General features: G+C 55.5%; 7 protein-coding genes, 1 long non-coding RNA gene and 2 other non-coding genes across 21 annotated transcripts in view; 8 read left to right on the forward strand and 2 right to left on the reverse strand.

Annotated features, from left to right (window-relative positions):
* The first annotated feature begins 24832 nt into the window (after positions 1 to 24832).
* SEZ6 (seizure related 6 homolog) lies at positions 24833 to 70431 on the forward strand. 2 transcript variants are annotated; one of them, XM_029082610.1, is made up of 17 exons: positions 24833 to 24962; positions 44352 to 45044; positions 45557 to 45690; positions 53406 to 53601; positions 58459 to 58644; positions 60568 to 60736; positions 60938 to 61104; positions 61863 to 62057; positions 62550 to 62688; positions 64361 to 64557; positions 66140 to 66334; positions 66970 to 67161; positions 67296 to 67493; positions 67953 to 67991; positions 68400 to 68517; positions 68615 to 68717; positions 68956 to 70431. In XM_029082610.1, exons 1-17 carry the CDS (start codon positions 24908 to 24910, stop codon positions 68986 to 68988), a joined length of 3009 nt encoding a protein of 1002 aa, XP_028938443.1. In that variant the 5' UTR covers positions 24833 to 24907; the 3' UTR covers positions 68989 to 70431. The 2 variants fall into 2 exon arrangements, with proteins under 2 accessions (XP_028938443.1, XP_028938444.1); XM_029082611.1 differs by having other exon boundaries at positions 68972 to 70431.
* Positions 70432 to 74686: 4255 nt separating this feature from the next.
* On the forward strand, positions 74687 to 115777 carry PHF12 (PHD finger protein 12). 3 transcript variants are annotated; one of them, XM_029082095.2, is made up of 16 exons: positions 74687 to 74855; positions 75055 to 75233; positions 95102 to 95174; positions 98209 to 98608; positions 99901 to 100021; positions 101179 to 101311; positions 103948 to 104013; positions 105432 to 105596; positions 108309 to 108467; positions 109237 to 110035; positions 110945 to 111070; positions 112557 to 112700; positions 113497 to 113595; positions 114184 to 114266; positions 114553 to 114691; positions 114866 to 115777. In XM_029082095.2, exons 1-16 carry the CDS (start codon positions 74790 to 74792, stop codon positions 115210 to 115212), a joined length of 3099 nt encoding a protein of 1032 aa, XP_028937928.1. In that variant the 5' UTR covers positions 74687 to 74789; the 3' UTR covers positions 115213 to 115777. The 3 variants fall into 3 exon arrangements, with proteins under 3 accessions (XP_028937928.1, XP_028937927.1, XP_028937929.1); XM_029082094.2 differs by having other exon boundaries at positions 74688 to 74855; positions 75052 to 75233; XM_029082096.2 differs by lacking the exon at positions 103948 to 104013 and having other exon boundaries at positions 74689 to 74855; positions 75052 to 75233.
* Positions 115778 to 115867: 90 nt separating this feature from the next.
* LOC114817831 lies at positions 115868 to 121895 on the forward strand. The gene is made up of 3 exons (XR_003765692.2): positions 115868 to 116373; positions 117260 to 117418; positions 121264 to 121895. It is a non-coding gene; the product is annotated as an uncharacterized LOC114817831 (long non-coding RNA).
* An 855-nt stretch (positions 121896 to 122750) lies between these two features.
* Positions 122751 to 127645, forward strand: DHRS13 (dehydrogenase/reductase 13). Of its 2 annotated transcripts, none has more exons than XM_029082089.2 (5): positions 122751 to 123142; positions 123251 to 123369; positions 126407 to 126527; positions 126738 to 127049; positions 127296 to 127645. In XM_029082089.2, exons 1-5 carry the CDS (start codon positions 123013 to 123015, stop codon positions 127559 to 127561), a joined length of 948 nt encoding a protein of 315 aa, XP_028937922.1. In that variant the 5' UTR covers positions 122751 to 123012; the 3' UTR covers positions 127562 to 127645. The 2 variants fall into 2 exon arrangements, with proteins under 2 accessions (XP_028937922.1, XP_028937921.1); XM_029082088.2 differs by having other exon boundaries at positions 122753 to 123142; positions 126404 to 126527.
* Positions 127646 to 129586: 1941 nt separating this feature from the next.
* Positions 129587 to 148343, forward strand: FLOT2 (flotillin 2). 7 transcript variants are annotated; one of them, XM_029082081.2, is made up of 11 exons: positions 129587 to 129709; positions 135812 to 135893; positions 139466 to 139556; positions 143900 to 144023; positions 144875 to 144993; positions 145128 to 145241; positions 145385 to 145504; positions 145785 to 145999; positions 147094 to 147277; positions 147841 to 147990; positions 148157 to 148343. In XM_029082081.2, exons 1-11 carry the CDS (start codon positions 129661 to 129663, stop codon positions 148193 to 148195), a joined length of 1287 nt encoding a protein of 428 aa, XP_028937914.1. In that variant the 5' UTR covers positions 129587 to 129660; the 3' UTR covers positions 148196 to 148343. The 7 variants fall into 7 exon arrangements, with proteins under 7 accessions (XP_028937914.1, XP_028937913.1, XP_039770385.1 ...); XM_029082080.2 differs by lacking the exon at positions 139466 to 139556 and adding an exon at positions 142377 to 142467 and having other exon boundaries at positions 129588 to 129709; XM_029082085.1 differs by lacking the exon at positions 129587 to 129709 and adding an exon at positions 138652 to 138858 and having other exon boundaries at positions 135809 to 135893.
* A 10067-nt stretch (positions 148344 to 158410) lies between these two features.
* MIR144 (microRNA mir-144) lies at positions 158411 to 158545 on the forward strand. Its single transcript, NR_034682.1, is given in 1 exon segment — positions 158411 to 158545. It is a non-coding gene; the product is annotated as a microRNA mir-144 (primary transcript).
* A 110-nt stretch (positions 158546 to 158655) lies between these two features.
* On the forward strand, positions 158656 to 158740 carry MIR451 (microRNA mir-451). The gene has a single exon (NR_034681.1). It is a non-coding gene; the product is annotated as a microRNA mir-451 (primary transcript).
* A 102-nt stretch (positions 158741 to 158842) lies between these two features.
* On the reverse strand, positions 158843 to 164956 carry ERAL1 (Era like 12S mitochondrial rRNA chaperone 1). Its single transcript, XM_029082499.1, has 10 exons — positions 164755 to 164956; positions 162512 to 162639; positions 162321 to 162398; positions 161697 to 161743; positions 161522 to 161583; positions 161118 to 161230; positions 160785 to 161003; positions 160507 to 160656; positions 159768 to 159848; positions 158843 to 159571 (listed from the first exon to the last, which is right to left on the reverse strand). Exons 1-10 carry the CDS (start codon positions 164954 to 164956, stop codon positions 159449 to 159451), a joined length of 1203 nt encoding a protein of 400 aa, XP_028938332.1. The 3' UTR covers positions 158843 to 159448.
* Positions 164957 to 169819: 4863 nt separating this feature from the next.
* FAM222B (family with sequence similarity 222 member B) lies at positions 169820 to 217433 on the forward strand. Of its 2 annotated transcripts, none has more exons than XM_029082168.1 (3): positions 169820 to 169891; positions 212397 to 212521; positions 214556 to 217433. In XM_029082168.1, exons 2-3 carry the CDS (start codon positions 212440 to 212442, stop codon positions 216160 to 216162), a joined length of 1689 nt encoding a protein of 562 aa, XP_028938001.1. In that variant the 5' UTR covers positions 169820 to 169891; positions 212397 to 212439; the 3' UTR covers positions 216163 to 217433. The 2 variants fall into 2 exon arrangements, with proteins under 2 accessions (XP_028938001.1, XP_028938002.1); XM_029082169.2 differs by lacking the exon at positions 169820 to 169891 and adding an exon at positions 189664 to 189779.
* A 7224-nt stretch (positions 217434 to 224657) lies between these two features.
* Positions 224658 to 225253, reverse strand: part of TRAF4 (TNF receptor associated factor 4) — a 9288-nt gene continuing 8692 nt past the window's right edge. The window contains exon 7 of the mRNA XM_029081722.2: positions 224658 to 225253. This exon is cut by the window's right edge and continues 569 nt beyond it. Within this exon, the coding sequence (XP_028937555.1) occupies positions 225187 to 225253 (67 nt within the window). The 3' untranslated portion in view covers positions 224658 to 225186.

Genomic DNA, 225253 nt, shown 5'->3' on the forward strand with positions numbered 1-225253 from the left:
CAGAGCCCTCAGATGGGCATGGTGAGTAGCCAAGACTAGGGGATGGGCCCGGGCCTGGAGTCAGGGCACTTGGGTCCTAATCCAGCTCCACCATTCGTCTGCTGTGTGACTTTGGGAAAGTCACTTCACTTCTCTGGAACTCATCAGTAAGATGGGGAATAAGATACTTTTCTTCCCTTTAGATTGCGAGCCCCCTCTGGGACAGGGACTGTGTCTGATCCGATTGGATTATGTCTGTCCCAGCACTTAGTGTAGTGCCTGGCACATAGTAAGGGCTTAGCAAGTATTGTTATTATTATTATTATTACAGATGGGCCTCTCAGCCCTATGTTGAGCTGTCCAGCCTCAGCCTGTCAACCCCTTCCTTCTGCAAAGAACTATAACTTGGTGGTGTGGGGAGGGGATTCCTTGGTAATTAGGCTTCGCCTCCCCCAGGCAGGAGGCGAGCATAGTCTGATTGGGGTCGGGGGGGGGCTGGGAGGGGGCATTCAAAGCCACAGCCCCATTGAATCCTTGGGCCAACAGGGCCTCCAGGGGTTATTTCATCCAGCCTTCTGTATCAGGCAGGATGGACCTAGCCCATATGGAGCTCACCCCTGGACAATTGGATGGTGCTACTGGTCTCAATGAACCAGGCCTTCCCTGGTCTAACTGCAAGCCCTCCTACTGCAGGGAAATTCTCATTTCCTCTCCTTGCCCCTTCAGCAGACTGTTTCTACACACCATCCCCTGAAAGATGATTCAACCTCCCTGGGTTCTCTCAACGGGTCAAACCAGGCCAAAATGAACTTCCCCCAGAGTCCAGCACTGGGGAGATGAAAGTGTCGCCTTGATCTCAGGGCTGGCCTAGCTGCAGAAGACTGGGGCGCAGACCTCCTACTTTCCCCACCAGGCCCCCTGCTCCATGTGGCCATCCAGACTGGGGGCAGCCAGCTGGCTCATTGGACAATACACCTGGCACTCCACAGGCTGGCAAGGGGGCAGGGGCAGTACCTCAGAGTCCAGGCAGAGTGAAAACCTGCAAGGCACCAAAAGAGGGGCAAGGCCCTGTTCTTCCCTCCCTCACCTGCTTTAAGCACAAGATCCCAGGGTGCCCAGGCATGGGGCCCCAAGGTCAGTGGACCTGGGCACAGAGACTTCCCCCCAGGCTCTGAGGCTGGGGTAAGGCTGAGACCCAGAGGATGGCCCTCTCCAGTCTCTCCAGTCTACTGCCCAGCCATCCATCTGGTCCAGTTGCCTGACCAGCTGTGATTTGCCACTCACCGTCTCCTCAGCCCTATGCCCCCTTCCTTCTGTCCCTGGCACTGGCAGCAGCAAGTTAGCGGTGTCAGAGAGCTAGACGGCAGATGGGCAAAGGTGAGCTCAGTACAAGCATGCCAGGTACGTGCATAAGCTCGTTATGGGTAGGGAACGTGTCTGCTAATTCTGATACATTGCATTCTCCCAAGCATTTAGTATAGTGTTCTGTACAAAGTAAGTGGTCAATAAATGCCAATGATTTATTGATTGCCAAGAGTTTAGGGCAGGAGCCTTCTAATACTACGATTACAACAAGTATTGCAATAACTATTAAGACTTCTACAATTACAACCTCGAATTCGACTTCTACTATTACTTTTACGATTCTTATGACTACCGAGACTATTCCCTACATCCCGGAAAGGCCATTCTCAAGTAGTCCATGACAATGGACTCCTCGGGGTGCAGTATTAACCTGGGCTCTCTAGGGACTCACTGGACGGTTCAGTTTCATAAGACGCCAAAGATCAAAATAGCAAGGGTTGTGTTCCTAAGAAACTAAAATTCCTCAATCAATCAATTGCAGTTAGTGAGTGCTTACCGTGCGCAGAGCTCTGTACTAAGTGCTGGGGAGTACAGTTATAGAAGAAGCAGCGTGGCTCAGTGGAAAGAGCACGGGCTTGGGAGTCCGAGGATGTGGGTTCTAATCCATTTGTCTGCTGTGTCACCTTGGGCAAGCCACTTAGTTTCTCTGTGCCTCAGTTACCTCATCTGTAAAATGGGGATTAAGACTGTGAGCCCCACGTGGGACAACCTGATTGCCCTGTATCTACCCCAGAGCTCAGAATAATGCCCGGCACCTAGTAAGCTCTTAACAGGTACTATAATAATTATTATTACTATCAATTGGTTGTCACATTCACTGCTTTCCTGTTCCAGGGTCTCTGAACCTGGGAACCCTACCAAAATGGCGTCCTGTCCACCCCTCAGCCCCCTCCCAGGGTGGGAGAGAAGCTGCCCACATCATCCCCTCAATCCCCTCCCCACTCACACGCTGGAATCCGGGATGGAATGGAGATGTCAGAGGATCTGGGGGGAGGGGAGAGGGGAAGGAGAGCTTTAGCAGATTTAGAATTCCTCAGAAGCTGTCTGACCCATGGCAAATGACAAACTAAATTAGGGAGAGTGCGGGGAGATTAACTCCGGGAAAGCCTCCTCCTTGGATTTCTTTACATTTCGAATGGACAGAGAAATTTATCTCTCCCCTTATTCCGGAGCCTCGAGGCTAAAATATTGACAATTTAATTGGTTTGGGTCAAAGAGAATGCGGGTCTCGGGGTGCCCCCTCGCCTTCCCCTTCTCACTTCTCTCTTTCTTCCCTCCTTTCTCTCCCTTCCCCCCTTTTCCCTGCTTCCAACTTGTCCCCCTTTTCTCTCTCCCCGCTCCCCACCCCCGAGCCGCCTCCTCTCTCTTCGCCTCTCCCCTCCCCATCTGCGGGAGGAGGATTCAGCACCAGGACCAGAGCCTCTGCTCGTCTCCAGCTCCGCGCTCCCCGACCCGCGAGGCCGAATGCCCCCTCCCCACCGAGTCCCGCACTGGGGATCGGGACCCCCGAACCTCCATCCCCCGGACCCCCCGAGGATTATGAAGTCTGTCTTTACTTTTCAGCTCTGGCACCTGGGTTCCCTCCCTCCCAGTAGGCCCTGACAGGGGCTCCGGCCCCATCCCTTCTCTCCACATTAGGACAGCTTGGGGAGGGGGCTGAGACGACCCCAGCGGAGAGGCCTCTTCGTCCTTGGCAGACCGGACAACGGGACGACTTGGAAGGAGGCTCTATAGCCGGTGGGAGGTGGGAAAGAGGACAGAGAATGAGGAGGGGGAGAGGAAGACGACAAGAGGAGGAGGAGGACGGCAGAGAAGAAAAGGGAGCAGGGGCGGCTGTGGGGGAGAAGGGGAGGAAAGGGAAAAGGGAAATCTAGGCTGAGGCGAGGTGGAAAATGCCATATAAGCTTGAATATTACACCATTTGAGTACCGTATATACCGTATATACGCCACAAAGACAGTCTGCTTGTGAGGTACTGAGCGCCTTTACCTGGGGTAGGCCTCAATCAATCTATCAATCATATTAATTAAGTGCTTACTGTTTGTAGAGCATTGCACCAAGCGCTTGGGAGAATACAATATAAAAGACTGGGTAGACACATTCCCCCTTTTAGTACAGATATTCGAGATGAGCCATAGACCACCCCCTCTCCCAGCCCCTTCAGGAATCGTTATAGCACCCAGGAGGAGTGCTATAGGACCATGTGAAGATGGAAGCAGGAAGCAGAAAGACTGAAGGTTAGACATAAGGAAGAATTCATTGACTCTGGAGGGTGGCAAATTCTGGAATGGGAGAAGGAAAGAGAGAGAAAAGTCCTGGATCCTTCTCCCCTGGAGATGCTTAAGTACGGTGGCATTTATTAAGATTTCACTCTATTGTAAACAGTGGGGTAGAACATTACTTAATGGAAAGAGTATGGCCCTGGGAATCAGAAGACCTGTCAGCTCCACCATTTACCTGCCATGTGGCTTGGGGCAAGTAACAACTTCTCTGTGCCTCGGTTCCCTCTTCTACAAAACCTAGGCTAAGCACCCCTTTTTCTCAGCTCCTCCTCCTCTCCTCATCGCCACGACTCACTCCCTTTGCTCTACCCCCACTCCCCATCTGTACTGTAATGTACTGCACTGTAGTCTCGCAAATGTTTAGTACACTGGTCTGCACACAGTAAGCTCTCAATAAATACCATTGATTGATTGATTGATTGAATGATTGATGTTCCCAGATCAACTGCAGTCCATCCTCAGTTTCCAGTTCCCAAGCTTAGGCTTAAGCTCCCCGTTGGGAAGTCCTTCTAACTGATCCATCAATCAATGGTATTGACTGAGCGCTCCCTGGATGCTAAGCACTGTCAGAGTGTCCACCATCTACCCCCATCCGTTTTGCTCCAGCCTCTGCCTCTTCACCTCAATGGTCAGAGGTCTCTAGCATAGAGATGGGGAGCTGGTGCTTATCTGGGCTTGGGTCAGCAGGCTTTCCCACCGCCAGGACTAAAGTCGGGGATGGAGATGAATGGAGGTTCTGTTTAGAGGGTCTGTGCTCGGGTCAGCAGGCACCCCACCTCAGGCCTTAGGTGGGGGATGGAGATTCCACTCAGCGGTTCTGGATTTGGAACAGCAGGCACCCCCCACCCCAAGGCCTGAGGTCAAGGACAGAGATGGACAGAGGCTCTGCTCATCAAGACTACGCTGGTGCAGCAGCTCTGCTTAATCCTCCCGGCCACGCAGGCTCAGTGATTTGCTTTTATTAGAAAATTTAATGAAAAAAAACTATATGAAGCCCTTGCCAGAAAAAAAAAAAGCAGCTAATAAGATTTCACACCAAGTGTGGCGAGAAAAGAAAGGGGGAAAGAAGCCCATTAGGAGTCAGATAATGAGATAAATGGAAGACCGCAGGGAAGATAATTTTTGCAGACTTGCTGGGTGGTTGTAAAAATTTTAATTTGCTGAATTCTCTCTTTTCTCTCAATCTCTCTAACCGTCTCTTCCCCTTCATCTCTCCGACTCTATCTCTGCCTATCTGTTTCTGTCTCACTTTATCTCTTTCTGTCTCTGTATCTTCTCCCTGCTTCTCTAAATGTCATTCTGTTTTTCTCTCCCTCCCTCTCTTTCTCTCTCCCTCTCTCTTTCTCCTTTCTTCCCTCATTTATTTTCCTTTCTTTCCCAGTCTGGGTTCAGGTCCTCCTTCTCTGAATACCTTTCTGACTCTCTCTCTAGCTCTGTCTCTATCTGTCTTTTTCTCTCTCTCCTTCCTTCCCCCATTTCTCTTCCTTTCCTCCCATGTCTGAGTTCAGATCCAGTCTCTCTTTGACTTGACTTTGAGAGGTGAGAACACAGGGAGGCAGGATCCAATTAAAAGCGTGAAAGAAAGGCTAAAGAGCTGCCAGCCAGTCAGGACTGGGAAGAAGGAAGGGGCAGGGAGCCGGGAATATCCAAAATGAGAGGTAAGGAGGGGACAGGAGGGGGCAAACCCCAAATGAGGAAGAATGAGGGACCCCCCCCCGGTGCTCCCACAAACGACTTCTTTGAGTCTCCTGCCAGCCATGTCTGTGTCTCCGCTGCAAAGCCGAGTGCCACTTCTATGGGAGGTCAGACTCGAACAGAAGGGCTGAGGGCACATGGAGGGTACATGGCACCTGTGCCATTCTGCCTGCAGGAGAAGCCAGCTGGCTATCATCCCAGAAAGAGGTCAAAGTTCAGCAATCTCCACCTAACCTTTCCTCTGCCTTTCATTGGACAGGATATGCTAACCCTTCTCACCCCTGTCCGCAGTGCCCTGACCTCTCCTCTTCTAAGGAGCAGGATTCACCCCACCCTATCATCTAGCTCCACTCTCTCTCTCGCAAGTGCCTTTGAAAGTCTAACCACCATCCCTCCCACTCTGGTGGCAACCCCATTCTTCTGGTTCAGTCCCAAAGGGAGATGGATTCTCAAAAGCTGAAGCGGGCAGAATTGCAGCATGGCCTAGTAGATAGAGCCTGGGCCTGGGAGTCAGAAACACCTGGGTTCTAATTCTGGCTCGGCCACCTGACTGCTGTGTCACTTTGGGCAAGTCACTTCACTTCCCTCCCTCTGGGCCATCCCTCTCCCTCCCGCTGGGCTGCCTCCTTTGCCTCAGTTACCTCATCTGTAAAATGGGGATGAAAATTGTGAGCCCCATGTGAGCCTGGACTATGTCCAATCTGATTATCTTGTATCTCCCCCAGCATTTAATATAGTGCCTGGCACATAGTAAGCACTTAACAAGTGCCATGAAAAAGGGGGATTGGCCAGGCCTATGGCAAAGGCACTGAGGACAAGGTGCAGCCAGAGCTGGGAGGGCAGGATGACTGGCTCTGCCTCAGTTTTCCCCTGGGAGTCCTAAAAGGCAAACCCAAGGAGATGAGATTCTATGAGTTCTGTGGAGATAAGGACTTTCACCCTTTCACTGAGCATGGGATTGGGAGTCAGAGGATCTGGGTTCTAATTCTGGCTCTGCCATTTGTTTGCTGTGCAACTTCACTTCTCCGTGTCTCAGTTTCCTTCACTGTAAAATGGGGATTCGATAACTGTTCTCCCTCCTACTTAAACTTTGGGATAGGGACTCTCTCCAATCTAACTTGAATCTACCCTAGCACTTAGAACAGTACTTGACCCACAGCAAGCACTTATTGAATACTATCATTATTATTATATGAGAAGCAAAATATGAACTTTGGGTGTAACTCCAGAGACTGTCAAGATGGGAGGGGCTATGTTCAGGCATGCCTGAAGGCAGAGGGATGGATGAGATGATGTGAAATAGATGACCTTCCATCACTACGAATATGCCTTTTTTTCCTGTTTTCTCTGGTTCCCCAAAGGCTCATCCTTTTTCAGCTTCTCTCATTGCTCACCCAACTCCCAGCCATGCCCCACATCCTACACACACCGGGACTGCATACTTTCTGGCTCTCTCCTCTTCTCTCTCTCTCCCTCCCTCAAGGGTGCAGCTGTCTCCCCAAAAGGATGAACGTGCAGGAACAAAGCCTTCGAGATTCACCTTGCCAGGCTCCCCCTTAACAGCCTCGGGGAGTAGGGTCCTGAGGGGGAACCCTGAGGGTCTTCAGGTCTGTCACCGGGACCTGGAGATACCCCTCCCCTTAACCCCACCCAGCCAGACACCTTTAGGATCCAGGTGACAGTCATCTGGTCAATGCCCAACACTTGGGAGCCTCTTCTAGTCCCCTTTCAACCCAGAGCAGGAGCCCCTGCTCAGTTCACAAGGCTTGACCTGCAGCAGGAGGGATGGACTGATGGAGGAGTGGCACCAGGCTGGCACTAAACTGGTACAGAGCTGGCACTGGGTAAGACACCAGGTTGGGCCTGCCGTGATTACCATTACAGTGGGAGTGTGGGGAGACAAGACTAACCTGGCAGGCTTTCAGGGCCCGAGCATCCTTCAGCCACACCAGCCAGAGTGGCCAATTAGAGTGAGTGACTATGATCAATGCTCTGGCAAAACATTTTCAGTCTCTCCTCCCCTCCCTTTCTCCCTTCCTTTTTCCCTCCCTCCCTGCTTCTCACTATCTCTTCTGCTGGCTCCTCCCTGGGCTCCTGCCTGGGTTTGTGTCCGGGCTTGTGTCCAGGCTCCTGTCCTGGCTCCTATCCTGGTTCCTGCCCTGGCTCTTATCCAAAGCTCAAGCCCTGGCTCCTGCCTTGATCCTACCCAGACTTCAGCAGCCTGGCTTAGTGGAAAGAGCGCTGGCTTGGGAGTCAGTGGAGATGGGTTCTAATCCCAGCTCTGCCACATGTCTGCTCTATGACCTTGGGCAAGCACTTAACTTCTCTGTGCCTCAGTTACCTCATCTGTAAAGTGGGGATTAAGACTGAGAGCTCCATGTGGGACAGGGACTGTGTCCAATCTGATTAGCTTGTATCTACCCCAGTGCTTAGAACAGTTCTTGACACATAGTAAATGCTTACATATACCATCATCATCCTGCCCTGGCTCCTGCCCAGGTTCTTGTCAAAGCTTCTGCTCACACTCCCGCCCTGGCTCCTGCTCTGGCATCTGCCCCGGTGAGGAGCTGTCCATTGCCCAGGGTGGTGCACTGGGCTGCCAGCAGTCGTGGCGGTTGTTTTGGAGGGAAGCAAAGGTGTCCTGGGGCAATTCATTCTGCCGGGCACCAGCTGGAAGCATGAGCTGGCCCAGGTGCCGAGGGCCTAATGGAAATCAGGCAGCGGGCCCACTGGAAAGAGGGAGGGGACTAAATCAGACCCAGGCAATGGGCCAAATTGAAATCGGGCAGAAGACCTGATGGAAACCAGGCAGCAGACCAAATTGAAATTAGGCAGAGGGCCTAAAGGAAATCGGGCGGTGGGTCAATTCTCTGTTCAGTTGCTCCTCTCTACTCCCTTTGGACTTCATTCCCATGGACCTCTGAGCCTCAGGACAGTATTGGCTTTCTCTGAACCTCCAGGCGGGGTGGGGGTGATAAGGGGAGAGGAAGCTACCGACATGCAGGGAGAGTCCTGGGTTGGTTTACTGATTTTGGTCTACAAGCCCCTGCCAAATATGATTCCACAGACCATCTTCTCAGGACACTCGGAGGCCCTTCCCTCCTACCGGGCTGACCCCTGTGCTAGGCTGCCCCCCTTCCTCTGGGCCATCCCCCTCCCTCCTGCCGGGCTGCCCCTTATACTGTGTTGCTCCCATCCCTCCCACTAGGCTATCTCCTTCCTCTTCTGCTGGACTGCCTCTGGCCTGGAACACCTTCCCTCTTCAAATCCTACCAGCAGTTACTATCCCTGTCTTCAAAGCCTTATTGAAGACACATCGGCCCCAGGAGGCCTTCCCTTTCCACTTCTCCCACTCCCTTCTGTGCTGCCCTGACTTGCTCCCTTCGTTCTTCCCCCCTCCCAGCCCCACAGCACTTATGTACATAGCTGTAATTTTTTTTATATTAATGTCTGTCTCCCCCTCACTAAACTGTAAGTTTGTTGTGGGCAGGTACGGGTCTGTACTCTTGCAAGCACTCAATACAGTGCTCTGCACACAGTAAGTGCTCAATAAATATAAATTAATGAATGACTGCCCCCGTTCTTTCCTGCTGAGCTGCCAACCCCCTGGGATGTTCCCCTCTCTCCAACTGGCCCACTGGTCTGCCCCCCTTCCATCCCTCCCCCCCCCAGGCTGCCCCACTTCCCCATCGGTCTGCCTTCCTACCCTCCCTCTGAGCTGTGAGGGTCTTTGGGGACTGGGAACCAGGTGCCAGAGGTTGAAGAATGTGGGGGGCAGCCCTCAGAGCAGAGTCCTGAGGCTGGGAGGGGTCTAAAGAAGGGAAGATCTGGCTCAGGGAGAGAGAAGAGGGAGCCATTATATTAAACTCTGTCTCCCCCTCTAGACAGTAAGCTCATTGTAGAAAGAGAACATGCCTGCCAACACCTAGTTATTGTACTCTCCCAAGCACTTAATACAGTTCGCTGTACATAGTAAACACTTATTACTACTGATGATCATGATGATCATGATGCTGGGATGTGCTCTGGGAGAACACAAACGCCCTCCCAACTCACACACATGAACAGACAAATGCACACACACAAAGAGATTTGTATGCACAGAAACACACACACTCACACATGAAGGGATACACAGACACACACACAAAAGCAGTTGGGCCCTCAGACATGCCCAGGCCCACACCAGCCTGCAGACCCCGGCTCACACATATACAAACACACTGCGATCCCCCTGCCCACCAGAGAAGGCTCTAAATTGGGCAGAAAGAAAAATGTTGACAGTTCTCCGTCTCTCTCGCTGGGGATGAAAAGAGCTTGGGATCTGCGGGAGCTTTATCCGGATCAAACACAGTTTGTGAAATGCCTCAAATGTATTATTCATCTCACCAATGAGATGAATCTTGCCGGCTCCCTCCTCTTCCCACCAAGAAGAGACCTGCAAAATTCCTTTCCTCCCTGGCTCCAGTTCTTTCTCCCTTTTCTGCCTCCAGCCCTTCCACTGCTCCACCCCCAGGCCCTGCAGGCCCAGGCAGGCAAGGTGACCAGCAAGACTAAACAGAGATTGGATTCTGTGTCTTGGATTCACCTTTGAGAGTCACGATTTTTTTTTACTGCATTTGTTAAGAGCTTACTATGTGCCAGGCACTGTACTATGCCCTGGGGGAGTTACAAGATAGGTTGAACACAGTCCGTGTCCCATACGGGGCTCACAGTTTGCATCCCCATTTGATAGAGAAGTTAACTGACTTGCCCAAAATCACACAGCAGACAAATAGCAGAGCTAGGATTAGAACCCGGCTCCTTCTGGCTTCCAGCTCTGTGTTCTATTAGGCCACACTGTTTCTCACTAGGCCAGGCTCTTTCTCCCAGGATTCCCCCAAGCTTAATTTGGTATTCCTGCAGGAGATCTGCCTGATTGATTGGGTTAGGAGAAGATCTGCTCAGAAGCCGGAGGATGGATAAATAGACCCTTGGGTTAGGCTTGAATGATCCACAAGTTGGGAGAGATTTTGAGAGTTCTACCCAGCCATCCTTCTGGCTTGGAGCCCCACAAACTTAGCAAAACCAGGGACTGAGACCTTCCCTCGACTTTGTTAAAGGACCCCAAATGGACAGCTTCTCTATATTTCTGTTCTGGATGGAAAGTTCTTCGTGTCTAACTCAATCCCTCCCACTGCAGCGGCAGGACAGGGCTCTGAGGACATTCGGTGGGACACCCGAACACGCGGGAGAATTTCAAGCAAAGGAACCAGGGCCCACCAGCCCAAGAGAAAAGAGCCAGGACCTAAAAGAAATCTTTGTTCAGGAAACCCGTTTTAGGGGTGGAGCCAGGCTCTGGGCTATCGATGAATCAATCGTATTTATTGAGCACTTACCGTGTGTAGTGTGCATGCAGCACATGGGAGAGTACATTATAACACAGTTGGTAGACACATTCTCTGCCCACAATTCATTCATTTGATCGTACTTATTGAGCGCTTACTGTGTGCAGAGCAACAGCTAAGCGCTTGGGAGAGTACAATACAAAAATAAACAGTCACATTCCTTGTCCACAGTGTGCTTACAGTTTAGTTTAGAGGTGGGTAGTTGGGCCCATAGTTGACAGGAACTAACCGGCAAGGCTATTGTCCCAAGGGTCTGGAAGTGGGGAGACGAAGTTCTTGGATCCCTACCAGGCTCCGTGGGACTGGGGGACTGGCCGAGCCTGCCCACCGAGTGGACCCACCTACCAGCTGAACCCGCCCACTAAGATGCAGTTTTCCTCTTTCCCCAGGCCTCCTCCTCCTTTTCCTCTTCCTCCTCCTCCTCCTCAATTCATCAGGCCCCGTCAGAGCCAGGAAAATAAATAATGATATTTAACATTTCGTAATAACAACAATTAACCAGTAAATAATGTCCTTTAAACTGCAAACGCCAGAGTAAATTAATTCTTCTAATGAGCTGTCAGGCGCGGGGGGAAAAAAAACAATCCCCGTTTCCTTTTGGAGCCGAGCGATGGCTGGCGTGTGAGCAGCCTCACCTCCGGGCCCCGCGATCTCATTAAAGGAAGAGCGGCTAGGAACGTGTTTCATGTCTAATCGGCCTCTCGGGGCTGGGCTCCCTCGCTGTGGCATGCCGTGCACATGTGTGTACACACGTGAGTCCCCTCCGATGAGTCATGTCCCCTCCCTAGAGTGCCCCCGGCCCCCTTCACATTCCTTAGATCACTGGAACGTCATTCATTCATTCAATCATATTTATTGAGCACTTATCTGTGTGCAAAGCACTATACTAAGCACTTGGAACTCCCCTACAGGTGCAGATGGCCAGCTAGGCTGGTGGGGCAGGAGGAGTTGGGGTGGGGGGGGGGTCTCACTCTCCCCCAGCCCCACCTACCCGATGTAGTCCATTTTTTGGAAGGGCAGCTGGGGGTGGGGGCAGAGGGGTAGCAGAATGTGGAAGTTCGAGCCCTTGTTGTGTGACTTCTGGGGGTTAGCTCACCCTCTCTGGGCTGCCGTGGCTCAAAGAACCATTGATTTCCAGTCCTGGTGTGAGGAGAGACGGCGGAGGAAGAGCCAACCTTCAGGAAAGATCATCTGCTCTGCCCCCTCCCGGGGCTCTCAGCCTCTATCAGATAGAGAAAGATGACATCACCTAGTCAGGTGGGCACCTCCCATCCTTCCCCCTACCCCAGCCTCTGCCCAGCGTTCAGACGTGGAAGCAGGGACAGACCTGGACCTCCTGGGAGGGGAGGGGGACTTCTGAGACATGGGGCCACTTGCCTCCCTTTCCTCCAGCCCTCCCATTCTCCCCAGCAGCAGCCACAGACTCCAGGAACGGTCTTGCCTCACCTGGTCAAGGTGTGGGGTGAGCGGCCTCCGTGGCCTTGCTTCCCACCACCCTGGAGGCTGGCAGCTTCCTCACCCCAAAGTCTACCCGACTAGACTAGACTAGGTGACTAGAGGTGCTGCAGAGGCCAGGCATTGGAACATCTGCTGGGTTGGCCGGGCCCCAGGGGGTCATTTTGCCCCTAGAGAGGGCCCCGGGCTCAGCCTCAACTCCAGAGACACATGTCCCCTGGCCCAGAGCTGCCTCATTTTGTAACTCCAGCTTGGGGCCCTCTGTGTGGCCAGAGGCTTTGACCCTTTAGACTCCAGAGCCAGAAGGGCACAGGCCAGAGACAGGGCAGAGGGGGAAGCCCCCCCCGCCATCAGAGCTAGGCAGGGGAGCACCATCTTGTGGAGAATCCAATCAGCGTGCTCTCAGGCCACTGGATGGCTTCAGCCTTCCAAAGGCTTGGGGTATCCTGCCACTCTGGATCCCTTGGGCAACCCCTAACCAGACTATGTTGGCCTCTTTTATTTTTTTTCTGTACTTAAGCACTGTACTAAGCATTGGGATAGATGCAAGTTAATCAGGTTGGACGCAGTCCATGTCCCACATGAGGCTCACAGTCTTTATCCCCATTTTACAGGTGAGGTAATCGAGAAGTGAAGTGACTTATCCAAGGTCACACAACAGACCAGCGGCAGAGTCAGGATTAGAACCTGAGTCCTTCTGACTCTCAGGACCGCGCTTTATCCACTAAGCCAGACTGCTTCTGACCTACCTCACCCTCACTCTCCCACCTCCTGGCAACCAGAATTTGGAGGGGAGCCGACCGCAGGAGGCTCCTGACAGGGCGAGGTGGCTTTGCCCGGAAAGAAGCAGCCTGGCCCCGGGAGGAGCAGCAGTGCTCAAAGGCAGAGGGATGGATGAAATGCGCTCCCCTGCCTTCCATCTCCTCTCCCCACTCTCCCCCAAGCAAGTGTAGGCGCCCTGTGGTCTGACAGGCAGGTGGAGTGGAGGGGGCCGCCTGGGAGAGAGCAGAGCAGGGAAAGCCCAACCGGGTGGTTTTTGCGGAGAACAGCGGAAAATCTGCGCTGAAGCCAGCAAAACCAAGATCCCTGAGTCAGCTCCCTGGGGAGGACAACAGGGGCCCCTGGGGGCTAAATTATGGACCCCTGCCTCACCCAGCTTCTGCCCCTTATCCAGCCCGCCCCCCACCCTCCCCGGGTTGTGGGGACTCTCGCCCCCCCCCCCCCCCGGCTGGTCGGCACGCTGCTCAGCTTTGGGGCGACAACTCAGGCTCCACTCGGGCCGGGGAGGAAGCTGGGCTGCCGGCCTCTCGGAAATTAAACCAGCTCGCTGGGCCCGGAGTCCCTGCCATCTCTCTGAATCAGATTGATTCCGCGGGCTTGTTGTGACGGCAGCGGGGAAATTGATTCGTCTGGATGGCGAGAGGGTTATCTACCGGGCCTGTCTGTCATTGATCCAGAAAACCTTGAAAGTCGGCCCTAAATCCACCAGGGCCAGAGCCCGCCTCAGCCCAATCCCATCCACGCTGCCCACCTCAGCCCAGCCCCAACCATCCCTGCCCAGCCCCATCTAGCCCAGCCCGGGCCAACCCAGCCCCATCCACCCCTTCTCAACCCCGCCCGGCCCAGCCCATGACCACCCAGTCTAGGGAGGATGGGGTTTCAAGGGGTTGCAATGGTAGGCAGTGGGGTTAGACTTCTGAAATTCCTACCCACCGAATAAGATTAGGCAGTGGTGGAACTTGGTCATCAGTCGTATTTATTGAGTGTTTTCTGTGTACAGACTACTGGAACTTGAAGATAAGGGAGCCAGGGGAGGGTCCTTGTCTGGAGACTTGTAAGCGCAGGGAGGGAGTGAGATCTTTGACCCCATTGAGCAGCTGGGGTCAGGGGGAGGCCCAAGATGGCCTCACTAGGCCCCTTTCTGGGTGAAAACCTGCCAGACCGGGAGGCAGTCCCAGACAAGCGAGGCGCAAGTTTGTGTCCCAATCAGTCTATCCATCAGTGCTATTTACTGAGCACTTACTGTGTGCAGAGCACTGTACTGAGCTCTTGAGAGAAGCCAATAGAGTAAAGGATAGTCCCTGCCCTCAAGGATACTTACAGTCTAAAGGAAAAATAATCGTAGGATTTGTTAGCACTTACTATATGTCACACCCCGGGGTGGATACGATGCAGTCAAACACAGTCCCTGACACACATGAAGCTCACAGGCTAAGGGGGAGCACAGGAAGGAGGAAGAAGTATAGGAGAGAGAGCATATTTAGATGTTGGTAGGTCACATAAAATCTAAGAGAAAGCAGGGAAGGTTGGGGCATTTAAGACTGGAGTATCTAATCCTGGCTCCATCATTTGTCTGATGCATGACTTTGAGCAAGTCACTTAACTTCTCTGTGCCTCAGTTACCATATCTGTAAAATGGAGATTTAGACTTTGAGCCCCGTGTGGGACAGGGACTGTGTCCAACCTGATTAGCTTGTATCTACCCCAGCGCTTAGCTCACTGCAAGGTACATGATTAGCACTAAACAGTTACAATCAAAAAAATAAGAGAGAAGTCTGTGGAATGTCACAATAATCAACCTGCTGTTCATCCATGTGCTCTATTGTCAGTGAAGAAACAGGTCACCGTGCAGCAAGACTGTCTGAGGTGAGACCCAAAGAGGGAATTCCAGAAGGCACTGGGGCAAAATGGGGATCTGGAATCTGCAGATTCCAGTTGTTCCAGAGCTAAACAGGCAACACCCAGCCCCGCGAGCTGGAAAGGCGCTGTGTGGCTTTCTGCTAGGCCCCCACCAAGTCCCTGCCCAAGTTCCCTGTCTGGCCGCCCCCTCCCCTGCCCCCAGAGACACATCTGAGGAAGTTATTAACAAGACGTGGGGTGAAGCTAATTGATTTCTTTCTTCCGCCAGTTCCCTCCTGGGCGCAACCCCGTCCTCGCCACTTTTCTGAGCTGGAGATTATGTCATAAATAAAGAGATTTGCTCCCTCTTTCCGTGTGCTTATCTTTAATAAGTTAAGAACTCAATGAGCTTTAGGAGGACTTGAAATAAGCAAAGAAGGGAACAGAAGCAGCAGCAGCTGCTGCCAGAGCTGGACTGGTATCTTCTCTTTGAAGAGCCGACAGTGGATCGGGGGAGGACCTGAAGGCTTGGGATTAATCAATCTATTGATCACTTGGATTTATTGAATGCTTACTGTGTGCAGAGCACTGTACTAAGCATGCGGAAGAGTTGAGAGTCATGTTCCCTGCTCAGAAGAAGCTTACAGTCTAGAGGAGGTGAGAAACATTCATATAAATCAATTAGTTATGGATAGAGACATCAGGGCTGACAGTGAGGTGAATAATGGGTGTAAATCCAAGCTCAAGGGCAATGCAGAAAAGAGTGCGAGAAGAGGCAATGAGAGCTTTGTCAGCTCAGGGTTGCTGTGCTAGAGGGGATAATAACAATGTGGTATTTGTTAAACACTTACTATATGCCAGGCACTTTACAAGCACTGGGGTGGATACAAGCAAATCAGGCTGGACACAGTCCCTGGACCAGGTGGGGCTCCCAGTTTCAATCCCAGAAAAGTGAAATACCTGCCCGAAGTCAAATAGCAGACAAGCGGCAGAGCCGGGATTAGAACCCATGAGCTTCTGACTCCCAGGCCCATGTTCTATCCACTAAGCCATGCAATGACTCTCCATTGGATCCCCCTGCCCCACCAAAAGTGTCGGCCCAGACCACTACTGGGAAGACCACTGTTTGATCCAACCCACTCCTTGGTCTCTGGTGGAGGCAGGAGGTGGTTGAGAAGCCTGTAAGCTTCCCCCTCTAGTCTGTAAATTCCTCTGAGGGGCAGAGATTGTATCTACTTACTCTAGATATTGCACTCTGCTAAGTGCTTAGTACAGTGCTCTGCACACAGTAAGTGCTCAATAAATAACATCCATTGATTCAGACTCCGCCGACCCCTGGCCCACGTCCTACCTCTGGCCTGGAACACCCTCCGTCCTCAAATCCGCCAGACATTTATTCTCCCCTCCCTTCAAAGTCTTACTGAAGGCACATCTCCTCCAAGAGGCCTTCCCAGACTAAACCTCACTTTTCCTCATCTTCCACTCTCTTCTGCATCATCCTGATTTGCTCTCTTTGTTCTCTCCTCTCTCCCCCCACCCCCAGTCCCACGGCATTTATGTATATATCCGTAATTTTATTTATTTATATTGATGTGTGTTAACTTGTATTGATGTCTGTCTCCCCCCAAGGCTGTGAGCTTGTTGGGGGCAGGGATTGTCTGTCTTTATTGCTGTATCGTACTTTCCCAAATGCTTAGTACAGTGCTCTGCACACCATAAGCGCTCAATAAATGCTACTGAATGGACGAACGAACAAACGGTCCTTTGCCAGGTGCTATGAGAACCCACTCTATCACACTCTGGCCCTATCAGTCAGTCAGTCAGTAGTATTTATTGAGCGCTTTCTCTGTCAGGGAATTATGCTAAGGTCTTGGGGGAGTACAATATAACGATACAATATATACCACTGTGGACTGCCAGGGACAGAGAGCCTGGGTGCTGATGGTGCCTGGGCCAGTGCCAGGGAGTCAAGCTTCAAAACCCTGCCCTCCTCCCTCTCTCACCGCCCGCCCCAGGATCAGGTGGTTCCAAGACCGAGCTTTTCTTGCTGTTTCTCTCCCTCTCTGGACCCGAGCTTCTGTTCCTTTAAGGGCTCGTGACCTCACAGTCAGTTGCCAAGGAGACCATTGTGATGTCACAAGCAGAGGACAAAGAGTTCAAGGAGGAGTTGTTGGGAGGGAGAGAGAGGGAAGGGAAAAGAGAGAGACTGTCCTATTTTCATGCAAATGGAGCCCAGGCCGGGGACCGGAGGAGGAAGAGGAAGCAAAGATGAGACCCTGGTAGAAAAGATGAAAGGGACAGAGGGTTACCTTTCCTGGGGAGAGGGAGGAAGGGGGAGGGAGAACACGTGGGACCGTTTCCAGGCTTGTCATCCGTCTAGGAATCATCAGGGCTCAGTCATAGGTCGAATCGAGCAAGCCCGTCAGAAACACAGCCACACCAGAGGAAATGGTTGGTGCTTGCAGTGGGAAAGATTGAGGTTAGACTTCAGAAAAGCTCCCAGACTGGCAGTGCAGGAGGGACTGGGAGAATTTCCTTTTCCTTTCCCCTCCTCGCTCTCCTCCTCCACTCTTGATTCAAAGCAAGCCCCAGGGATCTGGAAGAGAGCGGGGCGTCCACTCCCCGGCCCCCAGAGCCTCTGGGCCCCCGTAGTCCCGCAGGCTCGTCTGGGCATGGGAAGGGGTGGGGTGGGTGGGGCTGCAATGCCCACACCGACCAGGCAACTGATCCCCTTGGGGCAACACCTCGCATGTGGGGCCATGTGGGGCTGGGGGTGGCCAGGCGGAGCCCAACCGCTCCTAAAGCCCAATCTGGGCCCTGAGGAGGGAAACCCTGTTGGAAGAGAGCCTTGTCCGGGATGGTGGGAAGAGAAGGGATTGGTGGGGCATGGGGGGAACAGAATGAGGGCCATCTGTTGGGGGAACGGAACAGAGATTTAAAGGACGTAGTGTATAGAGCATGGGCCTGCCTGTCAGAAGGTCGAGGGTTATAATCCCAGCTCCTCTGCTTGTCTGCTGTATGACCTTGGGTAAGTCACTTCACTTCTCTGAGCCTCAGTTACCTCATCTATAAAATGAGGATTGAGACTGCGAGCCCCACTGGGACAGGGACTGTGTCCAATCTGATTTGCTTGTATCCACCCCAGTGCTTAGTACAGTGCCAGCACACAGGCACTTAACAAACACTTAACAAATACCACAATTGTTCTTCTTATTAGATATCTGCTAAATGGCCACCTGGCCATCCTGGCCATCCTGCTTGAAGGATGGGGTATGAGTGAGAGGAACCCTTGAGGGTCTTTCCCCCCAAGGCTCAGGATTCCTGGAATTCCAGCTGATTCCTGGCTTTCAGACAGAGATTCCCAGTCAAGCGGGTTCCTGCAGCTGCCCACATTCCCAGATCCACCCCTTTACCCCCTCAAAGCCTGTCAATCCAGCCATGGTGCTTGTTGAGCACTTATTGCATGCAGATCACTGTACTAACCGCTTGGGAGGGAAAAGAAATTTGATTAGGTAGAAAAGATCCCTGCCCACTAAGATCTATCAGATAAGAGGGACTATTAGCACCTTGAGTCCAGCCCCCACCCCGTCCCTCCTCTGCTCTCCCTCTCCTCTGTTGTTCAGCCCCCCCACCCCCCTGCCCCGGGCTTCCCTAACAGCCTAAGAAGCTGGCCCAGAGAATGAATCCCTTCTCTGAGGTAACAAAGGGAGACCAGAAGTCTGGGGTCCCTTCTGACCCCTCCCTTCTCTCACGGTAGCACTGGTTCCTGGCCCAAGACCTCACCTCTCTTCCATGCCCTGCCCCCCAGCAATAACCCATGGCCCGGACGTGCAAGGGGGTACAGCCCTGTACACCTGCAGCTACCACCCGCTTGCCAGCGTATGCCTAAATATAGACCCAACACACAGAGGCACCCAGGCACTGAACACCTATGCAACATGCAGTCACTTGTGCACACACACACGTCCGCACACCAGCGTGCCAAGTGTCTTTTCTTGCTTTGTCCCCTCAGCTTTGCCATGCTCTGACCCCAATCTCCACCAGACCGTGCAGCTCCAGGGTAGCCTCAGCCCTCCAGGTGTGGACTGAGCCAATAGCTGGCCGGCCTTCTGGACTTTCTGAGGCAGGGAGCTGCGAGGCTGCCAGAGGAGAACCAGCTGGAGTCCTGGACACGTCTGGCACCCTCACTGCCCCCGCTGTGCCCGTCACCTCATCCAGTACCCCCCCATCTGATAGTGTGAACTCGTCGTGGGCAGGAATGTGTCCGTTTGTTGTTATAGTGTACTCTGCCAAGCGCTTAGTACAGTGCTTTGCACACAGTAAGCGCTCAATAAATACGACTGAATGATTGAACCATTTCTGGGGCACCCCCTGCGCCTCCCAGTCCCTTCAGGAAACCACCAGCAGGGGGCACCCAATGTCACCCACTAACATTAAGACACGGAGGCGCTCCTGCAGCAAGAGGGATTTAGGTTAGGCTGAAAGACCCAGTTGACTGAAAGAAGCCAGGGAATCTCCTCCCCAGAGATCTCTAAGCAACCCTAGCCCCTCCCCTGACCACCCCCTTCCCCCACCACGTCTGTGCTTCCTCCTGTCGCAGCCCAGAAGCTCCCGGGGAAGGTTACTTGCTGTCATGTTTGTTGAGCTGTATTTGCATTTGTCTGTCATTTCTCCTCGTTTGTCTTCAATCAAGCTGGGAAGAGCTCTGCCAATGGAGTGTTTGTTTTATTTTAAACCCCTCCGTGTGTTGTTAAAAAGAGTCTCCTTCATTAGGAGTCAGAGCCTGAGCCCGGGGACCCACCAGCCCCTGAGAAAGTGATTAGAATATCATCTTCAACCCAAGTTCCAGTCTTGTCTTCCCATCCCAGCACCTCCCCTGTTCGGGCCCCAGCTCCACGGCATTAAACATTTATGGAGCTGCGGAGGATCAAAGTCCTGGCTCTTACCTCACCACGGTGGGCGGGCGGGTGGGTAGGCGGGCAGCGAGGCGGGCGGTGGGGTGGGTGGAGGAGTGGCCCAGAAAGCTGGAGTTTGGACTTGGAAGGCAACGCAGACCCAATCCACGCTGATGACCGCGTGGTTTGGCAAGAAGACCTGATCTGTCTTCTGCTCCTTCCCCAGAGGTGACAGACAGGGATCTCTGTCCCCCCCTCATCACCCCAGATCATCCTAGCCTCTCTGCCCCTGCCCCTCCCAACCCCGAGTGCCCCATGACCCTTGACGCTACCCCACCCCTGCCCCCAGCCAGATTGAGCATTAATGCTGGGGATAGACCTGTGGTTATTTGTTTTAAGGTGATTTAATAATAATAATGTTGGTATTTGTTAAGCGCTTACTATGTGCAGAGCACTGTTCAGATGAGATAACTGAGGCACAGAGAAGTTAAGTGACTTACCCACAGTCACACAGCTGCCAAGTGGCAGAGCCGGGATTCGAACCCATGACTTCTGACTCCCAAGACCGGGCTCTTTCCACTGAGCCATGCTGCTTCTGATTTAGAACACAGGCCTGGGAGTCAGAAGGACCTGGGTCTGATCCTGTTTCGACAACTTGTCTGCTGTGTGACTTTGGGCAAGTCACTTCATGTTTCTGTGCCTCATTTACCTCATCTGCAAAATAGGGATTAAAACTGTTAACCCATGTACGACATGGATTGTAGCCAATCTGATTAGCTTGTACCTACCCCAGCACTTAGAACAGTGCTTGACACATAGTAGGTGCTTCAAAAATACCGTTATTATTATTACTATTATTATTGTAGCCTTGGTCTTTGCTGGGTATTTCTGCCCTTCACACTTCTCATCGTCCTTTCTTCCCTTCTTCCCTCCTTCCCTGCTCTGCCCTCTATACCTGGGTGAGAAGGCCAGCTCTGCTACTAGCTTGCTGGATGAACTTAGGCAAGCACTTAATCTCTCTGAGCCTCAGTTTGCACATCAGTAAAATGGGGCTAAGAAAACCTGACAGCCCCATGTGAAACAGGAATTGGCTCTGATCTCATAAGCTTTCTTCTTTTCCAATCCTTAGCACATAGTAAGCGCTTCCCAATATCATAATTATCAGGGGATGCTTAGCAACCAGTCAATCACTGCTCAATCAATCACTGATTGAGTGCTTACTGTGTGCAGAACATTGCACTAAGCGCTTGAGAGTACACTCTAACAGAGTTGGTTGATAAGGTCCCTGCCCACAACGAGTTTACAGTCTAGGAGGAAGCCTACAGTCTATTTACCAGTCTGAGTGGGGAAAGTGCTTTATCATTCCATTTAAAACTATCTTTTTATTCAAGAAATCTCAGGGCCGAAGTGTGCTGGTGCCCTGGGGCTTCTGCACATGCTCAAAACTGAGGGTCAGGATAGAGTGGGATGGAGGTTATGCATGGAGAAGTGGAGATCAAGAAGCCTAAAACTGTGCACTGAGCTGGTGTGTCCTGCGGGTATGGGGAGGTACAGTTCAGCTTCTGACCAGTCCTAGCTTACAGGAGCAGAGAGATAGTGCCCTCCTACCCTCTCTCACCTCCATCGCCCTCCATCGCCTGTACCCCCCAACCTTGGGAAGCTGTGATTCCGTGGAGAGAGGGAGAGAGCTGTTCTGGTAAACAGTCACTCTCCCCTCTTCACGTTTGGAAACCGTGTCACATTTTGAACTGGGATTTTAAAATCGGTCACCAAGCGTGTCTGTAAATGGACACATTCGAAGAAGAGAGTGGCGGGGAGAAAAGCCTGGGATTGGGCTTCCCGGAGAGTTGGAGAGGGTTGGGGGGGTGCGGTCCCATGTGCTGCCCTAGACCCTCATCCCCAGGAATCCATCAGAACCTCCATCTGTTAAGTACTTAATACAGGGCTCCGCACATAATAAGCACTCAATAAATACCATTGATTGATCTATTCGAAGATTCAGTCCCATTGGGATCCTTTCCTTTCAAAAATAACCGTGGTGTTTGTTAAACACTTCCTCTGTCCTCAGCACTGGGGTAGATATAAGATAATCAGGTCAAGCACAGTCCGTGACCCACATGGGGCTCACCACCTAAAAGGGAGGGTGAGTAGGTTTTGAATCTCCATTTTACAGTTGAGGAAACTGAGACACAGAGAAATGACTTGTCCAAGGTCACATTGCAGGTGAGTAGAAGAGCCTGGATTAGAACCCAGATCCTCTGACCTCCAGGCTCATGCTCTTTCCACGAGGCCACGCTGCTTCTGGAGACTCCTCCCTTTGTCTGCCAGATGTCCTCTAGGCATTCTGCTTGTCTTCTCGGCTTCCGTGGGTAGAAGCTGGAACTGGGGTGGTCAACTTCCCCAGGACAGAATTGCACTTGGACAGACTGACTACAAGACCCATCATGCAGTGCAATCTGGGTCATTCAGCCCAAGATGGAGTGTCGCATGCTGGAGCTTGCGGCCTCCTCCTCCAATATTCCCTCGATGCCCTGAATGAGAAGAATTGGGGTAGGGTTGGGTAGCAGGTCGCAGGGAACTCCCTGATACACCTGGCTCCCACCTACCTGGCACGATCAGTTGCCACCCCCTCCCCACCTCCTCACCCCCCACACATAAACACGCCTCCTGCTCCCCGCCCAGACAACAGTCATCCAGACAAATCTGCTCTGGTCGAGCCACCGGAGGAGAAAAAAAACTTAAGAATCTCATCCTGTAGTCCTCCAAACTTACTCCGCTCCTGCAATCTTTTTCAGTCTCTGCCTCTCTCCCTCTCTATTTCTGTTTTCCTGCATCTTTACTTCCTCTCTCCCTTGTGCTCTGTCTCGCTAATCTCAATTTGTCGCTTCTCTCTTTCTCTCCCCCTCTCTCTCACTTTCCCCTTTTCTAAGTGACTGTCCAGAAAATCTGTTCCCAGTGTCTCCCTTGGCTAATTCCACACGCCACCTGCCTGCTGCATGGAATTCTTTATGGCTGCTGAACCAGCTCCCCTGAGCCCCAAGGGGAGGGGATGAGGATGTGGAGAGAGGAATGAAGCTGTGTGGGGTGGGGACACGCACTGGTTCCCAGTTTCTCAAGGGCATTCAGAGCCATGTGTGTGCTTTTTATAGTATCTGTTAAGCGCTTACTATATGCCAGGCACTGAACTTAGTGCTGGAGTAGATACAAGCTAATCAAGTTGGACACAGTCCATGCCCCACTTGGAGTTCACAGTCTTGATGCCCATTTTACAGTGAGGTAACTGAGGTGCAGAGAAGTGAAGTGACTTGCCCAAGGTCATGCAGCAAACGAGTGTGGACCCGGGATAAGAACCCAGAGGTTTCCTGTTTGGGTGTGTATGTGTGTTGTGGTTGGAGGTGAGGGGTGGCCAGGCTCACAGCTGCCCATTCCCAGGACAGAATCAGAGTTAGAAATGTTCTGTCTGCTTCTGCTTCCTCTATGCCAGTCCTCAACCTTCTAACAAATGACACTTGAATCCGGCCATGGAGAAAAGGGAGGACCAGAGCTGCACGACCTTTCAGAGGTGGCCCAAACTGCCCTGCCCTGGCATTTCTTTCATTCCCCATTGGATGAGGTGATGCTGACACTTATGGCTTTGTGGCCTGCGGCCTATTTGTACCTGGGCAGGTGGATAAGAATAATAAAAATTATGGTATTTGTTAAGTGTTTACTACGTGCCTCTGGGATGGATACAATCTAGTCAGGTTGGACACCATCCCTATCCTACGCAGGGCTCACAGTCTCAATCCCCATTTTCCAGATGAAGTAACTGCAGCACAGAGAAGCAAAGTGACTTGCCCAAGGTCACACAGCAGCGAGTGGCAGTCTGACTCCCAGGCACGTGTGCTATCCACGACGCCACGATAGGCCGTTGGGTGCCCCGTCCAGTGGGAATCTGATCTGCCTGTCCTTGGGACCGAGGTCCTGCCTACCCTGCTATCTCTCGGCCTCCATCACGTCATCTTTCCGGTGGGGGTCAGCAGCTCGCAGTTGTCGAGCTGTCGGGAATTCTTTTTCACTTGGCCTCGTGTTGTCCGTCCCCGTGCCTGCCGTCCCACCCGGGGACTCTGGAAGAGCCCCGTATGGGATGGAGAGAATTCTCTTGGACTCAATCCCCCCGGGGAGGGGTAGGGTCTCAGAAGCCAGGGGTGACACGGGTGAAGGGTCCCAAACGGGCGAAGAAATGGAGTCCCACCGGCTCCGTCCGAGGGGTGGAAGAGGCCTTCCAGACGCACCCGGAGCAGGGCTGGGAATCCGGGGTCCCCCCCTCCCAGCCCCCCAGAAACAGCCTCAGCCAGGTCGCCGCGCGTCAAGGACTGCGTGAAGAATGGGTCTCCGCGGTGCCGGCGCCACTGGCTTTTAACTATAATATAAGGATAATTAAGCTTTTCTGTGAGCACAGTTTGCTGCTGCTGCTGCTGCCTGGAGCCTTGGCATTTATTGAGCAAAGTAATAATTTATTGTCCTTTGTACGCTCAAAAGCCATCTTCATTACCACACTGGCACCGAGGGCCTTCACCACCTGTTTCTACCCCTCGTGCCCAGGGTGGTGCCCATCTGCGCCTCCCCTCCTTCCTCCCAAATCCCTCGGACCGAAGGTCAAGGAGGGAGCTGGGAAAGGGGCAGTAAAAGAGCTTCTCTCCCGCGACCTGTTCTACCTTAGCGGATTAGAGCTTCGTCCTCCTCCCAACCTGGATGCCCCCCGTCCCCGGCTGATGGTGAGTGAGGCCGGTGGGGTCGTGGCCAGGGGGGCTGGGAGGGGCTGGATGGGTCTTCCCCGGGATAAGGGAGGGGCTCCCACCCCCTCCCCGGCGGTTGGAAGGGGAGGGAAGGGGGTGGGGAGAGGGGGTGGGGGGCGTCTGCTGCGCCGCTCCTCGAGACATTACGGCGGGGGTTGGCACGGCTGCCCCCCCGCCCATCTTTCCCTCCCCTCCCTCCCTCCCTCCCGGCCGGCGGGCGGGCGATCCCGGGCACCGACGCTAGGCGCTGGCCGCGGTGCTGGACCCGCCGGGCTCTCGGCGGCAGGACCGGCTCCCCGTGCCCGCGGCCGGACCGACTCCCGCCGCCGGACCGACCCCCTCTCCGCCCACCCCCCCCCCCCCCGGTCCCCCCGGGTGCCGACCCCGCCCCGGCCACGGATCCGCCGCCCGCCCTCGGGGCCCGGGGCAAACGGACGGCCGCGGCTGGCACCATGCGCTGCGCGGGCATCGTCCTCCTGCTCCCGCTCCTGGCGCTCCCGGCTCACGGTAAGGGACCCAGGCGTCCGGGCGTCGCCTGTCCTTTTCGTCCCTCCCGGCTCGGTCGATGGCCCCCCCCCCCTCCCCCGGCTCCCCTCCTTTGGGCCCGTTATTGGGCAGGGATGGTGTCTCTTTTTCGCCGAATTGGACATCCCAAGCGCTTAGTACAGTGCTCAGTGCGATGGAATGAATGGGCCGCTCGGGATGAGGAGGAGGATGGATGTGCGTGCCTTTGGAGAGGGGGCAGTGGAAGATCTAAAATGGGGGAAGGGACAGCGGGGCGGGGGCGTCCCGGACCAAAATGAGTCCCATTCTGTGATCTGATGCGATTATTCGGGTGCGATTTATCACGACCCCTTCCCCCTCCCCGCCTCCTCTGTTTTCCCCGGGCGCCCAGGCGGGTGCGGAGCCAGGAGGAAGTGGAGGGGTGTAGGTGGGGGGTCCCAGATGGCGATTTGGGGGCGCAGGTCTCTGGCAGCACCAGTCCTCCCCGGCCCACACCCGGCCCCCCGCCAAACTTCGGCTCCGACTTTCCCATCCCACTCCAGGTCCGCTCCCGTCTACACTGCGGGCGCGGGTTGGGATGGGGGTGGGGGAAGGGGCTCGAGTGGGGTCCTCTGGCTTCCGGTGTCGCCCTCTGGACCCTCTCCCCCCTTCCTATTTTAGCGGGGGGCGAACCTCGGGGCCCCTCCTCCCCCGCCCCTCCCCGGGCTCCCCCGCCGCATCAGATTAGGAGCTGTGCCCCGGCCCCGCCGCCCCCTCCCCTCCCTCTCCGGAGCTGGCATGTGGGGGGCAGGAAGGCCCTGAACCTTTGGACAGCCCGCCTTCGGCTCTTGCCAACAATACCCTCTTCCTCCGCCCCACCCCTTCATACCCGCCTTGACCGGAGACCCTGGGGGCGTTGGGAGGGGAGGGGGTCCGCGGTGGGTCTTCTCCAAATGCATGGAGGGGAAGGAAGGGGGTGAATCCGTTTCCGAGTAAACGGGGAAGGGCCCTGTCCCCACTCACCGGTCTCCTCCGACCCCCCGAGACCGCCGGAGCGGGGGACAGGAGGAGCCGGGGATCTGAGAGTGCGGGGCCCGGCTGCTCCACCGGGGGACAATGTCAGGGCTGGGCCGGGACAGGACCCCTTCTCGGGGGGCAGAGGGGTGTCATCTCGAAGACAAAGGCCACCAAGCGCCCCTTCCCCCGCGGGCTCAGAGAGGTCGGGGCGCCCCGGAGGCGGAGGCGGAGAGAGGGGGCAGGAGACTTCCTCCATCCTCCTTCCCGCGCCTTCCCGCGCCCCCCAGCCTAACCCCGCTGGCCCGGGCCCGGGGGTCGCGGGGGTGATCCCTGTTCTTCGAGGGCGGCCGGTGGAAGTTCCGCCTTTGTTTTACCGGCAGGAGTAGACGGCGGCCAGGGTTGAGAGGTCGGACCCCTGGGTTCTGGCCCCGGTCCTGCACTGTGACCTTGGGCGAGCCGTACCCCATCTCTGGGCCTCCTGGCTAATGGGAAGAGTGACCCTAACCCCCCTCCCCATACACACACACCCTCTCCTCGCCAGCCCCTTCCCCTCCCGATCCGGGCCCCTGTGGGACTAGGGGATCCCGTTGGGGCGACTCGTCGAGCTCTGTCTTTTCGTTCCTTGCAAGCGCCTGGGCCTCGGTATACCACCGGTAGACGCCGGACTCGGGGTGACCGGTGGTTGTCGAGGACCCTCCCCCCATCCCCGGCCTCTCCCTCGGAGCCTCCTCTCTCCCACCCCAAACTGTTCCAGCCTCTCCTCTGTACCTTTTCCTTCTTCCCCTTCCCGCATGCCGGGATCGTCTCGCCCCGCCCGGACCCCCACCCTTTCCGTCCGTCCCGGACCCCGAGCATCTTCGTGCCTGGCGGGAAGGAAGGGACCCCAAGGTCCTCCATCTCTGGGGACTCCCCGCTCCCCGAGGTGCCCAAGCGTTACCTAAAGAATCAGCTCTCTTTGCGCCTCGCTAGACAGAGAGCACTTTCGTGTCTGTGGTTGAGCACGAGTTTGTGCATAAGGGTATGTATGCTTGTGCCTGTATACGGAGCTTTTGAGGTTGTGCAGTGTGGGCTGCGTGTGTCTTTGAGTGTGTAAATGCGTCGGGTCTGTATATGAGCGTGTTTGAGTGCAGTGTCCCTGCCAGTGTGAACACGGTATCTGTTTTTGACTCTGTGTGTTTGGGAGTCTGTGTCTGAGGGCGTGTGCAGTGTGAATGGCCGTTTGAGTGTGTCCAGTGTGAGTAGTGTCCCTGTGACTCCCTGGGGTTTTGAAGGATCATATGCATGATGCGTTTGAGCATCTATGTGTGTGTGTTTGTATGTGTTTGTGTGTGTACTTCTGTGTGTGTGTGCAGGTATGTTAGGCACGAGGCGTGTCCCCGGGCGTCCCTTCGGTGTGCACCGCATATCCGTATTTGCTGTGTATTCGTGTGAACTGCGTGTGTGCGCGTGGCCAGAGCGCTCTGTGTTGACCTGATGTCTGTGTACGGTGGGAATGTGTTTGTGGGCACGGGGCTGGGCCAAGCACTGCGCCCCCCGACCTCGCCGCCGTGACCGGCCCTTCTCTGGGCCCACCTGGCCTCTCGGCCTTTTCGCTCCGCCTTCTCTCTGGCCTCTTCCCCCCTCCCTCGGCCGGCCTGGAGGCCCGGCTTCTCCTCGGGCGGGTGGGCGCTGCCAGCCTAGGGTTGAACCTGTCCGGGCCCCCAAGGAGAGTGGGCACGGGGCTTTCCCACGGGGAGCACCGTCAGACCTTTCAGCTCCACGATGCCCAATTCAAGACTCCAGAGGGCAGAGGTTGGAGGAGCCGTTGGGAGGAGCTCCCAGTGCCGGTTCCCCCCTCCTGGCCTGGGAACCCACGGTTTGCTTTGCCCGTGGTGCGCTTTATCTGCACCCCGGCTCGGAGACAGCCGAGAAAAAGCGGTGTCGGTTCTGAGCTTCACCCCTCACCACCCCCCCACCCCCATCATTAGCCCTTTAAAAAGCAGAGCGGGGTTTGGGTCGTGCCGACTGTTCATTTTTGGTTATTTTATTCGGTTATTTTTGGTTCATTTTTGACTGTTCATTTTTGACTTCGGGGGGCAGAGGCGGGCCTTGGGCTCCCCGCTCCCTGACTCGGCCCCTCCCCCCTCCGGTGTTTCTCCGTCCCGAGGTTACGATGGCCGGGAAGGAGCGGCAGGAGCAGGAGGACGAGGAACAGGACGAGGAGGAGTAGGAGAAGGAGGAGGAGGAGAAGGAGAAGGAGGAAGAGAAGGAGAAGGAAGAGGAGGAAGAGGAGGAGGAGGGGGAGGAGGAGAAAGAGGAGGAGGAGAAGGAGAAGGAGAGGGAGAAGGATGAGGAGGAGGAGGGGAAGGAGAAGAAAGAGGAGAAGGAGGAGAAGGATGAAAGGAGAGGAGGAGGAGGAAGATGTAGAGGAAGAAGAGGGGAGGAGGAGAAAGAGGAGGAGAGGAGGAAGAGAAGGAGGGGGAGGAGGAGGAGAAGGAGGAAAAGGAGGGGGAAGAGGAGGAAGAGGAGGAGGAGAAAAGGGAGGAGGAGGAGAAAAGGGGGGAGGAGGAAGTAGAGGAAGAAGAGGGGGAGGAGGAGAAGGAGGAAGAGGAGGGGGAGGAGGAAGAGGTAGAGGAAGAGGAAGAGGATTTCGGGGAGACTCCGTTTCCCGTCGTCGTCTCGGAAGGCCCCGGCCGTGAAAGGACCAAGGCCCGGGCCGAGGGGTCTCTCCCGGAGGAGACCTGTGCGCTCCGAGAGGCCGGCGGGACCCAGGCCTCCTTCCTCCCCGCAGGCCGGCTCTGGCCCGGGGCAGTCCGCCTCTGAACCCCGATCCGTGCCCGGACACAATCCGCCCTCCATCCTCCATCCGCGCCCCACATGCCATCTTCAGCCGGTAGAGACAACGGCGCGGCCGGTGCGCACTTGGCGGCCGCTCCATCATCTCCACCCCCGGGGCGCAACCCAAGAACCGGCCACAGTTCGCTGCCCAGGCGGAATCGGCGTCCTATACGCCCTCGCCCTTCGATGCTCAACTGCTTTCTGGAGCTCTACCTGGGGGCAGGAGTGGCGGGGGAGGGAGCGCAGCGCTTCGCGCCCCGGGCGCAATCTCCAATCTCCGTGCCTCGGCCGGGCCCGGACCGGGCTCGGGGAGAGGAACGCTCGGCGGGCGGGGCGGCGGCGGCCCCGCCGCCTGCTGTGTCAGTTTAATGATTTTTAATGAGCAATTACCTTTAGTCATTCTCCTAATTTCTGAAAATCAATAAAGTTAATTAAACTCTGCGTGTGTGTATATGAGTCGCTTTGTGAGCGAAAGAAGAAGAGGCAGTGGGGAGCCCGCTGGGGGAGAGGCTCGGCGCTGGGGGATCGGGCGCCTGGGTTGCCGGCCCTCCCTCCTCCCCGGGGGGGAACTTTGCAGGACTCGTTCGCCTCCTGGGCCTCAGTTTCCCATTCTGGGGCGGCTTGGGGAAGCCCGGCCCCAACTCAGATCAGGTGCCAGGGGCGCGGCTAGGCACGGTACCGGTGGTAAACGGGCAGCCCTGGATTTGGCCTCCCACCAAAGGGAAAGAGGGCCGGGGAGGAGACGATGCCACGGGGCGGCTCCAGCTGACCCTCTGTGTCCCTCCCCCTCCCTCTTCCCCCGGAATGGCACAGCGGGGGTTAACCGTTCTCACCCAGGTTGTCACGACACAGAACGGTAATTGCAGGTTCTTGTTAATTCCTTGGTAACTGCACACTCCACCGTTTCCAGAGCGATCCGCCTGCCGGGGCTGGGCAACCTCGCCTTGCGCCCGAGCACCGCAAGCTCAGGCGTGGGGCATCGCGTCCACAAGCCTGGTTGGACCCGTCTGGCCTCGTGACGCAACGACCTGTGCCCACCCTCCAACTTGGCCCTGCCAAAGTGGCTGCTGTCTCTACGCCAGAGACATGCCACCTAGAAGGGAGTTGGCAACAAGAGGAGTTGGCAGAGGGCTCAGTCTGGTTTCTCTTCGAGATTGGGCAGGGAAGACTGGTCGGCACAGTGGCACAGCCTGAGGGCTCGGGAGACTGGGGAGGGATCTGAACTTAGAGCCTGGGGGAAATGCAGAGGAGGAGCCGCGGAGCTCTTTCCTTCCCGCAACTGTGCGTGCAGAGCACTGTACCAAGCGTTTGGGAGAGTACGATATAACAATAGACACATTCCCTGCCCACGACGAGTTTACAATCTAGAAGGGAAGGAGCCAGGGAGGCAACATGGCCTAGTGGCAAGAGCACGGGTTTGGGAGTCAGAGGTCATGGGTTCTAATCCCAATTCCGCCACCTGTCTGCTGTGTGACCTTGAGCAAGGCACTTAACTTCTCTGTGACTCAGTTACCTCATCTGTAAAATTAAGAGCGTGAGCCTCATTGAGACAGGGACTGTCTCCAACCTGATTACCTTGTATCTACTCCAGCGCTTAGAACGGTGCTTGGCACACAGTAACAAATACCGTCGTTAATATTATTATGTGGGACCTAAACTGTGTCCAACCTGATCGGCTCGAATCTACGTCAGAGCTTAGTACAGTGCCTGGCACAGAGTAAGCGTTAAACAAGTACGCCAAAACAGTGTGCCAATGAGACAAAAATCTAATGAGCACGCTGTTTGGGGTGTTCCCCGATGGGGCTGAAGCGGGGCGGCTGTGTCGTCGTCCTGGGCCTTGCCCTGCCAGGGGGCAGGTGAGGTGAGGGGGTTCCGGCCGCCCAAAGCCCCTTCCACCCCCTCAGCTCCAGCGGCTCTCCTGCTCGGGGCTCTCCCTGAGGGCACTCTGCCACCTGCTGACGCTCAGCACCGGCGCCTCCCTCATCTGTGCTTAATGGGGAGAAAGGAGTCGTGTTGGTGGTAATCGACTTAATTAGAAGCCGGGGGCTCCTCCGGCTCTCCCCGAGCCAGGCCTGCGTAATGGTGGGGGAGAGCAGCAGCAGCGGAAAGCCCAGCTTCCCTCCCCCAGGAGCCTCCCCGCTTCCCCCACGCACGGCTCCCCCTTACATCCCCTCTCCGGGCCTCCTGGGACCCCCCGGGCCTGGCACCCAGCCCGGAGGAACTCATGAGGACAGAGTTGGGGTGATAGTGGTGCCCGGAGGGCGGACATCATGCTGCTGGCAGGCCGGTTGAGCTGCTCTCTCCTCTAGAGCCCAGAGACGTTCAATCCCTCGCCCGAAGACCTACAGGCAAGAGCGCGTTGTGGCGGGGAATGCGTCTGTTGTTACGGTGCCCTTTCCCCAGCGCTTAGTGCGGAGCTCCGCACCTAGTAAGCGTTCAGTAAATGTGAATAATGATGGACTGGCTGACTGATAGAAAGGAAAGAGGCTGGAAAAAAAGTCAAGAGCGGGTGGGCTGCGGAGCTGCACCTGCCCCTCTCCGGCTCAGATCGGGCCCGACTCAGCCATCCTGCGGGAAGGAGGAAGGGGCACCTGTCTCTTTGCCCACCGAGGAAGGTAGCGGTGCCCAGTGATAGAGGATCGGTTAGCAGCTTCAGCCCCCTCCTCCCTCATCTCGGAGCTGGTTCTGTCTCTTCTCTTGTCTCCGCCCGTGGCTCCTTGTTTGATTCTGTGCCTGCGGGGTCTCCCCCGGGCTCTGAGGAAGCAGCTTGTAACCCTGGGGGTGGCAGCCAGCACTGGGTGACCTTGGAGGGGACGGTCCCCAGTATCAAAGGCGGCTGGGAGTGAGGCGGCCGGCCGGTGCCAACCCCGGGGCTGGGCTCCTCGGCCGCTCCGGAGGAGGGAGCGGGGCCCAGTTGGGGGAGGCCCAGGCTGGCTGTCCCCCAGGCTGGCTGCCCCCTGCCCATCTCCCCCCGGCTCCCTCGCGGACTCTAGTCTCTCCACCCCCAACCCCAAGACTACCTCCCCTCCAGGATCCATCCGTCTTTCCGCGGGTTCCTTAGGACACTGGCCTCTCGGGCCAGGAGGGGAACGAAGCCCCCTCCCACGTTCTCCCCGCAAAGTGGGTCAAAGCCATCCCTGGGGAATTTGTGAAGCGCATGCCGCGGGCCAAGCACTGTGCTAAGCGCCGAAAGCAGCGTGGATTAGTGGAAAGAGCACGGGTTTGGAAGGCAGAGGACGTGGATTCTAATCCCTGCTCTGCCACCTGTCTGCTGTGTGACCTTGGACAAGTCGCTTAACTTCTCTGGGCCTTAGTTACTTCATCTGTAAAATGGAGATTAAAAGTGTGAGCCCCACATGGGACGGCTTGACTACCCTGTCTCTACCCCAGCGCTTAGAACAGCGCTTGGCACATAGTAAGCGCTTAACAAATACCATCATTATTATTATTATCAGGGGACCCAGCGGCTGTCCCGCAGAGGGCTGACGGTGTAAGGGGCGGCAAATGGGGGGGGGTGTCTGAGCCACAGCTGGGCCCGTCCCTGGGTGCCGAGCCGCGGAAGGAGTCATTAAAGGGGCTCGGACCCCTCCTTTCTCCGCTCCTCCGCCTCTTCTTCCCTCCATCCCTCACTCAATCAACCGTATTTATTGAGCGCTTACTGTGTGCAGAGCCCTGTACTAAGCGCTTGGGAGAGTACAATATAACATTATAACAGACACATTCCCCTCCCTGGGTCCCTTGTCCCTCGGTCCATCCCTTCCTCGGTCCACCGTCCGTCCGTCAGCCAGTCCGTCCTCGGCGGAGGCCCCGGGTAGGGGAAGTGAGCTGGTACCGGCCTTTGCTCGAGCCTCCCCAGTGACCCCGGCACAAGGGAAGGGGATGGCAACCTTGCCGCCCCCCGACCCAGCCACGGGACATTCTTCGGGGCTGAGAGACTCGGGACGGGACTCCGCAGCGTCTGTCCCCCGGGGCCCAACCAGAGAACCCAGCCGGCAGAGACTCTTCCTCCTCCTCCTCCTCCTCTTTTTTCTCTTCCTCCTCTTCTTCCCCCCTCCTTCCCTTCATTTTCCCTCTCCTCTTCATCTTCCCTCTCCTTCTCTTCATCTTCCTCCTCTTTCTCTTCATCTTCCTCCTCTTTCTCTTCTCCTTCTCCTTCTCTTCCTCCTTCTCCTTCTCTTTCCCATTCTCCTCTTTCTCCTTGTCTTCCCCCTCCTTCTCTTCCTCCTCTTCTCCTCCTCCTCTTCTTTTTTTCTCTTCCTCCTCCTCCTCTTTCTCGCCCTCCTCCCCCTCCCCCTCCTTCTCTTTTCCTCCTCCTCACCCTCCTTCTCTTCCTCCTCCTCCTTTCCCTCCTTCTCTCTTCCTCCTCGTCCTCCTCCTCCTCCTTCCCTTCCTTCTCTTTTCCTCCTCCTCCTCCTCAACCTCCTTCTCTTCTTCCTCCTCCTCCTCCTCCTCCTTCTCTTCCTCCTCCTCCCTGCCTCTCCTCTCCCGCCCCCACTCCGCAGCAGGCTTAGCCCCTCTCCTCGCCTTTTCCTCGGCCCAGGACAGGCCGGCAGAGCTGGGAGAAGAGTCCGTCGTCCCTCCCCCTGACTCCCGGGTCCCATCGCCCCCGCCCCAGCCCGGTCCCGGACCCCCGGGTCCCTGGATCCCAAGCCCGCAGGCGCCGATCCGGCTTTCGGCCCCGTGCTGACTCTCCAGCCGAGAGCTTGGGATCGATCCATCGGCCGCCGGCGGTTTGTTGTCGGGCATTGATTGTTGGGATTTCTCCCCGGGCTCCCGAGAAAACAACCTGGTAGTTCACAAACAGAAATAACACCGCACAGCTTGGTCCGCGGCGCCCCTCGCCCTCCCGGAGACTCCCTGACAATCGGGTTGCCGGGAGCGACTGAGGACTGAGTCCAACCAGATTTGCTTGTATCCTCCCAGCGCTTAGTACAGTACCTGGCACATAGCGCTCAACAGATGCCATCATCATCACTTCACTTCTCTGGACCTCAGTTCCCTCATCTGGAAAATGGGGAATGAGGCAGTGAGCCCCACGTAGGATAGGGATTGTGTCCAACCCGATTTGCTTGTGTCCTCCCAGGGCTTAGTACAGTGCCTGACACAAAGTAAGCGCTCAACAAATACTATTATTATTATTATCTGTCCCCCCCGCGGCTGGTCGTCTCCAGCGGACCCGTGGGGGAGAGGAGGGGAGTCCGATGGTAGCCGGGGTGGGAAGGACTGCGGGGAGCGGAGCCCGATCTGGATGTTCTCAGACCCTCAGTGAACCGAATGAAAATGAAATGCAGATAAGGAACTGATGTTGGGGTTCCACTAGTTTAGATATAGTGCTGATCTCTTTTCTCCCGCTCCAGAAAGGCCGCCCAACTCCGGGACAAGGAAGGGGCGGCTGTAGCACCGGGCTACTAGGTGGGCTTCAGCCTGAGGCCTCCAGGTGCCAGGGACCAGAGTGCCAGGACTGCTGCCAGGGCCGCAGCCTCTGCAGTTGAGGCAAAAGTCGGGAGGGAAGGCCGGGAGGGAGGGAGGGAGCCCAGTTCAGCCCAGCGGGGCAGACAACAGACCCTCCTCGAAGATCTCAGGAACCAGCCGAAAAGTCCCATCTCTGAGGGTGGCCAGACCTGGCCAAGGGGCAGAGGGGCCGGGGGCGACCGGGGTGACTTGGGGAAGGGTGAGGTGGAGCAAAGTGAGCAGGGTCTCCCTGGTGGGTGAATTGTCCTGTTCCACCCTGAGCTCCTACCTGCCTTCTCTTCTGTGTCTCCTTTGCATGGTGCGTGTTGTTCATTTAATGTGGCTTAATGGATAGAGCACGGGCGTGGGAGTCAGAAGACCTGAATTCTAATCCCGACTCTGCCACTTGTCTGCTGTGTGGCCTTGGGCAAGTCACTTCACTTCTCTGGGCCTCAGTTACCTCATCTGTAAAATCGGGATTAAGACCATGAGCCCCATGTGGAAAGGGGACTGTGTCAGACCTGATGAACTTGTACCTACTCCAGCGCTTAGAACAGTGGTTGGCCCAAAGTAAGCACTTAACAAGTACCCTAATTATTATTAATTATAATGGTCAGCAGAGAGAATTACCACTAGCCTCTGCTCCCCTCTCCCCAGAACTCCCTCCCCCTAATCACTCTTTCATTGTCCCCTCCACTTTTTTTCCTTCCCGCCCCCAGCTCCTGGGCCAATGCCCACCCCCACACACTGCCAGAGCTGACGCCCAGGATCACAGCAGCTGCCAGACTTCTTGGTGTCCAGTAAGCGTCCTCCATGGGCACTGGTTTTACCCATGGTGGGAGCTGAGGCCAGGGGTCTGCGGGCCCAGTTCCATGGTTGACTTTTAGGGGGGGTCTTCTGAGGAAGGCTCCCAGTGGCCAACGTGACATATAGAATTCAAACCCAGTAACGAGATGAGCTGGCAGTTTGCAATATTAATCAGTGACAAGTGTGCTTCCATGACCCGAACGGAAAGGAACGAGGCAGCAGAAATTCAAAAGACGCTGGGGCAGCAAACTGCTCACTCTCCCTGCAGCTGGTAGCCACCCCTTCCAGGGATTCAGTTGCCCGGGCAGGGCCAAGACACAGAGGGCAGAATGGTACTTGGTGGTGAGGGGGCCTCTGTGTCTGATCAGCAGGCACTAGCTTTCTGGGCAAGGCGAGCTGGTCCATCCAGTGATAAGGTATGCATTTGCCTCAGGGGGCTCTCCAGGGCCAAGGCCCACTCACACCTGAGATCAGCTCTTTGAAGGCAGGGACTGTGTCTACTTACTCTAGCTATTGTACTGTTCCAAGTGGTTAGTACAGTGTTCTGCACATGATAAGAGCTCGATACCATTGATGATGATTTCAGAGTTGGAGTTGGGAAGGAGCCCAGGTGTCCACCCTGGGCACACATGCAGGTCAGATGTCTACCCCTGGGCACACCTGGGCACACAGGGTGTCCTTCCTGATGCCCCCATTTGGGGGGCCAGCTTAGCAGGGGGGCCAGGACCCCGGGGCATTTCCCAACTGGTAGGGGTAAGGGCAGGGGCAGAGACATCTGGCAAGGGAACAGAAGGCGGAGGTGAAGTGGCAGCAGACAGCCTCATTAATCTCCTTCTCCAGGCCTGGTCTTGGTTGTGGCAAGGCGATATTAGATTTTAAATTGGAAAACCGTTGGTGGGTGCCCCAGGCGTGGGTTCCTGCCCTGGCCTGAGCTTTCAGAGCCTCCAGGGTAGGGGGACAAGCTGGGGTGGATTAGAGGAGGCATCTCTGCTCCTCTTTCTGACCCTTCTGCTAGGGGCCACTCTATTGAATTGTTCTCTCCCAAGCAAAGTACAGTGTTCTGCACGCAGTAGGTGCCCAATCATTGATTGATTGGTTAGTATGGGGGAAGGGGAGCAGTGAGTCTAGTCCCTGGCCCCTGCCTGCAGCCACTGTCTCTGGTAGTTGGGCCAGGGTGTTGATCAAGCGGCATTGCCAGAAACCTGAGTCCCTAGACCTCCTGGTTTCTGCAAAAATCTGGCCGGAGAGAATGCTGAGGGAGGGGGAATGGGAGAATCAGGGCTGCAGGGAAGGGATTGAGGGGGCGGGGTGATTCGTGTGTGCATGTGTGGGTGGGTGTGTGGGTTGTCTGGCCACTTGTGTTTAAATCTGAAGACTCTGAACCTATCCCCCTGTAGCCACAATGGTGCTGTCTGTGAGTGCCCTGGGTCACTGGTATGTCTGAGTGTGCAGTGAGTAGGTGTTGGCATGTGCCTGTGTGTCCACTGACAAGTATGTGTTTCCCACTCCTGGACAGATGGGAGTTTGCTTTTAGGGCAGTGCTAGGTAGCTGTCTCCCAGCGGCACCCTGGCCTGCCCCGCTCCTCACCTCCTCAGGGGCAGGGATTCTGGAACTTTTGTGGTCAGATTCCTGGACCTCCTGGTGAATAATCAGGGACTGGCACTATTCTGGGGCCATGGGTGAGGCCTGGATATCTTTACCTGCCTGCTGGACATCTGGACTGCTGATGCAGATGGCCCCTGGCCTCTGACCCCAACCCCTTCCCCCAGACATTCATTTGATTGTATTTATTGAGTGTTTACTGTGTGCAGAGCACCGTACTAAGCAATTGGGAGAGTGCAGTACAACAATAAACAGATATATTCCCTGCCCCCAATGAGCTTACAGTCTAGAGAGCTAGTAAGTACACTAGCTTACAGTATAATGTGTCTGCTCCCTACCTGGGCCTTCCAGGGCAGCGGGCCCTGGCAGCTGTGCCCACAAGCCATGTCAAAAACACTTCTCTTACAACTCTGCAGCAGAGAAGTAAACATTCCCCCACCCAAGAGTTCAGTATCCCTGTCCCATGCCAAACTTGCCAGACCTTCAGGATGCTAGGCTGAGAGGTGGTAAGTCAGCGATGAAGCCAGTCTATTTTTATGGTATTTCTTCAATGCTTACTCTGTGCCAGGCACAGCACTAAGCAGTGATGTAGATACAAGTTATTCAGGTTGGGCACAGTCTATGTGCCATATGGGGGTCACAGTCTTAATCCCCATTTTACAGATGAGGTACTTTAGGCACAGAGAAGTGAAGTGACTTGCCCAAAGTCACTCAGAAGACAAATGGCAGAGCTGGGATTAGAACCCAGGTCCTTCTGACTTCAAGGCTCGTGCTTTATCCACTAGGCCACGCTGCTCTAGGAGTGGGTTACCAACTGCCTCTCTATGCCCATTCCCAAAAGTGACCCTTGATCCTGCATTGATCCAGAGTTTATGGACTCTCTCTCTCCTTCCCTCCCTCTCATCTCTGTAGTGAGGGAGAGTTCCCCTGGGCCCAGAGTCCCTGACCTCCTCAGAAGTGATCAGGGGAAGGGCTTGGGCACGAGGCAGGGGTGTCCTCAGTCCCTAGAGGTCATTCTGGGTGGACTCCCAATTCTGGGGTGCCATCAGTCAATCAGTCCATCAATGGCATTTACTGAGCGCTGTCTGTCTTGCCGAACATTGTACTGAATGTTTGGGAGAGTACGATACAACTGAGTCGGTATGGATCCGCCTGTTTCAGAGCCAGAATGCCAGGATGGATCTGGGAAGCTTGGCAAAAGTGATGCGCTCTCCACTGAGAAGGCCCAGAGGTGGAGGTAGCAGTGGGTGGGATTGGCAGCAGACAGAGACTGCAGAGGCCGGGGGTGGGGGGGGGTGAGGGGGAGGGAGGATGCTTGGCCAGAGAGATTGTTCATTTGAGGTCTCTAGACCAGTTTCCCTTGTCTCCCTGTCACTGTTTCCAACCCAGCCTTCACCTCCTCCTCTCTGCCCTCTCCAGGAGTGAGATTCCCAGCTGGGTTCTCATCCCTGTTACCCAACCATACACTGTGCTCTGCCCACTCCACCTCCTCCCCCAGCCCCACCGTCAGCCTCGTCCTCCTCCTCTACCTTCTTCTTCTCCACCACCTCCTCCTATTCCTCCTCCTTCCTCCTCTTTCTCTTCTACCTCCTTAACCACCTCATCTTCCTCCTCCTCTTCCTCCAACTCCTCTCCCTCTTCCTTCCAACTCCTCCTCCTCTGCCTTCTTCTCCTCCTCTACCTTCTCCTTCTCCCCCTCCTGTCCCAGGGGCTGTAGAGCTGGTTTGTCCCGAGCCCGGTCTCCTGACCAGCAGCTCTGATGAGGCAAGGGCCCTGGCTCAGGACGGGATGACTCTGGAGGGGACAGAAGTGGCATGCCCAGATATCCCCAAACTGCCTGAGCCCGAAACTGCCCTGGCACTGTAAGACCTGTCTGTCTGCCCGCCTGCCTGCCTGCCTGCCAGCCAGGAACCCAGGAAGCCCCAGAAAGTAGAGAGTTGGAGAGGAAGGAAGGCAGAAGCTCTCCAGGGAGCCGGCTCTGCCAACTGCCTGGAAATTTGGCATTTTGCCCCCGAATAGGGGCCGTCAAATGGGGCCAAATCGGGACAGGTGGGGGCCCACAACCAGGACCTGTGCTCAGGTTCTCAATGCCAGCTGGGCCAGCTGGGTCTCCCTGAACTTGAGGCCAGGTGAGGAGGTCTGGGGACTGGGTGCCCCTGGCACTTAGATCCAGATCCCAGGTGGAATTCTCCAAGGGGCGACGGGGTCACAGGGTCTTCTGGGGGTGGAGAGCAAAGGGCCTGCTTCACTGGGAACCGGTGCTCCCTTTCCCAGGGATGCCCCCCGCCCTGGGGGTCCTCCTCCAGCCCGTGTCAGCAGGGGGCACGTGGGGTGAATGTGGGTCGGGGGCCAGCTGCAGCACTAATCCCCTATTAAAACTTGAAAGGGACCGGGGTGCCCTCCCGGATAAACTCATTAATTTTTATGGGATAATAAATGGATCCCATTAAAATCTCATTCTCACCACACTGGGCTGTCTTAACCTCTCATCACCCAGGCATACAGAGGAGGGGTGAGGGAAGGTTAGGTGCCAGCTCTACCAGTCTCCCTGCTGCCAGCCACCCCCTTGTTCTTCCCCCAAACCCCGCTTCTTAAAGCGGGTTGGCTGGCATCATCCTACCTCCCCCACCTCCTCCTTATCAGCCTAGTTCCATTTTCCATCTGAGCTGGTGCCAGGAAAGGCAAGCATCTTTGTGCCTTCCTCCCTCCTTCCCTCTCTCCCTCCCTTCCCTCCCCTCCTTCGCTCTCTCCCTTCCTCTCCCCCTCCCTTTTCGAGATGATCTGGATCCCCTAAATTACCCTACGCTCCCAAGAACAAGGATGGCATGAGCAGCTCAGCTGGTGCCAGTCACTCCATCAGTGATATTTATAGAGTGCTTACTATTTGCAGAGTACTGTACTAAGCGCTTGGGAGAGTACAATACAACCGAATAGGTAGACACGATCCCTGCCCACAACATGCTTATAGTCTAACAGGTCATGCCCATCCACACAGAGAAAGAGGAAAGTGGCCGGCAGGGCAAAGAGGGGACCGAAGCAGTCAGACATCGCTCTTGCTAGTCCCTCTGGAGAAGCAGCATGGCCTGGGAGTCAGAAGGACCTGAGTTCTAATCCTGATCTGCCACTTCTCTGCTGTATGACGCTGGGCAAGTCACTTAACTTTTCTGGGCCTCAGTTACCTCATTTGTAAATAAGACTGACGACTGACTGACACGTAATAAGTGCTTATTAGGACTCTGAGTCCCATGAGGGACATGGACTGTGTCCAACCTGATTAGCTTGTTCCTATCCCAGTGGTTCATGCAGTGCCTGGCACATAGTAAGCTCCTAATAAATATCAAAAAAAAAAAAAAAAAAGCCTGGGCTGTGAAGCAAGCGCCACGAATGCTGACCACCCCTTTTTTTCACCCCAGGGTCTTCTCCCTTGTTTGTCCAGTCATCTGCCTTGGTCTCAACTCCTTCCCTGCCCAAAATGGCTGTGGGACAGGCCAAATAGCTAATCAAATCTCTCCTGCTCACCACCGGACCCTCAAAGGGCCTGGCCCAGCACCCTTACGAATTGTGCTTGGGGGGTTGGTCAGAGGCAGAGGGGGGCACGACCCAGCCTAATGGGGGGTCTCTAGCCTCAGCTCTCCCTGAGCCAGGCCGGGGGTCGGCAGAACATCAGACCCTCACAGAGTGCTCGAGGAGAGGCTTGGGAGCGAGGGGGTTAGGGGAACAGGAGGTGCTGAGGATGATGGGGAAAGGGAAGAGAATGAATCCACTGGGGAGGGATCGGGAATGGCTCATTAGCACTGATGAAAGCCTTTTTTTCATTTACTCTAAATACTTTAAACGGGCTCCTTGGTTAGTTATTTGCATAGCTTAAGCACTAATGTGGAGGAAGGGCTGGGGCCCAGGGCTTCGGGGTGAGAGGAGATGAGCCAGGGCTGGGACCAAGGGAGGGCACTTTTTTTTTAAAGGACTTTGTTAGGTGCTTACTAAGTGCCAGACACTGCGTTAAGCGCTGGAGTAGTTGCAAGCTAATCAGTTGGACACAGTCCAAGTCCTACATGAAGCTCATAGTCTTAATCCTCATTTTACAGATGAGGTAACGGAAGCTCAGAGAAGTTAAGTGACTTGCCCAAGGTCACACAGCAGAGAAGTGGCAGGCATGTCTCTCTGCCCAGCCCTCTTTCCACCTCCCTTCCCTGGCATGGTGCTGGGGGTGGGCAAGGGGCAGTCTGGGGTCTTGGCAACGTGGCCTAGCAGAAAGAGCAAGGAGCGCGAGTCAGAAGACCTGGGTTCTAATCCCTGCTCCGCCATTTGTATGACCTTGGGCAAGTCACTTAACTTCTCTGTGCCTCAGTTACATCATCTGTAAAATGGGAATTAAGACTGTGAACCCTGTGTGGGATAGGGACAGTGTCCGACCTGATTATCTTGTATCTACTCCAGCGCTTAGTACAGTGCCTGGCAAAGCACAAGCACTTAACAAATACCACAGTTATTATCCGATCTCATAATCTGATATCTATTCAGGGTTTGGGACTTAGTAAAGGTTTAACATATGCCACAGTTATAATTATAACCGGATGCCTGAAGCTCTGAGTTAGCTGGGGAAATTAGGGGTTAAACCAGGCACCTTATCTTGTACCCTCAGTGTACCCTCATCTCCTCACCATTCTGCCTACGACCATCACCCTACCTAACCCCACAGCTTGGAAAAGAGAAAGCCCAAACTCTCAGCCCCAGCCAGAGCCAGACCGGCCCCCGTGCCCAGGCCAGTGGCTACGGAGCCACAGGGTTGGGTATTGTCGGGAAGCTGGACCAACCCTGGCATCACGAAAGGGCTTTCCCCTCTCCCGAGGAATCATTTGTGTCACACAACCGTGGGTGGTGATGGCACAGGGACCGCAAGGCGGCTGATTGCAGAATCAATTTGCTTGTTTGATCAGTCGTCTCCACCCCATTTCCCAGGACTCAACTCCCCAATAGAGCAATCAGCACAGTGGGCAGGAAGCAGATCACCAGGCTGGCCCCTTTCACCGGCCCCTTCCTTGCCACGGGACGTCTCCCAGTCCCCAAGGCTGACAGGGAGGAGGGAGGAGGGTCCCCTGACCCCGCAGCCCTGGTTTGGGGGAGCAATGAGTCCAGACCAGGCTGAGGGAGAGTAACCTGAGCTGCCGGGCACAGAGAGACACCACAGCAGGGATGCCAACGGGGGTGGGTGGAACATGTTGGCAAAGGCCTGGAATAGTGGAAAAGGCACAGGCCTGGGAGTCAGAAGTCCCAGGTTCAAATCCCAGATCTACCACTGTCCTTCTGTATGACCTTGGGCATACTTCTCTTTGACTGTTTCCTCATCTATAAAGTGGAGACTCAGTACCTGTTCTCTTCTTTTAGATTGTGGACAGGACTAGTGCTTTCCACATGGTAAGCCCTCAATAAATACAATTGATTGAATGAATGACCTGATGACTTTGTATCTTCCCCAATGCCTAGTATAGTTCTTGCTCCCCTCTAGACTGTAAACTCCTTGTATGCAGGGAATGTCTCTGTTTTAATGTTATATTGTACTCTCCCAAGTGCTAAATATAATGTTCTGCCCACAGTAAGTGCTCAATAAATATGATTGACACAGAATAAATGCTTAACAAATGTCACAATTCCTATTATTAAAGGCAGCAGGTGCTTTCCGTGGGGGATGTTTCCAGAGGCAGGTCTTTGCTATCATCTTTCAGTGCCAACCTGCTCCTCCTTGAGGCACCTGCCCCCTCCTTGCCCAATCTGGTGGTCTTGGCCTATGCAAGATGAGGATGGAGGACTGGGTGAGAGTGGCTCAGGGCCCAAACCTGACACTCCCGTTGTGCTTAGGCCTCAGCCCATGTATGCTAAAGCCGAAGTCTGGCTTCTCAGGATCCCAACCTGGCTTTCCGTCCCTCTTAGAAAGTGGTGGCCTCTACCTCAGGAGGACCAGAAAGAGGCCTGGTATATCTGCATCACGCTTCAGTCCTCTCAGAGGTTGGCACATGGTTGGCACATGGTGGAGCCGGATAAGATTGTAGGAACCAGGGCTTGGGAGGGGCAGGAAGCGGAGACCCCAGGCACCCACACATCACACGTGGGAAGCAGCATAATCTAGTGGAAAGATCACGGGCCTGGGAGTCAGGCCTGGATTCTAATCGCAGCTCCGCCACTTGTCTGCTGTATGACCTTGGTCAGGTCACTTCACTTCTCTGTGCCTCAGTTACCTCATCTGTAAAAAGGGGATTAAGACTGTGAGCTCCACGTGGGACAGGGACTGTGTCCAACCTGATTAGCTATATATACCCCAGCACTTACAACAGGGCTTGACACATAGTAAGTGCTTAACAAATACCATCATCATCATCATCACCACACGTCCAGGGAAGCCGGACGACTGCTCATCCAACTGCTTCCCCCTCCCCTCCCCAGCATCCCCAGGCCCTCCCCGCCTCCCACTCCCCAGAGCTCTTATTTGCCTGGCATGTCAGAGCCAAGCTCTCTCCTGAACAGACTGTGGACCATCTGCCGCTTCCTCGTGCCCACCAATCCGCGGGGCGGGTGTGAGCCTGCCGGGGGGGAGGGAGGCCCCACTGCCAGACGGGCTGTGGAATCCATGTCTCCTTGCAGACCCTCTTCTCCCCCCACCCACCCGCCCCCCTCCTCGGTGTCTGCTTCTCCCCCACCCCACCCCCCACCACGTCCTTCTCAACCCTCAGGCGACTGCTCCAGGACATTGAGTAGAGCTGAGGAGTTCACTGCTGCTGGGAGTTGAGCTGTTCCTGGATTCTTTTTCCAACCAGTATAGTGATAGTAGCGGAAGTAATAGCAGTAGTAGTAATAGCAATAATAATAGTAATAATAATAATAACGTTGGTATTCGTTAAGCACTTACTACATACTAAGCACTGTACTAAGCGCTTGGAATATACAGTTCGGCAATGGATAGAGACAATCCCTGTAGTGGGAGCATGGCCTAGTGGAAAGAGCACGGACCTGGGAGGCAGAGAACCCAGTATCTAATCCCCGCTCTGCCATTTGTATGCCGTGCGACCTTGGGCAACCCACTTCACTTTTCTATGCCTCAGCTTCTTCAACTTAAAATGCGGAAACTTGGACTGTGAGCCTCATGTGGGACAGGGACTGTTTCCAACTTGATTGGCTTGTACTTAGTACGGTGCTTAGCTCAAAGTTGGTGCCTAACAAATGTATATCATTAGTAATAATAATAGTAGCAGGAAGAGGAGGAGGGGGAGTATTTATTTCTTATCCACTGGGGGTATTGAACTGTACTAAGCTCTTGGGAAATATAAAAATGACACATTCCCTGCCCACAGGAGCTAATGCTCTAATGGGGCAGAGAGACATGAAAACATTCACAGAATAATCAAAATTAAATTAAAAGTACAATTGAATAAATGTGTGTATATAAAGCTATATAAACCCTGAGGATGGGCTTAAGCAGCACGTGGCTCTGCCATTTTCCTGGAGTGTGATCTTGGGCAAATCACTTCACTTCTCTGAGCCTCATATTTCTCAAGTGCAAAATGGGGCTTCAATACCTATTCTCCTTCTTACTTAGACTGTGAGCCCCTTGTGGGACAGTGACTTTGTCCGACTTGAATTTGGGGTATCTACCCCAGTGCTTGGCACTAATAAGCACTTACCAAATACCTCAATTCTTTTTCTTCTTCTCATTATCAAATCTGCAGGTCTGTCTTTGGAGGCCCCCAACCCCCGAGGTGATCCAGCTGCAGGAGCCTCCAAGCCTGAGGGGGTGCCGACAGCACTGCCCACCGCTCTACCCACCCCAGAGGAGCCGGCGGGCCCCATCCGCTTCGCCACCACGGCCCCCACTCTGAAGCTGCTGAACCACCACCCCCTGCTAGAGGAGTTGCTCCCGGAGACACCGGCCCACCTGGCGGAGCTGAGGCCGGCTCCCTCTTTACGGCAGGGTTCGGTGCCCCTCCTGCCAGGCATCCCCAGCCCATTCGTCCCGAGCCCGCTCACTAGTCTGCCCCACCATGGCGGCCACTCTGTCTTCTCTGACCTCACCCCGACGCCCCCTGGCCCAGCCTCGGGCCCCAGACCCTCCCCTCCCAGGGCGATGGAGGTGGCAGCCTGGACCCCCAGATCTATCTGGTCTGGGCCTACTGTCACCGTGCCCCCTGAGCCAGGGCCTGGGGTGGCAGCGCCCGACTCTATTAAAGTGGTCACTGCCGCCCCCGAAGACCCGCTGCCTGAGGCCAGGCTGGGTGTTTCCGGAGCGCCGGGGACAACGGCCGCCCAAGCCCGGGAGCTCGGGGCGGAGAGCACAGGCTCGGCGACGGCATCTGGTGATGACGAGGACACCACCACCACCACCATCATCACCACCACGGTCATTACCACCGGCCAGCCCCCGGGTAGGCCCCTGCTTGGCCAGCCCATTCTCGGGGGGGATCAAGAGGGGGTAGGTGGGCCTAGGATGGGAGAATGCCCCTCCCCTAGGTGGGAGGGAGGGTTCAGCTGATCATCCCCCCTACCGGGATCAAGTTGCCATCTTCAGGGCCCCAATGCCTAAGGCTCCCATCAAGCAGCCCCGGGGAGGTCTTGGGAACTTCCGCTGTTGAATAGGGATTGTCTCTATATGTTGTCAAAGTGTACTTCCCAAGCGCTTAGTACAGTGCTCTGCACACAGTAAGCGCTCAATAAATACGATTGAATGAATGAATAGTGTTCCAACACCAGCATGCTTTGCTTCTACCCCAGGGCCAGTAGCTCAGCACCTGGCATCTCCAAAAGGATCTAAAAAGCAGAGGGTCTGCCGACATCCCACTCCCCTCCTCTATCTTTCTTGGATCAGTAACCATGCAAAGAGAATGGGCTAGGCTGACCGTCTGATTCTGGTCTCCTTCTGGGTCTCTCCCCACCCCAGCTCCTTGTAGCTGGAATTTCACAGGTCCAGAAGGCCAACTGGACTCCCCAGAGGCATCTGGCTCCACTTTCGACAGCGGCCTTGACTGCTCCTACTACATCTCCGTTTACCCCGGCTATGGGGTGGAGATCAAGGTGAGTTCCCCAGGCCCAAGGGGGTGGGAGATGAGGGAGGTGAAGAAGGAGAGGGAGAGAGGTCATAATCAGGGGAGGGGCTGGCACAATGCCAACCCACTCCAATGGCCTCTGCTGACCGAAAGAGTCAAAACTACAGCAGGAGGAATTGAGGTTAGACAGCAGGAACGACTTCCTAACATGGCGGATTAGACAGAGAAACGGGATCAGTCAGTAGTCTTTATTGATCACTTACTCTGTGCAGAACACTGTGCTGGGAGCTTCAGTAGACATGATCTCTGCCCTCAAGGAGTTTACAATGTAGCGGGGAAAACAGCTGCTAAAATAAATTTGAGGTAGGGGGAAGCCGGAGAGTATAAAGATATTTCCATCAGTGCTGTGGATCTGGAGGGTTGCAGTGCTAGGTACCCATGAGGATAGCTTTCCTGGAGAAACCCTGGGCATTGTTCAGGGTTCCTTGCCCTCCTGCCCAGCCTTGTAGTTGTAGTAATAGCATTCGGAAGAGTACAATGCAACTGGGAGGTGGTAAACATGTTCCCTGACCAACACTGTATTTGCCAAACTCTTACTTTGAGTCAGGCACTGTACTAAATGCTGTAGTAGATACAAGATCAGGTTGGACACAGTTCATGTGCCACGTGGGGCTCACAGTCTTAATCCCCATTTTACCATGAGGAATCTGAGGTGCAGAGAAATTAAGTGACTTGCCTAAGGTCACACAGCTGGAGCCGGGATTAGAAGTGACTAATCCTGGTGGTGATGCAGTGGACTAGGCCCTTGGGAAGTTTGGAATAAGTAGGGACATGATCCCCATCCTCAGGGAGCTTGAGCTGGGGAGACAGACAAGAGCGTGACATGTCTGTGCAGAAAAATTCTGTGTACTCAAGGTGGGGTAGACGAGGAAGCCACCCACTCCTTCTTCTGGCTGTCCTCTTCTCAGCATGCACCCCTCTGCCCCCCATCCCCTCCCGGGACAACCCTTCACATGCCTCCCCAGTGGTGGGACTCTGTGCCCCCTGGAAGGAGTACCCGGCCTCACTAGACTGGCAAGGGAGAGAGAGCTCCAGGTGGGATATAGAGTATGCCGGAGAGGTCAAAGCAGGGGGGCACCTTCAGAGTGGCTTGGGGGCTGAGTAGGGTTGGCCATAAACAGGCAGGAGTGCCACCCCTCCCCACTCCCAGTCCTGGCACTAGGCTCTCGCCCCTTCTGGGCCCGGAGCCCTACACTGTGAAAGTAATTAGTACCGAGGTGGCTTGCCCCACCCCTTCGCCTTGTGAGTGCTCAGCGCCGCTTAATTCATGTAATTAACGTAATTAACGTCAAATTTTTGCCTAATGAGCAGGCCCCGGCTGGTTCCCTCAGAGGTACAGACTTGCTGCAGGTATGGGGGAAAGGACAAAGGGCCGGGGGTAAGGGGGAGACCTTCCCTCCCTGTGCCCAGGTCCTAATCACCTCCCCTCCGTCCTGGAAATAATCCACCAGAGCCGAAGGAAGGAGGCCGGGGACCTTGCTGGGCTAAGGAACAGACAGAGCAGGATTTGCTCTGCGCTCTCTCTGAACCCGGCCCTGGACCACAAACAACCCCTCCTAAAAGACTCACATACTGCTCTATATTTTTGAAACTCGCGTGCTATTCATCGAAATGCAAGAGCCGTTACCAGGCAACTCCACGATTAAAACCTTCCACGTCCCCCAGATTATCATAAATAATGCCAAACGGAGAACCCCGCCCCCCCTCCCTGCCGACCCCCCTCTTGCTGCCACCCCTGGCAGGGAGGGAAGAGGAGGGGGAAAGGGAGGGTGATAGAAGTGAGACTTGCAAGCGGGAGGAAGGTAGCCAGAGGCCGGGGGCAGCGGAAATTAGAGATGAGAGATCCGCTCAGAGGGAATTAGGTCAGTTGGTGGGGGAGGGAGAAAGTGAGGTGGGAGGCGGAGGAGGGGACTGGACTCGGTGGAAGCAGAGGAAGAGGGGGAGGGAGAGGAGAGGTTCCCTCGGCCCTGGCTGGATGTGACCGTTGACCCTGCAGTGGCTAAACTTAAAAGGAATCAAGGATTGGTTGTCCAGTTGTTCCTTACAGCGCTAATCTGAGTGGGGGACCACACTCAGGGCGGGAGTGCTGGGGGGAGTCGGAGGGACAAAGCCGAGATGGCCAAGAGAGAGGAGCTGCAGGTCCTGGGATGCTCCCGCGTTGGTCCCAGCTTGGCAAGGAAGGAAGGAGAAGCTCTGGAAAACAGAGTTCTGATTAGAAAAACGGGTCAGGCAGCGATCAAGCAGAGCCCATCTGACTGGTGTGGAAACCCAGGCCCTGACACCAGGTCGGGGGGCACTGGGAAGCAGCGTGGCCTAGTGAAAGAGCAGAGGCCTGGGAGTCAGAGGACCTGGGTTCTAATCCCAGCTGTGCCACTTGTCTGCTGTGTGATCACAGGCAAGTCACTTAACTTCTCTTGACCTCAGTTACCTCATCTTCTTCTTCAATTGTACTTACTGAGCAGAAGACTGTGCTAAGTGCTTGGGAGAGTACAGTACAACAATAAACAGACACATTCCCTGCCCACAAGAAGTTTACACTCAGGGGATGTGGGACAGACATTAATATAAATAAATTACAGCTATGTACATAAGTATACTGTGGAGCTGGGAGAGGGGATGGTGAGGATACTGTCCAACCTGATTAGCTTGCATCTACTCCAGTGCTTATTATGGTGCCTGGCACATAGAAAACACTGAACAAATAGCAAAAATTAAAAAAAAAAACTATCTGAGAGGGCAGGTCTGGAAGCACTGAGGGAAAGAGGAAGGAGCATGGGGGGGTGGAGGGCACTGAGGGAGAGAGGACTGGAATTGGGAACCCTGGAAGAAAAGAAGCAGGAGCCAAAGAGAGAGGAGGGGAGGACCAGGATGTGAAAGTGTGGTGGTAGAGGAGCCGAGGTGCTGGACCCAGCAGGAGTAGCAGGAGGTGGTGCAGAGGTGTGAGGAGCACTAGAGAAATGTAAAGACCGACTTGCCACAGCCAAAGCAGCTGCTTCCTCTTCCAGCTGTCTGGGCAACCGACTCCAGCTGTTCTCAGCACTCACACCACCACACTCCCAGGGCCCTGGCCCCAATCTGGAGAGGGAACCCACCGTGCTGCCCATCTCCAGGCTGTACAGGATGCTGAAGCCGGACTCCAGGAAGGCCTGGGTTCTTGAAGAGCTAGAGGGCCCCCACCCGGGTGAGCACTGGGGTTGAGGCTGCTGCTGTTAAGTGGCATTGGAGCATAAATGAAGCTCCCTGCGAAACCCCAGCTTGAAGTGGCAGAGCAAATTTACCCACACAGTTTCTGGTAGGCTCAGCCCAGACCCACTCGTTCTCCAAGGGAGAGCCTAGGATCTGGGCCCTCTGCCTCCTCCTCTTCCTTCTCTTCCTCCTCCTCCTCCTCCATGGCTCCTTCCCTTCTCTGTTCCCCCACCCGGGAGCCCTGATCGCAGAGGGAGCAGCCACCATCACCCAGCCCGGCTGAACCTAGGGCTTTGGGCCCCCGGCGTTTCCATGGCAATGGAGAGGCAGCGCCTGTTCCCAGGCTACGGTGGAAGATTTGGTGCTACGAGGAGTTCAGGCCTGAGGCTCAGTGCCCACGGGCCACAAGAACAGATGAGCAGTGCTGCCCACAGACCTAACTGTGTCTTCCCTCTCACCCCTCAGAAGAGCAAGCCGCCACTCCAGCTTTTTCCTGTCAGTGTCACTTTCTTCCTGCCGGGAAACTGGTGGACTTCCCCACTCCCACCCAAGGAAAGTGCCCCAAACCGAGTATCTTTTTGTGAACAATGTGCCCATAGCTCGCTGCCGGAGGATGGCCGAGCCCATCTGGCCTGAGACCTTCCCTGTTGTCATGGAAACCCAAGGCTCCCTCTTAAGGCCCGGTGACTCCCTCGGCCCTTCTTGTCCTGGTTCAGAGCTAAGGCTGAGACAAAAGGCCATCCCAGCCTCTCCCCTTCTCCACTCAGCCACGCCCTACTCCACAGACCTGCCCCTCAGCCCCCTACCAGTGGCCCCCACCAACGGCCCCCGCTGACATTTCAATCTTTCTGCAAAGCCGGGCACAGGAACATTTCTGATGCCTGCAAATTACCTCCAGACTCCATCACACAATCCCTGACAGGCCCGCCTCGCAGACAAGTGGCAAATTAAACACCAGTGCCGGTGACAGGTCCAGGCGGGGGCGGTGGCAGACGAGGGCGGACCAGAGCATAGAGGGCTTCTGACTCTGAAATTGTGGAGCCTGGCCAGGAAGCACAGGAGGGGAGTCGAGCCACTGAGACCCCGAAGCCGGCTGGTACTGGGAGATGACCCCTTGGGTTCAGGTTGGGATCTGCCCCCTCCGGATGGGGGGAGGATCCCCTGGGAGATCCCCAACTCCCCAACACACCTCAGGACCCCAGGGGGACGAGATTGCAGCTGCTGGGACCCTTGGGATATCCCCAGTACAGCGACTCCAGCTGGTGTGGGGCTGCCTCAGCTGCTAGGCCTGAAAAATTCCCAGGGGTGTCTCCTGAGCTTCAGAGAAGAGGCTTCTAGGTCTAATAATAACTGTGGGGTTTGTTAAGCACTTGCTTTGTGCCAAGCACTGTGCTAATTGCTAGGGTCGATACAGTGCAGTCAGATCAGACATGGCCACTGTCCCACTTTGGGCTCACAGTCTAAGGTAGAGGGAGAATAGGTATTGAATTCCCATTTGACAGATGAAGAAACTGAGGCTCAGAGAAGTGAAGTGACTTGCAGGCCAGTGGCAGGGCTGGAATGAGAATACAGGTCTCCTGTCTGCCAGTCCCATGCTCTCTGGGGGGTTGTTTTATGGCATTAGAGGGTGTCTTCTCTCTGCCACTCCCCACTCCTCCAAATATGTGACTTGCCACCAGGCCAGTGCCTGAATGACTTCTCGGTAGCCTGACCCAACCCAAAGCTGCTACCCAATCAATCAATCAATGATATTTATTGAGCACTTACTGTGTGCAGAGCATTGTACTAAGTGCTTGGGAAAGTACAATGCAAAAGTGCTGGGAGATATGATCCCTGACCACAGGTGCTTACAGTCTACTGGGGCAGACAGATATTAAAATAGATTATGATTAGAGGAAAAGAGTGGAGTGTAAGGGTATGTACACAACTGCTTTGTGGCTGGGGTTAATAATATTTTTATTATGCTACTTGTCAAGGGCTTACTATATGCCAAGTACTATACTAAACATTGGGGTAGATACAAAACAATCAGGTCCCACATGGGGCTCAGTCTAAGTTGGAGGGATAACAGGTATTAAATCCCCAGGAGAACAGGTATTGAATCCCCATTTTGCAGATGAGGGAAATGAGGCACAGAGAAGTGACTTGCCCAAGGTCACACAGCAGGTAAGTAACAGATCAGAATTAGAGCCCAGATCCTGTGCTCTTTCCATTAAGCCATGCTGGGTTATTCAGCCAAGTGCATAGCTAGTGCAGATAAGATGGACTGATCTAGATACCCCTTGGCCCCAGGAACAGCTGCCCTCCACCACACCCTGCCAGGGCATCCTCAGGGACTCCCAGCTTCCTTGCTGCTTTCTCCAGCTCCATGCTTTCTCCATGTTGGGTTGTCTGTCCCTAAATTGGAGGGAGTGAGAGCAATGCTGATCTGCTGCCCTCAGCCTTGGGTGCCCAAGTAACCGCAGGCAAACCTCTCCAACTGGCCCAGACCTGGGGGCGAGCTGAAGCCTCCCCTCACCTGGGACTGGAGCAGGCCAGGCAGGGGAAGAGAGTGGGGAAGGGCCCGGCTGAGAAGCGGAGCCAGGCACACTCCCAGAGGGCAGCTGAGCCCCACTCTGCTGATTATGTATTCATGGTGGCGGCGGCGGCGGCGGAGGTGGTGGTGAGAGGAAGGACACTCAGGACGTTGCTGGTGGGGAAACGTAGGCGGCCGAGGGGTGTGCCTGACGAGGCTTCAGCTGGGAGGACAGGCCCACCGTCTGGGCAACCTCTCACCCCTTGGAGAGGAGTTTCAGGGCTGGGGGGTGCTCCAGGCCCCAGCCCCACAGAGTCAGATCCCAGCCTCTCCCCACTTGCTCACCCCCCCGTCAAGAAGACAGAGGCTGGACTAGAGGTCTCAGGGAGAAAGGGAAGCCTGGCCTCCTCTGGCCTGAGAGGTTGGGAGGGGCCCAGGCACCAGAGCGCAGCCCTGAAGGCATATGAGATTCCCCGAGCTGAGAGAGGGCAGGGAGGGAACCATCTGGGCTGTTCAGTCAGGCTAGGAGACGACCATGACTACCACGACACCGGATGACATTTAGCAAACACGATTCACTAAGAATTCCCTCATCCCTGCCCACCCCGCCCCCAGCTGAGGCTTTGTGAGGAGAGAGTTTGGACTCTCTCTCGAAGCCCAGGGATCTCAGGGGAAGGGAGGGGGAGGGAGTACAGAGATCTGGTGGGAGTGAGTATGGGGGAGATGGGGAACTGGGGGAGGGATCTTGAAAGTTGAGATAGGAAATGGAGTCCCCGAGAGGGCTGGGAGAGAGACAAAGAGGAGATGGATATGAAAGATCCAAGAAAGGAGAGAAGAGGGTGGTCTGAATTCAGGAAGAGGAAAGCCAGAAGAAAGGGGAGAAATAGAGAGGGAGAGAGGGGCAGAAGGGCAGAGAGAGAAAGGAGGAAGGAAAGAGAAATGGAGGAAGGGAGAGGGAGAAAGGAAGACTCGAGGCAGGAAGATGAAAGGAGAGAAGGAAAAGGGGAAGAGACAGAAGGAGCAAGGAGAGCGAGAAGAATGGAGGAAGGAAGGGAGAAGGAGGAGGGAGGGAGAGAGAATCTTCAGGAAGCAGCAGGACCTAGTGGAAAGAGCCCAGGATTGGGAGATAGGAAACCTGGGTTCACACGCTGGCTATGAAGCTTGCCTTCTGGGTGACCTTGGGCAAGTCACTTAATTTCTCTGAACCTCATGATCCTCACCTGTAAAATGGGTTTTCAGTTTTGGGGTATTCGCTTTTTCTTTTCCCTCCCACTTGAGCCCCACAAAGGACCAGGGTTTAGTCTACATCTGATCTGATTACCTTGTGTCTACCCTGGTGCTTAGCACAGTGCTTGACTCACAGTAAGTGCTTAATAAACACCACTACGGGACCCGAGAGAGTGGATTATCCTCAAATGATATTTATTAAATCCAAGTGCAGGCACTAGTTCTAGACAGGCACCCTGCGCCGGAAGGAGGGCGAGAAGTTGAGGGAGAAGCATCGTGGCTTAGTGGATAGAGCCTGGGAGTCATAAGGAACTGGGTTCTAATTCTGACGGCTCCACTTGTTTGCTGTATAACCTTGGACAAGTCACTACACTGGGCCTCAGTTATGGTGTTGGTGATTAATGGTGATTAAGACTGTGAGCCCTATGTGGGACTGGGACTATGTCCAACTCGATTATCTTGATGCTACCCTAGCACTTAGAAGAGTGCCTGGCACATAGTAAGCACTTAACAAATACAATTATTATTAGCAGGAGGGAGAGATCTTGTATCTACCCCAGCGCTTAGAACAGTGCCTGGCACATAGTAAGCACTTAACAAATACAATGATTATTATTATTATTAGGAGAGAGAGAGTGTTCTGAAGAGGAGAAGGGGGCGGTTATGGGTTGAAGGTGTCTCTGGGTGGAAGGCAACTGGGTTTCAGGGCTGCTCAACCTGGAGAGACATCTCACCACCCAACTTCATGCCCGCAGGTCCAGAACGTCAGTCTGCAGGCAGGGGAGATGGTAACGGTGGAGGCGGCTGGGGGTCCCGAGCCCCTGCCCCTGGTCAACGAGACCCTGCTGCTGCAGGGCCAGGTGATCCGCAGCCCCACCAACCAGGTGGTCGTGCGGTTCCAGGGTCTCCCGCCTCCTGTCGGCCCTGGATCCTTCCACTTCCGCTACCAAGGTAGGCTCCGGAGAATGGGCCCTGGGTCCTGGGCAGGGAGAGGCCGGGGGGTGGTCGTGGGGGGGTCCCGGGCCAGGGAACACTGGTCAGCAGACAGAACCAGACAAGCCAGCTGATCTGCGGAGGAGATGCCATCATGGTGTGGAGAGAGACAGCCCCAGCCAAGACTGGTCAGCTTTTCCAATCCTTTTGCTTAGCCTGAAACTGGAGTGGGCACAGTGCCTTCCCTATGCCCTCCATCCCTTCTTCTTTATTCGTTCTCTGGGCTGCCCAGGCTGGCCAGGCACACTCCCCTGAGGCCTCCCTGTGGCCTGTTGTGATGATGCCAACTGTCCCTCACCTATGGGCTCTTGGCAAGCCACCAAGTCTCAGGGATGCACACAGGGGTGCCCAGACACATGCAGGTGCCATTGGGATGCCTTACTCTTCTGGCCACCCTGTTAGCTCCTATGCCCCCTCAATGCCAACCTAGTAGGTAAAGGTACAATTTCCTGGCCCATCCAAGCCAGCCGTCACGGGGTTAAATGAGCATGGAGCACGGAGTAGCACTAATAGGGAGATAATTGGTGTGAGCAATTACCAGCTCATTTAACATCCTTCCCACCACCTCTGCATCCCTACCACCCCTGTAAGACATTAAGTCTCTGGGAAGGGGAGGGGCAGTGACACTCTATCAAAGACTCCACCCCTTTGGGACCCTCCCTGGCACCCAAAAGCCCCTCCCCCAGCCGAGCCTCTCTTCACCTCGTGACCTGGGGGGAAGTTAAGGCCCGGAAATTTGAGGCTAGTAGGCCCAAACCCCCTCTAATAGCCCGTCAGTTGTCAGCCCTGGCTTGGCAGGGCTCATTTCATGGAGCACTGACCTTGGTTGTAACCTCTACTTCCCCTGTCTTTTACCCCAAGCATCCGGGGAGGGGAAGGAATAATGGAGATTGGGACCCTCCCCTGTCACTGACCGCCCCGGCTAGGCCCCGGGTAGCCGTTTGATCAGCCATCGGCTTCTTCCATAATGATGGTTATTCCCCTAATTGCAGCCTGCAATTAGCCCAAATCCTGGTGATGGCCGGATGGGGAGTCTCCATTTGACCTGTTTATATCTCCCCATTTTCTGGCCTGCCGCCTGGGGGCCAGTCGGGTCTGGGTGCCAGCCTGGATGGGGAGGAGGAAAAGAAGCCCCCGGGAGGAGTCAGTGGTGGTCGGGCACATGGGGAGAGAGGATATATTTGTCCTGGAGTGCCAGGGAGTCCAATGCCCAAGGAAAAGCGAATACCAGAGGAACTGGGCAGGCTCCCTAGCCCCGGGGAGTTGCCACCTGTTAGCTTAGGAGGGGGCCACTTTACCAGGGACATGGGGACAAATTTCCCACCATATCTTCAGGCCCACTGCAGCACTGCACCCCACAGCCCATGGTGCTCTCCACCAGCACCCTTCAATCAATCAATCCTCCTTTTCCCCCTCCACCCTTCCGGGCTGCTTCAGAAAGAGAAGGGGCACTCTCTGGGCACTACCCTGATGGGAACTAGCCATGGCTCGAGCCACACAAAAAGAAAAATAACAACAGATTGCATGGAGAGGCTCCCCAGCGTGCCGTTACCATGGAAACAGGAAGCAAATTAAACGGGGGCCACGGTTTTACCCATAGCAGAGGCCAGGGGTTGTTTGGGTCAGATCCAGTGGGCCTCTTCCTTCCACCCACCCCTATCCTCCTCAGCCCCCCGACCACAGCGGGCCTCTCTGCTCTCCTCAGAACGGTTGGGGCAGGCACCAGGGGTGATCTGGAAATTTTTTTGCAAGGCTCATTTTTCCCACCACCAACTCCAGTAGTTTTTGACACTCTTGGTTCCCTCGCCCAGAGTCCGGGTGGTGTGGCCTGGCAGTTGGCCAAGAAGCAGCTTGGCCTAGTGGATAGAACATGGACCTAGGAATCAGAAGGTCCTGAGTTCTAATCCCAGCTCGCCTGCTTGTCACTTCACTTTTCTGTGTCTCGGTTACCTCATCTGCAAAATGGGGATTAAGACTGTGACACCCATGGGGGGTAGAAACAAGATAATCGGGTTGGACACAGTTCCTGTCCCACGTGGGACTCACAGTCTTAGTCCCTATTTTAAAGATGAGCTGAATGAGGCCCAGAGAAATAGAGTGACTTGCCCAAGATCACACAGCAGACAAGTAGCAGAACCAGGAGTAGAATTCCATTCCTCTGACTCCTAGGCCTGTGCTCTATCCACTAGGCCACATTGCTTTTTTTCTGAGTTTGCACTGATGCCTGCCTCATTGTGGCCTCCGACCACATCTCTGGGAGGGAGAATGTTGGACGGGCTGAAAATCCAGGGCCAGAGCTATTCGAGCCACTGACCCATGACAGGCCTGAACTGGCCCTGAGCCAAACAGGAAGTGGCAGTGTGGCAAGAGCCTGGGAGTCAAATCCCTGCTCTGCCATTTGTCTGCTATGTGACCTTAGGCAAGCCATTTCACTTATCTGTGCCTCAGTTTTCTCATCTGTAAAATGGGGGTTAGGACTGTGAGCCCCAGGTGGGACAGGCATTTTGTCCAATCAGATTATCTTGTATCTACCCCAGTGCTTAGTACAATGACTGACACATAGTAAGTGCTCAACATATACAATTGTTGATCATTCCAGGGGTGTGGTAGCCCACGGGGGTCAGTAACCTGCCCTTCCTTGCCCTTCCGGCCCTTCCCTTCCCTGCCCTCCCCTGTCTTCTCCTGCAAATGAGTTTAAGGCCACTTTTTTTTCTTCTTCTCAAAGTCAGTGCTGTTGACCTGAACTGGGGACCCCGGTGGGCCAGAGGTCACTCTGTACCTACCTCAGAGCTTATTCATTCATTCAATAGTATTTATTGAGCGCTTACTATGTGCAGAGCACTGTACTAAGCACTTGGAATGAACAAGTCGGCAACAGATAGAGACAGTCCCTGCCGTTTGATGGGTTTACAGTCTAATTGGGGGAGACAGACAGACAAGAACAAGAGCTTAGTACAGGGAGAGGGAGAGAGGAAGAGAGGGAGACCGGGAAAAGCCCTCCACCGCCCCTCACTCACCTACCCTAGACTCACACCCCAATAGAGAAGAAGCGTGGCTTAGTGGAAAGAGCAAGGGCTTGGGAGTCGGAGGTCGTGGGTTCTAATCCCACCTCGGCCACTTGTCTGCTGCGTGACGCTGGGCAAGTGACTTCACTTCTCTGTGTCTCAGTTACCTCATCTGTAAAATGGAGATTAAGACTGGGAGCCCTACGTGGGACAACCTGGTTACCTTATAGCCACCCCAGCGCTTAGGACAGTGCTTGGCACATAGTAAGCGCTTAACAACCATCGTTATTATTAACCCGCATCCAAGGTTGGACTGAGGACCGGGCGCCACCTTCTGGCCAGGCTTGATATGCCGGCTTCATTCTGTGGAGCCCAAACTTCCCTCCCTCAGTCTCCCCCATTACCGATCCATAGTATTTATTAACCATAATAAGAGTTATGGTATTTGTTAAGCGTTTACTATGTTCCAGGCACTGTACTAAGCGCTAGATTTATTGAATGCTTACTGTGTGCAGACCACTAGACCTGTAGCACAGTGACTCCCTTGGCCTAAGGGAATCTCAGTGGGCACAGACCCTTCCTCTCCCAGAGGTGGTGATCTCTAGTCTGCTCTTAAAGAATACTCACACGGGTCACCCATTCCAGCGGCCCACAATAGGAAGTTTATCCTGACATCTAAGAGCAATCCCTCTTGCTGCCCGGCCACCCATTCCTCTGGAAGAGGAGGGCAGCTTCTCTTTATTCAGCACTACAGCGTGCAGGCCCCCGAACTAAGTACTGGGGAAATTTAGACACTCCGACGTGTCCCTGGTCCAGTTGGGGCTCACGGTGGGGGGTGGAGACAGAGGGGAGGGGGAGATAGACACCCAGAGAAAGGATAATGGTGTGAATCTAATATAAAATGGCAACAGAGAATGGTCAGTGGATTGAGCACAGGCCTGGGAGTCAGGAGGAAACTGGGTTCTAGTCTCAGCTCCGCCACTTGTGTGCCAAGTGATTTGGGGCAATTCATTCATGCATTCGTATTTATTGAGCACTTACTGTGTGCAGAGCACTGTACTAAGTGCTTGGGAAAGTACAATGCAACAATAAACAGACACATTCCCTGCCCATCATGTGATGAACAGGTGGAAGAAAAGTAGAGACAAATAGTTCACTTCTTTGGGCTTCAGGTACCTTATCTGTAGAATGGAGATTAAGACTGTGAGCTCCATGTGGAACATGGACTGTGTCCAACCTGATCCGCTTGTATCTACCTCATCTGTAAAATGGTGATTAACTGTGAGCCTCACGTGGGACAACCTGATGACCCTGTATCTACCCCAGCGCTTAGAACAGTGCTCGGCACATAGTAAGCGCTTAACAAATACCAACATTATTATTATTATTACCCCACTGCTTTGCACATAGTAAGCACCCAATAAGTACCATATAAAAAAAAAACACAATTCAGTCAAACAGCAAGAAGGACAACCAAAGAGCAGGATGCCATGCAGTTAATGTCCTCAGGTCCACCCTGCTGCAGGTTGAGGTGTCCTGTCCCAGGACATTTGGGACCTTCCTAGAGTAGCCTTAGTCGTCTAGTGGTTCTGCTAGTCCCCTGAGTCTTCCCCCCTAGTGGGCAAGGCATAGGGGAGGGGAGAGACGGGGGCAGCGTTGGCCTCCACCCCATGATATCATCCCTTCTTGGAGCATCAACATACTCAGAACAGGGGACAGAGTAAACTACCTGTGCCAGGATGATCGGGATTGATCCCAGCCCATGTGGTCCTCCTTCCCTCCTGCCCTCCATCCTTCCCGCCCCCTCCAGCCTACCTCCTAAGGTGCAGCTTCCCCCAACGACCGGCCTACGGGGACATGACCGTGACCAGCCTCCACCCCGGGGGCAGTGCCCGCTTCCATTGCTCCACCGGCTACCAGCTGCAGGGCGCCAAGATCCTCACCTGCCTCAATGCCACCCGGCCCTTCTGGGATGCCCAGGAGCCAGTCTGTGTGGGTGAGTGTTGCTACAGAGGTGGAGGTGGGAGGTAGGGGGAGGGAAGGCGTGGTCACCTGCTCTGGCAACCCTCTTGCCTCTCCTGGGTCTGATGCCCCCCGAGCAACTGGGTCCCTGTTCCGTGAAGCAGGGTTGGCCGCTCTCTGCCAGAGCACAGGATCAGTCACCGAGACAGGGCGTGCAGAACCTTGTTGGGAGTTCAGTTTGGGGACTGACTAGAGAGATGGCTCTATTCAGGTCGTTAGTTAAGCCCAGAGAGGAGCCAGAGACCAAGCAAGCCTGAAAGGATCTGAAGGAGCTTGCAAGGATGTTCTACCACTTGTCTGCTGTGAGACCTTGGGCAAATCGCTTTACTTCTCTTTGCCTTAGTTACCTCATCTGTAAAGTGGGGGTTAAGACTATAAGCCCAATGTGGGACATGGATGGTGTCCAACCTGATTCATTTGCCTCTGTCCCTGTGCTTAGTACAGTGCCTGGCACATAGCACTTAGCAAAAAAAAGTTGACAGACCCCCATCCTCAGGTCCAATCGAGACCCTCGGAGCGACTCGAACTGGAGCGGCACAATGGGACGGCATTTGGGCGGACCCCCATTCGCCCGGTCCTCCTATCCTGAGTCACCACCTAGAGTGGGAACAACACGCACCCGGAGCTGGACGTCCGGGTCAGAGAACCCACCAAGTGCCAGCTCTCAGGGAAAGTCTACTAGGAAAGGCCATTCAGGTACCCAGGCAACTCACAGCAGGGAAGCCTTCTAGATACAGTCATGACAGAGGTGAGCTGAGGAAAAGGAGTAGAATGTTGTTGGTGGGGGGGAGAAACTAACTAACCAATCAAACAATCAATCAGTAGTATTTTTTGAGCGCTGTTTGCAGAGCACAGCACTGGTAGAGCACAGAACAACAGAGTTGATAGACACGTTCCAAGGCCACAACGATCTTACAGTCTACCTTAAGGTCTTATCTCTAGCTCCTACTGTACTAAGTGCTTGAGATCACGCACCAGAGTAGAAGACTCAGTACTTAGACTCAGTACTTACTCTCAAGTAGCTTACAATCCACTGAGGGATAAGGGCAGATGCAGCTAGAACACCAGATATAATCAGTAACAAAATACCTAATGGAATAAATAAAACAGGTTTCACAGAAGTGTTAAGGATGGCTGCTGAGGTGGCCTGATCGGGCTAGTAGTAAGACAGTGATAATATTTATTGAACTCCTACTGAACACAATGTAAGGTGTAATACACACTTAAGATCAAGTTTGAGAAGCAGTGCACAGGCCAGAGAATCAGGAGACCTGGATTCTGATCCCAGTTCTGCCATATGCCTGTTGTAATAATAATAATAATGATGGCATTTGTTAAGTGCTTACTATACATAAAGCACTGTTCTAAGCGCTGGGGAGGATAGAAGGTGATCAGGTTGTCCCACGTGGGGCTCACAGTCCTGTATAAACTTGAGCAGGCCACTGAACTTGGTGACTCAGTTTCCTCAACTGTGAAATGAGGATTCGATACCTATTCCCTCTCCCCCTTAGACTGTGAGCCCTGCGTGGGACAGGGACTGTATCCGATCTGATTATCTTGTATCTACCCCACTGCTTGGCTCGCAATCAGCACCTAACAAATACCACAATTATTAATTTTATGACAGACCAAGTGGAGAGGATTTGTCAGGGAATGACTCTTGTAGGGAAGTAGGAAGAATGATTGAGGAAGAGGTGTGGTGACCGCAGTCAGGGAACGGTCAGTCAGTCAATCGTATTTATTGAGCGCTTATTGTATGCAGAGCACTGTACTAAGTGTTTGGGAGAGTACGGTATAACAGACACCTTCCCTGCCCACAGTGAGCTTATAGTCTAGAGGCGGGGAGGGGGGATGTCCGGCCGGGGAATCCAAGCCTGCACCCACCCCTGCCTCCCAGCTGCCTGCGGAGGGGTGATTCGCAACGCGACCATCGGCCGCATCGTCTCCCCCGGCTACCCGGGCAACTATAGCAACAACCTGACTTGCCACTGGCTGCTGGAGGCCCCCCCGGGCCAGCGGCTCCACCTGCACTTCGAGAAGGTCTCGTTGGCCGAGGACGACGACAGGTGACAGGGCCGGGCGGGTCGGTCTGGTGGGTTCTCCCAGAGGACAGAGAGGGTCTCTCTGCAGGCCCGTGGGGTCCCTCCCTGGGTCTGCAGCCCTTCCGGGAGTCCCCGAGGGGTGACCGGCGGGAGGCCGAGGGAGACCGGGCAGGCGGGAGGGCCCCCAGACCCCCGGGCTCTGCCTGGGACCTCCGCCCCCGACAGGCTCATCATCCGCAACGGGGCCACGGTGGAGGCGCCGCCCGTGTACGACTCGTACGAGGTGGAGTACCTGCCCATCGAGGGTCTGCTCAGCGGCACCCGCCATTTCTTCGTGGAGCTGAGCACGGACGGAGGCGGGGCAGCCGCCGGAGTGGCCCTGCGCTACGAGGGTGAGCTGATCCCCCGGGCCCCCAGCCCCGGCCCGCACCCTGCTGGGTCTCTCTCCGAACCCTTTCCTTGGGTCTCCCCGTCTCGGGCTCTTCCAAACTATCTGCCTATTTCCCGTGCCTTTATCTCAGCATCTCGTCTCAATTACTGTATCTCTTGGCCTCCCTGGCTCTCTCTCCATCTCATCCTTTCTCTATCTCAATCTCCCTCTTGGGATCAGGCTACCTCTCCACCTCAGCTTCTCCCCCTCCCTCCCTCCCTCTCTTTTTATCTTCCCATCTCTCTGGTTCTCTCCGCCTGTCTCTCTCACTCCCTCCGTTTTTCCCCAGCACGGCCCCTCAGGCTGGAGAGGCGAGAGTGGCCCAGGGTTTGAAGCCTGAGTTCGGATCGCTCAGCGGATCCCCAGCTTGGGGGGGACGAGGGACACAGCAGCCCATTGCTTGCCCCTGGGCCCCAGGGGATTTAGAGGGTGGAACTGCCCCCCTCAGCTCCTGCCAGTATTTCTGGGCCTAAAAATCCGGGGTCTGTGGGGCAGGAGGGGGGTAGGGCTTGACGGGCAGCCCGGAGGCAGGGTCCCAGAGGGCGGGCATAGATCCAGGGTCTTGACGCGGAGGGAGAGAGGCAAGTTGGACTGGGGGAGGCCCTAGGAGCCTGGAGGGAGAGCAGGACCAAGACACAGAGTGGGAGGTGGGAGAAATCCCGGGACCCCAGGGGCGGGGCCGGGGAGGGTGCAGGCTGAGCCGGCCCCCGTGGCTTGCAGCCTTCGAGCAGGGCCACTGCTACGAGCCCTTCGTCAAATACGGCAACTTCAGCAGCAGCGCGGCCTCCTACCCCGTGGGCACCACCGTGGAGTTCAGCTGCGATCCCGGCTACACGCTGGAGCAGGGCTCCATCATCATCGAGTGCGTCGATCCCCACGAGCCCCAGTGGAACGAGACGGAGCCGGCCTGCCGAGGTCAGTCTGTCAGTCGATCGCGTTTATCGAGCACTGTACCCAGCGCTTGGGAAAGGACGATAGAACAGTAAGCAGACACATTCCCTGCCCATCACGAGATCGGACAAGCAGCAGGGCTGAGTAGATAGAGCGCGGGCCTGGGAGTCAGAAGATCGTGGGTTCTGTGCTTGGCTCTGCCACTTCTCTGCTGTGTGAGCTTGGGCAAGTCACTTGACTGCTCTGTGCCTCAGTTACCTCATCTGTAAAATGGGGATCGAGACTGTGAGCCCCAAGTGGGACCGGGATGATCCCCGTCAGGGCAAGCTCTGTCAAGGTGCAGAGCCAAGGCGGGGAGTGGATGCCATTCCCAGGTCTGAACCTGGGGCGTGAGCGTGGCCAGCTGAGCACGCGGGAGGTCTCATCTGTGTCGCTGGCCCGCGAGCTGGGGCTTGGCCAGCGGAGCGAGGCCCGGGGCGAGTGCGGCGATCCCCTAGACCTCTCCCTCCCTTCCAGCCGTGTGCAGCGGCGAGATCACGGACTCGGCCGGCGTGGTGCTCTCCCCAAACTGGCCCGAGCCGTACGGGAAGGGGCAGGACTGCATCTGGGGCCTGCACGTGGAGGAGGACAAGCGCATCATGCTGGATATCCGTGTGTGAGTGAGAGGGGGCCCGCGGGGAGGGGGCGGCCCGGACCCGGAGCAGGAGAAGGGTCTGGGGGTGTGGGCAGGGGCTCGGCTCCTGTCCGGCGTTCTCCAACGGAGCAGCCGCTCCACACTTGACCCGTTGAGTATCTCCACTTGGACCTTAGCCTGTTCCTAGACCTCCCTGGCTAGGACTCGGCCCCATGGTGGCCCCGCCACTTGATAGCCCCTTGGTGACTCCGCCCCTCCGTGGGCAGCCTCCTGGGCTGGACACACTTCATTCATTCATTCAATTGTATTTATTGAGCGCTCACTGTGTGCAGAGCACTGTACTACACACTCTTGGTGACCCCACCTCTGGGTTGCCCCCGCCCCTTGGCCAGTCCTGTTCCCTGGTGGCCCCGCCCCTTGACTGGCCCTGTTCCTCCGTGGCCCCGTTACTGTTGAAGTGTCCTCTCCCAAGCGCTTAGTACAGTGATCTGCACACAGTAAAGCGCTCAATACCCGTCATGGGGCAAGGATGGCCTCTATCTGTGGCCGAATTGTACATCCCAAGCGCTTAGTACAGTGCTCTGCACATAGTAAACGCTCAATAAATACTCGAGAAGCAGCTTGGCTCGGTGGAAAGAGCCCGGGTTTGGGAGTCAGAGGTCATGCGTTCAAATCCCGGCTCTGCCGCTTGTAAGCTGGGTGACTGTGGGCAAGTCACTTCCCTTCTCTGGGCCTCAGTGACCTCATCTGGAAAATGGGGATGAAGACTGGGAGCCCCACGTGGGACACCCTGATCACTTTGTATCCCCCCAGCGCTGAGAACAGTGCTTTGCGCATAGTGAGCGCTTAACAAATACCATCATTATTATTACTGAATGAATAACTACGATTGAATGAATGAACTCCCCTGCCCCTTGTCTGCCCCCGCTCCCCGGTAGCCCCGCCCTCTGATTTGGCCCCGCCCCCTGGATTGCTCCCGCCCCCGGATTGGCTCCGCCCGCGGCGGCTCCGCCCCCTGTGGATTTGGCCCTCTCCCATTGGCGGTCTCTCCCCGCGCTAGCCCCGCCCCCTGGTTTGGCTCCTCCCTCTGTGGCCCGCCCCTCTCTGGCTCCGCCCCCTGTGGATTTGGCCCTCCTCCCATTGGCGGCTTCTCTCCCCTCTAGCCCCGCCCCTACATGGCCCCGCCCCCTGTGGAATTGGCGCTCGCCCATTGGCGGCCTCTCTCCCCGCTAGCCCCGCCCCCTGGATTGCCCTCGCCCCCGGATTGGCTCCTCCCTCGGTGGCCCCGCCCCTCCCTAGCTCCGCCCCCTGCGGATTTGGCCCTCTCCCCTTGGCAGCCTCTCTCCCCGATCACCCCGCCCCCTGGATTGCCCTCGCCCCCGGATTGGCTCCTCCCTCTGTGGCCCCGCCCCTCTGTGGCTCCGCCCCCTGTGGAATTGGCGTTCGCCCATTGGCGGCTTCTCTCCCCGCTAGCCCCGCCCCTGAGGCCCCGCCCCCTGTGGAATAGGCGCCTCTCCCCTCTAGCCCCGCCCCCCGGATTGCCCTCGCCCTCGGATTGGCTCCGCCCTCGGCGGCCCCGCCCCCCTGCGGATTTGGCCCCCGCCCATTGGCGGGCCCCCTCCCCTGTAGCCCCGCCTCTTGTCTTGGCTCCGCCTTCTGATTGGCCCCTGCCCCGACGCCCCGCCCCCCCCAGGCTCCGGCTCGGGTCCGGGGACGTGCTGACGTTCTACGACGGCGACGACCTGACGGCGCGCGTGCTGGGCCAGTTCTCCTCCGCCCGCAACCGCTTCAAGCTGTTCACCTCCATGGCTGACGTCACCATCCAGTTCCAATCGGATCCCGGCGCCTCCGGCCTGGCCTATCAGCAGGGTTTCGTCATCCACTTCGCCGGTGACGTCACGCCCCGCCCCCCCCCCCCCGGGGGGAGGGAGGACAAAAGAAAAGCTGCCCTCTCTTAAGCGCTCAATTATAATAATAATAATGTTGGTATTTGTTAAGCGCTTACTAGGTGCCGGGCACTGTTCTAAGCACTGGGGTAGATACAGGGTCATCAGGTCGTCCCACGTGGGGCTCACAGTTAATCCCCATTTTCCAGATGAGGTCACTGAGGCCCAGAGAAGTGAAGTGACTTGCCCACAGTCCCACAGCTGACGAGTAGCAGAGCCGGGAGTCGAACCCATGACCTCTGACTCCCAAGCCCAGGCTCTTTCCACCGAGCCACGCTGCTTCCCACTGCACTAAACGCTTGGGAGAGGGCAAACAACGATATAATAATAATAATGATGGTATTTCTTAAGTGCTCACTATGTGCAAAGCCCTGTGCTAAGCGCCGGGGTGGGATACAAGGCGATCAGGTTGTCCCACGTGAGGCTCACGGTCTTCATCCCCATTTTCCAGATGAGGTCACTGAGGCACAGAGAGGTGAAGTGACTCGCCCAAAGTCACACAGCTGACTAGTGGCGGAGCCGGGATTAGAACCCAGGACCTCTGACTCCCAAGCCCGGGCTCTTGCCACTGAGCCACGCTGCTTCTCAATATAACAGAGATCACCAGGTCTGACCCAGTCCCTGTCCCACATGGGACTCTTAGGCTAAGAACGTGGGAGAACACATGTGAAAGCAAGAGGGATTTAAGTTAGACATCAAGAAGAATTTCCTCAAAGTAGTAGTATTTTTTTTTACGGCTTGTTAATCACTGACTATGTGCCAGGCACTGGACTAAATGTTGGGGTAGATATTTTGTCCTTCTTCTGCGCTGAGCGCTGAACTCAATCCTGGGAAAGAATACGCAGGGAGAATTGTGGGAATTAGATCCTCGGGGGGCTTAGACATTGAAAGGATAATAATGTTGGTATTTGTTAAGCGCTTACTAGGTGCAGAGCACTGTTCTAAGCGCTGGGGTGGATACAGGGTCATCAGGTGGTCCCACGTGAGGCTCACAATCTTAATCCCCATTTTCCAGATGAGGTAACTGAGGCCCAGAGAAGTGAAGTGACTCGCCCACAGTCACCCAGCTGACGAGTGGCAGAGCCGGGCGTCGAACTCATGACCTCTGACTCCGAAGCCCAGGCTCTTTCCACTGAGCCACGCTGCTTCCCCAAGGATGTAGGGAAGGGGTGCTACCTCCTTCCCTGGAATCTCTAAGCCTTGAAGAGACCCTCCCATCCGTTCGGGCTGGATTATGTCATTTGCCTGGAGATGGGAGGAAAGTTGAGGAGGAGAGGAGATGGCAGTGGGTGCGAATGGGAGCCCGGGCACCGGGGCTGAGAAACCGAGACTCGATGTGGCGACCCCGGGAATGCCAAAAGGGGCGGCCGAGGCGGGCGGAGCAGTGGCAGCGGCGGGACGGATATGGGGGAGAAAAATCTGGCAAGAGAGGAGTCGTCGTGGGCATCTTTAGGTCCAGACGGCTCCCGCCGCCCATCCTGACCCTTTCCTCCCTTCCCTGGGCTTCGACCGACCTGTGGTCCCAGAGGTGCCCCGGAACGACACCTGCCCAGAGCTGCCCGAGATCGCCAACGGCTGGAAGAGCCCGTCCCAGCCTGAGCTGGTGCACGGTACCGTCGTCACTTTCCAGTGCTACCCCGGTTTCGAGGTGGCCGGGGCCGGCACCCTCATGTGTCAGTGGGACCTCACCTGGAGTGAGGACCTGCCCACCTGTCAGAGGGGTGAGTGCGACCCGCCCACCTGCCCCTTCTCCCTCACCCCCGGCCTGTCCTGAGGGTTAAACCCTGAGGGACAGGGTGGGTGACATGGAGGGGAGAGGGATGGGAAGTATGGGGGAGATTAGACGTGAGGAGAAGAGGGGAGACCGGAAGGGAGAGGTGGGGGCAGTTGGCGAGGGGAGGGCATAGAGGAAGGACGCGTGGAGGGGTGAAAAGCAACCACGGTGGAGGAGGGAGCGGGTCCGTAGTGGGAGGGGCAGAGCGGACCGGGCGAGGCGGGCAGAGGAGCGCTGCCAAGTACAAGCTCGGGGGAGTTTCCAGTTGAGGATGCGTTCTCCCGGCATCATCTCTGCCGCCTTCTAGGTACGCTCAGTCAGTCGTCAGTCAATCTTATTTCTTGAGAGCTTACCGTGTGCAGAGCGCTGTCCTGAGCACTTGGGAGAGTAGGATAAAACAGACGCATTCCCAGTCCACCATGAGCTTCCAGACCAGAGGGGGAGACGGACAGACCTGTAATAAATTACAGATATTTCCCAGCAGGGGCAGCTGCCGGGGGTCTGGCCTGGGACGAGGGGGCACGATGTGTCCAGGCAGTGCCCTCCCAGAGCCCCGGCCCACTCTGCCCCTCCCCTCCTCAGTGACCTCCTGCCGCGACCCAGGGGACGTGGAGCACAGCCGGCGCCTCGTCTCCAGCAGCAAGTTCTCCGTCGGAGCCACCGTCCAGTACGTCTGCGACAAGGGCTTCGTTCTGTCGGGCAACGCCCTCCTCAGCTGCCACGACCGCCAAGCGGGCAGCCCCAAGTGGAGCGACCGGCCCCCCAGATGCCTCCGTAAGCGTCAGGGCCCACCGGGTGGGGGACGGAGGCGGGGAGAGCGGGGCTTCCCAGAGTACTGACCGGAGGAGGGGGAGCCGGTCCCCCTCGGGGCGGGGTGGCTCACGGGCCTTGGGGCTGGCACATTGCAGCGGAGCCCTTCGCGCCCTGCCACGGCCCCGGAGCCCCCGAGAACGGCGCCCGCAACCCGGAGAAGCGGCTGTATCCAGCGGGTGCCACGCTCCGTTTCTCCTGCGCCCCCGGCTACGTGCTGCGGGGGGAGGTCAGCATCCGCTGCGTGCCCGGGCGCCCTTCCCAGTGGAGCAGCCCCCCGCCCAGCTGTAAACCCAGTGAGTCTGCCCTCACCCTCTCCTTCCTCCTCCCCACAAAACCCAGCTGTTCGGGTCCTTCCCCTCTACCACAGAGTCCAAACATGCAGAAATTGATCCAGCTCACACGGCTGGCACCCCCAACCCCTGCTCCTCTCTCCCCCGGGCCCGGCCCCTCTCCCAGCAACGTCTCTGGCCCCCTCGGGACAAATGGCCAGTTGGACTCTGCTTGTCAGTCATCCAGTCGTATTTATTGAGCGCTTGCTGTGTGTGGAGCACTGTACTATGCGCTTGGGAGAGTACACTGTAACAATAAAGAGACACGTTACCTGCCCACGGCCTCAATTTTGAGCCAGAACCTCTCCAGTCTCACCCCTCCTCAAGACCCCATCTCCCCCAAAATGCCCTTCCCCACAACGTCCCCTGGGCTACAACCCCGCCACGCCGACCCTATGCCCTTCCTCCCGCCTCTCGTTGCAGCCTCCCTGGATCAGTTCTCCAGCAGCCGCAGTCTGGATGGTGAGCACGTGCCCACTCCTTCCCTTTGCCAACCCACTGGCCCTCGCGGAGCTCAGGGGGCACCTGGGGAGATGGGCTGGCTGCGTCCGGTCCCTGGCAGACCATCCGACTCTGGCCGGGCAGCAGTGGGACGGCTAAAATGCCCTCCCTTACCCCCAGGAGCATCCTGCAACTGAACTGGACCTCACAGGCTCAAGGTGGGAGAGGAAGGTTGGCAGAAGGGATGCCAGAGCAGGAATGGTCAACTAGAGGCGTGACCCATCAATCAGTGAGCGCTTACCGTGTGCAGAGCATTGAACTGAGCGCTCTGGGGGGTACAGTAGAGTTGCTGGACACGATTCTGGAACTTACAATCTCGGGGACTCTCCGTGCCCTCTGCCTCCCTAACCCTGCCCCCTGTGCCCTCAGTTGCCAAGGCTCCCGCTGCTGAGAGCCCGCTGGATGCCACCCATTTGGCTGCTGCCATCTTCCTGCCCCTGGTGGCCATGGTGCTTCTCGTGGGTGTCGTTTACCTTTACTTCTCCCGGTGAGTGTGCCCATCTCCCTCCCCCTACCTCAGCATCGCCGGATCCCAGACTCCCCCTCCTTGGGCTCACTTGCCTCTCCCTCCGCCCCCTCCCCAGGCTCCACGGCAAAAGCGCCCTGCGGATGCCCCTGTCTCGTGCCCGCCCCTACGACCACGTCTCGGTGGAGTCGGCGTTTGACAATCCCACCTATGAAACTGGAGTAAGTTCCCAGCCTGCCCTGGCGTTGCCCTCTGCCCGCCCCTGTGGTCCCCCAGAGCGTCCTCCATCCTCTGCCCCCAGGGCTCACTGCCCTCCCGCCCAGGCTGGTGCCAGCGGGTAGGCTGGCAGTGCCTGCTCCGGTCTCCCCTGGAGCGCCCGCCACGTCCCGGGGTGCCTCCTCCGGGCGGAAGGCGGGGCCGGGCCCGGCCGGCCCACGACGAGGTTCCAACTCCCAGCAGTCTCTTTCCTTTGCAGGAAACGAGGGAATATGAGGTTTCCATTTAGGGCGAGGGAGTCGCCCACTCATCCCGGCACCACCGCTGCCTCCGCCACCTCCACCACCTCCACCACCACCACTTGATCTCTGCCTGCTTCCCCCACCCAACCTAGTACATCCTGCCCTGAGAGAGACTCTGGCCGAGCCCTTTCAGGGCAGGCCCCCTGCCTGGTCCCTGCTCGCACTGCCCACCGTACCACGCCCTCCCTGCTGGCACCCCTGCTGCTCCTGTGCCCTTCTCCAGGGGACAGGGAGACCTCTTCCTCCAGGCCACTGGGCTAGGGCACGGGACTCGAGCACTGCGGGCGGGAGGGAGGGAGCCGAGCTGTGGGGGCCTCTGGCACCTCTTCCACCTGCCCATCCCGCCAGCCTTGGGCTCTGTGCCCCCTGGAACCGGGACTAAGAATGTGGCGGGGGGCGGGGGGAGGGAAGAGGCGGGCGTGCTGAGCTCCTAAGATAGTAAGGGGCCCTAGCGGGAAATCCCAGACTATTTCCCGCCAACCCTCAGTCCCCGGAGATTCAGAGACCCCGGCAGGAGTCGGAGGTCGCCCGAGAGAGGGAAGGCAAGAGGCCCCATGTAATGAGACCGGTGTCAACCCAGGCAGGGCCAACAGAGCGTGAGGCTCGCCCTCCCTGCCCCTCTCTAAAGATGTTGCCCTCGCCCAATTCCTGTCTCCCACCCCAGCCCCGCAACCTCAGTTCTAGGGGGGCAAGAGCCAACCCCGAAGGCTTCTGGCCCATCCTTCGGGGCGCCCACTCGCCCTTGGGCCCCCCGGAGAAGTGGCGGCCCAGATCCCCAGGGTCCGCCCCCACGGAGGAAGGGTCGAGCCTGGAGGGGAATTCCAGCCTTGTTCCCCAGCTTTTCTTCCGGGGGACGACCCTTCCCCATTCCAACCGGCCAGGAGTGACCCTCCCCTCCACCGAGGGGTCAGCGCAGCCCCGAGGGATGGGATCCATTCTGGGGTCTCCTCAGGGGAGGGAGGACCGCTCCATTCTGGTCACTCCAGGCCGGGCCTGGAGGGCCGGGCCAGTTCCCTCCCGCCTCCCCTCTCCCTTGGAGGGTCCGGTCTGGGGGCTATTTTTTTCACTCACCGTGTCCGCTCCAATCCCGGACCAGTGACTACCCCCGACTCAGCAGGTAACAGGGCCGGTGTCGAAACCCCCACCCCCGCCACTCCCCTGCCCCGACCTCACCTCTCGGGGGGCCGCGGGGGGGGGGGGGGTGGAAGGAGATGGGCACGTTCCCAGACAGCTTCCAGGCCGTGGGCCCAACGGGACGGAGGTGGGCTTCGGGGGTGGGGGCGGGGACGAGACCTGGGAGCTGGCTACAGGCGACTTTGTAAATGTAAAATGTAAAATAGAGGGTCCCAGCTCCAGTCAGAAACAATCTTTTATTTCCATTGTTTCCTTATTAAAACCGTGTTTTTGACAAAACCAATCCCTGCCTGGGTGGTGTTCGTTTGGGGCGGGGGGTGGCTGAAGCGGGCGCTCCCTCCGCCAGGGCACTTTGGGATCGGCGGGAAGGGGGGGAGTTGGGGTGGCGGCACCAGGTGGACTCGGGTCCTTCTGTCACTGCCTCCTTTTCTGCTCCGGGGACCGTGGGCAGTGTCCACCAAACCCGGGGCAGCGGGAGGTCAACCCCCCGGGGCCCAGAGGTCACGACCCATCTTCGCCCCTGCCGCCGCGGGAGAAGGGCGGGAGCTGACTGCGTTTCTCTTCCTCGGATGGCACTGGGCAGATGCCCTGCACCGCCCGCTGGGAGCGACTCCCGGAGGGGTGAGGGGGTGAGCTCCCGGGGGGGCTCCGGCTCGGGATCGAGCAGGACCCGAAGGAGAGGAATTCGGGGGACCCCCCCGCCCCCCGAGGGGACCGAAGGATCAGATTTTGGACGCCAAGGCCTTTCATCCCCGCCTGCAGTGTTCCCTTCGGGGCTCGAGCTCCTAATCCCGGTTCCGCCACTTGTCTGCTGGGTGATCTCGGGCAAGTCACTTCTCTGGACCTCAGTTCCCTCATCTGTAAAATGGGGATTCATTCATTCAGTAGTATCTATTGAGCGCTTACTATGTGCAGAGCACTGGACTAAGCGATTGGAATGGACAATTGGGCAACGGATAGAGACCATCCCTGCCCAGTGACGGGATTAAGACTGGGTCTAACCTGATGAGCTCGTACCCACCCCGGCACTTAGTACACTGCCAGGCACGCAGTAAGCGCTTGATGCCGTTAAAAAAAATCGGTTTTCTCAGCCAGGGGATTACCAATCATATTTCCTGAGTGCTTACTGTGTGCAGAACGCTGTACTGAGCGCTTGGGAGAGTACAGTAAAAGAGCTGGCCGACATATTCCCTGTCCACAAGGAGCGTACGGTCTAGAGGACCTCGCCCTATGCAGGTGGGCACCGGACCCCCCCAAGGGCAGGCCTGGCACCCTACCTCCCCACCCCGCCTTTCCCCAGCCCTGCTGGCAGGACTGCCGGCTAGCTTGTTTCCCTACCACCTGCCAGGGGAACAGCATCTGAGTTCCCTCATTAGTCCGCCTCCTGTTCCCGCTTGCGGCAGCAACTGATGGTGTCGATCAAAACAAAGCAACGATCGCCGGGCACGGTGCCAAGGGCTTCTCTTCCCCCCGGCAGACGCCACAGGGCCGGCACAGAGTCCGGGGCCGGGGTGACCGGGCGACGGCCATCCCGTGGCCCCGGGGAGACGGGAGAGGGGAGCGGGACCCGATTCTCCCAGGGACAACGGCCTCGGGTTACGGGGAGCCCCTGTCCGGCACCCAGACCCTCCCTTGGACCCCACCCCATCCTCCTACTCCCGAGCGATGGCCTTGTGACGCAGCCAGGGGAGTGGTCAAGCATGGAGATTTTGTTTGCTCAACTGCTTGTGGGGGTTCCCGTTCCCTGAGGGACTACGGTAGAGGAAGAAGGAACGGAGAGGGGGTGGTGGCGGTTGGCCAGGGTGAAGCGTCTAAGTCTTCCAGGCTGCAAGCCCGGTGTGGGCAGGGATTGCCTCTCTTGGCTGCTGAACTGTACTTTCCACGTGCTTAATCCAGTGCTCTGCACACAGTAAGCGCTCAATAAATACGCTTGAATGAATGAGGCGGGGAAGGGCCGGGACAGGCCCGTTGGCCCCAGAGCTGCCACGGAGGTCGCCTGTTTGGCACCACGGTTCAGGCAGACTCCACGGTGAAGTTGCCCTGTCTTCTCATGCCACGGGAGGCTGATCGTCATCATCAGAGGTATCGATTGAGTGCTTACTTTGGGCAGAGCACTGTACCAAGCACTTGGGAGAGCACGCTGCAACAGATTTGGTAGATGTGTTCCTCAGATAATAATAACAATAATGTTGGTATTTGTTCAGCGCTTACTATGGGCAGAGCACTGTTCTAAGCGCTGGGGTAGACCCAGGGGAATCAGGTTGTCCCACGTGGGGCTCACAGTCTTCATCCCCATTTTACAGATGAGGCAACTGAGGCACCGAGAAGTGAAGCGACTTGCCCAAAGTCACACAGCTGATAAGTGGCTGAGCCGGGATTTGAACCCATGACCTCTGACTCCAAAGCCCGTGCTCTTTCCACTGAGCCACGCTGCTTCTCTATGTGCCGAGCACTGTTCTAAGCGCTGGGGTACATACAAGGTAATAATAATGTTGGCATTTATTAAGCGCTTACTATGTGCTGAGCACTGTTCTAAGCGCTGGGGTAGGTACAGGGTAATAATAATAATAATAATAATGTTGGTATTTATTAAGCACTTACTATGTGCCAAGCACCGTTCTAAGGACTGGGGGAGATACAAGGTAATAATAATAATGTTGGTATTTGTTAAGCGCTTACTATGTGCCAAGCACTGTTCTAAGCGCTGGGGTACATACAAGGTAATAATAATGTTGGCATTTATTAAGCGCTTACTATGTGCCGAGCACTGTTCTAAGCGCTGGGGTAGGTACAGGGTAATAATAATAATAATAATGTTGGTATTTGTTAAGCGCTTACTATGTGCCAAGCACTGTTCTAAGCGCTGGGGTACATACAAGGTAATAATAATGTTGGCATTTATTAAGCGCTTACTCTGTGCCGAGCACTGTTCTAAGCGCTGGGGGAGATGCAAGGTAATAATAATAATGTTGGTATTTGTTAAGCGCTTACTCTGTGCCGAGCACTGTTCTAAGCGCTGGGGGAGATCCAGGGTCATCAGCTTGTCCCACGGGAGGCTCCCAGTCTTCATCCCCATTTTCCAGATGAGGTCACTGAGGCCCAGAGAAGTGAGGTGACTCGCCCACAGTCACCCAGCTGACAGGTGGCGGAGTCGGGATTCGAACCCACGACCTCGGACTCCTCAGCCCGGCCTTGTTCCACTGAGCCACGCTGCTTCTCTTAAGAAATGCCATAATGATAATGCTAGTAACTCATCCCATAATAGCAATAATAAATACGATTTATTTTCTGCAGAGGCTACGACAACCGCCCGGCGTATCGGACGATAGACCGTTTCCCCGGGCCCCTCCCCCGATATATCGGGATTACAGTTTACGTCGTACGTCGGGTCCCCGCCAGCCAATGGGGTGCGGCTGAGGGGCGCGAGGCAGGCTGGGAGTTGAAGTCCTCGGCGGGCCGCGAGGCAGGCTGGGAGTTGAAGTCCTCTGGAGGCCGCCAGCCAATGGGGAGCGGGGGGGGCCGCCGCGTGGCAGGCTGGGAGTTGAAGTCCTCTGGAGGCCGCCAGCCAAGGAAACGGCTCCGGCCGGAGAGGGGCGTTGACGTGGACCCCCCCCCTCGGAGGCCTCCGCCCGACCGTGGGAAGCGAGTCCCGAATCCCCCCGGCGCGGGAGGAGGGGATTCTCCGGCGAGTCGCGGTGCCCCCATCTCCCCGCGTCAAATCTAAGTATCGGAGGAGGGAGTGGAGTCGGAGCCACGGCGAGCAGCCTCGCCCCAGTCGTTCCTTCCTCCCTTTACCAACATGGCGGCGGGCCGCCCCCGCCGGAGTCACCAATTCTGTCGCTGGAGCGGAGCGTTCCCAGCCAATACAAAGAACGGCCCCACCGCTCCGAACAACACCGCGCCCCGCCCCCCGGCCCGTTCCTCTCATCCAAGCCCGAGGGCACGAGCGCCCCGATCTCTTTACCAATATGGCGAAGGGGGGAGGGCGGCTTTTGTGAGGGGGGGCGGAGTGCGTCTGCGCGGGGAGGCCGGCGCCAACGCGCCTGCGCGGGAGTGGGCTCGCCCTCCTCGGGAGCGTCGGCGTCAGGCGAAGGGGGTCTCCTCGGGCGGCCGCGGTTGCGCGGTGGGGAGGGGGGCCATCGCGCCTGCGCGGGGGCGGGGAGGGGTCGGTTCGCGTGTCGCCAGCGCGGCTGCGCGCTGCGTGGGGGGGGGGGCGCGCGCGGGGGAGGCGCTCAGTGCGGCTGCGCGGGAGCGGGGCCGCCGGCTGTCAATGCGGTTGCGCGCGGCGAGCGGGGAGCCCAGCGCGCCTGCGCGGAGGCTTGCGGGCGCTCGCGGTAAGTTTGCGCCAAGTGCGCGGCAGCGGGGCGCAGGCGGCGAGAGGCGGAGCCCGGGGTCCCCTCCCCCCACCGCGCCCCCCCCCAGGATGGCAGCGCCCGCCCGCCGCCCCCGCCGCCTCTAGGCCCCGCCGCCGCCCGCCCGGGACCGGGGTGGGGGGGGGCGGGGGCTCGGAGCCCCCCCCGGCGAAGGACGAGGCCCGGGGGGGGCGGTAGGACCGGCCGCCCGTCGTCGGCGTCGCCCCCCACCCCCCAGCCCGGGGTGGGGGGGCCCCGGAGCGGCGCGCCCCACCCGGGCGGTGGATGAATGTGGGAGAAAATGGAGACCAAGACGATCGTCTACGACTTGGACACGTCGGGGGGGCTGATGGAGGTAAGGACCGGCCTCTCCCTTTAAAGGGGAGGGTCCTCCCCGGGGTGTGCGTGTGTCGTGGCCTCAACGTTTAGCGGCGGGGCGCCCTCCCCCCCACCCCCCCCTCCGGGAGGGGGGCCCGGCCGGGGAGGGGGGCGGGCGGCGGGACAAAGGCGCAGCCTCCGACGCCCCCGTGTCGGCGGGCTCCCTCCCGCAGCAGATCCAAGCCCTGCTGGCGCCCCCGAAGAGCGAAGAAGGGGAGAAGAGGAGCAGGAGGCCCGAGAAGGAGCCCCGGAGGAGCGGCCGCGCCACCAACCACGACAGCTGCGATAGCTGCAAGGAGGGCGGCGACCTGCTCTGCTGCGACCACTGCCCCGCCGCCTTCCACCTCCAGTGCTGGTAAGGGCACCCCCGGAACGCCACCCCCCCCCCCACCCCCGCGCACCCCTCCACCGCCCCGATAACGGTCGGGGTTCGAGGGCTGCCGGAGGAGGAGGAGGAGGGACGGAGGAAGGGGCGGAGCGCGTCCGTCCGTCGTTGGCGGGGGCGGGGGGGGGGGGCCCCCGAGGCCTCCCGCCCCGCGTCTCAATGTTTACAACATGGCGACCCGCCTTTAAATTATATTTTTTATTCTCAGCGCCATTTTGGCCGCAGCTACGATTGGCAAACGCCGCGCCGGGGGCGGAGGGAGGGGGGTCGTCGGGGACCCCCCCCCCGCCGCAGACCCCCGATGGCCCGCCAGCCCGGCCGCAGGCCTCGAGGAGGGGCCTCCCCTCCCCCCATTGCCCCTTCCCCCCCCCCCCCCCCCGTCCGCCCCCCAGCCTATTTTCCCGTCCCTTTGAAGTGGAGGAGGAGAGGAGGGGCCGGAGGTGGTGGCCGGTGGCTTGGCGGAGGCCCCTCCTCGGCCGGCCCGGAACAATCTGGCCCCGGGCGCTCCCGACTTTTTATCGCCCCCAGAAATCCCAGCCCCGGCCCCCCTCCACCAAACCCCACAGCCCCCCGCGGGTTGGGGGGCGGCCCAGATTGCTAATCTGCGCCGTAGCAGACGCCACCGCCCGAGCCGCCCGCCCGCAGACGAGGCCGACCGTGCCGGAGGACGGACCGCAGGAGGACGCGGAGCAGGCCCGGACCGCCAGACCGGGGACGGGGCGGGAGCCATCTCTACCCTCTCTGGATGTCGTCTCCCCCCTTAGACCCCCCACCCCCACCCCCCCAGTTCTCTCTCTCACCCCCGCCGCCCCGTCCACCATTTCATTCACGTTCCAGATTCGGTCCCCCCAGTGTCTTCTCTGGGAGGGAAGGCGATGGGGTGTGTGCCCGGCATTTAGGCTAATTGCAAGGCTTGGGGCACTTAGGAAACTGATTACTGATCTTGAGGAAATTAAGCCCGCGGTCAGGAACGTATAGGAAAGAATCCTCTTAACTGTTCCCGAGAGAGCTTCGCCCCACGGGGGACAGAGAGAGGGGGGACCCGGCTTCTCCCGGTCCAAGGACGAGAACGGGATGCCCTAAGGAAGCCTCGCTGCGAGCCGTATCATTTTTTAAGGCCTCATTAATGAGAGGGAGGGAGGGCGGGCGCGTGCGTCTCTGTCTCCTTTTTCCAAAGTTGGGGAGGCCGCTAACCCAGGAGTAGTCGGAGGCCTCCTCACTCGGGGACTCGGAGCAATGCTTTGCGCAGAGTTGCTCGGCACATGCTGTTCCAGAACGTTGGGGCCCCCAGGTATTCTCGGGAAACCGCAGGCGAATTCCATTTTCTCCTCTTTCTTCGGCTGGTTACGAGAGGAGTCATTTTAGGACAGGGTTGTCTGCCTCCTGTTGTACAATGTAGGTTAATGTTTTACTTCAGGAGGCAATTTTGTGTTAACTGAGCTGGGTGACTTGGTATATGGAGCACCTAGTCGGGCTGTAGCTAAGCGCGCGCCCCCCCCGTTGTTTTTTTTTTAATTTATCCCCCCCCCCCCCCCCCCGGATTTGTCCATTAAGGCCAGAATTGTTGTTAGGTATGCTGGGCCACATGGAAAAGTATTCCAGAACGACTCGCCATCCTCCCGCGAGCCGGAAAACAGGGGCTCGGAAATGTTTTTTGTGAAATGCGGAGCCCAGAGCTGGTCAAGTTGGAACAGCAAAGTTTTCCCTTGAGTGGCGGCGAGAGCCGGGCCTGTCCGGACCGGGCATTTCATTGAGTGCAAATTCATTTTTCTCTCTCGAATCCATGAATGGGAGGCAGTAATTGGAAACCTGAAGATTCCTGTTTAGTGAATAGGGCTTGTTTTCTCTCTTTAAGTCGACGGGACTGAATGTGTGATTGACATGTGGGGCGTACCTGAGTTGGTATTTAAATTTTTTATTTTTTGAATTTATTTTTAAAGAAAAAAGCCTCACTTTTCTTGTTGATTAGTTAGGGTAGGGCGGCAGCGTTGTTCTGAAGCAGCCTGATGTAGGGAAGCCGCCTACAGGTTTTGGAATAATGCGGATCCGTCTTGGTGTCAGTCAGTGGGATCGGGGACCCCCTGGGTTAAGAATACTGTGGGCGCTGTGGCGAAATACAAAGAAGTGGTAAAACAATGACTTTGCCCTGGTGGAGCTTGCATTGGATGGGTAGAGAAGAAGGAAGCTGGTTTCCCTGAAGAAGTCTTGTATTTTCAGGCAGTTGTATTTATCGAGCGCATACTGTGTGCAGAGGACTGTACTGAGCGCTTGGTAGAGTACAGCGTAACAATATAACAGACGCACCCCCTGCTCACGGTAGACTTATTTGATCACAGTAGCTTCTTCCATCGACTTCATCGATCCCTACACGTACGGCCACTTGAGGCCTGGTGAAGAGAGCCACGGACCTGGGATTCAGAGGACCTGGGGTCTGTTTCCAGCTCTGCCACGAGTCTGCTGTGTGACCTTGGGCAAGTCACTTAACTTTTTCCTTACCACACTTGCCTCACCTGGAAAATGAGGATTAAATCCTCCTCTCTCCTGTATAGCCTGTGAGCCTCATATGGGACAGGAACTGTGTCCAAGCAGACTTGTATCTTCCCAGGTGTTGAGAACAGCGTCTGGCACATAGTAAGTGCTTAACAAGTACCATAATAATAGTCCAGATAGGGGAGAAGACTTAACGTGGCACCATTGCCCGTCCCTCCCTTTCTTTAAAGCTTCGGCTGTGTGTATTTCTTTTGCTGGGGGAGGGAGGGGTGTCATTAAGCAGCGACCCCATCCCAGTCAGCATCTAAATCAGTCTCCCCCAAGCTGCCGTAGCCTTCTCTGCCCTTAGGACCGTGAGCTGAGGCCCCTTAAAATTCTCCAGTCGGTTGGAATTCCCTGTCGCAATTCCTAACTGCCGAGAGAAGCGGGTGAGATGTTCCAGGAAGACTCCAAGTCAGTTTCACCTCTTGTCTCTGCGACAGCTCCACTCTGCAAGGAGGGTTTAGCCCATGAACTAAAATGATGGAATTGTATTTTTACTGAGCACTTAGTGGGTGGAGAGCACTGTACTGAGCGCTTGGGAGAGTATAATAGAGAATCGGTAGATACGTTCCCTGCCACACAGTGAGGTTACGGTTTAGAGAGGGGAGGCAGATGTTAATATAAACGAGTAAATTACGGATCTGTACACAAGTGCCGTGGGGCTGAGGGAGGGGCGAGTAAAAGGTAGGCAGTCCAAAAGGCGGTAGGAGAAGGGTCCAGTCCAGTATAAACTGCAGCCTTTCTTGTTTTCCTTTCTGTGGTAGAGCTGCAGGGCGAATGCAGTGTTTCTGGGTCTGAAATTGGGCCTTCAGGGTGTGTGAACTGACTGACCGTCTGTGACGGCGTCATGGGCAAGGAAATGTCTCTGTTCTTTGTAATATTGTACTCTCCCAGGCGCTTAGTACAGCCCTCTGCGGACAGTACGCGCGCAATAAGTACGATTGATCGACTGACTGACGTCCCTGAAGGCGACGGTGGCCGTGTCCGCGTTTAAAGTAGCTGCCTCATCATTTGTCCTAGTTTAGCTGGGGCATCAATTATTAGAAATGCCGGGGGGGATTCTAGAACCTGCCTTGGACAAGTTGGAGGAAGTGCTTTGGAAATATTTCTGGGAGATGCAGCTCTTTCCAAGTTGAGCATGAATGCTCAATTGAGTAAGCGCTCAATAAATATGATTGTTGGATCGATAGAAGGCTGTGAATCATCATCCATCGGGTCGGCTTCTGCCAAAGGTTATGGTAGCTCTCTCTTTTTTTTTTTGTAAGGGCCTTTGTTAAGTGCTTGCTATGTGCCGGGCACTTTATTAAGCACTGGGGTAGGTGCGAGATCATCAGGTTGATACAGTCCACGTCCCACATGGGGCTCACAGCTTTAATCCCCCTTCAGGTGAGGTAACCTCGGTCGCCCAGCAGACACATGGGAGAGCTGGGATTAGAACCCAGGTCCTCTGACTGCCAGGCCTGCGCTCTCCCCTCTAGGCCACGTGGCTTCTCCATTAGTTAGAAAAGCCTAGAGGGAGAAAGACGAACGACAGAGAGCTCAGCGGCCGCCTCTTTCCGCTGGAAACGGTTCGGCTCCTCTCGGGTCGGGCCGGTCGGCCCTCGGGTGGCGCGGGTCCGGCCGGGCCCCGGGACCCTGAGCGTCCCGTCGAGAAGAGAGTCCACCTTGGCGGACCCCGGCTGCGGTGGCTCCCGTCAGACAGATTTCTGCACCATTTGCCCGCGTGTGTTATATTTGGAATTGTTGGCCGGGTTTCCTCTCTCTGATGTTGGCAGCGGCTTCCAAAATGAGGTTTTCGAAGAATGAGAGTAAAAAAGCCTCGGCTGTGCACAGGCGAAACTGAGCTCTCCTCGAAGTTCTGCATATTTTATTTTCGGCGAGTCACCCAATGGGGATGGTTTGACACGGAGGGTGGAAAATGGCCATCTTTGCGTCGCAAAGGAGTCTGGGGCAGCGGGGCGTTTCTGGGCCCGTCCTTTGGTTGAGCTGGCGGAGGCCGGAGGCGAAGTCGGGGGCCGGGCCGCCTGCGGACGCCCCGTCGAGATCGGTCGATGAGTTGGAATAGGTCCATCTGGCCGTTTGGCCCGCCGGTCTGCGGCTTTCCACCTCTTCGTGGCCCGGGGATGGTCGGGAAGTTTTGCGAGTGAGGTATCCGGACAGGGAGCTGGCTGTTCTCGCAGCCGGGCCCTCGAGGGGGCTTTTTTGCTAGGAATCGGATCCCTGAAGAGGCCCGGGGGGGCTCTCTCCCCCGTCGTCCAACTGTGCGCTGTCGGATTAAGCTTCGCAAGGGTTTTTGAGCGAGAAAAAAGTGTCCCACTCTGACGGCATGGAAGGTTGCCGTGAAAGAAAGCTTTTTCAACTTTTCCGAAGTCGGCTGTCGACCTCCACAAACCTGGTCCGGGACCTATAGAGCTTGGGGGTCAGAAGGAATCCTGACATTTTGAAATAGCCCAGTACGAGTCAGGTCTCCAGTCGACACTGTGGCTCTGGCATTTTTGTGTGCGTGCCGACAAGTCGTGGGAGAGAATTGAGAGGTGTAGAATTCTTTGACGTTTCTGGGCTTCTTCATCGGAGGGCTCAGGATGCTTGAGAACCTGGCGGCCCCCAAAAATGTGCATCCAAGTCCATAATTGTGTACAGGCCTTACAGCTGTCGAATAATTGAACAATTTGAAATTTTGAGGGGAGTAATAATAATGATGATGATGATATTTGTTAAGCGCTGATTATGTGCCAAGCACCGTTCTAAGCACTGGGAGAGATACAGAGTTGTTAGCTTGTCCCGGGTGGGGCTCACAGCCTTAATCCCCATTTTGCAGGTGAGGAAACTGAGGCACAGAGAAGTTAAGTGACGTGCCCCAAGTCGCACAGTTGACGAGGCAGAGCCGGGATTAGAACCCACGACCTCCGACTCCCAAGCCCGGGCTCTTTCCACTAAGCCGTGCTGCTTCTAGTATTACAGTCCTGTAATTTCCCTGAGGGCAGGAAATATCTGGTATCTTGTTATATTGTAGTCTTCTAAGCACTTAGTACAGTGCTCTGCACACAAGCACTCGAATTTGATGGACTGGGCTCAAAATACGTGGTCTCCGTTGGAATGAAGTCCCTGGTCATTCAATCGGCGGTATTAATTGAAAGCTTACTTTCTGCCAGAGCACTGTTCTAAGCGCTTGGGAGAGTATAATCCAATAGAGTTGGTAGGCACGATCCCTGCCCACAGGAGTTTACAGTCTAGAGGTCAGATTTCAGATACCTCCACGAGGGACTGTTGTAGTCCAGTCAGAGATGATATCCGGTACATCGCCTACTCTGAAACAGAAATGACTGGGCCACAGTTCCGAATCGAACGGAGCGATTGATTTTGATTTCCTTGGTGGAAACACCACTGAGATGGAAAAAAATATATATATTGAAAGGAGCAAGGCCACACCACCCAAAGTACTGAGTTTCCTGTTCGGCTCCCTAGTGGGGAGAAACGTTACGGTGGCTTTAAACAATGTGACTTCGCCAAAAAAAGGAAAACTCAATTTTTCCGGCGTGGCTTTGGCTAGTGGCTTCACCCAGGCAGTCCACTGGATGTGGCGTTTCAGCGGGAAGAGTTTCCCCGGGCGCCGGGTCGTCGGTTGGGTTTGAATTCGACCGAAAGGTTATCGAGGGGCCTCTAGATGCCACAAGCTTAGAGGAGGCCTGGGGAGAGAGAGATCAGCCATGACCAACCCCTCCGCCTACATCTGGGCAGCACTGCATTCCTATTCTGCAGAGCTCTGTGTGTGTGTGTGTGTGTGTGTGTGTGTGTGTGTGTGTGTATGTGTCTGTGTACATGTGTGTGTGGCTTGTGGGTGCCACTCTAATTGTGGGAAGACCTTCTTCCCCGAGAGCTCCCAGCCCCCTGGGGCACCCAGTTTAACAGCGGAGGTTTTTAATTGCCACAATTTGATTCATAAAACGGCAGTAGTTAACGGCGCGGGTCGGAGACGGCACGAGCCAACCTGGGAGCCTTTTTTTGAACCCGGGTAAGCGGGAGACAAGGTTGTGCGTGCGCGCGTTCGCGCGCGCTCTCTCTCTCTCTGTCTGGCGAGCGCTCGGGGGTAGGCCAGACACCAGCGAGGCAGGGGAAGAAAGGGGCAGAGAACGTGCAGTTGCTTGCCGGTTTTATGTAGCTCCTCATAAAGAGGAGACGGGCCCGCTTTGATGCCCCAAGAGGATTTTGGTTACCTAGCAATGAAGGTGTGCTGCTACATAACAGACCGCGGAACTGTGGGTGGGTGTGCGCTCCACCCCCACCCCGCCGCCACCCCCTCCCCCGAGCAACAGGCCGGGAGAATTAGAGGAAGTCGAACGTTGCTTCCTTTTGATGGCGGATAACAATTCTAGCTCTCTGTGAGGCCTGAGCCGCTCTCCTCCCCACCCGCCCCTACTCTCGCCCCCTTCTCCGGCAGCTGGGTCTGTGTGTGTGCGTTCGTTCGTGTTCACAGAGAAGCAAGCAGCTGGGGTGGAAGGCGCCCGATGGGGATGTGATGATACTTGCCGAATCGGCGTACCCCATTCTTGTCGCCCAAGTGCTGTGGGGGGTAAGGAGGGTTGAATGGGGACGGAGAGGTGGCGTGGCGTGAGGCAGGCCCCGTGGGAGCCGAGGACCCGTCTGGCCTCCCGCCAGCCTCCAAGCCGGAAGGGAGGAGGATGGGCATTGGATTCCATTAGGTCCGGGACTCGATTTCAGGAAGGCCCTTGGGTGGTGATGGTTTGGTCACTGGGCCCAGGGGCTGCGCCCGCCTCATTTTCTGGCCTCTCCTCGGGGGAGGGACGGGAGACTGTGATTAACCTGATGATCTACTATCTACCTCAGCGCTTTCTGGGGTCCTTGGTGCCTAGTAAGTGCTGACAGATGCCCCAATCATTGTTATCGTTGTTGTTATTATGTGAGATCTTTTCAGTCCGGTGAGGAGGGTCTCTTCTGCCTCCCACCCCCACACTGAGCCCCCCCTTCCTTCCCACCGCCCGCCCCCCACCCCCACCCCCGGGTGGACTGAATTCCCTAATCCCGAAGTCATCCCCTAGTCTCTGTCTGTGGTGAGAAAGTGCTGTCACTGATTGGGATTTAGAAAGGAGTGACTGTGCTTAAATGGGGTCTTTGTGCCTGTGCCGAGAGGAAGGAAGGAAGGAAGGAAGGAAGAAAGGCGGAGGAGCCAATGGAGAGCGACAAAAGGAGAATCGCGCGTTGGCCGTGAGGAAGCGGCAACTCGGCTTCCGAGCCCGTTTCATCATCTTGGCGTCGGACGTGTGTCATTCGCGGTGACACGTTGAATCTTGAGGAAGCACATCCCAAGCATTCCTTCCAGAAACAAAGCCGGCCCGGGCCGGCCCGGCTCCCGCCGGTGCAGGAAGTTACGAAATGGTGCGTAACGGAGCCGGCTCGTCGAAAGGACTGCCGCTTGACTTCGCCCCCCCCCCCCCCCCCCCCCCCCCCCCGCACCCCCCGCCTCCTTCTCCCTTCCGCTGATGTCGCACTTCCCCACTGAGGCACAATCCGGCCCATTTCCTCTTCAGGACGCAGTGTGAAACCTAGTGGTATTACAAATGAGCACAGGAGGGCAAAAAAGATAAACAGCAGTCGGGGAGCAGAGAAGGCGCCTGGGTGAATCTGAGGGGATCCTACCTTTTTGCGAACACAGACGCAGGGCGGTCGGTCCCCGCCGCCTAATTAGGCTCGCTCTCCTTCGCGGCCTTAGCTCCCGTGTTTAATTTCTGCCCTTCCCTGGCTTCTCGACAAAAGGCACCAAAATATCTCCTGGGAAACGCTGCCCGCTGCTGAAGAGGACAAAGGCTAAAGGAACGGCAGGATCGGGGAGGAACCTCCAGACAGGGGCCTGGATTCAGGCTTTCCCACTGTTGGCCAGCAGCGGTGCGGGTCCCCTTTTGAAGTAAGGTCCATTGAGCGGGAGCTGGCTCTCGGTAGGATTTGAATTTCAGTGGTGGCCTCAAGACCCCTCTCTACGTCCTGGACCGGGCGGGGACCGAGCCTGCTCCGAACAGCTGGTGTCAGGGGCCGGGGCCTGGAACTCTGCTCTTGTGTGGGCCCCGCTCTTTAGCCTCAGATTGACCAGAAGGGAGCTCCTAAACTGCACCCAACTTCCACGGGGGCCGGGGGTGTTGATCGGTCATTCGTCCGTTCAGTAAGTAGACTCCGCTGGGCTCCTGCCCCTTCCCTTTCACGGGAGTGGCCTGTGGAGGTGTGGAGCACCGGGGGGGGGCAAGTCATCCTCGTCTCCTCCCAACCCCCACCCCGGCTTATTCTGCAGCTTGTTCCGCTGTCCAGGCGGAGCGAGGCCATTGAGTGCAGGGGGCCAGTCGGCCCATCTTCTACCATCCTCTCCCAAGCATCTTGAACAGTGGTCCTTCCGCCCTCCCCACCCCCCAAAAAGTTTTTTAAGCGCTGAGGTAGATGCAAGTTCATCAGGTTGGACACGGTCCCCAGCCCACATGGACCTCACAGTCTTAATCTCCATTTTACAGCTGAGGAAACTGAGGCACAGAGACGTGAAGTGCCCGGTCACACAGACAAGTGGCAGAACCAGAATTAGAGCTCAGGTCCATAATAATAAGTCTGGTATTTAAGCGCTTACTATGTGCCAGGCACTGTACTAAGGGCTGTGGTGGATCCAAGCAAATAAGCTTGGATACAGACCCTGACCCATGTGGGGTTCATAATCTTAATTCCCATTTTAAAGATGAGGAAACTGAGACACAGAGAAGTTAGGTGACTTGCCCAGGGTCATACAAGCAGACAAGTGGTGGAGACGGTTTCAGAACTACGGTCCTTTTGACTCCCAGGTCCTTCTGAGTTCCAGATCCATGCTCTATCCACCAGGCCACACTGCTTATCACCAAGTAGGCACCCTGTCCTTTCTGCTGATGGATTGATCTCCAGCGAGCTGGGGTTCGATACAGTAGGACTCTTTCTGGCTCTGATGGCATCTAATGGGCTGTCAATGGTTATTATCTATTCTCGGTCCTCAGGATGCGTGAAAATGAAGACTGGAACTCTCCATTAAGTCCATTACATGTTTCCTGAGCCCATAACTTTTCTAGCTCAATAGCTCGTGCTCCGTTAGCGGCTAGGGCCCTTGGAGGAGGAGGAGGAGGAGGAGGAAGAGGAATTTTTCTACTGAAACCGTGGCCTTCCAGTCCGCCTCGTCCTGCCGGCCCCATTTCCTCCGGGCGACCATGTCTGTAGCGCCGTTGGGGATGCCAACAATTGGCTCAAGCGGTCGCCCGCTACACCTGGCCTCGGTTTCCCCCATCTGCAGGCGGCCACTCCGTATGCGGGAAGGGGAGGAGAGCGGCCCGTTGTGGGCAAGTGTCTGCCATGAATGGGTCTTGCGGTCAGGCTTGACAGAGGAATAATTGTTCAAATCCGGAAGTGCCCTTAATTAGTCTTTATCGAGCGCCACTATGTGCAGAGCATTCATTCAAACATATTTACTGAGTGCTTACTGGGTGCAAAGCACTGTACTAAGCGCTTGGGAGGATACAATAGAACAAAAAATGGACACATTGCCTGCCCGTGATGGGCTCACAATCTAGAGGGCTCACATTTAAGGAGGTGACTGAGTGCTGGCATTCGGCACAGCCTTCTAGACTGGAAGCTCTTGGTGGGCAGGGAAGGTGTCTACCAACTGTCTTGTATTCTCCCGATCAATCATCTACTGAGCCCTTACTGTGTGTGCAGAACACTCTTGGGACAGTACACTATCACAGAATTGGTAAGACACATTCCTTGCCCACAATGAGTGTACAGTCTAGAGAGGAATCCCAGGCACTCAGAACAATGCTCTGCACAGAGTAAGAGTTCAGTCAGTACCATAGATCGATTGATCGACTGACCACCCCGGCCCAGATAAGTCGGACCTGGGCACGGAGCAGAAAACGAAACCAGCAGCGGCTGGGTTGGCTCTGTGCCCCAGGGGCCAGTAGGTCCAGATTCCTAACTAGGTCAGCGGGGGTGTGAGGGTGGGAGATTTTCAGGAGCCGGAGGTGGTGCTTATCCCCACCGCTAAACCACGACCCAGAGCAGGTCGAAGGTACGGCGGCAGACACCTTCGGTGGGTGTGAGCCCCAGAGGGTGGAGGTGTCTGAGCAGAAACGAAGGGACCAAAGAGGGGGACTGAAACTTGCCCGGAGAGTACCAGGGCTACTTTCGGTTTGTGGGCAGAGAAGAGAAATTCAAGCACCGACATCTCACTGGAAAAAGCACCGGACACTTTCTTTCATGCTGTTTGCTAAGCGCTTACTCCGCGCCAGGCACTGTTCTCGACGCTGGGATAGAAACAAGCTAATCAGGGCGGACACAGTCCACGTCGCACGTGGGGCTCACCGTCTTAAACCCCATTTTACAGATGGGGTAACTGAGGTGCAGGGAAGTGACGCGACCTACCTAAAGTCACAGCAGACCACTTGCCTGGGCTTCCCCGGCTAGGGTGACAGTGGGTCCACGGGCCTCCATATGAGCTCGCCCTGAGAGTGGGGGGCGATCCCATCCCTGCCCTCGAGCGGAGCGGGGTTTGGCCCATGGCGACCAACGAGAGTCTCTTCTGGAATGCGTGAACGCCGGGGCCTGTGCTGGCTGTCGGAACATTCCTCTCCTCAGAAGTGTTAGGAAAAGGGCCCGCGGCGGGAACGAAGCAGTGGGGAGATCGGGCCTGAGAGGCCGAGTGCCCCAGGCGTCAGTCAGTCGTATTTATTGAGCACTTACCGTGTGCAGTGCACTGTACTAAGCACTTGGGAAAGTACGATACGACGACAGATGCGTAAGTGGCCCTCTGGAGCCTGCGGGGGGGCCGGGGACACTGGGTAGAGAATCGGAAAGTGGGCATGAGGGGCCGTGGCCAGACCCTGGCGACTAATAGAGCTGTTTTCTAGGTTGGCAGAGGCAAGCACCTGGCCACAGCTGTTGATTTTGCATCCTCCCTCCCTCTTTCCTCCCCCTCCTCCCCCGCCGTTGGCTAGCAACCCTGTTCTCCAGGTGTCCTCTGGGGTGGGCAGGGAGGGGGAAGCACCACAAACCAGTGTTGCATAGAAGTCTGTAACTTTGGGCCCCGTCAGGCCGTTTGAAAGGCCCGTGTGCCTCTGGAAATGACGCAACTCGGCGAACCTCTCAATGGGGTGTTTGTAGTGGCCTGGCACGCTCCTCAGTTTCCTTGTTAGCCCTCTGCCCCCGAGGCTGGGCCCGGGGAAGAGCGGGCAGTTAGCGGGACAGCTGTCTTGGCGTCAGTCGCCGAGGTAGAAAGAGGAGACCGTGAGACACCCCCCGCCCCCAGCCCCTCTCCCCGCCCTCCAGCCTCCTGAGCCTTTCGTCTCCCAGCCTGGTCTTGCTCTGTCTCGGCCTAAAACATCGGGTCTCCAGAACTGTTTTAGGGCTGTGACTGGAACTTGGGCTTAGCACCTGTTGCCCAAATTTTAAGGCCCGAATTCCAGCTCCGAGGGCTCCATCATTTCCTGTGGCTCTAGAGACGACCTCCTCCCCCGAAATCCCTCCCGCGTTGTTGGGGAGCGGGCTGGCTTCCGGTCAGGAGGGACCCATCTTTTCTCGTGTGCTGGGCCTCTCTCTCACCCTCTCCATCAAGATGGCCACCAGGAAGCTCAGAAGTGATGGTGGTCCCAACCTGGGGGCCACAGTCAAAGGGCCGGGGGCGCGGGGAGGCCCGGGAAGGCCGGCGTTCCGAGCCGGGGGCTGCCTTCGGCAGCCGGCCTCCCGCAGCGACCCCGGGTGTAACTGTAGGATCTTGTCCAGCGGCGAGCTCGCGATGTCCGGGAGCCGTCAGCTGTGAAATTGAAAATCAAAGCCGCCCCGCGCTATTGTCTGTTGGCCGGAAGCCCTTCCGTACAGAGCATTTTGGGATGGGGAATGCTCGGTTGTGGCGGTTTCAACCTCGGGGATGCTTTCTGGGGAGGGGGTTCCTAGGACGTGGAAAAACGCGGGTCCCGTGGACAGGAGAGATCGGACCGGCTGACACGACATAGCGGGTTTCACCGGGAATGTGCCTTTAAAGGCCTCCCTCGCCCAGCGAGGGCGGTTTTGCTGTCGAGCTCCTCTTCAACATTTGCATTTCCACCTGAAGCTTTTTGTTTAGTACCAGTAGAGCAAGTGCCTTGATTTGGTTTTTTTCTTTCTTTGCTGTCTACTTCCCCTGTGTTCTGGGCAGGGGCAGGGAGCGGTGTGCACCTGCTTCATTTTGGGGCCGTGCTGAAGGGAGATTCCGGCGGGTATCGGATCGCCTTTGTCTTGGGTTCTGAAGGGTCAGTGGCATTCTGCAGGTTGCACATCCATCACCTTCCAGGTGAGAAAAGAATAAAGAAAATAAAATGCAGGGTACTGCTCCATTTTGGCCTGCGTGTCATTCCACGGAAAGGCCTCTGAAATGGAGGGCAGTCTTTCCCTCTCGGTCTGTGGATGGGTGTGTGCGTGCACGAGTGTGGGGGGGTGGGGGGTGAGAGAGGGGAAGAAGGTGGGTTGTCTTGCCTCCCTCCCCACTTCCAAATCCCTACCCTGTGCAGGAAAAAGAGTGTAAGGGATCCCGTCAGGGGCAGCCCTGTCTTGTGGAAATGTTAATGTAGTGCAGCTTCAGCTGCGTTGGAGGGTGGATGGAGTTGAGAGCAGACAGGCCGAGAGCAGCCACGTTGGTATATGACTTGAAATAGATCCTCTTAATTAGAGAGCCCAGAACCCTGACAACTACGAAATCTCCACCTGCAGTGGTGCGCTTAGGCCTCATTAGTGAACGAGAGCGGCATTCGCAATTAAAACCGGCCGGCGAGTTGGGATCAGCTGGCGGGGGGGGGGGGGGGGGGTCGGGTCTTGAACGTATGACGGTGCAGTCATTCTCTTGGCCCCTTCTCCTTTTTTCTTTCTCTCATTTATTAATGACCGACTGTCTCCCTCCGGGAGTAAACCGTCGGTTACGTGGACCTCTTGACACTGGAGACCGGTCAGTCGATCGGCTCGTAGGTTGATTCTAACGGCAGAAGTCTGAATCGCGCCCCGGGGATGTGCTTTTCAGGAAGCGTTTGGTTTCAAAAAAATAAATGTCCCAAACCAGGCGGTTCATCGATTTGTGTCCAAATGCGCTGTTAACGAACACGCTGCAGGACACCGGGCGTCACTGGATCGGCGATCTAAATCAAGAGTTTCGAAGGAGTCCATCCCTCAGTTGTTCTGCCTTCGAGGATTCATCGCCCCCGCCATTACTGACCGGCTCAGAGCCGGCCAGACGTCATGAAGATCGGGAAGTGGCAGCTCAAATAAAAGTGAGCTGGAAAGAAGCTGGAGAGAAGCGGCCTCCAGGCCGGGTCTCTCATGGAGTCGAAGGCTGGGGTTTTTGAAATGGATTGAGATGGAAACTGGCCGGCCGTGATGGTCCAGAGAGAGTCATCTAGATCCCTGTCTGGAAGGAGGAGGGGGATGGAGACATTCTGTCTCTCTCTCTTCCCCCCTTCTCTCCCTCTTTTATCTTTCTTCCTCGCTTTCCCCCCGTCTCTCTCCCTTTCCTCCTCCCCAGCACCCTGCCCACCAGTTGTTTCTGGTTATTTTCTCATCAGACGTCAGTGCGGGCACGTCTCCAAAGGAAAAGTGAGCTCTTCTGCCTGCTAGTGGTCGTAGTCATCCCGAACTAATCAATAATATGTATTGAGCCCCTGCTGTGTACAGAGCACTGTATTAAGCACTTGGGAGACTGCACTATAACAGATCGGAGGACATTTTCTCTGCCCACTATGAGCTGGCAGTCTAGAGGGGGACGTGAGACAGTAATATAAACAAATAAATGAAATTTACGGCTATGTATCCGCACTGAGGGACTGAGGAAGGGGTGAATGAGGTGCAAGGGTGGTGCAGAAGGGAGTGGGAGAAGAGGAAATGAGGGCCTCTTGTGGAAATGTGCGTTGAAAGTGGGGAGAGTTGATCGTCCGTCGGAAGCAAAGGGGAAGGGCATTCCAGGCCAGGGGCGGGACGTGGGCCATAGACGAGATGGAGGTACAGCGAGCCGGCTGGCTTTAGAGGAGTGGTGTGTGCGGCCTGGGTTGTAGAAGGACATCAGGAAGGTAAGATCGGTGGCGGTGAGGTGATTTGAGTGCTTTTAAGCCTAAGGGATGGAATTTGTGTTTGACGGCGAGGGGGAGCTGAGCCAGAGGCCGGGACGTGGGACCCAGAGCGGTTCGGGAGAGGCTGTTTTGCCAGGGTGCCGTCGGGCAGTTCTGTCTGTCCCTCCGCCACAGGTCATGGGTCAGGCAGGGGCTGCTGGAAGTGCCCGGGGCTTCATGGCCAGAAGGGGTGGGGAAGGGAAAGGGAACCAACCGAAGGGTGGCTTGACCCTCGACCCTCTCCTAACTCCCTTTAGGAGTTCACTTCATCCAGTAGTGCTGCTGACCTCTGAGCCATGTCATCTCTTCAGGCCTTAGGAACTTATTTACACCCTTCTTGGCATATGAACGTGTGTGTGTGTGTGTGTGTGTGTGTGTGTGGACGTGTGTGCAATCACGCTATTTTTTTTAATTTTCAACCCTGCCATCATATTTTTCTTCCCCCTGTTAGCATTTAAGTTCCCTGTGGGCAGGGAATGTCACTTCATTAGGCTAATACAGAGAAGCAGTGTGGCCTAGCGGAAGAAGCACAGACCTGGGAGTCAGAGGACCTGGGTTCTAATCCTCATTCCTCCACTTTTCTGCCGGGTGACCCTGGGCAGGTCACTTCTCTGTGTCTGTGACCTTATCTGCAGCTGGGGATTGAGTATCTGTTCTCCCACCTACTTAGACTGTGAGCCCCCTGTGGGAACTAATTGTATTCACCCCAGCGCTTAGTACAGTGCTGGTCACATAGTAAATGCTAAAGAAATATCACAGTTATTATTGTTACTAGACACCGGGTTAAGTGGCTGCTCAGTAAATGCTACTAGTCTTACTCCCTCCTGCCGTTGAACCCAAACTGCTCTGTCGAGAGAAAGTTTTCCAGTCCTTGCGTGAGGAGAAGGTTTTCTTCCCCGGAAGGGTCCCTTTGGGCCCTTGGAAGAGCAGAGCCTGGATATCCCCTCGCGATGGGGCTGGAAATCCACCTGGAAGGGTGACACCCCACCTCGGCACCTAAAATGTCCACGTTTCATCATTTATACGTTCAGTTAATTTATCGTGATTATTCTGTAAAGTCCTTTCTGTCCGTCTCCCCCCAGAGAGCGTCAGCTCCTCTGTGGGCTGGGAATGTGTCACTGGCTTGTTGTGCATTTCCCCAGCACTCGATACAACACCAGTGGAGCGGTGGGAGGTGCTCAGAAAGTCCTATTGTTTCTGCTGAGGGTATTCAAAAGCACTGGCTGTGTGCTACACGCTGGGCTGGACACAAGCTCGTCAGATTGCCCCCCGTCCCTGTCCCACCCGGAGCCGCGAGTCCGAGAGCCAGCTCTAGGAGCCTACTGACTCCAGAGGTGAACTCTTCTCTCTCAAAATGGCTTCCCCGGTGAGCGAGTGTTCTGAAACGCCTGCCCCTCTGACCGCATCAAACGGAGGAAGAAAGGCATTCTCCCTCCCCACCACGCAGCCCTTCGTTCTTGGCGTCGGGAGCCGACACCGTGTTCGCAGCCGGGGCGGTTGCCCGCTTAGGTCAGAAGAGCGGTGGTGCTTCGAGGTCCCCCTTTGTGGCTTCCTTGCTTGGGCTAGGCCTCCCCTCGCCACCCCCACCTTGCTCGGGGGAGGGCATCAGCCTTAGCAGCCGGTGTTAGCGGTGGGATTTTCCCCTAAGAGGCCTGAGCTTGTGAAACCCATTCGATGGTGGCTAACATCAGCCTCTAACTCTTCCTTGTTTTCCTCTGACTGGGAAACCAGTCGGGACCGCTGGGTTTGGTAGGAAGTGCAGAGGACACCTTGCGGGAGCCTGTTTTCTTGGGGGACGGAAAGGGTGCCTCCGGGGTTTTCGACCGTGGCTTTTATTTAATCCGGGCGGCTGAGTAGTACCAGACCCGCCCAGTCAGAGACCCTGAGCACGGGGTCTTTGAAAAGTGACAGCTGTTCGGCCTCCATGGAGCGGGGGTCCGGGGCCCGGCCCCTCCTCGAGGACAGTGGCTAACTGGCTCCTCCTGGGCCTGCTGCCCCAGGGGCAGTTACGGGGAAGACTAACCCGCTGCAGAGAAAACAATGCAGTTGGAAAGCCGCCTGACAATAGAATAGAGCAGAGCGGTAGTGGGAGCGAGGGAAGTGCTCCCATTGTGCTGCGGCTGGCTGGGAAAATGTCCCAACCCTCCTTCCGCGAACTGCTTGCTCTGGATGAGGTGTTCTGCCTTCTCCACAAAGTCCCCTCCTCCTGTCAACATCATTCCCGGGGCTTCGCACTCTGCCTCCCTGTTCCTTTCTGACAAACCAGAGCGGCCTAATGGGTAGGGCGGGGGCCTAGGAGTCGGGGCTGGGTTCCGGTCCCGGCTCCGCCACTCGCCTGCCGTGTCACCTTGGGTGTCGCTTCCTTTCGCCGGGCCTCAGTTACCACCTCTGTAAAATGGGGGTTAAGACCGTAAGCCCTGTGTGGGACGGGGACCCGTTGAACTTGTATCTACCCTAGTGCTTAGTACAGTGCCCGGCACATAGTGGGCACTTAAATACCACCCCCCCCCCAAAAAAAGGTGTGGTACCGCAACTGTGTTCGACCCCATGGAGGCTCTGTGGGGATGACGGGGAAAGAGCTGCTTCGATTTCCAGCTTGCCCTTGGTTGTGCGCGTAGTACAGTGCTCTGCACATAGTAAGTGCTCAATAAATACTATTGAATGAATGAAAAAGTCCATGCCCGCTTCACTGTTTTGGGTGCCGTTCTGCAAGGAAATCTTCCCTGCGCAGGGTCTCCCAGATAAGACAATGGCTGAGCCCCTTAGGCCAGGCCAAGGTCTGCTGGTGAGACAGTTTCTCCATGGCCATTCCCAAGCCCGGACTTTGTCGGGCCTTATTTCATTTCCTCGCCCTGACGGAGACCCTGGGGTCATCTGGCACTTGGCGGTTGAGCCAGGGCGCGGCTGCACGTCCACGCAACCAACTTTAGAAACCTTTCGGAAAAGCAGCGTGGACTAGTGGCTAGAGCATGGATCTGGGAGTCAGAAAGACCTGGGTTCTAGTGCTGGTTCTGCCTCTTGTCTATTGTGGAACCTTGTGCACTTTTCACTTCCTTGGGCCTCAGTTCCGTCGTCTGTAAAATGGGGATTAAGACTGTGAATCCTCTGTGGGACAAGGGCCGTGTCCAATCTGATTAATGTGTATCAACCCCAAATGCATGGTACAGCGCCTGGCACATAGCAAGCACTTAACGAATACCCTAAAAGAAGAGAGAAGATCCCCGGCCCGGAGTCTCCATGGGGCATCGGGGGAGTTAAGCCCGACTTGGCCATCGAGGCCTTGCTGGGAAGGGGCCCCCGGAGCCAGAAGCATCTTGGCTCAGCGTCCTAAACAAAAGGCTGGGCCCCATCTTGACTTCGCCTCTGGCCCTGCCAAATGACTTTTGGCATGACCTTGGCCCCGCCTCCTCCGGGCAGGTTTACATGGAAACAGATTCCCTGGAATGTGCTTGGCCTGCTTCCCTTGTGGTATAGGGGATCTGGATCAGTGATAGTGAGTGAATGAGAAGAAAAGAGTTGTATAAAGAACCGTCAATCACCAGGGGAACAATAATAACATTTACACTGGCAGGAGGGCTTGAAAATAGGTGGCTCAGCCTGCAGGTATGTGCAAATCACCCTCCCAGCTGCCTCACAAACCCTTCGGACTTTAAGCGACTCCCCAGAGGGGCAGGTCCTGGATTCCCCATCCCCTCCTGCAGGGTTGGGGAAAATACCGTGGCCCTGCCCTGTAGAATGGCCAAGGAGGATCCCGCAGGTCACTTTGACCAATGGGTCAGTGTGCCGCCCAGCTGTTTGGCGGTCCTCTGCTTCAGAAATGCGGGTGGTTCCCAGGAATAATAATAATAATTGGGATATTTGATAAACGCTTAGTACATGCCGGGCACTGTACTAAGAACTGGGGTGGATACAAGCAAGTTGTGTTCACCCAGTCCCTGTCTCATGTGGCGCTCACATTCTCAATCCTTATTTTGCACGTGACGGATCTGAGGCCCAGAGAAGTGAAGTGACTTGCCCAAGCCCACACAGCAGGCAAGTGGCAGAGCTGGGATTAGAACCCATGACCTTGTGACCACCAGGCCCGTGCTCCATCTACTACGCCACGCTGCTTCCCCTAGAGGACCCTAAGGGGGTTCGGGGCGTTCTGGGAGGGAAGGGGAAGCAGCCGTGCCCTCCTGAAAGTGTGCTTTGACCCGTCAACCAGTCAGTCGGGTGAACTGGGGGTCAGGTGGGTGGGAACAAGGTGCTCCATTGGACTGGTTGTTGGTGTGGGTTCCTTTGCCCCCAAATCCACCGGGTTTCAGTGGCATCTCTCCCGCTGCGCTGTTGGGAGAAGCCTGGGCCCGACGGCCAGCCAGACCAAACCAGCAACTTCAGGGGCCCAGAAGTAAAAAGGACTTAATCCATCCACAGCCCAGCCCTAAGCAGCTTTGAAAGGGATGTTTGCAGTCATTTCCCAATTAGTTTAATTGGCTCCACGTGCAAATTGTTAGAGTGCAGGTAGGCTGCCAGAGCCCAGAGCTTCAATCCGGGCAACCTGTAAATCTCCTTCCAGCCCAAGCCGAACTGCCTTGGGTCTGGCCACTTCTTTGGGTAAGGTCGGGGGAGTGGGGTATGGGCGTGATCTCGACCACACCAAGGAAGCACTCGGTGTACGGTGACTGTTTCCAGGCGGACACGGGCGATGGATCCATCGGCGGTGTTTATTGAACGCTTCCTGAGCTGAGCGCTTGGGAGAGTCCAGTGCCAACAGCGTTGTTCAACACATTCACTGGCCACAGGGAGAACTAGCGCAGCCTGGAAGTCAGAAGGGCATGGGTTCTAACCCTGGATCCACCGCATATCTGCTCTGTGACCTTGGGCAAGTCACGTTACTTCTCTGTGCCTCAGTTCCCTCATCTGTAGAATGGGAATGAAGACCGTGAACCCTATGTGGAACAGAGACGGTGTCCAACCCAATTATCTTATAAATACTTGTATCTACCCCGGTACTTAGAACAGTACCTGGCACATAGTAACTGCTTAACAAATACCACTATTATCATTATTATCAATAGGGAGCTTACGATCTAGAGTTGACCAGACAGAACACAGAGGGGAGGGGGAGAGCACCCAGCAGCTCTGCCATCCCGACTTGCCTGAGCCTCTCGGTGTTGGTTTTTCCTCTTCCAGCAACCCTCCATTGAGTGAAGAGATGCTGCCTCCCGGGGAGTGGATGTGTCACCGCTGTACCGTTCGCCGGAAGGTAAGGCATTCCGTCGCACCACCGGCCCTTGGGCTTTCCCTGCCTCACTGCCACACTGGGGGGCCCTTCTCTCTGCTGTTCTCCCTCTCCCACAACTCACGCCCTGCCCAAGAAGCCACCCCCCCGCCTCGTGACCCCATTAAGGCCAAAACTGCTTCAGTAGAGGGAGCAGGGGTGTCTGCTTGTAGAGAACTCCCCGGGCCAGGCCCAGAGTCGGTGTAACTACGGCTTGGGAGTCCCATTCTCCTGCCAAACCCTCCCAAGTTGGCACCGATGGGAGTTGGCTTTTCCGGGAGGGCGGACGGTGCAGCCGGAGACAAATCCCGGGAAGCCCGGCCGGGGTCCCCAACCGGCAGCGTCGGAACCCGACCCGGACCCCAGGTGGGCTGATCCCTGTGGAGCACTTTGCATCTAGCGAGGCACCGACCCAGCCTCCCCCTTCATCCGGAATCAAGGTCCCCGCCGGGCCTGTCTTTGACTCCGCTTCCCTCGGTATTCACCATTTGGGAACGGGTTTGGGTGTTCTTCACGTGGAGCAGTCATCCACCAAAGCCTTCCATTGTCAGAGAGAGAAATGGAGAAAAAAAGAGAGAAACGGGTCCTGTCCCTACAGTCCCACCTTGGATCTCGGCCTCTCGGAGGAATTTTTAGCTGGCCCTCATGGGGGCCAGCCGGTCTTTGGTGACATCATTCTGTTTTCCATAGCACTAGAGCATGATGTCATATAGTGAGTGATGACTTCCTTATTTGCAGAAACAGGATGAGGAGATGATTCAGAGAGATTGTGGTCTGTGTGTGTAACACACACACGACTCAAAACCGTCACTCACCCGAAAGGTAAACAGTGCCGTGGATAGGATTTTTTTTTTTTTTCAATGTGTGTGTGCGAGAGTTCCCGTTTCAAAGCCATTCAGGGTCAAGGCGTTTCCCCCTCCTCCCACCCTCACCCCCCAGCCAAGCCACAGTCGCAGCTCAGTTCCTCCCGAGGTCTATAAATCAGCCTGCCTCTCTGGGTCACCTCTTCCAACCGGTGTTTCCTGCCGGTCCTTGGGGGAGCCCAACTGGAGACTTCTGCTAAGCGTGCCTTCCCCAACATGGCAACTGAGTGAGGGTGCAGGGAGGCCTGGACTTTTCCAGGTCGCAGTCCAAGGGAGATGGTCCCCTCCCCGTGGCTGCAGGCTCCTGATGCTTTTACCTGGAGTCTCCAAGGGACCCACCTACGCAAAGGCAGCAGGAGTCTGGCCTTTCCCTCTCTCACGGGGATGTCGTGACAGGGCTAGTGTGAGGTCATGTGAAAGTGCTTTGGGAAATCGAAGCACCCTATCAGTCACGTTATCACGGTGATTGACTGTAAGCTCGTTGTGGGCAGGGAATGTGTGTGATTATTGTTACGTTGTACTCTCGCAAGCTCTAGTACAGTGCCCTGCACACATTAAGCATCGATAAATACGATCAAATTGAATTGAAAATCACTACAGTGATCCAAGCTGTCCCCCTCCCCTGGGATCCTCCGCTCACACAGGTACAGGTTTTCCCCACAGAGAGCCCCGGGCCAGCCTGCTCCAACTCCACCCTGACTGATTCAGGCTGAACCAGACCCTTTCTCCCCCGTGGAGAGGAAAGTGGCAACCTACTGGCCGCCTATTTCCAGCTTCCAGCCGGGCGGCAGAATTGCCAACAGGCCAGTGGTTTTTCTAGTCTCACCCCATCTCCATTGGTTCCCAAGCAGCGGGGCCACCTCTGGGGCGTGAGGCAGTGTGCTATTTTCAGCAGGCTCGGCTCATCGTGTTTCTCCTCTGTGTCTCCTTGCTGGTGTCCCCCTTCCTGCCCCCCCACCCCGATCCTTTGACTAACTGCCCCCCTCCTGGAAGTGGACAGCTGCCCCAGGTCCTGGTTAAATAGTGTGGCCTGGGGGTACGAGGTCACTTGCCTAACAGGAAACCCTGGGTCTCCAGCCTTTGCCAGCAGCTTTCCCTCCTTCCTCACTGGAGGTTTTCTTACAGTCCCTGATTCGGGTACAGCCTGCTTACTCCCGTCATCCCATTCATCGTCACGTGGTTTAATAGGGTGAGGTGCTAGACGCAGTAGAGCTCAGTGACTTGCCCAAGATCTCCGGGCAAGTCACAGGCCAAACTAAACTCAAGCTCTTCTCCCCCCTCCCCCGGCCCGCCTCGAATTCTGGCCCGGTGCCCTGCCCCCAAGATGCCTTGTGGCTCAGAGAAGCATCTGGCATTACAAGTCCAATCCCATGAAGCCCGTTCCACGTTCTCATTCCTTTCCCAGTCCTAGAGGATGTTTCCTTTGTGGCCCTACAGCCCTGAAACAAGGCAGAAATCTTAGATCCCCGGAAGAGAGAGCTGGCACTGGCTGGGCTCTGGGCGGCGATCGCCATTCAGATGATTTTCTGGAGTTCCGCTAACACCTCTCCTGCCTGCTCTGTAATGTCTAGCAGACCCCTCCCCCGAATGGGGATGCCAGCCTCTTGTCTCCTGTCTTCGGTGTGTTCGGTCTCTTGTTCTGATGATTTCGACAGGACCGTGACCCCAAAAGGCACCCTCCCGTCTCTTCATATGTGTCCTGCTGGTTTAGGGCCTTTCTTTTCGAAGAACTGGCTCCCCCTGGATGTCCAGTAGATGGTTTCATTCGAATTCGATCGCTTCTCCTCTCCCTAGGCTGGGAACGTCAGCAACCTGCTCTAATATGGTCCTGGTTGGACTCGGGCGGCGACAGCCCTCCGCTTGGAGGGCTGAGGCTCCGTGGCCCAGGCGAAGGGTTTTCAAAAGTGCCCAGGGCCCTGTGGGGTCTGGGCGGCCGATAGCCCCTCTGCATCTTCGCCCTCGGATCTGGCTCTGTCGTGGCCACCGTCAACGAGGTTCCCGGCCCGTTGGCGGCTGCTTGGGGTTTCCGCAGAGCGGCTGACCCTCCGGGAGTCCGTGTCCCATGGAGGACCCGGGAGGGTCGGTCCGTTGTGGGGGACGGGGACTGGGCCGCCGGTCAAGATTGCGGCGGTGAGCCTGCCCCTTGGTCCGTACAGAAACGGGAGCAGAAGAAGGAGCTGGGCCAGGTCAACGGGCTGGTGGACAAGAGCGGCAAGCGCACCACGTCCCCCAGCAGTGACACGGACTTCTTGGACCGGTCGTCCGGCAAAACGGACCTGAAGGCCATCGCCCAGGCCCGGCTCCTGGAGCGAAGGGCCAGTCGGCCCGGCACGCCCACGTCCAACGCCAGCACGGAGACCCCCACCTCAGAGCAGAATGACGTGGACGAGGACATCATCGACGTGGAGGACGAGACGGCGGGGGCGGCGGCGGAGGGGGACTGTGGCCAGCCCCAGCTGAAGCGGCCCTTCGAGCTGCTGATCGCGGCCGCGATGGAGCGCAACCCGACTCAGTTCCAGCTGCCCAATGAGCTGACTTGCACCACCGCGCTACCAGGTAAGTGGGCATGCCGCCTGTCCCAGGCGGGCGTTTTCGCTCCCAGACGCTCGTCCGCGGGGGTTTGCTGTTTGGCACTAGGAGCTCAGCCCCCTCTTGCCCCTGAGAAGCAAGCTAGCTCAGGTGATGCTTTCTCCTCGGAGCCCGACCCCCGGGACCTCAGGGTGTCCCCGGCACCCTGAGCTCAGTCGGGTTCTGCTCACCTCTCCCTCCCGAGGGGGATGGAGGGAAGCATCGGCGGCCCCGGGGCTCAGCTTTCCATCCCTGCCCCTCTAATTAGGGGGCTTGGGAACCCCCTACCCCCCAACCCAGATCCTGTTTCCAGCTCGCTCAGGGGATAAGCTGCTTGTTTTTTGGCCTGGGCCCCACCCCTTTGTGGTTTTTTTTTTTTACAGGAAAAGGGGCCGGTTTGTTCCAGATGCCGCCTCCGAAGGCATCGAGGAATGACGCCTCATTGGCCTCGGTTTTGGGTGCAGTGGCGCCTCCCAGTAGAACCAGGGCAGCGATGCGATGCCTTGTCCCTTCACCTTTCTCCCTGCGCGTCCCCAGCCCTTTTCTTGAGGCGGTGTGGCTCCTCCCCCAAACCCGTCACCGGATCGAATTTCCTTCTCCCCGAGCAGGGCACTGTTGGCCGGATTTAGAAACCCTCTGGCTGCTGGCCGAATGCATGCCGAATCAGCTGCCCGGGCTCCCGGCCGCCAACCGGCCAGGCAGACCAGGGTGAGGCCCCGGGGGAGAGCACCCTCCCCTCCTTGCAGGAACGATCCTGCTCTGGACGATTTTCCGGAGCTCGGCCGTTTGCCCTTTAAATGCCACCGGCCACTTGACCGTGCACGTTTTTTTAGGCGGCGCCGGTGATATGTGAGCCTCCTCTTCCCCGAGTCAGTCCCTCTAACTGGAAATGGGGGAGATAGGTTGCTTTTGGGGTCCCCACGAGAGGGAGACTGCAAAGAGTGATCTGGATTGTTATTCTTCCTCTTCCTCTGCCCCTCCTCCCTCACAGGTCTGAGGACCACCCCCCCACGCGGGCTTTAGGTCCCTCTAGACTAGACTGTAAGCCCATTGTGGGCAGGGAACTTGTCTATCAATTCTGTTGTACTCTCCCAAGTGCTTAGCGCAGTGTGCTCTGCACCCTTTAAGTGCCCAGTAAACGCCGTCGATTGATTTACGTCCATTCGCTGGCTGGGTTCCAGGCAGGTTTTGCTCCCACTGCTCTGCTCCTATTTCAGTGCCCGAAAATAGGAGCTCAGGTCCCGAGAACCGCTCAGAACTGTCCACGGCTTCTCTTCCAGGTACTAGCAAGAGGAGGAGGAAGGAGGAAACGACGGGGAAAAATGTTAAGAAAACACAGCACGAGTTGGATCACAATGGACTGGTCCCCTTGCCAGTAAAAGTTTGCTTCACCTGCAACAGGTAACTCAGGCCCCTGTTTGCTGGGGGGAAGGGGATTTTTCTCTCCCCTCTTCCGGTGTCGCCCGGCTCCCGTTCCGTAAATTCCTCCGAGCCCATGGAGGAAAGCCCGGGAGGTGGGGGGTGGGGGAGAGGAGGCCAGTGATGCAGCTGCTCCGGAAGGGGATTTGCCAGGGACGGAGGGTATTTCCCGGCCTCATGACTAGGCAGGGCCATTGAAGGAAAGAAGTAGCCACCGTCGCAGCAGATGAAGGAACTCGGAGCAAGCGCCAGGAAGGGCTTCCCGACCCAAAGGAAGATGTGGATTCCTTGTTGGTGGTTGGCTTCCCACCCAGAAGGTTGAGCCTGGAGGAAGGAGGGACAGAAACTTGCTTGGCTCAGTGGTGGCTTAGACTCCTAAATTGTAGAGGCCACAAGCCCAACCCAAATAAAAGGGGTCAGTTGGTTCTGGGACATGTATATCTGGGGAGTGCAGCGTTAGTTAGGACCACCGCCCCCTATTCTGGACGGCGGAGAGGGCAGGGGCGACGCCAGCTGCCTATCAGAAAGCACCCTCAAAATCTTTCTCCCCAAAACCTTAGGAGCAGGACGGTCTAGTACGGGCACACTGACTCGTGCAGCTTCCAAAACCCTCCCTGAGTCCTGGGCTAACGGGCAGACCGGCAAGGAGATTTTCCCAGCACACTGGGGCCCTGGGTGCCTGGGGCCAGGGCGCCCAACCCCAGAACATGTAGCACGCAGAAGGGTGGAAGAGGAATTTCTCATGCCCGTAGTTAGAGACGGGTGGGTGGGGTTTTTCCAGTTGAGATGGTTGGTGTCATCTGGGGAAGCTCAGAGCAAGAGGCTGCACTCTGCTCCTCAACGGCTGCCGAGTGAGCATCGATCATTTTCCCCCCATGCCAGACATTTGGGTCCCACCACGAGGAAGCATCTGTTTTCCAAGGAGAACCGTTTCTCTCGGAACAGGGGATGATTAAGAGCCTGCAGGAGGTCTGCCCGTCGTCCCCCACCTCCCCAGCTTCCCAGATCGTTTCGATATCACCATGCGGGAAGAGAGGGATTGAGGGTGGCCATTAGGGATGACAGTGGCCAAGGGGCCCAAGGCGTTGGGCTTTTATCCTCGTGCGCGGCTTCAGTGGAGGTTGATTTCTTCTTTGCAGGAGTTGCAGGGTGGCCCCTCTTATCCAGTGTGACTATTGCCCCCTCCTGTTCCACATGGACTGCCTTGAACCGCCGCTCACTGCCATGCCCTTGGGCAGATGGATGTGCCCGAACCACATCGAACACGTGGTGGTAAGAGAGGGCACTGTTTGGGTGGTCTTCTGGGGGAGTGGCCCCAGAAAGGGGAGAAGTCAGTGGGGTCGCCTGCTCGGGTCTGCCCAAGGGAAGGGACTTCTAGGTCGACCTGAAGCCCCACCAGGACAGATGGACCGCATACACTCGGGTGGTGAAAATCTGCCCACTCTGCTACAAATGGCTGTCGGAGCCACCGAGACAGACCAGTCATCTCGGGGGCCAGGCCTCAGAGACAGCTGAGCCGACCAAAAACAGTAGAAAAAATTTTAAAAAATCCTCTTCCCATTTCTAAAAGGCAGTCCAAGGAAATGGAACCCCAGAGGAATTTCAGAGGCAGACTTCTGTCACCCCAGGCCGGGGGCAGGTGGGCCACGTGATGGGGTGCTTTGGGGGCCTCTGCCCAATGGAGCTTCTGGCCTGGATCCCTCCTCACTTCTGAGGGAGGCCCGGGGCTCCCTCCAGCCTTAAGAGGCGGGCTGCCCGTCAGCCCGTCTCTGAGAGACATCTTAATGGGGGAGACTCTGAGAGAGTGACAGTGTCAAACAGGGTAGCGTGGCTCCTCCACCCTCGTTGTCCATCAGGTCAGGGAGTCCTCGCGTCCACTGCCCGGGCGCGAGTTGTGGCCGGATGACCAGTCCGCCCTGTCCCCAAGCCTGGCTCTGGCCAGGAGCAGGGGTAGGTGAGCAGAAGCATCTCCAACTCTCCTTTTTAGATATCACTTGTCGTTCATCTAAAGCACCCTGCGGCCTCCTCCCAGAGCGCAGGCCCAAAGTCAGGGCCTGCAAAGCTCGTTTATGGTGGGCCCAAGTAATTCCTTATAAGCCACTCTGGGTTGTGCACCTCTCTTGCTATTGAAGTCTCTCGGAAGCTGTATCAGCCATCATTTATCTCTGGCTTGGAGTAAGCATAGGTAGCCGGGGTGGGCTGTCGGGAAAGTGAAAACATTCCATCAATCAGTGGTCGTTAACGAGCACTTATTCGGTGCAGAGCACTGCACTATGCCTGAGGGGAGCACAGCTTTCCTAAAGTTAGTCCTTGTAATGGCAGTGTGCTCCACCTTTCAGAGGAATTTTCTTTCTCTTCAAGTGTTGAGATTGCTCTTGTCTCTCCGGGGAAAACGAGGGGTTTCTCTTTTCATTGTGGAGATGGAGACTTGGTAGTCCAGAGAGGTCGTGACCTGACCCCGCACCCACAGCCTAGAGCTGGAACCCAGGTCCTTGTACTCGATAGCTCCCCTCTCTGACCTCCTGCCCGTGCTCCGAACCCTAACCCCAGTGCTTTCCTTAGTAAAGGATGTGGGCAATCGCCCCCAAGTGCAAGAGTGGCAGGCCACCCTTTGTCCTCGATGTGGGCATCGGCGGCTCCCACCCGCTCACCCCAGCCCTCCTGACGCCCTCCAATTGGCACAATGATAAGAAAAGTTGCCTGCGCCCAGTTTAGATGGAGGGAGGGCTCTCACTATGTGACGCAGGGGATGTCAAGCCCATCTCTCGGCGTGAAGGCCCACCCTGGCCTCTGGTTCCCATTAATGGGACTTGGAAGCCCATTGGAGTGATGTGTTGGTTCCTGGTTCCCCGAGGGGAACCAAAATGGCTTCTCATCCAGGGGGGTCGCCAGCAGGGGCAGTTGGGAAGAGCCTCCTGGTTCCTGCTCGCTGCCTAAGGGAATTTAGCATTCCTGCCATTCCAACTGATCCTCCTTCTCTCTTCTCTCCCTCCTTCCCCTCCCCTTCTCCCCCCCCCCCCCCCAGATAGGTTAGGTATGTCCTCAGTGGATACAATTGACTTATTGAGACATTGGATAGAAGTTGGCCTCAGGATCAACACCTCAGTAGGATTTATTTATTGAGCACTTTCTGTGTGCAGAGCACTGAACTAAGTCCTTGGGAGAGTATAATACATTTGGCAGACCCAATCTCAGCCCTCGAGGAGGTGGCGGTCAACTAGGGGGCACCGGCTCGAAACGAATTACAGGGAGGGGAAAGGAATCCATTTTTCTCCTCTCTTTCTCTCAAGCAAAGCCCTAAACAAAGGGTCCCGAAGCCACCGTGTATGATGCCCCCTGCCCTAGTCTGGTTGGCTCGCCAGACCAGCCACGTCTTAGTCTGGCATCCCCCTGGGACTGCCTCAGCCTCCTCACGTGCTCACCTGAGTCCCAAATCCCCCCCGGTTCAATTCCCTTGAAGGCACACGGGGGGTCAGAGCAAGTGGCCCCTGTCAGCTCGTAGCCTCTTGGGCCTCTGGGAGTCCGAGGACTTTGCTTCCCCTCCTCACCACCCCAGACAGTGGAAAACACACACGTACACACCGCACACCACAGACCCCCTACCCGGGCTCAAGGATTCCCTGGGTGGAGAGGCACAGGGGCAGCTTCCCATCCATCAGCCAAACGCCATCCACCGCCCCGGGGGAAATAGGCTTAAGTGGCAGCAGGAGGGATTTAAGTTAGACCTAAAGAAGAATTCGGGTGCAACAAGCATGAGGTTCTGGACTAAAGCGGGAAGTAGCGGCTTCTCCCCTGGAGATGGCGGAGGGCGGAGAGTACGTTGGACGGTGCTTGGGGTGCGGCGGGGACGGCCCCGGCAGCCTTCCCATCCGAGGACGGACTGATTGCTTCTTTTCGGGTTATTCTAGTCCGAGGGGAAGACGAAGCAAAGCCAGTTGAGCGGGAACAAAATGCTTTGGAGTCTGAACCAGTCGGTCAGTAAGCAGTATTTATTCAGCGCCTACTGTGGGCAGACCGCTGTTCTAAGCCCTTGGGAGAGTAGACCCGGGCCCCACCCTCATCAAGGAGCTGACGATCTAGCCGGGCAGACAGATGCTAAAATTGCAGGTAGGAAGGAAAAGGACAAGGGAGTCTGTCCAGGGAAGCGGCGTGGCCCAGTGGATAAAACACAGGCCTGGGAGCCAGAGGACATGGGTTCTCCTGTGTGTGGCCTTGGGCAAGTCACTTCACTTCTCTGTGCCTCAGTTTCCTCCACTGCAAAATTGGGAATTAATCCCCTTTCCCCCTCCTACACAGATTGTGAACCCCATGTGCAACAGGGACTCTATCCGGCCCGATTAACTTGTAACCAACCCAGCGCTTAGAGCAGTGCTTAACAAATACCGCCAAAAAAGAAAGTTGGAACTGAAGTATTAAGAATGAGATGTGCTTATAAGTGCCCTGGAAGGTTGCGAACACTCTAAATGCAAGGAAAACAGAGACTGGTACAGGACATGGAGTCTGAACAGAGAAGGACCTGGGTTCGAATGCCGGCTCCACCACTGGTCTGCTCTGTGGTCTTGGGAAAGTCACTTCACTTCTCCGTGCTTCAGTTCCCTCATCTGCAAAATGAGGATTGAGGCAGTGAGCCCCATGTGGAACCTGGATTGAATCCAACCTGATTAGCTATATGTACCTCAGGACTAGTACAATGCCTGACACAGAGTAAGCGCTTAACAAATATCATTTGGGGGGAAAAAAAACAACTCAGCCCAACAGAGTTGTCCATCAGGCTGGCAAAATAGGCAGTTTTCCCCATTCCCATTTCCCAGTGCTGTCTTCTAGCTCTTCCCACTGCTCTTCGGAGTATTCAATGGAGAGCATTCATTGGCCTCTATAGAGCTCTCTGTGCCTGTCCCACTCCCGGGAAAACCCATCTCAAGGAAATGGGGAAAGGGAGGCCCGCTGCCCGGTTTCACGAAGCCTTGCCTGATTATTATTATTTCTCTTTTCCCCCCAGTGGGCCCACACTTATTCCCATAGCTGAGCCAATTCTTTGGTGCCCCAGTTCCCAGTCCAAAACTACCACAGCCCCTCGGGACCCATCTCTCGATCAGTGGAACTTCTTGAGCACTTATCCTTCCTGGAGCACTGCACTAAGCGCTTGGGAGCGTACAGTAGAATGAGTAGACACAGATCCCAGCCCTCAAGGAGCTTACGGTCCAGGTGCATCATACCCCACGTACCAAGGAAGTTGGTGAATTTTAATGCCCCAAGGCAAGAGGTCCAGAAAGTGAAGAAGCTGGCAGGGAGGGGGTGGGTAGACAGGTGGGGGCGGGAGGCGGGTAGGGGTAGGAGAGGGCCGGAGCGGCTAACTAAAGTCCATTGCCGGGGGGGTGTCTGCTCTCCCCAGCTGAACCAGAAAAACATGACCCTGAGCAACCGGTGTCAGGTGTTTGACCGCTTCCAAGACACCATCTCTCAGCACGTGGTCAAGGTGGACTTCCTCAGCCGAATCCATAAGAAGCATCCCCCCAACCGCCGAGTGATTCAGTCCGTCAAGAGAAGAAGCTTGAAGGTAAAGCCGGCTGCCTCGGCAGGTTCTTCCCTACCCCCACCCCGGTTTTCCAGCGAGAAAGAGTCCCCGTCGTTTTCCCCCCTCGCCCTCCCACCCCCATTTTGACTTCTCTCCACCCTCCCACCGTCGCTGGTCCGGTCCCCTGCACGGCACTTGGGGACAAAGGGACACGGGACAGGGTGGGGAAACCGCCAAAAGCTCCCTCCCCAGACTGGAATTCCACACTGAGGGATCCACCCCGGGTTGAAATTCCACACTTGAGGGGCAGAGGGTGTGAGTCAGATCCCCATGGGCCAGCAGAGAGACTCCACTGGGATGCGGGTCTCTCTGAGCGGGTTCCCGGAAGCGTGGTTTTCAAGCTGTTGTTCTCAGATGGGGCCCTCCCTGGGCCCCCCTGCTTCCTGACCTGGGGAGAGGTGGCTGGCCACAACAATTCCAAAACCACCACCGCGGCTTCCCCTGCGCTGCCGGGCACTGGTCAGCAGTTCCCGGATTGGGCCCTTTGGTGGTACCCACATCCTGAAAATGGGCCCAGAGTCTCCTTGCTCCCCGATGGAGGCCGAAGTTTCCAGACGGTAACGGTGTTGCCCTGGGTATCGGTGGTATTCATTGAGCGCTTACTGTGTGCAGGGCACGGTACTAAGCACTAGGGAGAGCACAGTATGACAAAGTTGATAATCACGTCTTCTGCCCAAAATTAACTTACCATCTAGGGTGTATGTCACATAGTATGAAACCCGGCCTGTTCCATATGCTTCTGATGACGCATATATTTGGACTTTCCGGAGATTTGTGTTTTCAGTGGTTAAGCTCCCTCTGGCAGTGGGTCACAAGTTTTTTGTTTTTTTTTTTTAAAGGAAACAGGTAATTATGACTTTCAGGGAGTGGTATGCTTTAGGTGAAAGCGAGTTAACTGGAATCTTGATGGGTGTGAGAGCAGTCCTGCTGGGAGGGAGGAGGGATAGGTAATACTTCACCAGTCCCCTTATTCTGGGATTTGGGGTTTTTTAGAGTGGTGGACAAATGGCCGAGTGGCTGGGCTGGCAGCCTCTTATTACTTTGAGAGGTTTGAGGGTGAGATAAGCTGTGATTTAGAATTTTGGGACTGTGGCTCATCCCTTAAACTGCAGAAATGGACGCCGCAGGGGTGGAAGCCGTTACATTGACACCGGAGGATGCTGGGAGGGACCAGTGGGCTGACCCGAGGGAGTCAACAACCAGGGATTGTCTCTGAATGGGAAGACCATGATTCAGCGAGGCTCAGTGGAAAGAGCCCGGGCTTGGGAGTCAGAGGTCATGGATTCTAATCCCGGCTCCGCCGCTTGCCAGCTGAGTGACTTTGGGCAAGTCCCTTCACTTCTCTGTGCCTCAGTTACCTCATCTGTAAAATGGGGATTAAAACTGTGAGCCCCACATGGGACATCCTGATCAGCTTGTATCCCCCCCAGCACTTAAAACAGTGCTTTGCAAATAGTAAGCCCTTAACAAATATCACCATTATTATTATTCTTCCTTCCCAGGGGCCAGTTTTTTGCAGCACACACAGGTATGCACCAGCTGCCTGGTAGAACAGTTCTTTCCCTCTGGCTTAGACTCCCTCAACACTCCTGTGCCCCCTCCTCCCAACCACATGTACCCCCCCCCCCCAAAATGTGGGGGTCTCTGTCAGGGAAAGAGAGTGCCTCCCTTTGTGATCAGAGTCTTTCTGGATGTGACTTCAGTGTCTTTGCAGACCATTCCACATTCGAATCCCAGACCTGTTGGCCTGGCCCTGTCTCCCTTCAACCTCACCTTGTGGACTGGGCATCTTAAAACAGTTGTGGACTTTCAAGGCCAGAGGCCACCAGTCAGCTGCAGTCCTGAATAGTGGATTGGTTCTGGTAGTGCAGGAGGTGTATGTCAGAGACTGCCGCTCAATAAATCTTAGTATCCCCACTAGGGAGGAAGCGGGGAGGCCCCTTGCTAGGGTATTTTAATTTTTAAAAAGGGAACTAGGAAATAATGTAGACGTTAAGATAAAGCTGAAAGGGGCGGATATATCATTTTTTAAAAAGCCCCAGTAAGGAATTAAATAAAAACCACACAAAACACCCCTGTTTTAGAGCCCTGGGTAAAACTTGGGCCCCTGAATTCTGGGAAGCCTCCATGGCAGGGTCAGGGAGGGTCTTCAAGGGGAAAAGTCATCCTTTTAAATTGTCAAGTTCACCCAAGTAAGGTGAACGGGAGAGACCGAGTCCGTAAAGAGTGGCATGGTTAAAGTGCCAAAAGGAAACTGGGCAGACCGAAACCATGTTTTAAGAACATCTTGCAAGGAACGCCAGATTTCAGAGGACAGGGTTTTTGAATTTATCAAAGGCAGCCAGGACATTTCTAGAAGGCTCTTGACAGTCGAGGGCTTCAGGCGCAATCGGGAGAGGAAAAGTGGCAGAGCTGGGATTAGAACCCAGGTCCTTCTGACTGCTGGGCCCGTGCTCTATCCCTTAGGCCATGTTGCTTAGTGTAAGTGTCTTCCAATTGTTATATTTTTATATTGTACCCTCCCAAACGGTTATTACAGTCCGCTGCACACAGTAAGCACTCAGTAAATATGACTGACCGATTAACTTGTACTCAACCCAGTGCTTGACACACAGTAAGTACTTAACAGATACCGCAAAAATAATATTCTCTCCTTTCCCCCCTCTCTGCCCCCCCAACCCCCATTCCGTTCAGGTTCCGGATGCCATAAAGTCTCAGTACCGGTTTCCGCCCCCCCTCCTCGCCCCTGCGGCCATTAGGGATGGCGAGCTGATTTGCAACGGGATTCCCGAGGAATCACAGAAGCACCTTTTGAAGTCTGAGCACTTAGCGAGCCAGTCAGAGCAGCAAGAGGTGAGTGTCGGGGGCCCAGAGCAGCCGACTGGGAAAAGTGTGGGAGAAGGTTGGCGAGGGCAGACTTCATTGGGCACTTAACTCCCTCCTCCGCTCCCCCTTGTCCCCCCGGTGCACAGATGCGCGCCTCCCGCCCCCCACGAGCTGCCAGGCTACCTGGGGGAGCAGGAGACCAAGCTATCTACTCGTATTAAGGATGCGCTTTTGCCCTGGTGCAACAGTGAAAAACAGTCGTAAAATCCCGATCGACACCCACCCCCAACCCCTACCAGCCCTCGCAGAGCTCGCCACATTTCCCCTAAGAACCCTGTGGGCAGGGAAGGGGCGTCTGCATCCTCGTCGTCTTTCAGTTCCAACACAGCTGGGCCGGTGGCCAGTTGATCGGAGGGCCTTTGGGGCTGGGACTTCTGCGTTGAGGGAGGGAGGCCCGGCAGAAATAATTGCAGCAGCAGGCTAGTAGAACCTTTCCCCCCTCATCCCTGCTTTTCCCACATCACTCCAAGCGCCTTCGGGTCTGCATCTCAGTTCCTTGGTGTTCCCCGGCCCGCGAACCGGGACCGGGGAGCCGGAGCGGCCACCCGCCGCCCACCGGGCCAGTGGCGCTGAAGTCTGAGCGGTGCAGACTCAGGAGCTAGGAGCTCCTGTGAGAGAGAGACATACACACACTCCCGCGTCCCCCGCCACCTCCGACCAGGTCTGGGCTCTGAGTGGGATGAGCGGCCTCTGCCACCTCGCATCTGACCTGCCTTTCTTTCCTCTCTGTTTGCAGTGGCTCTGTAGTGTTGTTGCCCTCCAGTGCAGCATATTGAAACATTTATCTGCTAAGCAGATGCCTTCGCATTGGGACTCTGAACAGACAGAGAAGGCTGATATTAAGCCTGTTCTTGTGGCAGACAGCTCGGTTGCCACCTCTCCGCAGGCAGCTGACAAGGCACCCCCTCCCCCCTCTCTCTACGGCCCACCCTGCCCCCCGGGGGTCCCCGCCCAGAACCCCCCGAGCTGCCCCCCCGCCCAGCCACCCCCACCCCCCGACGACGTCAGCTGGGGCTCCTGTACGGACAGATCCAAGAAAGCGGCGGCGTCCTGCGGGACCGCCAACGGGCCCACGGGCTCGGAGGCGAGAGCCAACGGCCCCCACCCGTACGGCGCGTCCCCGGACCCCGCGGCCCAGCCGACGGACTCGCGGCGCCTCCCCGGCCCCGGGAGCGCCCTCCCGCTCCCCTCCCCCCGGCAGGCCTGGTCCAGGCCCCCGGCGGCCGGGGGCCCGCCCAACCACGCGCTGGGCCTGGTCGTGAAGACGGAGGGCACCGTCGCCTGCGCCCAGAGGAGCGTGGCCCCCGGCCCAGGACTGCCCCCCTCCATTCCCGGTTCCTGTGCCAGCCTCGAGACCACCAGCACTTTGCAAAGGAAAAATGTCCAGACGCAGATAGGACCCCCGCTCTCGGAGCCGCGGCCTCTCGGGTCCCCCCCGAACGCCACCCGGGCGCTCACCCCACCCCAGGCGGCGGGAGATGGCATCTTGGCTGTCGGAGCCAGCCAGCGATTCTGCTCACCAGCGCCTCCCTCAGGTGAGTGGCTCGCCGGGCTGGGGGTAGGGGCGGAGACCGAATCGAAGGGGTTCTTTGGCCACTTAAAGAACTCCCACTTCACCCCCCTCCGTCTCCCGGGCCAGACTCTGGATACAAGCCCCGGCACCCGCCCAGGGACAGTTTGGGGCAGCCTCGGAGGGCTCTGTCCGGGCTGTTGGCGAGGGACGGGGGAGAAGGTGGACCGGCGACCTCCAGGATAACGCAGCTGGGTCTTAGCGGCTCACGGACCTTGCGGGAAAGCCTTGCTTTCGATGTTGGCCGTTGGTCTGTGCCCTTCTTTCCGCGGCCACGCCACGTCCGCCGCGCTCCCGTCGGCGAGGAGGGACCCCGGGAGGAGAGGGAGCCTTGCTCCACGCAGTCAAGGGTGTTGAGGGAGAAGGGCGGTTTTGTGGCCCCGCCCGTCTTTAACCAGCCAGACGGGTGGCACTCTTCGGGCCCCGGATGGGCCGCCCGTCCCCCCTCGGTAGTCCACTTGGGGACAGTGTGGTGGTGGTCCCTCCCCTCACCCGCCTGTTCACTCCAGAGCTGCCACCTCAGAGACAACGCCTGGTCAAGGGCCGTGATAGAGTCAGCTGGCGTGCCATGGGGTCCCCCTCCCGATTCGGCTTGGCTTGGGGGAAGGGGCGTGGGATAACCGGGACCACCTCCGGAGGCCCGCCTCTCGACGTCCCGGTCCAGGCCGGCCGCCTCCGGCGAGCTACCCGAGGCCGGATGTCACCCGCTTAGGCCACCGCCCTGCCCCGTTGGTCTGCCGCCAGCCCGGCCTGCCACTTCTCCGTGCTCCGCTTGGACCGGGGTGTTGGGAACGGTGGCAGAGGGAGCAGAGCCTGGTCTCTGGGTGGCCCAAGCGAACCTGAAAGTCACCGTCGTCCTCCTCTCGGTCCACAGATGACAAGGTCAGCCCCGGCACGTTTGCCATAGGAAGCTCTTTAAGCATCCACTCTCTCCCACCCAACTCTACCACTATGGTGGACCTCACCAATTCCCTGAGAGCCTTCGTGGATGGGAACGGAGGTGAGTTGTGTGTATTTGTGTGTGCGTGTACATGTGTACCTTCTGTAGGGATGGGGCACTCCCATCCCATCGTCCTTCACTCTCCCTCCTCTCCCCGCCCACCAGGCCTCCCAAAACAGGTGGCCGGAGAGATTGGCCATGAGGCACGTTGCTTTAGACCCACCGAGTTCACGAATGCCCTTTTCATTTCTGTGCCGTGTGGGTCCCCGATAGGGTAGGACAGACTGGCACATTGAGTTAATGCCACGGCCCGGTTTCGGGGTTTGACCGAACACTTTCATTCAGTCATAGTAAGCACTTATTGGGTGCAGAGCACTGTACTGAGCGCTTGGGAGAGTACAGTTCAACAATAGACACATTCCCCACCAATGATGAGCTTCCAGTCTAGAGGAGGGAAGACATTAATATAAATAAATTACAGATATGTACATAGGTGCTGTTGGGCTGGGAGTTGGGGATGAGCGAAGGGAGAACCTCTCTCCTCCCATCTCTTCTGCCTCCTCCTGCACATCTGCATTCGATTGGGCAGATCTGGTCGAGATAGTAATAATAATAATAATAATGTTGGTATTTGTTAAGCGCTTACTAGGTGCAGAGCACTGTTCTAAGCACCGGGGTAGACACAAGAATCAGGTTGTCCCACGTGGGGCTCACAGTCTTAATCCCCATTTTTACAGATGAGGTAACTGAGGCACAGAGAAGTTAAGTGACTTGCCCACAGTCACACAGCTGACAAGTGGCAGAGCCGGGATTCGAACCCATGACCTCTGACTCCAAAGCCCGTGCTCTTTCCACTGAGCCACGCTGCTTTTAAGATGCTTCTGAGATGAAGGGAGTGGCTGGGGGTGCTGGTGTGGACTCCCTGTTTTTCTCTCATCCCCCCAACTACACCAAGGTTTCTCTCTCACCCTATCAGTCAACTTGGCATCTCAGAGTTTTGTAGCAGAGGACAGAGTTAGTGGCCCAGACTCTGACTGAAATCCACTATAGGAGAGGGGATTCGTTGAGCGCCTATGTGTTGTGGATGTCCTAAGTGTTTGGAAAGCACAGAATAACAAAGCGACGTGTTCTCCACCCATGAGAAGCTGACACTGTAACAGGAGATAAATATCCAAAGCTTTACAGCCAGAGTGGTCAAAGTGAATACATTAGAGCAGGCTTTTAAAGCAGTGCAGCCTAGTGGAAAGAGCACCGTCTTGGGAGTGAGAAGACCTGGGTTCTAATCCCGGCTCAGCCGCTTATCTGCTGAGCACCACTAATCGATGCTACCAGTCCGTTGTGTGTACTGAGAAAGTGGGTAACATCTCCACCCTCACCCCCCAGTCAGTGCGGGGAGTCCCCGGGCAGTCTCCCCACTGTGTCATCAGCCTCATTGCCATCATGGTAATAGTTTTTCGTTTTGAAGCGCTTACTCTGTGCCAAGCCCTGGGCTAGATCCAAGACACCACTCACGCTGCTTCCTGTATTGGCCTTTGGTCCCAAGCAGAGATCGAGATCAATATGCTGGACGAGAAGCTGATCAAGTTTCTGGCCCTGCAGAGGATACATCAGCTCTTCCCTTCCAAAGCACAGGCCCCTGGCGGGAGCGCGGGCACTCATCAGTTGCCTCCCGGGGGGCACCACCCGGAAGGTACGTGTCATGTCCCCTCCACCGTTTCTCCCACCCCTCGCCCGGCCCGCGGAAGCCGGTTCCGTCGGATAGACCGGTGGTGCCGAGGGGCTTCGGAGGATGCCGGCTGCAGGGCCACTCGAGGCTGGGGCCACTGGGCCTTCAGGCTTTAGAGTCCGAGGATGGTCTCCCCACTTTTTTCTCACCGCCTCCCTCTGTCTCCCTGCCCACGGCTCTCCCCTCTCCATCCTGCCGGGGAGGCAGCATTGCCCAGCTGTGGCCAGGCTGCCCAGAACCTACCGCTGTGACAGTTAAGGCTCGAGACCCTAATGGAAAGTCCGTCCCGCCTTTGGGCCGGGGGCCCTGGGGTGCATCAAGCTCTTAGCAGGATTCCCTGTTCAGAGCTCTGTCTTCCCCCACCCAGGGGTCCACTTCCCTAGCGACTTCAAACACTTTCCGACTCCTACAGAAACTCAAATAACCGAGCCGCGGTTGTATCCCATACAAATACACCCAGTGGATTGTGAGCAGGAATTATGTCTACCGACCCTGCTGTATTATATTCAGCCAAGCGTTTAGTAAAATGGGGTTTATGGCTGTGTGGGACAGGGACTGTGTCCAACCTGATTAGCTTGTATCTACCCCAAGGCTTCATACAGTGCTTAGCACGTAGTAAGCACTTAACAAATACCATAAAAAAGGAATCGGGGGTAGGCGGGCTTGCAACTGACAGTTCCAGTGGGACCAATCCCAATAGCCAAAGGTTTGCTGACAGATCATCAGGAGTTGACAGTACTGATGTGTTTGTGTCTTGCAGTGCAAAAGAAGGAGGTGCAGGCCCGGGCGGTGTTTTACCCCCTCACGGGGCTCGGGGGTGCCGTGAACATGTGCTATCGGACCCTCTACATCGGAACAGGTGGGTCTGCGGGCAGCTAGCTAACTCACAGCTTGCATGGGGTCAGAGCTTGAAGCCATTTCCCCCAGAAAGAGCCTTGTGGGGTTGTGGAGAGCCTCCTTCTCCCTCCTCCCTCCTTCTCCCTCCCCTCCCTCCTGTCGTGCCCGGCAAGTCCCTAAAGGGGAGTGAGTGGACAGCTGGCGGAAACTTGGAGCCGGGGTGGGGAGAGAGCTCGAGGCCGGTCCATTGTTGGGGAACTTGAAGAGCAGATGCTCCCCGTTGGTCTGGGGTCAGGGCCGGGGGTAGATTCTACCCAGTGGCCAGAGACCCCCAAGGGAGGTGGTGAGGACTTTGGACAGCCATGGGGCAGCGGCTCCACCCCTTTAGCATCCCCAAGGTGCGCTCGCCTACTCGCCCCCCCCCCCCCCCCCCGATAGGCTCCTCGGGAGTGGCCAACTGAGCCCCAGGCCCCATATTCTGGGGGCCCTCTCCAGCTGCCTCGGAGAGGGGCGCCCAAGGGACGACCTTTGTGACCTCCCTCCCCGTGATTTCCAGCCAGGGTTCTGGGAAACTCACCCCCGTCTACCCCCTTCCCCCTGCTCCCCGCAGGAGCTGACATGGACGTGTGCCTTACAAACTACGGTCACTGTAACTACGTGTCGGGTAAACATGCCTGCATATTTTACGATGAGGTGAGTGGGGTTCCCGGCGTGTGTAGGGCTGCGGGGAGGGCCATGGGTTGCCCCATCCACCGGGACCGGAGCCGGGAGCCAAACCCTGGGTCACTGGGCGGAGGGGGCAGCAGGACGATTCCGTCTGGGGTCGTTCCCATCCTTCCGGGAGTGGGGAGGAGGGAGCCCCAAGAAGGGACAGGTCAGGGCGGGTGCCGCCGGCAGCTGTGACCTCCCCCGCCTGGTAGCTGGCAGCGCAGGTGGGCGCACCGCTGACTTGTCTCTGCGTCCCTCTTTCCCTCACCAGAATACCAAGCATTACGAGCTATTGAACTACAGCGAGCACGGCACCACGGTGGACAACGTTCTGTATTCGTGTGACTTCTCTGAGAAGACCACCCCAACCCCCCCGAGCAGTATTGTTGCCAAAGTCCAGAGCGTCATCAGTGAGTAGGGGTCGGCGGGGGGCAACGGAGGGGAGCGAGGGTGGGCCCCGCCACGAGCCACAGTCGGGCCCCGCGGGCCGCCGCCCCGGAACCGTCCCTGGCTCCCGGGACGTGTCCCCCGTCATTGTCCCCGGGGGTTCCAGGCGGGGCTCAGCTGGTCTCCTTTCCCCACAGAACGGCGCCGGAGCCGGAAGCAGGAGGAGGAAGAGGAGGCGGCGGCGACGGGGGCGGGGGAGACGGCGGCGGTGATGAGCGCCCAGGCGCAGGGGCCGCCCCGGAGACCCTGCAGCTGCAAGGCCAGCAGCTCCAGCCTGATCGGGGGCAGCGGGGCAGGCTGGGAGGGCACCGCCCTGCTCCACCACGGCAGCTACATCAAGGTGGGCTGCCTGCAGTTCGTCTTCAGCATCACCGAGTTCGCGACCAAACAGCCCCGGCCCGGGGACACGGCCCCCGTGCCCGACGCGGGACTGTCCCTCAAGCCCCACCAGGGGCCTGTGCTGCGCTCCAACTCTGTGCCGTAGGCGCCGGTCAGCCCCTCCTCCCCGCCCCGGCCCCCACCCTGTCGCCCGACGCCCCCACCCCTCCCGCCCGTGACTCCCGCAATGCAAAAATGTACAAAACGAACCGAGCCCGGGTTTTTCTATCCCCCCCACCCCGCCAGAAACTGTTCAACCGTGACCTTTGCATGAATGAAGAAAACCTTTTGACTCCTTTTTTAAAGCAAAATTGTTTTCCTCTTCTTTATCTCGAGTCCTGGGGGCATTTGCACATTATCTTTGTACTCGGCATTTCACGGGAGTGCGGTAGATCCGTGGGGTGGGGGGGAGGGGTGGGGAGCGGGAGGGGGGCTTTCCGGACATCTGATGCTTACTCAGAAGAAAAACACAGAAGACCATTTCCCCCACCCTCTATTGCCACACAACACCCCCTCCCACACACACACACACACACACACACACACACACACACACGCCCACCCCCGGCCCCCACCCCATTGTAAAATAATCAGAAACTTGTTCTATTTTGTGCCAGTGACAATAGTTTTATATTAAAAGAAAAAATACAGTTTTCATACAGCAAAATCTATACAATATCATTGTTTTATTTAATATAAAGATCGCTACCCACTCTCCCTTGGTCTCCTGCCCCTCCTCCCCCTCCTCCCCCCCCCCCCAGCCCACCCACCCACCCACCTCCCCCTCTGCTACGGTTGCACTACAGGTAGCTACTGTGTATTATGGACAAATGAGAAATGAATTCTTTTTCCTCTGTCCATCCTATTTTATTTCAAATAAGGAAAAGTGTATTGGATTTGGTGTAAATACATCCAGTGATGACATTTTTTCAATGTTTTTAAAGCTGTGTACAGTGCTACATGTGGTAGGGCGTTCTCTTCAAATTGTCTATTGTAGCAAAAATGTTTTTGTCGTAAATCTGTTTTGTCTCCTTTTTTTTGTTCTCTTGTCACCCCCACCCCCTCCCCCCACCTCACCCCCACGGCTAGTACCAATGTACATAGTAATTGTAATGTTTTAGACTTTACAAAAACTTTCCTGTATTCTGTATATAAAAAACCAAAAATACTTCAGCTCGTGTTTCCTGCCTGTCTGTCTGGGCCTCTTCGATCCTGCTGCCCTCTGGGAGCTTGCCGACCTTCTGACTCGGCTTAGAGCTGGCGGGAGGTGAGAGCCGAGGGCGGGAGGGGGACGGGAGGATGGGGTGAGGGGCTCCAGCGCCAGGTAGCAGGGTAGCCCTGCTGGAAACGGGTGGTGGGGGTTGTCTTGGGCCCTGGGATAGAGCCGGCTGAGGGTGGGGACCGTGCACGGAGACTGTCCGGTTTCTGCCCGGAGTGTGCTCACATCAGTGACGGTCACCCATCCTCTCGGCATCCTTGTCAGGTGGCGGTGGACAGGAATGAGTGCCTTGTACAGATAGGGAAACTGAGGCTGGGAGATGCCAGGAGACCCAACAGAGACCACAGCACAGTTCAGTTGGTCCTGAACTCTGAGACCCCTTGAATGTTCTCCCCCGAATCCCAGCCCCCCTGCACCTTTCCAGGGATTAGATTCTGCTTCCCAACAGTGTTCCTGGTGTTTTGTATGAAACGGTGGGGGTCTGAGGGGTCTCTGAGACCACGGCCGTTCGGGTGGTCCGGCCCCATCCCTCTGAGCCGCAGGGGCCAGAACCGTGGCCTGACTTGTGTTTCGTGACTTGGTCACTGGGTTTTCCGCTTGGCGGCTGGAGCCGGGCAGCTGGCTGCCTCCGTTAGCCCTTTTCCACAGCGGCCCCACCCCAGGGCCAGGAGGCTGAGGCTGAAACGCCACCCCCCCGGGGGCGCCTCTGGTCCGAAGGCCTCGGTGAACGCTGAGCATGCCGGGGTTTCTCGGGTGCAGGTGGGCCCCACGGCTGTGTAGATCAACTCCGCCTGCCCCCTGGGCCTACCCGCTGTCAAAGCCTACGAATAGTTAATATATTAAGAAGAGGCCTTAAGTCCGTCCTCGTCACCTTACTCTCCAGAGCTCCAGCCACAAGGGTGGTTTGCACTTCCTGTCTCTGTCTCCTCTCCAGGAAAGGGTCGTGCCCACGTGCTGAGAGAGGAAGGGGAGGAAAAGAAGCGAAAAGAACCTGGAAGATCCCCACACCTGAGTGAGTGGTCCCAGGTAAAGCGAAGGCTGGCAGGCAGTGTCGTCCACAGCCAGAAACCAAGGGGCCGTGAGGAGAAACAAGGTAGGTGTCTTAGACGTAGACGTGCAGGGGAAAGGGGTATGTGCAGGAGGCGGGAGAGGAAAAGATGTCTGAATAACCCTTCCCTTCCCGGGAACCACCATCCAAGCATGATGGGTTACTGGCTTTGGACTGGGATCCTCTCTAGGATAGGCAGCATAGGGCCTAGCTCTCATTCAGTCGTATTTATTGAGCGCTTACTGTGTGCAGAACACTGTACTAAGCGCTTGGTATGTGCAATTCGGCAACAGAGACCATCCCTGCCCAACAACGGGCTCACAGTCTAAACAGGGGAGACAGACAACAAAACAAGTAGACAGGCGTCAATACCAACAAAATAGAATCATAGATATATATACATTATTCATAAAATAGAGTAATGAATATATACAAATATACACGAGTGCTGTGGGGAGGGGAAGGGGGTAGAGCAGAGGGAGGGAGTCGGGGTGATGGGGAGGGGAGGGGAGTGGAGGGAAAGGGAGGGCTCAGTCTGGGAAGGCCTCCTGGAGGAGGTGAGCTCTCAGAAGGGCTTTGAAGAGGGGAAGAGAGTTTGGCTGATGTGAGGAGGGAGGGCATTCCAGGTCAGCGGGAGGACGGGGGTCCAGGGGTCGACGGCGGGACAGGCAAGAACGAGGAACCGTGAGGAGGTGAGCGGCACAGGAGCGGAGTGTATGGGCTGGGCTGGAGGAGGAGAGAAGGGAGGTGAGGTAGGAGGGGGCAAGAGAGCTTTGAAGCCAAGAGCTTACTGGCTCTTGAGCACAGACTCTGTGCTGACCATTGTGTTAAGTACTAGGGTGAATACCAAATAACTATTCAAACCCCACAAGGATACACAATGTGTAGGTGTGGGAGGACAGACACCCAATAAAGGGAAATAAACTGGACAACCTGTTAGAGGTGGTAAGATAGGTGTACTTACTAAGGGTACAGACGGGTAGATAAACAGTTAAATAGGCCTTGGTTCCAAACTGCTGTCGTTTTTTATGTTTTGTTTTTCACATAGTATTTGTTAAGCACTTACTACATGCCAAGTATTGTACTAAGCTCTGGGGTAGATAGAAGTTAATCAGGTTGGACACAGTCCCTGTCTCACATGGGACTCACAGTCTTAAACCTCATTTTCAAGGATGAGGTCACTGAGGCACAGAGAAGGTAAGTGATTCGCCCAAGGTCACCCAACAGAGAAGGGGCAGAGTCAGGATTTGAATCCAGGTCCTTCTGACTCCCAGGCCTGGACTCTATCCACTACGCCACGCTGCTTCCCCACTCAATAATGAGGGGATTTATGAAGTTCTTACTATCAGCCGAGCTCTGGGGAAGATAGAAGGTCATCAGTCTGCTGCGGTCCTTGTCCCACAAGGAGCTCAAAATCTAAGAAGGGCAGAGCAAGCATTATGTTCCCATTTTACAGATGAGGAAACCGAGGCCCTTAGAAGTTGTGACCTGCCCGAGGTCCCTCAACAGGCAAGTGGCAGAGCTGGGAACTTGAATCCAGGTCTCCTGACCTGCCCCGTCCTGTGCTCTTTCCACCAAACCCCTGCTGCCTGCCTCTCTAGCTTGTCAAAAGGCCCTGGGCTCCCTTGATGATGATGATGGTGGTGGTGGTGGTATTGGTTAAGCGCTTAATATGTGTCAAGCACTTAAATGTGTCAATCACTGTTCTAAGCACTTGAGTGCAGAGGGGTCTGAGCTTCCGTGACAGGAGGTTGAGGGCGGAGCCTGCTTGGTTGACCCTGCAGCAGGATGCTGGTGTCCAGGCAGTTGGCCTTGGGCCAGCTGCAGATAACAATAATAATATTGGTATTTGTTAAGCGCTTACTATGTGCAGAGCACTGTTCTAAGTGCTGGGGTAGATACAGGGTCATCAAGTTGTCCCACATGAGGCTCCCCGATTTCATCCCCATTTTACAGATGAGGGAACTGAGGCATAGAGAAGCAAAGTGACTTGCCCACAGTCACACAGCTGAGAGATCTGGGATTCGAACCCAAGACCTATGGCTCCCAAGCCCGGGCTCTTTTCACTGAGCCACACTGCTAAAGCCTCTTGCCCAAGGGGGCAGCTCAGGTTGCCAAAGAGGTTGTGGCTTTTGCCCAGGATGTTGGATGTCGTAGCAGTTCCTTCCCGGGGTGCCAGGGCTGAGCAAAAACGGCACTCCCCGTGGGCTGCTGGGGCCCCCGCTGGGCGCTGCCCAGCCAGAAATCGCCTTATGACCAGGGGAGCGGTTCTGGTGGGCACCACCGACTCCCACTGTGACCTTCCCTCGTCGCCCCGACTCAGTGCCCTCCGCCGCAACCCATTCTATCCAGGAAAGGGGGACGCCTCTTGCTTTGGTTCTGAGACCACCCCACCTCTACCTGGGGGGCCAGGAGGTGGTCCCTGTGGCCAGCAGAAGGTCTTAATGGAGACCACAGGCCTGAGAGCCTCGAGACCTGGGTTCTGCTCCCAGCTCCACCCCCCGGCCTGATAGGTGACCTTGGGCCGGTCACTTCTCCGGGGAGGGAGCCGGGACCAACTAGAGCTTGTCAGACATGCAGGCGTATATGCCCGGGGGGCGTATGCAGGGAGAAGAGGGAGAGTGGAGCCTAGGAGTGCTCTGCGTGGCTGAAGGGAGAATTGATTTGGCAGAGGCAGTCAGTTGTATTTACTGAGCACTTACTGTATGCAGAGCACTGTACTAAGCGTTTGGGAGCGTACAGTATAACCATACAACAGACATATTCCCTGCCCACAGTGAGCTTACATGCTAGAGGAGGAAGCAGACATTAAATAAATTACAGATACATGCATAAGTGCTGTGGGGCAGGGAGATGAATAAAGGGAGCAAGTCAAGGCAAAGCAGGAGTGGGAGGAGAGGAAAAGAGGAGTGGTATGGCTGACGGGGCAGAAGAGAAGAATCAGGCGAGACACCTGGTGTGGTTTTGCCTAGCCATCCCGGGAGCAGATTTACCAATCTTCTACCCCCAGGCCACTCCAGATGCCCCAGATATGTCATCTCCCTAACAACCCACGTTTTTGCCATCTGTTTGCTGTGTGACCTTGGGCCAGTCTCTTACAGTACAGTGCTCTGCCCATAGTAAGCGCTCAATAAATACTATTGGATGAATGAATGAATTTCTCTCTGCCTCAGTTACCTCATCTGTAAAATGTGGATTGAGACTGTGAGCCCTGTGTGGAACATAGACTGGATCCAACCCGATTAGCTTGTATCTACCCCAGCATGTAGTACAATGCCTGGCACATAGTAAGTGCTTAACAAATACCATTTAAAATGCAAAAAACAAAATCCAGCCGTGTTCCTCAGAGATGGCATCCCCCAGCAGCCTCACCTGCCTCCTTTGATCCCGACGTCTGACTTCCTGTGAGAGCAGAGCAACTAGTTTGGACAAAAGAAGCTTGGGCTGGGGAATGCCGCCTCTCTTAACAGCAAGTGCCAACAAGGTGGCCACTGAGGGCACTCAAGAACACCAGACCCAGAGACGCACGTGATGCCACGCGATACCCAGGGGCAGGCGGCCCAACTGGATTAGGTCATACGTGCCGTGGTGTGGAATGTGCTTAGCTCACAAGGCAGCCCGGCCTCGTGGAAAAAGCACAGGCCCGGGGCTCCAGAGCTGTGGGTTCTAGTGTCGACCCCACCCCTGGCAGTCTGTGGAAACTTGGGTAAATCATTTAACCATTCTGAGCCTCCTGTTCCTCGTCTGTAGAATGGGGATAAGAGAACTGCTCTCCTTCGTTCTTAGACTGTGATCCTACAGTGCTTGGCCCATAGTAAATAACATTATTAACCAAGAGGGTTGGGAGATCACTCACACACACACTCTCTCTTTTTCTTTCTTTCTTTCAGACCCATTGGATTCCCTTCCCAGGGCCCTGCTTATGTGGGTACCGCTTCTGAGCTGCAGAACTCAGCAGTGGCAGCCGAGTGGAGGAAGGGCCGAGCGTTTGGAAAAACATATATATACTGGACAAGGGACAGGTCAACTGAAAAGTAGGCCAGTGTTTAGTGTCGTGTCCAGTGTCGAACTAGATGACTGGCTGCCCTGGCAGCAGTACGGGCTGGTGGTAAAATTCGCTGCTCCTTTGCCTTACCCTCTAAGCAAACTTGCCAGTGGTTGAAACAGTGTGAGCTGAGGTCGGGTGGGGTGGGGAGGGCAGTAGGGGAAGCAGGGAGTGGTTGGATAAAGGATTGGAGAGTGGTTGCCAGGACTGACTGTGGTGGGCGAGGGAGTTATGTGGAAGAGGCTGGGGGAGTCCCATGGGGGGGTCAGGAGGGAGATGGCAGAGGGAGACGAGACGGGGAGCTTTCTCCCCATGCCTTGGGTCACTAGCATGGAAACACGTGGGAGGTAAGGTGGGGAGGCTGGCTGGCTCCCTCACCCCCAAAAGGTTCCCCCTCTATGGAGTAAGCTCAATCAATCAGTGGTGTTAATTGAGAGCTTACTGGGTGCAGAGCACTGTACTGAGCGCTTGGGAGAATACAAGTAGCAGCCATTCCCTGGCCATAAGTTTACAGGCTTGAGCATGAGGGCAGGGGATGTGTCTACCCACTCTTATAATAATAATAATGTTGGTATTTTTTAAGGGCTTACTGTGTGCGCTGTTCTAAGCGCTTGGGAGAGTACAAGTGGCAGCCATTCCCTGTCCACAAATTTACAGGCTAGAGCACGAAGGCGGGGGATGTGTCTACCCACTCTTGTAATAATAATAATAATGTTGGTATTTGTTAACCACTTACTATGTGCACTGTTCTAAGCGCTGGGGTAGATCCAGGGTATTCAGGTTGTCCTACGTGGGACTCCCAGTCTTAATCCCCATTTTCCAGATGAGGACACTGAGGCACCGAGAAGTATAGTGACACAAAGTCACCCATCTGCCGGGTGGCGGAGCGGGGATTAGAACCCATGCCCTCTGACTCCTAAGCCCTTGCTCTTTCCACTGAGCCACGTGTACCCTCCCGAGCGCTTAGCACAGTGCTCGGCGCGCACTCAATAAACACGATCGATTGAATGATTGGTGGCCGGAGGTAATTCTGCTCCCCCTGACCCCCGGCCGGGGCCTGGATGAGCTGGGAAGGGGTCGGGGTGGTGGGGACGGGCGGGGGTCGCGTCGGCCTGTCCGGTTGGAGCTTCTTGGAGGTCGTTGCAGGGTGAGGCCTGGGTCCTCTGGGGACGGGTTGGGGGGCGCATGGGGGTCTCCGTGGGGACGGAGGGGGTGGCGGAGGGCTTCGCGGAGGGTGCGGCCGGCGTGCAGTGGCCGGGGACGGCCTGCGGGGGGCGCTGAGTTCCGAGCCAACGAGGACCGGGGCGGGACAAGGCGGGACAGGCCAGGACAGGCCCGCCCCCGCAGGCCCCGCACAATCCCGCACACCCCGACCTCCTCCTCCTCCTCCTCCTGCACGCCGGGGCCTCCCGCCTCCAACGCCTGCGGCCCGATCTCCTCGGACCGACCAAGTTTGAGCCCCGAGGTTCGCCATAGCGCGGGGGGGAGGAGGAGGAGGCGGAGGAGGAAAAGAAGGAGGAGCTGCTGCTGCTGCTGCTGCGCGGGAATCTGGAGCTGCCGGGCGGGGGTCAGGGGTCAGGGGTGGCGGTGGGGCATGGCTCCCCTGATGCTGCTGGCGACGGGCCTCCTCCTCGGCGCCTACGTCCTCCTCTACTACAATTTCATCCAAGCCGCCAGGTGCACCAGCCCCACCCTCCTCGGCGGCAGGACCGCCCTCGTCACAGGTCAGCCCACCACCCCCCCGGACCCTGCCACCTGCCCCCCACCCCGCTGTCACCCCCCTGGCAGGATTCGGGACCCCGAGACCGGGCACTAGTGCAAGTGTCTTGCAGGAAGCAATGCGGGCATCGGGAAGATGATCGCGCTGGCGCTGGCCCGGAGGGGGGCACGTGTCATCCTGGCCTGTCGCAGCAAGGAGCGGGCCGAGGCCGCCGTGTACGACATCCGCAAGGTGTGCCAAGTCTGCCTGGCACCTGCCCGGGCTCCCCCCGCACCCCACCACCATCTCCTTCAGTTCATTCGCGTTTTTCGAGCGCTTCCTGTGTGCAGAGCACTGTACTAAGCGCCTGGGAGCGTGCAATAAACCGACACACTCCCTGCCCACATCGAGCCCACGGTCTAGAGGGGAAGACGGACATTAATCTCAATAAATAAATTACAGATAGGAGCAGAAGTGGTGTGGGGCCCGGGAGGGGAGATGAATAAAGGGAGCAAGTCAGGGCGATGCGTAAGGGAGGGGGAGGAGAGAAAAGAAAGGCTTAGTCAGGGAAGGCCTCTTGGAGGAGTTGTGCCCTCAATAAGGCTTTGAAGTGGGGGAGAGTATCTGTCTGTTGGATTTGAGGAGGGAAGGCGTTCCAGGCCAGAAGCGGGATGTGGGCGAGAGTTTGGCGGCGAGACAGACGAGATGGAGCCACAGTGAGAAGGGTAGGATTAGAGGAGTGAAGTGTGCGCGCCGCCGGCTTGTAGTAGGAGAGTAGTGAGGTGAGATAGGAGGGGGCTGGGTGATTGAAAAACCGAGGGTAAGGAATTTCTGTTCGATGTGGAGGTGGATGGGCAACTACCGGCGGTGCTCGAGGAGGGGGGATGACCCATCTTGAACGTTTTTGTTCAAAAAATAATCCAGGAAGCAGAGTGAAGTAGGGACTGGAGAGGAGAGAGACAGGAGACTGTGGAGGTCACCAAGGCGGGAAAGGATAGAGGTTTGGATTAACTTGGTAGCAGTTTGGAGGGAGAGGAGAGGGCAGATTTTAGCAATGTTGTGAAGGTGGAACTGACAGGATTTAGCAGTGGATTGACTTTGTGGGTTGATAGAGAGGAGTCAAGGATGTTAATAATCAATATAATTATCATTATTATCATTATGGTATATGTTAAGCACTTACTATGTGCCAGGCACTGTTCAAAGCCCTGGGGTGGATACAAGCAAATCGGGTTGGACACAGTCCCATTGCCCATTTTACAGATGAGGTAACTGGGTACAGAGAAGTGAAGTGATTTGCCCAAGGCCACACAGCAGACAAGTGGCGGTTCTGGGATTAGAATCCATGACCTTCTGACTCTCAGGTCCGTGCTCTAACCTCTAGGCCATCCTTCTGATTATGTGGGTTGAATGAGAGGAGTCACGGGTAACGCCGAGGTTACGGACTGGTGGGACAGGAAGAATAATGGTGCCATCTATAGTGATGGGAAAGTCAGGGGACGGACAGGGTTTGGAAGGGAAGATAAGGAGATCTGTTTTAGACGTGTTAAAGTTGAGGTGACGGGAGGACATCCAAATAGAGATGTCTTGAAGGCAGGAGGAAATGCGGGACTGTAGAGAGGGAGAGAGCTGAGGGCTAGAGATCTAGATTTGGGTATCATCCACATAGGGGTGGTAGTTGAAGCCAGGGGAGTGGGTGTAGATGGAGAATAGAAGGGGACCCCAGAACTGAACCTTGAGGGACACCCACAGTTAGTGGGTGAGAGGCGGAGGAGGGGGCCGCAAAGGAGACTGAGAATGAGCGGCCAGAGAGATAGGAGGAGAACCAGGAGAGGACAGTGTCGGTGAAGCCAAGGTTGAATAACATTTCCAGGAGAAGGGGATGGTCGACAGTGTCAAAGGCAGCTGAGAGGCTGTGGAGGATTAGGAGGGAGTAGAGGCCGTTGGATTTGGCAAGAAGGAGATCATTTGTGACCTTTGAGAGGGTGGTCTCTGTGGAGCGAAGGGGATGTAAGCCTGATTGGAGGGGATCGAGAAGAGAATTGGAGAGGAACTTGAAACAGTGGGTGTAGACAAGGAATTGCTCAAGCAGTTTGCAGAGGAATGAGAGGAGGAAGATGGGGCTGTACCTGGAGGAAGCCATGGGGACAAGGGAAGGTTTTTTTTAGGATAGGGGAGACATGGGAATATTTGAAAGCAGTGGGGAAGAAGCCATTAGAGAATGAACAGTTGAAGATGGCTGTCGGGGAAGGAAAAAGGGAGGAGGCAAGTGTTTTGATAAGGTGCAGAGGAATGGGGTCAGATGCGTAGGTGGAGGGGCGTCGATTTTGAGAGAAAGCGGGAGATCTCCTCTAGAGATAGTACTGGGAAAGATGGGAGAGTTGAAAAAGGGGCAGGAGGGGAGAGGGATTAGGGAGGGGCAGGGGAGACTTTAGGGACATCACATCTAATAGTATCAATTTTCTTAATCAAGTAGGTGGCCAGGTCAAGGGGGCAAGGGAAGGGGGAAGTTGGGGAACGGGGGGTTTGAGGAGGGAGTTAAATGTCTAGAACAACTGGTGAAGGCAATGGGCATGGGTGTCAATAAGGGTAGAGAGATAATTTTGCTGGGCAGAGGAGAGGGCAGAGTTAAAGCACAAAAGGATAAACTTGTAGTGGACCAAGTCGGCCTGAAACCTAGATTTCCGCCAGCAGCGCCCCGTGGCTCATGTGCAAAGTGAAGGCGGCAGACTGTGGAAGTGATTTAGGGCTGTGAATTAGTGGTATGAAATCGACAGAGGGATAGGGGAACAAGTGAATTGAGATCAGTAGAGAGAGTGGTGTTGAGAGAATCAATTTGGTTATCAAGGGAAGGTAGTTTTGGGTACGGAGGTGAAATAAAGCACGATGAGTTGGAAAAATTGCAAGGGGTCAAAAAAATCAGAGGTCTGTCAGAGAACAGATTTACCGGGTGGAGGTTATGGTCCAGTGGAGAGATTTCAGAGTTGGTGACAGTAGAAATAGGGCTGACTGGAAGTGGGGCAGATTGAAAGGTCCTCTTGGGGTCGATGAAGTTGTAGTTGAAATAAAAAGACAGCAACCCATGTTACCCTGAGGAGATGGTTGAAGTTTCCTTGGGTCCTTGAGAGTGAAGAGGCCAGCGTTTAGGAGAAAACAGGGGCTGGACCTCCTCATCCTCCTCTTCCATCCCTGCCCTGCCTCCTCAAGGGTGGAGGGAGGCAACACACCTGGGAGGTAATATGGGGAAAAGTGACCCGGGGGCAACCGCTGGTGGCCGTGCCCCCAGGAGACGGGGAACCAGGAGGTGATCTTCATGAGGCTGGACCTGGCCGACCTGCAGTCAGTGCGCGCCTTTGCCGGGGCCTTTCTCAACTCGGAGCCGCGGCTCGACATCCTCGTCCATAACGCCGGTGAGCCGAGCCCTCCCTCGGGGTCAGGCCCACCGGGCTCGGGGCTCCCAGCCTGCAGCCCAGAACCCTGAGGGCCCAGGGAGGAAGGGGACAGACCCAGGACCCCGAAATTCTGGGGCCCCCGCATGCTTTTGGACCGTGCCCGATGCCCACCACGAGCCCTCAGACCTCGGTCCACTCGCCCACCCCCGCCCTCCCTGTCCCCATTAGGGATCAGCTCCTCAGGAAAATCCAGGGAGAAGTTCAACCTGCTACTCCGGGTGAACCACGTCGGCGCCTTCCTGCTGAGCCAGCTGCTGCTAACGCGCCTGCAGGCCTGCGCCCCAAGCCGGGTGGTGGTGGTGGCCTCGGCCGCCTACCGCCGTGGCCGACTGGACTTTGCCCGCCTGGACCAGCCCGTGGCGGGCTGGAGGCGGGAGCTCCGGGCCTATGCCGACAGCAAGCTGGCCAACGTGCTGTATGTGCGAGAGCTGGCCACCCGCCTCGAGGGGACTGGGGTCACTTGCTACGCTGCCCACCCAGGTGAGGGACCTCATGCCCTGAGACCCCTGACCTTCGACCCCTGCCCCCACCTCCCCTCCAGCCTCCGCTCACTGGGCGGACACACCCCCTCCCCTTCCCGCCCCCCTCGGCCGGAATCCTTGCCCGCGGAGGCCGTCGTCCTGCCGGGCCCTCTCGCGGACCACCGGCCCAGTGGCCTCCAGCGCCTCCCCCTCCCGTCCTCTTCCCGCCCATTTGCCGCCTTCCCACGAGGCTCCTCCCCTGCAGGGCCCGTGAACTCGGAGCTGTACCTCCGCCACGTGCCCGGCTGGTTGCGCCTGCTGCTGATCCCGCTGGCCTGGCTGCTGCTGCGGGACCCCGCGGCGGGCGCCCAGACGCCGGTGCACTGTGCCGTGCAAGAGGGCATCGAGCCACTCAGCGGCCGCTACTTCTCCGACTGCTGCGTGGAGGAGGTTCGGCCCCACGGCCGCGACGACGCTGCCGCCCTTCGCCTGTGGGAGGCCAGTGAGAGGCTGGCGGGGCTGGCGGCCTAAAGGAGTCTAAGGACACTGGACCTGCCACCCTCCCCTTCCAGAGGCCCAAGTGGGGCGGGGGAGGGAGGAGAGGGAAAGGGACCGGGCAGGGAGGAGGGGAAGGGGGAGAGGAAAGGGTAGGGGTGAGGGAAGAGGAGAGGATATGGGAAAGGGAAGAAAGGGGATGGGAGGGGGAAGGGGTATGGGAGAGGGTGGAGGGGGAGACAGGAGGAATGAATGGACGGGAAAGAGAGGAGGGGAAGGGGGAAGAAAGGATAGGGAGGAGGGAAGAGGAGAGAATATGGAAAAGGGAAGAAAGGGGATGGGAGAGGGGGAGATAGGAGGAATGAATGGACAGGGGAAGGGGGGAGGAAAGGAAAGGGAGGAAAGGAGGAGGGAAGAGGAGAGGATATGGGAAAGGGAGGGGGGAGACAGGAGGAATGAATGGACGGGAGAGGGAGGAGGGGGAGGAAGAAGGGGGAGAAGGAATGGGCAAGGGAGAGGGAGGAAAGGGTATGGCAAAGGAGGGGAAGAAACAAAGGGGAAGAGGGTTGGGCAGAGAGGAGGAAAGGATATGCTGGAGGGGAAAGGATGGGGAGTTTGGCTTCTCTAATATGCATTTTATTTATGTCCTCCACTAGGTTGTAAACTCCTTGAGGGCAGGGATTGTGTCTCCTTACACTTGTACTCTCCCAAGTACTGGTACGGTGCTCTGCACATATTAAGCACACAATAAACATTATTGTTGGATCGATTGACTGATGGGAAAAGGATGGATGGAATAGCTAAGGGGAGGGGGGCAGGAAAAGGGAGAGTTGGCAAGGAGAGGGTGAGGCTGGAAGGGTTCATAAGGAAAGGTGTGTGGGGTAGTGAACAGAGCATTCATTCATTCAATCGTATTTATTGAGCGCTTACTGGGTGCAGAGCACTGTACTAAGCACTTGGAATGTACAGTTCGGCTCAGCCCCCTGTCAGCTGGGTGACTTTGGCCAAGTCACTTCACTTCTCGGCGTCTCAGCAGCGTGGCTAAGTGCAAAGAGCCTGGGCTTGGAAGTCAGAGGTCATGGGTTCGAATCCCAGCTCTGCCCCTTGTCAGCTGGGTGACTGTGGGCAAGTCACTTCACTTCTCCGGGCCTCAGTGACCTCATCTGCAAAATGGGGATGAAGACTGGGAGCCTCAGGTGGGACAACCTGATGACCCTGGATCTCCCCCAGCGCTTAGAACAGTGTTCATCACATAGGAAGCACTTAACAAATACCAACATTATTATTATTATTAACAGTGCTCTGCACATAGGAAGCGCTTAACAAATACCAACTTTAAAATGGGGATGGAGACTGTCATACCCATGTGGGACAACCTGATGACTTTGGATCTCCCCCAGCGCCTAGAACAGTGTTCGGCACATAGGAAGCGCTTAACAGATTCCAACATTATTATTATTATTGTTATTAACAGTGCTCTGCACATAGAAAGCGCTTGTCAAATACCAACATTATTATCATTATTAACAGTGCTGTGCACATAGGACTCTGCCCCTTGTCAGCTGTGTGACTGTGGGCAAGTCACTTCACTTCCCTGGGCCTCAGTTCCCTCATCTGTAAAATGGGGCTGAAGACTGTGAGCCTCACGTGGGTCAACCTCATTCCCCTGGATCTCCCCCAGCGCTTAGAACAGTGTTCATCACATAGGAAGCGCTTAACAAATACCAACATTATTATTATTATTAACAGTGCCCGTAGTAAGCGCTTAACAAATACCAACATTATTATTAACAAATGCCCACACTATTATTAGTTGGGTGCTTGGGGGGATGGGGGCAGGACCAGCCACGATTGTGCAGACACGTAGCATCCCCCGGGTGTGTGTGGAGGGGGGGATTTAGGGGAACGTCCCCCCTGCTTGGGGGCGGGTTGGGTGGCTTTAGGGGAGACCAATGGTCCCCTCAGGCCTCTGAGGTAAAGCCACACTCAAGATGGCGTCGGGGGCCGACCGGGGAGTCACTTCCGGCTTCACTTCCGGTGGAGGGGAACCATCGAGCGGGGACCGACGGGATCGGCGGGGCGAGGCCGGCGGGGCCGGAGCTGTCACTCCACCCGCAGCCGCACAGCCGAGCACCATGGGCAACTGCCACACCGTGGGGCCCAACGAGGCGCTGGTGGTGTCAGGTGAGAGGGGGAGGGAGGGAGGAGCAGGCCGCAGCTGGCAGGGGGCACCCGGGCAACCCCAAGGACTGGCATCAAGGGGCCCGCCGAGGCCCTGGGGGCGAAGGCATGGGGACGGGATCCAACCCCCGCCCACCCCAGTCACCCCAAACCCAATCAATCGATGGTATTTATTGAGCGCTTCGGGCAGCATCATCCCCTTCCCGTCACTGGGCCTTCGGTGCCCTCCCTCCTTTCACCCCTACGGGCAGTTGAGCGATGACCCCCCCAGTTGACCCCCCCAGAGCAGGGGGTCCTGGGGAGGGGTCCCCACGAAGCAAGCAGCCTCAGTGGCCTTCCTGTTTTTGGAGGAGCGGAGCCTGCCAGCAGCCAGTTGGGGAAGCTTGGGGAGGAGCCAAAAAGGCTGGATCCGTTGCCCCACTTCCCCTCCCCACCCTAGATCCAGAGCCCTGGCACCCCTGGCACCCTTGGCAACCCCAGCCCCATCTTGGGCAGCGCGGAGCTCATTCCGTTAGCTCCCAGCCGGAGAGGCAACGGGACCAGGGAGGAATCACCCACTGGGCAAGAACCAGCTTGTCGGCCCTTCCCACGCCCAAGTGCCAGCCTCACAAACTTGGCACGGGGCACAAGGCGAACAAGTCAAAAACGAGCCATCAGATCCTTTCTAACAGGCGTCCGCCACTCAGAAACGCCCACCCGCCGGTAAAGGACTTCAGGATTCGGGGGTGGCAGGAGGGTACAAACCCCCAGCCCTTGCACCAGCCCCTTTTCCAGGATGCCTTTGCTCTTCTTCGACTTGCCACCTCATCCTCAGGCCCCTGTGTCTCACTAGGGTGGCCAAAGAGCTTTGGGATTCAAAAGGTGAAGGGATCTTGTAGATAGCTGCTCTGTAACTTATCTAAGGGAAGGTCTCCCCCATTAGACTATAAGCTGCCCGAGGGCAGGGATCATGTCTGTTATATTCTCCCAAGAGCTAAGTACAGTGCTCTGTGCCCGGGAAGCTTTCAGTGGGTACCACTGGTTGATGGATTGGGTGGGCGTTAGCCGCTTTAGCAGATGCGGGCATCGCTGTGGGTACAAAAAAGCTTCGTGGGATTTGGGAGGTGGGTACCTGAGCCACTGGGCCCTGGAGTCGGCCCTTCTCCCTGGCTGGGGTGAGCCACTGGTGGGCAACTCTAAGGACTGGCCCCCCGGCTGAATTTCCAGGGTACGACTGCCCTAAGCAGGAGAGCTTCTTGACTTGGAAAGGTGGCATTAATCCCCAAATAGATCCCTATATCGATTTCCCAGTATTTATGAAGAGAAATCCTCCCCTCTGCCATCCCCTTTCTCCCGCTCCCGGGAGAAACTGACAGCGTGGCTTCGGAGCCCGTGATTCCTGCTCCTCTGGCTTCCCTCTCTTGAGGTTCTCAGGCAACGGACTTGTTTGCTCGGAAAACAGTAGAGCGGCAGAGGAGATATCAGTCAAGGAGGGCTGCCTGACCAGGAAGCCTGGGAAAGAGTTATCCTTAAGGTTCACTTTGTGGTGATTGCTGTGGCATGGGTTAGGTGCCACCTGTCTAGAAGAAAAAAGGTCAAAGAGGTTAAATGTTGATCTGCATGACAGGCATGTTAATCATTTAATGTCAAAGGGCACAGCCCCCTGCTTCTCTCCACCAGGGCCTTCGGTCATCAGTAGTATTTACTGAGTACCTACTTAGCAGTTGGAAATCAGCCAATCAGTGGTATTTATTGAGCGCTTGCTGTATGCAGAGAATGGTACCAAGCACTCAGGAGAGTATGTCGAGTAGGTGGACCTGGTCTCTGCCCTCAAGGAGCTTACGGTCTCACAGGGGATTCAGACGTTAAAATAAATTACGGGTAGGGGAAGCAACAGAGTCTAAGGTTTTATATATATATGTACATATATATATATATATATGTTCTATATATGTGCTATGGGGGTGACTGTGGAGTAAATATCTAAGTGCTTGGGGGTATGGACTCAAGTGGACAAAGAAAGGAGGGAAAATTAGGGTGGATAGAGTATGGGCCCGGAAGTCAAAAGATCCTAGGTTCTAATCCTGATGCTGCCGTTTACCTCCTTTGTGTGACCTTAGGCCAATCACTGAATTTGTTTACCTGCTTTGTGTGACCTTAGGCCAATCACTGAATTTCTTGGTGCCTTTGTTTTCTCATCTGTAAAGTGCGGATTCAGTAACTGTTCTCTCTCCTACTTAGACTGTGAGCAGATACAGGAACTGTATCTGGCCTGATTACCTTGTATCTACCCCAGCTCCTAATACTGTGTTTCATGCATAGTAAAAGCTTAATGAATATTATTATTATTACTACTGTTATTATTAGGTGGGAGAGTACAATAAAATAAAGGTACATGACCCCAGCCTCCAGGGAGTTTACAGTCTGGGTTGGGGTGGAGTGGGGTGACAAACATTTTAAGAAATTACAGATAGTAGAAGACATAAATGCTTTGGGTTTGTTTGTTTTTTATAGTATTTGTTAAGTGTTTAGTACATGCCAGGCACTGTACTAAGCATTGGGTAGATAAAAGTTAATCAGGTTGGACACAGTCCATGTCCCATTTGGGGCTCTCACTCTTAATTCCCATTTTACAGATGAGGTAACTGAGGCCCAGAGAAGTGAAGTGACTTCCCAAAGTCACACAGCAGTCAAGAGGTGGAGCTGGGATTAGAATCCAGGGTCTTCTGACTCCCAGGCCTGTGCTCTATCCACTAGGCTATATTGCAGATGTGTGTAAATTCATGGTGGGCAGGAAACTTGTCTCCCAACTCTGTTATGCTGTACTCTCCCAAGTGCTTAGTACAATGCTCTGCACACATCAAGTCCTCAATAAATACAGTTGTTCGATTGACTGATGGAAGGGCTTGAAGATGGAGAGAACAGTGGTCTGTCGCTTATGGAGAAGGATGGAGTTCTTGGAGGGCAGGAGGGCAGTGATGGAGAGAGGAGAATGAGGCCCAGTGAGTAGGTTGGCTTGTGAGAAACAAAGAGGGAGAGCTGGGGTGTCGTGGCCGAAGAGAGTGGATAAGGAGAAGGGAGGAAGCTGATTGCTTTCAAGCCAGCAGTCAGGAGTTTCTCCTTCATGCGGGTGATCTGGACAACCTGGCGGTTTTCGGGGAGTGGGGAGGAGTGTACAGAATGGTGTTTTAGCAACATGATCCGGACAGCGGAGCGAAGTGTCGACTGGAGGCCGGGAGGTCAGCGAGGAGATGGATGCAGCAGTCAAGCTGGACTTCCACCCTGGTCCCTTGACTTTCAGAATTCCAGGAGTTCCTGTTGGTCTCCTGCGGGTGCCGTGGGCTCCTGCCCAGAGGCCCTGACTGGTCGCCACAGGCTGGTCCCTTCTGCTGGACGCCTTGCTACGCCTTCCCCCTCCCACAGGGCTAAAAGATTCCTAGGGACTCCCAACCAACTCTGCTCTATCGCCCTCTCCCAATCGCTTAGTACAGTGCTCTGCACACAATGAGTGCTCAATAAATTGTATCGATCGATCGACTGATAGATCCCTAGTGCTTCTCCCAGGGGCAGCTGGGGCTCCTAGCCGAGCAGCCCGAGTGGGTCGGGGTCAGACAGATGGACGGACATCCTGCCCCTCCTGTCCCCGACTGCTCGGTGATTCTGCCCACTGGGGCTCGAGTTAATAATAATAATAATAATAATGTTGGTATTTGTTAAGCGCTTACTATGTGCCGAGCACTGTTCTAAGCGCTGGGGTAGACATAGGGGAATCAGGTTGTCCCACGTGGGGCTCACAGTCTTAATCCCCATTTTACAGATGAGGGAACTGAGGCACAGAGAAGTGAAGTGACTTGCCCACAGTCACACAGCCGACAAGTGGCAGAGCTGGGATTCGAACTCATGAGCCCTGACTCCAAAGCCCGTGCTCTTTCCACTGAGCCACGCTGCTTCTCCAGTGCCCAGTTCCCAGTGCCGTCTCCCCGGCTTCCGCTTCGGTACCCTCCGAAGGGCTGGGGCGGGTGAACGGTGACGGCCCAGGGTGAAGGACTGCCCGGCCCCACCCCACCCCGCCTCAGTCGCTCCCATTGCAGGCTCGCCGTCCGGCCCCTGCCTTCTCCCTGTCCCCTTCTACCCCCCCCAGAGCGGCTGCCCAGAGCCACATCTCTGATCTGGCCTGCTGGTTCCTGCCCCCCTCCCACCGGAAGGAATCTGGCCCTGGTTTTTCCCGGGAGATAAGGGTTCTGGGGCCGGCGGGGCGGGGGACGGGGCGGGCCTGTGATGGGAACGGGGGCCAGCCATGTTTGGGGCTGGATTTGGGGGGAGGTAGCGGGGCCTAGTTGAGACAGATAGGGGCCAGCCATGTTTGTGGTGGGTGGGGTGGGGTGGGACATGTTTGGTGAGGGGTGGCAGGGTGAGGGTGGAGTTGGAGTTTAGAGCAGCTGCCAAGAAGGGATGGGAAAGGCTGTGTCAGGGCCCGAGGCTGAGAGCTGGAGGGGGCGAACTCAGGGAGAGGAAGAGGAAGGAAGTGGGAGGGGCCGGGGTGAGGGGAGAACTGCCCTTTCCCCCGCCCTGTCCCTCGGAGAGGGGGAGGCCAGGCAGAGGGGGAGAGGGAGAGCGGAGAGTTTAGATCCCTGGCAGCTTTATCACTTCAACTCTTCTCCTCAACAGGCAGGGCAAAGCTGGGGTGTCCACTGTCAGCTCCTGCTTCTGGCCATTCTTAGCCCTCCCTGGGGGCCCAGACAAGCTCAGAGGACCCCAGGGGCTGATACATAATAATGATAATAATAAAACAGTAATTATGGTAGTAGTTAAGTGCTTACTCTGAGCCAAGAACTGTCCTGAAAGTTGGGGGTAGGTTCTAGACAATCAGGTCAGACACAATCCCTGCCCCTCAAGGGGCTCACAGTCTCTTGAGGAGAGAGAGCAAGTATGCATTCCCCACTTTACAGATGAGGAGACTGAGGCCCAGAGAAGTTAAGAGACTGGACCAACTTAACAGAGCAGGCAAGTGGCAGAGCCGGGATTAGAACCCAGGTCTCCTGACTCCCAGGCCCATGCCCCTTCCACTAGACTACCCATTCCTTGGTGGCAGGTCCTCGGGGCACCCCACCCCCACTTGCCCACCCCCTCCTCACCCAAACCCCTCCAGGTCTCCAGAACTCAATCCTTTCTCGGTTCTGCTTCCTGGCAGCTACGTCATCCCGGGGGTGATGGCTGGGGGAGCAGACCTGAGGTTCTAATCTTGGCTCTGCCACTTGTTTGCCATGTGACCTTGATGATGATGGTATTTAAGCATTTACTATGTGCCAAGCACCTTTCTAAGCGCTGGGTGCGTCGCGTATAAGGTTTAGGTTGTCCCACATGGGGCTCACAGTCTTAATCCCCATTTTACAGATGAGGTAACTGAGGCACAGAGAAGTAAAGTGACTTGCCCAAAGTCACACAGCTGAGAAGCGGCGGAGCCAGGATTAGAACCCATGACCCCTGAGTCCCAAGCCTGGGCTCTTTCCATTGAGCCACGCTGCAACTCACTTAATTTCTCTGTGCCTCAGTTACCTCATCTGTAAAATGGGGATTAAAACTGTGAGATCTCTATGGGATGGGGACTGTGTCCAAAATGATTAGTTCCTATCTACGCCAGGGCTTAGAACAGTGCTTACACATAGTAAGCAGTTAACAAATACCACTATTATTATTATTATTTGGACCCTCTCCTTACCCCAGTGTAGAGAAGCAGCGTGGCTCAGTGGAAAGAGCATGGGCTTTGGAGTCAGAGGTCATGAGTTCGAATCCCAGCTCTGCCACTGTCAGCTGTGTGACTGTGGGCAAGTCACTTAACTTCTCTGGGCCTCAGTTACCTCATCTGTAAAATGGGGATTAAGACTGTGAGCCCCACGTGGGACAACCTGATTCCCGTGTCTACCCCAGCGCTTAGAACAGTGCTCTGCACATAGTAAGCGCTTAACAAATACCAACATCATTATTATTATTATTAAAATGGGTTTAAGGACCTTGGGTCCCGCCTTCACTCCGCCCCTCCCCGTTTGGGGTTTGCCGGGTGGGCGGGCCGGCCGGGGTTCTCACCTCGAGCTCTCCCCCTGCCCCGTCCCCTCGTTCCCTCCACAGGAGGCTGCTGCGGCTCGGACTTCAAGCAGTACGTGTTCGGCGGCTGGGCCTGGGCCTGGTGGTGCCTCTCAGACACGCAGAGGTAGGCGGGCTTCTCCTCGCTCTCTCCCTCGGACCCTGCACGGCAGCAGCTCCCCGCACCCCACCATTCCCCACCCCGCCATCGGCCACGGGTCCGTGGAGCCTCTCTGGTCCCGGCGGGTGGCGAGTCCGGGGCCAGAGAACCAAACAGTGTGGGTCACTGTCCTCTCCGCGGCCCTGCTGCCTGGGCCCTGAGTCAGACAACCTGAGGCGGCGTGGCTATCCCGGCCTCCCCCTCTCGCATGGCTCAGGCCTCCCTGGGCCCACTCGCTCTGGCCCCGAGAACCCGGCTCAGTTCTCCGGCTTTCCCTCTGCCTCCGCCTCCGCACCCCTTCAATCCTCCGGCCTCCTCTGCCCTCATCCGGCTCTGCCTTCAGACTCGGCCTGGCTTCAGAGTGGAAGGAGTTCCCCATCCTGCCTGGCAGAATGCTGGGGTGCAGGGGCAGAATTCTCACAGGAACGTACACTTGCCTCCTGCCTGTCAGAGACACCCTTGCCCCTGGGACAGAGGCTCCCTCGCCCGCCTGTGGATGCTTTGAGCTGTGCGCTTCCGGATCCTCACTCACCTGGGTCGTGGCAGGAGGGGGGATTGTCACCACATTGTAACTGGGCTGGTTTCCTATTAACACCGCCGTCCCCCTCCCTCACCCCCTGCTCCCAATCCCCACTCCGGTCCCGCTCGCTTTCTGTGAACGACTCACCCACCACCGACTGGCAACTGAGCGGCCGTCTGGGATGGAAGAGTTTCACTGTGTACGTGTGCATGTGTGTGTCTCCGCGGGAAGCCGGGGAGGTTCCCAAACAGGGATGTAGGTGGATTCTTTTCTGGGTCAGCGTCCAGAGCTGGCGGGGCCCAGACCACCAGGGTGGCCTTGGAGAAGCCATCGCAAACCAGGGGCGGTGCCCTGCCCCTTCCCTCCTCCTCCTGCTCTCCCTCCCTCCTCTTCCCCGGAGAGTTTTTCCCGCCAGTTTTCATTTTCTATCTCTCTCCTCCCTCCCTGCCCCGCCAGCTCTGCTCAGGACTTATACCATGTGCCAGGAGGGCTGAGGGGTTCCACTCCGCCCCAGAGGACAAGGGGGTTTCTCGTTGGGGATCCACCCACCTCCTGCAAGAAGTCTGGAATTAGATTTAATCTGGGCATCTCTTGCCCTTGGAGGACCTGGAGTCGGCCCTGACCCTCCCCGCACCGCACCACTCCATCTCAATGCCGTTGCCCCGCTGTCGTCCCTTCCCCCTAACTGCAGGCCCGGCGGTGTCTTGGGGGGTGGCTGTCCAAGGGGAATCCGAAATGGTGGCGCATAGGGTTTCTCAAGCCCAAAGGGACTTGCAGAGTCCACCTCATCCTTCCCTCTGCCTCCGGGCTGGGCCTTATCTCCATCCCTGCTTTCAGGGAGCTTCCATCTGCTGGGGCAGTCGAGTCAGCGTCAACTGACAAATGTAGAACCCTGGCAGAGGGAGCCAGGTTCGGGGGTGGGGAGGGGAGTGAGAGGGAGGTCTGAGAAAAAGTAAGCGGCTGCCAGGTCTTGCTCCAAAAAGGATTTTTCAGCCTGGCTTGGGGGTGCCCACCAAGAGCTGGGAAGTCCTCTCTTCTGTCTAAGCGGAATCCTTCCTGTTGATGCCCTTCGCCACAGGGGTCTCGGCTCCTGGTCCCCTTGGCATCGCCACCCCCCTCCCCCGGGCTGAAGACTCCTGGCTCCTCCCCCACCACCCTCCTCTCCTCCCTGGAGAACCCTTTGCCTGCCCTTGGGGCTGAGCTGGATTCCTCGTTGCTAGAGCCGAGAGTGTGGAGCGGGGCGGCCCCGGAGACCCAGCCCTCACCACAGGTTTCTCTCAGACATCCCAGGCCCTGGGCCGGAACTGGGCAGCGTCTGGATGGCAGTCAGAGCAGGAAGTCTGCAAGCCGGGGCAGCCCTCTTGCAGTTTATCCCGGTCGGATGGTCAGGTGGCCGGCCCCTCCTTCTCCGGGCCACCTGGCACAGGCTCGGCCTCATGGAGGCCTCCCAGAAGGGCAGACGGACCCGGTCCGAGCCTGGGATCGGCCCAGGGCAGCGCAGAGCCGGCAGCGGCTCCAGCCAGGCGGGTCCAGGACCCCGAGCCTCCAGTCAGTCCGGGCCTGCGGGTCGTGGGGAGAGAGGGTCAAGTCCAGTCGGGGCCGACCTGTGGCGAATGAGCCCTCGGGCCCCGGCCGACCTGGGTTGGGTCCAGAATCCCTTGTGGTAGCCCTCCAGATAAAGGGGACCGGGTCCCTACATCGGTCACTCCAGATCAAGCCAGAAGAGGCTGGACCTGATTTCCAGAGGCACTACCAGGCCTGGGAGGTGGTTATACTCAAACACATCTGTCCCAAGGGTCACCTACAGACCAGCTCTAACTCGGACTGGCCGCCTACGCCATAGCCTGGATTCGACACCAGATGTCTGGCCAACGTTCACCAGAAGCCTGTGATGTAAGCCCTGCCCTCAAGGAGCTCACATCCACTGGGGAAGACGAGCCAGCATCAGCTGACAAGTATAGAACCCTGGCAGCTGGAAACCCCTAAATTGGGCAGCAGGAGGCCGGGGTTAGGGAGTGGGAGGGGAGAGAGGGAGGTCCGAAAAGAAATTCTGATCCAGGATGACTGTCCAGATTCCGCCCTGTGGACCTGTCTGTAGACGGCCCCCGACAGGCTCCGGCCCGCCCCGCAGAGTGAGAGAATGAAAAACTGGCCCAGGCTTCCTACGTTACCTATTTGTGGATTCTTCTCTTTTCTCTTGAGAAGGATCGAGCCCCACGTCCAAGCGCCCGTGTTTTGAAATGGAGACCCCAGAGCCGTCTGACCCCTTAAATGCTCAGGGCCTTGAGCCTCAGTAACTGGAGTTGGGGTTCCCTCGAGTCTGTGAGCTCGTGGCGGGAAGGGAACGAATCTACCAACTCTGTTACGTCGTACTCTCCCAAGCACTAAACGTTCTGCAGTGCTCTGTGCTCGGTAAGCGTTCAATAAATACCTCTGATTGATTGATTCTATATTCTTTAGTCTCCCAGAGGGCAGAAAAGAGAGGTCGGGGCCCTAGGGAGCAGAGGCGCTTTCCTATATTGGGAATGGGTTCGGTTTGAAGGAGGAGCCGGTTTGTGCCTCTCCACCTTCAGCCCTCCCACCTGTCCCTCCCCAGTACCCAGTGGGCAAAACCTCTCTGGCCCATTCCACCAGACACTCCCAGCGAGCCCAGCAGGACAGCGGGTTTCAGAATCATCAAGGATACTGGGTGAGAGTCACCAGCATCCGCCACCCCGGTCCTTCTGGAGAGCCCCAGCCCCCTGCCCCCGTTCAGGAAGGACTGCTTTGCCGAGCCTTCCTGAGTTGAGTCGGGCACTCGCTACAAAATGGGGGGAAAGTGGGGAGTCCCGCCCCAGGCCCAGCCATCTGTCTCCCTCTGTCCCCCACTCTCCTCTGACATCTTCCCGCTTTGGGCTTCCTGGCGGGCGGGGAGAGCGGCCCCCCCTACCCCCGGCCGTGGAATATCCGTCTGTCTCCGGTAACCGCTGTGTGTTTGCTGTGTCCCCCCCCTCCCCTCACCCCCGCCACCGCTGCTCAGACTGTCTCTGGAGGTCATGACCATCCTCTGTCGCTGTGAGAATATTGAGACTTCGGAGGGGGTCCCGCTATACGTGACAGGGGTCGCACAGGTAATGACCTATAGCCGCTTCCTCCGTCTGCGTCGAACCCTCTCTCTTCCCCCTCCCCCCCGGCCCCTCGGATCCCATTCTGGGCCGCGGCGGCCGCAGCCGGAGAAGGACAATCCCAGGCGGGACCCCTCGGGGCCCGGCCTCCCCCGACCCCGCTCCATTTGGGTAGCTGACGTCAAGGGCCTCGCCTCCCCCATCCCAGCCGGCCACGCGGACCACCGGCGGATGGGACCCGACGCGGAGACTAAAAGGGGGAGGCAGGGGCAGAGGGGTGGCCTGGGGTCTCAGGGACAGGCAGACGGATTGGGGAGCGGCGGCCCTGGTGGTTGGCCCTGAAAGCACGGCACGGACAAGCCCCCGCCTGGTCCTGACTTAACAGTAGTAATAATAATAACTGCGGTATTTGTTAAAGCGCTTACTCTGTGCCAGTCACTGTACTGAGCGCTGGGGTGGATAGAAGCAAATCGGGTTGGGCACCGTCCCTGTTCCACATGGGTCTCACAGTCTTAATCCCCATTTTACAGATGTGGGAGCTGAGCCTCGGAGTAGTGAATTGACCAGCCCAAGGCCACACGGCAGACGAGTGGTGGAGTCGGGATTAGAACCCATGGCCTTCTGACTCCCAGGCCCGGGCTCTATCCACTGCTTCCTGAGTTCCACACATGCCCCGTCACCTTGGGCTGCTCAAAGTCAGCGGTCTGTCCGAATAGAATTAGCCCGATATTTCCCCACAAGGGCAATGATGAGATAATTAGCCCCCCCAACAAGTTAATGCTTAGAAGGTGGGTTGCCCTTGTATTGATTAAAGTGGATCAATCAGTCAGTGGTATTTATCGAGGACTTACCATGTTCAGAGCTCTGTACTGTGTCCTTGAGAGAGTACAATACAACAGAGGTAGCAGACACATTTTCTGCCACAGCTAGCTTACAGTCTAGCGGGGGAGATGGGCATCAATATCATTTATGGGGCTTTCATTCCAGTCATTTAATATTGTCTTCACAACAGCATGAGAAGGATGAGTTAATTCCCAAGGAGACAGACGCTCGAACAAGTGTATGCTCTCTCTGCAGGACACCCTTCAAACAACTATATTCTCTCTCGGTTTGGGGGGAACCAAGGCCCTGGAAGTTAAGTGACTTAAAAAAAAAGAAAAAAAAGGTATTTAAGTAATTAGATGTGCCAGGCACTGAACTAAGCACTGGGGTAGATACAAGTGAATCAATTGAACACAGTCCCTGTCCCACATGGGGCTCACAGTCTTAATCGACATTTTACAGATGAGGGAACTGAGCCACAGAAAAGTGAAGTGACTTGCCCAGGGCCACACAGCAGACAAGCAGCAGAGCCAGGATTAGAACCCAGTCCTTCTGATACCCAGGCCTGGGCTCTATCCACTAGGCCATGCTGCTTCTCTTCACGTAATTAGTAACATTGATTATTTATTGTAACCTTTCAAAAGCCCTACTAGGCAGGGACAATATTGTTATTCCTGTTATACAGATGAAACTGAGACCCAGAGAGGTTAAGTGATTTGACCAAGATCACAAAGCAAGGCAGTGGAAGAGCTGGTGTTGGGACCTGGGGTTTCTGACTTCCAGTTCCATGCTCTTTCCACTAGGCCACACTGCCTCTTCCCTGAGAGCTGGCAGTAGGGCTCTGAATATTAATCCCGTCACACCACTCTGGGCAGAAGAGCCAGAGGTTTAAGTCCTCTAGTTTCTAGAAGCCTCTTGTCTCTTGGCTTGTCTCTTATTATTAATAATAATAATAAATACGGTGGTATTTGTTAAGCATGTGCCAGGCACTTTACTAAGCATTGGGGAGGATACAGGCAAATTGGGTTGGACGCAGACCCTGTTTCGAGTGCGATCACGATCTCAATTCCCACTTTACAGATGAGGTCACTGAGGTACAGAGAAGTGAAGTGACTTGCCCAAGGTCACACAACAGACAGGTGGTAGAGCCGGGATTAGAACTGAAGTCCTTCTGTCTCCCAGACCCATGCTCTATATAATGATAATAATAATAATAATGATAGTATTTGTTAAGCACTTGCTATGTGCCAAGCAGGGTACTAAGAGGTAGATCTCTGGTAACTAGGTTGGATACAGTCCCTGTCCCACACAGGGCTTACAGTCTTGGTAAGAGGAAGAACAGTTACTGAATCCCACTTTACAGTTGAGGAAATAGAGGCAGAGAAGTTAAGTGACTTGCCCAAGGCCGTAAAGCTTGGGAGATTCCCCCAAACTTCACCCCAAATCCTTGACTGCTCAGGAGGGGCCCGAGGGGCTCCAGTTTGGTGCAGAGCAGCTAAGGATCCCAGGATGCAGCCCGAATGAACCCCGCTCCTGGTGCCAGGACACCCCCCCCCCCCCCGCCCCGCCCCAACCAGCCCCAGCTGCCCCAAGGTTCAAAGGACTGGCGGTGGGGTGGTGGCGCCCCCTGGCGGCCCCGGACGTCCCGAGGGCACTCACCTCACCTGTTCATCACGTCCCCGGGGGCCCAGTGAGGGCCGGCCTGTCTGTGCCTGTGCTTTCTCCTCCGTCTACCTCCAGCCCTGGGGCTCCCGGACCCCTGAGCCCGATGGGTCCTGGTTCCCGGCTTCCTCCACTCGGAGTCGCCGTCGCGCACCCCCAGCCTGGCCCCGGCCCCCGACCCCCGGGGTCCAATCTGGCTCTAAACCCCGCTCGGGCCTTGACCCTTGACCCTACCCAACTGGAGCAGGGGGTCCAAGGAGGACGGGCCGGCCCCTCCCATCCGTCACCCCCCAGGGGCCCCTTCCCACGGGACACATGCAACTGTTTTGCGTTTCTTGACAGGATTTCCCTAGAGATAATGACGCTACAGCCCCGGTGTGAGGATGTAGAGACGGCCGAGGGGGTAGCTCTAACTGTGACTGGCGTGGCCCAGGTAGGGTACCTCAGCCCTCCCGGCCCGCGGACAGTGGGTGGGGGGCCCAGGGCGCTCGACCGGAGGAGCTGACGGGCCGAAGGAAGCCGCCCGGCCCGGCCGTGGCCGGGGTCTCCCTCGGCCTCCCCCGTCCCGGCCCCGGCCCCGGCTCGGTCCCACGGTGCCCAGGTGAGCGGCCCCACGCCCTCCGTGTCTCCGGCTTTAACCCTCTCGCTTGCTCACTGCCCCCACCCCTCAGCCCTCAGCCCCGCGTGCCAGCCGGGACTCAGGAAGACTAACCCAACGTGCCTTCTCTCCCCGGGTCCACACAGTCGCAGTGGGCCTCAAGATGGGGGCGGGCCAGGACGACGGAGGCTCGGGGTCCCCGCCCTTCTAACCGCCCGTTTTCCACAGGGGTCAGCGGCCGTGGAGCCCGGAACCGTTTGAGGAGCTGGGGAGAGACCAAGGGAGAGCGGGGTTGCTCGGACCGGGAACCACTCTTTCCCTCCGCCCCTTCCTGCTCTCTCTCTCTCTCTCTTTCTGCATCTGTCCGTGGGCAGTTCCTGCCCGTTTCTGAGTCCCTGCCTCTCCCTGTGAGCCCTGGGCTCTTTCTAGACTGGCCTGTTCTGTGTGGGTCTCTCTCTCTCTCTGTCGCTCTCTCTTGCTCTCTTTCGGCCTTGTCTATCTCTCTGTCTCTGCATCTGTCTCTCTCATGAGCCCATTTTGGGGAAGTGCAGGCCCAGGAGGCCGGTGGTGGGCCCTTGGCAGGAGCCTGAGCAGGGAGGGTAGCTGAGCAGAGGGCAGGTGACCACCTCCCAGACCACAGGGCCCAGCAGGGACGTGGCACAGTGGATGGACAGGCAGCAGAACCGAGGCTCCCGCTGGGACCCCAACTTTGGGCCTTTACCCAGGCAGAAATGGGGAGGAGACCGAGCCCCCCTCCTGGGGGAGGGAGTGAGGGGAAAGGGCAGCTCCCAGGCCACTAGGGCGAGGACAGGAGCGGACCCAGGCAGGAGCTGGCAACTCCAGTGAATTTATTATGCGGAAGCCACTCCTCTGCCTCCTCCTCCTCTTTCTTCTCCTCTTCCTCCTCTTCCTCCTCTTCTTCCTCTCTTGCCAGGAACCGAGGACCAGGAACCGGAGCAGATGGGCAGGGGGGCATCATAGGAGGTGCTGGGAGAGTGGGTCCTCAATGGGCAGGCCCAGGGGGCATTGGGTCGAAGCTGGGCACTGGGTTCCCATCCTGGGACACCCATGGGGCTTCCCCTCCCCGTGCTGCAACAGGGGAGTATGAGGGATGCTCCAGTGCCACCCATGTAGAGACACTGACAGCCACCACCTTCTCTGCCTCTGCTGCACGTCCCCTGCCCCTCCCATGCCCCTCTCCCCACCCCGGCTCGCTGTGGGCCTGCGGACCACCCCGCCCCACCCCACCGCCCTCTCCTGCCTGCAGGTGAAGATCATGACGGAGAAGGAGCTCCTGGCTGTGGCCTGCGAGCAGTTCCTCGGGAAGAACGTCCAGGATGTCAAGAACGTGGTCCTGCAGACGCTGGAAGGGCACCTGCGCTCCATCCTCGGTGAGTGGGGCCTGGGGACCCTTAGCTGCTCCCTTGGTGGTCAGCAGGGGCCGGGGTGGGGGGGGCGGTTGGGGGCGGGGCAGGGAGACGACCGAGGGAAGACTGACCAGATAACAGCCTGGCAGAGAGGAGCCACTCAGGCCGAGGGAGCCCGCAGCCAGTTTAGGCTTCTTTTTTCAGTTTTGGGAAAAAAGGACTACTTGCTCAGAGCCCTTATTCTGCCTTGCTTCACCCCTGGCTCCCAGGTCCAGCCCCTCCACCCCCTTTCCCTTTCCCCTCCCCTCCGCCCACCCTCAATGTTTTTCCAGGCTAGTGGGGAATATTAATAATAATTGGTGTATCACTGTACTAAGTCCTGGAGCAGATGTAAGATCATCTGGTCAGACACAGTCCCTCAAGGGACTCACAGTCTAAATCGGAGGAAGAGGGATTTAATCCCCATTTTACAGATGAGGTAACTGAGCACAGAGAAATTAAGGACCTGGCTCAAGGTCACATAGCAGAGGGGTGGCAGAGGCAGGGACTTGAACCCAGGTCATTCTGACTCCCAGGCTTGAGCTTTCTCTTTTAGGCCACCTGAACTTCTCTCTTCCAAAGAGCCCAAAGCCGTTTCCTCTCTTCTTCCTCCTTTTCCTCGCCTCAGTTTTCCCAGGGGACCAGCAAGGCCCAGAGAGCTGGTCTGGCCTGGCCTGGCCAAGGCCAACACGAGCTCTTTCCCCGAAGCCCACCCAAGTGGGTTTCCCCTCCAGCCCAGAGGGGCTGGGGTTCCCCACCTTATCGCAGAGCCAGCGAGACCCCCACCCTCCCAAGTAGAAGTGACCCCGTTCCCCTCCCATCTGCCTTCCCGCCAGGCACCTTGACCGTGGAGCAGATCTACCAGGACCGGGACCAGTTTGCCAAGCTGGTGAGGGAGGTGGCCGCCCCAGACGTGGGCCGCATGGGCATCGAGATCCTGAGCTTCACCATCAAGGTACCGCGGGTACCGCTGCGGGGAGAGGAGCACACCCCTACACCCAAAACGGCTCCAGCCCCCTGGAACCGGGCTCCTTCGCCTCTCCAACCACACCCTTCACTCTCCCTCCCTGGTGCCCCTCCCCGCCACAGGATGTCTACGATAAGGTGGAATACCTGAGTTCTCTGGGAAAGACACAGACGGCCGTGGTGCAGCGAGACGCCGACATCGGGGTGGCCGAGGCCGAGCGGGACGCGGGCATCAGGGTACGGCGGGCCCATGAGGGCTGCAGGCTCTGGCTGGCGTCGGGGAAGCGGCCGCTGGGCGAGAGTGTAGGGGTTGGGGGAGGGGGCCTGGAAGAATGTCCACGGCAGCAGGGAGGGGCTCACCGGCCTTCTGACTCCCCCAGGAGGCCGAGTGCAAGAGGGAGATGCTGGACATCAAGTTCCAGGCCGATACCAAGATAGCCGACTCCAAACGAGCCTTTGAGCTGCAGAAGTCGGCCTTCAGCGAGGAGGTGAACATCAAGGTGAGACGGGCCCCCGGGGGGATGGTGGAGAGGGCAGGGGGCACTGCCCGGTGTGGGGGTGGGGGGCCGCAGGAAGCCATGGGAGCGGGGCCAGGGTGCGCCCAGGGGGGCCTCCAGGGGTTGCCCGGTGCCGAGGAGGAGCTCTGGAGAACGGGGAGAAGGGGTGACCAGAGGCCTCGACCCCAGCAGGAAGGGGTAGGGAAGATCCTGGGGTGTTCCCTCTCCCCCGCCAATGGGCACGGAGGGGTGCCCGGCTCACAGCCCCCCGCCACTCCCCCAGACGGCCGAGGCCCAGTTGGCGTACGAGCTGCAGGGGGCCCGGGAGCAGCAGAAGATCCGCCAAGAGGAGATCGAGATCGAGGTGGTGCAGCGGAAGAAGCAGATCGCCGTGGAAGAGCAGGAGATAATCCGCATGGACAAGGAGCTGATTGCCACCGTGAGACAACCCGCCGAGGCCGAGGCCCACCGTATACAGCAGATCGCCGAGGGCGAGAAGTAAGGCCCCGGCCGGGGGTGGGCGGGACAGCGGGAGGGGACGCCACCCTCCCCTCCTCGCTGGTCTCTGGGCTTCGGGGCACAGCCACCTGCCACCCACTCCTGGGGGAGCCTGGGCCCTGGAGGCGGGAAGACCCCCACCCTCCCTCCCGAGGCCAGGGAGCTGGCCGGAAGCGAGGAGATGAGAGAGGCTCCTCAAGGCCCTTCATTTCCCATCCTCAGCCCGGGCAGGTGAGGCTGCCCGTGGACACAGCTGATGCCACAATTCTCTGTGAGTTGAGTTTCTCCGACTCCTAGACCTGTTGTCTCCAGGGGTCCCAGGCTTAGGGGACACCGTCATCTGAGAATTCACCATCTGGGAATTCAGCTCAGGGATGGGGCCCACCCTTTAGACTGTGAACCCCAGATGGGACGGTGTCCAACCTGATTATCTTGGGTCTACCCCCAGTGTTTTGCACAGCATGTGGCAATTAGACATCTTTGACCTTACACCACCGTCACTGTCATTATTATGCGTACGTGGGGGCACCCAAGATGGCGAGGCCTAGGTCAACAGAGAGGCCTTGACACCCAGGAGCGTGCCGAGTATCAAGGGAGGAACAGAGTGGCCTAGAAGCTAGAGCACAGTCGTAGGAGTCAGAAGGACCTGGCTTCTAATCCCAGCTCCACCATTTGTCCACTGTGCGATCTTGGGCAAATCACTTCACTTGTCTGGGCCTCAGTTACCTCATCTGGAAAATGGGGGATTAAGACTGTGAGCCCCATGTGGGACATGGACTGTGTCCAACTTGGTTAACTTTGTATCTAATCCCAGAGTTTAATAAGGTGCCTGGCCCATAGTAAGTGCTTAACAAACATCATAAAGTAAAAAAGGAAGTCAAGCAATTATTGGAGATCTAGAATGCCTGGAAACACAGGTGTTTTCAGCAGTTTTCAATTACCTGCTCCTCACCCATCTCTTCATCCTTGGGAGTTGCCCAGCGGGTCAAAGCCCAAACCTTAGCTCTCCTCTGCCCTCCGATCCAGGCTGCCCCTCTCCTCGCCTCCTCTGTCATTCCCCCCCGAGCTAATGCTGGGGGTTTGGGTTCTGTCAGGGTGAAACAGGTCCTCTTGGCCCAAGCGGAGGCTGAGAAGATCCGCAAGCTGGGGGAAGCGGAGGCTTCTGTGATCGAGGCGATGGGCAAGGCGGAAGCCGAGCGGATGAAGCTGAAGGCGGAGGCATATCAGAAGTACGGAGACGCGGCCAAGATGGCCTTGGTGCTGGAAGCCCTGCCCCAGGTGAGAGGAGGGTCCTCCCCAGCCCAGCCCGGCCCCCCACCGCTTTCTGGGGGGTGGGGAGCAAACGGGCCTTCTTGTGCCTGGGAGGGCCCAGGGAGGGAGGGCGAAGTGGCCAGCAGAAGACGCACCAGCTGGTCCGGGGCCGACTCCGGCTCCATCCTCTGCCCCAGGAAGCCTTTGGATGAGGCTGGGTCTGGAGCCACGGGGCCCCTAAGGTATGCGTCGGGAAGGTCTTCCCAGTTGGCCGGACTGGGAGAGCGCTGGCTGGACCCGGGCCACCCTGCCAGAGGGTGATGGACCGTCCCTCTGGGGGCCGGGGAGAAGAAGGGGAGCCCGCCCAGTGCATCGAGAGGGACCTGATGGCCCCAGAGACCTCGGCAAGGGAAGGGCTGGAGGCAGTTGGAGAGGGGGATGGAACACAGCCAGAGGGGAGCAGGAGGAGGCCGAAGGGATGGAGGGCCAGCCCTGACGATGGGAGTGGGAAGGGAAGCACAGCCTCAAGAGGGTGGCTGGCAGTGGGTGGCCCACCCCCAGTCCTCCCCTTCCCCTGCCCTCCCACACAGATCGCTGCCCAAGTGGCCGCCCCCCTGAACAAAGTAGACGAGATCGTGGTCCTGAGCGGCGACAACAACAAAATGACAACAGAAGTGAACCGCCTGCTGGCAGAGCTCCCCGCCTCCGTGCACGCACTCACCGGAGTGGACCTGACTAAGGTCAGTGTCCGGCGGCCCCGGCCGCCGGCAGGAGATGTGGGGCTAGCCCTCTCCGCCTGGGGATCGAGTAGGGGAGGCATTGCGGCCGTTCCTGGGCGGGATCCCGATGGGGGAGGCGAGTGGAGTGGGCACCCCCTCACCGTGGGCTCTCTCTCATCTCCCGCAGATCCCCCTCATCCAGAAGGCCACAGGGGTACAGGTGTGAGCGCGAGCCGAGGACACCCAACTTCTTCCATCTCCCGCCTCCCCGCCCCGAGGCCCGTCTCTCCGGCCGGGGCGTGGGCAGTCGGATTCGGACTCTGACTTTCTCTCTGGTGCCTTATTTTGTAGGACCAGAAGCTGCATGTCCAATCGGTCTGTGTCTGGTTTTTGCCACCACCCTCTTCTCTCATTCCTTTCCTTCTTTCTCCAGCTCGCTTCCTCGCTCCGTCTGTCTCTCCCTCTCTCCCTGACTGTCTCTGAGCGTCTTTTTTTTCCTTTCTCTGTCCTCCCTCTTTCTCTGTGACTCCTCTTCTCCCCTCTCCTCACGTGACTGCGTCTCTTTCTCTTGTCCTTCTCCCCCCCGCCCCCGTGTCTCTGTCTCTGTCTCTCTCCACCCGCCCGTCTGAGTGCCCATGCCAGCCGGGCAGGGGCACCGAGGGTGCGTGTGCAATCACTGTCCGTGCGCGGAGGGGGCCCCGGGTGCCCCCTGCAATCTTGGTGCCTTGAAGTTCTCCATATCTCCTGCCTCCCGCCGGCCCCTGTACTGCCACCCCGCTCGGGCGGGGGCTAGAAGGTGGGCAGCGGGGTCAGGGGCACCCGGGAATGGGAGTGGGCAGGTCAGGCCCTTCCCCGCCCCCCGTCCCCCTCCCCGTCGTCGTTCGCCACCCCATCGTCGGCCTTTTGCTGAGAACGGGCTGTAAAAATGTGAAGCTGCGGTCCCCGCCTCCCCTCCTCCCCTTAGCTACCACCTCTTTTCCTCCTCACTTCCCTCTCTCCCTGCCGCCTTCCCGCCTCCCCCTGCCAAGCAGTGGGCAGAGGGCCAAGGGCACGGAGCTGAATCCTCTGGAGCCATATGCTCTCCGGGAGCCCGTTCTCTCGCTCTCCCCTGGGAGAGGCCCTGCCTGGCCTCTTCCTCGGTCCTCGACGGCAGGTGGGCAGACCTCTGGTTGTGCCCCGCTGACACCGGCCGATAACCCAATTCTCCGGCAGAGCCGGGGAAGGTGCCCCGAAGTGGCCAGGTGTCCACGGCCCTTGGAGCGTCATCCCGCTGGGAGGCCTGGGTTGTGGAAGAAGGGACCGTGCTTGCTCTTACCCAGCCGTATCTGCCAGGCAGCACCCGCCTTCTCCCGCTCTGCCCTGCCAACCTGGACCTGGATCCCCTAGCCTTGGACTCCCCTTACAGAGGGGAGAGGTGGCACCGGGCTTCTGTTGGCCCCGCAGGGGCGTTGGCAGCTGTCGTCAGGGCCCCATCCTCCATCCTGCTTTTCCTGACTGTCCAACCTCCCTCCCTCCCTCTCCCAAAACGTTACTCTGTGTCCAGATCATGCCTTCCAACCACAGGCCAGCCCTCCAGCCCTCCCCGTTGGGTGGTGCCAAACTATGCCAACGGGCTGGTCCTGTCTGACCTAAGGTAGGTGCACGTGTGCTCTCCACCTCCTTGGCTCCACCAAACCTGGAAACCGGGGGTCCTCATCCCTACCCCCCCGACACACACAATTGTCGCCATGATTCGTCATGCCACTTCACCTGCCCCAGACGCTGCCCAGGGCCCTTGTGGCAGAGACTGGGAAGCTACTGCAGGGTCAGGTGCCACCCGCCCCTAGCCAACTCCCCAGCACCCGGCACCACCCGGTCCTTGCCAATGGGCTTTAAACCTCACTGTCCGGGGGGAGGTTTAGGTCCCGGGGCGGAACCGGGGGGTCATGGGTTCCGTTCCTCATCTCTCCCTCGTGCCCGCTGGGCCCAGAGCCGGGGGCCCCTGAGGAGGAGGATCGCGGGGCCGGGGGGCAGCCCAGCTTCAGAGAGGAGATGGCGAGGGGCTGGAGGAGGTCGGACCCCGGTGTCCTAGCACAGGGAAAGCATCGGCCATCCTAGGCCGGAGGGTGGGGACGCCCCCTCCACTGGGCGGGGCGGGCTCCGTGGGTCCCCTGCCCCTGCACTCTCTGGGGCCACCCTGCCCGCTGCCTGTCCGTGTCACTGTCCTCTGTGCATGTGAGCGCTGCATGTCTGGCCCGGGGCCTGGCCCCTCCTGCCCCCTCGCCCTGCCCCCACCCTCACCCCCCAGTGGAATAAATAAAGAGTCCGTGAATCCGCCGGGCAGCCGCCGTGACTCTTGTGTACTGGGGGCCTCGGCCCTGCCCTGCCCTGCCCTGGCACGGAGGGAGCTCCACCAGGGGGCGAGAGAGCACCGACCTGGTGCCTCCCAGCCTGGGGTCATGGCCCTGAAGGGGCATGAGTTGCCCCCGTGCCCCTGCCCAGTGCCCGCTAGCAGAGCTGCCCATGGTCAGAGCCACCCGGATCTTTGCCTTCCTTGGGCGTCCTGGGGCTTTGGCCGGCCAGTGGGCAGGAGGGAGAAGACCGCCATGTAACTCCCTGGGCAGAGGCAGTGCCAACCCGGAGGCCCTGCAGCAGACCGTAGAGGTCATTGGTCACGGCTTCGCCAGGGCCTCTGCTGGGACTACGGTGGTAACATTCCCTGCCCCCGAGGAGCTGACAGTCACGGCCTCTGTGGGGCGAGGAACCCCGGGGGAAAGGGACAGGGAACAGGAGGCACAGAATGGGGAAATAGAAGTCAGGAGGCCCGGGGAAAGAGGGAAAGGGGCTGGAAAACTAGGTAGGATTAAGGTCTGGTGATTAGAGAGCCAGCGTGGCTCAGTGGAAAGAGCCGGGCTTGGGAGTCAGAGGACGTGGGATCTAATCCCGGCTCCGCCAGTTGTCTGCTGTGTGATCTCAGGCAAGTCACTTCTCTGCGTCTCAGTGACGTCATCTGTAAAATGGGGGTTAAAAGTGTGAGCCCCACGTGGGACAACCTGATTACCCTGTATCCACCCCAGCGCTTAGAACAGTGCTTGGCACATAGTAAGTAGTAAGCACTTAAATTCCACAATTATTATTGTTCTCTGGGCCTCAGTTACCTCATCTGTAAAATGGGGATTCAAAGTGTGAGCCCCACATAGGACAACCTGATAACCTTGTATCTCCCCCAGTGCTTAGAAGAGTGCTTGGCAAGGAGTAAGCGCTCTACGAATGCCATGATTATTATATTATTATTATTAGAGTGTGGTGAGGGAGAGGCAGGAACCAAAGCCCGCGGGGCTGGGGCAAACTTGGCAGCACCAATCATGACGGTCAGGTCAGGAGGGTGGGGAGCCGGGGAGGACAAGTCATTAGTAGTTTCTTTGTTGTTGTTGTTGTTGATGTTGTTTTTTTTTTGAGAGGGTGATTGTGGTATTTGTTGAAGCCTAGGGGTCAGAAGGACCTGGCTTCTAATTCTGGCACTGCTACTTATCTGCTGTGTGACCTTTGGCAAGTCACTTAACTTCTCTGTACCCGTTACCTCGACTTTAAAATGGGGATTAAGACTGTGAGCCCCATGTGGGTCACGGACCGTGTCCAACTTGATTATCTTTTAGATGCCCCAGCACTTTAGTACGGGGCCTGGCACATAGTGCTTATCACTTAAATACATACCTTTAAATTGTATATTATAAACTATTTATATTACTGTCTATCTTACCCTCTAAATTGTACAATCATTATGGGCGGGAATGTGGTAATTCTGTTGCATTGTACTATCCTAAGTGCTTAGTATAGTGTTCTGCACATAGTAAGTGTGCAACAAATACCATAACAAGAATTTGGCGCCTAATATGTGCTAAGCGCTTTACTAAGGAAGCAGCATGGCTCAGTGGAAAGAGCCCTGGCTTGAGAGTCAGAGGTCATGAGTTCAAATCCCGGCTCTGCCACTAGTCAGCTGTGTGACTGTGGGCAAGTCACTTCACTTCTCTGTGCCTCAGTTACCTCATCTGTAAAATGGGGATGAAGACTGTGAGCCTCACGTGGGACAATCTGATTACCCTGTATCTCCTCCAGCGCTTAGAACAGTGCTCTGCACATAGTAAGCACTTAACAAATACCAACATTATTATTATGATTATAATTAGGTTGGACAAAGTCTCCGGCCCACATGAGGCTCACAGACTAAGAAGGAGGAAGACGGGAATTGAATCTGTAGTTTACAGATGAGGAAACCGAGAAGTTCAGTAACTTGCCCAAGGTCACACAGCAGGCAGGTGGCAGAGCCAGGATGAGAACCCAGGGCCTCTGACTCACAGGCTTGTGCTCTTTCCATTAGGCCATGCTGATAATAATATTTGTGGTATTTGCTAAGTGCTTATTTTATGCGAAGCACTTTACTCAACGCTGGGGTGAATCCGGGATAATCAGATCCCACATTGGCTCACAGAGTAAGGAGGAGTAAGTGTGGTAAGTAATTGTGGAAGCAGTGTGATTTAGTGGAAAGAGCCTGGGCTTGGGAGTCAGAGGTCATGTGTTCTAATCCCGACTCCACCACTTGTCAGCTGTGTGACTTTGGACAAGTCACTTAATTTCTCTGTGCCTCAGTTACTTCATCTGTAAAATGGGGATTAAGACTGTGAATCCCACATGGGACAACATGATTACCTTGTATCTACCCCAGCGCTTACAGCAGTGCTTGGCACATAGTAAGCGCTTAACAAATATAATCATTATAATTAGGAGGGAGAACAGGTATTGAATCCTTATTTTGCAACTGAGCACATAGTAAGTGCTTAACAAATGCCAACAGTATTATTATTATAGGTACAGAGAAGCTTAGTGACTTGCCCAAGGTCACAGAGCAGACAAGTGGTGGAGCTGGGATTAGAACCCAGGGGCTCTGACTTCCAGGCCCGTGCTCTTTCCACTAGGCCACGCTGCTTCTCTAGTGGGAGAAAGGAAGGTCCCGCGAGCACCAAGGGGACAAATAAAAGGGGGAAGGGAAGGGGGAGCAGGGGCTGGTGGAGTAGGTGGAGTTAAGGGGGCAGCAAGGGAGAGGAGTTGAGTAAAAGTGGGGAGTGGGAGTGGTGGAGGGGGGGACAAGGATGAGGGCCAGGGCTCGATTTTTGGGTAGGATAGGCCGGACTGCAGCCCTGGGGCCCAGGGGACCCTCTGGCATGTCCCAGCCCAACCTGGCTCTCCTCACTTTCAGCCTGGCCTCAGCCAGCTGCCACTCCGCTCTTTCTAGTATCACCTCCACCTCCTGGCCCTGCTCAAGGTTCAGCTGGCCCTCGGTGTTGTGGGCGAAAGGTAGAAAGAGCCCCTCACCGCAGGCATCCCTCCCTCCTCCCGGGGTCCTCAAGTGCTTTGATGGGCAGAGAAAACCGGGCAGTGAGAAGTGAGGCTTCAGGGCTGCTGATCCCGGCTAAGATGGCACCCGGCCTGTGGTACGGCTGGCTGGGGCCGGATTAGGGGAGCTGGGGGGACTGGCCGCAGCGTCGGTGGTGCCTGGGGAGGCAGGGGTTAACTGGCCAGTGGGCAGGCGGGGCCGGGGAGATGGGTGGGGGGGACACGTCTCTGGGCCTGATAGCCCTGGGAGCCCTTATCTGGGCTAGCAGCACCCAAGGAGCCCGCTTCCCCACCCGCCTGGGTCGTGGAGAGCCGGCATGGCGGGGGACATGGACACTTTATCTTAGAGTCCCCTCCTGGACCCCTGCTGGACCCCGGGCTCCCAGCCCAGCAGCCCCAGGGTGTCCCCCCTGACTCCACCTCTCCGCGACACCCCCCACCCAGCGGGGCTGGGACAGTGCCCAGGCACCAAGCTCTGCTCAGCCAATGCTCCACCTGGAGCTGACCCCATCGCCTGGCCCTTGATGATGACCGGTCCTGGCGGACACACTCCTCCCAGCCCCTACTTGGGCAGGGTCTCTCGGGGGCAAGGGCTGCGGGCCCAGGGCAGTTGGGACTGTGGGGTGAAAGTATGTCGGTACGTGGAGAAACACGAGGGCATACACATGTCGCTGTGGGGTACCTAGTATCGCGTGTGCACGTGTGCATTTGTATTTTGGTGTTTGTGTATGCGATGGTTGGGATGCAGTGACTCCCACAGCTTAGCTGAGGAGAGGCCTGGGTTGAGAGGCAGGAATGTGGACTCAGGTCTGTCCCACCTCGCTGAGGAGGTGTTGGGTTCCAGGAAGGTGGGCTGACGACTTGCTCTCTTTAACCGTGGGATTCCCACTCTCCTCTCTCTCCGGGTGGGAGCACAGTGGCTCCGGAAGGACCCGGTCAGATTCCCCTGCCCACAACCCCCAGCCCCCTCGGGAACTGGAAGCCCAGACAGAACCCAGGGATGGTCAACCCAAGGACAGGGGGTAGGAGGACCCGCAGAGGTGACTTGAGAAGGAAACAGAGGACTAAGGGAGGAAGAGGAGGAATATGAGCCTTGCCCTGGAGGCTGATGAGAAGAAGCCAAACCCCTGGGTAACAACTCCAGGCCTTGCTCCCTACCGGCCCTCTGTAGTCAGTGCCTCTTTGGGCATCCTTGGGAGGGAAGGAGGAAGGCAGGCAGGGTGTCAGGGAGGGAGCGGGGGAGAGGGAGAGAGAGCATGGCAGTGTGCAAGTCTGGGGTATGCTTTGTAGGTGGTTGTGCGTGTATCTGTGTGTGAGTCTGAGTGGATGTTTGCCTGTCTGCATGTCTCTATGAGTGTGTGTGTGTGTGGTTATGTGGCAATTAATGTGTGCCTCTGTGTGTGTGTGTGTGTGTGTGTGGCTGTGCACAGGTCTGAGCACATAAGTGTCGTGGGCACGAGTGTGGCTGTGTCTCTATCTGGGCCTTCCTGTGGGCTCCTGGGTGGCCGCTGCCTCTCCGGGAGTGGTTTCTGTGGGCATGTGGTAGGGGTGGGGGCGGCGGGGGTGGTATCGATTGAGTTCTTGCTTTGGGCTGAGCACTGTACTACTGAGCGCTGGGCTGGATTCAGACACCAGCCCCAGTCCCTGTCCCCACAAAGGGTTCACAGTCTAGGAGAGGGAGAACGGGCCCTGAGGAAAGAGAAATCAATGAACCCCAGAGCCCCAGGCGACAGGAGATGTTTAGGGTACAAGAACCAAGAACACAGGGCAAGATGGGGGAGAGCGGGGCTGGGGACGGAGCACCGCTCTTACCCATAGGGAGTGGTCGGTGGGCAGAGGAGACCCTCCCTCCCTGCACCTTCCAGGATCGGCAGGATCACCCAGATGAGGTAATATCCCACCCGCTGGGGAGGGCCTCCTTACCAGAGGTCTTCCTAAGGAGAAAAGACAAGCTGCGAAGCAGAGGGAACCCGAGGAGGCATGAGGCTCGGAGAAGGTATACCTCCCCCCCGTCATTGCCTGCCCAGAGGCTGGGGGATGGATGAGATGACCTCTCCGGGCCTCTGGCAGCTGGACAAGTGGAATCAGGGTGGGAGTGGGAGCCGGGGCCCTGGGCCTTGCTTGGGCTTGATAAGCCCCAGGAGGGCAGGACGCCCGGACCCCTCTCCGATAACCAGGCCGCCTGCTTATCTGACCCGCAAGTCCAAACCCACCCTTGCTGCTCCTGCCCCCCACGCTCTCCCGGGGCCCCACCCAGTCCTCTCCTCTCCGGCCCCCACCCTTTCAGCTGGATCCCTCGGTCCCACACGCCCAGAGAGGCCTGGGGCCGGGTCCTCAAATTGGGTCAGGTTATGTGGACATGTGTCTGCACGTGTGCGAAGGCACTGACGGGGAGGTTTACCTATGGGGTGAGCCAGGCTGAAAGGCCAATGCAGGGCCCCCTGGCCCATCCCCACTCACCCCACTGATGACCTTTGCTGGACTGATGTGATTGCTGTTTGCAGTGAGTCGCACAGTCACCTCATCATTTTTGAAGTGCTTACTATTTGCCAAAGGCTACGCTAAGCACTGGGGTAGATCCGCTCCAGCCCGTCTTTCCCCGGGGTTCTTTGTCTAAGGCGGGGGACGAGGCAGAGGAAGCAGGTGTGCTCATCTCCTCCATTCCCATCTCCCTCACTGGCTGGTTATCGTCACCCTCATCGGCGGCCTTTGACTTCCCCAGGCCCCACCATCGCAGAGCAGCAGGCCAGGTCTCCGGACCCCACAGCCGGTGGAGAGGACAAGGTCCTCTCGGGAGAGACAAGAAGCTGTGACCTCCCGAACACGATGGGGAAAGTAGTTAAACACAGTGGCACCAACGGTGGTGCCTAAAGTGAGCAGCGAAATAGGCCTTGAAGGGTTTCACATTAGTGAACTAGCGCCACTATCTAGTGGTAGGTACAATACAACCAGATCGGACACGATCTGGGAGACCGGCTAGCGAATCCCTGTTTTGCAGATGAGGAAACTGAGGCACAGAGAGAAGTGAAACGACTTTGCCCAAGATCACCCAGCAGACAAGTGGAGGCAGAATTAGAACCCAGGTCTTCTGATCCTCAGTCCTGTATTCTCTCCACTAGGCCACACTCCCGATCCTCACCCCCCCCCAAAATCTCTGCCCCCTTCTTTCTCACCCCCCATATTTCAAATGAAAAGTTAGGCCTCTCTATTTCAGCCCTCCTGCAGTGGGCAGGGAGCCAGGGTCTCTGTGCCCAAGGTGGGCCAGAAGAAGACAGCGGCTCTGGGATACACGGGCAGCAAAGGGGTCTGTTAGGGCCCTCCCAGAGACCCCTGCCACCCGGCCCTACCACCACACCAGCAATACCTGCACCACTCCACCCGCCTGGCAGAAGCCTGGAAGGCAGGTGGTCAGGGGTGGGCAGCCCTTGGGGGTGAAAGGGCACCAGCTGGACATAGCACGGCAGAGTGGAGAGAGCACAGGCCTGGGAGTGAAAAGGTCAAGGGTTCTAATCCCGGCTCTGTCATTTGTCTGTGTGACCTTGGGCAAGCCACTTGACTTCTCTGTGCCTTAGTTACCTCATCTGCAAAATGGAGATTGAGACTGAGAGCCCCAGGTTGGGACAGGAACTTTGTCCAATCTCATCTGGTTGTATCCACCCTATCGTTTAGAATGGTGGTTCCAACATAGTAAGAGCATAACAAATATCATAATTATTATTATTACAGGTGTACAGCTAGCGGGATGGCTTGGTACCATCTGCTCCAGGAAGGCACTCTCTCACTATAAGCACCCGAGCCACCATCTTGAATACATCTGCTCCTGCCACTTCTCCCCCAGAGCTGACCGCCTGACTATGACTCTCTAGGGGTCTGGGTCCCTCCAACTGTGTCGATGCCCAATGTTGGACACGATCAAATAAATAATCGTGGTATTTAAGTGCTTTCTATGTGTCAAGCACTGTACTAATCACTGGGGTAGACACAAGATAATCAGGTCCCACATGGGGCTCCCAGCCTAAGTAGGAAGGAGAACAGATATTGAATCCCCATTTTGCAGGGACCTGAAGGTACAGAGAAGCCCGGGCTCTTTCCACTAGGCCATGTTGCTTCTCATGATCTACAAGAGAAGCTTAAAGTGCAGAAAGAGGGGACTCAGGAGAGGAAGAAAGGACCTAGTTTGAGCTTGTCCAGAGATGCTCTGCCCCATGGCATGCCGGGGCAGCTCTGACACAGAGCTCCAGTGTCCTGCTGGAACCCCGGGCTGATGTCCAAGGGCCACCTGAAGGTTTCCTAATCCCAGGGACCTCAGGTGGACCAGGGCAGAGGGTGATGCAAAGCAGCTAGTGGGCACCAGGACCCCTGAAGAACCCTGGTCCCTCCAGCCTTCTGCCACACCTCTGGCCAGGTCCTCCCCTCCCTCTGGGCAGCCCTGACTCATCCTTCGGGACCCCCCCCACCACTAACCCGGTGGAAAAGGCCCAAGGGTCTCTCACTTCTGCCCCTGAAATATCTTAGGAAAGAAAGGGGAGGGGAGTCCAGGACTGAGCAGAGAGCCCTGTCCCCGGGAGAAAATCGTGTTGGAAAGGGGTGGAGGGAAGTTGCAGGGGTAGGGGGGGAGACTGGTTCTCAGCCCTCCAGCAGGAAAAGGGTTAAGAGGGCAGGGCCCTCGCAGGCCAGCCGGGAGGCAGCCCAGGGGGGCGTGGCCAGCCGAATTATAAGGGGGCAGGGCTGGAGCTGGGAACCAGAGGGCTTCTGGCTCTCCACAAGCCGAGCTCCACCTGCCACTCAAGGCAGCAGGTAAGTGAGCGGTGGGTGGTACAGCTACCCTGCTTTCTTCTTCTTTCCCCCTCCACTGACCAGGGACTGCCACTGGCTCTGATGAGAGGGCCCCGTCCCCATGCCAGCTGGACATCAGCAAGGCTCCTCTCCCCAGCTGCTTCTTCTAACCTCACCCTAATCCTCTCCCTCTTCTCCTCCAGGTGCACCAAGCCACTCCCCACCCTGATGCAGAGGGCAGAGAGAGAGGAGAGAGGGGAAAGCTCCCGGCCCGTGCCCTCGTCCTACGTCTCCAGGCTTTGCCCGCTCTGAGGCGCCCCCATTGTTGCCCGGGGCCCTGGCGGGGATATCATCGTATACTGTAAGTTTGCTATGAGACACTACAGTATAGATGATGTACTAGCCTGGGTGCCCCAGCCCAGCAGGAGCCCAGCCTTGGCGAGAGAAGCCAACGGGGGACGGATGCCCCGGGAGGGCGGGGAGACACAGACCCGCTCCCCGAAATCCCCTCCGGCCTTGGGCGGACCACCGGACCGGCCGACGGCACCGAGGGTCTGGCGAGGAAACCGTTACCATTACTGAGTTTAGTAATGGTAACGGTTCTCTGGCTGGGCCCACCAGCTGTGCCCAGAAGAGGAGCAAAAGCCGGAGGGGGAAGGGGATGGGTGGGAAAGGGAGGACCCTCGGCCCCCATCCCTCTCCAGGAGAATAAAGGTGAGAGCCAGAATGTGTTTGTTTCCTGTCGCTTTATTACCCTAGAGGGAGGGTAGAGAAGAGAGGTGGCCCTGGGCCTTCTCCCAGCCTTCAGGCTGGAGTTGGCCCTCTCCCCCAGTTGGCTGAGTGCGGGGCCTCTGGGGAGGGCTGGGCTCCTCCTGAGGGTGGGGATAAGAAGCACATAGCTTGAGGGGTCGGAAGGTGCTGTCCCCTCCCACCCCCATACTCTCCCCGCTTCCTGGGGGCCAAGGGCCAAGCTGAGGCTGCTCCCGCCCAGGTCTCAAACCTCAGGGCAGATGCCTCCCCCAAGGCTCAAACCCACGGGGACATCCCATCCACGACAGCTCTCTCCAAGCAGGGACGGGGTTCCAGCTCCCAGTCCAGACCCATCTCAGGGATCGGGGCCTGGGCCGACAGGACCCCCCAGTCTGATTGCCATGGTCACACCAACGGCGCCCAGGCCGGGGGGGAAGTGCCCCGGGGAACCCAGCCTCAGTGCTGGACAGCCAGACCCCGAGTCTGGGTCTGTAGGTAGGTTCCCCTCAGGTCTCTGAGCAGTGGCCGGTGGGAGAACAGAGGGAGCTGGGGGGATAGGGCAGATGGGACCAGCCGGGACGGGTCACTTAAGGAGCGAGACTGAGAGGCGGAGATGCACATCACACAGGAAGATGTCCGTGAGGTCCTCGGTGGCTTCCTGAGCCATCTGGGCTACCAGCTGTCCCTTGTGACCAATGAGGATCTTCTGCAGAGGGGATAGCGGGCTAGCACAGGGCAGGCACTATCCCGAGGAAAGCGGGCCCAGATCCCCGGGGTTCAGGACGGGAGAAGGGCAGAGGCGGGGACAAGAAATTGGGGTGCACGTTGGGGGCTTCTGAGGGAGCAAGAACAGGGACTAGCGTAGCAGCCTACTCAGGCCTCTTCCCCCTGCTCTGGCTTACCACATGAGACTCTTTGGCCACCAGCAGCTTCTGCAGGATGACCAATTCTCCACTTGGTCCCTCTTCCCACAGCTCTGTCTTCTGCAACAAAAATAAGAAAATTAAAAATAACGGTAATAATGGCACTTCTCCAGTGCTTACTCTGTGCTAGGCACTGGAGGAGGTCCAAGACAAGCAGCTCGGCCCCTGGCCCAGCCCCACACGGGGCTCATAGTCTCAAAGTTTTCTCATATCCCAGATGAGGAAGCTGAAGCCTGGAGAAGTGACGTGACTTGACCAAGGATCCACAGGCAAGTGGCCTGAGAAATGGCATGGCCTGGGGGAAAGAGCACCGGTCTGGGGGTCGGAAGACCTGGGTTCTACTCCTGTGTCCGCCACAGATCTGCTGTGGGACCTTGGGAAGTCACTTCACTTCTCTGTGCCTCACCTCATCTGTAAAATGGGGGTTAAGACTGTGAGCCCCACGTGGGACAGTGTCCAACCTGAGTAGGTGGTATCGGCCCCAGGACTTAGTACAGTGCCTGGCACACAGTAAATACTTGCTTAACAAATACTATTAAAAGAAAAAGTGTGGCAGAGTGAATATTAGAAGCCAGGTCCTCTGATTCCCAGGCTTGAGGTCTTTCCACTTGGCTGTGCTGGCTTCCCAACCAGAAAGCACTGACCCTCCTGCAGGGCCTCAGCCCTCTCCTTGTCCCACCCAACCCTCCCAGGTGCCCCCGTGGCCCAGCGCCCACACCTGCTGCACGCCATAGGGCACTTCCTGGGGCAGGTACTCCAGCAGCTTGGCGCGGATGATATTGGCACAGATGTCCTGCGGGGTCTGGCTGGTGAGCACGCTGCTGTGATACTCCCAGGGCCCCGGCCGCGCTTGCCCCAGGAGATAGTCCTGTGGGCGGCACAGGGACAAGTCAGCAGCTGGGGGCTCCCCCGGGCCAATGGCTCCACCACCCGCGGACCCCTCGGGGAGAGGGCAGGGGACTGCTGCTCCCCCCATGGGGGGGTACCAGTCCCTACCTTCAGGGTTGGCACCTCATCCCCGCTCAGCGCCGACAACATGAAGATCTCCTGGAAGTGGGGCCAGCCAGTCTTCGCGGAGTGCCCCGCTGGGACCTCGGGCTCCGGCTCGGGGCTCCCCCGGACCCGCCTGCCGGCCACCGTCTTACCCTTGACCAGGCCCTCGGTGAGGGTGACTGTCAGGTCCAAGAGGATGGACTTCTCCTTCAGCAGGTCCACCTGGGGGGGAAAAGGGGGTGGGCAGGTGGTCCACGGGTACGCAGGAAGCCTGGGAAAGAGGCTGTGAAACAGTTGGGGGGGGGGGGTCCTCCCACCTCCTCCCTCCCCCCTCACCTTGTTGAGGACGAGGACGCTGGGCACCTGGGAGAAGTGGGTGAGGCAGCGGAGCACCTGGGGGCTCAGCTGGGTCCGGGTCCACTTGTCAGAGACGTCCACCAGGACTAGGACTGGGAGGCAGCGGAGAGGGGAACCCCGGAGGCCTCGGTTGCCACTTTTGCCCCTTCGGGCACTCCTGGGTCCGGAGACTCCCACCACGCTTCCCCAGGGGTCCCACACTCCCCCAGGGATCCCTCGTCCAGCCACCCCAAATCTCTGCCAGTGAAAGGCAGCAGCCCCTCCTCACTGCCCACTTGGGTCCGCGCCCGCCACGCTCCTGTGGGGGTCCCCTCTCCCACCCCCAACAACCTCCAACATCCGCCAGCCAGCCCTAGTAGCAGCAGCCCCTTCTGGTCGCCCACCTAGGTCCGCTCCCTCCACGCTCCTCCAGGGGTCATTCAGCAGCGATGGCTCCAGCTGGTGCCTGAGGGGCAGACACGACTCAGGCCCAAGATGCACCTGCAACGGGTGCTCAATAAACACGGCTGAGATGGGGGAGCTTTCTGCCGGCCCCCCGACCCCACCTCCACTCCATACCTCTTCTGCTTAGCAGGACTGATGAAGCCGGGCGTGTCCAGGAGTATCTACGGCCAGAGAAACCCCAAGGCAGGGGACGGTCACTGGAGGGAAAGGCACAGTTTGTGGGAGGGAAGGAGAGGGGCAGTGGTCCTGGACTCTCCCTGCTCTGTCCTTAAGGGATGAGAGCCGCAGGAAACCCCCAGGATGGACCAAGCCTGGGCTTGGCAGAGACGGGATCCCTGGAGCAGGAAGCAAGCCGGCTTCTCCCCCTGGCCCCACCGAGCAACCCCGAGCTGCCTCTCCCCTCTCTGGGCTTTGTCCCCGAGGGAGTCCGGCGGGTGGGAAGGGAGAGAGGGAAAGGCACCTGGATGAGCATATCTCTCTCAGGGGGAGGAGAGGGAGAAGTGTCCCTTGCAGTCCCAAAGCCAAGCCCTCCACCAGCAACCTGGCCCACACTGGTCACCGCCCCTTGCCACGGCCTTTTCTGAGAGGCCGGAGAGATAAGTCTAGGGATTACAGGAGTCAGACCTCTGATTTCCTTAATGGCTGACAGAAGTAGTGGGCACCAGAGACCCTCCCGCTGCCACATCCCTCCCCTCTCCCTGGGGGTCACAAGACCCCACCCGGCCCTGAGATACCCACCACCTGGGTCTCATCCTCTGTGATCACCCCGAGGGCCTGGCAGCGTGTGGTGTGCACCTTCTTGGACACAGGGAAAACCTGGCAAAAATCAGAGCAGCCATGACACAGCCTCCTTTTACACCCCGAACTGGTTGTGCAGCTGGGATGGAGGGAGGGAAAGAAGAAGGGAGAGAGGGAGACGACAGGACTACCTTCCGGCCCAGCAGCTGATTGGCTAATGTCGACTTGCCAGCATTGGGGGCTCCCAGCACAGCTACCCGCAGGATCCGGGGGTTCTCTGGCATGTCAGGGTGATGGACCAGCAGCAGCTCCTGCTCCTCTGCGGAGAGTGATGAAATGTTTCAGAGCTTATGCCCTCCCCACCCTCCTGAGCCCCACTTAACACTAGCACCAAAGAAAGAGGCCGGGGGGAGGAGGGGCATCTAATGGGGGTAGAAGGGGAGAATGGGCCCACCTACTTTAACTTCCAGATCCGCCACTGAGATGTGCTGTGTAAAATATCTACTTCTAGGACATCTAGGACAGGCTACTTAATGTCTCTGGACCTGTCTCCCCCTTTGACAAGGTAAGAATCATCTGGGACCTTCTCTATCCCTCGGGAGTGTAAGTTCCTAGCAGGCGGGCAATGTCACACTTCTCAGTTTGGTCCTTTCCCAAGAGTTTAGTACCACGCAGTGTGCTACCATGACAACATCAGAAGGCGTTTGGCTTTTGAGAAAGCCCCGGAAGACTACTGTCACCACTGAGCACTATATATTGTCCCAGCAAATGAAGTCTTCTGTCAGGCCAACATACGTGTTTGGAGAGCAAGAAGCGCTCCTAGCATTTTCAGAGGCTATTTATTTCTGGAGTGCTTTCTGGGGGCAGAGCACTGTATTAAGTGCTTGGGAGAAGAGAATATAATAAGACATTCCCTGCCAGCAATTAGCTTATAGTCAAGAGACTGTATCCGTGTTTCCTCTCTGCCAAATCAATCCAGGGCATTTACTGAGTACTTATTCTATGTGGAGGACTGTACTAAGAGCTTGGGAGAGTAACTTTTGGCCACGAGACTCTTGAAAGAGTTGTGGTATTTGTCAGGTGTTTACTCTGTACCCCGTGCTTTGCTAAGCGCTGGAGTGGATCATCAGGTGGGGGACAGTCCCTGTCCCGCCTGTAGATACAGGGGAATCAGGTTGTCCCACATGAGGTCTTTATCCCCATTTTCCAGATGAGGTCACTGCTGCCCAGAGAAGTGACTTGCCCAGCGTCACCCAAGGGGCGAGCCGGGATTTGAACCCATGACCTCTGACTGCCAAGCCCGGCCTCTTATGTTGGTATTTCTTAAGCGCTTACTATGTGCTGAGCACTGTTCTAAGAGCTGGGGTAGATACAGGGTAATCAGGTTGTCCCACGTGAGGCTCACAGTTAATCCCCATTTTACAGATGAGGTAACTGAGGCCCAGAGAAGTGAAGTGACTTGCCCACAGTCACACAGCTGACAAGTGGCAGCGCCGGGAATCGAACCCATCACCTCTGACTCCGAAGCCCAGGCTCTTTCCATTGAGCCACACTGCTTCCCTAAATAATAATTTTTTTTTTTTGGTTGGTATTTGTTAAGCGCTTACTATGTGCCGAGCACTGTTCTAAGCGCTGGGGTAGACATAGGGGAATCAGGTTGTCCCACGTGGGGCTCACAGTCTTAATCCCCATTTTACAGATGAGGGAACTAAGGCACAGAGAAGTTAAGTGACTTGCCCACAGTCACACAGCCGACAAGTGGCAGAGCTGGGATTCGAACTCATGAGCCCTGACTCCAAAGCCCGTGCTCTTTCCACTGAGCCACGCTGTAATGTTGGTATTTGTTAAGTGCTTACTATGAGCCGAGCACTGTTCTAAGCGCTGGGCTAGACCCAGGGGAATCGGGTTGTCCCACGTGGGGCTCACAGTCTTAATCTCCATTTTAATAATGTTGGTATTTGTTAAGCGCTTACTATGGGCCGAGCACTGTTCTAAGCGCTGGGGTAGACCCAGGGGAATCGGGTTGTCCCACGTGGGGCTCACAGTCTTCATCCCCATTTTACAGATGAGGGAACTGAGGCACCGAGAAGTGACTTGCCCACAGTCACACAGCTGACAAGTGGCCGAGCCGGGATTTGAACCCATGACCCCTGACTCCAAAGCCCGTGCTCTTTCCACTGAGCCACGCTAGATGAGGTAACTGAGGCAGCGAGAAGTGAAGTGACTTGCCCAAAGTCACACAGCTGACAAGTGGCCGAGCCGGGATTTGAACCCATGACCTTGGACTGCAAAGCCCGTGGTCTTTCCCCCGAGCCACGCTGCTTCTGAGGGTGGGCCAGCTTGAGGACCTGGCCTCCTCCTCCTCCCCCCAGCGCTGGGCGCGGAGTAAGCGCTTAAGAAATGGCAGCCCGAGCCCGCGGTTCCCCTGGGGTACCTGGGCGGAGCCCGACGGCGGGCGGGGCGGGAGGGCGGCGGGGCCCGGCTCCGAGGAGGCGGCTCAGGGCCGAGGGCCTCCCGGGGCGGTGGGCGAGGCGGGCCCCGACGGGAGGCGGGAGGCCGGACGCCGGCCATGCCCGGCCCCGCGGCGCGGCCCTCAGCAACGCCCGCAAGGACCGGCCCGTTGCCGCCCCGGCCATGACCTCGCCCGGCCAACCCGCCGCGCGGGGCAGGCCGGGAAAAGCGGCCCCTTGACCAAAGGCGCAACGAGACGCGCGCATGCGCGGGGGGGGGGGCGGGGGGAGGGCAGAGCGGCCCTGCCCCTCCACCGCAAGAGCATGTCGGGATACCGGGGGAATGAGCCCGCCCCGACAGGCCCCGGAGAGCAGGAGGATTGCATTTCTTAAGCGCTCACTGTGTGCACAGCTCTGTTCTAAGCGCTGGGGGAGATCCAGGGTAATAATAATAGTGTTGGTAGTTGTTAAAAGGCTTACTATGTGCAGAGCACTGTTCTAAGCGCTGGGGGAGATCCTGGGTAATAATAGTGTTGGTAGTTGTTAAGCGGTTACTATGTGCAGAGCACTGTTCTAAGCGCTGGGGGAGATCCAGGGTAATAATAATAAAAATGTTGGGATTTGTTAAAGGCTTACTATGTGCAGAGCACTGTTCTAAGTGCTGGGGGAGATCAGGGGTAATAATAATAGTGTTGGTATTTGTTAAGCGCTTACTTTGTGCAGAGCACTGTTTTAAGCGCTGGGGGAGATCCAGGGTAATAATAATAAAAATGTTGGGATTTGTTAAAAGCTTACCATGTGCAGAGCACTGTTCTAAGCGCTGGGGGAGATTCAGGGTAATAACAGTATTGGTAGTTGTTAAGCGCTTACTATGTGCAGAATACTGTTCTAAGTGCTGGGGAGATCCAGGGTAATAGTAATGATGTTGGTATTTGTTAAGCGCTTACTATGTGCAGAGTACTGTTCTAAGCGCTGGGGGAGATCTGGGGTAATAGTAATGATGTTGGTATTTGTTAAGCCCTGACTTTGTGCAGAGCACTGTTCTAAGCTCTGGGGGAGATCCAGGGTAATAGTAATGATGTTGGTATTTGTTAAGCGCTTACTATGTGCAGAGCACTGTTCTAAGCACTGGGGGAGATCCGGGGTGATAATAAAAATGTTGGTATTTGTTAAAGGTTTACTGTGTGCAGAGCACTGTTCTAAGTGCTGGGGAGATACAGGGTAATCAAAGGCCGGACTTGGGAGTCAGAGGTCATGGGTTCCAAACCCAGCTCTGCCACTTGTCTGCAAGGTGACCCTGGGCGAGTCACTTCACTTCTCTGAGCCTCAGTTACCCCATCTGTAAAACAGGGATGAAGACTGTGAGCCCCACGGGGGACAATCTGATCACCTTGTATCCTCCCAGCACTTAGAGTGCTTGGCACAGAGTAAGTGCTTAACAAATGCCATCATTATTATTAGGAGGAGGAAGAAGAAGAGGAGAAGGAGGCCTGAGGGGAAGGGGAGTGGGCTTTGCTGGGCAGAGCATGGGCCTGGGTTCCAATCCCAGCCCTGCCAATTGCTTGCTGTGTGACCTTGGGGAAGTCATTAGAAGCAGCATGGCTTAGTGGCAAGAGCCCGGGCTTAGGAGTCAGAGGTCGTGGGTTCTAATCCCAGATCCACCACTTGTCAGCTGGGTGACTTTGGGCAAGTCACTTTATTTCTCTCTGCCTCAGTTACCTCATCTGTAAAACAGGGATGAAGACTGTGAGCCCTATGGGGGACAATTGGTATAGCTTGATTATCTTATGTGTATCCCAGCGCTTACTACAGTGTCTGCCACATTGTAAGCCCTTGACAAATACCATTAACCCCCCCCCCCCAAAAAAAAGAACTTAAGTCTCCTGAATTGCAGTCCTGTGCTTATTCACTAGGTCACACTGCTTCTCAGGAAGAGAGGAGGTGGGAGGAATGGGGATACCAAAGGAGATACTGAGGTCAGATCTGTGGACTTGGATTTTCTATGTTGGGAAACCGGTCGCAAAGCAGCCTTTAAGAGATGGGTATGTTCCTGACATTTTCTGACCCAGTGGAGCAGTTGATAGGGAATAGGGCAGCCTCCCCTTCCACACCAATAATAATAGTGTCTGTTAAGTGCTTACTATGTGTCAAGCACTATATTAAGGTTGGACACAGTCCATGTCCCACGTGAGGCTCAAAGTCTTACTCCCCATTTTACAGATGAGGTAACTGAGGCATGGAGAAATGAAATGACTTGGCCAAGACTCACACAGCAGACAAGTGGCGGAGCCATGATTAGGGTCTGACTCCTAGGCCTGTGCTCTAGCCACCAAGTCACATTGCGTCTTGTATTTTTTTTTCCCTGACGGGCACTGGGAGGAAAGGAGCCCAACAAGAGAGCTGACTACTCAAAGGGCAGGACTGATTTAGGGGAGCATTTTAGAGTTGCTGCCTGACCACATTCTAAATCAGTAATTAAATTAAGAATAATGATAATAATCATTAATCTACTCCCATTATCCATGTGTCATCAGATGTTGCAGATTAACTCCACCTGGATCCAGATGAGGTCTGACCTGAGGACTGACTCTATTTATTGCCATTGTTCTTGTCTGTCCGTCTCCCCCGATTAGACTGTAAGCCCGTCAAAGGGCAGGGACTGTCTCTATCTGTTGCTGACTTGTTCATTCCAAGCGCTTAGTACAGTGCTCTGCACATAGTAAGCGCTCAATAAATACTATTGAATGAATGAATGAATACTCCACTGAGCCCCAGCAGCAAGAGTTGTGGGGTACCTCTCCCTCCCAGATGAGGAGGGCCGGCTCTCTCTTCGTTCATTCAATTATATTTATTGAGTGCTTACTGTGTGCAGAGCACTGTACTAAGGGCTTGAGAGAGTACTATATAACAGACACAATCCCTGTTCATAGCTAGCTTAGAGTCTAGAGGGGGAGACAAACATTTGCTTATGAGCTTACAGTCTGGGGACAAACTTACAGTTGATTGATTAATGGATGAGGCAGACAAAACTATTTACAAATAGTGGAAGCAGGAAGGGCAATAAGCATACATCTGGTAATATAAGCATATGCTAGGATAAAATAGATGTATAATTAGGGGAATGAATAGCATATGCACATTAGTGTAGAACACTATGCACTATGTATGTTTACAGGTGTTATTGAAGTTCATGGCATCAATCCCAGGGCACTCTGAGAGAGGTTTCTGCCATGGAAGGAAGTCAAGGGCATAGTGGGAGGGGTCATCCTGGTTGGGGGACACCAGTACACCCTGGGAGTGGCCACTATGGCATGAACCCCAATGTAAGTGCCCCCTCGACTCCTTATGGGCTGGAAACTTATCGGCCAATTCTGTTCATTTATCTTGTTACCGTCCACATGTCCATGTCCTGCTGCTGGCCTGGCCAACTCTATTCATCTATCTCACCACTGTCCACTTGCCCGTGTCCTGCCTGGAACGCTCTCCCTTTTCTTAGCCGACAATTCCTCTCCCCCTCTTCAAAGCCTTATCAGGGGCTCATCCTTCCCTGACTAAGCCCTCATTTCCTCTTTTTCCACTCCCTTTTGAGGTGCCCTGACATACTCCTTTTATTCACCACCACCCTCCCCAAGCCGCACAACACTTATGTATAGAGAAGCAGCATGGCTCATTGGAAAGAGCCCAGGCTTGGGAGTCAATAATAATAATAATGTTGGTATTTGTTAAGCGCTTACTATGTGCTGAGCACTGTTCTAAGCGCTGGGGTAGACACGGGAATCAGGATGTCCCACGTGGGGCTCACAGTCTTAATCCCCATTTTACTGATGAGGTAACTGAGGCACAGAGAAGTTAAGTGACTTGCCCACAGTCACACAGCAAAGTGGCAGAGCTGGGATTTGAACTCATGACCTCTGACTTCAAAGCCCATGCTCTTTCCACTGAGCCACGCTGCTTCTCTTGTCAGAGTCAGAGGTCATGGGCTCTGCCACTTGTCAGCTGGGTGACTGTGGGCAAGTCACTTAACCTCTCTGTGCCTCAGTTACCTCATCTGTAAAATGGGGATGAAGACTGTGAGCCTCATGTGGAACAACCTGATTACCCTGTATCTACCCCAGCGCTTAGAACAGTGCTCTGCACATACTAAGTGCTGACATCATTATTTTTATACAACATTATTTGTGTATGCATACATGTCACCCCCTCTAGAATGTAAGCTCACTGCAGGCAGGGAATGTATCTGTTACACTGTTTTGTTGTGCTCTCCCAAGCTCTTGGTACAATGCCCTGTAAGCATTCAGTAAATACAATTAAGTAGTCGCCAGACTATTTGTTTTGTTGTCTGTCTCCTCGGTTTAGACGGCGAGCCCGTTGTTGGGCAGGGATTGACTCTTGCCGAATTGACCATTCCAAGTGCTTAGCCCAGTGCTCTACACATAGTAATAGCTCAATAAATATGACTGAATGAATGAATTGATTGCTTGTGCCGTGGGACCCGCCGGGGACCCTCCCCACCTGCCCGGCTCCCAGCGGGAGCTGAGGGAGGGAAAAACTCGAAGCCCATGGCGATCTAGGCGGGCCCCGCTCGCCCTGCGCATGCGCGCCCAGCCCGGGCGGCCCTCGGCTCTAGGAGTTGCGCAGGCGCAGAGAAGGGGGGGCGCTCGGCCTTTCTCGGCGGCGGCCCATGCCTCTCGGAGCTGCGCAGGCGCAAGTGGCCGGGGGGCGCTCGGCTTTTCTCGGCGGCGGCTCTCGGGATTGCGCAGGCGCAGGAGGGGCGCCCGGCCTTTCTCGGCGGCGGCCCATGGCTCCCGGAGCCGCGCAGGCGCAAAGTGCCGGGGGGCGCTCGGCTTTTCTCGGCGGCGGCCCTCGGCTCTCGGGGTTGCGCAGGCGCAGGAGCGACACCCGATCTTTCTCAGGACCGGCCCTGGGCTTCCAGAGTTGCGCAGGCGCAGGAGGGGCGCCCGGCCGGTCCCGGCGGCCGCCCTGAGCTTCCAGAGTTGCGCAGGCGCAGGAGGCGCGCCCGGCCAGTCCCGACGGCGGCGGCGGCGGCGGCGGCGGCGACTGCGGGGAGGAGGAGGAGGAGGAGGACGAAGCAGCCATGAGGGCCGGGCCCAGTCACCGACAGTGAGTGGAGAGCCGGGGTGTGCAGGGGGGAGGGGGATGGGGGGATGATGGGCATTTGGGGGGGAGAGCTGCCCTGGCCTCTGGGCCTCTGGTCCTTCTTGGTCCCTGGTCCTTCTTGGTCCCTGCCCCGCTGGGGGGGAGGGGCCGGGCTACCGAGCCAGCAGAGGCTGGGGGGATGGGGCTGTGCAAACCGCTCCCATCCGGGAGGCCTGGGCCGAGCAAACCACGGGGTGGACACCCCGCGGCGACCCTGAGGGCAGACCCTCCTCCAACCCGGGGACACCCAGATGTCGGTGCAACCGTCTTGGCATCAGTAGGACCGGACAGAGAGTGCAAAAAATGAGTGGCGGCCGGGCTGCCCTGGACATGCACGTCCAGTGGGGTCATTTAAAAGGTCCTCCGGGCAGTGGACCCCCTCGGGGCCTTTCCTTTCATCTCTCATTTGGAGCTAAGCCATTGTGAGCCCTCAAAGAAACATGGGAACAGCCGGGCCTGGTGATGCGACCGGCTCCTTTTGGAGCCACTGGGAGAACACCGCCGGGTTATTTATTTTTTTTAAAAAAAGGTAGACAAAGCGGGGATGGGGCGAGAGGGGGGAGCTAAACCAGGTGCAACTGGAGGAAGAAAATGGCTTCCCAGCCAGATCCTCCCTGAGCAAGAGGTGAGCACCCCTTTCATAGGGGCAGAAAGAGATGGAAAGCGCAGGCTTTTGGGGAAGTGGGATTTAACTCCCGAAGGGGTCGATCTAGGGGAGCTTTTGAACGGATCCCCGGAGGTTCACAGATAAGGGAAATTGGGTTCTTTCGGAGAGAGGTGAAGTGAAAAACGAGCTGGCATCCTAAAACCCCGGTTATCTGTAACTTCTCACTCTGGTAAGATGAGCTTTCTCTGTCTTGCCACCCTGAACGTATTCATCGCCCACCAGCAACATGGGGGACAGATGGTGGTTTGCCTAAACTTTTTGATGTAGCTCAACCCTTGGGAAACATTCCCCCCGGCCGATGCTGCTCCTCGTGATTCCCCTATTGGCCATGGGCTAGGAAAAGGCGAATACTCAGTTCCAGGAACGGTGGTCAGTGTGAAGGCACACTTATTTCCTGTGAGAGTGCGGAACTATTCAGAGGGGCTTTGCACGGGGCATACCATATGGAGATGCCTCTTAAATAGTCAGAGACCAATCTGAGTTTGGAAATGTTCTCTTCTGTTTGGATGGGACAGGTTTATATTTGTCAAAGTAAGATGGGTTAAGATGGGTGGGATTTTATTTAGCTGTGAAGGTCATTACCCGGTCTCCTGTTTGCCCTCCCCAATTATTATCATCACTGTTCTTATTATTATTAATAAGCACTGTTCAAAGTGCTGGGATAGATACAAGTTAATCAGGTTGGGCATAATCACCGCCCCACTGCCCCAGATTGATGAATTAGACCTAGGCCGCTTTCTCCCCCAATCAGCAGTTTCTTCAATATGAGGGGAGCAGTTTGATTCTGGGGAGTCGTAGCACTCCAGGGGTTAAGTGAAATGATGTGAAGTTCATTAAGTCCACTTTTATTCAGATAGAATGAATCATTTCCTTTAAAGAGGGCAGCTGATGCCTAGTGGAAAACTTTAGAAAACATTCTATTTAGAAACAATGTCATGATGTCTCTCTCCCACCAACGCCACCCCCCCCATTACTAAAGACATTTGCATGAAAACAGTATCTTTGTGTTTTAAGAGCCTGTCTGATCCTGTAGTTTTTTCCCCCAACTGAAGGGCGAAATCCTTTGTGAGATTTTACAGCAGCTAATTATTCTTGGTAATAATAAATATGGCATACTGGATTTGCTCCGCTTTGCTCACAATCAAAAAATTGGTCCCTAGAACTTTTAACAGGCAGAGGAGGAGACTCTGTTCAGGCAAATGATGATAAACAGAAAAAGTGTGGGAAGAGGGAAGGAGGATGAGGAGGGAAGTTAGATTAGCCCCGGGTGGCCTTAAAAATAAATTTGAAGTTGAAGAAAGATGTTTGAGGATCAAGAGAGGCCCCACTGGGAGAGAATAACCTAAAAACAAAAGCTGAGAACAGAGGGAGAGAAAAAGAGGGAGAGAACGCAGGCGCAGTTGAAGCCGAGAAACAAGGTGGACTGGATTGCAAGAGGAAAAATGCCTGGGGACTCGGGGCAGAAGAATTCAGTTGTACAAAGTAACCGAGAGCAATCTGTCAATCCATCAGTGGTATCTATTGAGCGTTGACTGTGCGGAGCTCTGTTATAAGCGCTTGGGAGAGGACAATCCAGTGAAATTGGTAGGCATGATCCCTGCCCGCAAGAAGCTTCCAGTCTAGAAGACAAGAGCTGAGAGGAGAGCTGGATCAGGAGTAGGTGGGCTTCCAGGGTCATCAGCCTCTTGACCAGAGAGGAGGAAGAGGGGAGGACCAAGTGTGAACTCCAGAGAGGCTGGAGAGGAAGAGTGGAGGTTACATTTGTCCTGATGAGAGAGTGTGAAGTCACACTCCTGTTGGTGAGAAGTAAATGTGAGTTGGTGGACCAGAACAACAGGGGGAATCTTATTAGGAAAATGTTAAATGTCTATTTCTGTACTTTCACTGCCTCGCAGAGAGTCCTCATCCCATCCTGGTCAGAGCTTTGTGACTAGAGGTGATAAGAGATAAAAATGAATTCTGGAAAGGCCCAGTTCTCTTCGCGCAAGGAGGGAAATAGGTTCCAGAAAAACCCAGTAATAGACCAGCTTTCTGAGATGAGATAGTGGGTCACCTTCTCCTGGGAGGGAAAAAAAAATAATTTCGGGCGAGTCTTTCTAGGACAGTTGGGTATGAATTGATTTGCTTTGTGTAGGGTTTTTGAAGTGTAAATACAGCCCCTGTGTGTTTGAGGAAAAAGGAATGTGCAGAGGGCCTGAAGTTACTGGAAGAAGGGTAGCGATGTATTGTTTTTCACATTGGCATTAAACCGGGGTTGTTTGGATGCTGCCCCCACTGTTTGGAGAGCCTTCTGCCGGGAATAAACACCGGTCCTTTCGGAAAGCCAGTTTTTCAGCTTTATTCTTGATGGGGTGATAGATACCGTGAGGGCTCTCCCCCCATTCCACATACCACACAGACTTGTTTTCTTTCCTCTCTGGCACCATTTGCAGGAAATAGCGCAGCAGCCAGGCCGCTGAAGAAGCAGACCCTGGAGTAGAAAGTCCATTGAGCTTTGGCGGGGCAGACCTTCACCTGGATCATTTTTCCCCCACTCTCCTCGTCCTCCGCCCTCACTCTCCCTGCCCATAAAAGTTTGGGTTAATGACAAAAATGGGGCCCATAATTGAAGTTCAGCTCTCTGACCTTTGAAGGGTCCAAACTTAATCTGAGTCCCAGTTAGTTCCGGTAATCGGCTTCCCACCGAAACATGAGAAAAATGCCGAAGCTGTCGTATTTTCTGTGGCTTCAGACACAGATCACTGATTTTTATCAAAAGGTTTGACTTTTTTTTTTGATATTTGTTAAGCTCTTACTGTGGGGCAGGCGCTATACTAAGCGCCGGAGTAGATACAAGATAATCGGGTTGGACACAGTCCCTGTCCCACATGGGGCTCACCATCTTAATCCCCATTTTATAGATGAGGTAACCGAGGCCCAGAGAAGCGAAGTGACTTGCCCAGGGTCACACAGATGAGTGGTGGATCTGGATTAGAACCCAGGTCCTCTGAATCCCAGGCCACACTGCGTCTCTTTCTGAGGGAGTTTGCTTTTGGGTGGCAGGAAATCTCTATTTGAAGGGGAACCTTCGTTATCCAGGTTACCCCCAGAATGGGGATTTGTCCCATTGTCCTCCTTTCCCAAGGTCCCGAAGGGCCTAGTTGAGCGTTGCATATCCCCAGAAGACTCCATGTCTTCTGTGCTAGCTCACGGGATCCCTCAGTTGGGGTCCCTTCCTGGGGTGGGGGGCGGGGACAGGGAAGGACCAGGTTGGGTCACCTTCTGGAGGGAGCAATCGATTGCAACGGGGCGGGGAGAAGCCGATTTGTCCAGTGAATTGGGAGAGAGATGCCTGGACTCCCTCCAAAGTCTGGTTGAACCAGCCACTCTCCCAAGGATCGCTTAATGGACCGAGAGGCTTTGGCAGGCAGGCGGTGGGCTGTGGACGAGGACCTCCCTAAACATTCCTGGAAATGTTGGAAACTGTGCTGCCAGGTGAGTCCAGCCTTCCAGATTGAGTAGAGACCCCATGAGGAAAAATGATGGCAGATTGGGGCACGACCCAGCCTGGCAGTGACAGACTGAATCATCCCCGCCCCACGCCCTGGCATCCCCGGGCTTCCCACCACAGCGAGGGGAGCACTTCCTACCCGTCGCGAGGGACTTCCCCAGCCGCCCCATCCCTGCCGGCGCCAAGAAGGAACAACAGCCCTCCCGCCATCTCTCAACCCCTCTAGATGGGGGACTGTGATTTCTGTACCCCTAAAAACCCCAATCCTCAAAACCCAACTTTTGGTTCCTCCTGGGAAGGTGGGTCCATTGAGTCCATGGCAAACTGGTGATTGAGCGATGGTCTCTGCCATTTAAGTCATCTCCCGGACATGGACTTCGAGTGCCCCGTAAAAATACCAACTTGTTTTGGGATCTTGCAGTTTTCAGAGTACAGTGCTCTGCACACAGTAATCGCTCGACGAGTGAATGGTGTGAATCTGGGTCTGCGGTGTCCAGGGACGATCAGGAGCGAAGGCATATGCAAATCTGTTTTGAACACCCAGCGGTGATGACTTTCAATTCTGTTGGCGGAGAGGGATTGTGGCTGGGGAAGTTTTTCATGGAGCCACGACTCCTGGCGTGGAAATGGCCGGGGTTCTATATTCCGTGGTGACAGGGGGTCAGACGGGGTTGATGGGCTCCTACCGGCTCTAGGAACCGTCGTTACCCGTGTCCGATCCCAACCCACAGCAAACGATACAGTGCTCCATGGCCTTGCAGCAATGCAAAATGTTGAAGCAGTGTGGCCTAATGGATAGATCATGGGCCTGGGAGTCAGAAGGACCCGAGTTCTAATCCTGCCTCTGCCACTTGTCTGTGTGGCCTTGGGTAAGTCACTTCACTTCTCTGTGCCTCAGTTCCCTCATCTGAGAAACGGGGATTAAGACCGTGAGCCCCATGTGGCACAGGGACTGTGTCCAACCTGATTAACTCGTATCCACCCCTGCATTTAGAACACTTAGTAAGCGCTTAACCAATACATTTATTATTATTATTATGTGGAAACATGCCTGGTTGAGTCACATGTTCTTGAGAGGTGCCTGGGTGCTGCCTTATGCCACCATAAGACTTCAACCCTGGGTTTGCATTGGACTCTGAGCTTGGCCAGTCTGCAGCTCCAAATGTATAGTGGGTACAAGGTCCTGCCCTTTGAGGGAGGCCCGAGATAGGAAACCAGCTGCCGGGGCTTCGGGCACTGGGAGCTTGGGGAAGGGTCTGGGAGCTTCCACCCAGAGAAGTTTGGCCGGCAGCGTGGCCACCTGCCGCAGCAGTGGAAAGGGGCACTCTGGTAGAGGGAAAAGTCCAACAATGGCCAAATCAAGGATGCCATTAAGGGAGAGGCTTCCTCTTCAAGGCTCAGGGCTCAAGAAGGTCGCTCGGTGGGGGAGCCTCAGTTCAGCTGGCTGAGAGTGAGGCAGAAAAGGCCAGCGTGGGCCTGCAGTGGGCACACACAAAGATGGTCTTTTGTTGTGGTGTTTTTGCCGGGTACAGCGTCTCTTGCTGTTTTTGTTCCTTTGCCTCTGTCTCATGACCTCCCCAGGCTTCTGCTCGAAAAGAGCCCCTCTGTTCTTGACTGCAGTGCACTGAGCTACTTTCCCTGCTGCAGTTGCTTCTCCCAGCTTTCAGCAGGGGGGTGCCCCATGGCTCCAGGATTTGTCTTCCCCTTCCCTCCCCAGGCTACCCCCGGCCCAGTTTGTTTGCCCAACATCAGCTGCTCGGTATCCACCTAATAGTTAATAATTGTGGCACTTGTTAAGCACTTACTATGTGCCAAGCACTGTACCAAGTGCTGGGGTAGATACTTGATAACCTTGTATCACGAGTCACGGTCCCAGTCCTGCATAGAGCTCACAGTGTTGGTAGGAGGGAGTAGGATTGAATCCACATTTTACAGATGAGGTACCTGTGGTACAGAGAAGTTTTTTTTAATGGTATTTGCTAAGCTCTTACTATGTACCAGGTACCATACTAGACGTGGGGATAGGTACAAAATAAAAAGAATGGACAGACTCCCTGTCTCACATGAGGCTCACAGTCTTAATTCCCCTCTTACAGATGAGGTAATGAGGCACAGTGAAGTGACTTACCCAAGGTCGCACGGCAGACAGGTGGTTGGAACCTAAGTCCCTTTGACTCCCAGGCCTGTGCTGTTTCCACAAGTGACTTGCCCAGGGTCACACAGCAGACAAATGGCAGAGCCGGGATTAGAACTCCTGCCCTCCGAATCCCAGTCCTGGGCTGTCTCCTCTAATAATAATAATAGCAATAATTACGGAGGCTCCTCTTCTCCTGTCACTCATTCTCCTCACATCTCCCTCCCAGTGAAGCTGGGTTGGAGAGCAGGGCATCTGGGATGGGTGACTGACTTTGTTTCCGAAGTTTGCTGTTTGTGGTCCCTGCTTGCCGCTCGATACGGACTGCGGCCTGTAAATGATGCCGATGGCACTTCTTGGGAAGCCAGTTATAGAGTCGGGGCAAGGTCTAAGTTTCACAACAGCTTCATGGGCCCGATGACCTTCATTCTGGTGAGAAACGAGATGCAGAATTGCCACCGCACTTTAACAGTCTATAGACGATCGGATGGCCTTCTTGGTTCAGTCGTCCATTACCTCGTCTGTTGCTGGGCCACCTGCTGCAGTTCCACGTTGCCAGTGAAGGGCCTGGGTTGTGCATAATTACTCCTCTCCCACCCCCGTCAAGGACCCCCAGACCCACCACAAACTTTGGAGCTTTTGGAGGTCCCATGTGCTAACAGGGTTGGGCTCTCATCCCCAGCTCACTCCTGAACCTGGCTTCGTGGGCCACGGGCCTTCACGTTGCTAGGGACGGGGCGAATCCCATCCCTGGGGATCTGGGGTCAGGCTGCTCCAGATAACCTGCTGTGCTCGTACTCTCCCAAGCGCTTAGTACAGTGCCCTTGGCACATTAAGCACTCAGTAAGTCCTCTTGAATGATTGATCCCCATCTCAGCTGCTTTAATCAGCCAGGCCACTTGGGGAGAAGGGTCGAGGTCCGTGGAATGCAATATCCAATCAGTAGCGTCCGAGAAGCAGCGTGGCTTAGTGGATAGAGCATGGGCTGGGAGTCAGAAGGACCTCGGTTCTAATCCCAGGACGGTCACATGACTGCTGTGTCCTAACTTCTCTGGGCCTCAGTTACCGCATCTGTAAAATGGGGTTTAAGAGTGAGAGCCCTGTGTGGGACAGGGACTGTGTCCAACCTGATTAACTTGTATCTACCCCAGCGCTTAGAACAGTGCTTGGCATGTAGTAAGCGTTTAATAAATATTACGATTATTTACATTTCTCATTTGTCTCCACTTAGAACCATTTAACTATTTTGGATGATTAAAGAACTTTTGGAAACTACATCCTTGAGGGGAAAAAAAGGTCATGGCGTAGTAATTTTGTTGGACTGTGGCCCCCTTGGGAATTTTTTTTAACTACTATCCTTTCTCCTCTGTTGCAGTGGATTCTACCAAGTGCTTAGTACAGTGTTTTGCATACAGTAAGCACTTAATAAATGCCATTGATTGATCTTTAGTTTAGCACTGCTCCAGTTGAGTTCCCAAGCTTCTTTTCCCTCTCCCAGCCTGCCTAGGAAAATGGGACAGACTCTCTGGCAGCAGAGGTTGACCGGGTTAAGGCGGAAGATGGCGGGGGTTCAAACGGTGGAGCTGTTCGGGGATTGACCCGGTCGACTGTGAAAGCCTGGGCCAATCACTTCATCTTGTGCTGTGTCAGTTTCCTCATCTGTCATATGAGAAAGGAGAAGAGCTTACCTCAGTGAGTGGTCGTGAGGGATGACTGCTAATAAAAACGATGGTAAATGCTTTAGCAAGAAGAAGTGCTACCTGAATGCTAAATAATGTTTCCTCACTGGGATATGGTGAAAATGAGGGCGATAATGGCCGTGGGAGGGTTTTAGTCCTGTGAGAGAGGTGTGATGTAGATGTGGAGCAATCCACACTTGTAGCCGCCAAATTTGGAGAGAAGAGCTGCTGCCCTGACTTTGGGGAAATAATTTCCGATTGGACACGCCACTTCTGACTGAGCATAAGATTTATCGCGATAGCAGTTGGGCAGAGTTACGGATAATGCCGGAGTCGACCCCGGGCGTCTGAGCAGGGAACAGAATGCCACTTTTTGAAGGCGTGTGATTCTGTTCTCCATTTCTAGGCATACGGACGTGTTTGATTTGTTGTGTCTGTTGAAAGCGCCAAAACTCAAGGCAAGTATTGGAAAAGCGGAGTTACTTATTGGCCACCCCAATCGATCAATCAGTGGTCCTCTCCCAGACTTTCCCATCACTGTAGGCAGCACCTCCATCCTCTCTGTCTGCCAAGTCCGTAACTGGTGCTATCCTCGACTTGTCTCTCTTGCTGAACCCACATATTCAATCTGTCACCAGATCATATCAGTTCAGCCTTCATCACATTGTTAAAATCTGTCCCTCTCCATCCAACTGCTACCACATTATTCCCGGTACATCTCCTCTCTCTCTTTGATTACTGCATCAGCCTCCTTGCTGATCTTCCTTCCTCCCTGTCTCTCCCCACTCAGTCCATACTTCACTCAGCTGCCTGGGTCATTTTCCTTGAAAATATTCAATCCATATTTCCCTACTCAAGAACCTCCCCAGGTTGCCCATCCTCACCAAACAGAAATTCTTTACCATCGACTTTAAAGCACTCAATCACCTCGCCTCCTTTGCCTTACCTTACTACCTTCCTACTGCAGCCCAGCCCCTACACTTTGCTCCTCTATTGCCAACCTACTCACTGTACCTCGATCTCTCTTGTTCATCTGCCACTGACCTCTTGCTGACATCCTGCCTCTGGCATAGAACACGCTCCTTTTTCATATCTGGCAATCACTCTCCCCACCTTTAAAGCCTTATTTAAAGCACATCTACTCCAAGGGGTCTCCCCCGACTAAGCCCTCATTTCCTCGTCTCCAGCTCCCTTCTCTGTCTCCTTTACACCTGAATTTGCATGCTTTATTGACCCCTTCCTCAGCCCCACAGCACTTTTATACATAACCGTAATTTATTTATTCAAATGAATGTTTAACTCCCCCTGTAGACTGCTCATTATGGGCAGGGAAGATGTCTTCCATCTCTGTTATCCTGTACTATCCTTAACTTTTAATGTAATGCTTGCATCTAGTAAGTGCTTAGTAAATATGATTGATTGGAGTTTAGTGAGCACTTACTGTGTGCAGAGCACTGGACTCAGCTCTTGGGAAAGGTCAACGCAACAGAGTCGGTAGACACATTCCCTGTTTACAACGACCTTACAGTCTGTAGAGTCTAAGAATATTTGCATAACTATTGTGGGGCTGGGATGTCTTAGTGCTTAAGAGTAACACAACCTACCAAATGGAAATCGTGAGCTGGGGGAGCTCACGGATGTAAGAGGGACTTTTGAGGGGGGCGGTATATTGACAATTTCAGTATAAACTAGTCTTCTCTGTCCTTTCACTTGAGTTTCCCGACTAAATGCAGGGCTCAATCTCCCGTCCCCCTCCCCCAACAGCAGTTCTGGCGGCTCTTTGAAATCTGAGGCGGTCCAGCTCCGTTCTTCACAACTTCTAAAGTGGCAGCAATGGAGGAAGATCAGAAATGTGGCCATTTTAGATATTTAAAACCAGTTAAGTCAAAAATCAAAGGCCTGCAAGGGTTTCAGTCGGCCAAAGCGCTCAGAACTTTTACCTTGAAGTCGAGCCCGTTCTGAGAGCCCGCGTATTGTTTCAGATAGGGCTCGGCCTGGGACTAGTTTTAGAATTCGGTGAGAGCGATGAGAAGCGGAATAAAAGCAGAGTCAGGGTGGTGTCGGCCAACCTCGCCTTGAGGCCAGTTGTCTCTCTGGAATCGCCTCTCTCTGATTCTTTAAACCTCTGTGGAAGGGGTGTTGGGGATTTTGTTTTTTTCAGTCTTGGTTCAGGGTGAGGAGCGTAGCCGTTTCCACTCCCTCACGCACTATTTCATTCCTGAGATAGATTGTGTCCAGGGAAGAGGTCTTGAGAGACAACCCCCTGCCACCCGCCTCTCCCCCACAATAGCCACCTGAACAAGCTCACATTTGCAGTCCCTGTCAATGTTTTTGCTGATTTCTGGCTCTGAATATAATGATTGGTGGGACGATTGACACCTGAATGAATTTTCATTTTCAGCTACCCTAAAACGGGAGCATCATCACCACCTGTTCTGTGGGAGCAAGGTAGGCCAGGGTGATGCCCCTCATCTGGATTTCGTTTTCAGAGGCTTATCACACATGGGGAGCCTCTTTTGTCCAAAGTTCATGGCCCAGAACGTGGGCTCAGGACTAGACTGTCAGCTCCCTGTGGGCAGGGAGCATGTCTGCTAATTCTGTTGAGTTGTACCCACCTCCCAAGTGCTTAGTACAGTGCTCTGCACATCATAAACGCTCAGTAAATACCATTGATTAGTGCTGCAAGCGATTGGGGGACAAGGACGGGCAGACAGCGTCTTGCCAGGCCACATGAGAGCTATTAACGGTCGTGGTGACCCCAGCACAGGGTTGATGGGATGCCTCCCATCCATCCACAAAATGAGGAGTCGGTACGTGTTTCCCCTCCTGCTTGGACCAGGAACCCCTTGTGGGATGGGGGTTGGGTCCGACTTGTCGGTTTTGATGCACCCCAGTGTTTAGACTCAGAGCTCAATCCATGGGAAGTGCCGGGAAAATGCAATTAATATTTTTTATAACCCAACAGGCCTCCAGCCACCCTTGTCAGCCAGCCATTTGTCAGGATCATGTACCCCCTGTGGAATGCCTGCCTCCCCCCTCCCCCCCTTTTTAGTGGTATCTGTTAAGTGCTTACAACGTGCCGGGCATGTTGTAAGCACTGGGATAGATACAAGGTAATCAGATTGGACACAGTCCATTTCCCAAATAGGGTTCACAGTCTTATTCCCCATTTTACAGATGAGGTAACTGAGGCACAGAGAAATGAAGTGACTTGCCCACGGTCACACAGCAGACAAGTGGCAGAGCCAGGTTTGGAACCCAGGTGTTTCTGACTCCCAAGCCCGTGCTCTGTCCACCAGGCAAATGGCAGGACACTTAGATGATAAAATCTCATTACACTGGAGTACCAATGTCCGGGGAAATCCCCTCTCTTCAAAAAGGAAAATTCAGAGTCACCACCGACCTCTCTTTCTACCCTCCTCCCTTCGGTAGCCATGCCTCCTCCAGCTCTTCAGCCCTTTGGAGGGGCAGGCTGGCTAGGCGAGAGAGCTGAGGCTCCCAGGCCCTCGGACAAGTGAGGCTTCTGTTTTTCCCTCACTTCATCCCACTCCTGACCCTTCCCGTCTGCCCTCTGCCCCTGTTGTATCCCAGAAGTGAACTTGTTTTCTGGGTGATCCTTGCACATTTTGGCTGCTTAGAAGCAGCATGACCTAGTGGACAGAACACAATCCTGGGAGTGTGAAGGATCTGTGTTCTAATCCTGCCACCTGTCTGCTGTGACTGTGGGCAAGTTACTTCACTTCTCTGCCTGTTACCTCATCTGTAGCATAGGGATTAAGACTGAGATTAAGATTATTCATGTGGAATATGAACTGGGTCTAACCTGATTCACTTGTATCTACCCCAAAGTTTAGAACAGTGCTCCAGTGCTTAGAACAGTGCTTGGCACATAGTAAGTGCTTAACAAATACCATCATCATCATTATTATTAATAATAAGCACTAAACAAATACCAATAAAAAATGCTGGTTTACTGCAGTGCCATGACAAGAGGGGCAGATGCTAGATCCTCCTTTCTTCTCCCACCGCTTCATTGCATCTAGTTGCAGAAAAATCCCAGTGAAGTCAAGCACAAATGAAGAAGTGCCCATATCGAGGGAATGCTTTGCTGTGGCCTTCGACCTCTGGCCCAGTCTGCAGTGTGAACACCCCGTGCCGTTTCACCACCCCCTCTCCCCCAACTCTGGGTATCCAGCGTTCCCACTTGATCGTGCTCCTTTTCTTTGTCTTGGATCTTCCCAAGGATGTATACAAAATGCTCTCCCCGTGTCTTGAGTCAAAAGCAAAATGCCATCTGAGAATTCAAGGCTGGCTCTCTGTTGGCTATAATTTGCTTTTCCTGGCTGGAGTTGCTTTCTTTTTATTTTCTGTGTTCTGACAGATTATAGGATTGTGGGGAAACAACGGGCAGGGCTTTTTCAGGAACGGTGCCATTTTATCTGCAAGGAGAAGGCTTGGGCTTTGGCGCCAGAAGAGAATTGGCTGTGTATCTAAAGATGCCAAATAGTCTTGATTCACAGGTTTGCAGTCGCATTTCGTGTGTTTATATGACTGTTCCAGCACTACGGAAACTTTTCCAGGATGTCGGCTTTCACTTTTTTTTTTCTCCCACCGCATTCTCCCATCTCGGGGTGGGAAAGACCTGTCCTTCGAATGCCTTTTGTCATTTCCTTTACAGTTCGACTGCCTCCAGCTGTGGCGAGCCGGGACGCGTTTATGACTAGGTTGCTGTGAACCGCAAAAAATAAGGCCAGCGGAAGGTTCTCTCGCATTGCTGTCTGACCCCGTTGCCATCTGTCCCTCTATCTTCCCCTCAGGCTTATCCGGTGTCAATTTCAATTATTTAGGTATAGGATTATTGGTTTAAGTGCAGGTTGCTTTGTAGGCCGCTCCCAAAACAGGATAGGGAACTTTAGAATTCTACCTAATGTTTCCAGGAACAGGTGTGGCACACAAAGTCGTTTGTCTCTCTGTCCAATAAGCGGTTGTATTTTCACTGATGGCTAGACCCAGACTCAGACTTCTTATACTGGTAAATCTTCTCTGCTAGTAAATACTGTCATTCAGAACCCTTTGGCATCAATTTTCATGCCCTCATGGCAAAACATCATCACCCAAATTGCTCGCTAACTTATTAATGAAGACCCAATCCAGCTGGAGTTATGTTACCCCTCCTTTTTTCAACAGACTAGAATGATTTGCGAACATGGGTTATGCCTCGCCAATTGAATATTTTAGCAAGTCTTCCTACCCAGCTTTTGCATTCCCCCAAAACAGCAGTTAAAAAATGATGAAGCCATGCAGATGAGCTAAATTTCCACCAGTGAGCATGTTGGGATTGAAGGCAGCGCTTTGTCTAATAGAAATTGTAATCACCCATACAATCTACTGCGATAAGTTCTGTACTCTCCCATCTGGTGTCAGAAAGGGAAAATGCAACCGATTCAAAAAAAGAAACGACCTGAACCATTCTTGTAGTGTGTTTTCGGACGGTTTAGCAAAGCACCCTCCATCCATTTGCTTTTTTGTTGTTTTGGGGGGTTGTTTTTTAAAAAAAAAAACAACAAAAAAAAACACCCAACATGTTATTTGAGCCCCAAAGGGCCCTATCCTGGGAGTTGGAGGTGGAAAATGGCTTCGTGGCAGATCTTTATAAACACTGAATGCTGTAATAGGTTATGGTGTACTCTCCCAAGCACTTAGTACAGTGCTCTGCACACAGTAAGCATGCACCAGATACGATCAAAGAACAAATATGCTGGATGAAAACACCTGTCTTGATGTTGGTCACCTGGGCCCCGGGCTAGGTGGCCTAGTCCAGTTTTCCCATTGCAGTTCCCAGAATCTCCATCCCTTTTCCAGAAGCCTGCTAGCTTGGATTCCACTTTTTTGTTTGCTTGTTGATTTGATTTTATTAGTATTTAACTGCTGACAGTGGATCAACCGTTGTTCTAAACTCCAGGGTAGGTACAACTTAGGTCGAATTCAGTCCCTAATAATAATAATTGTGGTATTCAGTAAACGTTTACTAGGCGCCAAGCACTGTACTCAGCTCTGAGGTTGATTCAAGATAATGAGATTGCACATGGGGCTTGCAGTCTAAATAGGAGGGAGAATGAGTATTGAGTCCCCATTTTGTAGTTGAGGAAGCTAAGCCACAGAGAAGCGAAGTGGCTTGCCCCAGGTCTCAGAGACACGTGGTGGAGCCGGGAGCAGAACCCAGGACCGTGCTCTGTCCACTAGGCCATGCTGCTTCTCTTTGCCTCTGCCCCCTTGGCCCCCACATTCAATCTGCCTCCAGGTGCAGGTATTTTGTCCCTCATGGACGCACACATTTCACTCCACCCAATATCTCAGTCTGGGACAAGCCTGAACTCACTGAATCGTATAAACAGCCTCTCTAGTCTTCTCTGCCTTTGGCAGGACTGATGGAGCTTCTTAGTTATGAAGTCTGTCAATCGCACTTTGAGTTGGTGGATACGTTCCCTGCACACGATGAGCAGTCTATACGGGGAGACAGATGTTAACTCAATTATGGCTAGGTACATAAGGGCTGGGGGCAGGTGAATAAAGGGAGCAAATCAGGACCAGGCAGAAGGGAGTGGGAGAAGAGGAAATGAAGCCTCATGGAAGGGAGTAGTTGAAGAGGAAAGGAGGGGTAGTCAGGGAAGGCCTCTTGGAGGAGATGAGCCATCAGTAAGGTTTTGAAGGTGGGGAATTACTGTCAGATATGAAGAGAAGCCGGGGCAGGACGTGGGCGAGAGGTTGGCAGTGAGATAAATTGGAAGTACAGTGAGGTAGACTGGCATTAGAGGAGCGAAGTGTGCGGCTGGGTTGCTGTGGCCCGTTACGTATATTCGGAAGAGGTTTTTGGCCACTTGCTCTCGGTCTCCTGCTGTCATCTGGAGGATGTTGGCTTGTTGGGAGATGACCTCGCGGCCCTTCTGTCTACACCAGGTGGGTTTCCCAGCTAGGCTGAAAAAGTTTCAGGGAGGCAGAGTGGCCTTGTGGAAAGAGCAAGGGATCAGGAGCCAGGGGTTCTGGGTTCTAATTCCAGCACTGCCCCTGGCTGGCTCTGTGACCTGGGATGAGCTGTCTAACCTCTCTGGGCCCCAGTTCACTCACCTGTAAAATGGGATAAGCTGCCTGCTCTGCCTGCCTCTTCTACAGCCAGAAACCGTGTCTGATCTGATTATCTCTGCATCTTTTGTACCTCCCTCAGTGGTTAGCATGCAGTAAACTCTTAGTAAATATACCGTAATTATCATCCTATGACAGGAACACCAGAGTTGGAGCAAAATGATCCTTGTGGCTTGGACAGCTCACTTGAGGCTCGTTAACATCCCTGAACTGCTAATTAGCCTTCCAAACCAGCTGACCCACTCCGTACTTTCTTCTAGGAACTCTCAGTTGTTGGAACTTGGTGCCGAAGAATTGCTAAGAGACGTTGGAGGGAAGGAGGGAAAAACTGTTTCTTTGCCTTAACTTCCTTTTTCTTTTTTTTAAAGAATTTGTTCTCCAATCTGGGGCAGCGTATGACGAAGTAAGATGGATTGCAAGATTTCACATCACTGTCTTGGACTTCTGTTTGTTCCTCAGTACCTAGTACAGTGATGTGTTCATTAAATGCCATTTCATCCATGTATTCACTTACTCCTTTTTCCACACTCTTGCAGTTACCAGCCGTACCTGGGTTTTTTTTTCCTCTACTGTTATTTTTAATCTGTGTCTCTGAGAACTCCTTTGGATTGTGATCTTCTTGAGGTCAGGGAATCTCGTCTTTTTATCTCTGTTTTACTCTCTCAGGCTCTCCAGTCAGTGTTCTGCACCCAGTGGGCAATCAATAAATACAACTGATTGATGTTTCAACCGTTATAACCCTGACTCTTTTACAGTTGAGCCTCTGTCAAAATGAGCAAACCTGAAAGTCTCCCTAAAAAAACCCCTCTCACAGTATCGTTACATCTCAGGTCCAAGCACCCCAAAGTGTTGTAGACACTGGCTGCCTGCCAAGCGCTATACTAAGCGCTTGGGAAAGTACAGTACGAGAGAGTTGATAGACACGATCCCTGCCCTCAAGGCTGCCACAGTCTAGCGGGAGTTATTGGATGGGGAGAGGATCATTGCTTAGTACAGTGCTCTGCACCACAGTAAGTGCTCAATAAATACGATTGAATGATGCATAGAAAAGGGAGTAGGATTCGTGCAGGAGACATCTTGAGAAGCAGCTGGGAAGTAAGAGAAAGGCAGGAGGGGTTAGTAGAGTGGTGAGGAGATGGAGGTAGAAGAGTAGTGGACTGGGGATGAGAAAAGGAAGAGTCGAGTACTAAGTGTAGTGGAGAAGTTGGCAATAGGTTTGAGGGAGGGCAGGTAATGGAGAGGTTAGAAACCTACAGCTAGGATACCATTTGGTTTTGTGAAAGAGGAAGTTTTGGGAAAGGGGGTGTAATCTGGTTGGTATGCCAGAGGATGATTTGTAGAGTGAGATTGTAGGCAGGGAGGGCAGTAAAAAGACTCCTTCAGGAATCCAGTCAGGAGTTGATTTGGGCTTGTGGTTTGTAAGAGGGCAGGGGAGGATTCTGGAAACGTTACTGAGGCAGGACCTGCAGAGGATGGATGGAAGGAAGGGAAGGAAAGAGATCAAAGATGAAGTGCTTTAAGCGCCACTCGGAAGAAGGGGCCATTTAAATTTGAAGTGCTTGTGTGATTTTTTTTATTTTAATAGTGCCTGGGGGACTGAGGTGTGCACGCTAGGCATTTAAAACTTTCCGGAAGCAAAGAGCCTCATAGATAAAAGTGACTATCGAGGTAATAACTTGCCTCCTCCAGTTCCCCATTTTATCTGTTTCTCTCCCGGGAGCCTCTACCACCGTTTGACATACCATCTGAGAAAATAGCCCACCATGACTAAAGTTTCCTTCAAGCAGCATTATGACTTTAAACATGGATATTGATGATTGAAGTGTGGTTACAACTGCCTGTTATGTTGCTGTCTGGCTCTTATGAGAGTTTGTTTTTTTTTTAATTTTAGGTGTTAGTTTTGAGCATAACTTAAGTGCCTAGTACCTAACAGTACTGAAAGCTGCCAAGTGGAGAAGTGGACTTGGGTTTAATCGGATGCTGAGGTCTTGACAAAGAACAGGATTGGAGTGAGGTGTTCCCTTGATTCAGTGTTTCGCATTACACTTTTAGCCACTTCTCTCCCCATGCCTAATGGAATTGCCCCCCCCAAGAAAACCAGGCCAGCCACCTGTATCGGAGAAGGAATCAGCGATACGGGAGGGAGGGGTTCGGGTGAGCAGTAAGAAGAATCTAAAATAGATCTGGAGCCCTTCAGTCACCTCCTTACAGTGCTGAAGGTGGGTGGGCGGGATGGAGGGTTGCAGTAAATTACCCAGGAAATGGGCAGGGGCCCTAGGATACCTTGCCCACCTCCCCAGTGATGGCAGGGCCATGGAGTGTTGGCTTGCTAATTTTCTTGTATTAATAATAAAAAAAATTCTGGTATTTAAGCGCTTACTATGTGCCAGGCACTGTACTAAACGCTGGGGTGGATACCCACAAATTGGGTTGGACACAGTCCCTGTCCTACCTAGGGCTCACAGTCTCAATCCCCATTTTGCAGATAACTGAGGCCCAGAGAAATGAAGTGTCTTGCCCAAGGTCACACAACAGATGAAGTGGCAGAGCTGGGATTAGAACCCATGACTTTCTAACCCCCAGGCCTGTGCTCTATCCACTGCAACAGGCTTACACTCTCCCAAGCGCTTAGTACAGTCCTCTGCAGACAGTAAGCACTCAATACCTAGCATTGATGGATTGATTTGTTGAGCACCCAGTCCTCGGGTAGAAAGCTGCCATCCAGAGGCCTCTGGGCTGGTGGGGTGGGTCAGAGGATGGCCGCCCCTGCAGCAGGGAGCCGGATCTCCCAACGGCCCGCAGCGGGAAGGGAAAAGCAGCATTGCATAGTGGCTAGAGCACATGCCTGGGAGACATTCATTCTTTCAGTCATATTTACTGATCGTTTACAGTGTGCAGAGCACTGTACTAAGCGCTTGGAATGTACAATTCGTCAACAGATAGAGACGATCCCTGCCCAACAATGGGCTCACAGTCTAAAAGGGGGAGACAGACAACAAAACAGAACAAGTAGTGAGGCATCAATACCATTGAAATAGATAAATAGAACAAAACAAGTAGGCATTACTACCATTGAAATAGACAAATAGAATCATAGATATAATAATAATGTTGGTATTTGTTAAGCGCTTACTATGTGCCAAGCACTAAGCACTGGGGTAGATACAAGGTAATCAGGTTGTCCCACGTGGGGCTCACAGTTTTCATCCCCATTTTCCAGTTGAGGGAACTGAGGCACCGAGAAATTAAGTGACTTGCCCAAAGTCACCCAACTGACAGGCGGCAGAGCCGGGGTTTGCCCCATGACCTCTGACTCCCAAGCCCAGGCTTTTAATTAATGAATGTTGGTATTTGTTAAGCGCTTACTATGTGCAGAGCACTGTTCTAAGCGCTGGGGTAGATACAGGGGAATCAGGTTGTCCCACGTGGGGCTCCCAGTCTTAATCTCCATTTTACAGATGAGGTAACTGAGGCACCGAGAAGTTAAGTGATTGCCCACAGTCACCCAGCTGACAAGTAGCAGAGCTGGGATTTGAACTCATGACCTCTGACTCCAAAGCCCATGCTCTTTCCACTGAGCCACGCTGCTTCTCACGCTGCTGTTGCCACTAAGCCACGCCTTTGCCCCCCAAAGGCAAAAGAGATACACACATCATTAATAAAATAGAGTAATAAAAACAATACATAGAAATCTACACAAGTGCTTGGGGAGGGGAAGGGGGTAGAGCAGAGGGAGGAAACAGGGGCAATAGGGAGGGGAGGAGGAGCAGAGGGAAAGGGAGGGGGTGCAGTCTGGGAAGGCCTCCTGGAGGAGGTGAGCTCTCAAGTCCCTGAGTCAGAAGGTCACGGGTTCTAGTCCCCGCCACTTTGCTGTGTGGCCTTGGGCAAGTCACTTGACTTCTCAGTGCCTCAGTTCTTTCATCTGGAAAATGGGGATTGAGACTGTGAGCCCCATGTGAGACAGGGACCTGATTGGCTGGTAACAACAATAATATTATATCATAATTATAATATAATATATAACAATATATTTTATATTATATAAGTATAACATGATATATAATATATTATAATAATAATGTTGGTATGCGTTAAGCGCTGACTACGTGCAGAGCACTGTTCTAAGCGCTGGTGTAGACACAGGGGAATCAGGTTGTCCCACGTGAGGCTCCCAGTCTTCATCCCCATTTTCCAGATGAGGTCACTGAGGCCCGGAGAAGTGAAGTGATTTGCCCACAGTCACCCAGCTGACAAGGGGCAGAGCCGGGATTCACCCCAGCGTTTAGAACAGTGTTTGGCACATCGCAGGCGCTTAACAAATGCCCTGAGGAGGAGGATGATTAGTGGTATTCAGGGCGCAGGGTGCGGGGAGGAGGCCGGGGCAGTGCTAACAAAGAGGGGCCGCGTCGTCTGGCCTCCCCGGGCCCCAAGCCGATTGGCCGCGGCGCCCGTCGCTCAGCGGGCGTCCCGGCGCGCCATTGGCTGGCGGCGGCGGCGGCCCCGCCCCGCGGGCTCCCCGGGGAAAGGGGCGGGGCCGGCTTCCGGCGGCGGTGAGGAGCCGAGGGGCGGCCCGGGGGTGGGGGCGGGGGGCGCAGCGCCAGGCGCCCGGACCGACCCCCCCGTCCCACCCCAATCCCAACCGGCGCCGAGGCCGAACGAGCCCCCGCTCCCCCGCGGCGGGCGATGAAGCCCGCGGCCTCCGGCGCTGAGGGGCCAAGCGGATCCCGCCGCCGGGGTGTGAGGTGGGTGCGCGCATGCGCGGCTGGGGCGGGCGGTGGGGGTGCGCGCATGCGCGGTTGGGGCGGCGGCGGGGGGGAATGCGCATGCGCATTCCCCCCCTGCAAAACCGGGGAGCTCATTTAATAGTGTGTATTTGGGCGCTTCTCCCTCGCCACCGTCTCTCAGCTGAAGGCTAAGGAAAAGGCTTAATAATAATAATAATGTTGGTATTTGTTAAGCCCTTACTAGGTGCAGAGCACTGTTCTAAGCGCCGGGGGAGATACAGGGTCATCAGGTGGTCCCACATGAGGCTCCCAGTCTCAGGCATCGTTTTACAGATGAGGTGACTGAGGCCCAGAGAAGTGAAGTGGCTTGCCCACAGTCCCACAGCTGACAAGTGGCAGAGGCGGGATTCGAACCCATGACCTCTGACGCCCAAGCCCGGGCTCTTTCTCCTGAGCCACGGTGTTTCTCTAATAATAATTGTGGTATTTGTTAAGCGCTTACTATGTGCCAAGCACTGTACTAAACGCTTCCCCTTGGGTAAGGCGTCGTGGCTCAGTGGCAAGAGCATGAGCTTTGGAGTCAGAGGTCCTGGGTTCAAATTCCAGCTCGGCCATTTGTCGGCTGTGTGACTTTGGGCAAGTCACTTAACTTCTCGGTGCCTCAGTTACCTCATCTGTAAAATGGGGATTAAGACTGTGAGCCCCACGTGGGACAACCTGATTCCCTTGTGTCTACCCCAGCACTTAAAACAGTCCTCGGCACATAGTAAGTGCTGAACAAATTCCAACATTATTATTATTAATAATTTTAGTATTTGTTAAGCACTTATGTCAGAGCACCATACTAACCGCCGCGAGCCTGTTTTGGGGCAGGGATTGTCTCTACCTGGTGCCGAATTGTACATTCCAAGCGCTTAGTATAGTGCTGCACATTGTAAATGATCAGTATCTACAACTGAATGAATGAAACGATCAGTACCTACAATTGAATGAATGTATGAAAGGCAGTTGGGTTGGACACAGTCCCTGACCCATATAGGGGCTCACAGTCTTAACCCCCACTTTACAGATGAGGTAACTGAGGCACAGAGAATAATAATAATAATGGTGTTTGTTAAGCATTTACTATGTGCCATGCACTGTTCTAAGCACTGGGGGGGTACAAGGTAATCAGATTGTCCTACATGGGGCCCACTGTGCAGATGAGGTCACTGAGGCACAGAGAAGTGAAGTGACTTGCCCGAGGTCACACAGCAGGCAGGTGGCGGACCCAGACAGGATTAGAACCCATGACCTGATTCCCAGGCCTGTGCAGTAGCCACCATGCCAGGCTGCTTCTAACGCAGCAACCTGCCCCCCCCAAAAAAAGAGCAATATCTAAATTGAAAAGTCGAACAGGGCCCTTTCCGGTTTAAATCCAGCCCCCAGTCTGGTTCCGGTGGTTTGGATCCGAATTAGGGGCCCAGGGAGGTGGCCTAGAGAAGGGGATGATCCTGTGGCTGGCTTGGGCAGCCTCGATGGAGATTTCTTTTCCGTCAAAGATAGAGAGGACAAGCTCGGCTCCCTCTTACCAAAACTTAAATCCTCTCCGTTTCCCAGCGCCCGCATAAAATGTCAAATTCACCTGCGTCCAGATTGGTGGTAGGCATGTGAGCCAAGAAGCATTTGATCGCATTTTCATTCAGTCCATTCGTGTCTCCAAACTCATATTCGTGATGCAGGGGAAGCTGTGACTCCTTTGCTATTTCTTTAACGGACCCTAGATTTAAAAAGAGCAGCCAGTGCTCGTGGCAGAAAGAGGTGTCGATCTCATTACAATTTAGGGGCTCTCATATTTGAAGGAAGAATGTGTGACTCTAAACAGAAATCGGGACCCTGTTGCAGGTATTTGAAATTGAGGGAAAAACCTAACTAGATTTTTAGAATTAAAACCCTCCCAGTGTAACCAGATTGTGTGTGTATACATATACTTATATATGTATGTGTGAATATATATACACACATAAAAAATATAATTGTGTGTGTATGCTCATGCAGTGGCTCTGCTGAACGCAAACTTGCAGTGACAGGACATTTCCACCTGAATGTGTGGAACAAGTTTATTATCTTGTGATTAGCCAAGAGCCAGCATGACTCATGTCCAGAACAAAATGCCCAAGGAGTCGAACACCGAGTTTTTGAAGCCCTTTAGTAAATATTAATTAAAGCGATGGAGTTTATTGTGTAAGTCAACGAGAGTTTGCAGAGATGATTGTTAGCAGAAGCCAGTTAGGAAGACAGAATCGTCAAGCAGGGGATGCTTTTCAGCACCAGCCGATGGGAGAATTCTTCTTATTGATTGATTGGATTTGGGGCCAACCTGGAGCCGTTTGGTGTGAAGGCAGATAGGGCTGGTTCTTGGCTGGCAGTCTGTCTGCTTTCCCGCAACATCGCAGGAGGGGATGCTACAAAAGTTTTGCTGCAGTTCAGGGTGTGGAAGCTCCAGACTCATCCGGGGGCTAGGTTCAGCAGTTTAAGAGGCAACATCTGGAAACTGAGTCAGGTGTCATAGGCAGAGTTTTTACCCTGTTGTAGAAGGGGAAAACTCTGCCTTTTTCAAGGATTTTTCAAGAAAGAAATTCAGCACTCCCTCTCTCTGCCCTGTCTCTCTCCTCCCCACCTCCAAAGTGTGAGGGGAATGGGTTTTAAGGTGTGTTGTGCACCTCGACTTCTAATTTAGAAGGAACTGTTTCAGGAAGTCCCTTTAACCTTTGCTGTAAAGTCACCCAGCAATAACTGTGATTGAGATTAAAAAATATGCAAAGTGAAAAAAAAATCAAAACAGCACAGAAAACATAACCCATCAAGGGCCAGAACACCTCCATAACTTTGTCTTGTCCCTGCCCTAATCAATCAATCCCTGGTATTTATTGAGTTCTCACTCTGTGCAGGGCACTGCTCTAAGCGTTTGGGAGAGTACAATATAATAGAATCGGTAGACCCAGTAATGTTCTTCGGGCTCCCACGTTCTCATTTGCTTTCTTGAAGAGGAGGTGGTTGCTGAAATTTGATAAAATTATATATATACTATGTATCCTGTTGGCTCTTGAATGTTTGATTTTTCACTGGTAACAGAATGGGTTAATTTGTGCATAGCGGTGATTTCCCCAAAGAGCCCTCCCCAGAAGCGGGAAGGATTATATTTAGACATAATCACAGGTGTGTCTCTTCTACTTTCCAAGTATCATTTAAGTTGGGTGCATAATAGGAAACCCTCAAATGGCCGGGTCTTGCGGGGAAACAATTATATGAAGTCATGCGGCTTCATCCTATCTCCTCCGTTCAGTGATGCAGACAGGAGGCAGAAGAAGAAGGTTGACTTGTCCCCGCCGACCTAACCGCCTCCCAGGAAGGTGGTCCCGCAAGCAAGCCCGGCCCCAGATCATTAAAAATACAAATTGATCCCTTTGAGGAGGTGAGCAGACAGGAAGGGATCCGCCCCCTCGCCATCCTGTCATTTTCGTCGTCGAGGTTGCAGTTGGTTCAGGTCTTGAAGTTGGGAAAGGAGCCGTGCTCAGAGGTGAGAGAATCCGGAGAGACAAAAGAGGCTTGGGGAAGCCGACCTCCAGGTGAGAGCCCATTGACAGACAATGAGTGCATTCAGATGGTGATTTGCCTCCCGGGAGTTTGGGGCCGTTGGAAGCCCAATTTCCTATTTGCCTTGGGAGACACAAATAGCCCCTTCCTGCCGGGCTTGACGGTGGGGAGGGTGAACCCCCCCAGAGAAGCTGAGAACGGAAGGAAAGAGGAGGGAAGGGAAGCCCTGGGCGCTGTTCTCTGTTGACGGCTGACTCCCATAAAGAGGTGGAATAGACTGCTGGCAGGGGTTTCTGAACTCTGCTTAATGAATGGTTGCTAGGCAAATTGCATCTCAATCAGTTTAATCCTCAAGATGTCATTTACAGGTCTGCTAGGTGGGAGGGCAGGCTTCAGGGCTTGCTGCCGGAAGTTGCTTGGCCCCCACAGTTTGAGAGAGGTAGGTTGGAAGAGAGTGTGTGGGGGGTTGTTGTTAAAGAAATAGTATTTATTAAGCCCTTATTGTGGGCAGAGTACTGTGCTAAGCTCTGGGGGAAAGCACACAGGCGGGCATTAAACAGGCCCTGGCACTTATGGGAATGACTGTATGTGCATGTATGGGGGGTGTTGTACTAATATTTGTTAAGCCCTTACTATGTGTAGAGCACTGTATTAAGCTCTGGGAAAAAACACACAGGTGGGAATTAGTCTCTGGCCCTCATGGGCATCAGTATGTATGTGTTGTTGTTGCCGAGCGGCCAGTGAACTGGGCTGAAATGGTGTCGGGGGTAAGGTGTGTCAGTTTGACTCCCTAACTGGGACATGTTCTTCTGCTTTGGGTGGGTAGCTACCTTCCCCTGGCCCTGGACATGGCCCCAGCTTGTTCTGGACTAGAGCCACCTTAAAGGCTGCACGGTCTAGCTGGAGTAAACGCCCTCGGGACAGGGTAGCCGACTGAAGAAATAAATAACAATTCCCCACCAGGGCTGGGCCTGTATGGCAACCAAAGAGAGAGACTCAAATGAGAGAGTGAAGTACTCATCCCCTGTGTGATACCCGGTCTGGTCGTCTTAGAATCTCTTGGTGAAGTAGTTTATTTAGTACTTTAGTAGTTTTCAAAAAAAACAAAGGCTCGAGTTGGAATTCTCTGTTGCCTCCCTTCCCACACACCCCTCCCACTATCCTCCTTCCTTCTAACTTTTCTACTTGCCCCTAAAATTAACATTGTGTCTGAGGACCGCTTTTTGTTTGGTAAGATCTTAGAATTCTTTGTAATTAGAAGCGTCATTAACTGTAAATGTATATTGCAGTGATGAAAAGGGGCCTGGGGCCCGGCTAGAGGAATATGGGGGTACCTCAGAGGTGCCCCCTCAGGATGAAAACCGAAAATGAGGGTGTAATTATGTTTCACCCCACAGTGAGGTAAGGACTAGAACTTCCAAAGGCTGAAAATTGAATCCAAGATTTCTCCCCCAAAATACAACTACCTCAGATGTTTCCAGAGAGCTCAAAACTCTTCACAGATGGGATCAGTTTTGGACTCCACAGTATCCCTGTGGGACTGCTGTAAAGGCTGTTGATTTTATATTCCCATTGTGTAGTTGGGAAAACTGAGACCCAGAGTGGTGCCAGTAAGTGGCCCAAGGTCACTCGGGAAGTGACTGGCAGATTTAGAACAAGAATCTAACTTTTCTGACTTCCTGCCTCTCCTGAGTCTCTCAGTGTTCCCTAGCTCCAGAGCCAAAGGCAGTGGAAAACCAATCAAACTTCCACCCAAACCTTCTGCAGGCCTTCCTTGGGTTTCTCCGATTGTAGAGGGATTTCCTCACCGTCTTGCCCACAGACCGAAGGTGCCACCCCAGCCCCGTTGAAGGAATAGCAAAGCTTGGCGGAGGACAGAACGGAGATTTTTATTCTCTTTTGTGCTGATGGATCCGGTAGCCGCGAGCCGCCCCTGGGAGCGACAAGATCAGATCGGGGCAGGGGCTGATTTGTGCCTGCTGTTCTTGGAGCCGGACCGGAAAGGGCATGGTGAATTTGCATGCAGAGCTTTGCGGGATAGACGGAACAGTGGGAGGGACTCGTATCCTGAGCCGAGGACAGTGGATCCTGAAAACACGGCTCAGTAAAATGGTTCCGAGGCCCCCGATCCGACCTTCTCCCTTTCCAAACCATTTCCCAGAGCTGCCGGTCCAAGTGGTCCAAGGGAGTGAGCTTCAGCACCTCTCCTGGATCCTGCCTCCTCTTTTGGCTGAGGTCTTAAACAAGGGGATGGCCCAAAGATGAGCAAGTGAAGGTCCAGGGCCCCGATAATCAATCCACCAACTGGAAAACCCACTCCACTATGGATGGGGCTCTGTCTGGAGGCCCTCTGGGGTCCATTTAAGTCTACCCCTGGGTAGGGGTGGGCAGGGACTCACTCCATGGGTAGTTTTCTCCTCAGGACAAAGGAACAGGCTTCAACTCTTTTCTCTTTTCCAGTGTCAGTCTCTCCCAGAATGGAGACAGCCTCCCCACCCAACCCTTACTGTTCTTCAACAGACCGTATTGTCTCTGAACTGAGCCAACTTCTAGAGCCATGTTCTGGGAGCTGTAGAGGCAGGTCCAGTGGTCTCGAAGGCAGGCAGTATTGTGGATGAGGGTCGACTAGGCCAGGTGGGATGGGAGAATCAGAGGGAGAAGTAAGAAGGGCAACCTGCAGCCAAAACCCACCTTTGCATTTCCTTGAGGAAGGAGCATTTCCTATTCCAGAAATTCCAGGAATCCTTACATGCATTTCCTTGAGGAAGGAGAATTTCCAATTCCAGAAGTTCCGGGAACCTTACATCTATTAGGACTTTCTCATTTCTCCTGGGTCATTTTTTCCCCTTTTTTATGTGCCAGGCACTTTATTAAGTGCTGGGATGGATACAAACTAATCAGGTTGGGCACAGTCCCTGTCCCACGAGGCGTTCATGTTCTTAATTCCCATTTTACAGATGAGGGAACTGAGGCCCAGAGGAATGAAGCGACTTGCCCAGGCTCACACAGCAAACAAGTGGCGGAGTCAGGATTAGAACCCAGGTCCTTCTGAACTCCAGGCAAATGCTTCATTGACTGGGCCCCACTGCTTCATGTCTTTGGGTCTCTGAAGAGGAAAGCCTCTGAGTTGTCATGTCTAGGGAAACCAAGGTCCAAACGGAGAAACTCCTCGCCTCAGATTTCACGAGCATGTCAGGGTTACACTTAGAATTCAAGGTTTTCTAGCCCTTCCCAGACTACAGTATATGCAGCCGAGGGGATCTTTTGCAACAATATATAGGTTCTTTGTTTAGAGTGTTGGGTGCTTGAGGGCAGGGAACCTGTCACTACTTTGGGTTGTACTCCCCAAAAGGTTAGTTCAGAGCCTCACAGCAAGCTGGAGCTCAGTAAATACATGCAGTGGGGGAGAGAGTCAGTCACCACCAGGGCTTGGGCTGCAGATCATAAGCAAGGTCAGCGGTTGTCTCAGGGAGAGTCCCGGCCTCCTTTGAAGATGTTGGCATCCCGACTTCTCTCTAAGAAGGCGGTACGATGGGATCTGGGTGGAGGCCAGGGTCTTGGAGCCGAGATGTGTGGGGTGCCCTTCTCTTCCTCCGAGCTGAAGCAAAGGGACGCTATTCTGCATTTGTGTGACATCCCCGTGTGAAATCACAAGTGCACATGGCAAGGCAGGTCCCCCACTTAGGCCCCATCACAGGGCCAGTCATCCAAGACTGGCCCTGAGGACCACCAAACAGGGAGACAACTGAGCCTAGGGAGGAAGCTCCTCCTCCTGAGAGGAGCCCCTTCTCTGCACATAGCAGCCCTCGGGGCTGTTTGCCAGTGACCCTTTCCTAAGAGAGAGCAGAGTGTGACTGAAACAGGGCCGTTCCGTGTATCAGGCATGTCCTCGTCCTCCAAAACCCCGGGTCCAGACGGGCCCAGAGTTGATTGGCGCTTGTCACCCTGACCTCTCTGCAGCTGGCACCTCCTCCCTGCTCTGGAGAAGTAATTAACAGGAGAATATCACACCTGCATCTCTCCAGACAAGAGGAGTCTGACTGGGCCAAGATCAACAGAATAAATTGACTATTGCAACATCGATAAAAGGGGAGGTTTCTCTCTGCCCCCAGCGGCTAATTCTTCACTCTCCACAAAGTGGGCTTGAGGGTCAGCTTCCGTAAATCCCTCTTAAGCTCCAGCTCTGCTTTCTGTCCCTTGGTCCTGGTGGGACCTGGGTAGACCGGAATCGGCAGTTCAAAAAGAAAATCATTGGTCTTCTCTCCGGTACTCCGGAAAATGAAACAAGACAGCCATAATAGCGCCTTCGATTTTGAGGATCCTTTTAGAAAAACTCCAAAGCTTTTTTTTTTTTTTGTCTAGAGCAGAGCTCACAGAGCCTTTGTGAGGTAGAGAGGAGCCTGGAGTGACTTTCAGGGGAGAAAAACTGAAAGATGGAGAGAATAGGTAACTTGCCCAGCATCAAACGGGAAAGCCAGGACTTCTGATCCAGTGCCAGACCCACTAGGAAAATGCATCTGGTTCTCAAAGTCAGGAGCTATGTTTTTACAAAACACCACGTTTGGGGAAAGCTGGCATGGCAGGTAGGCCTCACCTGTGCCTGATGTCCCAACACCATGACAGATTGGTTGCCGAAACGTCCCCCTCCCCACCAAATCCCTCTCAGCTTCCCTAGCCAAAATGCTTCATCCCAACCCACGCGCTGGTAGGACGGAAAAGTTGAGAGAAAGAGGGCAGCCTCGTGGCAGGAGGAACAGGAAGCCCGTTTCCACAGATGGTGGATGGAGACTCTCACTGTTCTGAAATTTGGATGAGACCTGTCTCTTGGCCAGGACCGTGCCGTGCCCTGCCCACCACTGGTGTCCTCTCCTGGCTATGTTCCCTCCAGGGAATCTGAGGTCCAGTCTTGCCGTGGGTGTGCCGTTGACATAGAGCCCTTGACAGCCACTCTCAACTCCTGGAGATCTGGCAAAGACCAGAGCCTGTCTGCACTTAATTGCTCCTGAGCACCAGAGAGAGAAGGCCTTGCATATTTTACCCCTTGGAGGCGAAACATTCCTTAAAATCAATGTTCTGCCTTCTCAAACACCTGAGCAGGAGACCTGACTGAAATATGCTAGCTGGATCATTTCCAGAACAATCTTAGACCTTGCAGAGGTGAGAATCTGCTGTGGCCAACCCCCCCACCAAGTAATTTAAGCCTATTTTGACTTCCCACATCTAATGCCCCCCTGCCCTCTGAAAGCGGAACTTTGACACTGTAAAAGTACATCCATTAATGTGTTAAGGGAGCCTTAAGTAACAGGCAGGCACATAGAATTGCCCAGCATTTTGCTCCCTTCTCCTTTTTCACATTAGCTTCATTTGACAGCAGCCTTGGCTATGCCTTTCTGTACGGTCACGCATCTATTCCTTTCCAAGACTATTGCTCTTAAGAGGTGTACGTGTCTACATTGAAGAGACACGATTTGGCGCTTCGAAACAAGTTGATAAATTGCTTTTCATCAGAGATGCGAGTGTCAGAGAGCTGGCCTCCCAAGAAAGAAACGTTAATTATAGCTCCTGTGGAACTTTTTATCCCATCACCTAGTTACGAGCCGTACCCACCGGGTTGAGCTGAAATGGGGACAGGGAAGGTATCGGACATCCTCAAGAGGAGCTCTTCTACGGTGACGCCTGGAAAGTAGGGCTTAGTGGTTTTCCTGGAGCCAGAGCCGAAGCGGAGACCTGTCAGGCCGTTCACTGGAGACAGCCCTAATGGGGTCCCGTTTGCCACTCTGAATCCTGGAGATAAGACCAATGAAGAAGGGCTGAAGTCTCTGAATGGTGCCGGCCATGTCCCCTTGGGCAAGTCACTGAACTTCTATGCCTCAGTTTCTTCAGCTGCGAAATGGGGGATTCGATACTTGTTCTCCCTCCTACTTAGGCCGTTAGTCCCGTCTACTGCTCCACACTTTCCCGTCCCCCTCTCTCTCGCTCACTTATGTGATTAACTTATATCTACCCAGCGCTTAGAACAGTGTTCAACAAATGCCACAGAAAAGAGGGGGGATAGTGATCGGCTTTCCTCTTCACATCTGCTGAAGTCAGACGAAGGAGAATGGGCTTAAGCTGCCACCTGAGGGATTGGTGGTAAGCTAATCGATCTAATAGTAGTACTGAATGGCTCCTCTGCACAGCACAGTGGACTGGATGCCTAGAAGTAGTAGTAAGAATATGGGCCCGAGAGCCAAAAGACCCAGGTTCTAATCCAGGCTCTGCCACTTGCCTGCTTCGTGAATGTGCGCAAGTCACTTCACTTCTCGATGCCTCCATTTCCTCATCTGGAAAATGAGGACTCAGTATGCCGTCGTCCCTCCCGCTTAGAGCGTGAGCTCCACTCAGGACAGGGACTGCGTCCCATCTGACTGAGCTGCATCTATAACAGTGCTTAACCCATAGTATAGTAAGAGCATAATAAATACCACAGTTACTAGTAGACAGGATCTCTGATCTGTAGGAGCTTGCAGTCCAGCCCGGGAGACTTGTCTGAAATAACCTGAAGGTAAAAGGTAATAAATAATAGAGGATAAAGATATGTAAAGATGAGCTGCCAGGAAGTTGTGAATTCTTAAGGACGCAAGTGCTGTGGAAGTGCTCAAGTGGCAGTTCGCTCATTCATTCAGTTGTATTTATTGAGCACTTACTGTGTGCAGAACACTGTACTAAATGTTTGGAAAGTACAGTTCGGCAATAGAGACACAATCCCAGTTGCAGGGAAATGAGGTAGGAAGATTAGTAGTCAGTTGGGGAAGGTATTTAGAGGAGTTTGTTTTTTGTTTAATGGAATTTTTAAGCACTTACAATGTGTCAAACACTGTTCTAAGCCCTGGGGTAGATACAAGTGAGTTATGTTGAACATAGTCTCTGTCCAGCACGGGGCTCACGGCCTAATTAGGAGGGAGAACAGGAGAACTGAGGCAATGGAGAAATAAAGGGTCTTGCCCAAGAACACCCAGCAAGCTGGGATCAGAACCCATGTCCTCTGACTCCCAGGCCCACATTCTTTCAAGGAGGCAGGTGACCTGTCTGTCAGCTGTGAAAGGGAGGGTGGTCCAGCCATCTGGAAGGGTTCGAGTCAGAGATTGTCAGAGGGTGAGAGTTGAGATGGAGATCGAGTTGGGGTGTGGTGGGAGGAGTGGAGAAGTCAGGGGGAGAGAGCCAATAGATTGCCTTCAGGATGTAAGAATGACCTAATGACAATTGTGGTATTTAAGTACTTACTCTGTGCCAAACACCATACTAAGCACCGGCATAGATGATGCAAGACAGTCAGGCTGGTCACAGTCCATGTCCCACGTGGGGTTCACAGCCTAAGTTGGAAGGAGAATAGAAATCAAATCCCTATTTTTCAGATGAGGAAACTGAGGGGGAACAGAGAAGCTGCGACTTGCCCAAATCACATTGGCGGAACTAGAATTAAAACCCAGGTCCTCTGGCGCCCACTCCTGTGCCCTTTCCATGAGGTCATTCTGCTCCTTAGGGAAGGAACCATCTACCATCCCTCCCTTTGCTTCCTCCTCCCTGCCTTTCCCTACAGGAACTTCGAGTGGACCTCTCGTTCATAAGCTTACTCAAACTCTTTTTGGATCCCTGTTGATGTTTTCAGCCAGCAAAAGTTCCATAGTAACACAGTCCAGATGGTTCCCCCGAACCGTGTGAAGAAGCCTTTCCTTCTGGGTGTGAACTGGCCACCTTCAAGCTTCCCTGGTACACGCTTATCCCGGGGTCGGCAAGTTGATGGAATGATGATTCTGGTTTTGCCCAGTCTCCATCCTTAATGAACTTGAAGCCTTCCCATCATGATCCTCTCTCCCTTAGTCTTTCCAGGCTGAAGCCTCTCCGTCCCCACAATCATCTTAGTTACCCTTTTCTGAACCGTCTCCAGCTTGCCGTCACCCTTTCCAAAATGCAGTGCCCAGCCGTATTCCACTTGGTTGGTCTACACCGATTTTATACCGTGACAAGATCCTGGCTCTCCGATTCCTGTCCCCTGCTTGGCATTGTCCGGCATTTGGTTTTTTGGCCTCTTGCCCGTGTGTGGAACCGGTAATTTAAGAGAGCAGGCATTGATTCCGAGAGAGTTCTGCTGAGGTTTCATCCATCGTCATGTAATTGTAACTTGGATTATCTTTCCGTGGGTGCCTTGTCTTGCCTTTACTCCCATTAAAGGTCATCTCACAGTGGCATATGCGAAACCCTGGGGTTATCAGACCGGACGCAGTCCCTGTCCCGCTCAGGGCTCCCCGTGGTTACAGAGGAGGGAACCAAGAGGCCCAGAGAGGTTGTGTTTTGCCCAAGGTCACACAGCAGGCCCATTTGGAACTGCTCGCTGGGTCTCCCGATTCCCCCGTCCACTGGTCTTTCCACTAGGCCAGGCTGTCCATCAGCAGCCTGTTCCCTCCACTTCACGAGCTCTTCCAGGCGTTTATCCCCAACCTGATGGCATTTCACCCCCTGAAAAACCCTCGTGTCAACTCTAAACTAGTCCCACTACAGATCCTTTGGGGACCCTTTTCCAACCTGAAAAGAGGCCAGATTTCCCTACCTTTTGTTGCCTATATTTTACCCGGGTTTCTGTTCCTGCCCTAACATTCCCGCCGATCCTGGGATTAGTAATGTTTTTAAAGTCTTTGGTGAGTCAGAGGTCTTTTGACAATCCAGAATTGATTGTGCCTACTGGTTCTCCTCTTTCCATGCATGCCTCTTGACTCCTTCAAAAGAATTCCAGATTAGGGAGGCATGATTTCCCTCTTCCCACACTGCCAGTTTGCTCTTCTTCTAAATTCTAAGTGCTCATTGATCTGTGTCTTGATTTTAGATCCTACTGATTCGCCAGGAAGGGAAGCGAAACCACACAAGGCCCGGTTCCCAGGTTCACCTCAGGACCCTTTCTGCCACCTTTATCTGCCATCGCCAACTCTCTGGTACCCTCCGCCAGAATTCTAGGGTGGATGCTAGCCAGTCCCGGGGCTCCATTGGCCTCTCGTTTGCCAGCTTGGGCCCTGGCATTCTGCCGTTTGATTCCATTCCTCTGAACTGTCTGCCCCTAAAGCCGTTTGGGTCAGGGGATCGCTGACATCTTCAGGAAAGGCTAAATAACAGAATTGACCAAACCTCAGAACTATCTCCTTTTCATTCTCAAGGGCACCCCTTGCCTGGAATTGGTCAGGCTAGTTAGAGGGACACTTACCTGGCCACCTGGGTAGCAGGCGAGGAGTCGTTCAGTCTTAACAGTTAAAACAGGCGGAGATCAGAGATGCCTGTTACTGAGCCCCAGATGAAGCAAGAGAAGAAGTGCAGTTTAGTGGGAGGAACACATAGCTGGGAGTCAGAAGGATCTGGGTTCTAATCCCAGCCCCACAACCCGTCTGCTGTGGGACCTTGGGCAAGCTCATCTGTAAAATGGAGATTAAGACTATGAGCCCCATGGGGGACATGGACTGTGTCTAATCTTATTAATTTTACTCTACACTAGCACTTAATACAGAACCTGGCACATAGTATGTACTTAGCAAATACCATTTAAAAAAAAAATTAATGGGGAGGCCCCTGCAGGGTAATAGTTTTGCAGCACAGGTGCCTTCCAGCCCCCTCTTCTGCCTTTAATTCTGCTCTCAGCTTCAACAGGCCTGGTCAGTGTCCTGATGCCCATTCCGTTTGGACCAGGACACCTGAGTGATTTTCAGTGGGGGCCACCGTGGGAGCAGTTTGGGGTCTGTCTCCACTTTTTTTTATGGTATTTAAGCACTTACTATGTACCAGGCACTGAACTAAATGATGGGGTAGATACACATTAATCAGGTTGGACAAGTGGGGCTCATGGTCTTAATCCACATTTTGCACCTGAGGTTACTCATCTCAAAGAGAAGTGAAGTGGTTTGCCCAAGGTCATCAAGCAGACAAGTGGCGGAGCCGGCATTAGAACCCAGGTCCTTCTGAATCCCAGGTCCGTGCTCTATCTACTAGGCCTCGCTGCTGCTTCTTATGAGCAGTTTCATTGGCAGAGTGGAGAAGCGGGAGGTATGGGCTTGCCGCCAGTTTCGGCCTCGTTCGGCTCTCGTTCAATTATGCCTGATTAGCTTTCATTGCCAGTAGCTGCGATAATTACCCTCCGGTCAGGCCTCCGGCCAAGGGATGAACTAGATGGATTTTTAAGAATTAGAGCCACACCATCCAACCAAGTTCCACCCACCCCTAGTCTTTTCGTGGCCTCATTAGAACGAGAGACTGGAAGCTGTGTAAAAATTCATCTCCAAATTGCTTGGAACTAAAACGCCCCATCTTTTCTCTTAAAAGAATCTGCTGGAAATAGCCCGAATGGCTCCTTACCTGTCCAGGTCCTACCTGTGAACTTATGGCTGCTTATGGTGGAAGAATGGGCCCAGGGGGTGGAGCAGAGAAGGAAGAATAGTTGCCAACTCATAGCATGGGTCCTGATTGTGAGAGTCAGGGCGTGACTTGATCTTCTAGTTGTGTTCTAATTCTCTGAGTTAACCCTCTCCAAAAAACGCGGACCTGCAAACACCAGCACCTTGTGATTTCTTGCATTCCTGACAGACAGATGCAAACCCTGCTGGGTCTGTAGAAGAAGGCACAGCAACCTGATAGAGCATGGGACTAGGAGTCAGAAGGACCTGAGTTCTAATTCCTGCTCCACCACTTGTCTGCCCTGTGACCGTGACCAAGTCAGATCACTTCCCTGTGCCTCGGGTACCTCATCTGTGAAATGGGTGGGAATTAAGACTGGGATCCCTATGTGCAACAGACACTGTGTCCAACCTGATTATCTTGTATCTACCCCAGTGCTTAGAAAAGTCCTTGGTACATAGTAAGCACTTAATAAATACCATTAAAAATCCCCCCAAAAAACCCATATCTCTTGTAATTCTTTATACTTTCCCCCACAAGTGCCGATTAGAGAAGTGGATGAACAGATGCTACAAGCAGTGGTCACTGTAGGCCGATGTTGGTTAAGGTGCCGGGAACTCAGCTGGATTCTGATTGGGGCCGGTGCCTGGAAGGCAAAGCTGGAGCCCTACTGGTGATCTGCTCTTTTTCTGGGATGCAAAAGCTCAGCTTGGGAAGCTTCTCAGAGCTCCTCCTGCCTCGCCAGCCTCTCCAAGTCAGTTGGAAGTCAGACAACCAAGGGCATGGCACAAGTTGAAGTATCATCTGTCACGGAAAACTCAGCATTTTGACAGAGTGAGCTGCTGCTGGAGTATGTGTGTATACGTGTGTGAGTGAGAGAGAGAGTGAGAGAGAGAGAGAGAAAAAAGGAAGTCCAGGAAATAGGCTAGTGAGGTCATGGTCTGACTTTGTCTACAGCAAGGAAATTGTGGGAGAAATTGTAGCGAACTCTGGAAGATGACATACAATGGGGTTTTCCCTCAGAGCCAGGTAAAGTTGGAATAGCAAAACTGCTAATAAACCTTGGATGTCGGCCAGGCCACATCAAGATCTGTTGGCAGCATGGAAACGAGAAGCGGGTAGGTGGCAGTCAGCTGGAGGACCTATTCTCATGTGCTCTTTCCAAAAGACGGCCCTCCGCCCCCCAAGTCTGGTGTCTTTCGAGAAGGGTTTTTACAAGAATGCTACTCGGAGGAAGAGTAGCCAGAATGCCGTGGGGATGGAAGGACGGTAAATCAATTAATAATCGATCGGTTATTATTTATTGAGCCCTTACTCTGTGCAGAGCACTGTTTTAAAGAACTTGGGAGAATACAATATGGTTTTCCCTTTTTTAATGGTATTTAAGCACTTACTATGTGCCAGACACTATACTCAGCGCAGGGGTAGATAAAAGATAGGTTGGACACAGTTCATTTCCCAGATGGGCCTCCCCGTCTTAATCCCCATTTTACAGAAGAGGGCATGGAGAAATGAAGTGACTTGGCCAATGTCACACAGCAGACAAGTGGCAGAGCTGAGATTAGAACCCAGCTCCTTTTGACTCCCAGGTTCTCTTTCCATTAGGCTATGCTGCTTCACGGTTAATAGTCCCCGACCTTATCTCCAAGCAGCTTACAATCTGCCCTGGAAAGTCTGACACTAAAATAGGGGAAGCAGCAGTAGGGGTGATGAGAGATTGATCTGGGAAGGCCTCCTGGAGGAGATGGAATTTTAGAAGGGCTTTGAAGATGAGAAAAGTGATTGGTCTGATGTGGAGGGCGAAGGAGTTCTGGACTGGAGGGAGGGCTTGAACAAGAGATCAAAGTGAAGTTGTCAAGGCAATTAAAAAAAAAATTCAACTTCAAAAAGAAATGACGAGTTGATGCAGCAGACAGATACCAGGAGGCTCTTCCAGATGGGAAAACTCCCAGCCAGGGTGCTGAAACAGTAGCAATGAATCACCTGCATTAAGATCAAATGAGAAAGGGAATGAAGGAGGGTAGGTCTCATCTTAAACCCTTCTCTCTCTCCCCTCCTCTGGCCTGCCCATCCTTCACAGGTGACTATCTTTTTACCCCTTCTAATTCAAATCAAAGCCTTTGATAGAGGAATAACTGTGAAACTCGACAGTGGTGAGAGCTGATGACGAGTGAAAGTAGGACAGGCCTCCCCAGAACCGAGTGAAATCTAAGTGAGTGCAGACTTTCATGAGCAGGATAAACCCATGCCCGGGGACAGGCTCCTGACTGACTGGCCGGTCTGCGTCCTATATAAGCCTATTGTGGCGGGGAATGTGACTGTTGTCATATTGTACTCTCCCAAGCACTTAGTACATTGCTCTGCACACAGTAAGTGCTCAATAAAAACAATTATATAAATGAATGAATGAACCCAACTCTTTCTGACTCCCAGCCCGTGCTCTTTCCTCTAGACCACGCTGCTTCTCAGGTTGTGTTCCCACTAGGCTGGTCAGAACTGCCTCACAGTAGATGCTCAATAAATGCCAGTGATGATGGCAAGAGGGGCATTGTCTAGCCCCTAATGAGCCATCTTACTCCTTCCCTATGCCCTTGCCAGCAGGCACCCAGTGCCACCTCCAGCATGAAGCCCAGCAGTGTTGCAGAGGGAGAATTGTAATGGGAGGGGGCTTCCCACTTGCCCTCCGCTGTCCATCCATGCTCCCCCCCCCCCACCTCCCGCCCCAGATTCTCTCTTAGATAAGTCACCCCCTCTGTCGTGGTTTCGCCTCCCGGTTTTCACAGGACTCATTAGCTAAAGACGAGCGCCCAGGGCTGGGAAAATAAAAAGCACTTCATAATTTGCAGCTGCTTTGTTGGGTTCCACTTCAACCTGAATAAGCAATCTGAGAAACTCTGAATCAGCACAAGCTTCTAAAGGAACATGGCAAAGGACAGTGAGAAGTCATCGTTCAGTCTCATAATCGTTCGGTCTCATAGAAGCCCCGTGCTTGCTGGCTGTGCTAAGCGCTGGTGCCGATCCAAGGTCACCAAGTTGGACATAAGTTGTGGACCAAGGTCGGTGCGGTGGATGGTTGGAGCAGGTTTTCTGAGTTCCAGTGCAGACGTGTGTTTTGTTACGGGCTTACTACGTGCTGGGCCGTGTTCTATGCACTGGGGTAGATACAAGCTAATCAGATTGGACACAGTCCCTGTCCCACATGGGGCTCACAGTCTTCATCCCCATTTTACAGATGAGGTCACCGAAGCACAGAGTAATGAAATGACTTGCCCAAGGTCACACAGCAGAAAAATGGCAGAACCAGGGCCTCTGACTCCCAGGCCCATGCTCTTTCCATTAGGCCCCCCTGCTTCTCTGCCACGCTGCTTGGTGTCCTTTGGGAATGGATAATAATAACAATTATTATAATAGTACTTGTTAAGCACTTACTATCTGCCAAACACCGTTGTAAGCATTGGGGTAACTACAGGTTAATTGGTTTGGATACAGTTCCTATCCCACACAGGGCTCACAGTCTAAGAAGGGGAGAGTAGCCCCATAGCACTTGTGTACATATCTGTAATTTATATTTGTCTGTCTCCCCCTATAGACTGGAAGTTTGTTGTCGGCAGGGAATGTGTCTTTTTATTGTTATATTGTACTCTCCCAAGTGGTTAGTACAGTGCTCTGCAAACAGTAAGTGCTCAGTAAATGTGATTGAATCGAATACACAAAATATAAAACTGTCCGAGGTGCCACAGCCTTTCCAGAGGAATGTAGAAAAAGTTGAAAGGCCAGCGAATAGCTGCCTAAAGCTGGGGAAAGCAGAACCACAGGGACCAGGGTTAAAGGAGCCGGGGAGAGTTTGCCTGCTGGAGAGGACCCCAGAGGTGTTGGAGTGACTAGCTGTTTTCAAGGAATGGGGGAACTAAGCTAGGTGGCTCCAAGGGGTATTTTGGCTGAGGCCATATGTGATCTTTCTTGGTGGTGGGGGTGTCTGTTTTTTTTCCTGAAACCAGCCTGCTTCCAATAAAAAGCAAAAGTGGTATTTTAGATCAGCCTTTGGCTTCCAAAAAAAAAAAAGTAGGGGTGGTGGTAATGAGTCTCTTAATTAATGCACTTTCACAATTAGTTGTAATCTTATTTTCTGACAATGTCAACTGCTGGGCCCGTTTTCTAAATTGGAACCATAAATAACACAGGAGCTGATGGGTTAGCTGGGCTCTCCAGGTCACCCCCACACTTGATTTCCTTTTTAATTGAAGTACACAAACAGGCAATTCATGTCAGAGACCAGGGTTTGGTCTTGGGCTTCTCTACCTTGGTTTCCAAAGATGGCCATGCCTGTTATAAGGATGGCAAAAATATGGTGAAGAGATACGCTTTTTGCTCCTAAGAGCAGGCGGCTCGTTTCTAGTGGGAAAAGCCATGATTCTGGGAGTTCTGGGCTTTGGTTCTAGCGAAGTTCTTGACTTGCTATGTGACCTTGGGCAAGTCATTTAACCGTGTTGTGCCAGCTTCCCCATTTGGAAACTGCTCGAGGGCAGTAATCAAGACAACTAAATCTAGTGTACTCTCGCAAGTGCTCAGTATAATGCTGGGCATGGCTTAGTGGAAAGAGCACAGGCTTGGGACTCAGAGGTCTTGGGTTCTAATCCCGGCTCCACCACTTGCCAGCTCTCTGTGACCTTGGACAAGTCACTTTTCTGGGCCTCAGTTACCTCATCAGTAAAATGGGGATTGAGACTGTGACCCCCCCATGTGGGACAACCTGTAAACCCTGTATCTATCCCAGGGCTTAGAACAATGCTTGGCACATAATAAGTGCTTAACAAATGCCATCATTAATGCTCAGGAAATGCCGTTGATTAATGATTCCCCTTCACCGGGATGACGGGCATTAAAACGCCATTGAAATGTAAGGTTCCTAGCCCCTGGGAAGGGCCCAACTGCCCATCGTTTCTGCCTCTCCCTCCTCGGGCAGGTAGCCAACTCCCCACATTAGGTGCCGTGTCTCAGACTCAGCTTACCCACAGAGCACTCAAGAGTGGAGATTTGCCACTGTAAGAATAATAAAATACTGTGGAGAGGGCCCTTGACAGACATAGAAAATGATATGGCCCCTTGGATCCCTCAATCAATCGAGAAGCAGCGTGACCTAGGAGATAGAGCACAAGTTTGGAAGTCAGAAGGACCTGGGTTCTAATCCCAGCTCCACCACTTGTCTCCTGTGTGACCTTGGACATGTCACTTCACTTCTGTGGGCCTCGGTTACCTCATCTGTGAAATGGGGACTAAGACTGTGGGGCCCCATGTGGGACTTGGACCACGTCTGACTTGATTAGTTTGTGTCAGTAGAGTGGCTGGCACCTAGAAAGTGCTTAATAAATACCATAAAAAAGTGGTATTTCTGGAATGCCTACTGTTTGTAGAGCACTGTAGTAAGAGCTTCACTGCCAGTTCTTAAGAGTTGGAGGACAAGTCCCACCCCGTCCATCTCCCTGTCTGGTCTGGCCTGGTGGAACAGGACCACAAGAAATCATCTGGCCCCGGGCTGGTCCCCTCCGTTTCTGCTCCGCCCCAGGGTGACCGGAGGAGTCCCCTCTTCCAGACCAGAGGCCTGGCTTCAAAGCTCCTTTCGGGTAGGGGTAGCCGGTGTGTTAGTTTCTTGAGGCATGTCCCATTGGAATTTAGGTTCTAGGGGAAGCCAGATGGTAATCAAAACGTCTGGATGGTTTTGTGTTTTAAATAAAAGGTCTCGGCCCAGCTGCCTGAACTCCAAAGGAATGCTTTATCCCTCCAGGGCTTCAAACACCCCTTGCAGTCAAGGGCCTGTTTCTTTCCTGCCTTCGTGATTATTGCTTGGCCTGGGACCGGAAAGTGAATGGAGCGAGTCCCCTTCCCCCTCCAACAGACACATATACCCCCACACAAAAACACGCCCCTCCACCCCCACCCCTTGACATATCCTTACCGTGTGCTGAGAAGTCTGAACCAAGCACTTGGGGAAACAGCAGAGCTAGTCCACACAATTCCTGCCCACAGGGACCTTACAGCCTACAGATCCATGAATGGGTGACAGATTGTACGTTCCAAGAGTTTAGTACAGTGGTCTGCACATAGTAAGCGCTCAATAAACACTATTCATTCAATAGTTTTTACTGAGTGCTTACTATGTGCAGAGCACTGTACTAAGTGCTTGGAATGTACAATTCGGCAACAGATAGAGACAATCCCTGCCCAATGACAGGCTTACAGTCTTGAATCTCCAAAAAAAGCAGCCACGGGGCAGAGGCTCAAGAGAACATTCTGGGTAACAGCCCTCTCTCAATGTTGTTGAAGCCCATCTAAAATTCCACCCCTTCCAGAAAGCCTGCCTCAGTAGTCTCAACACCCTAGTCCCCGTAGCCCAACACACACCTGAAGGATTTGTGGCTTTTATTCCTGTTCTCCACATTTACATAAACCTGTATATTTGAATGTGTGTGTTTATTTACACATCCAGTTATTGATTCAGCTAGTACCAGCTAGTTTCTCCTGGTACAATTGTACTGCTTCCTATTGTGAAGCATTGTCCTTCCTCCTGCTGTCACTATTTGTAAATCTTTTTTGTCCATCTTCCACCACTCGTTAGCTTGAAAGCTCCTTTAGAGCAGGGACTTTCCCCAACGCTTCGCTCAGCACTCAGTAGGCGATCGTTACTGAGGGCCACTGCTCATGGAAGGGCAGAGTTGTTTCCAGGTCTTGTGAGCGGAGCGGTTTGCTCTGGTCTTTCCCCGGAGCCCACCACTAGCCCTACCCCTCGCAGAGTTTAGCCCACATGGGGGGATCCTGGGGAATCCAATCTCCCCCACCCCCCTTTCAGCTCCCCTGGCTGGTGGGCAGAGGGGGCCTGGCTAAGCTAAGGGCACCCCTAGGGAAAGGCTTTGTTTTCCAACTCCAAGAGAGCCACTGTCTACATTCCCCGAGGGGAAGTCATTGTGGCATGTACAGGTGTGGGAGGGGGTGCTTTTCTTGCAGACCTATCATTAAGTTAATAGGATCTTAAACTGCAGCCTTCAACTTGTCCTTGCACCTGAGTGACAGAAGTAAACCACCAGTTAATCAGTTGTATTTATTGAGCGCTTACTGTGTGTCGAACTCTGCGCTTGGGAGAGTACAATATAAAAGTATAACAGACACTTTCCCTGCCCACAGTGAGTTTACAGCCTAGAGGGGGAGGAAGAGTCCTTAATGTTCACCATGATCCCTTCCATTTTCACCAAGTTGCCCGCCCCAACTCCCTCGAATAATTGAAACCCCACTGTGCTGTCCATATCCTGAAGCATCTCACCTTCTACATCCTAGGAGAGAGGTTAGGGACAGTCATGGGATCTCTGACTTCGGTGGTTTCCTAGCTCAAGTGGACTATTGTTCTGGTGGCCTCCTTACCCTCAGGGTTTTTTGTTTGTTTTTTAATGGTAATTGTTAAGCGCTTGCTATGGGCCAGACACTGTGCTAAGCTCCGGTGTAGATACAAGGTAGTCAGGTTGAACACAGTGCGTGTCTCACATGGGCTTCACTGTGTTAATCCCCATTTTACAGATGAGGTAAAGGAGGGACAGAGGAAGAGAAGTCACTTGCTAAGGTCATGCGACCGACAAGTGGCGGAGCCGGGATTAGAACCCAGGTCCTTCTGTCTCCCAGGCCCGGGCTCTATCCATTAGGCCATGCCGCTAGTGGTTCTCCTAGCTGCCATCACTCTAGTGCTGCACCCACCCTCAGCTTTTCCGACCCATTTCCTCATTCCTTGGGCCTGGGCAGAGGCTACTTCACCATTGATGGGTGCTTTAACCTGAGGGGCCTGGGGGAAGACCGGGGATCCCCTGGGCAGCTTCGCGATGGGAGAAACGTTCCCTTTCTGAAGCGGAGGTGGCTATCGGAACCTCTCAGTAGGCCCTCCGGCTTCACCCCAGTCCCCTGGTAAAGTGGCTCGGTGCAATGTTCCAATCTGAACCCGGAAAGGCCTCCTTGGGTCATCGCAGGTGGCCGGGCCGTGGGGCTGGGAAGGACTTTTATGATCTGGCAGAGAGGTGCTGTGTGGCATCCGGGCGGGCACCCCCGGTGTCCCAGCCCATCCCAGCAGGCTCCCTTCGGCGCTGCCGCTTACTCTGATGTAGGAGAGATCATGTTTCGGGAACGGAGCCCTGCTGCAAGCCGTCCCGGCTGGGAAGTTTTTGGGGCCACAGGACCTGTGGTCCATAGGTTCCACGTGTGGAGGGAAGCCAGAGTAGGAAAGCGTTGCCCTGTCCCTGCCTGTCACTGTCCCCCACCAGACACGAGCAGAAGGAGGAAGCCTGAGTGCCAAGTTGGTACACTGGGAGGGGCTTGCATTGCTACCGCCCGCTAGCCCCCCGTGGGGGAAGGTGAAGTCACGGTCCCGTTTCTGGGCCTCTTGGCACACCGTGGGGCCAGGGGGCACTGTCACGTGAAGCCCTAGTGACAGTTGGGGACAAACCGTTGTTACAGAGGAAGGCGGCAGAGGGCTCCGTTCGGTAGGCCACGGTCCCGAAGGAGCGGCTTCCCTCCAGAACGGGGAGGCCTCCTCAGCCCAGGACAGGGCTGGAGTGGTCGGGGTCTCCCCCGGGTTTCTGCCCGCGGACCCTGACCTTGTTTTCTCTCACGTTGCAGTGTGAGGAGTGACTACCCCATGTTGTGTTGATGCCAGTCTGCCATGCTAGCCTGTCTGCCAGGGCCAGGTGACCTGTCCTTTCAGCTTCTTTCTCACACGCAGATGAACACTGGACTACAGAAATGTAAGTAGCCTGGCACAGCGGGCGAGGAGTTCAGTCCTTCCTTCCCCCCGTACCCCGTGCCCAGCTGCTTGATGGCACCAGTTGTCTCTGTTCGCCCCTCAAAAAGGTTCTCAATCATCAGTGGCCCAAGGCCAGTCGGCCCCCGGGTCCAGGTGCGGAAGACTGATACTAGGCAAGCAGAGATGTTTGGGTTTGTACTGAGTTGAGTTACTTAACTGAATTCTTCATGTGCTCTTCAAGAGATCGGATGCTCTTTCGCTTGGCCATTGCTGGCCCTGGGGGGCCGAAAGCCAAAGGGCATTTTTTCTGACAGAGATCCCACCTAAGGAAACAGGAGCCCTCTGGAACCCTTTAGGCACAGGAATTCCAGCCCCTTTCCCTGATCTCCTCTTCCCCCTCTTCCCATTTTGGATCCACCTCCACAGGAAACTGACTCTTGACCGGGAATCCCTGGCTCAAAACTTTCTCGAGTACCTTTTCCTCTTGAACTGTCACCGCCTCATCCTCCGACTCATCCACGTTGTTGTGAGCCCCCGGTCCTCTTTGGGTGTGGACCCGCCTGCGATCACGCTGTGATCTCCGAAAGGGGAGCAAAGGGGAGAGGCCTAGAAACTTAATCCATTCCGGGCCAACCAAACCCTCATTTCCCATGAAACCGAAAGCCACTCTCTTTGCACTGGGAGAGGCCAGTTATGAAAGAGCAAATGTCCCACGGGCCTCGAGTCTGCCCCGGAAACAGTTCTCCTCCATCGCCGACGGGCCACAGCCACCGTACCGACGTCAGGCTGGCTCAACGCCGGGGCCACTGGCCTCCGACTCCCACCTTCCCGATGGTGGGTTTCGCATCCCCTGGGGGATAATCCCGGACTCTGGCCTAAGAGGGGCCAGGAAGCGGGCGGCCAGCCAGCTACAGGGAGGGGGGAAGCCAGCCGGCCGGCCGATCCCACGGGTCTTCGTGTGTGTTAGGAACCAAGGCCCGCTGCAGGCCCGCTCCCCTGTCCTGATGGAAGGGTGCAGAAGGGTGATGCCTGTGAGGCAGCTGGTGACCAAAGGGAGGCCGGGTTAGCCCGTGTCCTCGGCCAGCAGAGCAGCCCCCACTGGCACCTGTTGCGGGCGCCCGTCCCACTCCCTCCTGGGGTGAGCTCAGCTGCTTCAACAGACACACAACTGTGTCTCCTTCAAAGACTCCGGTCTCCAGAGAGGTCAGGGAAAGGGGAGCAGGTGATGGGGGAGACCCCATTCTTCCCCCGTAGTAAGCTTTAAGGCCCTGCTCAGGTCAGGAATGGCGGGGTTGGGTGGAGAACCGTCCCCCTCCCCCTAGCCTGGGGGGGCCCTCTCAGCACTAGATGGAGGTCCCGGTGCCGAAGCCCAGAGCAACAAGGCCGGGCCCGCTCTGGCTCCAGGCCAACTAAGGGTGCCCCTCCTGACCTGCGGCTCCTGGAAGGTCAGGCTCTGGGATTCTCCCCGGGGCCGGGACCACGTCACCATCTCCGTCCATCGTCATCCAGAGGGCTGTGGTCGGAGTCCCACACGGGCACCGGAGCCTTCTTTTATTCAAGCGAGGGCGTTCAGAGTCGGGCGGCAGAGAGGCTAACCGGCGGTTAGGGGCGGTTGCCAGGAAGCTCTCTCGGGACTGCTCCTCGGCCTGCTGTGCCAGCCCGGGGATTCATCCTTCACCCCTGAGCTCAGCAGCATTCCCTTCTTCCTAGCCTCCCCCCGCCTCCACCCCCGGCTCTCCCTGCCAGCCCAGGGACTTGGTGGAAGAACATGGAGGGCTCGGATCAGTCAGCAAGGTTGACTAACCTGTCTGTCCTGGGACAGGCTGTCCCGAAGAGTTAGACCCTCCCCCGGTTGGAGGCAGAGGGCTGGCCCAGATGACCTCTCGGGCTTCCTCCCGGCTCCCCGGCTGGTGCCTTCTGCGGCTCCAGCCGCGGCCCCCTCCCCGACGGGTCTGTGTGGCGGGGGAGGAGGGGCCCGGAGGAGGGGCAGTGGGGGGCAGCCGGATCCGGCACTGACGGGCTCCTCTCTCCGCAGGGGACACTACCCAGAAGATGAGAGCTGCTCACTGCCCCACTCCAGCCGAATTGGATGCGTATGCTAAGAAGGTCGCCAACCACCCACTGACTATAAAAATCTTCCCCAACAGCGTCAAAGTCCCCCAGCGGAAACACGTCCGTCGGACGGTGAACGGCCTGGACACGTCGGGCCAGCGGTACAGCCCCTACCCGGCCCAGGCCGGCGCCAAGACCGGCCTGCTCGCCATCGTCAAGGCGCCGGCGAAAGGTGTCGTCAAAGACTTTGACGGGTCCCGCGCCCGCCTGCTCTCGGAGGCCGCCATGAACCCGCCGGCCGCCCCCTACGCCGCACCGAGCACTTTAGCCCACTCCCACGCCCACGCCCAGGCCCAGGCCCAGGCCCTGGCCCGCCAGCAGGCCCTGCAGCACGCACAGACGCTGGCCCACGCGCCCCCGCAGGCACTGCCGCTCCCTCAGGGTATCCCGCCGCCGCCCCCCCAGGGCCTGCCCCCACCCCCTCAAGCCATGGCCCACCCGGGCCTGCAGCACCTGCCGCCCGGCCTGCCCGGGGCCCGGAAGGCGCCGCCGGACGCCGAGGCCCCGCCCAACGTGACCGTGTCTACCTCAACCATCCCGCTGTCGCTGGCGGCCAGCCTGCAGCAGAGCCAGCCCCCGGACCTGAGCAGCATCGTCCACCAGATCCACCAGTTCTGCCAGACGCGGGCGGGCGTCGGCACTACCTCAGTGTGCGAGGGGCAGATCGCCAACCCCAGCCCCATCAGCCGGAACCTGCTCATCAGCGCCAGCACCCGGGTCTCCTCCGCCCACCACGGCCCCCCCGCCCTCCCCGCCGCCGCCGCCCCCCTGCCGCCGCCCCCCTGCGGGGTGGGCGCCGCGGACCACCCCACCCTGGGCCTGCCGCTGGCCGCCCTCGGCCGGGCGCCCGCCGGCTACCCGGCCGACCTGAAGCCCGCAGCCTGGAATCAGCACCAGCTGGCCCACCTGCAGCAGATGTGCGGCGACGCGGGCGGCCCCGCCGGGCTGACGGGCAAGCACGCCGCCGGGCGCGAGGCGGCCGGCTTCCCGGCCAAGCCCGCCGCCTACCCGCCGGAGCTGTGCCAGCTGGGCCAGCCCTTCCACCTGAAGGCCGCCCCCCTGGAGAAGCCGACCCCCTCCCCGCCCGTCAACGGGCTGGCGGGCCCCCTGCCCTACACCAACGGCCACTACTTCCCGCCCCTGTGGAACAACATCCTGCCCACGCCCAACAGCGACAGCTCGGGCTCCCAGGACCTCGCCGGGCCCTTCCACGGCGGCGGCCAGCCCGCGGGCGCGCCCCTCGACTGCTCCGCGCCCTCCCACTACCGCCCGGGCCCCGGCCCCGCCGGCTGCGGCGGTCCCGGCGGCGGGGGCTGCGGCGGCGGGGGAGGGGCCGTGGCCCCCCCGGCCGGCCCCGCCCAGAACGGCCTGATGCAGACCATGGACTACCTGAGCGGCGGGGACTACCAACAGGCCTGCTTCCGCGAACAGAGCCTGGCCCTGCTGAGCAAGGCCCCCCTGGCCCACCGCCCGCCCCAGCCTGCAGACAGTCGCAACATCCACGGCCAGCAGCACCCCGGCTACAGATAAACCGCCGACCCCCGCCCTCCGCCCTCCCCTCTCCCCCTTTCCCCTTCCTTCTTTGCCCGAGGAACACACGCACACACACGCCGCCCGCGCGCCCGCGCACACTCACAATCCTAGGTCTAGTCTTCATTTTATCAAGTAAGCAGGGCATCTGCATCTGTCAGGCTGGGTGTGATCGGTTGTCGCACGGTGCCTCCTGACGGTCTGTTCTGCTGGGGTCTGGCGGTGCCCAGCTGTCCCCTCGCACCCTCTTTTCCCCCCGCTTCTCCGTTCCCCGGCAACGCAGGTCCCTGTTTGTTTCCCGTTTTGCAGCCGGGCCCTCGGTTTCCCATCCGACAGTCTCTGCCCGCCCTCCCACCGTGCCGCTCTCCTCCAGGCCGGATTTCTGTCCTCCCCTTCCCCGGGCCGCGGCTCGCTCTCTGTCACCCCGTCTTTCTGGCTGGGCCGGGAGGGCTCCCCAAGAGAGCTTAGGGTCCCAACAGCCCAGAGGTGCAGGTGGGAGGGGAGCAGAGGCCCAAGGGCTCTGCGTGGAGAGCGGCCCGGCCCAGAAACGGTTGGGAGGGGGCTCGAAGCCCATGGGTTCGGGGTGCAGACCCCGCCACAGGGATCGTCCCCTGGCTCTCCGGGCCGCATCCCCAAAACGAGCGGAAATGCCTTGCCGACAGGTTCACCCTGACCCCTCTCCCCTCCCTCCAGGAGTTTGCTGCTCGATTGGAGAGACCAGTTAAAACACTAACGAACAAAGTGGGTCTGGCTCCCCCTTGTCATGTGGTCTCCCCCCACCCCAGCCCCCTTCCGGACCCTCCTCCCCTAACCCCCCTCCCATCCCAGAGGAGCCTGAATAGATAACGATCACGCTGCTTCGGGGAATCTAAATCCCCCGAAACCAAGTGAACGACATTGGTTCTTTCTATGTACACTGGCTAAGAATATTGCTCTCTACACTGTAAGTTTTAAGTGTAATATTTCTGTATGAATGTAGTGTGGGTTTGAGTAGCATTTGTGTACGAGTGGACCCACAAGCACATGAACCCCACTGGCCGCCTCTTGTCACAGTCCCTCGATGTAAAAAGAGAAACACAAAGCCTTAAGCTCTGCGAACGGTCCTTGAAGAAACGAGCGTGGTTTCAAAATCCGGAGACTGACTGGTGTCCCCCACCGTCCCCCGTTCCCTCCCTCCCCAGTTCCCGAGGGACTTCCTAGTTGGCTTAGAGACATTTTCCGTCAAGGAAAGCCGAGACGGCCGCTTCGGTGTAAGTTTCTTCTCCCTCCTTTTGAGTTGTAGACGCTTGTTGGTTCTGGGCTGTGAACAGATCCCCCTCCTCTCCTTTCGGTTTCCAACCTCAGCCAAGTTTGACGCACCCCCACCCCCCCCACCCCCACCCCAGCCCCCCGTCCCCAAGTCTCCACACACCGTGCGGTACCTCTGAGCCAAAGTCCTTATTTAAGAGATTCGTTTCCTTCCACACGTGCGCCCCGTCCCCCGTCTCCTCCCCCCAACCTCCTCCCTCCCCCACCGGTTGTGTTCTTTAGCGATAAACTTTTTAGCAGCCTGAAGCGATGTGACTAGAGACCGGTTTTTAAATTATGTGTTGGCGTTGTTGCCTTATATTTAAAAAGAGGAAAAAATGCCTGACTGTGTTATGCCAAATGATAGCAACATGAAGTCCTAACTTATTGTTTCCGATCGTACTCCTGCAGCCTGGAAAGCTGGCCCATGAACAGAAGCACTTGAGGCTTGTCATGCAATATCTCCATAGCTCCGTCTGCGTGTCTGTCTGCGTGTCTGTCAGTGTGCCTGCGTGTGACTGACTGACCGACTGGCCGGCCGGCTGTCCGGGGGGCCGGGGGGAGGAGCGGACCTCGCCGACTCTCCCTCTCTGGGGCGGGCGGAGGTCCGCGTGCATGTGTCTGCGTCTCTCCGCCGCCAGCGTTCAACGATCGCAGCGTCTCGCCCCCACTCCCGGCCCTCCGGTCCGTCCAGAGCCAGAAGGGCCCGCCACCAAACCTAAGCGGAGCCCCTCTCCCCAGACTGGAAACTCTCCCCCCGCTCATCTGCCGACACAAAATGTGAAGCCAAGCTGTCTAGCTCTTCCGGCCTCCTCCTTCCTCTCAACCCAGGAGTCTGGGCGGGCCTCTCCCCAGCCCCCCACAGGCCCCTTTACCCTGCCCGCCGGCCATGGCCGAATGGGGCCAGAGTGATGGGGTCTGAGGGTAACGTACTGTGAATCCTTTGCTCCCTGCTCCCCTTCTCCCCGCCCCGCCCTTGGCGGGGGGGCCCGGTGTCTCTCCGGCCCCTCCCATTTATCTCTTCCTCCGGCGGTGACCTCGTGGGCCACCGGCCCCCCCACCCGGCACCCGCGCCGGCCCAGCAATAAGGGTCCAAGTCCCGGCCACTGGGGAGTAGGGGAGGCCGTGGGCGGTCCGAGGAGGAAGGGCGGCAGGGAGCCCATTCCAGCATCCGTTTCCCGCCCCGGGCCGGGGCATCTGGCGGCGAGGTGGATGGCTCGCCTTCTGCGTCCCGTCGGTTTAATGCTGTGAACGTTGACGACTTTGCTTTCTGGTTTGAAACGTGTCCGCTTTATGGCAGAGCCCCTCGGTGGGGGAGGATGGGGCAAAGAAGGGGCGGGGGGGAAGGCCCTCCACCCCTCCCCACGTTCCCAGCCCAGGAGGGGGCTTTCTCCTCTGCGCCTTGTTTCTCCCGCTGGAAACGGGGCTCCCTCACCCGTCCTCCGTTCCCCTGCCCCCGCCGACCCCGGGCACTCCCACGTCGCTCGAGGGATCCCTCTGCCCCCGGGTCAGTTGGCAACGGGACGGGACCGCCCCGGATTTGGTCCGGCCTACGCTTGGCCCCGTGGCTCCCCCCGCCCCATCCGGGCCCTACACTCTTGACCCCAGCCCCCCCCCCCCCGCCCTTCCGTGTGTCTCGGTTGGATTGTTTGGAAAGTCCCCCCGGCGGAAGCCTCTCTGCGTGGGGGGCACCGCGGCCCCTGGCAGTGCCCTGGCAGTGCCCCCGCGGCCGAGGCTGGTTACTGCTGCTGCCTCCGCCGTAGTGGCATCCCAACTCCTACTGGTTATATGAAGCTGCTTCTCATGTGCTACGGGTATAAACTAGGAAAAAACTTTTCTTTTTTTGTCTGCAGGAAAAAAATAAAAAAAAGTAAAGCCAAAAATCTGTCTCACCTCCTCCCCCTGCCTCTTGGCTGTGTGCATGTGTGTGTGTAGCGTGGTGCACGTTGAGGGGCAAGGATTGCAGAGTTGGCGAGGAAGCTGGGGCTGAGCTCCATCACTGCGATTGAAACGGGAAGGCTCTGGGGTAGACTTTGGCCGGGGGGCCGGAGGAGGGGAGCGGAGTGTACCAAAGGAGTTGTGTCTGTTTTGGTTAATGTCTGGAAGCAGTGAGGAACGATGAGTGGGCTGTGGTCCCCCGTGCCCCTTCCCCTTTCCCATCCCCAACCTGCCCTGCGTTTTGTGAGAAGCAGCGTGGCCTAGTGGAAAGTGACCTTGGGCAAAGCACTTAACTTTTCTGTGCCCGTTACCTCATCTGCAGAGTGGGGATTAGATACCCGAGTGGGCGCGGGGGGTTCTGTTTTGTTTTTAATGGTATTTGTTAAGTGCGTGCTATATGGCAGGCCCCGTTGAAGGGCTCGGATAGATACAAACTAATCAGGTTGGACACAGTCTCTATCCCACATGGGGCTCACAGTCATGATCTCTAGGTGACAGATGAGGTTCCTGAAGCACAGAGAACTGACTTGCCCAGGGTCACGTAGCAGGCAAGTGGCAGAGGTGGGATTAGAACCCAGGTCCTTCTGACTCCCAGGCTTGGGCTCTATCCACCGAGTCATGCTGCTTCTGTATGTGTTTCACGTATTTTCCCTCCTGTTTAAACTCTGAGCCCCGATGGTCTTATAGCTACCCCGGTACTTAGTACAGTGCTTGGCACAGAGTAAGCGCTTAATACCACTATTATTATTATTTGTGACCAGCTGGGGCCTGGGCTGCACCTCCCTACCCTCCAGCTGGCACTGCTGGGTCAGAGCCCATGTCCCACGCACCCCGTTTCTGCTCCTTGGGCTAGGCTCAGGAAGCTGGGGAAGCCACGTGGCCTAGTGAAAAGAGCCCTGACCTGGGAGTCAAAAGGTGTGGTTCTAATCCCGGCTCCGCCATGTGTCCGTTGTGTGACCTTGGGCGAGTCACTTCTCTGAGCCTCTATTTTCTCGTCTGTATAATAGGATTAAGACTGCGGGCCTTATGTGGGACAGGGACTGTATCCAACCTATCTCGTATCTACCCCAGTGCGTAGTACAAGTACCCGGCACCTAGTAAGCGCTTAACAAATACCTCAATTGTTATTACTTGGGCTCGGAGGCGAGGACTGGGGGTGAGAATTGGGGGCGCTGGGCCTCCACTCCTCTGCCACCGCCCAGCTGTTATCTCCCACCACCTTCTGGGCCCCCAATTCTTTTTTCCCAGAGATAAACCCCTCCTATCAGCTGTCTCTGTGCCCTCCCGCAACCACACCCGGGACTGCCAGCCCTGGCAGGGCCTACACCAGCTTCGGGAGGCTTGCCCTGTGCGGACGGGGCAGTGGGCCGTGCCCAAGAGGCGTGCCAGCCTCACCAGCCCCGACTGCCTGCCCCTTCCCTGGCCACACGGCCTAGACCCGCAGTGAGCACCACGCTCCGGGGAATGGGGCAGAGTCAATGTCAAAAGGGAACTTGGGCCGCAAAGATGGACTTTGCCCCTCGGACCCGTGCGGGCCCCAGACTGGGAAGGGTCAGAGGAGTGAACTGCTCGCCTGCAGCAACTTGGAGTCCAGCAAGAGAAATTGGGCTGATGCTGCAGCGGGAAGGGTTGAGATGGAGCCAGTTATCTGCACCGGCTGCCTCCACTTCCTCTTCTCCATTTCTTTCCTTGACCGGCTCCATTCTGGCTGCAGCTCCCTCCACCCCAAGATCACCAACGACTTTCTGCCTAACAGTCTCTACTCCATCCTAATCCTCCTCCACCTCTCAGTTGCTCTCAACACTGTCGACCACCCCCTTTTCCTGGAGACATTATCCAACCTCGGCTTCACTGACTCGATCTTCTCCTGGTTCTCCTCTCTCTTTGACTGCTCATTCTCAGTCTCTTTGGCGGGCTTCTCCTTTGCCTCCCACCCCCTAACTGTGGGGGTCCCTCCAGTCCCTTTTATTCTCCATCTACACCCACTGCCTTGGAGAACTCACTCGCTCCCAGGGCTTCAACTACCACCTCTTTGGAGGATGATTTCCAAATCTGCACCCCCAGCCCTGATCACTCTCCCTCTTTGAAGTCTCACATCCCCCCCTGCCTTCAAGACATCTCTCCTTGGGTGTCCCACTGACACCTCAGGCTTAATAAGTCCAAAATAGAACCTGTCATCCTCCCTCCCCAAACCTATCCTCCCTCTAACTTTCCCATCACCGTAGAGAACACCGCTATCCTCCCTGTCTCAAACTCAACTCATCTCTCTCCTTCAACTCACATATTCAATCCCTCACCAGATCCTACCAGTTCTACATCTCTACAGCTCTTCCCCTTCCTCTCCATCCCAACTGCTACCGAGTTGACCCGAGCTCTAATATTCCACCCTATTTCCACAGCCTCCTCATTGACCTCCCTGCCTCTTGTCTCTCTCCTCTCCAGCCCATACTTCACTCTGCTGCCTTGATCGTTTTTCCTAAAAAAAAAAAAGTCTACTCCCCTCTAAAAAAAAAACCTCCAGTGACTGCCTATTCTCTGTCAGATCACATAAACTCATCGTTGGCTTTAAAGCACCCAATTAGCTCACCCCCTCCTACATCAAACACCAACCTATTCATTGTACCCCATCTCACCTTTTTCACCCTCTGCTCCCTTGCCCCCATCCTCCATTCACTTCCCTCAGCCCCCCAGGACCTATGTCCACATCTTTATATTACTGTCCATCCCTCCCTCTTAACTGGATGCTCATTATGGGCAGGGAATGTGTCTACCACCTCTTATTTGGGACTCTCCCAAGTGCTTAGTACAGTGCTCTGCACACAATAAGCGCTGAATACACACCATTGATTGACTGAGCACCAGTCTCCCCACCTTCAAAGCCCTGCTAAAAAGATCTTCCCTGCCTAGGCCCTCATTTCTCCCATTCACCTTCCCTTCTTTGCTGCCTCTTCCTTTACCCCTGAAGAACTTGCTATTCACCCCCCAGCCCCACAGCACTTAAGTACATAATCCTTAACTTTCTCATTCCCTCATTTTAATGTCATTCTCCCTTTCTAGACTGTGAGATACCTCTGGGCCGGGGCAACAGCCGGCAAACTAATAATAATAATAATAATGTTGGTATTTGTTAAGCGCTTACTATGTGCCGAGAACTGTTCTAAGCGCTGGGGTAGACACAGGGGAATCAGGATGTCCCACGTGGGGCTCACAGTCTTAATCCCCATTTTACAGATGAGGTAACTGAGGCACAGAGAAGTTAAGTGACTTGCCCACAGTCACACAGCTGACAAGTGGCAGAGCTGGGATTCAAACTCATGACCTGTGACTCCAAAGCCCGTGCTCTTTCCACTGAGCCACGCTGCTTCTCTACCTCTGCAGTATTGCTCTCTCCCAAATGCCTAATACAGTGTTCGCACCCAGTAGGCACTAGGATTGAGTGTTTCTCTACAGAGTGTGGGACTAGGATGTTGACATGGCCTAGTGGGGAGGGCAAGGGCCTGGGAGTCAGAGGTCATGGGTTGTAATCCCAGCTTTGCCGCTTGTCTACTATGTGACCTTGTGAAGTCATTTTTCTATGCCTGTTACCTCCTCTGAAATGTGGGGATTAAATTTAAATTAATTAAATTAGAGAAGCAACATGGCTCAGTGGAAAGAGCCCGGGGTTAGGAGTCAGAGGTCATGGGTTCGAATCCCAGCTCTGCCACTTGTCGGCTGGGTTTCTGTGGGCAAGTCACTTCACTTCTCTGGGCCTCAGTGACCTCATCTGTAAAATGGGATTAAGACTGAGCCTCAAGTGGGACAACCTGATGACCCTGTATCTACCCCAGGCTTAGAATAACAATAGTAATAATGTTGGTATTTGTTAAGCGCTTACTATGTGCCAAGCACTGTTCTAAGCGCTGGGTAGATACAAGGTCATCAGGTTGTCCCACGTGGGGCTCACAGTCTTCATCCCCATTTTCCAGATGAGGCAACTGAGGCACAGAGAAGTGAAGTGATTTGCCCACAGTCACCCAGCTGATAAGTGGCAGAGCCGAGATTAATAATAATCATCTTGGTATTTGTTAAGCGCTTACTATGTGCAGAGCACTGTTCTAAGTGCTGGGATACATACAGGGTAATCAGGTTGTCCCATGTGAGGCTCATAGTTAATCCCCATTTTACAGATGAGGTAACTGAGGCCCAGAGAAGTTAAGTGACTTGCCCACAGTCACACAGCTGCCAAGTGGCAGAGCCGGGAGTCGAACCCATGACCTCTGACTCTGAAGCCCAGACTCTTGCCACTGAGCCACGCTGCTTCTCTAAACACTTAATTTAATTAATATCGTCGTGGCTCAGTGGAAAGAGCACAAGCTTTGGAGTCAGAGGTCATGGGTTCGAATCCCAGCTCTGCCACTTGTCAGCTGTGTGACTGTGAGCAAGTCACTTCACTTCTCTGTGCCTCAGTTACCTCATCTGTAAAATGGGGATTAAGGCTGTGACCCCCACGTGGGACAACTTGATTCCCCTGGGTCTACCCCAGTGCTTAGAACAGTGCTCTGCACATAGTAAGCGCTTAACAAATACCAACACTATTATTATTATTATATTATTATTATTATTAATCCACCAAAGCTGGAGCGGCCGCATTAACATCAGGAGGGAAGCAGGAGCGGAGCCGTTGTGCGCCCCTCTGGCCACAAGAGGGCGACACCGCCGGCAGGCAGGCATACGCCACCAGCCACCAGGTGGCGCTGCCGCCTCGCCTTAACGCCATAGGCGAGACCACCGCCTCTTCCCGCCCTCCTGCTCCCTCCCTCCCTCCCTCCCTCCATCCTGTTCCTTCTCTCTCTCCCTCCCTCTTTTCCTCTTTCTCTTCCTCTCCCTCCACGGAAATCACAGTAGGAGCAGAGACCAAGCTGGTCTCATCCAAAGAAGGTCCACCCCCCACAGGGCAGGAGGAAGAAGGGGGCAGAAGGCTCCCCCCTCCTCTACTTGGTGACCCCTCCCCTGCAGCCCCCTCCCTCCCCCAAGCACTGTGGCCCACCCCCATCCCTCCTCCCTTCTCCAGGACAGAAGCCCCTCTCTCCCTCCTGCAGGACAGGAGCCAGATGGCAGCCCGGCTGGGGAGGGGCTCGGCTGCGGTCTCCGTCTGGCGGTGTGGTAGGGTGGTGGCATGGGCAGCCCCGGTGGCCCAGGCCACCGCAGGGAGCTAAATTCAGCAGCCCTGGGGCCCGGCTGGTTGCCTCTCCTCCCTTCCCCTCCCCTTCCCTCCCGCTGCCCCTAGCAAGCCAGGCCGAGCACAGGTTAATAAATACAATCCAGCATTTATTACAAACCGGGCCAAGCCCGCTCGCCCGAGCTGCCTGCCGCCGCCCCGACCAATAAATAACCAGAGCGGCCCGGGCGGACGAAGCCGGGCCCGGTCCCCTTCCCCTCTGGCTCTGAGCCTCAGGCCTGGAGCGCAGCCCTGCTACGGTGGCCGGGGGCTGTTGGGGACCGGGCAGGAGCCTGTGGCGGGTAGCGCCCGGGGGTGGGGGTGGGGGGGTGGATTCTGGGAGCCCTGAGAGAGCCGCGGCCCCAGCCCTGGCCCAGGAAAGCACCACGATCAGGCCCCTGAGATGCGGGAATGGCGGGAGCGCCGGGGCATCCCGGCCGGCCCTGAGGTGTCCAAGAGGGGACCCGCCCCACCCTAGTTCGCCCTCGGGCCGGGGCCCCCAAGGCTGTCGGAACCCCGGCTTGGCCCAGGAACCCCTGGCTCCGTCCCCGCCAGGGTGGGCGGTGGCTGGTCCCGAGGTCTCCAGGGCGGGCCGCGGCGGCTCAGGCCAGGATCCTCCGGGGCAGCTCCACGGCGGCGCGGATGAAGACGGCGTCGTCGCGCACGTAG

Source organism: Ornithorhynchus anatinus, chromosome 17, assembly GCF_004115215.2.
Source record: "Ornithorhynchus anatinus isolate Pmale09 chromosome 17, mOrnAna1.pri.v4, whole genome shotgun sequence".
Taxonomy (NCBI): domain Eukaryota; kingdom Metazoa; phylum Chordata; class Mammalia; order Monotremata; family Ornithorhynchidae; genus Ornithorhynchus; species Ornithorhynchus anatinus.

Bases quoted from the DNA above. Each gene is read 5' to 3' on its own strand.
- SEZ6 (XM_029082610.1), top strand. From the start codon at position 24,908: ATGCGCTGCGCGGGCATCGTCCTCCTGCTCCCGCTCCTGGCGCTCCCG. The intron at 61,105-61,862 runs GTGAGCTGATCC...CGTGGCTTGCAG, and splicing joins AGTGGCCCTGCGCTACGAGG to CCTTCGAGCAGGGCCACTGC. The intron at 62,689-64,360 runs GTGAGTGAGAGG...CGCCCCCCCCAG, and splicing joins ATCATGCTGGATATCCGTGT to GCTCCGGCTCGGGTCCGGGG.
- PHF12 (XM_029082094.2), top strand. From the start codon at position 74,790: ATGTGGGAGAAAATGGAGACCAAGACGATCGTCTACGACTTGGACACG. The intron at 74,856-75,051 runs GTAAGGACCGGC...TCCCTCCCGCAG, and splicing joins CGTCGGGGGGGCTGATGGAG to CAGATCCAAGCCCTGCTGGC. The intron at 95,175-98,208 runs GTAAGGCATTCC...TGGTCCGTACAG, and splicing joins GCTGTACCGTTCGCCGGAAG to AAACGGGAGCAGAAGAAGGA.
- DHRS13 (XM_029082088.2), top strand. From the start codon at position 123,013: ATGGCTCCCCTGATGCTGCTGGCGACGGGCCTCCTCCTCGGCGCCTAC. The intron at 123,143-123,250 runs GTCAGCCCACCA...AGTGTCTTGCAG, and splicing joins CAGGACCGCCCTCGTCACAG to GAAGCAATGCGGGCATCGGG. The intron at 126,528-126,737 runs GTGAGCCGAGCC...TGTCCCCATTAG, and splicing joins CATCCTCGTCCATAACGCCG to GGATCAGCTCCTCAGGAAAA.
- FLOT2 (XM_029082081.2), top strand. From the start codon at position 129,661: ATGGGCAACTGCCACACCGTGGGGCCCAACGAGGCGCTGGTGGTGTCA. The intron at 129,710-135,811 runs GTGAGAGGGGGA...TTCCCTCCACAG, and splicing joins CGAGGCGCTGGTGGTGTCAG to GAGGCTGCTGCGGCTCGGAC. The intron at 146,000-147,093 runs GTAAGGCCCCGG...GGGTTCTGTCAG, and splicing joins CAGATCGCCGAGGGCGAGAA to GGTGAAACAGGTCCTCTTGG.
- ERAL1 (XM_029082499.1), bottom strand. From the start codon at position 164,956: ATGGCCGGGGCGGCAACGGGCCGGTCCTTGCGGGCGTTGCTGAGGGCC. The intron at 161,744-162,320 runs GTGGGTATCTCA...CTCTGGCCGTAG, and splicing joins CAGAGGATGAGACCCAGGTG to ATACTCCTGGACACGCCCGG. The intron at 159,572-159,767 runs GTAAGCCAGAGC...TCCCCTCTGCAG, and splicing joins TGGCCAAAGAGTCTCATGTG to AAGATCCTCATTGGTCACAA.
- FAM222B (XM_029082168.1), top strand. From the start codon at position 212,440: ATGCTAGCCTGTCTGCCAGGGCCAGGTGACCTGTCCTTTCAGCTTCTT. The intron at 212,522-214,555 runs GTAAGTAGCCTG...CTCTCTCCGCAG, and splicing joins GAACACTGGACTACAGAAAT to GGGACACTACCCAGAAGATG.